The sequence below is a fragment of the Ailuropoda melanoleuca genome, chromosome 3 (genome assembly GCF_002007445.2).
Source record: "Ailuropoda melanoleuca isolate Jingjing chromosome 3, ASM200744v2, whole genome shotgun sequence".
NCBI classification, from domain to species: Eukaryota; Metazoa; Chordata; class Mammalia; order Carnivora; family Ursidae; genus Ailuropoda; species Ailuropoda melanoleuca.
Window position 1 is genome coordinate 87043992 of NC_048220.1, and position 222725 is coordinate 87266716.

General features: G+C 44.9%; 4 protein-coding genes, 1 long non-coding RNA gene and 2 other non-coding genes across 9 annotated transcripts in view; 4 read left to right on the plus strand and 3 right to left on the minus strand.

Moving 5' to 3' along the window:
* UBTD2 (ubiquitin domain containing 2) overlaps positions 1-35645 on the plus strand; it is a 60997-nt gene extending 25352 nt beyond the window's left edge. For both annotated transcript variants that reach the window (XM_034656734.1, XM_034656735.1), the window contains 2 exons: positions 17332-17568; positions 33140-35645. In XM_034656734.1, coding sequence (XP_034512625.1) covers positions 17332-17568; positions 33140-33537 — 635 coding nt within the window. In that variant the 3' untranslated portion in view covers positions 33538-35645. The remainder of the gene's footprint in view (positions 1-17331; positions 17569-33139) is intronic.
* LOC117801625 lies at positions 12243-12345 on the minus strand. Its single transcript, XR_004624386.1, has one exon. It is a non-coding gene; the product is annotated as a U6 spliceosomal RNA (small nuclear RNA).
* Positions 35646-40270: 4625 nt separating the features above from the next.
* On the minus strand, positions 40271-45608 carry EFCAB9 (EF-hand calcium binding domain 9). The gene is made up of 4 exons (XM_002916918.4): positions 45377-45608; positions 42496-42644; positions 41289-41465; positions 40271-40456 (listed from the first exon to the last, which is right to left on the minus strand). Exons 1-4 carry the CDS (start codon positions 45522-45524, stop codon positions 40271-40273), a joined length of 660 nt encoding a protein of 219 aa, XP_002916964.2. The 5' UTR covers positions 45525-45608.
* Positions 45609-53254: 7646 nt separating this feature from the next.
* Positions 53255-53936, plus strand: LOC117801560 (translation initiation factor IF-2-like). The gene is made up of 2 exons (XM_034656739.1): positions 53255-53355; positions 53493-53936. Exons 1-2 carry the CDS (start codon positions 53300-53302, stop codon positions 53899-53901), a joined length of 465 nt encoding a protein of 154 aa, XP_034512630.1. The 5' UTR covers positions 53255-53299; the 3' UTR covers positions 53902-53936.
* On the plus strand, positions 53863-178032 carry STK10 (serine/threonine kinase 10). 2 transcript variants are annotated; one of them, XM_034656737.1, is made up of 20 exons: positions 53863-54210; positions 79481-79645; positions 108167-108215; positions 112916-113065; positions 126664-126736; positions 127715-127909; positions 128516-128597; positions 136751-136885; positions 138970-139515; positions 141897-142027; positions 146912-147035; positions 147454-147633; positions 149959-150051; positions 152661-152790; positions 154489-154613; positions 155565-155753; positions 156214-156339; positions 158861-158974; positions 174489-174531; positions 175523-178032. In XM_034656737.1, the coding sequence occupies exons 1-20, from the start codon at positions 54055-54057 to the stop codon at positions 175582-175584; spliced, it is 2868 nt and encodes a 955-aa protein (XP_034512628.1). In that variant the 5' UTR covers positions 53863-54054; the 3' UTR covers positions 175585-178032. The 2 variants fall into 2 exon arrangements, with proteins under 2 accessions (XP_034512628.1, XP_034512627.1); XM_034656736.1 differs by lacking the exon at positions 174489-174531 and having other exon boundaries at positions 53869-54210.
* Positions 126188-126325, plus strand: LOC117801714. The gene has a single exon (XR_004624449.1). It is a non-coding gene; the product is annotated as a U4 spliceosomal RNA (small nuclear RNA).
* On the minus strand, positions 151629-154480 carry LOC109490942. Its single transcript, XR_002144307.2, has 3 exons — positions 154272-154480; positions 153873-154022; positions 151629-152946 (listed from the first exon to the last, which is right to left on the minus strand). It is a non-coding gene; the product is annotated as an uncharacterized LOC109490942 (long non-coding RNA).
* Positions 178033-222725: the final 44693 nt, after the last annotated feature.

The following is a 222725-nucleotide window of genomic DNA, read 5'->3' on the forward strand; positions in this document are numbered from 1 at the left end:
TGATTTTTTCTTCATTCTATTAATGTGGCATATTACTTTGATTTTTATGTTGAACCAGTCACATTACTGGAACAAGTTCTACTTGGTCATAGTATTATAATCTTTTTAATATGCTGTTGGATTCGATTTGTTAGTATGTTGAGAATTTTTGCATTTATCTTCTTAAGGGATATTTGGTCTTTTGTTTGGGGGAGTTGTTTTTTGTTTTGTTTTTTCTTTAGGGATTTTTTGTTTGTTTTTTTGTTTGTTTGTTTTGCAGTTATCTTTGGCTTTGGTTAGGGTAATGCTGGCCTCATAGAATGAGTTAGGAAGTGTTCTCTATTCTTTTTTTGGAAGCATTTGAAAAGGATTGGTGTTAGTTCTTTAAATGTTTGGTACAATTCGCCAGGTTAGTGATCTGGTCTTGGGCTTTTCTTTGTTGGGAGGTTTTTGATTATTGATTCAATCTCTTGTTATAGGTCTCTTGTTGTTGTTGTTGTTCTTCTTCTTCTTCTTCTTCTTCTTCCTCCTCCTCCTCCCCCTTCTCCTCTTCCACCTCCTTTCTCCACCTCCTCCTTTTCTTTTTCTTCTTCTTCGATTTTTTTCCTTTTCAGTAATTTCTGCATCCAGTGTGGAGCTCAGACTCACAACCCCGAGATCAACAGTTGTATGCTCCACTGACTGAGTCAGCCAGCCACCCCTCTTTCTCCTTAAGTCAATTTTGATAATTTGTTTCTGGGAACTTGTCCGTTTCACCTAGGTTATTTAATTTGTTGATGTACAACTAATTGTTCATAGTATTCTAGTATAATACTCCTTTTTTATTTCTGTAAGGTCAGTAATAATATCTGGACTTCTGTTTCTGATTTTAGTTATTTGTGTCTTCTCGCTTATTCTTAGTTGAGCTAAAAGTTTTGACAGTTTTGTTGATCTTCTAACTTTTGGCTTTATTGAACCTCTGTTGTTTTTCTGTTCTCTATTTTATCTCTGCTTTATCTTTATTATTACCTACCTTCTGTTAGCTTTGGGTTTACTCTGCTCTTCTTTTTTTAGTTCCTTAAGATGTATAGTTAGATTATTGGTTGAGATCTTCTCTCTGAGCAGTGCTTTTTTGTATCCCATGAGTTTTTATATTTTGTGTTTTTGTTTTCATTTGTCTTTTCTCATTTCGTTGTGATTTTTTAAATTTGATTCATTGGGTATGAGTGTGTTAATTTCCATATATTTATGACTTTTCCAGTTTTCCTTCCTATTGGTTTCTACCTTCATTCCATTATGGTCAGAGAATATACGTTGTATAATTTCAGTCTTAAGTTTTTTGAGACTTGTTTTGTGGCCTAACTTTTTAGTCTATCCTGGCAAATATCCATGTGCACTTAAGAAGACTATATTTTACTATTGTTGGGTAGAATGTTCTATATATCTGTCTGTAGAATTTAGTTGGTTTATAGTATTGTTCAGGTCTTTGTTTCTTTATTGATAGTCTGTCTAGATATTCTGTTATTGAAAATGGAGTATTCTGATTTCTAACTATTATTGTAGAACTTTATCCTTCAGTTCTGTCAGTATTTCCTTCATATGTTCTGGGACTCTGTTGTTAAGTGCATATATGTTTATAATTGCTATATCTTCCTGATGAATTGACTTATTTATTATAAAACGTCCTTGTCTCTAGTAAGAATGTTTGTGTTAAAGTCTATTTTGTCTGATATAAATCTAGCCACTCCAGCTGTCTTTTGGTAACTGCTTGCATGATATATCTTTTTCAATTTTTTGCTTTCAAATTAAATGTGTTTTTCAATCTTAAGTGTCTGTTATGGACAGCCTATAGTTGGATGATGGTTTTTTTGTTCATTCTGTAATTTTCAACATCTTTTTTTAAGATAAAAAAAATTTTTTTTTAAGTAATCTGTGTACCCATTGTGGGGCGAACCTACAACCCCAAGATCAAGAGTCACATCCTCTACTGACTGAACCAGCCAGGCACCCCTGTAAATTTTAACATTTGATTAGAAGGTCTAATAGTTATATTTAATGTGATTACTAGTAAGATAGAATTTATATCAGCCATTTGGCTATTTATTTGCTATATGTCTTACTCCTTTTTTCTGCTATCCCTCTATTAATGCTTTATTGTGTGTTAAATAGATATTTTCTAATGTATCATTTTAATTCCCTTTTTATTTCTTTCACTGTGTATTTTTGAATCATTTTCCTAGTGGTTGCTCTGGAGATTATAATTAACATCTTAATTTTTAACAATCTAGTTCTAGTTGAAACCAACCTAATTTCAGTAGCATATAAAAACTTTTGTATAGCCCCTTCCCCTCCCTCTTTGTGTTGTTATTGACGTATAAATTACATCTTTATACATTATATGTTCATCAACACAGATTTAAAATTATTGCTTTATACAGTTGTCTATTGAATCAAATAGGAGGGGCACCTGGGTGACTCAGTTGGTTAAGCGACCAACTGTTGACCTTAGCTGAGGTCTTGATCTCAGGCTTGTGAGTTCAAGTCCCACGTTGGGATCCATGCTGGCTGTGGGGCCTACTTAAAAGAAAAAAAAATCAAATAGGAGGAAACAGTTTCAAGTCAAAAATATATATTTGCTGGGGCGCCTAGGTGGCGCAGTTGTTAAGCGTCTGCCTTCGGTTCAGGGTGTGACCCTGGCGTTCCAGGATCTGAGCCCCACATCAGGCTTCTCCGCTAGGAGCCTGCTTCTTCCTCTCCCAATCCCCCTGCTTGTGTTCCCTCTCTCGCTGGCTGTCTCTCTCTGTCAAATAAAGAAATAAATAAATCTTAAAAAAATATATATGTATATATATTTGCTGGCTTTTATATTGACTGTGTATATTTGCATATGTGAATTTGCCTTTGCTGATATTTTTTATTTCTTCGTGTATTTTCAAGTTACTGTCACGTATCCCTTTATTTCAGCCTGGAGGACTTCCTATAGTATTTTTTGCAGAGCTAGTCTGCTAGTGACAAATCCTCTCGGTTTTTGTTTCTCTGGGAATGTTTTACTTTCTCCCTAATTTTCAAAATATACTTTTTAATGGGTATAGAACTCTTAGTTGACACACACTTCATTATTTTGAATTTGCCATCTCACTGCCTTCTGTCCTCCATGGCTGCTAATGAGAAATCAGCTGTTCAACTTTTTTGAGAATGTCTTGTATGTGATGAGTTCCTTCTTGTTCTTTCAAGATCTCTTTATATTTTGCTTTTGCCAGTTTAATTATGATATGTCTAGGTAGGGATTTCTGAGTTTGTTCTACTTGCTGTGTAGATCGATGTTTTTCATCAGATATAAGAAGTTTTTTGCCACTATTTTTCCAATACTCTTTCTACCTTTTTTTCTCCCTTCTGGGACTCACATTATATATATGTCTATTGGTAATCTTAATTGGTTACACACTGTCAAAGTCTCTTGAGGCTTTGTTCATTTTCCTTTTTTTTTTTTTTAATGTTCCTCAGACTAGATCCTCTCAATGGACCTATCTTCATGTTAACTCATTCTTTCTTCTGCCTGCTCAGATCTGCTATTGAGTCTCTCTAGTGAGTTTTTCATTTGTTATTGCACTTTTCTACTCCATGATTTTAAAAATAATTTCTATCTCTTGGGGGGTGGAGGAAGCAAAATGGGCAAAGGGAAATGGGAGATACAGGCTTCTGTTTATAGAATGAGTAAGTCACAAGAATAAAAAGCACAGCATAGGGAATATAGTCAATGATATTGTGGAATATAGTCAATGATGTTGTAATAGCTTTGTGTGATGAAGGATGGTAGCTACACTTGTGGTGAGCATAGCATAACAAATAGAGATGTTGAATCACTATTGTGTACCTCAAACTAATATAAAATTGTGTGTCAACTCTGCTCATATTTAAAAAATAATACTTTCTATCTCTTTATTAAGACTTAGTTCTGGGGCGCCTGGGTGGCTCAGTCATTAAGCGTCTGCCTTCGGCTCAGGGCGTGATCCCAGAGTTCCTGGGTTCGAGCCCCGCATCAGGCTCCCTGCTCAGCGGGAAGCCTGCTTCTTCCTCTCCCACTCCCCCTGCTTGTGTTCCCTCTTGCTGGCTGTCTCTCTCTCTGTCAAATAAATAAATAAAATCTTAAAAAAAAAAAAAAAAGACAGTTCTCAAGGGTGTCTGACTGGCTCAGTCAGTACAGCATATGACTCTTGATCTTGGAGTCATAAGTTCGAGCCTCACATTGGGTATGAAGCCTACTTTTAAAAAAACACTTAGTTCTCATTCTTTTAGTTCTTTACACATGGTTTCCTTTAGTTCGTTGAACATATTTAAGATAGCTGACTTAAACTCTAATAAGTCCAGTGTCTGGACTTTCTCAGTCAGTTTCTATCATCTGCTTTTTTTCCCCCTCCCTGTGTGCCATACTTTTCTTGCATGTCTCATAATTTTTTGGTTAAAAACTGAACATTTAAGATAATATATGACAACCGTGCAAGTCAGATTCTCCTCCTTCAGGGATTGTTGTTGTTGCTTTTTGGGTTTTTTTACTGACTTTAATGAACTAATTCAGTAAATTTGTATTCTTTATTAGGTGAGGCCCCTGAAGTCTCTGCTTAGTTAGCTTAGTGATGAGCTAATGATTGCATATATTTCCTTAAAAGTGCAGAACCAGTAACTCTCCCATTCTTTGCTGCATGGCTCTGTTCATATTGTGACTTACCTTTAAAACTCAGGTAGTTTACTACTGTGCCTTAGCTCTTACTTCCTGCTTGTACAGAGTCTTAGTGTCAGAAGTGAAACCTTAGTACGTTCTCAGCCTTCCCTGAACATGTACACAGCCCTGGTTATGCACAGTCCTATACCTGGTCCGCCTTTTAGATTCCCAGAAACATGTCAGAGTCTTTCTGGACATCTCATTCCCCAGCTTTGATTAGCTTTACTTGCTTGTCCCAGATGTTTCACTACCTCTTGCAGGTGCAGTGTTAAACAATTTCTGCTTATTGTTTTTGACAAATGCCCCCAGGAAAAGGCTGTTTATTCTGGGAGAGCTGTAAATTAGGTCAAATAAAGACAAGCTCTATGAGTAGTATTTCCTAGAGAACTTCCACATAGGCCAAAAAATGACCGTTTATTTTGCAAATGGGGCTTTTAAAGAGCTCCAACCCTGTTCAGACCCCACCTGTGGCTGTGGTGCTGGTGGCTTTTACTGTGATTGCTGTCTTTTGGTTTTCAAGGTTATCTTGGAGCTGGGAAGAGGGGGATTGGTCAAGGGCATCTTAAAATACCACAATACTCGTGGCTTTTACCAAAATAGCACTTTTTCTTGAATGAGTACATGCTCCCTGGGTTGTAAGAGGTCTTTGGTTAATTGCCAGAGTTCTGAAGGTTATTTTGACAGTTTTTACCAATATTCTCATTGTATTTATAGAGAACATATTCAGAAGTCCTTACTCTACCACTCCTGGTGATGGCACTCAATTATTTTGTAAGGAGAGTTGAATAATAATTTAAAATGTCTTTTATATTTATCCATGTAGTTAACCATTTTTGATGATCCCCATTCCTTTGTGTAGATTCAGATTTCCATCTGTTACCATTTTCTTTCTGCCAAAGGACTGTATAATATTTCCTGTGGTGCAGGAATGCAGGTAATAAATTCTTTCAGTCTTTATATGCCTGATAAGGTCTTTATTTCATCTTTGCATCTATGTTTATGAGGCATACTTGTTTATAGTTTTTTTTTGTATTTGTCTTATTTTGTTATCAGTGCAGTTGTGTCCACATAAATTGAATTGGATTGTATTCCTTTCTCTTTTGTTTTCTGAAAGGATGAGTAATTATATCATTTCTTCTTTATATTGATAGAATTCAATAATCCCATCTGGGCCTGGAGTTTTCCTTGTTGGGAAGTTTTAAAGACAAACTCAAAGTCTTTAGTATATACAGAGGTAATCAAGTTATCCCTTTTTTCCTGAGTGAATATTACTTTATTATCCTTTGAATATCTGCTGGATCTTTTGTGATGTTCCCTCTTCCATTGCTGATGTTGGTAATTTTTAAAAGTTAAAAAAAAATTTTTTTTCTTTTAAGACTTTTGAGAGACTGCTAGAGTACAAGCTGGGGGAGGGGCAGAGGGAGAGAGGGAAGCAGACTCCTCACTGAGCATGAAGCCCGATGCAGGGATTCCATCTCCCAGGACTCTGAGATCATGACTTGAGCTACCCACGTGCCTGATGTTGATCATTTTTGTCTTTTTTTTCCTTGATCAGTCCAGCTAGAGATTGTTATCAGTTTATTAATTTTTTTAAGAGGCTTTTGCCATTATAATTTTTCTCTTTTTTTCTGTTTTCAATTTCTTTGGTTTCTGCTTTTTATTATTTTCTTTCTTAAACTTTTAGTTTAATTTGTTCTTTTAGCATTTTAAGGTAGAAGCTTACATGGTTGATTTGAGACTTTCTAATAGAAGCATCTTAATGCTATAAATTTTTGTCTAAACAGTGCTTTTTGGCAGCATCCTAAAATTTTGATATGTTATATTTTCCTTTTCATTCCATTCAGAGTCTTTTCTTTTCTTTTCTTTTCTTTTCTTTTCTTTTCTTTTCTTTTCTTTTCTTTCTTTCTTTCTTTTTTCTTTTTTTTTTTAAGATTTTATTTATTTATTTGACAGAGAGAGAGAGTACAAGCAGGGGGAACTGCAGGGAGAGGAAGAAGCAGGTTCCCCACTGAGCAAAGAGCCTGATGCAGAACTCAATCCCAGGACCCTGGGATCATGACCTGAACCAAAGGCAGGTTCTTAACTGACTGAGCCACCCAGGCGCCCCTCAAAGAATTTTCTAACTTCCCTTTTATCCATGACTTATTTGGATGTTGTGTATTATTTAATCTCTAATTATTTGGGGATTTTTCCAAATAACTTTATGTTATCAATTTCTAATTTAATTCCATTATGATTGTAGAACATATTTTGTGTCATTTCTATTCTCTTAGGTTTTGTATTGTGTGTCTTGGTATGAACGGTATAAGTGCCCTTGCTATGAATATATATTCTTTCCTTGTTCAGTGAAATGTCCTATCAATGTCATTTATGTCGGGTTGATTAATAATGTTCTTGCTGTCTTCTGTATTCTTCCTGCTGATTTTCTGTCCTCTTATTCTACTAGTTACTGATTGAAGAACGTTGAGGTAGCCAAGTATAATTGTGGGATGGTCTATTTCTCCTTTAATTCAATTAGTTTTTGCCTCATATACTTTGAAGTCCTATTGTTGGCTGCATACACATTTATGATTATTATATCATTATTTAGTGTTCTTTTAGATACTGTTGCTGATTTATTAACCCCTGTTCCAAATAATTTTCAGCCCATAAATGAGGATTTAAGTAATAATGTTAAACGGTTTTGTTGCTTTTGTTTTGACCCTTTTGAGTTTTCCAGATCTCCCTTTGCTTATTGGGTTCTAAATTATAGATGGTCCAGGCCAGCTTCAGTGCTCAAGGATAGGCACTGGAATCTGGGCATGGGAATATATGAGGGGATTAGGCATGTGCCTAAAAGCCATACATATGTAAATAGAACTCAGAAAGTGGGAGTTTGAGTAGCACGGATTTGGCTTCTGAATTATGTGCTTGGTATAAGCTTATGGTTCCCTGATCCTTCATGATAATCAAACATGGGTAACTTCAACAATTATGTAAACATAATGTTGAGTATCCAGAAGTGATGAGATATCAGGATCAGAACTGAAGTGCCTTAAATATTGTATTCAAATCTTAATTGCTTCTCAGTGTTTGGGTTTTCTTAAAAAAAAATATTGTGAAAATATTCAAATATAAAAAAAATAGTACAATAAACACTCATGTACCCTTGTAGATTTGTAGTTAACATTTTGCTATATTTACATTTTTCTCTCTTTTTATTTTAGAGAGAGAGTGTGTATGCACGTGAGCGGGAGAGGGGCTGTGGGAGAGGGAGAGAATCTCAAGCAGTCTCCGTGCTGAGGGCAGAGCCCCCCCCGCCAAACTCAGGACTCAGTCTCACAACCCTGAGGTTATGACCTGAGCTGAAACTGAGAGTTAAATGCTTAACTGACTAAGCCACCCAGGCACCCCAACACACTCTCGCTTTTAACAGATGAACCATTTGAAAGTTGTAGGTATCATGACACTTCTAAAAACTTCAGCATGCTTTTCCTTTATGAGTAAGACTATTTTCCTACATCACTATGATACTATTATCATACCTAAGAAAATTAAAAAGTAATTTCTTAATGACATCTGTTATTTAGTCTTATTGAGATTTCTCCAGCTGTTCCAAAATGTCTTTTGTAACTTTTTTCAAAGCAGGTTCCAAACATAGTTATGTTTTGTCTTATTTGGTGTAGACCACTAGTTCTCAACTGGGAACAGTCTTGTCCTCCAGGGGGTAATTGACTATGTCTAAAGCCATTTTAACATTTTCTTTTATCCTTTTTTATTTCCTATAAATAAGTTCAGATTTGAAGTTTGATTAGATTCAGTTAAACATTTTGGGTAAGATTACTGCATCTTTGTTTTTTCTGCTTCGTACTGCAGTGCATCAGGAGTTTAAGTCCGGCTATTTGGTTCAAGTAATGAGCGTCCACTCTCTACAGTGTAATTTTTCCTCTGTGATCCTCTGACAGCTTGCATGTCCTGTTACCCATGATGTTTTAATATATCTATTGATGATCCTTACCCTAATCAGTATGGGGTTGTAAAGAATGATTCTTTTAAGCATGTCATTCTTCCTTTATTACTGGTATTCTTCAGTAAGAAAGAGCCTTTTTTCTCTCATCTCCCCTTTTAGTAGGAGTAAAGATTCATGAATTTTTACTTATTCAGTATATTAAAGTCAATTCTAGTAATTATTTTTTATGCTCCAAAATTGACGCAGATATTGTCTCCTTCGGACTGTCTCCTTTATGCCTTTGAGGTGACCTCATTAGTCACTCGAGCACTTTCTTGTTCTCTCAGCCCAACTACATGTCCCAGGCTTGCTTTTAATTTTTCCAGCCCTAGTCATAGAACTATCCGTTTCTCCAAATGCCCTAGGACCTTTTAGTTGGGTGTGGTATTTAGAACTAAAATCTGGGAGCAAGGTATGCTTATTACTACTGGGTTGTCATTATTTCTAAGCCCTTTTAGTCAACAGAGCTGTAAAATACTTTTTAAATTACAAGTTCATATTGATGTACAATTCAAAATTAACCTAAGTTTTTTTCTTTTTATTTTATATATTTTTATTTTTTATTAAACATTTCAGTTCCTAGGGCATCTGGGTGGCTCAGTTGATTAAGCATCTGCCTTTGGCTCAGGTCATGATCCCAGGGTCCTGGGAATCGAGCCCACATTGGGCTCTTTGCTCAGCAGGGAGCTTACTTCTCCCCCTCCCTCTGCCTGTCACTCTGCCTACTTGTACTCTCTCTCTCTCTATGGTCGAGTAAATAAATTTAAAAAATTCTGTTCCGATTGATATTAATATAGTTCTTTATTTGCTTTATCCTACAGTAAATATCCATTGTTGCAGAATTATAGTAATTAGTATTCGACATAAATTCTTAGCACTTTAACCTGCTGAGTGAAGTTAAAGATGTCTTTTGTAGTTCGTTTTTTGTTCCTTAAAATTTACCCCACTAAAGCTGTATAATCAGAGTATCATGTTCCAAATTGACTTGAAATAATTAGTTTCTTTATATGGTTATATTAACATTTGATATACAGTTACATTCATTTATTTCTGTGTTCAGTGTTAGAGCTTGCTTTTATGGCTTGATTTTGGTTTGAATATGTAAAACATTTACAATTTTTCAAAAGTCAAATCTGTATAAAAAGCTATATTCAGAAGTCTTGCTCCCATCTCTATCCCTTTTTACCCCATAGCCCTTGTAGATAACCATTTTCATTAATTTCTGGTTTATTCTTCTAGTTTGTGTGTTTTTTACAAAATCAAATATATATAGAGAGGTAGTTGTTTTTCCTATTTCCTTAAACAAAATGTATTACTGTATATGTACTGTTCTGTTTATTTTACTTAATTATTCTGGAAATTTCTCCATTTTGAGTTTCTGCAGTTCTCCTTTATTCTTCACAGTTGCGTTATATTTCATCATATGGTTGTACCATATTATATCTATTACATTGCTTCTAATACAAATAAGCCTGCAGGAAATAACTTTTCATATTTATATGGAGTATGTCTTTTTTTTTTTTTAAGATTTTGTTTATTTATTTGCGAGAGAGAGCACGAGTAGGGGTTGGGACAGAGGGAGAAGGAGAAGCAGACTCCTGACTGAGCCACCCAGGCACCCCTACATGGAGTATATCTAGAAAGTAAATCCTAAAACTGGGATTGCTGACTCAATGGATGGATGAATAACTGATTATATTAGATGTTGCCAAATTCCCCCTCCATTGGGAATCCTTGAATAATAATCCTATGAGATCTTAGACTCCTACCTCAAATGTAGGAGAATATCTTATTTCTCCATAACTTACCAGTGTCAGATTTGTGAATTGTTGCCTAAGAGCAAAAGAGGGAATTCCAGCATAGTTTTCACTTGCTTTTCTCTTATGAGGAAGATTGAAAATTGTTTCATATGTCATTTACCTTTTTTTGTTCTTTGAACTGGATGTCACATCCGTTGCCCATTTTTCTGTTACAGAGTTTTTGCTTCTTCTCCATTTTTAGTTTTACCAGGGAGATTAGCCCCTTATAATATAAGTTACAGATATTTTCTCCAAGCTTGTCATTTGTATTTTGATTTCTGCCCCCACATGAAAATTAAGTCTTTCCTCATTGCTTCTGGAAAAGCATTTGCTATTCCTTTATTACAGAGAAATTTATATTTTCTTGTAGTGCATGTATTGTTTCAGTTTTTACATTTAGACGTTTGATTCATTCATGTAGAATTTATTATGGTGTACAGTTTAAGTATTGACCCAAATTTATCTTTTTCCAGGTGGCTGTCCAGTTCCAACACTGTTACTTAAAATGCCCATTTTTCTCCAACAGTTTAACATAAAATCTTCTTATCATATAGTAAATATCCATGTATATATGGATTTTTTCTGAACTTCATTATATTCTAAATGTTCATTTGCCTTAACACACTTTTAATTGTAGTGGTTTATGTTTTAATATTTGTAGTATTTAATATGTATTTAATATTTGTAGAGCCAGCTTGCTTGTGCTTCTTTTTCAGGATTCTCCTAGCTATTCTTGCCCATTTGTTTTTATATATTAGAATCAACTCATCTAGCTTCAGAAAGTTTTTAATTTTTAAAAACTTTTTTTATTTTTTAAAATTTTATTTATTTATATGAGACAGAGAGAGAGAGAGCACAAGCAGTGGGAGCAGCAGAGAGAGAGGGAGAAGCAGGTTCCCCACTGAGCCCGGAACCTGATGCAGAGCTCTGATCCCAGGGCCCTGGGATCATGACCTGAACCGAAGGCAGACACTTAACTGACTGAGCCACCCAGGCGCACCCCTAGAAAGTTTTTTTTTTAAATTATTTTCATTGGAAACATGTTAAATGTAGATATTCACTTGGAAAGAATCGACAGCTTGGACATGTTAATGTCCAAGTACAAGAGATGTCTTCATCTTGTTCAAGTCTAGTCTACTTTTGGGACTGTCAGGAGTTTAAAAAATATATCCTGATAATAGGTATTGTATTCCAGGTATTGTATCTTTTCTGTCACTGTTACAAATGAGACCTTTTTCTTCCATTTTATCTTCTCGCTGATATTTTATGTATATATGGCTTCCATTTTATATTTCATTACCATATTGATTTTTGTTATCATTCAATTTTAGCACTGATTTTCTTGTATTTTCCAGTCATACTATCATATTATCTGCAATTAGAGATGATTTTACTTCTTCCCTTCTGGTTCTAACACTTCTGATTGTTTTGTTCTGTCACATTGTGCTGGCTAACACTTTCAAAACAAGGCTAAATAGTTGTGGGGATGGCAGGCATCCTTGGCTTGTGTGTGTGCTTCCCATCCCTTGAACAACCCATAAATTAATAGAAGTAAAGTCCTTGCAATGCAAAGAATGTAATTCTAGATAAAACCATTCCCCCAGACCAGTAGAATGAACCATCTGAAAATTTCATGTACTACTCAGAAGGTATAGTGGGCTCCACTTAAGTGACCGTATTCTTAGTTCCAATTTTATGTAATTTCAGCCTTCCAAATGAAGTTGGGGCTTTTTTGTATGCATTTGTTGGATTTAACTGTATGCTTCTGTAACTTTTTTAAAATATGGAATGCTTTGCAAATTTGCATGCCATCCTTGACAGGGGCTATGCTAATCTCTGTATCGTTCCAATTTTAGTATATATGCTACCAAAGTGAGCACACTTGTGTAACATTTTTAATGAGACTCGCCCATCTTTGGACATACGATGTTGTAGGTTTCACTTTCCTCTTGCCTGTTTGTATGCTCAGGCCATTGGTAATTAGATTTATACTCTAAAAAACTCTTCATTTTTTCCCCTCAATAAAGTAGACAACATTAAAAATTATATAAATTTCTTTAAAATTATATTTTAATTGCTTAATATTTATAAACTGTAGGGGGGCGCCTGGGTGGCACAGCAGTTAAGCGTCTGCCTTCGGCTCAGGGCGTGATCCCAGCGTTATGGGATCGAGCCCCACATCAGACTCCTCCACTGTGAGCCTGCTTCTTCCTCTCCCACTTCCCCCTGCTTGTGTTCCCTCTCTCGCTGGCTGTCTCTATCTCTGTCGAATAAATAAATAAAATCTTAAAAACAAAACAAAACAAAACAAAACTGTAGGGTGGGAGCATGGCCTAAGTTCTTGTTTCTATTTTTTATAAAGCAGTAGCATAAAAAATGGTGTATTTAACTTAGGTAAGTATACATACATATGATGTTTAGTGCCTACTCTGTTATAGGTGCAGAGTACTTCTAAGTTGAAGCTGACAGAGCAGAAAACTGCATTACCTCCTCCCTTATTATAGGATTCCTCTTTAGTGAGCATGATATCTCTGACGAAATGAATTAGGTGGTAGATTAGATAGGTTGGGGATCTGGTGCTGCTCCATTAGCTTTTCCTTTGTCCAATCAGAGACACTCCATTGGTCCTAACAAAGCCTATCAAAGATGAATCAGTGCTACTAGAAAAACAACTCAACACATGCTTTATTTTGAAGGAAGCTTGTAATTGATTTGATATGTAAAAGGAAACAGATTTCTCAGCCCCAGTAAGACATGGAGTGCTAAAATGGAGAGAGCTCTGAACTTTGAATCTAGTCATTGGGGTTATAGTCCTGACTCTTTTTGATCTTGAGCAAGTCATTTATCCTCATTAGGTCTTCTTACCTTCCTGTCAAATAGTAAGGTTAACTGGTACCGTCTAAGATCTCTTCCACATCTAAATTCTCAGATATTAGAGAAGTTATGGCTATGGTTTTGACTATTGGCATGTTGATGCTCTTAGTTTAAGCATTTAAATCCCCGTATCCCTATTTTTATTTTGGCAGTTAGATACTTTAGGTAAAGGGAATATATGTAGTATGTATGTGTTTGTGTAGTGCATTCTAAATTTACATGAGAATAAAATACAAGTATAGTTTTAGGCCAGCACCATCTGTTATGGAAGAGTTCTATGGGATCTATTCTTAACTCTTGGGAGTGACAAAAATTTCCCTTTCGTTTTCATGATCTTCAGACTCTAATCAATCTAAATGTAGGAACATTACCCCAATCCTATTCCTTGCTGCTTTCAAGTTTTCAAAATTCTGTGCAACAACATTTTGTCCTTTGATGGTGAGCTCTTTAAATATTCAGTCTTTTCCCTTAGGCTGTTGTGTTAGTGAAACGGAATGCTCTGGTTTTCAGTATGTTACAGCTATTATTACGTGAGTCATATCTTGATATTTACCTTACTTATACATTATGGCTTCTCTTTTATTCATTTGAAGAGTTCCAGTATTAAATCGGGGAACCAAAAGGCAGGAAACCAAAAGAGAGGAACCAGAGCAGGAAAACAACTATGAACATACTTCATTTTAGAGATCATTGTTTTTTGTTGGTCATTGTTTTTTAGAGATCATTTGTTTTTGACATACATAATGTCAAAGTGAATTTTTTGCAAATTCATTCAATTGTGGAGTAAAATAAATATTTAAGATTATGTTGCTATTTGAATCTGAAAAGCAAACCTTTCTTGGGTTTTCTGCATGTTAGATCTATTTATTTGTCTGAAGAGGAAGAAGTGCTGACCATTTATAAGGAAAGATAAGATGAGTAGATGAATGTAATTAAGAGGCTTCTGAGATGGTGAGTTTTTGGCAAAGTTCTAGAAAATAACTGGATTGATGGGGGAAAGAAGGGTATTTTCTGAAATAATAAAATTTTCTTTATTAATCTTTTGTTATATGTTAAACCATGGAATAAAAAAACTTAGCGTGGTTTGTTGCCTGCAATTTAAAGCTCTAAAACAGAAATTTGGGGAATAAGAACTGTTTCCTATCTTTAAATCCATTGTTAGAGCATAATACTATACTTAGTCCCAGATACATGAATGGTACTGAGCATCTCTTGGTATCAGCAGTCAGAGGATGTATGAAACAGATAAATCTGAAAGTTTCAGAGCATAAGATGTAATCTAGTTGCGTATACATAGTTTACGTCTTTTTCTTCATAACTGAGAATGGTTGACTTGGTGCAAAAAATCATAGCTTCTTAGCTGCTAGACTGATTTCTATGTCCAGGTATTTTCAGAAATTCAGGTTTATGATATTAGCTAAAATCAAAGCACAACATTTGGTTACCAGTTCCTAGGAAATATACTCATAAACACATAGGATGTGCATGACCATCATAGAACAGTTCTTTTTAAACTTAAGGAGGGTACTTTATGTTAAATTCTCAGAACGAGAATTCTCAGAATGAGACACGCAGGCACCCCCTAAAATGAGGCTTTTAACTTCATATTTTGTAATGAAAATCCTGCACTGCTCAGTGGTTTCACTAAAATAATATTTTGTGTTGTATACACTTAAGTATTTTAGTAATAGACATTCACTATGTTTGTGATATAAAGTAGAGACTGAGACAGAAAAGGAAGCTTGCTTGATGTTACAAGCGTTTATTTTGTCTTATTTACCTTTACATAAATTAATGGCTTTGGAACTTTTCAGCATGTAGATTTGAAATGGATTTGGAATGATTATCATTAAGCATAATGTATCATCTTTCCTTTTTATGCGACTTCGTTCTTATGCTTTCTATAGGTGGGAATGGTAAAATAAAGCCACCTCATATTTGTAAGGAAGGGGCTTTTACTTTTTCCAAAGTATTTTCTACCTTCTTTATTTTTTTAAAGGTTTTATCCATTTATGTGAGAGAGAGAGAGACAGCACAAGCAGGAGGAAGGGCAGAGGGAAAGGGAGTAGCAGACTCCCCAGTGAGCATAGAGCTGGACGTCGTGGACAACAACAGCAACCCCAGCATCAATGCAGGGCTTGATCCCAGGACCCACTACCTTACCGAAAGTCAGACACTTAATCCGCTGAGCCACCAGGTGGCTATTTTCTACCTTTATTATGAGATTGTTTTTCTGTTGGTTCCCTCTGTTTGAGGGCCTCTTTCAGTTTCTTAGGTTTAAATACTGAGATTGTAGACATTTGGTTGTTTTTGCCTTTGCTTTGTGATTCTCTCACAATTACAGAATTATAACAAGTATCTCTCAGGTACATTTAATATATGTGAGGCTAGACAGTTCTCTGGAACTACTCAGGAAAACCTGAAACTTTTTTAGGCATCTTATTTGAATATTGAATAGATAACTTTGTATAATAGATAATCATTTCAATATTAAATAGATACCTATTCAAATAGGTATTTACCTATTGTGTCCTATCTTCTACTCCTTATTCAGTAAACTAATATTGAGTGTCATCCCTAAACTATTACTAACTTATCTAAAGGTTAATATAGCAGAAAATAAATTTGTCTTTCATTTTGCCTTGTTGGTAGAATCGGTGATTATCTGACATATTCTGAACACCTCTTAGAGAATAACGTGCTGTATACATCTATTATTTGGAAAATACAGAGGTTTAATCCAGGTGTCAATCCAGATACACTTTGTAGCATTAGTTTGTTCTGTCATTGGGAACATAGCCTTGTATAGTGTATTGAGATTGCCCAGGGACTGGAGTAATTTTGTTTATTTCTGTTATGAATAGCCCAAATTTCATTTGGCTCTGGGCCAGTAAGGGAGTGGTTAATTTCATGGCTTCTTTAAAACCATTTTGAGAGTAATTTCTTTTAAATTAGTATTCTTTCTGCAGTTAAATATAGAACATTGAATTTTGATGCACACCCTCTCCTTCCCACCACTCTGTCATTTACTTCCCACCTACTCTAACCCAAGACTCCATCAAGCTTCAATTTTCTTTTTACTGATTTTTCCATCTATCAAACTATTTCTTATCTATGGCACTGTGTAAGACTGAGAATGGCTGTGTATGTCAGTGTGAGATCAGTATCAAAGGCAAGGTAAGTATCTGGTTAAAAGAAGCTGCGTCAGACTTGTTCTAGCCCCACCACTATGTAACATTCTTTAAGGTGCTCTGCTACCTTTTACAGCAAACTGGAGTAGGGTGTTGTAGTTCTTCTGTTTCTTGTAGTTAGGAACTTCTCCCGTGGTCCAGTACCAAGGATTCCCTGTTCAGTCCTGTTTTCTCCGAAGAGTGAAGCACTGATTTCTGACCTTCTTTCTCACCCTTTTCAAAATTAGCTCCTATATAAGTTTCAGAGAGAGGCATTTACAGTTCCTTGACTGAAGTCCAGAGTGGGGTGCTCCTGTGATCAGGTTTCCTCGTGGAGCTGGTGGTTTGACTGTTTCTTTGGACACCACAGAGCAGTCTTTCCCCTGCTAAGGATTTCTCAGTTCCTGTTTTCTGGCTTTATATGTCCAGAGTCCTGAGATTCAAGCTAATGTTGCTACTTGATTTTTCCTAGTATCTTACCTCTCTTTAATGGTATCCTTTGACTTTTTAAAATCCTGCCATTATTGTCTGATGAAACACTTACTGCTAGTTTTCTAAGTAATTCTTAAAATCATCCTTTGGAGAAGGCATATGGCATTGAAAAGAGTTACTTTCACTGGACATTTTGGGTAGAGCCATCCGATGTCTTCATTTGCTCTTGTAGTTCTAAAATAGGGGAAATTTCAGAATGCAAGAATTAATTATTAGGTAAAGTTCTAGCTGTAATTTTGATGAATAAATCAGAGAGGAATGACCAGATAACTTTTAATACATCATTTGTAAATTTTGGTTTTGACGTCAGCTTTTTATTTTTCTTCTCAGTTGCTTTAGGTCGTAACCAGCCTTTGAAAAAGGAGAAACCCAAATGGAAAAGCGATTATCCCATGACAGATGGACAACTGCGCAGCAAGAGGGACGAATTTTGGGATACTGCACCAGCTTTTGAAGGCCGTAAAGAGATTTGGGATGCCTTGAAGGCTGCCGCACATGCTTTTGAGAGCAATGATCATGAACTGGCGCAAGCAATCATTGATGGTGCAAACATAACATTACCACATGGTATGTTTGGTGGTCCTCAAGGACAACGAGAACATAATCAGCTCCTTTCTATAGCAAGAAACCAAACGGGAAGTGTTCATATTCCTTGCTGTGCATTTTTTTTCGAAGGGGAGCATTCCTCTTTGGTTCTTTATATGTCTTTCAGCTTGAGATTTACTTTGTGTGTTTGTTTTTTATTTATCTAATTTTTTTTAAAGATTTTATTTTATTTATTTGACAGAGAGAGAGACAGCCAGTGAGAGGGAACACAAGCAGGGGGAGTGGGAGAGGAAGAAGCAGGCTCCCAGCGGAGGAGCCCGATGTGGGGCTCGATTCTAGAACACCAGGATCACGCCCTGAGCTGAAGGCAGACGCTTAATGACTGAGCCACCCAGGCGTCCCTATTTATCTAATTTTTTAAGTAAACACCACACCCAGCACGGGGCTTGAGCCCACAACCCCAAGATCAAGAGTTGCATGTTCCACCGAATGAACGAGCCAGGTTCCCCAGTATTTTTTATGTTTTTTAAATATTTTTAATCTCTAGAAAGAGAACACGTGATAACCGGTATTTTCCAATTGCCACACTTAGAAAGTTCCTAGTTCTTCATCAAGGGCCCTCCATCCCCTGTCCTAATCTTCCAGAGCTTCTACTTCGCTCGTTTCCTATGAGCACTAGAGAAGTAGTCTCAAATTTAGATTTCAGAAGCCGTAGAGACTCAGTGGATGCTCCTTTAGCCATTATACTTTCTCATCAAGCCTCTTTTTAGCATAATGAGCAAGCATAAACTTAGAAGTCACATGTTCTGAAGGACAGTTTTCTATGATTGCAGCCCTGAGCATTATTAAGAACCTCTTTGTCTTTTGCTTAGGAATGTGACTCTAAGGACCACCATTAGCTTTTTTTTTTTTTTTTTTTTTAGTTTATTTATTTGACAGAGAGAGAGAGAGCACAGGCAGCGGGAGTGGTAGGCAGAGGGAGAGGGAGAAGCAGGCTTTGTGCCAAGCAGGGTGCCTAATATAGGGCTCCATCCCAGGACCCTGGGATCATGACCGGAGCCAAAGGCAGATGCTCAACCGACTGAGCCACCCAGATGCCCCCCCACCATTAGCTTTGAGTGTTTCCAGGGACATATCTGCTGGACCCATGCATATCCTCTTGCTAGGTCTCCTTGATTAGAAACACTTCATAAGTTTTCATGGTATACTGGGATATAAGTGTTAATTTTATATTACATTCTTGGCTCTTTTGATAACTGTATTTATAAATTTTTCTCTTTAGTTTTTCAAATTAATATTTTTCCAGGTTGTCTCTTTAGTCTCCTATGTAATCACCTGCATTCCTTTGCATTGTTTCCCATTCCTTTATACCTTCATTGTTTCTTTTTCAATACCTCTCTTTATTTGTCTGCATTTTCAGAACACTGCTTTTCACTGTTTAATCATCTGCTTTGTGTCCTTTGGCTCCTTTTTCTTTTTTCTTTTCCTTTTTTTTTTTTTTTTTTTTTTTTTTTTTTTTTTTTTTTTAGTTTTATTTATTTGGGTAACTCCACACCTGATGTGGGGCTTGAACTAATGACCCAGAGATTAAGAGTCACATGTTTGTTCCAACTGAGCCAGCCAGGCTCCCCTGACTCCTTTTCAAATGAAGATATTTAAATTAGTATCCTTCCCAGTTTTCCAAATCTGTTAATTTTCTGAATTAACTGTGCTTCCAAGAAACTTTTAAAAATACATATTCCATAGCTGTTCTGTTCTTTATTATGAAAGCTTAGTAGTATAGGCTTGGGTTAATAACATTTATTGAGTACCCACTGTATATAATGACTTTTTCTGCACAGGTGTGAAAATGATGCCTCCTACATTTGGAAAAATGTGTAATTGAATGCCATTTAGTACCGATGACTCTTTAGTACCGATTTGCATGGATAGTCTCTGAATTCTTTACCTCGAATGATTGGGGGTGCACATCATCTTGTTCCATTACCTCTTTTAGTTCCATATTTTGTCTTCAAATACTCCCTTTATATAATATAAAGGAAAGAGCCTTCCTTTAAAGTTATTTTTATCATCCCTCTCTTTTTAATGCTTATATCCCATATTTTTAAAGCAGTATTTGTTTATTGTTTTTATAGGTTTGCTGGTTGGGAGTAGGGGTGGGAAGTGGGAAAGAATTAATTTATCTGTGATTGTCTTAATTTAGAAGCCTGAGATCCAGAACCTTAGAACTTTGACTTCCTTACTTTGTACTTAATATAGTTATCTATAGGAATATCTGATTGCGTTCTATAAATTATGGCCTTGTTTACAAGTTCATGGAGGCAAAGTAGCTCTGTTTTATTTAAGGCAGGGGCTTATGTATGTTTTATTGGATATGGGCTCAGATCTCTAAATACTTAAGTCCCTTGTTTTTGCTTATCTAGGTGAACTACCAACAAAAGTAATGTTGCTGGCAGCCTCACCAACCAACAGATTAGAGAGAATTATTCTTGGAAATTTGATAGGATGAGCTGCTGCTTCTTCTTCTTTTTTTTTTTTTTTAAGATTTTATTTATTTATTTGACAGAGAGAGACACAGCCAGTGAGAGAAGGAACATAAGCAGGGGGAGTGGGAGAGGAAGGAGCAGGCTCCCAGGGGAGCAGGGAGCCCGATGCGGGGATCGATCCCAGGACCCTGGGATCACGCCCTGGGTCAAAGGCAGCCGCTTAACGACTGAGCCACCCAGGGGCCCCAGGATGAGCTGCTTCTACTTCCCCTCTATGTTTAAGGAGTGTTTTCTGCTTTAGCATGAAGGACTCAAACTGATGTCCAATCTCTCCCTGTTCAAAGCTCTGTAATAATTTTCTGGGTATTGCTACCTTTGATTAAATTCCCTTGTTCATATTTGAACCTTAACAGCATTTCTTGGATGGACTTTTGAATTGTGTTCACTCATGTACTCTAACTCACCATTAGTTTATAACTTAACTATTTAGCTGCATTCTTTTACCTAGATCTACTCATTGGTGATACTGAAATTTCTTCCCTTTGTTTGGTGTAGTTATGTATATGAAATTTTATTTTGGATACATTTAGCTGTGTTAGACCCTAAACATCCTATACTTCATATTTTAAGTTTAAGATATTGCATAGGCTTTAGATATTTAGCTCAGGCCTTAGTATCAGACTTAGCCTTACTTTCTGCCTCTACTGTATTACTAATGGCTATGCAACTTTGTGCAAATCACTTCTTTTCTGTAAGCTTCAATGCCGCCACCTATAAAATATGGATTATAACTACCTACCTTATAGGATAGTTGTATTGATTAAATGCGATAATAATAACACATGTAAATTAGTTACCATAGTCTATAAAAAGCACTTGATAAATAGTGCTAATGATTGGGTTTTTTTGAACTCTGGCTTTAACAAGTAAATTCCTTCTACTAAAGTCTTTAATATAATTTGATCATTTTTCTGGATATATTATCTACTGATAACATCTTTCTCTGGCTTTGGGGGGACTCTGCCCATAGGCATATGCCTAATCAGATTTTGAGATCATGTTGATTCAGTAGCAACAGTAGTAACAGATTTATTAATTGGGCACCAAAGCATTGATGACATAGTTTAGCATCATCCCTATTCCTTTCATCTACATCTGTCAATATTACCCATAAGAGTATTGAACTGATCTTAGATTGACAATCTGAAGAGATCCTGGGGCATACACTCCTTTCTAGGCTTCCTTCAGTCAGGTCTCTCCTTTCTTGTTTATATCTCATCCTGTTTTCTCTTCCCATAATCTTATTAGCCCAACCTATTCATGTTATCTTCCCAAAATAAATATTATTAGAAATTCTTTAAAGTTTGAAAACAATATGGAAATGTCTTTGTAAACATTATTTGTATAGGTCTTATCTTTTCTGTTATTTTAGATTGTATGTGCAAAATAAGCAAGGATTGTACCCTTTTTGTTTAAATTGCATTTAGTATTAGTGTTATATGCACAAAAATTCTGTATTTGTAATTGGCCTTTTTTCCTGTGTAATGATAATTACCTTATTTCCTGAGTTATTTTTCAGAGAAACAACCAAAACACCTCCCATCACCCAACACACTTGCCCCATGTTTCCTCCTTTGTTTCTTTTTCATATAGTGATTCCATGAATAATTCTGTTCTTGTCTCAATTCGAGTCTGCAGGTCGTATTCATTATATTTCTGTCTTGTCCAAGCACAAAATAATTCCGTACTTTTTAATTATCTTCCTTCATTAATACCAGTGATGTCTTTAGTTCATTATTCTCAAATGGCAATTTTCACTCTGGAAGTTTTGACTCAGATATATATGGACACGTGTATTGTGGAAAAATCTCCCTGGATGATTCTGGTATCTGGTACCTCTTTTCCACAGCCTCCGTATCCTGTAAGAACTTTATTTTTCATGATTTACATGTTTTTTCCTCATGGTCCTAAATTTCTTAAAGAGTATCTCCTTTTTCTAATTGATTGCTATTTTGCCATTACCTAAAAATCCTAAAAACATTCCTAATATAGTATTTTGCCAATGAAACTAGATTACAGATTAAGTGGTTTACCCAAATTAGCATAAACAGAGGGAGTTTTTGTTTGTTTTTCTGGTTTTTTTTTTTTTTAAAGGTGGAGGGCACCTGGCTGGCTCAGTAGGTAGAGCATATGACTCCTGATCTCAGGGTTGTGAGTTCGAGTCCCACGTTGCCTGTAGAGATGACTTAAAATCTTGAAAATAATAACCACCTTTTTTTTTATTTTTCAGAGCTTGGCCCATAGTGACTATTAAGTAATTTTCAGTTAAAGCTTGTTCAGAAACAATACCTGTTTCAGAAAGATGAGAGCATTTAATGCTTTTTAGAATTATTATGTAGGTTAAAAAGGATTTTTAAAATTGGCTACTCCCTCTCTCCCTACCTTCTAATTTTCTAGAAAGGTGGTTGTTTATTTCTTTAGCATCTACAATTAATGTGTTTTCTGTCTCCCTCTCAATGCAAATGTAAAAGCTCCCCTCTTAACCTTTCTTGTCTAGGAGTAGCTGCTCACTGTTATTCACTTTTCTCTTTCTTACAGATTTAACTCCAACTTTACTCTTGTTATTTCTTGTGGCTGAATATTGCCAGGTGTTCAGTTAGGCTTTTGAAGGTCCATTTCTTTTGTCCGTTTTCATGCGTAGGGATGTAGGAGGTAGGAAAGGGTAATTCTCCGGCGCCCGGGTGGCTCAGTAGGTTAGACGTCTGCCTTTGGCTCAGGTCATGATCCTAGGGTCCCAGGATCGAGTCCTGCATCGGGCAGGAGTCTGCTTTTCCCTCTGCCCCTCACCCTCCTTGTGTGCTCTCTCTCTCTCAAATAAATAAATCTTAAAAAAAAAAAAAAAAAGGAAAGGGTAATTCTTTAAAAACTTTTTAAAATCACCTTCAAAATATAGGAGGGAAAAGAGTTGCCCAGAATTTTGTTTTCCTTTTTCCTGGTCTTATCTCAAAATATATCAAATGTGAATAAATTGAACTATGTATAATGTGATGTAAGTTTTTAAAAATCAAGGCACTTACGGGCGCCTGGGTGGCTCAGTTGGTTGGGCATCTGACTCTTGACTTCAGCTCAAGTCTTGGGGTTGAGGGACTGACCCCCACATCAGGCTTTGCGCTCAGTGCAGAGTTGGCTTGGGGTTCCTTCTCTCTGTGCCTCTGCCTCTCCCCCTTCTTGTGCACACACACTCTCTCTCTCTTCCCCCAGTCTCTAAAATAAATAAATAAAATCTTTTTAATTAAAAAAAAGTTAAAATAGGGGGGCGCCTGGGTGGCACAGCGGTTAAGCGTCTGCCTTCGGCTCAGGGCGTGATCCCGGCGTTGTGGGATCGAGCCCCACATCAGGCTCCTCCGCTATGAGCCTGCTTCTTCCTCTCCCCCTCCCCCTGCTTGTGTTCCCTCTCTCACTGGCTGTCTCTATCTCTGTCGAATAAATAAATAAAATCTTTTAAAAAAAAAAGTTAAAATAAAGGCACTTATAAATAGCATAATTAGAGCATTCCTATGTATAGAGAGCCAACACGTTGGAAAGAACACCTAGACCGAGAATCAGGAGTAATAAAATACTGATGTTATGTAATGTTATATAATTCTCATGGCTGTAATAATCACCTACAACAGCCCCCATTTTAAAGCGATGAGAAGCTGTGCTTGGGTGGTGCAGTCTGTTAAGTGTCCAACTCTTGGTTTCAGCTCAGATCATGATCTCAGCATACTGGGATTAAGCCCCGAGTCGGGCTCCATGCTCAGTGTGGAGTCTGCTTGAGATTCTGTCTCTCTCAAATAAATTTTAAAAATCTTTTTAATAAATAGATAAAGGTGACTGGGTGGCACAGTCTTTAAGCGTCTGCCTTCGGCTCAGGGCATGATCCCAGCGTTCTGGGATGGAGCCCCACATCAGGCTTCTCCGCTAGGAGCCTGCTTCTTCCTTTCCCACTCCCCCTGCTTGTGTTCCCTCTCTCGCTGGCTGTCTCTGTCAAATAAATAAATAAAATATTTAATAAATAAATAAATAAATAAATAAATAAAATAGATAAGAAAACTGAAATATGGAGCAGTCACATCCTTTTTTCAAGTTATAAGTCATGGAATTGGAATTGGGATTTGAATTCAAGTTCTGGATTTAACAGTAACAAAGCAATGGAATGACATTGTCAAGTCATTTCGTCTTTGTTTTTTATAGTGACCCACAAGTAATCTTCACCGTTAATTCCACTTTTAGTCCCTCCCACAGTATATAGAATACTTTAAAACTGTATAGTTCTGGGGCCCCTGGCTAGCTCAGTCAGTGGGGCCTCCTGCGACTTTTGGTTGTTTTTTTTTTAAGATTTTATTTATTTATTTATTTATTTATTTATTTATTTATTTATTAGAGAGGCAGAGGGAGGGGCAGAGGGAGAGGGATAAGCAGACTCCTTGCTGAGTGCAGAGCCCAATGCGGGGCTCAATCCCAGGACCTGGAGATCATGACCTGAGCCCAAGGCAGACGCTCAACCAGCTGAGCCAGCCAGGCATCCCAAGCCTGTGACTCTTGATCTTGGGGTTGTGGATTCAAGCCCCATGTTGGGTGTGGAGATTACTTAAAAATAAAATCTTTTAAAAAAACCCAAAAAACTATTAATACTAAAGAGACAAGTGGATTCTCTAAGACGTGGATAGGCAGGAAATGCATATGTGTAGACCTTATTTCTATTTCCCTTAAATGTGATAGAGGCCCATTAAGAAGCAGACCACGAATTCTGGCTCCTTTAAAAGGCCCTGTAAGAATTTGTCATTTAATAAACTTAATTGATAAATTTGTCATGAACATAAGGCTTTGGAATGAAAGCATGAAGATGTTACATTTACATGGGAGACAGAGGATTTTATCCAGACTGTTGTGTTTAGAAATGAAACGGCCTTAATCAAGGATCTGATAAATGACTAACCATAAATTAATTAATTAAGAGTATATTAATATATTAATAATTTCTACTGTCTGTCAATGAAACAAAAATGATTTGGAGTTGTAAAATGTAAATTTATCCACTCTTCTGTTGCTGTCACTCCCCTTTTTTCCCATTTAAAGCATCAAAGGCCCTGAAATAGCTGAGGTGGGTGAGTGTCCTTGTGTCAGTAGGCTTCCCTGAAGATCATTGTCCCCTTAGAAATGTGACAAAATGTTACGCAAGCTTTTTTTTTTTTTTTAGATTTATTTATTTGAGAGAGAGAGAGAGACCTTATGCAAGTGAGTAGAGGAAGGGGCAGAGGGAGAGAATCTCAAGCAGACTCCCTGCTGAGCATGGAGCCCGACCTGGGGCTAGATCTCACGACCCATGAGATCATGACCTGAGCCAAAACCAAGAGTCGGACACCTAACCGACTGCACCATCCAGGCACCCCTACACAAGTTTTTTTTTTTTAGATTCCTTTTATTTGAGAGAGAGAGGGAGCTTGAATGCAAGTGGGGGGAGGGTCAGAGGGAGAAGGAAAGGGAGAAGCAGACTCTGCACTGGACGTGAAGCCCAATGCAGGGCTCGATCCCAGGACCCAGAGATCATGACCTGAGCTGACGTCAGACACTTAAACAACTGAGCCACCCAGGCGCCCCCCTACACAAGCACTTAATCACCGTTTAGCCATCATATGGCTTGAGAAATACAAGCTAAGCCACCTTTCACCTGTGCTTGCTATAAGACATGGTAGACTTGGTGCTTCTGAATGCCACAGTCTTAATTCTAACTTGGTAGGATGAGAGCTAAAACTGCTTCTCTTAAAGCCTGACTGTCAGATATAAGCTTAATATAATTCCCAACAAAGTGTTTGCATGAGAGAGACTGTCATTAGTTAGTCCTGAAAGACTGCTCATAACTGAATGTAAGATAATTGTGATGGCCCTTTTGACATTACTGTGATTCAAGTTTATAGAGAACCTCATGAGGCCTAAAGCAGTGAACTCAAACTTCATGAAAATTTGATCCTTTGTATACTGCTTTTAGTGAGTATACAGTCTAGTTCTGAGATTTAAAACTTGTGTGAGAAGGGAACCAACATTATTGTTTTCAGTGGGTTTATTATATGTATTAGGCAATTTACGTGTGTTTTATTATTTAATCCTTACAACGACTTTGTGAGGTATATACTATTATTCTCGAGGAAACAGACTGAATATGCCCAAAATTAGGGTCTAAATTAAAATTTGAGTGTGATCAACTCCAAAGCTGCCACTCCTTGCATCAGATTCACTGCTTCTCCTCTCGTCTTCTGTTCCTCCGTCAGGCTCGACAGTGGGCTTCCCAAATTATAGGACTAACCTACTGTTTTGTTCCTTTATAGTCTTTTTGTTGTATCAGTGCTCTTGTCCAACTTAATAATGTGCTTAGGCTTTCCTTGCCATAGGAAGTTATATTTGTTGAAAAAGTCAGAGTTTGTGCCTTGTGGGTCAGTTAGAAAAGAGAAGTCAGAAAAGTCAGGAATAAAGACAGTATTTCTACAAGCTTTGAAAGAGACCCCCAATGTAACAAAAGACTTATGGTTCCTGGACTTCACCTACTTGATTTTGGGAAGGCAGTTTGGTGTTTTTTTTAAAGCATTTGCTCATTTTTTTTTTTATGATTTTATTTATTAGAGAGAGAGTGGGGGTGAGGGGTAAGAGCACGAGCAGGGGGAGGGGCAGAGGGAGAAGCAGACTCCCTGCTGAGCAGGGAGCCTGATGCAGGGCTCGATCCCAGGACCCTGGGATCATGACCCAAGCCGAAGGCAGATGCTTAACCGACTGAGCCACCCAGGTGTCCCTAAAGGGCAGTTTTCTATATCGGATTGCCAGTGTATTTTAAATATTAAATTTTTCAACTCTCTTGAGGTATACTGAGGTATGCCAACAGCACATATTTAAAGTGTACAATTTTTTTTTTTTTTTTAGATTTTATTTATTTATTTGACAGAGAGACAGCCAGCCAGAGAGGGAACACAAGCAGCGGGAGTGGGGAGGAAGAAGCAGGCTTCCAGCGGAGGAGCCTGATGTGGGGCTCGATCCCATAACGCCAGGATCACGCCCCGAGCCAAAGGCAGACGCTTAATGACTGCACTACCCAGGCGCCCCTAAAGTATACAATTTGATTAGCTTTGACATGTATACACCTGTGAAACCATCATCACAAGATAACATTTCATATTTCCAAAAGTTTCCTAATGTAAAAATTGATTTTTAACTTTTACAGATTTGTTCATGTAGTTATGCAAGTCTCAAGTGGCAAAAACGTTAATACTGACTGCAGTCTTATAGGAGTGAGCATAGAGGGATAAGCAGTGAGGCCTTTAAATGCTGTAAAAGACATCATTTTTAACCTGAAAGATTGTTCGAGAAAGAGTTCCTGGCATTTAGTAAAGCTATTCTTATTTTTTGGCATATAAGCTACTTTTATCTTTATAATTTTCTTGTGAAATATTTTGATGCCTAATTAAAAATAGCCATAGAAAACCAAGTTGACCAAGGAAAAGAGAACATCTGAGTAGTCATCTAGATAGAAGGTAAATAAATACTTCACAAAATTATGTATGGGGGCGCCTGGGTGGTTCAGTTGTTAAGCGTCTGCCTTCAGCTCAGGTCATGATCCCACGGTCCTGGGATCGAGCCCCGCATCAGGCTTCCTGCTCAGGGGGACAACTGCTTCTCTCTCTCTCACTCCCCCTGCTTGTGTTCCCTCTCTCGTTGTCTCTGTCAAATAAATAAATACAATCTTTGAAAAAAAGAAAATTATGTGTGAAATTAGAACAGAAGGTAGAGTCTTGGCAGATTTCTTACTATCATGGGGAGATGTCAGGGCTTCCTGACCTCGGGAGGTGATGCTCTGGCAATTGTTTGTCTTGGTAGCCATCTGTCTCTGCTAGGACTTGAAGCCTGTGGTAGGTTTGTGAGGAGAAGGGAAAAAAGACAAGAATGTCTTTCCACAGAGGCTGCTTGGTGAGAAGTGTGAGCAAGCCTGACTAGAGCTTCTTTAGAGCTAGTAAAGAACTACTAAATGAACTACACCCTCAGTGTCCAGGGGGCGGTCAATAAAAACCTTCTAGGGACGTCTGGGTGGCTCAGTCGGTTAAGCATCAGGCCCTTGATTTCAACTCAGTCGTGATCTCAGTGTTGTGAGATGGAGCCCTGTGTCTACTCTATGCTGAGCATGGAGTCTGCTTGAGATTCTCTCCCTCTCCCCACCACTCCCCTCTGTGCATACGTTTGGTGCTCTCTCTCTAAAATAAATCTTTAAAAAAAAAAAAACCTACTAGAAAAATGCCTACATTATCAACTTTTTTCTTTTTAAGAGAGAGCACAAGAAGTGGGGTGGGGCGGGGGGCAGCACAGAGGGAGAGGGAGAAAGAATCTTAAGCAGGCTCCATGCCCAGTGCAGCCCTATGTGGGACTCGATCTCACCACCCTGAGATCATGACCTGAGCCAGAATGAAGAGTTGGAGGTTTAATCAGCTGAGCCACCCAGGTGCCCCTACATTATCAACTTTCAAAGTGGTTCTTTCCCTCTTGTATTTGAACACATAGGCTTTCTTTAAGAAAAACTCTCCCATCTTATAACTGTGCCCTGTTGTTCACATATTCCTCTCAAATATGGCATATGCAACAGTGACGGTAAATGTCCATTTTGTCACTACACTTGGTGGCCTCACAGCACTGAAACTTGGTCACCATTTTCTTTTGCCTCATCTCCCAGTTCCTTCTTTGACCTTACATTGTTCACATAACTGGCAGTTTTGTTGTTGGACTGCATTTTAGACTGTTGGGTTCTTTTTTTTTTTTTTTTTTTTTTTTTAAGATTTTTACTTATTTATTTGTCAGACAGAGAGAGAGCACAAGCAGGGGGAGTGGCAGGCAGAGCAGGCAGAGGGAGAAGCAGGCTCTCTGCAAAGCAAGGAGCTGGATGCAGGACTGAGCCTTAACCAACTGAGCCACCCAGGCGTCCCTAGACTGTTGGGTTCTTACTCCTTGTGATTCATGTTTGGCTTTTCATCCCTCTAATATTTATCCCCTGCCCTTCCCCCCCCCCCATGTCCATTTCCTTTTTCCTATTCACTGTATCATTAATCCAGGAACCAAGCCCTATGGTTTTATCCCTATGCTATACATTTACTTCAGGAATCCAATTATTTCACTCTGTCACTTGTGTCTGACCCTGGACAAGTTATTTCTCTCTGCTTCAATTTTCTCATTTGCAAAATGAGTGTAATAGACTGACCATAAAGGGCTATTGTGAGGATTAAATGTCAATGTATGCCAAGTGCTCAGAGCCAGAACTAGTAAGCACTCTTAAGTGTTGCTTTTATGTTCAGATTTGTACATTTGAGATTATTACTCTATAAGCTGCTTTTACCCTTTTCCCAATATGCTTTTTCAGTTACCTGCCCATGATTCGTTGAAGTATCTCACTGACCTGAAGTAGTTAAAAACTAAGCAAAAAAGCTTCTAACTCTGAATTCTTTGTCACTCTCATTTCCGATTTAGGTGATCCTTCTTTCCTTTTTGTTTTCCGTCATCCATAACCTATTGTTAGGTCTGATTCTCTCAGATCCATTTCTTTCCATTGCTGTAGTCAGGCAATCATTTTAGCAGGTCCCCTTGATTCCAGTCATTCTCCCTTTATGCAAATGATAAAATAACCTTCAGGCTTTGTCTTGTCACCTGGAACATTGCTTGGCATGTAACAGGCACTCAGTATTTGTTGGGTGAATGACTCATGTACTGTCTCAGTCATCTGTAGTGATTTCCTGTAGTATGAAATCTAAACCCTAGAACCCTCTATTAGGTTTTCACTATTGCTGTCAATCTAGTAATTTCACATCATCGATCTCTATTCACCCCAGCAAAACCACTTGCTATTTCCTACTTACCTTGTACTATTTCTTGTTCTCATATCATTCCTGTTTCTTGAGATGCCCTTTATTTCTACTCTGTGTCATGCCCAGAACACACTATTTCTAAAGAATTTCTCCTTTTTTGCTCTACCAATGTTACTCACTCTTCTGTTGTGTGATGTCTCAGCTTTTGTTTGATTTTCAGTGTATCAGTTTGTATTTAAAATCTCTGGTGGGTGTGGTGTAGCTGCTTACCTCAATCAGAGGTTTCTGGGGATCAAGAACAATGTTGTCTCTCTTGTAACCTTTCCTCCCCAGAGCTAGTGATATGCCCTACACTCTTTCAGGTGTTTAGTAAATGTTCATGCAGCAGCTCCATGGAGTACGTGGAGTGGTCCGTATGAAGTCCCGCAGAGGCTGTGTGTTAGAGATCACTATTAGCAGAGCAGTTTTGTCTTTATTGAAGAGATACGGGGCTAGTAAATGGTGGGGAATTGGGGGTATATTGTTCAGAAAGGTCTGGGCCTACAGAGGCGTCACTCTGCTCTGAGTAGGTAATTCTGGGGTAATATTCAACTGTGGGCTATATTGTAAGCAAAGTTTGTTTTTACTGATAATTTATGGTCCCAGATATTTAATTTGGGGAGAGAGTAACGCATAAAACTATAGCTTAAAATGTAACTAAATCATATCTGACATCATGGTCTGGACTTTTCCCCTATTTAGTTATTCAAAGCATGTTTATAACTCAGATTATAGTTTGACAGAAGTGAGGAAAAGAGTAAACAAGCCAGAAAACTTCATGTTAAATTAAATGCAAGTTACCTTTTCCCAAAAAATTAAAGTATAGGAGCCAAGCAATATGAAGTCTGGGTAGCTTATTTACAGCATCATAGATATGAGCACTGCCTGAGCTGGAATAAGAAGATATGCCATCTACTGGCACCTCTCCCATGGAATTTTATTCTCACCCGTTTGAGATCTGAAAACTGAATTCCTGACTTGCTGGGCTGAAGGGCAGAAGGGAAAATACTGCTTTCCAGGGAGGCCTGGCTGGCTGAGTTCGTAGAGCACGAGACTTTCGATCTCAGGATCATGAATTTGGGCCCCATGTTGGTGGTAGACTGTACCTAAAAAAATAAAATCTCTTCCTTTAGGGTTATTTAAAAAAAAGAAATGAATGAATGAACTGGCAGATGACTGAAATTAGTTTTAAGAAAAAAAGACTGCTTTCCATTGCGATGAACGAGTGGGTATTCATATCTAGGAGGAGCCAGAGTGCCTATTAGATTGTACGTTTGTTTTGAGATTGGCACGCACTCATGTTGAAGCACACTCGTAAAAGCTGCTGTGACATCCCTAGTCCTTTTCCAGAGAGGCTACAAATGTAAGCTGTCTTTCAGTCCGGACATCATTCTACTTGCAGCTTGACTGCTATTGTTTACAGACCTATTATTTTATATCTGTCATGATAAGATGAAGAAGCATATGCAGACTTGGAAACCACTTTAGGGATTTTCTTCTGTCTCATTTTGCTAATTGAGAAGGTATATCAGGTTAAAGAATATTGCTCAAGGTTACACAGCTAGTTAATAGAAGGCTGGGAGTTTCCTCTTGGTCCACAGATTTCAAAGACAATGATTTAGAATGTTGCTTCTCTAAAAGAATGTTTTTCTAGCAGAACATTGCTCTTGTACTTGTCAGGCTGACCATACTATCAGTGGGTCAGTGGGATATGTATCTGAGGTGTTTTCTTAATAGAGGTAATGGGTCTATAGTGAACTCTCCATGTTCTCTTTCCTAGTTCTCCTGGTGGCCAGACCATCTGGAAGACACTAGTAGTTTTCTTTGCCTCAGAGCTAGGAGGACTTGGCTATATAAATAATGAAGTTAGCACAACTGACTATACCCCTCTTTATAAATAGCATTGGCACTGCAGCATGATGGTTAATGGTTAGGGAACTGCTGGTGATCGCACTGTGCTTAAAGCGTATCTGTTTCTGCGATATCCTAGCATTCACATTAATTAGTGAACAACACAGAGGCTGTACGGTATCTTTAAACACAGAGGAAAGGGGGGATTCATGTGTGTTATGCTTGGTGACTGCATTCTCACCCCAGCCCATCTTACATAATTTAGAAGACAGACTGATCAAAGCCATGCTGGGTTGGTACTGTTCCAATCTCATTTTGGGTGTCTTGTGTTTTCAGCCTATTGAGAGTGACCACGAAGATCAGTTCATTAACTCATTGGTTCATTGATAACTGTTTCTCAGTGTCCCAACCCATACTCATTAGCCTATATATGAGTGTTTTGAATATGGTAGATGTTTTTGTTTTTTATCAGTCAGCTGACATTTATGTTCCAGTTTGAGCAAAGGACATGATATGAATAACCTTGTAAGAAAGCATTAAGTGTGCTTCCAGGCTTCCCGACTGGTAATTACAATGCAGTTTATGCTTTATTAAAAAAAATAAGCCATTAATACCTTCTTTCAAACCATAAATGCTTTTTTCTCTCCCTGAGATACCTGGTTATAAACTTCATACCCCTTTTATTCTTCCGTTTTAACCCATAGCTTCTCCGTAACAGATTGACTAATTGGGGTTATATACAACCCCTCAGTCATTTCTGTGGTGATTGTGCTAGTGAAATTCATATACAAGCCAGGAGCCAGAGCAGCTGGTAGGCTTGTCGTCTCCAGTTTGTGGTCTTTTTGGACGAAGGACTTTTGGCCAAGTTTTTAGGAAGTCAAGGCACTAAGGAAACTGCTCTGGAACACTGTGTTGTGGTGAATTGAGCTTAGGGATCCGTTTTTTTGCTTTTGTGTGGTTATTACGGATTCATTCTTTAAAAAGATATCCCAATACAATTTGAATATTCCCTTAATTTGGTCCAAGCATTAATAATATTAGTAAATTTGAATTTTGTGCGCTTTCTTTTCCTTTGTCATTTAATGAAAGTATAAATGAGGTACGAAATGACTTAGAAAAGGTGAGGGAAAGGAACTAGGGTCCTAGCTAAGGTAAAATTAGATAAACACTCAAATAATTGGTTATGGGCTTGACGATGATCATTGCTAAGCAGTTGGCAACGATTGGCCTTATATTTTTTTCTCTACAGTGGCAAGCTAGCAAGAGGTTTGAGCATTTTGCAAAGTGTAAATAAAAATGTGTTCATTTAGGTGAAACTCTTGTTCATATCTTCTCTTTGTGAAGGTGCACTCACAGAGTGCTATGATGAACTGGGCAACCGATATCAGCTTCCAGTCTACTGCTTGGCACCACCAATCAACATGATAGAGGAAAAGAGCGACATAGAGACTCTGGATATTCCTGAGCCACCACCTAATTCGGGATATGAATGTCAGCTCCGTCTGCGCCTTTCCACAGGCAAAGACCTCAAACTTGTGGTCCGCAGCACAGACACTGTATACCACATGAAGAGGAGGCTACATGCAGCAGAAGGAGTGGAACCAAGTAGCCAGCGATGGTTCTTTTCTGGCAGACCTCTCACCGACAAAATGAAGTTGGAAGAGCTTAAGATCCCAAAGGACTATGTTGTACAAGTTATAATGAGCCAGCCTTTGCAAAACCCAACACCAGTTGAGAACTGATTGGTCCTATTGGCTGGTCCCAAGATCCCTCCCGCTCCTTTTTATTGTTGTCATTGTCATTTCCTACTCTATGGCGTGAAATTTATTTTCACTGCTCTGAATTCCGTATGAATGGATTTAGTTCTGAGGAATTACCAGTGAAAAATTCCATCTGTGATGGAGACCAACAAAAATAATTAATAAAACACGAAGAGCCAGCCTTTGAGACTCATGTAATTACAGTTTCTAATTTGAAAGGCAGTTAAAAAATAGATAACCATTTATTTTAAAACACCCAACAACAATGTAATGACTGTATTTAAATGATTTGGACTGTAAATACAATGTTATGTCCATGAAGAACAGCACCAAGCACCTTGTGAAACAGAATTTAAAAATATATATATATAAATTCCCAAAACATCAATAACAGTTATAAAACGAGCTTTTTAAAATGAAAACTGGAAAGAGCAGTATTTGAGGTTCACTTCTACTCTGGTCTGAATTCTTTGCTCAATGAATATTTAGCCATAAAGGAGTAGAGACTGGCAAATTGTGTTTCAGTATTGCTTTCCCCGTCCCCATATCTTGAGCTCCTTATTTACATTCACACTAAATTTTGGTGCCTTCCAACACATTGGTGGCAGGTACCGTTCTGGAACACTAGGCAATAATTTAGTCAGTGCAGTCAGATCTCTGATTTTCAGCTGATACTCAGTTGAAAAGTCTCTTGTCCTTTTGCTGCATAGATATTTTGAAATGTCTGTATAACAAAGCTGTTTTTATATCCAGGCTTAGAGGGTCACTACTATATAATACCTTCATCGATCTACCTACTCTGCTTGGGACCTTTCAGTGCATGCCCCCAAATGTACTGGGCCAGGGAATGCAAGGAATCCAGGACAGGTGTTTCCACCATAAGATAATACAGTCAATTCTCTCTTCTCTCCCAGTTTGCAGGAAGGGTGTAAGGAAAACCCGTTGTATATGTGCCTGGGAGAACTGTGCCTATTTTCAGTCTTCTAGAGAAAATTTCAACTCCTAATTTACTGGTATGTTTATGGACTTCACTTAAACATCAGCAGTGAGACCAAATGATGAAACATTGCTTTATACGTTAGCTTTGCAGTTCACTGTTACCTCTACTGATGGTGGATGACAGTTTTCCTCTCTCATCTTTCCTAGCGAAGAGTCAAATTAAGAGCTATCTGCAGATTAGACGAGAGGACTGAAAAATCCGGTGAGAGCACCCAATTCTCTCTCATACTATGACTGGAATAAAGCTGCCAAGGGTTATATTTAATCTGGGGCCTTTGAAAAGTTAGTTCCAGAAAGGAGAGGGGAACCATCACATTATAACTGTAGCCCCGAGACTCTGTGAGATGGCAAAGTAGAGGCCAAAAGGTATGTACACTGCTCTCAGTTGGGAAATAATCAGACCTCCACACCTATTTGGATGTGAAGCACTATTAATTTTAATGGCAAAATGAAACTGCTAATTAGTTTAAATGTAAAGTTTAAAATGGTATTAAATTTCCTATAGCCTGATTAGATATAATATCTATAATTATAACTTACCTGTTTCTGAGAGCTTTAACTACTTCCCTTTCTTTATGCACTCATTTTAAAGATTGTGGCTATATTCAATTTAAGGTTGCTGATATTTGAATCTAAATTCAGGAGACGACAGCAACGTTAATTCCAAAGGAATATTTTTTATTTGAAGGTGGAGGTTTGAGGGTATTTGAATATAATGCCCTTGTCATCAAAGAGTTTCTTTGTTACTTGTGTGCCACGTTGAATAGCAACAGCTCTCAAAGTCTGACACCTGGAAAAGTGTTCGAACCTATTTTTCCTAAGTTAAATTGGGTGATACCATCAATAATCTATGGTTGCTAAGAAGTTGTTTTTGTTTGTGTAGAATTTGAGCTCTCTTAAGAATTTATTTTGTTTTAAAGGTACATATGCTTTGCATCACGATTTTCTGGGCATGTTTAACTAACCTGGGTGAGAAAACCATGGTGCTGTTTAATGTAAATAGATTGATATAAGATTGGACCAATACTTGATGTGTACAATTTTAGTAAGTAGGGTTTTTGTGCTTTTTTAAAAAAAAAAAGTTCAATTTTTCTCTTTGTCTTGGCCTTTATTCTGGTTTTTTAATTGTTATTCTCTACATAAGGGTAATCTGCCTCATTCTAATAAAACCTCTAAAAAGGTTTTTCTTTTTAAAAACTTACTTCAATAAATAACAAGTTCATTATCACCAGACTTAGGCTCTGCTGTGCCAAACCATGCATGGTTATTTATAGGTATGCCTTATCTTCCACATTGAAATCTTGGTCTAAAGTAGGCTATTGTTTTTTCTCTTAAGGGTCATGCCATAAATCAGAACTCATAATTCAGTTTTCTAGAAACACTGAGCTCATTTCTTATCCATTTTGGATCAAAGTGGCAGGTTTTGATAATTTCTTATGTAAAATAGGTGACACATATGCATGGTAGGCAAATCCAAAAATACCAAAATGAAAAGTCTTTCCATTCCCCAGATGTAACAACTGTTACCAGTGTTCTGGGTATCTTGAAAAATACTCGAGCCCAGCAGTTCATCAGTTTGAGTATGCATCACAATTACCTAGAAGGCATCCGAAAACAGCTAGACTTTTCTCCCAGGGATTCCACATTAGTAGGTCCGAGTGGGCCCCAGTGATTTGGATTTCTGAGCAGTCCTAGGTGCTGCTGCGGCTGGTCTGCAGAATCACACGGTGAGAACCACTGTTCTGGTGTATTGAGTATATTCACCCACCCTACCCTGTTTCCATAAATACATATACTATTCACCTTGATTTCTCTTTAAAATGATGAATCTTGGATCTGCGTCATTCCTCTTATGGCTGCACCGTCTTGCATTGACTGGAGTACCAGTTATTTCAGACTTCACTTGGGTCAGTTTGGCTACTTGCAATCTTGCTACTGTAAGCCGTGCTGCCGGGAAGTGTCCTTTTCTATAGCCACATCATTGTGTCTGTGTATATCTATAGAATGCACTCCTGAAGAGAGAATTTCTAGATCAAGGAGTATGCACATTGAGAGTCGATGCACAATTGCCCTCCAACTTAATACTAGAGCAATATGATTGCTCTTATTTTCTTATGTATTCTAACCAACATTTTGTTCTTTGACAATCTAAGTGAAAATCTGTGTCCTGTGGTCTTACTTTGTATATTTTCTTTGTAGTTTAGCATTTTAATGTGTATTTTAGGCCTTTTTTCCCCTGCGAATTGTCTGTTTGCTCATATTTCTGGTGCACTTTGATCTTTATCCTCTTGATTTGTGAATACTCTCTTTATTAAGGAAATTAGTCATTTCTCTATCATGTGTTACCATTTGTTTTTGGTTTTGTGTAATTTCCCATGTGCAAATTTTACGTTTTGCTTGGTTGCTTCGATCAGATTTATGTTTTATGGTTTCAGGGTTTTCTTCAAAAGGTTTTACCCACTCAGATTATAAAATTTTTTTGCTCATGATTTTAGTATTCCTTTTATGGCTTCATTGTCTGGAGTTATTTTGGTGCAAGGAATAGAATAGCAGCACAGATTTATTTATTTGTTTGTTCCTTTGTTTTTGTACGTGGTTAGCTAATCCCACTTTTCCTGATACTACTTAATTGGTTAATTTTCATTGGTCTTTTTCCCATTGATGGAGGAAAAATCACTCTTATTTTGGAATGGCTTTTAAGACTACACTTTTTTAATGGTCTTATTAATTGAACAAATTAGCAAATATGCCTGTGTCCACCTCAAATTCTCAAATGCTATGATTTTGACTTACAGAAAGAAGAAAAGAGAAGTGTGGCTGATAACCTCCCTTGCAGTAACGGGTGTCCTGTGATTTCTGTTTTCTGGATCTGTGGGGGCTTTTCATGTGGGCAACTGCCCGTTTCGGCAGGTGTCAGCAGAGTTGATTTGGCCTTTTCTAGTCTTGGTCTTTGGCATGAGGCAAGTGATGTGATACATGAGAGCTAAGGACTAGCGGAAGAGAAATGTTCACTTTGCTTAGCTCCCTCTAAAATCCTCTCCTCTTTATAGCTGATACTGATTGTGGAGGGACCAGCCCCGTGGTGCTGGCCTGGAACTCTGGTGCTCTCTTCAGCCCAGCCTGCTAGTCACCTGCTCTGCAAGTGCGACTTCTCTGCCCATTGCTTCGGCCCCTGAACAAGGGCACGCTTTGCTGACCAAGGTGTTCTAACGTAACTATGGCATAGTAATACTATAGAGTGTTACCACCAACCAAAAACACCGAAATGTACTTGGTCTAACTGAGCTCTACCTTGAGAGCACAGTGGATTAGCTCAACTGTTGAAATAATGAAACTTAATTGAAACATCTACACGCATAACTACAAACATATTTTTAAAAACTTTAAATCCTGTAATGTAATTGAGGAAAAAAGTCCCGAAGTAGACATTGACATTGTTTTCTTTGTTGTACTTCTAGTCCCAAAAGAATGTCTCTTCATCCATGCTATTGAATTTAGTTTTTACACAGTTTCAGTTTGGGCCCATTCGAACTAAATGCTCAGTTTCCTGAGTCCATTCTAGAACTGTCCAGTTTATGAAAGTGTTCCTTTTAAAAAAAAACAACTATCCATTTATTTGAGAGAGAGAGAGAGCGGTGGGGGGGGGGACGTTGGGTAGAGGGAGGGGGAAAAGAATCCTCAAGCAGACTCCCTGCTGAGCGCAGAGCCTGACAGGACAGGGGGCTCAATCCCGGAACCTGGAGCTCATAACACCAGCCAAAATCAAGAGACGGAAGTTCAACTGACTGAGCCAGCTAGGCACCCTTAAAATGCTCTTAAAAGGAATTTTAAAAATCTGATAGTTGGACCATGATACCTTTTATAGTCATCCTGATGATTTCCGGGGAGAAGGGGAAACTAGTTCCTGAAACTTGAGTCATTTGATGTTCATTTTAAATTAAGTTGAAATAAATGAATTGAATAAATTATTTTAAACTAAATTTTAAATTTTAGTTTAAAATTTAATCAGAATTATAACCTATGATACTTATCTTCAACTTTCCCTTCTCCCTCCTTGCCGCCATTCTGAAGCAATAAAATGTACAGTATCTTCATTGCTTTAGAGACTGTGTCTGCAAAAAACATATATGCCATGGTTACTTTTTATATATCTCAGGAGTGTTGCCTTGGAAAATGGGAAAGAGAAGCCTTTCTAAGACCTCGTTATAATTTCTCCTCCCAGAACTATGTGTCGATCTTAGGGTGTCTGCCAGCAAAAGCCGTCGAGGATTCCAGGAAAGAGGCTTAACGGCAAGGTAAGCTTAACGGCAAGGCTGTTTGAAAGGATGATGGATTTCCAACTGTCAATTTCCAGCCAAATACTAGTCTCTCAGTTCAGTACTCGTGCAGGTGTAGTTGTGTCCACACTTGTTTGCCAGAGGGTATTCTCCTTAGAGAACAACTGCAAACTTCCCACCAAGTCAGAGGAAGAGAGGAACACCGTTCTGAGGTACTTTGCATCTTAAATATAGAGTGTTCATAGTAATGAACATGATTTCTGTTCTTACAAGTTTGACTTACGAACAACAATCTTAGACAAGCAGTATTCTTCTCAGTTGCACATTGACAGTGATTTTTGTTGGCTATTAGGTCACTTGGGAACTCTGAATGCCTTACGATCAGTTATATTGCATAACCAATCCTTAAGAAATATTTGGTTCATAGTAAATGAACTGTTCCTTTTTAATTGCCAAACTTGTTCCTCAGAAGTTTATGGTAGAAGGAGATGTGGTAATTAGCATTATGCAGAAAGGATTTCTGAGGCAGCAGAATGCTGCCTTGAAACTTAAACAATTTGCTAAAACTGAAGTGAGTTACTCGGATCACTTGCTCTGCGCACAGGCATCTAATTGACCTTCAATTTGAATTGCGGTCCTACCACTGGTATGCCATATAGTTTTGGGAAATGTTCTTAATTTCTCTGGGCCTCAATTTCTTCACCTGTAAATTCTGGATGGCACCTGGTTCACAGGGTTATGAGTAGAAATAACTTTGTGCATCTAAAGCACCCGCCTAACCCATCGCAGGCACTTACTAAATGGTAGTTATCACCATTGCTATCACAGTACAGTCAGGTAGGGAGGAGTCACAAGTCCCAAGCTAAAAACGTTTGAAAATTATTCAGGCATTAGTTACACAAAAGTAAAATTATACAAGGGTGTGTAATAATTATTCTGCCCTAGTAGATTTGTGCAGTTGCTTGAGCACCTAACTTTGTAATTCAGGTCCTAGGAAGAACACAGGTCCCATATCCCTAAAAGTCTGTTTCCCTTATAGATAGAGGCACTTCACCATTTGCCAATTTGCAGTGTCTGGCATCCAGGTGATTTTAGCTTAAAAGATTGAGAGAATAGGATTCTGAGCATATCAGACCACTAGTCACAAGTAGTGGGAAAGCATCACTGTCTTTCAGCTGTTTAGCTCCAGACAGTGTTTGTGATTATTTGGATATACTTACGAATAGTGTTGATCTGAAAAGCAGCAGCAGAATTGAGACATGTCCACAGAGAAAGTGGTTACTTCATATTGTATTATTGTGAGGTCAATAAGTTATTCAAGTTAAGAACCTGCTGGTCGAAGGACACTTATTTGAACCTTTCATGTGTAAAGGCCAACGTAAAAATATCCACTTAGATTTTCTAAGTTTATTTTTAGACATGTTAACAGTTGTGATTACTTATATTCTACTTTCAGATACATTTATTCCAAGAAACTGTTTGAGGTTCACATTAACTTGATGTAGCCTTTTCTTTTTGAGCAGATCCTTTTTCCCTTTCTCTTCATCTTTCTCTGCTTTCTGCCTCTCCTGGTATTTGTCCATGGTGAAGATAGTAAACAGCTTAAATTCCTTGTAATTAAGACGCTTTTGTTGGGGAAAAGAAAGAAAAATTATTTCAGGAAGGATTTGATATTTTGTTTCAGATGACAGCAGGATGGTAATCATTTCTCATTTAAAAACTTGGACACTTGAAGAGGCTCAGTAATTAGGACATAATTATAGTCTGATTGTAGTCTAGGAGCCGGGAACAGAGAGTCTATTGTAGACTTGAAAGCAACCGTGGGTCACTTTCTTACTTCTGCTGCGTCCAGTCTAGACGCTTTAAGGCAGCACCCATCTTTTTCAACCTTAGCTCCCACTTGCTTCCCCAACATAGACTTCCTCTTTTGTTTTTTTTTTAAATTAAAAAAAATTTTTTTTAAGTAGGCTCTATGCCCAGTGTGGAGCAAGAACTCACAACCCTGAGATGAAGAGTCCTGTGCTCCAGCACCTGCGTCAGCCAGGCGCCCCACAGGCTTCCTCTTTATCTAGGCAGAATCCGGGGTCTTCACCAGAGCTGTTTTCTCTTAGGATTTTGCTCATGTGTTCCCACCTAGACTTTCTTCCTCTCCACTTACTTAAATCTATAAACCCTTCCCCCAACGTTAACCCCTGCCATATTAATATATTTCCTTCTCTAAACTTTTAAACAAAATTTTCTTCTCTAAGCTTCTGTAAGTTTGCATCCATATTATATGCTGTGACACTTAGTCCTCTCTCTTCACAGGTCTATAAATCTCTTCAGTTTTTTCTGATCCCAGTGCCATGACATGCTCGAGCAGGTTTTCCCCATCTGTGTCTACAGTAGAGAGTAGGACATTCTCTCTGCCTTTGGACAGAGAGGCTGCCAGGTCACACTTAAGGAATCTGCACTTACACGGTCACCTGTGATGTCAAAGTCATGGTAGAGCTCTTTGAGGTCCTGTTTCTTAATATTGAAGAGAAAGTTGTACATGTGGAAGTTGTCTGGACCAATTCTCAGCTCCCCGTCCAGGTCAAGCAGCTCAAAGACAGGCCGGGAATGGCGGAAGATAAATTGCTCTTCCAAGTGGTTCTATTGAGAGAAATACATTATACAAGGAACAGTGTTGTTGGTGCTACTTTCTAAACTTGGGCTGCATGGGGCAACTGGGTGATTCAGTTGGTTAAGCGTCTGCCTTCTGGTCAGGTCATGATCCCAGGATTCTGGGATCAAGTCCTGCGTCCAGCTCCTTGCTCTGCGGGGAGCCTGCTTCTCCCTCTGCCTGCTGCTCCCCCTGCTTGTGCTCTTTCTCTCTCTCTTTTTTTCTCTTTCTGTCAAATGGATAGATAAAATTTTTTTTTTTAAGTTTCTTAAAATAACTAACTAACTGGGGCTGCATCAAGACAAGTATATTCACTTATCCATTTTCTAGAGAGCTAAAAGTAAAGGCAAAATCCTAGCAGCTCAGGGCTGAAAGCCTTCTATGGTCAATATATCAAGTCCTGCTTCAGCATCTGCATTTGAGGGGAACTTAAGCCACCTGCTGTGATCAATTCTGCCAGACAGAACCCTTGTCACTAGAACGCATTTCTCTACATTCGGTGAAAATCTACTTGTGAAACATCATGGTAAGGTGATAAGATCCTGAAGACATGCTTCCTTTCTGAGTGGGAAGTAGGTAAATACACACTGGAAGTATGTGTAAGGTAAGGTAGGAACCCAAAGAAGAACAGTTCTCATCATCATCCATCCCCTTCAGAAAGTTCTCTGGGAAAAGCAATCACTGAGAGAGTGAGGCACTTGGGATTCCTGGTGGCTCTTGAAGCAGGGCAAGGAAGGGCGGGCCGAGGAGGGAAGCGATAGGGTGAGGTCTACAGAAAGAGGATGCAGGAGGGCTGAAGATGGGCAGCAGGGGCAGTGAGGCGGGGTGGTCCGCAGATTTCTAGGTTATAGATAGACTGTTGAGGAACCGCAAGTAGTTCTCGCCCCATTTTTTCCCCTTCCTGTTTGGAGTGAAAGGAAGACAAGTCTGATGTGATCTTAATTCACCGCTGCCTTTGGCAAGATGGTGACGGCGGCCAGGCTCTGACTCCTGTGCCCCAGATCCTGGCTTGTTACTCACCTGTTGTGCCAGCAGGATGCATACCAACATGTAGAACTGGTCAAAACCAATCTCGCCCGTAGCGTTCCAGTCCAGCATGTTAAACACGACCATGATCTGCGTCCGTTTCCAGCTGGTCACGTGGTGAAGGAAGTGATAGAACAGCACATCTGTTAAGGGGGGGATGAAGAGATGGGTTATTCTGAGAACCTTCCCGATGCCGAGCGAGCGGGAGCCACATAAACGGCAGTAACGCTGGAAGCTTGCTGACCCGGAAGAGGAACGATAACACTTCGTCTCTCGCCTCATTGCTATACCGTCCACAATTCCTCAAACCTTAACTGCCCCGGAGCCATGTGACAGCACCCTGTGCCCACACCCTGTGCCCAGATCTGTGGAGGATGAGACGGTGGGTTGGGCTCGGTTCCTGAGCCCAGCTCAAGTTCCTGACTGAGCCGGCAGGGCTGTGTCCGTGACCGATAAAAGCACGGAGTGCTCCTCATACAGGGGAGAGCTGAGTTCTCACTGGGGACCTAGGACACTTGCTTGGAGAACCTGAGTCTCGCCTGGGTCTTTCATTTGAGATCATGAAAACAGGAGAAACTTAAAAATCATTTCTATAAAAGTATCAGTATTCCTCCTGCTTACGTGAAGCACATGCCTTTGGCTATGGGGGAAAGGAGCAATCACGGCACCCCTTAGGTTCTAGATGCTTTAACTGCTGCATTCCACCGAACCCCGACACTCCTACAGGGAAACCGGTATCACACCCTTTTATAAGAAGCCTCAGATAGTAACAGGTCTATTTCAATGCTTCTCTAACTGTAATGGGCATACCATTCACTTGAGAATCATACACAAATACAGATTCTGATTCATGAAACCTGGCGTTGGACGGAGTCTACATTTCTCACAAGCTCCTTGGCGATGCTGGCCGGTGAACCCCACTTGGAGGGGGAGAGCTGGGATTCAAACGTCTGTCTGACACAGTCTTTCCACAGTGAAGCCATGTCTTTTGCAGATTAATTAATACATATGTATTCAATCATAGACAGAGAACAAATACCGTGGCTTAAACAGCAGGGAAGGTTTTTGCCAGAAATTCCACTCACTAATCATGTGTCTCGGGAAGTACAAGATAGAAGAAACCAGCACGGTGACACATTTANAGCACGGTTATACTGGTATGTGGCTTACGGATTGTATATGCAAATCACCCATGGTAACTTCAGGGTGGCTGAAGTGTAACTTTGTGTACATGCAATATCCCCTTGCCCACTGATTACAGAAACGATCTCCTGTGTTAATACATAAAAGCTACCTAGTTTGGCGTCCCAGCTGAAGCTAGCTAAGAGCATAGGGAACCAGTCATCACAATGTCATGATTTGAGCGGCCTCTGATGGTCTCAATGTTCCTTCCCTCTGCCCCACTAGGTATGGACATGTGGGAACAGCACATTATATATGTAACCATGACCTATGTGTAGTTGCTCCTTGAGAAATGTTTCAGTGTGGGACTTTGTAGCTACTTAGCAAATACTGTTTTTAAAGCAGCTGGCTCTGGCCCACTCATGTCTCCAAAGCCCTAAGTCACTGCCTCCTTGAAGGCAAAACTTAAGGCTATGCCTTCACTCTCTCACGGCACCATCCAGTCCCCTGGTGACCAGAAGACAGGAGCATGACTTCACCTCTCGGGGTTTGCATCATCGCAGAGTGAGGCAGTTACTAGGGAGACCAGACTTCTCAGCAAACATTCCAGTGAGACTGTGAGTGTAGGCCGTGGAGTCAGGAAGCCCTGGGTTTGTCCCAGCTCTTCTGGGTACAGCCGGGTGCCTTATAGTTATTAGGTCTGGGCTATTGCAAAGATTTGGTGACATTGTGTGTGAATCTCATGTCAAGAGAAAAACTGAGGCATGGAATTGTGAGAAAACGAAGGTGTCTTTATCATTTGGTAAAGATGGCATAAGCTCTTAAAAATCTTTGTGGAAGGGGAGCCTGGGTGGGGCAGTCAGTTGAGTGTCCAACTCTTGATTTTGGCTCCAATCGTGATCTCAGGGTCTTGTGATTGAGCTCCACGTCCGACTTCATGCTCAGCCGGGACTCTGCTTGAGAGTCTGTCTCTCCCTCTCCCTCTGCCCCTCCCCCACTCCTCCTTGTCTTCTCTCTCTCTCTCAAATAAAGAGGTCTTAAAAAAAATCTTTATGGAAGAAACTCCTTATTCACAAATGACATTTCCTTCTGATCACAATGAATGGATAGAATACTTTATTTATACCCAGTCCTTCAGAACAAAATAAACCCCAAAAAGCCTAAAGTATTTTAATTGGTCTTCCATTAGTTTGTGCATTCAAAGGCAGGGTCAAGATCATCAACACTTTTTGGTCACTCTCAAGTACCAAAAATTAGAAGGGATCTTGCAGATCATTGATTCAAACCTCCCACTTGACAGATGAGATATCTTGTTAGGGGGTCTTCAGGGTTAATGCCTGAATGAGGCTCAGCCCCCAGGGATAATTATAATAATAATAAACACTTAGTTCTTAACATGTGCCAGGCACTATGCTCCATCTCCACACATTATCGTATTTCATTTTTTCTTCCAACCACGAAGGGGGCTCTATTATTAGAAGCCTCATTTATGGATGAGGAAAATGACCCTTAAAGAGGATGACAACATGCTCTCCAAATCACCAAGGGGCACCAGGGCTCCCCCCAGAGCCTGTGGCCTTCCCCTCCTCACTCAACTGCCCCCGGTCTCAAGTCTCCGTTGGTGATTTCTCTCACTTCATTTAGAAGATAAAATACATTTGTGAGTAAGGTAGTTTCTGGTTCTGCGAGTTTCCCTGCACATTAGTTAAAAGCCAGGTAACAAGTCAGAGGAAGCCCTGCCAAACGCACTGACCGTTCAATGTGTTGTTGTGGTGTACGTCAAGAAGGTGAAAATATTCCAGCAAGGCCTTCACGTTCCTCACAGATAACAGGCAGTACAGCTTGTCCAGATAGAGGTACCACAGAAATGATCCTTGCTTCAGTTTCATTGTGGCTCTCATTAGGCTGAAGGCTCTGGTGACCTGGAACAGAAGAGAGTTCTGCCTTGGAACTAGAATGTTGGACAGAGAGAAGCTCTGGTAGTCAAGGCCTCCCTAGGCAGGAAAGCCATGGGAAGCAGCCGGTAAGAAACTGAAATTGCATCCTTCCAGCCCTCTGGTCTTGCTCAGGATTTATTATCTTTTTTTTTTTAAAAAGTGTTTATGTATTAAGAGAGGAGCATGCACGAGCAGGGGTGGGGTAGAGGGAGGGAGAGACTCTCAAGTGGACTTCCCACTGAGCACAGAGCCCAATACGGGGCTCGATTTCACAACCCTGAGATCATGAGCTGAGCTGAAATCAAGAGTCGGACGCTTAACCACCCGAGCCACTTAGGCGCCCCATCAGTATTTGTTATTTTACCGCTCTTGTTAACTTGATTATTCCCCTGCCACTAAAATATAATCAGTTCTTGGGGCGCCTGGGTGGCACAGTCGTTAAGCGTCTGCCTTCGGCTCAGGGCGTGATCCCAGGATTCTGGGATCGAGCCCCATATCAGGCTCCCCCATTAGGAGCCTGCTTCTTCCTCTCCCACTCCCCCTGCTTGTNATATGTGTATATATATATATATTTATATATATATATATATATATATATCCAGTTCTAAACTGAAATCACAGACCATTTAGAAATGAAAGTGAGAACACTCTCTCCTTACACATGGAAACCTGTACTATGTGGCCAAAGTGCTTCTCAGAGGAATATTTATAGTCTAAATGCATTTATTAGAAAACAAGAAAAATTGAAAAATATATGAAAAAGTACTAAAATAGTCTTTTTATTTATTTTATTTTTTTAAAGATTTTATTTATTTATTTAACAGAGACAGCCAGCGAGAGAGGGAACACAGCAGGGGAGTGGGAGAGGAAGAAGCAGGCTCCCAGCGGAGGAGCCTGACGTGGGACTCGATCCCAGAATGCCGGGATCACGCCCTGAGCCCAAGGCAGACGCTTAACAACTGCGCCACCCAGGCGCCCCTAAAATAGTCTTTTTAACATAATCGCCTACCACTACTATACCTAAAACTCAACCTCATGCCTTAATGTCATTAAATATTCACTCAGCATTCAAATTTCCCTGATTATTTCTTTAAATTTTAAATAGATTATTTAAGTCAGGAAAGCAAACAGATCTAAGTGTTACATTTAGACTGTTTCTTAATATCCTCAGGTTCCTCCTTTCTTTCTTTTTCTTGCAATTTATTTGTTGAATAATCCAGATTGTCGTGTAGAGGAAAACATTCTGGTTTTTGCAGATTTTATCTCCAATGTGTTAACACATCCCTCTGTCTCCCGTATTTTCTATAAACTCGTAGTTAGATCTAGCATGAAAGCTGGTTTTAGGGAAAGACCAATAAAAACTGATAAACTTTTGGCAAGTGTGATAAGGAGAAAGACTTTTAAAATTGAGAATGAGGAAGGAAACAATTGTTGATATGAAAGAGATTAAAATACATACACGAGTATCTGGTGCCTGGCTGGCGGGCAGAACACACGACTCTTGATTTTAGGGTTGTGGGTTTGGTCCCACGGTGGGTGTAGAGATTACTTGAAAATAAAATCTTGAAAAAAAAAAGCTAAATTGGCTCTGTCCAATAAATATACACTGTGAGCCACAGATATGAGTCACATATGTAATTTGAAATTTCTAGTAGCCACATTTAAAAAAAAGTAAAAAGGGGGCACCTGGATGGTTCAGTCAGTTAAGTGTCTGACTCTTGATTTCAGCTCAAGTCTTGATCTCAGGGTCGTGAGTTCAAGGCTGGCTTGGGCTCCATGAAAGAAAGAAAGAAAGAAAGAAAGAAAGAGAAAGAAAGAAAAAGAAAGAAAGAAAGAAAGAAAGAAAGAAAGAAAGAAAGAAAGAGAGAGAGAAAGAAAGAAAGAAAGAAGAAAGAAAAGAAAGAAAGAAAAGAAAGAAAGAGGGAGGAAGGAAGGAAGGAAAGAAAGGAAGGAAGGAAGGAAGGAAAGAAAGAAAGAAAGAAAGAAAGAAAGAAAGAAAGAAAGAAAGAAAGAAAGGAGTGAAATTATTATTTTTTAAGATTTTATTTATTTGTTTGTTTGTTTATTTAGAGAGCACACACAGGGGAAGAGGCAGAGGGAGAGGCAGAGAATCCCAAACAGACTCCGTGCCCAGTGCAGAGCCTGTCAAGTGGCTTGATCTCAAAATCTCATGACCCCAAGATCATGACCTGAGCTGAAACCAAGCGTAGGATACTTAACTGACTGAGTCACTCAGGGCCCCGAAGTGAAATTAATTTTGATAACATTTAATCCTGTGTCTGAAATGTTATAATTTCTATTTGTAATCAATATACTTTTTAAATTAGTTATTTTACAGTTCTTTTTCCAGCTTTATTGAGATATAATTGACATACAACATTATGTAAGTTTAAAATGTGCAACATGCTGGTTCCTGGCTGGTTCAGTCAGTAAAGCATATGATTCTTTATCTTGGGGTTGTGAGTTCCAGGCCCACATTGGACATGCAGTTAACTTAAAAGAAAAAAAAAGTATACAGCATGCTTTATTATTCTTCCAGAGAATCGTAAAGAGAGGAAACTCTCCAAATCATTTTATGTGTTTAACATAATCTTGATATCAACACATGGCAAGATCAATATAAGAAAGGCAAGTTACAAATCTATCTCACTCGTGAACATAAATGCAATAATTCTAAATAAAACACTAGCAAACTAAATCCATACACACAAAAACTGAGAAAAATAACACCCATAAAGGAATTCTTCAGGCACAGAAAAATAATCCCATATGGAAATACAGAAATTCAGGAAGGAAAGAAGAGCACCAGAAATTGAAAACGTGTGAGTAAACCTTAATGAGTATTAACTGTGTACAACACTAAAAATAATGTGATGTGAGGAATCTAGCTGCCGGTGCCCTCGGAACTCACCAGGAGCTACAGGTTACATGGGTATCCACATTTGTCAAAACTCATCGAACTGTATGCTTACACTGGGTGCATTTTTACTGAATGTAAATTAAGCCTCAAAGTTAATTTTTAAAATTTAGAAAAATAAAACAAAAATAGTTCAATTACAACAGTATTAAGCATTAAGCACAGAAGACACTGTTCGCAAAGTTAACAGATGGATGATAAATCAGAAAGATACTTGCAATGACTAAACCCAGTAAGAAACTGTGATCCAGGGGCGCCTGGGGGACTCGGTTGAGAGTCTGCCTTCAGCTTAGGTCACGATCCCAGAGTCCTGGGATCAAGTCCCATGTTGGGCTCCTTGCTCAGTGGGGAACCTGCTTCTTTCACTGCCTGCCACTCCCCCTGCTTGTGCGCTCTCTCTGTCTGGCAAATAAGTAAATAAAATCTTTTTTAAAAAGCCCTGCAATCAAAAAGTGAGACAGGAGGGGCGCATGGCTGGCTCAGTTTGTGGAGCAGGCAACTCTCGATCTTGGGGCTGTGAGTTTGTGATCTTGTGGTTGTATACTGCACATTGGGTATAGAGATCACTTAAAAATAAAATCTTTAAAAAAAAAGTTCAGAAATAATAGTAGTAAAACCAACAAATCACTTAAGTGGTGATTAGAAAAGTTTATGGTGTACGCACCAAGAAAACATTTTGCAGACCAGGAACACTCAAACCGAAACCTGGAGTGAAGCTTAGGGGTCTATTGTTATAAAACAGTTTGTATAGTGAGAAAGCAGTGACTGTCTATTTCTCACAGTGATTGGTTATTAGAATGCTCTTACATGATAAGGAACTGGTCACTGGTTACCTTATATCCACCTTGGGAAACAGTTCAAGTTTTGCTTGTGATTTCCAGAGGCATATGGGAGAAATGACCCAGGTCAAGTTAGTCTTGCAAAATAAGCTAAATTAAGCTTTGTTTGTATGACTAAAATGGTTTTGTCTGCTTGGGGAATTTTCAAGCCTGGTCTGCATTTGTTTTTTATTTTAACAGTATCTTGATTTTAAAACCAGATAAAGACAATACAAACAAAGTATGGGCCCATTTGACTTGTGAATAGATATGAAAATCCTAAATGTAAGATTTGCCAGGCAAAAGATTTACTTTCCAGGAATGCAAGAATATTTTAATCAGTGAAATTCACCATGTTTTGGGGCTAGAGGAGAAAAATCATATGATTAATATTACGACTAACATATGATAAATGCATAAAAATATTTTATACAGTTCTACTTTATAGTAGGTGATGTAACAATGATATGATAGGATATGATAAAAAGGTATTAGCAAATTAGGACTAGCAGGAAACTTCTTTTTGTGTACAGGTCACTTGCCACCATCCTTTCATAAACACCATACCTAGAGGAGAAACTTTTAACCCTTTCCCATTAAATGTTGGACCAAGACAAGAATTTCCATTTTCACTGTTGCTATTCAACGTATGGCTAGAGAGCCTAGCAAATGCTATAGGATAGGAAAAGAAATAAATGTAAGGACTGTTGTAGTAGCAGCGCTACAGAGCCTCATGACATCTCTCAAGTTAGGAATGTTCTCTTGTCCCTCAAGCAGAGCAGGCTGGAAGTGCTGCCCTAAGGAGCAGCCCTTGGCCAAGGGCAGATGGGGCTTGGAGGAAGAATTCCCATTTCCTTGCTTCTCAGGTGGGTTGCCTTTGAAGGGCGTTGTATCCTGATCCCTGGAATTCCCCAGTAGGATTTAGCTCCAGGTGGCCTCTGCAATTATTAGCTCAAAGGGCACCCTTTACTGGCTCCGTGCCTCCTACTTCTATTGGTGCCTCCTGGCATCACCTCCTTAATCAAGTACTTGCACTCAAATCCTGATCCTTCACTCTGGGGGAATCCAACCTAAGATGCTGTCAAATGCTTTTTCTGTGACCATTTTGACTGTGATTTTCTTCTTTCCTTTGTCAATGCAATGTCTTACATTGATAGCTTTTCTGATGTGAAACTGTTCTTTTACTCCTGGATAAACCTTTCTTGGTCCTGATGTTTTTATTCACCTCTGGTTTCTTCTTGCTAGTATTTTATTTATTTTTCTCTCATTTAATTCATAAGTGAAATTAGTCTATAATTTTCTTTTACTATCTTTATCTAGTTGCAGTAAATCTCATCTCATAAAATGAGTAGAATTCCTAATGTCTTTCAGTAGGGTACAGACTTTTGATTTTTGATTCATTTCTTTATTGGGTATTAGTTTATTTAGCATTTGTTTTTTATTAAAATTATGTATCTTTATATATCATTTATATTTTCTTGCAAATGATTAACCATTTCCTGTAGATTAAAATTTATTCACACTGGGGTGCCTGGTTGGCTTAGTCAGTATAGCATGTGACTCTTGATCTCGAGGTTTTGAGTTCGAGCCCCATGTTGGGTGGAGAGATCACTTAAAATTAAAAAAAAAATTATTCACATAAATTTGTTTAAAGTATCATTTTGTGATTCAAAAATCTTTACAATACAGTATATCTCTCTTTTCATTGTCTCTGGTGAATATTTTTCCTTTCTCTAACTCTCTTTAATTTTTTTTCTATGACCAGTCTTTTTCACTAGTTATTTCTGAGATATAACTTTAGTTTTGTTGAACCTCTCTTTTTGATTTCTTACATTATTGAAGTATATAGGGCCGCCTGGATGGCACTGTAAGTTAACTTTTTGACTCTTAGTTTTGGCTCAGGGTCATGAGATGGAGCCCCACGTCGGGCTCTGTGCTGAGCGCAGAGTCCGCTTGGGTTTCTCTCTCCTTCTGCCCTTATCCCCTGCATGTTCTCTCAAATTAGTAAATCTATCTGTATATCTATCTATCTATCTATCTATCTAAAACATTTTCATCACCTTAGTAAGATTCCTCATGTCTATTTATAGTTAATTCCCATTTTATACCCCAGGCAACCATTAATTTACTTTCTCTCCCTGTGGGTATGACTTTTCTAGATAGTTCATGAAAATGGAATCATAAAACATGTGGTCTTTTGTCTCTTCTGGACATTTCATATCAGTCAAGTCATATAATAATATGTGGTCTTTTGTGTCTGGCTTTTTTCACTTAATGTTTTTCAGTGAACCTCTCCATTTTTGTTTTTGTTTTTCTTTTCTTTTTTTTTTTAAAGATTATTTATTTATTTGACAGAGATAGACAGCCAGCGAGAGAGGGAACACAAGCAGAGGGAGTGGGAGAGGAAGAAGCAGGCTCCCAGCCGAGGAGGAGCCCGATGTGGGACTTGATCCCGGAATGCCTTCCGGGATCATGCCCTGAGCTGAAGACAGACGCCTAACGACTGCGCTACCCAGGCGCCCCCATTTTTGTTTTTCATTCCATTTTTTTCTTGCGTGATCACAGAGCCAGTCACAAAGCCCTGGGTGGTTTGGCACAGGCCTGGGGATGAGCTGAGGCTCCAACCTCTGTCCCCTCAGACCTACAGCTTCTGTGAAGTCATAGCCTCCGGCTCCCAGTGGGAAAGCCTTTCCCTTTGTTCCCCCACCACTTCACCAAGTTGGTCAAATGAATGGAACTATTGAAAGACCCGCCTTTCAGCTAGTTGGGGGAGGTTTCAACATGGGCTTACTCAGTGAGAGTTTTCCTTCTTTTAGCGATACAGACTCTCTACAATTCTAATTGCTCAGTAAGGTGTAGGGACCTTTCAAACCTCTTGGCAAACTTTACTCGGGGCACCCTTTGCGCAGGCCACCACCAGCCTCCCAGGCTTCTGTAGTTAGCTTTCCAAACTTAGAACTACGTATCCTATTTGCACACTGCTCAGGAAGGGGTGAAAACATCTCAACACTGACATTTGTCGTAGGGGTGGGGATTCCTGGAGTGTGACATTTGCTGACATTCCATTTGATTATGAGGTAGAGTAACCGTAATAACCTTTGCAGGCTGCCCACCCCTCAGCACACTCTACTTGGAAACGTAACCTAAAAAATAAAACGGCCAGTTATTTTACCAACAAAATGCGTTTATATGAGAATAAAAGAAAGTTGCAATTCTGGACATGCAAGCTAAGGCAAAACCATAGGCAAGTCCAACAAAAAAAGGAGAGGAACTTTATTTGATGGAGAAGGAGGAAGTTGGGAAGAATTGTTTTGAAGGAAACCTTATTGGAGAAAAGCAGGAGTTCAGGGTGATGATGGTTTTCCTTTGGCTGAGTTACCAGAGTAGTGGATTTCTTCCCCGAGGCGCAATGTGCTTCTTTTCCTGTTGCGCCCTGTAATTGATGATTTTTTCTGTAGAGTATTCTTAGGTTGGAGTCTGCAATTGACGATTCTCCTGTAATTGACATCGAGCGCTATGGGCTCCCCTTTCTAGCCTCCCAATTCCACTTTAGTGTAGTTTCCTTTTATCAACTTTCACAGAATCACCTTGTAGATTTAGATAAAAGTATAATTGTCCTATAGACAGTGAACAGTACTGATACGGGGCAGTGGAGCGAGTCAAACAGCTAGGATCGAGGATGATGGTTGGCAAAGAAAACTATCTGTAATGAGCTCGGTTTTTAAAATTGGGAAATTAAGACTAAAAAAGTTTTTACTAAATATGCAAACATATCTTAAGATCCATCATGAAGCATGTGATAAAAAAGTCTCCAAGGAGCTCTTTCTCCCAGCCCTCTCACGCTGGCCGGTTTGTGGATCCTGTAGGGGAGAGCCCCTGGGAAGCAGGAAACGAGCCGGGAAGCCCCGGCCTCCGGGGACTGGCGGCGGCCGCAAGGGGCGCAGCATTTCGTGCACTAGGAGGCAGCACCACGCCGAGGAACCCGCACCGGATCCTCCAGCAGGATGTGCAGCCTGGGGCTGGCTGGTGCCTTTGCCCGCCGGGCGTCCCTACCTGAAAAGTAGGCGCGGGCAAAGCAGGCTTGCGGGGTAGTGGCGGGGCAGATTCAATGATTAATTCCCTTCACCTTCTTGGCCTTTGGGCGCCAATCAGTGGGCATTCGCGAAAGCCAATTTTCTTCCCCTCTCGCTCCCACAGACCTTTAGCGAGCCACGCGGCGCGGCTGGCCTCGCAGACCCGGGCCCGTCCCGCCGGGGGATGCCCTAAACTCTCTTCAAGCCCTGCGGTACCTCGCGGACGCGCGGCGCGCGGGGGACTACAGTTTCCAGAGTGCCCTGCGGCGACGGGCGGAGCCGGGGAGTGCCCGCAGCCAATTAAGGGGTCTCCCGGCGCTGCCGGGGAGCGGCAGGTGGAGCCGGGCCGTGGGTGGGCGCGGAGCCAGGTCCCGGGAACGCGTCCCGGGGCTCGCTGGCTGGGCGGGAGTAAGGCGCGAGCGGGGCGGGCAGTCGGGAGGCGGCCCCGAGGACGGGACCGAGCGGGGGCGGGGACCGCGGCCGCCTGCGCGGTTCCGGGTGCTCCCGCCGCGCGCAGCCCGGGGCGCACTTGACCGGGGTCGGGCTGCGGGGAAGGGCGGGTCTGGGGAGAACCCCCGAGCGCCGCGGCGTCCTCCAGCTCCTCCTCCTCGCGGCAGCCGGAGCCACAGCCCGAGCCCGAGTCAGAGCCGGAGCCACCTCGTCCCCCGGCTCGCGCGCCCCCAGCCATGGCTTTTGCCAATTTCCGCCGCATCCTGCGCCTGTCTACCTTCGAGAAGAGAAAGTCCCGCGAATATGAGCACGTCCGCCGGGACGTGGACCCCAACGAGGTGTGGGAGATCGTGGGCGAGCTGGGCGACGGCGCCTTCGGAAAGGTTTACAAGGTGAGGGCGCTGGGGGTGGGTGGCCCCGGAGCGTGGAGCGGCTCCGGAAGGAAGGGGTGCCGGCCCCCATCAGCCCTGGCCACGGCTGAGGAGGGCGCAGAGGGGCTGCCGGTCTTGAACTCAGGGTCCTGCGCTCCGCCCTGGGGACCCTCACTCAGCCCGGCTGGTCCCTGCGTGCCGGGCGCCCCCTCTGGGCACGGCCGCTGCCCCCAGCTCCGTTTCTGGGTACTTCCTGTGCGTCTGGCACCGCTCTCGGCGCCGCAGGGGGAGACAAAGGGGCGCTTATAGGACCTTGGCATCCGAGACGACGCATCCGCTGTAAAACTGATTCTAAGCATACTTTTTAAAACTGGCCGCACAGACGCTGTGAGAACGCTCCGAGGCGTGGAGACAGAGAAACTGGGCCGAGTCTGGAAGGGTTGGGATCGGTGGAGTGGGGGACGCACCTGAAAATGAGCCAGAAAAAGGGGTGGCTCTAGAGTGAGGGGTTAGGCTTGGAAAGGTGGGCTCGGGCTGGGCAGCGGGGAGGGGAGGTCAGGGCCCTGTGAATATTGCCCTTCGGGGATCGGATTTGATTGTGAGTCACAGCCTTCTAGTCTTCAGTCACCTTTCCCTGGAGGAATAAGGGGGCCGAGAGCTTTTGTGGAGGCATGGGTGGGGCAGAGCTGATTAATTCTAGACACGTTTGCAGCAGGTCATTGGTGTCTGCTCCTGTGAACCAATTCTGAGTTGCTGAGTTGTACTGGGGACGCAAACACATAGGGCTTGACTCCACCCTTTCCCTGATCTCCTTTCCCCCAGGAAACCTTTCCTGAGAGAATCCCCCATGTTAAGTTGCTGTATAACTACAGGAGAGATCTTCCTTCCTAAGACACCAGCACCCTCCTTCGGGTTCCAGTAGCTTGTGCACCACTCTGACCCCAGGATTGCTGGACCACAGAAGGGGCTTCTCTGGGCACACCTGGTCAGGACTTGCCCTCTGCCTTGAAAGTGGTCTGGAGCCTAGTTACGTAAGTGTAGTCCCGGAAGTGTAGTCCCGGGAGGACCCAGCATAAGCATCACCTGGGAGCTCCTTAGAAATGCAGGATGGCAGGACCCACCCCAGCCCTAAGTTAAGAGTCTGCATTTGAACAAGATGCTCAGGTGATTGCTAAGCACATTCCTTTTGAGAAGTACTGCTCCTAGAGGCAGTTTGAGGCTAAGGGGGCCCATCTGGGTGCCTGTTTGTTACCTTACCACCACCCCTCCGAGCCCGCACTTCCTGTTACAGGGTGGAACCCCACACTGGAGCAGAGGTCCTGTGGTTGGAGAAGCAGGCCTCTGTATGGCTCACACCCATGCCTTTCAGGCTGCCTTGATTGGCTGCCCCTCTCTTCTTGAGGGCTCTGCATGTTTCTGAGGCCAGGCGGCACATCTTTCTTTACCCTTCTCAGGGTGGCATCTTCCTCCTCGTGGCCCTAGGAGACTGTCCTTAGGCTTGCATCTCTCTCCCTGGACACACAGCCAGGGTTCTTGCCTTCTCCAGACAGACCCTGCCCTTCCAGATGTGCCCTGACCATCAAGAGGGCAGCTGGACCCTTGGTCAGCTTACCACATTCTCCTTTTTCCAGAAGGTTCAGTTGATGTTTTTATTGCATATTGTTGGCTAGCACTGGTATTTTTTTTCTCCAATAGGGGCTGGCTTTCAATTGCAAGCTTGTCCCTTTCTCCCAGTGTATCCTGGCTCCATATGGCTTCTTTTCTTTTTTTTTTCCCCTCCCCTCCTCTCCCCTCCCCTCCCCTTCTTCCTAAGATTTTATTTATTTATTTTAGAGAGCAAGAGAGAGCATGGGAGCACTGGTGGGAGGTGGGGGGCTGGCAGAGGGGAGGGAGAGAATCTCAAGGAGACTCCGTACTGAGCACAGAGCCCAAGCGGGGCTGAATCTCAAGACCCTGAGATCATGAGCTGAGCTGAAACCAAGTCGGTCACTCAAAACACTGAGCCACCCAGGTGCCCCTCATTTTCTTTTAAGTCTAAATGCAGAACTTTACTTTTATGCTGGCAAGATTTCCCCTTGTCAGTTTCGCTTGTCATTTCCGCCCGCTTTAGCCCTGTAAAACTCCCCTGCCACTCTGGAAGTTTCATACAAAGGAGCGCATCTGATTCACAAGTTATTTTGTCCCCTGGTTCTCCAGAGCAAGTGGACCCTTTTTAAGTGAATCTAGTTCTCAAAGCTGTGAGCTGGCTGCACCACAGCTCCCCCCTCCCCGCACCCATGATTTTCTCATAATTAAGACAAAGGAGAGCTAGAGCAAGAGAGCCATGTGATGGCTGATATACCTGGACAATATGTTATATCACTTACCCGCTCATCCAGCCCAGCCTCATGTTTTATGTGGGGATACTGGGGCCCCTGGAGAAGAAGGGACTAGAACCCAAGGCTCTGAGCTTCAGTTTAAGACTTTCCTTAGTTACCCACTATGGAAGACCCACCCTGGATTGAAGATCCCGGTCACCCGTGCCTCCTACTCTGATGTGCGGCTTTGCTCAGCTCCTTCAAGTTGAAGTGGAATCAGGTAGTGCTTTACTGAAGACTCTAATCAGTAACCGGGACTCCTTTCCACTTCCTTGTTCCCTGGCATGGCCACTGGGGCAGCAAAGGCCAGAAGTTCCATCTAGGTTTTTTGGCTGGGACCAGAACTTACATGTTGTCACAGTGCCTGGGCAGCTAGCTGGCTGTGAACTGGGAAGTGATGGCCAGCGCTGTCTCTTTTCTCTGTCCTAGAACGAGCAGGTTTTCCTGGCAGCCAGCATGGGAAAGTCCTTCCTGAGGCCTTCCCTGGTGTATGCTGCCTTAGAAATCTCAATTTGTCACATGCTTGCTAGGACAGGACTCTGACTGCAGATTTCCTGACGACCGACCGTCTTGCAGAAGCTCAAAGCCTAGACATTAGCAGTCTCAAGAAAGGAGTCCCCTTTCTTCTCTTCTCCCTGATAAACTAATGAATAGTTGGCCTCGGGAGAGAAAGAGAAGGGTAGGATTCATTCTGGGCAGAGTCAGGGTCATTCTCACCGAATGCAGTGCAAATTGAGTTCAAAAGAAAATCATTTCTAGCTCATTACTTGATACAAAGCAAATGTTACACTCTATGTATGTGGTTTCAAAATTCTTGTCCTTTATCATTTCAGAATGCTTCTAAACATCCTCTTTATTCTGAAGACAAGGTAGAAAGGGGAGGAAGTGTTTGATATCATCTTGAGTGGAACAAAGGTGCTTTCAAGCAGGACGTGCTTTCTGTTACAGCAGCAGGGCGGGTACTCACGTGCTGAGTGCAGAGCGAGCAGACATCAAGAGTTGGGTTAGCAGGCTGAGATGACTTTCCTGCCTTTTTTCCCCTCCTTTTTAAAGATTTTATTTATTTTTTTATTATGTTTTAATATATTTATTTATTTGTCAGGGAGAGAGAGCACACGCAGGGGGAGCGGCAGGCAGAGGGAGAAGCAGACTCCTCGCTGAGCAGGGAGCCTGATGCGGGTCTCGATCCCAGGACCCTGGGATTATGACCTGAGCCGAAGGCAGACGCTTAACCAACTGAGCCACCCAGGCGTCCCTAAAGATTTTATTTTTAACTAATCTCTACACCCAGCATGGGGCTCGAACTCACAACCCTGAGACAAAGAGTTGCCCACTCCACCAACTGAGCCAGCCAGGTGCCCCATTTTTCTGCTTCATGAAAATTACTTTGGTTTTGATCTTATGTGACCTTTAAGCTGTTAAGAGGTGTATGGTTTTGCAAAATTTTGAGCATACAAGGAACATTTTTTTAGGTAAACGGAAAAGCATCACCCTAAGTCCCATCAATTTCTCTTCACATTTTGATCTGTTTCCTTACAGGCTTTATCATTTTTTATGGTGAAAAAAACGTTTTAATGCCGGGTTGTGATCTTACATACCTACAGTGTTTCATACTGTCTTTCATTCCTAAAACTCTGTATTATTCTAAATGCTTCCTGCATACCTTCTGGGATGGCTCAGTGCTGCCTTGATTTTAATCTTATTGGCTATTTAACTTTATTTTATTTTATTTTTTTTTAAAGATTTTATTTATTTATTTGACAGAGATAGAGACAGCCAGAGAGAGAGGGAACACAAGCAGGGGGAGTGGGAGAGGAAGAAGCAGGCTCACAGCGGAGGAGCCTGATGTGGGGCTTGATCCCAGGACCCCGGGATCACGCCCTGAGCCGAAGGCAGACGCTTAACTGCTGTGCCACCCAGGCGCCCCTAACTTTATTTTTTTTTTAAGATTTTATTTATTTTAGAGAGAGAGTGTGTTTGTGGGCGGGGGGTGCAGGGAGAGGGGAAAGGGAAAAGAGGAGAGAGAATCTTCAGCAGACTGTGTGCTGAGCACAGAGCCCTGCGCGGGACTCGATCCTACCACCTGAGATCATGACCTGAGCCGAATCCAAGAGCTGGAAGCTTAACTGACTAAGCCACTCAGCGCCCGTAATGTTTTTTTGTTTTTTTTTTTTTAAACAAGTCCTAGTTGATTAAGTGCTCATTATTTAGGTGCCGAGCGCTGTGCTAAGAGCTTTACATAATACAGTCAGTTCTGCTCTAAGGTAAATAATGCCTTCCCCAAAAGATCTTGGTGCTGAGCAAAATCAGTAAGAACCTTAAAAGCCTCCTAAGACAAGGTGCTAAGGGCAGAGCACTTAAAGACTGCAGCAGGAGCCACAAAAAAAAAAAAAAAAAAAAAAAAAAAAGACAGGAACCTAAGGAACGGGTGATGCAGTTGTACGCAAGTTTATGGATAAGACATACAAGGATATTACAATACATACAGCACTGGCGGGTAACGATGCGCCGGGTGCTTTGGCCGTGGGGGCAGGAGCCGTGGCTGCAGGGGAAGCAGTGGGAGGAGCGTTATCTGAAGTCAGGTGCTAAGTGGGACCCCAGATGTGGTGTGGGCCACAGGCCCCTGACAGATGTCAGGTGTATGCTTGGGCGATGTGGGCGTTTCTTCACCATGGGTTCGACTGGGTGCAGTGATTTCTGTTCACCTAATGTTTCTAGCCCACAAAACGGCACCCAAGCAAACCTGAATTTAGTGTTTGGATGCAGTTGTTCTGTAATCTATCAGTGGTGTTGGGACAACATCGGTGTTTCCGAACTGAGCCTTAGAGCAGAGCTGTCCGTTGAGCGGGTTTGCTAGAAAAGTTCTTTTTGTGTTTTAAATCCTGTTTAGGCTCAACTCTCAGAAGGGAATTCCCGGGTGGAAGGGAATGCCTCTTTGAGGGTGGATTTTTAAAAGCGAGAGAAGTTAGTAGAGGCTCCTTTCGTCCCTTGCTCTGGCCAAGGGCCAATCCCCGAGTTCCCTGGGGCCCTGGATGGGTCTGCCCTACTTGAGGACGTCAGGTGCCCTCCAGCCCAGAGCCCCATTGTTAACCCTCACCCTTCAAGGGCCACATCCTGCCCTGACCGCTGGTTCAGACAAAGCAGAGGTTCAGGGAGGTGGGAGCCAGCTCTCAGGCCTTCCGCCCCTACCGGCCTAGGCCCTGCTTTCACCTCCTCTCCTGCCGGAGTTTTAAGGCCTGGGTTTCCGCTTCCTCTGGGGCTGCCCAGGGCTCGGCCTGTGTGCCTCCCCCCCCCCTCCTCCGGAAACAGATCTGCCCCCAGGCAGTAACCTTGTTTCCGCTCAGCATAGTGTTTTTAAATAGAAGTCCATGCTATTGTGAATGGGTTCCTGGCTTGGTCCTAAACTCCATTGGCCCTAGCTTCCTGGGGTGTTGCGGACCTCAGGGGGTCCGCTTGTGAGCAGCGGATTTAACACTGCTGGCTGGTTTCTGGCTGGCTCCAGAGCAGGCCCTGGCGTGACGTGAGCTCAACAACTAAGCAGAACCCCAACCCCCACTTCCCTGTGGGGTCCCCTGGCCTTCTGAGGTTACGCAGACCAGGGGACAACCCCAGGGGCTGCCCGCCCCACAGCCCCCAGAAAACAGCCCTGCATGGTCACTCCCAGTTTCAGCTGCCGCTGAGGGCAGTAGGACAGGGTGGTCACGAGAAGAAATTTGGGGCTCAGTGGGCTCTGTGTTTCAAGCAGGGCCAGTGACCTTGCACTCTGAGCTTCAGGCTCTTGTCTGCACGGGGTCAAGATAATTTGGAGGAGAGGAGGACTGGGGGAGCCGGGGAGGAACCGTACACTTAGCACCTGATTCCCAGTCAGGAAGTGGGCGAGAAAGGAAGATACTTTGTTATTTTTTTTAAGCTGAATTTATTATTTATTTATTTATTTAAGATTTTATTTATTTATTTGAGAGAGAGCAAGAGAGAGGGGAGGATCAGAGGGAGAAGCAGACTCCCTGTTGAGCAGGGAGCCCGGTGCGGGACTCAGTCTTGGCAACTCCAGCATCATGACCTGAGCCGGAGGCAGTCCCTTAACCAACTGAGCCACCCAGGCACCCCGATACTTTGTTATTGTTGATTTTTGTGGTATCAAAAAGAGAAGGTCCTGACTAGTGACTGCCACTTCCCTGGGGACAAGGAAGAAATAGTGTTTGTAGGGAGAGCCCACCAGTGCGAGTTCGCTTCTTGATGAGTCCCAGGTGGAGACCACACCAGGTGAACTTGTACGAAGGAAACTTGCAGCAACCAAGGAAATCACGGGCTGGACTTCCAAGGCGGAGACTCCTGAGCAAGAACGAACGGGTTCCTTTCGTCTAGGGTTAGGATGAGTACTGAGGAAGGGGAGCCTTGTCACTGCAGGTAGAGGCGGCCTCAAGGTCCCGCGTGCGCCTTAAGGAAACCTGCGTCTGCATACAGTGTATGCTGTGTTTAGGGGGCTTGCGCTCCTCCTCGGGCGGAGATTTTCATGTTCTAATGAGGGGAAGGTAACTGTCGGTCGCTCTTTGGGTCCCTCCGTGGTCCATCTGCACAGGTGTGAGTCGGGGTAAGCTCCAACCGGCCAGGGTGTCTGGGTGGGCGGAGCTCTTTGTGCTGGCCATCATCATTGCTGGGGGGAGTTTCGGTCCCCATCACGGGATGCCGTGTCTACCGTGTCTTTTGCCGGAGTGAAGAGATAAGCTGGAAAGAGGAGCCTGAGGGAAAAGGAGGGATGGAGGTGGGCGTGTACAAGCAGGGGAGCAGTAGAGGTCAGGTCATGGGGTCTGGCGGGTGAAGGTAGCTCGTGTCTCACAGCAGGGCTTCCCCACCTTGGCACTGTTGAGGTTCGGGTGGGAATACTTTGTGGGAGGGGCTGTCCCGCGTGAGAGGATGATAGCAGGAGCCTTAGCTTCTATTCATTAGGAATACCACCAGTCCTGGTCCCTCCTCCCCCTGGGGCCCCCCAGTTGTGACAGCCAAAAATGTCTCCCTGCATTGCCACATGTCCCCTGGGGGCAAAGTTGCTCCAGCTGAGCTCCACTGCCTGATACAAACAAGCTGGCTCGATCGGTTTGGCAAACAGTATTAATTCACGTCTGTGTGTCAAGTCCCCAAGTGTATGATGAAAGACTCAGGCCTTGCAGCCAGATGGACTAGGATCCAAATCCTGGCTGTCCCACTTCGTAGATGTGAGATCTCAGGCCAGTGGCTGGTTTCTTATGTGTAGAGCCTGTTTCCTCATGTGTAGGGTGGGGCTGAGCCAAGTACTCACCCCACATGAAAGGCACAGCATTGGCTCCTAGGAGGTGCTCAGTGTGGCCTTCGGCCTCCCCTGCTGCCGGGCGCCCGGGGTGGCGGGAGGGAGAGCGGGTTCTGCCGGGTTGAGTGAGCTGGACAAAGGCAGGGCTCATGGGGAAAGGGGAAGGCTGCCACCAGGCAGGGCAGGTGCGGTGGCCATAGCAAGCTGGAGAGAAGCCTGGCCCAGGAAAGAGACCATAGAGTAAGTCCTGAGGTTGGCAGTCAGTGGCCCTGGAGGCTGGTATGGCCTGTGGACTGATTTGTGTGGCTCCCACGGTGGCTGAACCAACGCTGAAGTTGTTTCGAAATCATATTTCACATAAAGGCCCCCCTTCCCTCTGGCTACCACCAGTGTATTCTCTGTATTGAGGAGTCTGTTTTTGGTTGGTTGTTTTGTTTTCTAGATTCCACATATAAATGAAATCATATGGCATTTGTCTTTCTCTGACTGACTTCACTTAGCATGATACCCGTTAGGCCCATCCACGTTGCCTCAAATGGCAAGCCCTCAGTCTGTTTTATGGCTAATAGTAATGCATAACACCGCGTCGTCTTTACCCATTCGTCGATTAGTGGACTCATGAATTGCTTCCGTATCTTGGCTATTGTAAATAATGCAGTAAACAGAGGGGCGCAGAGGTCTTTTTGAATGAGTGTTTTGCTTTCTTTGGGTAAATACTTTGTAGTGGAAATACTGGGTTGTGTGGTATCTCTATTTTTTTAAAAAACATTTATTTATCTAGAGAGAGAGTGTGTGCACATGCGTATGTGGTGGGGGGCAGGAGGAAGAGGGAGAGAGAGAATCTGAAGCAGACTCCCTGCTGAGCGTGAGGCGCATCGCGGGGCTCAATATCACAACCTGAGCCGAAATCAAGAGTTGGAGGCTTCAGCGACAGCATTACTCAGGCACCCCTGGTATCTCTATTTGTAATTGCTTGAGGGACCTCCATACTCTTCTCCACAGTGGCTGCCCTGCTTTACATTCCCACCAGCAGCGCACGAGCTTCCCTTTTTCCACGTCCTCACCAACTCTTGTTGATTCTTGTGTATTTGATACAAGACTTCCTGACCCGTGTGAGGTGGTATCTCTTTGTGGTTTGCATTTGCATTTCCCTGATGATGAGTGATGCTGAGCATCTTTTCATGTGTCTGTCGGCCACCTGTGTAATAGTATATGTCATTTAACGTGATGTAGCCAAGTATCATTTTAGCATGTAATAATCAATATGGAATGGAAAAGATATTTACTTACTGATTTGTTTTTTAAAAAAACTTTTTATTTTCATGGGGCTCGAACTCACAACCCCGAGATCAGGAGTCTTTCACTCTACTGACAGTGCTGGCCAGATGCCCCAAAAGAGACTTCAGTATTCTTGTTCCGTACTCAGTCTTTGAAATTGCTTTTTGTGTTTACAGCCCATCTCAGTCTGGACTAGCCACGTTTCAGGTGCCCAGTAGCAACATGTGGCCACTATCCTGCACAGTGCAGATCTGGCCTCTGATGTTCAGCCCCACCCTGTGCCCTCCTTCCAGCCCCCTGTATACATTGCAGTTGCCTCCTCGAGTCCAGTGGTCAGTAGGTTTGGGAGCTGGGCTTGGCCGGAAGGGCTGGCCAGGGCAGGGCCAGATCAAGAACACTATTTGGGACCAAGTCAAGAAGGCCTTGAATGGCAGGCTGAGGAATTTGGTTGTGATGGTTTTGAGGTCAGCTAATGTCCTGCTTGCCCTGAGTCCCCAGGGCCTGACCAGGGCAGCCTCGTGCAATGTTAGAGAGGAGCTCTTTTTGGGTGGTCACCAGAGAAGGGGAGTTAGGGGGTGCCAGAGCCAGGTTTCCTGGCTGTGCAAGGCCGGGGTGGCTACTGATGAGTGAAGGCTGGGACAGAGTGGCCACACCCTGGTGGCTATAGCAGGTGGGGGTAGGAGGGAAGGCCAGAGCTGTGGCCGGGGCCCCGGTCAGAGCCCGGGGAGAGGAAGTAACTGATGGAAGGCAACCAGCCCAAGAACAAGATGTTGTACGTGGGTGGGTGGCAGGAAGATTCTAGAGAGCAAGGGATGGTTATAAGGAGGAGGCAAGAAAGCAGAGAGGGTGAGGAGGGAAGGGAAGCTCACGTTTGCCGGGGATCGGAGATGGCACAGGAACTTGGATGAGTTTCTGGAGTTAAACTCTGGCTTTCTACGTCTTGTGGGTTGTGGGATCCTGAGAAAAGTACTTAAGCGTGCCTCTGTGTCTTTAGCTGCAAAGTGGCGCTGGGACTAGGACCACCTCATAAGGGGGTTGGAGGGTGAAATAACCCATGGAAACCACTTGGCTCAGGACCTCAGAAAAGCTCAGATAAACGTTAGCTGTTAGAACGACTAATTGAGCACCTACTGTGTGCCAGGCCCTGTGGGTTCCAAGGTGAACAAGGTGAGTGAGTGGGGAGTTGCTCTTCTCTGTTCATCATTTATGCTTCTGCTAGCCGCATGAAAGCCAGGGGCTAGCAGCCCCACTGCACAGCTGATGAAGCAGAGGCCCAGGGGGGCACGTGGGTTGATTTGCTGAGACTCACACAGCTTTTCCGTGGCAAAGCTGGGACTTGACCCTCAATGTCTCTGGCTAGAAGCCTGTGCCTTCTCCTGTACAGTATGGAGGGAAAGACAAAGGGCGTGAGGAGAGGACCCAGGGTCCCTTCAGTGTGGTGTCTCTGTGGCCTTGGTGTGTTTGGAGCCCAGGAATGCGACCCTCCTTCCTAAGCCTGCCTCAGCCTCAGCTGGGTCTGAGCCCCCAGACGGTGGGGGTGGCCTGTCACACACAGGAAGTGGTGACCTGCGTAGGAGCGGGTGTAGGCAGGGCTCTGGCTCACAGAGGAAGTGGCAGGGGAAGTGGGCGAGTGTCACGGTGGGGAAGCTGGGTGCTCCTGGCCTCCTCCTGGAGCTCTGGTGGGTGTGGGCCTGCTGTGCCACGGCATCCTAAGGCTCCGGGTGCTCCTGGGTGCTTCCTCCTCCCTTCCCCTCCCTCCCCGCCCCTTCTCCCTCCCTCCCTCCGTCCCCTGCACTCACCTTCCGCTTCACTCACTCTTTTCCTCTTCCCCTTTCTCTCTGCTTTCTCCTTTGCTGCGTTTTTTTTTTTCTTTCTTTCCCCATAGCTTGCTTATTTTGTTTTCTTACACTAACAGGCAATACCAGAGCCAGAATTCAGGCCCTGAGACCCAAGAGGTTTAACCACATGCTGGTGACTGAAGAGTTAACTCTAGCCAGCCTCTGTCTGGAGGGTGGGGGGATGGGGCCACTGAGAGGAGCTGAAGGAAGTATATCCCTTTTCTGTCACAGGACCTTTGCACTTGCTGTTCTCTCTGCCTGCCACTCTCTTCCTACTGCTCTGCACAGCCAGGGCTCCTGCTCATCCCCTGGGTCTCAGTTCACATGTCCCCTCTCAGAGAGGCCTGCCCTGTCCACCAGTGCCTCCCTGACCTAGGTGGTAGTGCTGATTTCCTTCAGAGCTCCAGTCACAGATTAGGTTTCTTTAGTGTGTCTCCTTGTTTATTTTCTTTTCTCTCCTCTCCGGAAGCTGTAAGGTCCCTGAAGGCAGGACCTTCTTGTGGCTAACACAGTAGATGCTCATGGGAGAGGCTTAGTTAACTTCTGCTGAGTGAGTGAACCGTGAATGAGTAAATGGCAGCCCGCCTTCCTCCCTCTGGGCAGGCCCAGCACTGTGATGACGTGCGTAGGCCCGGGGATCAGTGCGGAGCTTTCTCCTAGTTTCCCTGCCTACTTGCTGTGTGACCTTGGGAAAGTCACCTCACCTCTCTGAGCCTCAGTAGCTTGAGCTGGAAAATGGAGGATCAAAATAGTGCTTCCCTGAGAAAACTTGTGAAGACTGAGTCATGGCCAGTCCTTCACACAGTGCTCAGAATGGAGGGAGAAGAGAAGGTGGCTGTCGTCACGATTCTTTCTGCTGATGGACCAGACCGGCTTCCTGAGGATTGGTGGGCAGAGTCCTTGGAGGCCCCTGGCCCACCTCCCCTTGTTTGTCATGCAGGAGGCTGCTTCCTGCATCGATGTTGGTGCATGGGTTCCTGGCGGGGGAGCCTGAAGCTTCTCTCTCGCCCTGTTATGACGGCGAGCGTGATTCAGTGATAAAGGGGCTCCGCTTCGCAGTCTCAGCCCCGCTGCTGCCCGTGGCCCTGCCGGTCAGTCGGGGGCGGCCGAGGCCACTCTGGTTGGTGGAAAGGGCGCGCCTGCCTTTGCCCTCCTTCCTGGAAAGCTCCAGCCTGTTTTGTCTGGGAGCCCGGGCCCCATTCTTGGCCTTGGAGTCGGTTGCCACCATCAAAGCTGGCTTTGTCACCCTGAGGCAATGACCCCATCAGCACTGGCCCGCTTCCCTGTTTGGCCTTGAGATTCTTGCTGCCCTCGTTGTGCGTTGTGCGTCTTGGTGGGCCCTAGGGCCCCAGCTCTCTTTCAAGCCTCCTCCTTCCTCAGGTGCCCTCCACCCCCCACTTTGAGGTGACAGGGAAACTCCTGCTGATGTTGACCCAGGAGGGGGGACTGGTGCCTGTGTTAATGAGGAACCCGGGCCAGCCGTGTGCCGAGCCTCTGCTCTCTGTGCAGAGCCTCCGCCGCGGCCAGCAAGGTGATCCTCAGAAGACCCGTGGAGCACCCCACCTGCCGCCGGAGCCCCGCCTCTGGGGCTCCCGACCTGGTGCCCTTCACTTCCTGAGTCCCAGCTCAGCCATTGTCTTTACTGTGTGACGTGGGGCGAGGGACGTTGCCTCAGTTTCCTTTCCTGCAAAATGGGGATAATACTGTCTCTCTCACAAGTGGGACATACTGCTTGTCCCACACCATGGAATATTGGTAGGAGGTACTCCCAAAGGCTAAAGGCAGTTATCTCTGGGATTATGGGTGGTTTTTTTTAATTGAAGTGTAATTAATAAAGTGTTATGTGTATTTCAGCTGTACCACATAATGATTCAACAGTTCTCTGTCTTTATACCTCTGTCTTATGAGGCCAGTCCCCAAGGACACGCAGCCAGGAGACAGCGGGACTGACCTGAGCATAGCTTCACACGTTTTAGGTCTAGTGTTAGCCAGGGCATGGGGGCGGGCTACCCGCCTGCGTGACGCCGAGGCCTGAAGTGGCCCAACCACTTGGAGAGCCATCTGGCATCTGGAATAAGTCTCAGGCCTTTGGATGCAGCACCGTGGGGTGGTGTGGGGGCCTGACAGTAGGTCCGATCTGTGCTGGACCTGCCATTCAGTGGAACGGTCTGTAGCTCTGGGAGGCGACGCTGGGGAGGAGTGTTTTGTGACCCAAAGGGCTGTTTGTGACCTCTGGTAAATGGTAGGACAGTCATTGCAGACAACATAGATGCGTACTGTTCGGTGAAACCGCCGGTCCGTGTGTGCAGTTCAAGCCCACATTTATTTATTTATTTTAACTATTTTATTTATTTATTTGACAGAGATAGAGACAGCCAGTGAGAGAGGGAACACAAGCAGGGGGAGTGGGAGAGGGAGAAGCAGGCTTCCAGTGGAGGAGCCCAATGTGGGGCTCGATCCTGGAACGCCGGGATCACGCCCTGAGCCGAAGGCAGATGCTTAATGACTGTGCTACCCAGGCGCCCCCACTTTTATTTATGTTTTGGTTTTATTTTAAAGATTGTATTTATTTATTCTAGAGGGAGAGAGACAGAGATAGTGACAGAGATAGAGCAGCAGCGGGGAGGAGAGGGAGAAGCAGGCTCCCCACTGAGCCGAGAACCCCATGCAGGACTCGATCCCAGGATCCTGGGATCACGACCCAAGCCGAAGGCAGATGCCCAACCATCTGAGCCACCCGGGCACCCCTAATCCCACTTTTATAAAGTAGGGAAGCATGTATTTGTGGAGAGCGAGAGAATAATGAGCAGATGTTTGTGGGGTGCTCACTACGGTCCAGCTCCGTTGGAAGCATCTTTCATGTGTGAACCCACTGAACGCTCACAGCAGCCTGTGAGGCAGGAGCTACGAACATCTTTAGTGGACGAAGGAGGAACGTGAGGGTCACACAAGTCCCCTGAGGTCACACAGCTGGGAAGTGTTAAGGTGGATATGGCCACACCGCGGCATACTGGAGGGGCTCCAAAATGCAGCAGGGGAACCGCAGGATGATTCAGGAATTCTGTGTGATACTCTGTGCTCGCTATAGTAAGCGTGGTCACCATCTGTCACCAAACGACGTTATCACAGTTTTATTGACTATATTCCCCATATTGTATTTTTATCTCCAGGACTTCCGTATTTTATAACTGGAAGTTTATACCTCTTTTTTTTTTTTTTTAAAGATTTTATTTATTTGACACATACAGAGAGAGAGCACACAAGCAGAGGGGAGCGGCAGGCAGAAGGAGAGGGAGAATCAGGATCCCTGGGAGCAAGGAGCCTGATATGGGGCTCGATCCCGGGACCCTGCGATCATGACCTGAGCCGAAGGCAGACTTTTAACTGACTGAGCCACCCAGGCGCCCCAAGTGTGTACCTCTTAATCCCCTTTATTTCTCCCCCACCCCCGGCCCGCCTCTGGCAAGCACTAGTTCTCTGTATTTAAGAGTCTATTTGTTTTTTAGATTCCACATATAAGTGAAATCATAGGGTATTTGTCTTCCTGTTTCCTTTGTTTCACCTAACATAATACCTTCTAGGTCCACTCAAGGGATTATGGGTGCTATGTCTTCTTTGTAATGTTATATCTTGAAGACGGTCTTTAATGAGTGTGTGTTGCTTTTAAAATAATAAAAAACAGCACAGAAAGTACTGTTGATTGAAAACATGGAGCAGTTTTCACCTCCGAGGTTTGGAACTGCCTGGAAAGTGGGGCTGCTAAGAGCACGCGTCCCCCGGGGTTGTGGTGACGGTGGAGTGAGGTAAGCCCTGTACGCTGTGCGGCTGGTGCGGGTCGCAGAGGAGGCCCTGGCTCAAGCTGCTTCCTTCTTCTCTCCCTCCCCTGGGCCATTGACCCCAGGCTGCCCTCCTGCCGTGACTCAGCACCCATTCCTCTCTGGGCCCTCCTCCAGGGAGCGGGAGCTCAGGAGAGGTGGGAGCAGAGGCCCTGTATCACCTTCTCACCTCCTTTATCAGCAGTAGGTGGGGCTGGATCCCCATCACTTCTGAAGAGCTGAGATCTGAAGGCTCCTACCTCCCTGGCCAAGTTGGACAGGTTGCCCGGGTTTTCGGTCAAGGCCGTGGCGTGGTGTCTTTGAGGCCAATCCTGTTGGGTTTTGGTATTTTCATGTGCTAGCCCAGAGGCTTTGGAGGCTCCGGGTTTCCCTGCTGTGCCCGGATGGCTCGCCAGGCTTCTCTTCCCTGAGGGAGAGGGTATTAAATGGCCGGCTTTGGAAGGCACGCCAGCCCTCTGCTTTGTGCCTCACAATCTTTACGTCCTTAAGTGTCTCCTGTTCTGAGACTCTGCCGTCTCATTTGTCGCAAGCTGAAACTTGGCCCAGAGATTATTGATAGCGAAGTGGTTTCTGTCCACTTGGCAGGACTCGTTAACTGTGTGTGTCCTGTTCAGTCAAAGGCTTTGGCTTCTCCGAGGTGTAGAGGGGACCACTTCAAAACCAGAGACCAGCGAGAGATTCAGGCATATAAATATATTGAGGAGAAAATGGACTTCTTGTCACTTTCCTTTCTGTGCCTATGTGGGGGGCATCATTTCTTTTTGTTTGCACACAGATATGAGCACCAATTCATCCATCTGTTGTTTTAAAATACTTAGTGTAGGGGCTCCTGGGTGGCGCAGTCATTAAAGCATCTGCCTTCGGCTCAGGGCGTGATCCCGGCGTTCCGGGATCGAGCCCCACATCAGGCTCTTCCGCTGGGAACCTGCTTCTTCCTCTCCCACTCCCCCTGCTTGTGTTCCCTCTCTCGCTGGCTGTCTCTCTCTGTCAAATAAATAAATAAAATCTTAAAAAAAAATACTTAGTGTATACTATGGCTGAACGTAATAATAGATATATTGGTGAGCAAGGTAGACATGCTTTTAGGCTTTTGAAAATCAAAAATACACAGTTCTAAGAGAGGACTTAGTGGACTGATTAACAGCCAGTAGTTGATTGATTAATCCACGGTGGCTTCTAAACTTTCTCCTGTGTCTCTGGAATTGTCCACGGGGCTGTCAGAAAGCGACAGCCTGGTTTCTTGCTTTCCTGAAAGGGCACTGAGCTGGTAAGTGTTAGAGTTGGAATTTGAACCTAGGTCCCGTGCCGTTTCCATTCCACAAATCACTTGGAAATTTGCCCATTTCTGGGTTGGACAAGGTAGGGACATGGTGGGATGCGGTAGGTTAGGCATTTGTGGAAGTAACTGTCTTGGCTACATTATCAAGGGCCGGAGAGAGTCTGGTATTCGTAGAAGCCAACAACAAGGCAGGCTCAAGTGCCTTTTGGGAAAAAGACTTAATTGATGTTTACTGTCTAGTCCTACTTTTCATTCCTTTATTCCTCTCTCATATCTACCTGTTCTCCCATCCGCCCATTCGTGCTTCTGCTCCCATCCGTCCATCTGTCCATCCTCCCACATGCCCATCCTTCCATACCCTCCCTCTCTTCCATTCATCCCCCCGCTCCCATTCATCCCCCTTCCATCTAGCTACCCTCCTCCCCTCCCATTCATCCGTCCACTGCCCATCTGCCTGTCTGCCCACCCATTCTCCCATCTTCCCACTTACCCACCCTCCCATGTTCCTATCTGTCCACTGGCTATTTTGGGCTAGGCTCTGGGGGGTAGACTAAAATGAATCAGATGTGGGCTTAGCCTTTCAGAGCTCACAGCCAAGTTAGAGAATCTTTGAACACAAATAACTGGGACACCGGGAGGTCTGTGGAGAAAGGCCTAATAAGGTGTGAAATAGTGGTCAGGAGCTGGGGTTCTGAGCATTTCATGGAACAGGCTGCAACTGAGTTAGACTTCGTGGAATCAGCACAGTAGGGGAAGACACAGTCCAGGTGGAGGAAAGAGCAGAAGGAAAGGCATGAAAGTAGGAGGCAGAAGGGCACTGGCCATGGCAGGGGATGGATATAGGGGGGGTGGTGGAATCCTGGAAAAGTAGGTAGGGCAAGTCACCAGGGCCCTGTGTGCCAGGCCATGGTGTTCAGGCTTTGTGTCAGGCAGCAGGGAGAAGTTGACAAGTGCCTAAAGAGGGTTTCTGGTTGAAGGCCATGAGGGAAGAGCTGGGGAAGGAGGACTGGCACACCTGGAAACTGGGTGGGAGCCCCTGGAGAGGTTTCCTCTAGGGGGCTTCTGAGGGGAAAGCTGGGCCTGTGTCAAGTCCTGACAGCGCTTCCTAGCTGGGTGGCCTGGGCCTGGGGCCTTCCTTTTCGCTTAACAGGAGCAGACAGCAGTGCTCTGCATACCTCGTGGACCCAGCTGGATGCAGGTGGGGTGCTGCTTATCCTGCCTCCAGAGACCCTAGGAGGCCTTGGCAGGCTGCCATCTTCCTGAGGCCACAAGACCCAAGCCTCTGGAAGGCTAGGCTGTGGTGCACAGGCTGCACTCCTCAACTGACTCATGCGTGTCAGCCAGGGGCATTAGTGGAGTCTGAGCCCAAGGCCACCTTGGCCGCCTATCCTGGCTCTGTGTCTGCTGCCCTCAGAACACCCTGCTTGCATTTCTGTTGGGCTCTTTCCCTGCACGTAGCCGGTCCTGCTGTGACCTTCCAGGGCCAGATTTCCTCCCTCGGTAATAGAGTCGAAGCCTTTCCTGTGATGAGTAACAGATCTCACCGTGCGAAGAGAAAATGGTTTCGGGCAGGGACGTCACAGCCGTAAACTGTAGGATGCAGACCAAGCCCCTCCTCGGTTCCGGTGGCCTGAACCGTATTTGACACAGCCATCCGGAATCAAGGGGATGGGGAAAATGGAAAGCTTTAGCCTTGTCCACTCCGTTCTCTGGCTCTGACCTGCACGCCCAGGCTGCCCGTCTGACAGGCCTGCCAGGAGCCTTCCCTCCCGCCTGCCGCCCAGCCGCGCTGCTAGGAGCCCTCACTCGTAAGCGGTCACCACTGAGCTGGTTCTACCCGCTCTTTGCACACGAGACCTTTGTTTCTTCCTAGAGAAAGAAATACATGTGTCTGAGGCTGGATCTGGAACATGGGAGTGAGTTTTAGATGCCCCCTCACCTTGGTGAGAAAATATTTTCTGCCAGGTGCAGCCGTGTATGCAGAGCTGCCTTCTAGAACTTTTTGCAGTGATGGCAGTATTCTGTTTCTGCTCTCTTCAGTGTGGCAGCCACCATGTTGGACAGATGAGGGTGCCCATCCCTGGATATAGTGAAGACAAGGTCAAGATAAAGTGGTCCCTTCTGGGCACCATCCCCAGTCTGTCCTTGCTGGGACCCCAGTGGATAATTGTCAGATGTCATTGAGTGAAATCAATTTTCATAAACCACTTGTACTCCTTATGCTCTGTTTTCAGGTCCTCCTTATTAGTGGATGCCCAGAATTTTCCCCAAAGTTCTAACTTAGCTACAATTTTATTATCCTGCTTTGTCGACTATTATGGCTAATTATTTTCTCTCATTACTGTATTTGCCTCCTTTTTATCATTTTAAAGGTTGCTTCATATCTCACTAAGTTAACCATTGTCTTACGGTTGAACAGTTAGGTTATTTGCATTTTTTGCCATCATTATGGACTACTGTGAACATGATCCTAGTACCTTTCTTTTGTTGTCTTTATTTGAATAATTTCCTGGCCTTAAATTCTTAGGAATGAGGGATAGTAGCCTTTAAAAACCTATTGCCGATTTTTGTCTTCAGAAGATTGAGTCCGTTGTTGTGAGTAATGAGCATACCCATTTTACCACCTGTTTGGTCCCCAGCACTGGAGGTTCCCATCATTCCTTGTTTCTGGTAATTTAATAAACAAGAAAATTCTTCTGGCAGAAGAATCCCCTGGTTCCTGTTGCCCGTGGCCCATGAGTAACCATGTTTTCTCCTTGGGTCTTTGTATCCTGGATTATCAGTTAGGTCCTCTGAGAGGCCTCAGTGAAGGTCACTGGGTAGGTCTTGGTGACCCGTTTGAAGGTGGCCTTTGTTACGCGTGCGTTGTGTGGTGAGGTACCTCTGTGGATCTGTGTTCTCTGCTGGAATATCCCCAGAGATGGCAAACTTACTTACTGTCTGATGGCAAACGTCAGAAGTCTGGAAGGGGGTTTATTGGCTCATGTAACTGAAAAGTCTACGGACAGATCCTGTCTTCAGGAACAGCTGGCTCCCGGTGTCCCCAGACCTCATCATATGCCCTCCATTTGTGGGCCCCGTTGCCTTTTCAGGGCCTCCTCCTCAGGCGGGGTCTCTGAAGGATTGGCCACATGGGCTATAAGACTCTCCAGGCTTTCATTCTATCAGTTTAGCAACCCCAGAGAAAGAAAAAAGCTGCTTTCCTGGTAACTTAGCCCCAAACCCCAAAACCCAAAACTAACCCAGAACCACCCAGATACAGCCCTGTTCGCCTGCTTTGGGTCACTTGTGCAAGTGTGAGCCACTGGCTATGGCTGAGAGGGCCAGGAATGGGTGGCTGGGCCTGGGCTGTGCACTGGGACCCGGTGGGCCCAGCTCCTTATGATTCCCTTGTACCAAGGGGGAGAGGCAGTTGCCAAAGGAAAGGAGAGCTGTGAATCTGCAAGGGGATAAGGCAGCTGTCCCAGATTGGACCTTAGTCACTGCATTCACTTTTGTGGACTGAGTTTCCTTATCTGCAGAGGAGATTGGGGAGTTGGGGTGTAGGAGTGGTGGTTAATGTTCTTTTTGGTCTCTGAGTTCTGCGATACCAGCTCTTTCCCTGGAGGAGGGAGGGAAGGACACAGTGATCATCCTGTGGCTGGTAGGAAAGGGGGTGGGCCTGGGGGTGGTCCCCACCAGCTGCTGCTTTGTGGCTGACTTTTAGGAAGCCCCCGGCCCCTGACTGGACTGGCCAGGCCCCTTGGGTGGGGCAGGGCTCCCTGCTGGGAGAGTTGTCCCCACCTCCTCCAGGCTGAGCCCCGAGAGCTGCACAAGGGGGAAGATTGTTCCCACAGAGGTGCCCGGGCCAGTAAACACAAGTGGCCACTGTGTGTCTGCTCTCAAGGGTGTGGGCTGAGGCGTTAGTCACTGCCAGCCAGCAGTGGAGGGCTGGGCGAGGGCTCCCCCGTCCTTCGCTGGACCCCAGCCTTGCCTCAGCCAGTGGGAGAGATGGACGTCAGAGGCCACAGGCAGCCACTTGTTCTTTATGTGTCTCCTTGCCTGTCAACTCCCACAGGTGCCCCATTCACTTGGACCACCCTTAGCTTTCCAAGACCCACCCACTCTCCAAGATGCCCTCACATCTGACCACGGAGGAAGCTTGGGCATCATTTCCCGACCCTTCTACTGTACGAGGGGGAAACTGAGGCCCCAGACAGCCCCTTTGCCAAATCTGACCTTGGGCAAAGAGGTCAGCACATGGACGCTGAAGCCACAAGGGCCTGAATTCACCTCCCAGCCCTGTTATTTACCTGCTGTGTGTCCTTGAGCAAGGGACTTCACCTCTCCGAGCATCAGTTTTCTTCTCTATAAAACGAGGCTTTTAATAGTACCTCTTGTAAAAATTAATCACGGGGATCAAACAGTGTCCTCTGTGCCCTCTCTAGGCCTGTAGCTTCGGCTAGTTTCATTTTCAAGCTCTGCTTGCAAGCACGTGTCCCAACAGCCCTAGGCCTGCCTCCTCGTGCTGGAGGCTAGCGCTGAGCGGGCTTTGGGGCAACGTCAGCCGCTTCTGCTCCTGTTCGGAGCTTGCATCTCACTGGCTAACGTGACCACGTTCTTCTCCCTGAGCCAGTCATGTTCTGATTGACCAGGACGAGTCACCCACCCTCTTCTAGAGATGGAGGCCGAATCTGCTCTCCCTTGTATTTTGGGGACTGGGAATGCGGGCAGGTTAGCGCCATGGAGGAAAAATCGGGAAGGGTGAACTATGTCACGGGAGGGGAAGGATTCCCACCACCAGTGCTCCATCTAGACAGAAGTGCACTCGTTCACTACAAAAGCGTCTCACCTGTAACCCGAGCTCAGGAAATAAGGGTTGAATGAAGGAATAGGGAGGGAAGAAGCAGATTCCTGGCAACCTAGTGTAGTGAAGACCCCAACTCACAATCCTGGGTGGGTCCTGATACCCCTTTGAGCCTTAGTCTGCTAATCTGGGAAATGGGCATGATGGCTAACACCTGCCTTAATGGCTTAGGGTGGATTAAATTTTGGTATTTTGGTACCCAGCCGCTGCCCAGAGCGTTGTTGGTCGTGGTCTTCATTTGTCGTTAGCAATGGGAGATGGAGCAGGGAACCCTGGGTGCTCACCAAGAGGGGCTGGTTTGGAAGAGATTTGGAGTTTCGTCTCTGAGCAAGGCGGGCTTGCCTTTGGATCCGCTTTTACCCTCTACTTGCTGTGTGACCTGAAGCGAATCACTGTGCCTCTCGAAATCTCAGTTTTCTTATCTGTGAGTTGGGAATATTAATCCTTATCTCCAAGGGCTGGATGGAGGACGAAGTGAGGAATTCCATTTCAGGCCCATGCTGGCACACGGTGAGGGCTCAGGGAATGTTAGCTGGGTTTATCATCAGCTGTGATTATTATTACGTCCTCTGACATCGGGGTGAGCAGCTTGCTGCCTCAACCAGGCTTTTAAAGAATTTAATTTTGGCCAAGTCACTTGAGGCGCCACGATTGCTGCCAACTCACCCCTTTCCGGCAGGCTCTGGTCTCTGTAATCTGAGCGAGGTGCTGGGCAGCGGGTGTCCCTCGGTGTTGACACTGGAGCCCAGCTGGAGGCCCAGCCCTGTGGTCAATGCTGCCTTTCAGGGACGGGCAAGGCAGGTTCTGTGTGCTCATGGAAACAGTCCCTGCCTGGGCCTCCCCCACTTTGGGGAGAAAATACTCTTTTAAGGAAACGCAGGAAGAGGTGTCGTGTAGCCTCCTTTACCACCTCTCAGGAGTGAAAGGTGAATGATTGGAGGGGGGTCTTATGCCCAGCTCAGCTCCCCCCTGTGCTGCTCTGGCTGGGGGTCAGGAGAGCATGGTCAAGGTGGCCACCGTGCTCACCCAGCCCTAGCTCTGGCCATCGCGCTGAGCTCTCCGCCTTCCTCTTGGTAAAGGAGCAGAGCAGGCCTCACCTCCTCTTCTGGGTTCGGAGAGAAGGAGCATGCGTGTTGTGCAGTGTGTGAGGGTACTTTGATGGTCCTCTCATGGGACACTCGAAAATCAGCATTACCAGAAATGAAAGGGCAGGTACACAGTCAAGTGAGAGAGAGAGCAAGCACATGAGAGAGCGCGCGCGCGCGCGCGCGCGAGAGACAGAGAGAGAGAGAGAGAGAGAGAGAGAGAGAGAGAGAGCGCGCGAGAGTGCAAGTACCCAATGGCTGAATGCATGAGCTTCTCAGGTGTTCTCAGCAAGCTTCCAAAACCGAGCTTAGGGGAGAGGCGCGCGCTTGCCCAGGTAGGGTGAGTGAGCAGCTGAGTTCCAGCACCAGGATGGACCCCAGGGAATGGCCCCACATGAAATTCCCTCCCCCGCACCGGGCTCCTGGGCCTCCTGTGGAAGGGGCCGTGTGCAGGAAGGGCGGGCCTGCCAGAGTGCAGACCTGGGAGCGGGGCTCCAGACTGTCTCCCATGTTGCCAGGGACGCTGCTTCAGACTCCTCATCTGTGCATGAAATAGTTATAGCACCGACATCGTAGGGTGGTTGAGGAGATAAGTGAGTTAGCACATGCTGAAGTGTAGACCAGTGACCTCGATCAGTGGGAGACCATTGTTGTCACTGCGTGGGGGCCTGGGGACTTTGCAGCTCAGTTAACAGAAACAGTTACCTAAACTGAAAATAAATTTACAAATGAGTATAACAATTGCCTAGTGGCATCACTCCCTTCCAGAAAGTTCCCTGGCAAAGATTGATACCCCCTCTCAGTTCCCCTCCCGCCATGAGCATGCTGTCTAGTCACTGGCAGGAGAGGCGTGGGTCTCCAAATGGACCTTGAAGCCAGGGGCAGGGTTGCTGTGTCTGTGCTTGACTGACTGAGCTACCCAGGCGCCCCGCTCGGTCTCTGCGTGGAGGGCGCCCTGGGCAGGCCTGGCCTGGGAGTGCTCGTAGATGTCTGCTGGCATCTGGTCTTAGAGGCTTCTGAGTTCTGGAGATGATAGACTCTGTATAGTAGTGGAAAGTGCACAGAGTCTTGGAAGTTAGAAGGACCTAGATTCAAATTCTGCTGCCACTACCCTAGTTCAGGCCATGTCCCCCCTCTTCGCCTGTAGGATGGGGACACTGAGGTGCCAGGGGCTGTGGTGTCATGTGGGGTGATGGGAATGCCCATGGTCCTGCATGGGGTGCTAGGCAGGCAGGGGCAGCTGGGCCATCACCATTGCCAGTGGATCGCGGTAACGAGTCGTTCTGTGAGGTGAGTGGCGTGTGAAACTGTCCTCAGGAAGGCCCCGCAGTGGAGACCGGCAGGGCTGCTCATGGAGTCCGGGGCGGCTCGTGTCCCCCAGGCTTTCCCACAGGTCGTGGTTCAGAGGCTCCAGACGAGTGGCTTGCTTCTAGGGCCCGTGTTGTAGGCAAGTGTGCTGTCTTGAAACACCCGGCCCGTGCCGCACAGTGAGTGGAGGCTCCCGGCGGCAGCCCTGAGGCTCTGGGGCCGCCGGGGGGCATGTGGGTCCTGCTCCCTTTGCCTGGACACCGGCTCCTCGTGGCCGGAGTTGCTTGCACCGCTTCGTGGTTATTTCTGTCTTGCTCTCAGTTCTTAAAATTGTGGTAAAATACGCATACCATAAGCCTGACCATTTTTAGCCATTTCAAAGTGCACAGTTCAGTGGCAGTAAGTACATTCACAGTGTTGTGCAACCTTCCCCACGATCCGTTTCCAGACCTTTTCCCTCATCCCAGACAGAAACTCTGTCCCCATTAAACACTACCTGTCCATCCCCCTTGGTGGCCTCTGTTAGACCCTCTGTCTCTGAATTTCACTCCTGTAGGGATCTCACATCAGTGGGGACGTACAATATTTGCTCTTTTGTGACTGGCTTTTTTTTTTTTTTTTCCACTTAGCGGAGGGTTATCCGTGTTGTAGCAGGTGTCAAAATTTCCTTCTTCTTCTTCTTTTTTTTAAAGATTTTATTTATTTTATTAGAGAACGGGAGCAGGGGGAAGGGGCAGAGGGAGAGGGAGAAGCAGACTCCCTACTAAGCGAGGCTCCATCCCAGGACCCTGGGATCATGTCCTGAGCTGAAGGCAGACGCTTAACTCATGGGGCCACCCAGGCATCCCGGAATTTCCTCCCTTTTTAAGGCTGAATAATATTGCATTGAATGCGTGTACCACTTTTTGTTTCTCCGTTCACCTGCGGATGGACGTTTGGCTTGTTTCCACCTCTTGGCTTTTGTGGATAGTGCTGCTGTGAACACCGGTGGACAGATACCTGCTCAAATCCCTGTGTTCAGTTCTTTTGCATTTATCCTCCAGAGTGGAACTGCTGAGCTGTGGGAGTTCTATGTTGAACCTTTTGAGAAACCCCCAAACTGTTGTCCATGGTTAGTGTGCCATTGTACCTTCCCACCAGCCATGCACAGGGGTTCCAATTTTTCCATATTCTCACCAACACTTATTTTTCTTTTTTATTAAAAAAATTTTTTTTAAAGATTTTATTTATTTGACACAGAGAGAGAGCATGAGAGAGCACAAGCAGGGGGAGTGGCAGGCAGAGGGAGAGTGAGAAGCAGACTCCCCGCTGAGCAGGGAGCCGGATGTGGGGCTTGATCCCAGGACTGTGACCGAGATCACAACCCAAGCCAAAGTCAGATGCCCAACTGACTGAGCCACCCAGGTGCCCCCGGTTTTCCATTTTGATATAAAAAATGTTGGGGCACCTGGGTAGCACAGTTGTTAAGCGTCTGCCTTCGGCTCAGGGCATGATCCCGGCGTTACGGGATCGAGTCCCACATCGGGCTCCTCGGCTGGGAGCCTGCTTCTTCCTCTCCCTCTCCCCTGCTGTGTTCCCTCTCTCACTGTCTGTCTCTCTGTCACATAAATAAATAAAATCTTAAAAAAAATGTCATACCCAGGTACCTGGGTGGCTCAGTCAGTTAAGCGTCCCTGATACCTGGGTCCTGGGATTGAGCCCCATGATGGGTTCCCTGCTCAGTGTGGAGCCCACTTCTCTTTCTCTTGCTCCCCCTGCTTGTGCTCTCTCTCTCTGTCAAATAAAAAAATAAAATATTTTTTTAAAAGTGTCCTACGACTTTATCGTTCAGTGACTTGGATCTCTTACTGAACAATTCAACAGTCTTTCCATGTTGGTGTTCGTAGAGCTATGCTGTTCTTGTGTTTTTACTTATCCCATAGTATAGGTATGTTGTGCTTTAAAAAATATGATTATTATGAAATGCCGAACATTGTTTCTCACGCAAGGCCCCTGCACTGACGTAATGAGCAGCACTGGCCATTGTCAAGAGCAGCGGATCTCCTGCTTCGGCCGCACAGCCCCCATCTGGACCCCCAGCCTCTGCTGGCACACTCCTGCGGGCTTCTCCGAGCTGGCTTCCCTGGGCTCCGTTTCCTGCTGGGCAGGCCTCGTTGACCTCCTTTGTCTCTACTTTGCAGGCCAAGAACAAGGAGACAGGTGCCTTGGCTGCCGCCAAGGTAATTGAGACCAAGAGTGAGGAGGAGCTGGAGGACTACACGGTGGAGATCGACATCCTGGCCACCTGCGACCACCCCTACATTGTGAAGCTGCTGGGAGCCTACTACTATGACGCGAAGCTGTGGGTAAGGGCCGCCTGCCTGCCCCCTCTGGGTCCTTGTGGCCTGGTAGGCCGGGGCTAGCCTGGTTCAGGGTTTCTTAGTGTCTGCTTTGAGGCAAAGGCCTGGGGGGAGAAGGAGGTGAAGCAGGGGGGCACTAGGTCCCCTGTCCTTCCCTTTGGGCAGAGCCTCCCCACTTTTGGGGGTGGGGACACTGATTTAGAGCAGGAAGGAATTCTAACTTTAGAGCCTCCAATCCCAGCTCTGCCACTTACAAGTTGGAGAGCCCTAGGCGAGTTCTTTACCTCTCTGCCTCAGTTTTTCCACCTGTAAGATGGGAGTAGTAATGGTACCTAGCTCATGTGGTTTTATTACAGGGATTGAAGAAATTCATTCACGATCAGTGTTTAGAGGTGCACCTGGCAGGTGTTAGGAGTTCGGTGACTGTTGGTTGTTTGTTATTTGTAATAGTGGCATCGTTACTACCACTGCCGTGACTGCTGTGTGGGGATTCTTTTCAATGGAAGCGCCAAAGAAGGGGGCCCCTTAACAGCCCCCATTCTCCGTCAGCAGCCTTAGCGAGATGTGCACAGTGCAGATGCAGCTTCCAGCCCCACCTTCCAAAGCCGGCATCACCCCTAGCTTCTCGAGAGGAATTCCGCAGCGCCCCTGCTTTACACAGGGTGCGTGTGCGCCGCGCAATGCCTGTCCCGTGGACGCTCGTCTAGTGTGAATGCCTCTCAGTGTATAAAACCCAGGCTTCCTAGAACATAGGTGTCTCTTCAGACTGTTTTTCAACAAGTGTTTTATATGTAAAACAACGTATTTATGTCCCCGAAACTCAGTACATTTGTCACAAAGTTGCATGCAGGAAAAGTCTCATGTGAATTATAGATGCACTTGGAAGACTGTCAGAATCATGTGTAGATTTTTGCAGAGGGAGCCGAGGGGCCGCCGGCCGGGGCATCCCCGGGGTGCTGCAGCTGGGAGAGCAGCCCAGGTCTGTGCGGCTGCACACAGCGAGGTTAGTCAGGAGTTGGTGGTCAGCAGGGGTGTTGTAAGCATTCGACCTCTTATCGTGGTAGTTTCTGATGTGTAGAGAGAGTGTTACTATGCTTTAGGAAATTAATGGGAAGTTAGGAGTTGACAAGTGGTGTTTTAAGATTTTTCCCATTTAAAATAAGGGGAAAAAGATCCCAGGTTGGCTTTTGTTTTTTTGCACAGGATGCCTAATTTTTAGGAACACACTATTTGACGCTTGATGGGGAAATCTGTGTTTCATTTGTGAAAAGAATCCTGCTGTTTAAGAAAACCAAAGGAGAGTTTAGAAGCCATCATCAGAGTTGATCCCTCTCATTGCACAGAAGTGAAGGAAGCCAGTATCTGAGGGGAGTTAAAATGTGGCCCCCCAGCCCCGCCCAGAGCTCTGTCCACTGATACTAACTCCCCTTCCAATGCTGGAGAGAAGCCAACTTTCCTTTGCCTCTCTGAGCATCTGATCCTTGGGGAGCCTCCTGGATGTCACTGGGGGGATGAAGCCACCACCTGACTGCCAGCTGCAGATTCCAAAACCCTTTCTCATCTGCCGTCTCCAGGTGTCTCAGGAGGTGGTGAGCGGGACACGGACACGGGCTCGCTCTCTCGCTCACGGTCACACACCTGCACCTACGTGTTTCCTCTGTCCCAATCCATGGAGCTGCTTTTTAAAAAGCTCTCCCTTTAAGAAATTAAACAAATATTATATATATAGTTACCAGAGAAAGATGAGAGTATACAGAAAAATAAAAGAAAAAAGAAGATTAAAACCATTTTTCAAATTTTCATACCAGAGATAACCACATTTAGATAATATTTTTCTAGCCTTTTTTTTTAAAAAAAAATACACATACATACCCATACCCACAGGTTTTTAAAAAGAGTTGATGCCATACTTATTACTTCACCTTGTACTCTTTTTATTTAAAGTCTATTTTTTTTTTAAGTAATTTCTGCACCTGGCATGGGGCTTGAACTCACCACCCCGAGATCAAGAGTTGCCTTCTCTACCAGCTGAGCCAGCCAGATGCCCCATTTACTTAAGGTCTAATAAGAACAACTTTTCATGTCAGTGGGGAAACACCTGCGTCTTCATACTTGATTATTCAGTAGAATTCCATCTTCTGACTGTGCCATTCTCCACCATTGGGCGTTTACGCTGCCTCCTTTTTTTTTTTTCTTTCCGTCAGAAACAAAGTTGTGATGGACGTCTTTGAATTTTTGTATGCTTGTCTGTGAACCTCTTTAGGAAAAATTTTAAGCATTTTAAGTGTCTGTTGCTAAACCAGCCTCACAGAACAACTTTTCATATTACACAAAGGAGTTTTCCTGTCTACCTGCCCACCTACCACACCCACCATTTGCTTATCTGTCCGTCCATCCTCCTGTCCATCCAGACAACCTTTATTGGACTGCTGATTATGCACTCATTGAGAAAAACATCTTTTTTTTTTTTTTTTTTGGTTTTTATGTATTTATTTATTTATTTGACAGGGACAGCCAGCGAGAGAGGGAACACAAGCAGGGGGAGTGGGAGAGGAAGAAGCAGGCTCCTAGTGGAAGAGCCTGATGTGGGGCTCGATCCCAGGACTCTGGGATCGTGCCCTGAGCCGAAGGCAGACGCCTAACGACTGCGCCACCCAGGCGCCCCGAGAAAAACATCTTTTATATGTCTGTCCCCATGATTGATTGTGGCCGGGTACTAAGTTCCTGACTTTCCCAGGTCCAAAGATAATACCAACCACGGCTAGTAATTACTGGGGGCTTACTGTGTGTGAGGCCTTTCAGCTGTGAGTTTTACTGGGATTATGTCATTTACTTTTCATTCTATGAGGTAGTTGCTTTTTCCCCATTTTACAGATGAAAATAAGAAACAAAGAGGTTAAGTAAGTTCCCACCCAAGGCCACACAGCTAGAAAGTGGCAGAGTTGGAAAACCAGATAGAGGAGGACAGTTTGTAACTGGGCTGTGACTGTCATGAGGTTGTTTCATTAGATCCATGAGAATGTTCTGACCCAAAGTTGCTCTAGGGCTGGAACTTTCTTACCCGGGGCTGCTGCTTTGGCCAAAACCATTTCTCACCCTCTTCTTGTGTGGCTGCCCTACTGCCTGCATTTGTTACTTTGTAGACCCTTAAAGGTGCCATGAGGATTTTTTGAAGATTTGAGTTTTAGACATTGTGAAATCAAGGCAGAAGGTGCTGGAACTAGGTGGATGATGGGGAAAGGGTCTCCCATGGAAAGGGCAGCATGGGCGGTGGTCCAAGGCATGACAGTTGTGGTATTTGGATAATGGGTGGTCTGGGATCAGGGGAACATGTGGAAAGATGAGGGGAGTAAGTGATTGGAGGCCATGTGTTCAGGGTTTCCAATGCCAAGGTGAAGAGTTTGCATTTAACATTTATTTTATTTTATTTTTTAAAAAGATTTTATTTATTTATTCGACAGAGAGACAGACAGCCAGCGAGAGAGGGAACACAAGCAGGGGGAGTGGGAGAGGAAGAAGCAGGCTCGTAGCAGAGGAGCCTGATGTGGGGCTCGATCCCACAATGCCGGGATCACGCCCTGAGCCGAAGGCAGACGCTTAACCGCTGTGCCACCCAGGCGCCCCTATTTTATTTTTTTATAAAGATTTAATTTATTTATTTGAGAAAGAGAGAGCAAGAGCAGGGGAAGAGGCAGAAGGAGGGAGAAGCAGGCTCCCTGCTGAGCTGGGAGCCTGATGCGGGGCTCGATCCCAGGACCCCAAGATCATGACCTGAGCTGAAGGCAAAGGCTTAACTGACTGAGCCACCCAGGTGCCCCTGCACTTAACTTTTTAGATCAGTGGTTCTCAAAGTACTGCCCTCAAACCAGCTGCAGCAGCCCCTGGGACCTTACGAGAAATGCTAAGTATCAGGTGCCAGCCCAGACAGACCTGCTGAATCAGAAACTCTGGGTGGGGCCCTACACTCTGTTTTGGGAGCCTTCTAAGTGACTCTGATGCTTGTTTAGCTTTGAGTACGGTTTCACGTAATGGGGACTCAGTGGCAGTTTTCCACAGGGGAGAGACATTTTGTGTTTTAGAAAGAAATCAGGTCTGAGGGGGCAAGAGTAAAAGCTTCAAGGTCAACCAGAAAGCCTGAAGAAAAGGATGTGAGACGGGAACATTATTAGGTCAGCAAAGGCTGCAAAAGGAACATTTGAGCTGTTTCTTGAAGGATGTGTGGGAGTTCTCCGGAGTGATAGGAGAAGGAAGAGCAGTTTGGATAGAGAGACAGCTTGTGCAAAAGTATGGGAGGGAGAAGTCTTCTTCTGAGATATAGGATTGGAAGGTGTCCTGATTTCTTGGTGTTTCCTTCTGCGTGATGGTTCTTGGATCTAGGCCTCCCGTGTGGCTCCAAGAGACATCTTTGCCATGGTGGTATCTTTGACAAAACCCTTTCTGGACCTGGGGTCTGCTCTCAGGGCTTGGGCTTTTGGATGAGAAATTGACTCTGGCCCAACTGCCCTGGACCCTTTCCACAGCCATGGCATCCAGGGACAGAGCCTCCCCCTGACTGGGGCGGTGGACATTTACCAAGCCACCCCACCTACAGTCTGACAAGATGAGCTCATTTTCTTCCAGAATTTGTAATCTTAGCAAAATCCTTTTGTAGTTTCTTAGGCCCGCTTCTGCTTTTGAATATCAAATGGAGCAAGTGAGGGAAAACAACCCAGAATATTGTAGACCAGTAGAAATGTAATGTAAGCCACATATATAATTGTAAATTTTCTACTAACTATATTTAAAAAAAAGGAAACAGATGAAGTTTATTGAAATAATACAGTTTTTTAATCTAGTATATCAAAAATATTATTTTGACATGTAATCAATATAAAATTTATTAATGAGATATTTTACTACATGTTTCATTCTAAGCCTTCAACTCCAATGTGTGTTCTACGCTGAGAGCACATCTCAATTCAGGAGCTAAATTTTCACCGGAAATTTATATTTAGGTGTCATAAAATTTACAGTTGACAAAGTAGATGCAAAGTTGTCTCAACACTCTTAAGCGTTTCCTAGTAACAGAATTGAGTGTCAGTTTTTAAATTTAAATTAATTAAAAGTGAACGAAGTCATAAATTTAGTTCTACACTAGGCACATTTCACGTGTGGTTGGTAGCTGCTGGGTTGGACAGTGTAGACAATGCAGCTTTGGGTGTGGATCCAGGGCCCAAATATGAGTGAATGCAGGAAACCCTGGGCTGCCCTCCTCAATTTCCTTTAGTTTATAATGGCCCCTCCCCACCAACATCCCTCCCGTCCCCACCCCAAGCCCTGAGCCAGATTTTGGTCTCTGGGAAAGTCTTCCAAGGGTTGGGTCCGTTTTCCAACAGGCCTATATGGGAATGGGAGAAAGTGGGATGATGGGAAGTACTTAACAGCCTCCTCCCCGAGGAGGACAGCCCGGGTGTATAGCATCTGCCAGTTTCCGTGGTATAAACATTCTACTTTGGTTGATTTCAGGCTACAAACACCATGTCACTGACGGAGCTGGAAAGAGGTTTGCAGTAGCACTCAGCATCAGGGTTTTGGCCTCACCGATATGGTAGATGTGAATAACTTCAAGAGTATAGATAACAGCAGAACGTGGTCAAAGAATTAGGGAAAGGATGAGTTTTGAGTGTTTGTAATCTTTGTTTTTAATACCACTCCAAAAATTATAAAGTTATGTAACTTAATCTTTAATAATGGTTGTGTTTAACAGGCGGCTTACAGAAATTCCTAGAAGTTTCACCATCAGTTTCGCCAGCTCTAGCACACCACTGGAGCCAGGCCAGAGGTGTGTTGACTAAACCACAGAATGCTTCAGCTGGGTGTCACATAGCCATTCACTCATTTGAAGATGAGACAACTGCAGACCAGAGAGGGTGTGGGATTTACCCAAGGTCACACAGCAGATTAGTCATAAGGCCAGATATGCAGAAGTCTTCAAAGACCATGGATGAGAGAACCCACTCATGTTACACTTCTTATAAAAAAGCCCTTCCCTAGCTCCCCAGAACATATTCCACATCCAGGACACGGGCTATAGTCGGCCGTCTGTGGATGCTTTCCCAGACCCCTTCTCCAGTTCTCCTAAGCTACGTGGAGGCAGCACCTCCACACCTTTGCTCACCTAGCACCCTGTCCCAGGGCTGCCCTTCCACTGTCCTCTGCGGTCAGCAAGATCATCACTGCCTCCATGAGGCCTTTCACTTCCCCGTACCTCTAGGTGGAATTTACCTTCTTTTCCTCTCCTCTCTGCCCCATTTGTTCTCTCGCCTTCTCCCACACACATTTTAGCAGTTGCCAGTCTTGATGTCACCTCCGGGACACTGGACCCTGCCTTCACTCTCGCCCAGGGCCTGTTCAGTGCAAGGGAAGGAGTGGGGGTCCAGGCTGCTCCCTCTAGAGAGCTGAAGCTGTTTGGGGCCTGCCCTGCCCTGGGGAGAATGAAGTCCCACAGAGCATGTCCTGAGGCCAACTTTGGCCTTGTTTGTGAAAGAAGCAGTTCTCTAGTGAGTGGTAGCTGGTAGGGAGGAGGGAAGGAATCTTCGTTCCTCTTTAGCTTTTCCTTGTGCGGAATCGAAGGGAGGTGAGGGTGGCTGGAATCCTGCTTTTGCACGTGGTGAGGATTTTGAAGCCTCTTCTGATCCGTTCCTGACCACAGGTCTTCCTCAGGCTTTTTCTTTCTTTCCTTTCTTTCTTTTCCTTTTCCTCTCCCTCTTCCTTCCTTTTCCATCCTTTTCTTTGCTCTTTTCTTTTCTTTTCTTTTTTCTTTTCTTTTCTTTTCTATCTTTCTTTCTCTCTTTCTCTTTCTTTCTTTCTTTCTTTCTTTCTTTCTTTCTTCTTTCTTTCTTTCTTTCTTCCTCTCTTTCTTTCTCTCTTTCTCTCTTTTCTTATTCTAGAGGGTGGGGCTTGGAGAGAGTGTGTGCAGGAGTGGGAGGGGTAGAGGGAGGCGCAGAGAGAATCCCAAGCAGGCCCTGTGCTGAGTGTGGAGCCTGGGGGCTCAATTTCACGACCCCGAGATCATGACCTGAGCCGAAACCCAAAGTCGGACGCTCAATGGACTGCGTTATCCAGATGCCCCATGGCTCAGCCTTTTTGACAGGGCACAGACCCTGCTGTCTTAATCTGTTACCTGTTCATTCCAGAACATCTGGCCCTGGCTTCTAGAAGCCTGGGTGATCTTGGAGGAATTAAGGCTGCGGCCCTGGCAGACAGCGGTATTCTTCATTTATTCATTTAACCGAGTCTCTGTTGGAATCCTTCCTTGTGCCAAGCCCTGTCCCAGGCCCTCTGGATACAGAAATTGATGCAGGCAGGCTGGGTCTGAGGGACCTGGAGGGGTTTCATGCAGGAAGGAAATCAAACTTGAGCCGGCAGGGAGTGAGGCCTAGGGACAGGGCGAGCCACCTTCCATGTGTGGTCTGGGAGGCCTCTCTGAGGAGGTGGCGCTTCAGAAGGAGCCAGTGGAGGGAGGACCAAGGCTACCGCAAGTGGAAGGCCCTGAAGTGAGAGTGTGTGAACTGAGCTCAAAGACAGCGAGGGGCAGTGTGCCTGGGTTGGGGTGGCAGGAGATGGGAGTCGGGAAGGTGGGGGTTGCAATCTTATTGTAGGTGTCAGGAAACCCCTGGGGGGCTTCAAGCAGGGCAGTGCCTTCTTCAGCCATCAATCCAGTTAGTGTCTGAGTCCCTTTGCTCCTCCTCCGTGCCTGTCCCATGCATGTGTTCTCTTCCTTGCCCTGCAGCGAGGGAACTGGCTCCAGTCCTGTCTCTGGGTGCCGGCATGGATCTTAGCTAACCTTTGGGCTCTAGCTCTTCAGCACAAGTGGCGTTGATGGTGACACAATCTATCCTGTGATAAGGATTAAGTGAGGCATGCAGGTCAGGTGTGGGCAGTAGCATCTGGCACAAAGTAGATGCTTAGTTAATGCCATTGTCCCTCTTTCCCCTCCATTCCCAGCCCTTTGTTCCCATTCCCTCGATGCCTTCCAGCTCCTTCTACCCCCAGTTTCCTGCATCTCCCTGCCTTCTGGCTTCTCTGCCTTTTACGTGGTGAACGTTCCAGAGGCTTCACTGTGATCGTGTCCCCCTGGAACAATTAGAAGGGTAGTGTGAGGGTGGATGACAACATCAGCAGAGTGAGGAAGGGCCTTCCTGGGCACGCAGCAGGCCTGGCCATCCTGGAGACCTGGCACAGGTCGAGTTCAGAAGTTCCTGTGCCCCCGAGTTTCATCTGGTCAGAAAGTTTTGCAGTGACTTAATTTGCCCAGCAGTCCCCTTGCTGAATACCGATCAGAGCAGTGACTCCTCTGCTTTGCTTGGACAGTCTGCACAATTGTGGAGTCTTCCTGGGTTTTCCCTGGGTGTGAACTCACTGTCCTCAGTGCTGAATCTCTATTTATATGATACTCTTGCTGGGCGCTCTCTTCTACTCCTCATTCATTCTGCTTCCTCTGTAATGGTTAGCCTTTTTTTTAAAAGTGACTCACTTTCTAGAAATCAAATAGACTTATTTAAAAAGAAACTTTCATCTCACTGCCCTAAATGGACAACTAGGACCCACTTGCCATAAACTGAAATAAAAGAAAATAAACGAATTCCGTTAAATTCTAACCTGGTCCCATTGCCTGCCAAAGACTTCAGTGGGCACTGCCAGGCTTGCTAAAAGGAAGTTGTCACAATGGGCCTCTTCAGCACATTAGTACTGACTCTCCACTCCCAAAGGGGCCCCCAGAGTAGCCCCGTGGACTCTGGTCTCCACCAGGGTTTAGATCATTCTGTGTGTGTGTGGGGGGGGGCTGTCTTGTATCTTGGAGAATGTTTAGCAACATCCCTGCCTCTACCCACCAGATGCCGGTAGAACCCCCCACCTCCCTGCTCAGTTTGACAACNGCCAGGCTTGCTAAAAGGAAGTTGTCACAATGGGCCTCTTCAGCACATTAGTACTGACTCTCCACTCCCAAAGGGGCCCCCAGAGTAGCCCCGTGGACTCTGGTCTCCACCAGGGTTTAGATCATTCTGTGTGTGTGTGGGGGGGGGCTGTCTTGTATCTTGGAGAATGTTTAGCAACATCCCTGCCTCTACCCACCAGATGCCGGTAGAACCCCCCACCTCCCTGCTCAGTTTGACAACCGAAAATATCTCCAGGTGTTGCCAAATATCCCCGGTGGGGGGGGGGCGGCAAACTCACCCCCATTGAGAACTACAGGTCTTTGCCATTAAGTCTTTTGCCGTTGGGGGTGGGAGGGTATCAGCCGTACCAGACAGGCTGTGAGCCATGGCCCCTCACCTGTGGGTCAGCCCTTGGAGTAAGTTGCAGACTGATGATCTCAGGCCAGATTGGGCCTTGCAGACACTTTCTGTTTGGCATGCGAGACGTTTTTAGAAATTTGTTGCTAGCATTTTGTCAGATTCTGGCCTCGAACATTCTAGAGATGGGGCTGTATAGGCTACCTTTCTGCATGACAGCAAGTGTCAGGGGCCCCACAGACAGGGATGTGCTCTCCGATGAGCCTCAGACCTCACCACTCCCTGACGTGTTCCCGATACCGAGGCCTGTTTGCCGTTGCGGTGTGCTGCTGTTTAGCTTTAAGTAGAGCTGAGAAGAAGTACTTCTTACCTCACATCTCTATCAAAACTTAGGAAAGTGGGGACAACCAAGAGGATCGTGTTTCCCGAAAAGTGTGTGAGACCACACTTTTTCATATAAGCAGCTTCCTTTGTCCCACAAGCTAGCTACCCAGACCTGGTGGGCTCTGAAGCCAGGACTGCTGGCCTAGGGAGTCTAAAAATAGGCTTGTGAGGGCTCTGTGACCTTCCTGAATGTGTATACCAACGTGTGTGTGTGTGTGTGTGTGTGTGTGTGTGTGAGAGAGAGAGAGAGAGAGAGAGAGAGAGAGAGAGAGACCCCCAGAAGGAATAACTGGGGGCTTTTCAGAGAGTGACTTCTTGTCTGAAAGTAAACATTCTGCAAAGAGGAAGTGCAGGCCCCAGGGTCACAGTGCCGGGTGTGGATGGGAGGGGCCCTCTGTCCACACTTGTCCACATGACCATATGACCACATTTCACCGCCAGGGTTTCTGCGGCTTGTCGCCTTGGGCTAGGAGGGCAACTGTTGGTCGCTGACAGAGATTGCATACCTGGCCTTAAACAAGCCAGAGCTATAAAGAGAAGGTGATGGTAGAAAGTGGCTAGCAGCTCTGTGTACATCTAGAAAGTTGTTCAGTGTGGCAGGAGCTCGGGGCTGGCGTTAGGAGACCTGAGATCTTCCTGGATCTGAGACGCGCTCGCTGTGCGACTGTAGCCAAGCGCCATCCCCTGTCCGTGCCTCTGCTTCCTGGCCCGCGATGCGAGGGACTTGGAAGGGTCCATCTCAAGCAGGTGTTTCCACCTAAGTTGGCTCATTTTGTCCTGAGCCACGTTTCTCTGAAATCCTGAATGCTGGATCCACGGGCAGCAGTATTGTGGGCCAGGACCCCTTTCCTTGGGCTGCAGGGTCCTGGTCCCCCTGGGGTCGCCTGGCATTTCCTAGCCTCTCCTCCCCCTCTGGATTGGGTCTGTGGGGCACCCATTGTTGGGGAACACACACGTATCCACAGTAGTGCCGTGTAGCCCCTGGACGTCTGCACAGGCGTCTCAGTCCTTGGAGGCCGATGTGTTACTACTTTCTTGCCATTCCCCTTATACAGATAGGGTGCCCTGAGACTTGGGGAGGGAAAGCAGGGGAGGAGGCTTGCAGCTTCTTGGACTAGAGGATGAATCAAGAGGTGGGGGGGGAGGGGTGGTGAGAAGGCAGAGTTAGCAAAATAGCTGGCCTTTGCTGGGCTCTTTCATGATGATCTCACCGAATTGTCACAAATCTATGGGACAGAGTTGTGGTCACTTCCATTTTACAGATATGAAGACCGAAGGTCAGAGAGAGAGAGTGACTTGTCTTGACTCACAGCCAGGTTCCAACCCAGATCAGCCGGGCTCTAAAACCTTGTCTCTTCCCCCCTGCAGTGCCCCTTCCTGGGTGCCAGCCCTGGGCACCCCTGGGAACAGTTCAGAGAATACAGTGTGTGACTCCTGCCCTCCTAGGGAGCCCATTGTTCGGCAGAACGTTGCTTGGCAGTGCCTGGTGGGGAGGGGGACCTGTGGCCCAGGAATCCACCCGGCTTCTACCTCGGGCCCAGCGGATCCTCCTGGCGCTGCCTGGGTCCTCTGGCTGGGCGCAGGTGGGGTCCTGTAGCTGGACATGGAGATGGACAGGCTGGAGTGCCCTGGGGCTGCCTGGAATCCTGCTGTTGGCATGGCCCGCATGGGGTCTGGGTGTCCGTTTACAGGAGAAAGGGTGACTCTGGTCTAGGGATTTGCCCACCATGTTCCCAAGCATGTCCCCTTGGGTTTTGTTTGCCATCTGACCCTGTCAGCTGGCTGTCACCCCCTCCTTGGCCCTCCCGGTGCACCTCAGATCCCTTCAGTCCATCGGGCATGGGCTTTGGGGTCGCCTAGACCTGGGTTGGAATCTGACTGCCCCCTGTCCTGCCGTGTGGCCCGAGACAGGTCTCTTCATGCTTCGGAGGCTCAGTTTCCTCATCTGGACACGGAGGGTGACGACACTGACTTCACAGCACTTTGCCCAGGGTTGGAAACCCAGCACGTCCCAGCTGGCGGACAGTAGGAGCCCCGTGCCGGGCACTTAGCTAATTGGTCAGGGGTGTTGTTCAAGGTCTAGAAGGCCAGGTAAGCGTGTAAACCAGGCTCACAGGCTGCATTGAGGGCAGGCTTTTCCAATTTCTTGAAATCGCACGAACCTTTATAAATGGACATCTTTCGCTTAAGCATCCAGGCCCCTGGCTGGGCTGGAAGGATCAGCGGCTCCGGCCCCGTGGGCCTGTATTTCTGTGAGGCGTCTGGGACCTGGCTGAGTCTAGCTGCCCCGTCCATGGTCACCTGCTCTCCTGTCTGCCTCCGCCCCCCACCCTGGGCAGCATTTATGCCCTTGCCGGTCCCCGAAGAGAACAGATAATTCCAGTCCTGGGTGGGAACTGGGGAAACAGAAGAGGGGATGGGATGGGGGGCCGTGGAGCTCTGTCCTGTCTTCCTTGGGTTGCTGTCTTCTTAGCGGTGCCCCATCCGGTCTCTGTCAGGAGGCCTCGGGTGTGTGTTGTCACTGAGGGGCACTGGGACTCCTGCAGCTGTCGCGGAGTCTGGGAGTCCCTGTCATGGTCACTCCCACCTGTGTCTGCCGGTCCACATCCACAGACTCCTGTGATGGCCCGAGACCTCGCGGGAGCTGGCGGGGTGGCCGGCATTCGTTCACTCGTTCACACACTGGTTTGTGGAACCCCCACCAGGCATGTGTATGGACCATCTCAAATGTTACAGATGTTTAACAAATTTAGTTGAAAATTGTGTCTCCTACCAGGCAGGCAGGCATTGCCCATGATCCTGTTTACTCCACGTCGTAAGGATTCGTGAGGCCTTCTGACCCTTCTCCTCTGGTCCCTTCCCATAGGGCAGGGCCACGGCCCTGGCTCCTTCCTCTCTGTCTCTGCAGGGACCTTGGCATATCTGACTTTAGGGAATGGTGGCTGGGCAGACAGATGGTCAGACGGATCGAAAATGTCGTGTCTCTCCCCAGGGCCTACAAGTTCAGTTTGCACGTGCCCCAGAGTCCGGTTCCAAGCCCGAACTTGGTCTTTCCCGAATCGTGGTGTGATGAGGATAGTGGTGATGGCAATGACCATCCTAATGATGACAGTGACTGTCGTTTGTCACGTTCTGACTGGGTGCCAGGCACTGTGTTTGTTATTCCAATGCGTGCGATCTCATTTAATCTCCCAAGACTGCATCAGGGTAGGAATGAGTTGCCCCATTTTACAGATGAGGAAACGGAGGCCTGCAGTCACCTAGTAGCAGCCTTTATACTCGGGCTCAGGGGACTCTGATTCTGAAGCCAATGCTCCTGAACTCTGGGCTGGACAGTACCAGATGGGGTGAGGCACTCCCGGATTTGAATCACCTCAGTAGCACCCCAGAGCTGCCCGGGGACTGGGGTCAGCACATCAGGAGGTGGTGCCACTTCTGTCTCCTCATCTGGTGACCCCACGCCAGGGACTGTGGGAGAGGGGCCCTAGAATGTACTAGACAGGCTCAGAAGCTTGCCAGATCATCGCTTCTCCCCTCTGCCTTGGCAGAACTGCCTCTCTTACCCCCAGAGCCCCAGGGTCACCCCTGTGCTCCGAGTGCCCTTCCTGCCCGCTGAGGCCGCTCGGTTCACATGGTGCCTTCCACGGGCTTTCTGTGGATGTGGCAGGCGCAGCTGGGGGTGGAGGAAGGAGGCACAGCGTTCCAGGGAAGCCTTGTGGGTGTGGGCTGCCCCACTCAATGGCCACATTGTCTGGCCTGGAGCTCAGAGGTGCGGAGGATTTGGGACTCCACCTACAGGGACAGGCTGCTGAGAAGCTGGAGACATTTCTGTGTTGGCTGTTTTGTGTTTGGTGGCTGCCCCGTGGACTTCTTTCCACAGACCTCTGTTGAGTAACCAGAAGGCTTTTGCCTTGCACACTGATGGGGTGTCCCCCTGCCCAGGGGCCCGTGCCTCTCAGAGCAGGGAGGCCTGAATGACTATAGTACTGTCTGCTTCCCCAGGAGGAAATAAGCCCAGAGAGGCAAAGGGCTTGCTCAGGGTTCCCTGCTTCAGCTGTCTGTGTGTCTTGGAGTCAGGCAGACCTGGGTTTATGTCCTGGTTCTGTCCCTTATGTGCTGAGTGGCTTTGGGGAAGCCCTTTCCTCACCAAACCTCAGTTTCCCCACCTGTAAAAGAGGGATAAGTATAACTGCTCCCAGTAAAGGAATGCTTAGCGCAGTGCCAGTATGCATTAGGTGCCCACTCATGGCAGCCGTCAGCTCTACTCTCTCAGGTGGCAGAATTGGGAGGACCTGGCTTCTGTCTGGCTTTCTTTGCTGAATCTGGCTGTCAGCAATGTTAGTCACCCTTTGGCCGTTCTGCCCTGATTTCTGGGCATCTTAAGGCCACTGAAATGCTTCCCTTGCAGTAGTCATTCACGTATGCAGTGAACACTTACTGATCATGTGCGAGCTTCAGGCTCTGCTAATGGATGGTATGAATGGACTTTGGTAAGTATAAACGACTTACTCTATGATAAAGTGACTTCAGTTCCTCACCTTGAGCCCTAAAACGCCAGTGTTGCAGATGACTGACAGCTGTTCAAAGCTTCATTTTCCAGGTGTGGAACTGAGGACTAGAGTAGGAAAGGGGTTTTTACTGGCCCCACAGAAGGACAGTGGCAGAACTGGGACTATGTCCAGACCTCCCGGCTCTGTCTTACTTAATATTAGTTCCAGAAATGTTGCCAATATTTATTTATTGAGCACCTTGTGTATACTCAGTGCTCTTGCTGGCTTCAGGGAAGGCCGGGGAGGTGAGAGGCCCTGGGCCCAGAGCAGAATGTTGATGCCTAGTCTCTGGCTTGCGTGTGCCTTGGTTGTCCTGTGGGGACTGCCGGGCTGTGGCTGGGCTGCCCAATCCTACTGCTCGGCCCTGCTGCCTGTGGGCTGTAAAAGTTAATGTCCAAACCCTGTGGGTGGTCCAAGCTTTCTCTTATCTGGGCTGGGACATCCTAGCTCCCTTATCTCTGGGTGAGCAAGCTCACTTGGTATGTGCGAGCTGACCAGTGGGGCCCAGTGGGGGCTGGAGGGGGAGAGAGAGAGGCCCTTTCCCCTACCCACCCGGGGCTGCGACTCAGGCTTTTTGTGGCTTCCTCCTTGAGGCATGAGGAAGGGGGGAAGGGGTCACTAGGTCTCTTCCGCTGGGGAGACGAGCAGAGCCCAGACTTGGCACCCAGATTGGTCCCAGTTCAGGTCCTGGCACTGCCACTACTCACGTCATTCGTTCACAGCCTTGAGAGGGGTGGTGGGTCCTCCCTGGCTGGGAAGGGCCCGGCTGTGCTCTGGGCTTCCGTGGACTCAGTAGGCCCTTTCTGGTATGGATGTCACCGACTCTTCTGCAGACTCTTTGTCTTTCTCTTTACTGGGAATTGGGTTTAATTCCGTTCAGTGTGGACACAATAAAAAATCTTCTACTGGATTTTTTTTTTCTTATTCTGGTTTTAGTTTGTTTGCTTTTATTTAAAAAAAGAAAAGAAAAACCCCCTTAATCAGACCTTAATCTCTCTGAGCCTTAGTTTCCCCATATGTAAGAATGGGAATAAAATATCACTAAATGCTAGTAGCAGTTGGTAAGACTTACTAAGCATTGACTTACTGCTTGCCAGGTAATGTTTTCAGGGCCTGGCCTACATTATCCTGTTTCATCCTCACAATCAGCCCCAGGAGGTGTGGGCATTTTGTAGGATACCTACCTCAGGTCGTGAGTGGAAGCTAATCCACGCAAAGCACGTGGCACAGCGCCTTGCACAGAATAAGCCCTTGAGTCCAATCAAATGTCATGGATGGGGAAACTGAGGCTGACCCCAGGTCACTGACTGGGCAGGCACTTGCCTATTGAGAAGGTGGAGGGCACGGAGAGAGACCGTGTCGGTAAAACGGCCGCATACCTGGGGTTTTCTTGGTGTGCTACTTACAAGGGCAGAAATCACCCTGGTGTTGACATTTAGCCTGAAAGGTGGATCTGGTAGGAAGGGGGGATTTTTAATTCTGGCTCCATCAGTCTTAAGGAGTATTGAGTTGATTCATTTGCACAGCTCCAAAGAAGTTGACGCAGGGAGCACCCCCAGGCTGCAGAGGGAGGAGAGACTTCTTGAACCGAGCCACGCAGGTGTGGTGCTGGCTGCCCCCCTGCCCGGACACCCTGCCGGGCGGGCTCATCTCCCAGGTGCGGAGATGGGTTTTCTGAATGAGAACTCTGGGAGCCACAAGGACTGTTTTTCACGGCTATATTCCCAGTGGCTAAAAGAGTAGAGGAACAGGGTAGGTGCCTGATGATTCCATGAATGAGCGAATCAGTGAATGCGTGAGCGACGGGAGTGGTGATGTGACCTGCCAAGATTGTGTCACGAGGCCATGACCCTTGCACTGTTCCATGACAGCTGCTTAATCTAAACTGATGGGGAGGCAAACACAGGTTTCCAGTTTCCTTTGGCCTCTAGCCAGAGAAGAAGCCAGCAACTGCAGCCTGTCCCCCGTCAGGCACCCTCTGAGCGAGTGTATGGGCTGGCGTCTCCAGGGAAACAGCTCGTGAGTGGTGAGGAGGGAGACCAGTCACGGCGAGGGTACTCCTCTGACCAGAGGGCCTGGAGAAAGCGAGTGCCTCTCTTACCAGCATGTGCTCCCCGTAACCAAGCTCGGGCAGACCCTTCTTAACGCAGGGCAGCTATTGTGAACAGCCTGGCTCACGTGGACCAGGTTCAAATCCCCGCTCTGCCTGCACCTGCTGTGGGTTCCAGGGTGGGGTGGGAGGGGACTTCCTATCTTACAGGTTGAGTCGAAACCTTATAATTAAGATATTCAGGTGCCAGCAGGGAAGATGTCTGATGTTTTGTAGGCCTTCCCCGCTGGTTGGGGAAGAAGTCGAGCCCAGGGAAAGGGATATGAGCTCTTCAGTCAAAGCACCTTGTCCAACTCCTGGCCTCATCTCTTAGTAGTTGGGGATGTTGATAAGTTACTCTCTGTGCCTCAGTTTTCTCATCTGGAATAGGGGTGATGAACAACAGCCCGTGCACCAAGTCTGACCTGCCCTTGTGTTTGCAGGTGAAGGTATGTGGGCATGCAGTGGTGCCTGTTATTTCAGGTTCTTCTGGTGCTTTCTAGCTACAAAAGCAGTCTGCTTGTGACAGAGACCATCTAGCTGCAGACCTGAAAACATTTACTCTCTGGCCCCTTACAGAGAAAGTGTGGTAACCCTTGATCTATAGAATGGGAATAATAACAGTATTTTCCTTGCAGACCCGTGGGTGGGTAAAATGAGCGGCTGAATAAAGAGCCATGAAGGGCGTGGGACAGGGCATAATGTAGTTTCCTGAGCTGAAGGGCACTTGGGTTACATTTTTTTTTAAGATTTTATTTTATTTTACTTATTTATTTTTTATTTTTTAAAAAGATTTTATTTATTTATCTGACAGAAATAGTGAGAGAGGGAACACAAGCAGGGGGAGTGGGAGAGAGAGAGAAGCAGACTCCCCGCTGAGCAGGGCGCCTGACGTGGGGCTCAAACCCAGGACCCTGGGATCATGACCTGAGCCGAAGGCGGACACTTAACGACTGAGCCCCCCAGGCTCCCCTAAAGATTTTATTTTAGAGAGCGTGCAAGTGGGGGGAGGGGCAGAGAGAGAGAGAATCCTGAAGCAGGCTCCACACCCAGTGCAGAGCCTGATGCAGGGCTGGATCCCATGACCCTGAGCTGAAACCAAGAGCCGGACGCTTAACTGACAGAGCCACCCAGGCGCCCCGGCACTTGGGCCACATTTTAGGAGCCATGCAGTGTCTTGCTCTGGGAGCCTATCCCCACATGTGCCCCTCCCTCCCTCCCCCTAGTCCCACATAACCACTCATCTCTGTCTGTATGAATTTGCCTGTTCTGGACATTCCGTATATGCAGAATCACATAATATGTGGCCTTTTGCGATCCGATGTCTTTCACTCGGTATAACGTTCTCAGGGGTCCTGCATATTGCAGGATGTGTCAGTGCTTCATTCCTTTCTGTGACCAAATCGCACTCCAATGTGTAGAGAAGGCCACATTTTGTTTCTCTATTCATTAGTCGATAGACATTTATTTGAGTTGTTTCCACTTTTTGGCTGTTGTGAATAATGCGGCTGTGGACATTTGCGGACACGTTTTGGTGTGGATTTGTGTTTTTTTATTATGGTAAGATACATACAGTAAAACATTTGCTGTTTCAGTCATTTTTAAGAGTACAATTCAGGGGCATTCGTACATTCCCAGTGTTGTGCAACCATCACCACCACCCATCTCCAGAACTTTTTCATCTTCCTGAACTGAAACTGTGTACCATTATTTTAATTAGTTAGTTATGTAGTTAATTAATTCATGAATTTGTAGGCTCCACACCCACTGTGGAGCCCAGTGTGGGCTTTGAACGCACGACCCTGAGATCAAGACCTGAGCTGAGTCAGATGCTTAACCAGCTGAGCCACCCAGGCGCTCCAAACTGTGTACCATTAAACACCAACTTCCCATTCTCCTCTCCGCCCCCCATCCCCTGGCAGTCACCTTTCTACTTTCTGTTTCTATGAATTTGACTACTCAAGGTACCTCACGTAAGAGGGATCGTGCTTGTGGTTTTGTAACTGGCTTATTTCACTTTGAAGTTCACGCTGTAACAGGTGTCAGAATTTCCTTTTTTCTTTTTAAGGCTGAATGATATTCCATTGTATGTATGTGTGGTATGTATGTACCATATTTTATTTTTCCATTCTTCTGTTGATGGATATTTGGGTTGTTTCCATATTTTAGCTATTGTGACTAATGCTGCTGTGAACATTGGTATACAAATACCTATTGAATATCCTCCTTTCAACTTTTGGGTATATATCCAAAAGTGGAATTGCCAGATCATAAAGCATTTCCATTTTTAATATTTTAATTTCTTTTTTTAATTTTTTGAGGAATCGCTATACTGTCTCCCACAACGGCTACACCATTTCACATTCCCACTAGAAATGCACAATGGTTCCCATTTCTATACATCTGTGCCAACGCTTGTTCTTTTTAAAGATTTACTTATTTGTGGGGCGCCTGGGGAGCACAGTCGTTAAGCATCTGCCTTTGGCTCAGGGCGTGATCCCAGAGTTCCGGGATCGAGTCCCACATCAGGCTCCTCTGCTGGGAGCCTGCTTCTTCCTCTCCCACTCCCCTGTTGTGTTCCCTCTCTCGCTGACTGTCTCTCTGTCACATAAATAAATAAAATCTTTAAAAAAAAAAAAGATTTATTCATTTGAGAGAGAAAGCACAAGTGGGAGGGGCAGAAGGTAAATAAGCAGACTCCCCACTGAGGGTGGAGCCCGATGCAGGGCTCTATCTCACAACCCCAAGATCACTACTTGAGGCCAAAACCAAGAGTCAGATGCTCAGCCAACTGCACCACCCAGGCGCCCCCCCCTTTTTATAGCCATCCTGCTAGGTGTGACGTGACATCTCATTGTAGTTTTGATTTGCATTTCCCTAGTTAGTGATGTTAAACATCTTTTTATGTGTTTATTGGCTTTTTGAATATCTTTGGAAAAATGTCAGTTCGAGTCTTTGCCCAATGTTGTTAGTTTGCTTTTTCGTTATTTAGTTGTAAGAGTTCTTTCTGTATTGTGGATATTAGTCCCTTATCAGATACGTGATTTACACATAGTTTCTCCCATTCTGTGGGTTGCCTTTTCACTCTGTTGATAGCGTCCTTTGATGTACAAAAGTTTTAAATTTGGGGGCGCCTGGGTGGCACAGCGGTTAAGCGTCTGCCTTCAGCTCAGGGCGTGATCCCGGCGTTGTGGGATCGAGCCCCACATCAGGCTCTTCTGCTGTGGGCCTGCTTCTTCCTCTCCCACTCCCCCTGCTTGTGTTCCCTCTCTCGCTGGCTGTCTCTATCTCTGTCAAATAAATAAATAAAATCTTTAAAAAAAAAAAAGTTTTAAATTTGGACGAAGTCCAATATGTTTATTTTTTTCTTTTGTTGCCAGTGCTTTCAGCATCATATCCAAGAAATCATTGCCAAATACAGTGTCAGGAAGCTTTTTCCCTGTGTTTTCTTCTAAGAGTTTTATAGTTTCAGCTCTTCTGTTTTGGTCTTTGATCCATTTTGAGTGGATTTTTTATAGATGGTGTAAGGTGTAAGGGTCTACCATCTTCATTTTTTTGCATATGGTTGTTTAGTTTTCCCAACACCATTTGTTGAAAAGACTATATCCTTTCCCCATTGAATGGTCTTGGCATCCTTGTTGAAAATCATTTATCCACATATGTGTGGGTTTATTTCTGGGCTGTCTTTCCGTTGATTTATATGTCAATCTCTCTTCAGTACCAAGGTGTTTTGATTACGGTAGCTTCGTAGTAAGTTTTGAAGTCAGGAAGTGTGAGATTTCTAACTTTCTTCTTTTTCAAGAACGATCATTTTGGCTGTTAGAGGTCCCTTGATAATTCAATAGGAATTTTAGGATGGATTTTTCAGTTTTTACAAAGGATGACATTAGGATTTGATAGGGCTTACACTGACTCTGTAGATGGGGTGATATTGACATCTTAACAATATTGAGTCTTCCTGAGTGGCTCAGTTGGTTAAGCATCTGCCATCGGCTCAGGTCACGATCCCTTGAGTCCTGCATTGGGCTCCCTGCTCAGTGGGGGGTCTGCTTCTCCCTTTCCCTTTGCCCCTCCCCCTTGCTCGTGCTTTCTGTCTCTTTTGCTGTCTCTCAAATAAATAAAATCTTTTTAAAAAAATTGAGTCTTCCTGTCCACAAACATGGGATGTCTTTCCATTTACTTGTGCCTTCTTTAACTTCTTGCAGCAATGTTTTATAGTTTTCAGTGTGCAGATATTTTGCCTTCTTGGTTAATTTTTTTTTTCCCTAAGTATTCCTGAGTTATTTTCTTCTTTTTGATGCTATTGTAAATGGAATTGTTTCCTTAATTTCCTTTTTGGATTTTTCATTGTCAATGTATGGAAACTCAGCTGATTTTTGTGTGTTGTTTTATATCCTGCAACTTTGCTGAATTTGATCATTGATTGTAACCATTTTTTGGATGTTCATAATCTTTAGGGTTTTCTACATATAGTCGTGTCATCTGCAAACAGAGATAATTTTACCCCTCCTTTGCAGTTTGCTTGTTTGCATTTCTTTTTCTTGCCTAATTGCACTGGCTAGTACGTCCAGTACTGTGTTGAATGGAAGTGAAGAAAGTGGGCATCCTTGTCTTGTTCCTAATCATAAAGGAGAAGATTTCAGTATTACACCATTGAGTATGATATTCACAATGTTCACTGTCATATATGGCCTTTGATACATTGAGGTGGTTTTATTCTTTTTTTTTTTAAAGATTTTATTTATTTATTTGAGAGAGGAGGAGAACAAGCTGGGGGAGAGGGAGAAGCAGACTCCCTGCTGAGCAGAAAGTCCAACTCCGGGCTCGATCCCAGGACCTTGAGATTATGACCTGAGCTGAAAGCAGATATTTAACAAACTGAGCCACCCAGGTGCCCAGAGGTGGTTATTCTATTCCAAATGTGTTGATTTCTCATGAAAGAGTGTTGAATTTTGCCAAATGTTTTTTTCTTTTTAAAAATTTTAATTTTATTATTGTTTTTTAAAGTAGGCTCCATGCCCAGTGTGGAACCCAATGCAGGGCTTGAACTCATGACCTTGAGATCAAGACTTGAGCTGAGGGGCACCTGGGTGGCTCAGTCGTTAAGCGTCTGCCTTCGGCTCAGGGCGAGATCCCGGAGTCCTGGGATCGAGCCCCACATCAGGTTCCTCTGCTGGGAGCCTGCTTCTTCCTCTCCCACTCCCCCTGCTTGTGTTCCCTCTCTCGCTGGCTGTTTCTCTCTGTCAAATAAATAAATGAAACCTTAAAAAAAAAAAAAAAAAAAGACGACTTGAGCTGAGATCAAGAGTTGGACGCTTAAGCCACCCAGGCACCCTGCCAAATGTTTTTTCTGCATCAGTTGAAATGATCATGTTTTTCCTCCTTCATTCCATTAATGCGGTATATTACATTGAGTGATCTTTGTATATTAAACCATCCTTCCAGGAATAAATCCCACTGTGCTATGGTGTATAACCCCTTTAATATGCTGCTGATTTTGATTTGCTAGTATTTTGTTGAGGATTTTTGCATCAATATTCATCAGGGATATTGATCTGTAGTTTTATTTTCTTGCAGTGTGTTTGTCTGGCTTTGATATGAGGGTCATGCTGGCCTCATAGAATGAGGTAGTGTCCATTAAGATTTTCTATTTTTTGTGATTCAGTATGGGTAGGTTGTGTGTTTCTAAGAATTCGTCTAGGTTATCCAGTTTATTGGTGTACAGTTGTTCATGGTACTCTCTTATAATCTTTTATTTCTGTAAAATCAGTAGTAATGTCCCCACTCATTTCTGATATTAGTCATATGAGTCCTCTCTTTTTTTTCTTAGTCAGTCTTGCTAATGGACATAGGTTTTTATTTTTTATTATTTTTTTTATTTTTTAAAGATTTTATTTATTTATTCGACAGAGATAGAGATAGCCAGCAAGAGAGGGAACACAAGCAGGGGGAGTGGGAGAGGAAGAAGCAGGCTCACAGCGGAGGAGCCTGATGTGGGGCTTGATCCCACAACGCCGGGATCACGCCCTGAGCCGAAGGCAGACGCTTAACTGCTGTGCCACCCAGGCGCCCCCTGGACATAGGTTTTTAATTATCTTGGATGTATACCTAGGAGTGGAATTGCTGGATTGTATGGTAATGCTATGTTTAACATTTTGAGGAACTGCCACACTTTTCTAAAGTACCTGCATCATTGTACATTCCCCCCATCGTTGTATGAGGCTTCCAGTTTGTTACCCCAGACCTAGGATGGGGTCCAGTGACCTTTGTTCTGGACTAGTTCTCCGGGTGATTCTGATGCACGCTAAAGTTTGTAGACCACTGGCATAGTATTTTTAGCTAGTAGCACCTAGAGATTACTAGGAAAATCTTACTTGCCCAATGAGATGGCCTCCTTGTCCTCCTCTTTGTTCTAATTCATCCTCACCATCTCTTGCCAAATGTGAGATCAGATACTTTTGGTAACAAGTAGCAGAAAATCTCAAACTAGCCTAAACAGTGGAAGAAATTAATTGGCTTGCATATTTTATTTGAAACGTCCAGGGGAAGGTCAGGTTTGAGGGGGATTTCGAGCACTGCTCAGTTACGCTGTGATTTTCTCTGCCCTCCTCTTTATATCAGCCATGTCTTCAATACTGGTTTCCCTCATGGTTGCAAGATGGCTGCCTGCAACCATCAAAGCTTTGTGCTTCCTTTTTTTTTTTTATAATAATTTTTTATTATGTTATGTTAGTCACCATACAGCATATCCTTAGTTTTTGATGTAGTGTTCCATGATTCATTATTTGCGTATAACACCCAGTGCACCATGCAATATGTGTTCTCCTTAATACCCATCACCGGCCTATCCCAGTACCCCACCCTCCTTGTACTTCCTGATAGGCTCCAGAGGGAACTATCATGGCATCCCACACCACAAAGCAGAGTTCAGCAGCTTGGCTGTGCTTATACCAGCCCTGAGCCAGCCCTCAGGGCAAAAGGCAGAGAATTTCCTTGATTGGGTTAGGCTCCTCTCCCCACTGGGGATGAGGTGAGTCCCACTCAGCTATCCTGACTGTTTCGCAAAAGGGAAGGAAAGAATGCTGTGTATGCGGGGGGAGGACAGCCGTGACACCCTGGCCTTTTTGCTCTTTGCGCCAAATCCACTGTTCCTCTGCTTTTCCACCCTCTAGAGATACCATCCAGGGGGATCCTCTAAAGCAGAAACCTGTCTGTAACACCGCTTATTAACCCCCCTGGTGCCTTTCTCCAGACACACACGCAGCGCCTTCAGGGTCAAGTTCATACTTTGAGATGTTCGAGTTCTAGTTCCAGGTGACCTTTGTGACCCCCCTCTCTTCCCATCCATTTGAACCCCTTGGAACATTCCACCATCCCCCCTTCATACTCCTCCTGCTGCTTGGCCTCTGTGCTTTCTGTATTCTGCCTGCAATGTCTTTGTCCTTCTTCTGGCAAGTTTGCCCTTCAAAACTGGCTCTTCTCTGGGACACCCTCCAGGATGGCCACAGGGTTTTAGGTAACACAGTCACGATGTGCCTGTATTGGCCTCTGCCTATAGTCTTGGGGCAGGGACCTGTCTGGTTCATCTTGGGTCCCCAGTCCTCAGGCTTGTTATACACAGAGCTCAGATAGTGTTTGTTGATCAAATATGACTTCTGTGGCCCTGCTGTGTCTAGCAGTGTGGGCCCTCGGTTGGGCAGACCCTGGTTGACCCTCAGTTGGTACTTGTTGATGGATTAAACTGATTACAAACCTCACTTCTCCAGGTCCTGAGAAAACCCTGAGCCACAAGTGGCGTGTTGCTCTCGGGGGAGCGTGAAGGATGAGCCTCCGATGGGTTCAAGGGGGTGGTCCTTGGTACTTGTAGCTGTTGGGGTGGGGCTTGGTGAGGGCTTGGAGGCTTTCAGCTTTGCACCCAGGAACCCTTGGTCCTGAGAGCCTCTTTCCATCCCCGGACACAGTGAGCACAGGCCTGCTAGGGCTTTACGTGTGGACAGACGTAGATACCCCGGCCCCGTGCAGCTGAATAGATGCATCTCCTGCCTGCGGTTCTTTTAGGCCAGTTTTCCCCATAAAAAAAAAAAAAAGTTTATTTCTGATATTTTTATAACTCCTATTTGTTGATTAAAATGTAGACCGTATATACTCGTATATATGTTCTGTAATCCTTCCCTGGGTATTGACAGATGTGCTTCCATTCTGTTTTCTAAGCATGCATATTTAGTGACTTCCTAAGGTCGTGAGATGCTTATTTTATTTTTATTTATCGTTATTTTATTAACTGAGATTATTTTGTTAACTAAACCCCATGCATTTTTTTTTAAAGATTTTACTTATTTTAGAGAGAGAGAGAGCATGCTTGCACAGGTGCACAGGCACACAAACAAACACACACACACAAACACACACACACACGCATGCGCGTGCGTAAGCGGGGTGGGGGGAGACGGAGAGGGAGAAGCAGACTCCCCGCTGAGCAGGGATCCCGAAGCAGGGCTCGATCCCAGGACTCCAGGATCACGACCTGAGCCAAAGGCAGACACCCAACCGACTGAGCCACCCAGGCACCCCAAACCCCATGCATTTTTGTAGAAGTTGCCCTGCAGCCCTGCCGCTGACAAGCTGAAATGTGGAGCATTAAGATCTGTATAATGGGACCTAGTAAGAGCTATGTTATGAAAGGGCCACATCAAGGCACTAAGATGTGAAATTTTCTCCCATCCAAAAGGATGGGCGAAGAAAAAGGGGGCGGCTGTGGAAGAAAACCCAAGCCATATTTTGGTCTACATGAGAGGGTAGTCAGGCAGTCTTTACACAAAGGTTAATGGGATATGACTCTAACACATGCGTGATTAATACCAAGGAACGCTGTTTCTTTAGACTTGGGGAGGTTGGTCGTCTTTTACAAACACTTCATTGGGGTCCGTATACAAGTTGTGAAATAGTGTGGATTTAATCCTGGCATAGAGCCAAAAGTTGGTACATTTATTCCCGGGAATAAAACCAAAGCTAAGCTCAGAGCTTCCCAGCAGGCAAAGCAATCAGTCAATCAATCAATCAGTAAATTTTAAAAAATTATAAAAGGGAAGTGCCTGGGGTCACGGAGATCTTGAATTGCAGAAGAGGAAGTGAACCAGATTGACAGGAGGCTCAGGCTTTCCTAGTACTGATCTCTGGAGAGGACAGTCGCAGGGAGCTTGTGTAAGGATATTGTGTAAGGGACAGTTTCACTGACTGATGCAGGAACTGCCTGGGTTTGGCCACTTCTCGCCAAAATGACTCTTCATGATAACAGCGGGCGTGTTGAGGAACTGTAGTTCTAGGAAGGCCTAGATTGGTGAGAAGCCCGAATAACATGGTCTGAGTGTGTGACGCTGGCTGGTGGTCTTGTTTGTGAGAGATTCAACAGGAGCGTATTAACTGGTGGGGCTTGGCTCTCGTGCTTTCGTGTTGAGCATCTCGTTTAACTGCCTTGACATTGGACGTAGAGGTGATCAGTGCCATTTTACAGATGAAATTGAAGGCTCGGGGGGATTCAGTGACTTACTCAAGGTCACATAGCCAATTAAATGGCACTACCAGGACTTGAATTCAGGTCCATCTTGTCCTTTCCAATGGCCCGCTGTTTGAGAAGGGGGAAGTGCCTGAGCCTGCCCTGTCTTCAAGTTGTGGGCGGAGCTGGGCCTGTTGCTTTGTAAACACCACCTCATCCAGTCCTTACAGGAACTCTGGGCCGTCCTCAGTATTCTCCCATTTTAGAGAGGTGGGTCATGGCCCAAGGCCACACATATTAAGGGCTGGAGAGGAAGAGCCGGGGCTCTTGACCTGGGTTTGGTGGGGGGACTTCAGGCTGTGCAAGAATTCAGTAGAACTGCATGCAAACACTTGTTTCTGTTTGCATTTTTCTGGGTGAGAAGAGAGAGGATACCTTTCATGGAGTCTCAGAAACCAACATAAAACAGAAAAATCCCAGACCTTTGAGCTCAAGGAGGGAGAATCCTCGTAACAGCTCGTACTGACTGAGCCCCAGCTGGGTGCCTGTCGCCCGGCAAGACCTGGATGACCTGTCATTCCTGTGGGATTTGGCTGTGTACCCCCCACCGTACAGGCTGCTCAGATAGGTGGTTTTGCATGAAAATTTTGCTTCTTTTCTGCATTGCCTCTCGTGGCTTTTCTAGCAGTTAGTAGGATTTTTTTTTTTTTTTTGACCTGTGGAGCTGAGAGTTATTAAGAGGCAGAATAAGGTGCTGTCCTGCAAGAGGTCAGTGCCTGTGTCCGGGTCACCACTGTTCCCTGACCGCTGGGAGCGTGCCTGGTTGGCTGGTGGTTGGTTAAATGAAGCAGCCACTCAATGAATGAGTGGGAGAAAGAAGTACCTCATCTCACTGTTCTGGGTTGTAGGACATTAATTCATCCCTGATGACTTTTTTTTTTTAAAGATTTTATTTATTTATTTGACAGAGATACAGACAGCCAGCGAGAGAGGGAACACAAGCAGGGGGAGTGGGAGAGGAAGAAGCAGGCTCATAGTGGAGGAGCCTGATGTGGGGCTCGATCCCATAACGCCGGGATCACGCCCTGAGCCGAAGGCAGACGCTTAACGACTGAGCCACCCAGGCCCCCACATCCCTGATGACTTTTATCCAAGGTCACCGTAGTGTTAGAAGTCCTGGGGGAGTGCTGGCCAGGCACGACTGGAGTGACCCTAGGAGCCTCAGAGGCCACGTCCTCCTCCCTGGCAGGAGGTGGTGTGCGAGCCGGCAGTGTCTCCATACGTGGCTCTCTCCGGGGGTGTGGAGCCTCCCCACAGCGTGATGCAGGCCTGTCTGCTGGAGGGCCGGCTCTGTCTTGCTTCTCCCAGTATCTAGTACCTCTAGTGTCCCTGGCCCCCTTCTTGACCTGCTGTGGTTTCTTGCGTCCAGACGTGGCCCTCCCCCCGAATATAGCCCAGTGGTGGGGCCCACTTAAGAGCAGTGGCATCAGCAGCCCCATCGTCCAGCTGAGAAAATGCACTCAGTTGAAGTCACTTGCCCAAGGCCATAGCTAGTGAACGGTGGGCCGGGGACCTGGGTCCAGCCCTGTATCACTGCATCCTTATATTTACATTGCCGGGAAGTCTCTGGAAGGTCTCCCACACGCCAGAGACTCATGGAAACACTGAGGCCACTCCTCCCTCCTCTGGCTGGAGAACAGCTCTGGCCCAGCGGGTTATGGCTGCGGTTTTCTTTCCCATTGCGAGAATGACGGGCCACACTGCACGGTGTCTGCCTCTGCCAAGCTAAGTTGGAGGGACTTCGCAATAAGCAGCGCCAGGTGCTGGAAGCAGGGAGGAGATTTCAGGAATGTCTGCTACAGTTCATGAGGCTCTCCCCCTTCTCTACCTACTTGCTTCCATAATTTCAGGAAAAAAACAGCATCTTTGCACATGTGATAGGAGCCCAGGGTGGGGAAGAAAGAGCGAGGATGGAAGAGAGCCAGAGGAGAGGGCCTGGGTTGGCACCAATGGCACTTTGCAGTCTTCTTGCCCTTCTCTGCCCCTGTGCTGGGAGCCCCTTGAGGGCCTGGGTCTGGTGGTTCTCCAGGGTGCACTACCTACTGGGTGTGTGATGAGTGAATGAATGAATGACCTGGGGAGTTAGGAGAACTTTCTAGTGCAGGACCTGCCTCTGAATAATCTGTAGCCTTCATCAGCCCCATCCCCTTTCTGGGCCTGGGTTTCTAAACCTGAGCTGGTCTTCAAGGCGCCGATGTTCTGGTGTTCCAAGCCAGTGAGGGCCCTGGCCTCTAGAAGATGGAGAGAGGCAAAAGATGCATGCTGGGATTCCTCGAGGGCTTGGCCGGCTTGTATGTGGGCAGAGGGGTGCTCTGAGCCTGCTGGCTGTGGAGCCTAGGAAGTGGGGCAGCTGGCAGGTGGGGACGCAGGAGGAGGGCAGGCCGGAGGAGCAGGAAGGGTGCAGGCTGGTGGCAAAGGCTGTGTATGGCAGCTGTGGGTTTCCATGGCAACTATTTTATTCCCCCCTCCTGAAAAATGCCCAGCAACCCAGCTTTTAGAGCCTCCTGTGAGGGCTGGGGGTCAGATTAGGGTAGTGCAGACTGGACAGGCCCCAGGGGCAGGAGGAGAGGCTGGGGAGCTCGGGGCATTGGGAGCTGGCTGATCCTGCCAGCACCAGGGCCAGGTCCTGGGCTGTGCACCCCTGCTCATTGTTACTTTGCCTTGTGTTTTCTGCAGATTATGATCGAGTTCTGTCCTGGGGGAGCTGTGGACGCCATCATGCTGGGTGAGTCTTCCTTGATCCGGTGCGGTGGTGCTGGGGTGGGCTCTAGGGCCCTAGGCTGGGCCTGGTGTCCTTCACTCCCCCGTCCCAGCAATGCACGTGGCCTGTTTGAGTACCTTTACGCTCTGTCCCCTTTCGGGAGTAGGGGCTGGATTCTTGGAGAGAATGCAGGCACTCATTAGAAAGCCAACACTTCCTGTTCAAAAAGCCATGTGTCCTTGAGCTGGTCACTCACCCCCTCAAGCCTCGGAGGCCATAAGATGGGTGTGATGCCTCCTTTGCCCCACCCCACGGCACCCTTAGGAGGTGAAAATGAGACACCTGAGGGAGGTTCTTTGAAAAGTGGGGGTCCCCACCCATTTTGTGAGACCTTAATGGGGATGTTATCAGGTTTTGATATCCTAGACAAGCATGAACAGTAAAAAAAAAAAAAAAAAAAAAAAAAAAGAAAGAAACACTTTTGGGAATATTTTATGAATAGTCACTGTATACCGGAGACTGTGGTGGGTGCTTCCATGTATATGATCCGAGTATTTCTGTTTTATTCCTGACCAGATTGACACTTTAGAGGGGTTAGGGGGCTGGCCGAGAGCCCCACAGCAGGACTGAGATGGGGGCCTGGGTCTTGCCGGCTTGGTGGCCGAGGGTCTGGGGCCGCAGAACATTGAGAGGCAGGCCCAGGATTGTGGCGTGGCTCAGGAGAGGGGAGGGTTTCAGTATAACGTAGCACTATTCAGCCACTCTTTTATTGTGAGGAAGGTATTTTCCCCCTGAGTTTATCTCAGGAATCTTGTGAGTTTGTGGCAGCCCTTTCCAGAGCCGTGGAAGTGCTGGCCTTCCTTGCACAGCCGCTTACCGCTGCCAGGGTTCTCAGAGCGGGAAATGACAGTAGGTGACTGCATGTGAGTAGTTATGTGATACGGCCCTTGGGTGTTCCTTCTCTCAGCACAGAATGCCTTTGCAGATTTTCATTGTACTGGGTAGAATTTAACAAAATAAAAATGGTGGTCTTGTAGGAGTTGAGACTCTCTAGGTTATAAGGCAATCAAAGACTGTTTCAATTGGTTTAGTGGGGAAAAAAAGGTGGGAGATGTGGGGGGGGGGAGTTTATTTGCACAAATAACTAAAAAGTTCAAGGGCTTCTGGCTTCAGGCACAGCTTGATCTAGGAGGGGTTTTTTTGTTTATTTTGCTTTTTGTGTTTTTTTGCTTTTTTATGTTCTCATAAGAACTTGGTTTCCTTCTCCAACTCTTGGCCCCACTTTCCTCTGTGTTGGTCCCATTCTCACACTGGCTTTATTGTTCATGGTGACAAGGTGGCTGTAGGCGCTCCAGCAATCATATCTATATTCCAAACAGCAGGATAGAAGAAGGGAGGGTAGGACAACTCCACAAACACACACCCCATTTCCACTTTTTACAGGAGCCGTTACAGAAGCCCCACATGACACTTTTATTTACCTCTCATTGGCCAGATCATAACAGCACATAGCCGGAAGACAGGCTGGGATACGTGGTCTTCTCGCTGGGTGGCCATGTGTTCAGATACTAAAAAAGAAGGGGAGAATGAGAGCCACCTACCAGCCTCTGCCTCTCCAGGTGTACAGCTTAGCTCCATGAGGCCTGCGGGAGAATGTCAGAGATGGAAGAGGCGTGTATGCATACCAAGTCCTTGACCTCATTCATAACCAGGGCAGGACCCCGGGCTATGGCTTAGCCTGCAGGCCGACTCACTCTCTCACTCCCTGGCTCAGTTCTCCTGGGGTATCTGACTGCTCCAGCCCCAGGTGGTTTTCTCTCTGTTGGTGGCCGCAGTTAAGGCAACATTGCCATCAGCATTCTAGAAGTCAAGGTGGGAGAAGAAAGGGTGGGATGGGGAGACCTGACAAGGTGAGACCCGGCCCTGGTTGCAGCTGTGTGATGAGGCATGGACTCTCCCGCAGATGCCTGCCCTGCTTAGAGGGACTTTCTGCCCTTACATCTCCCCACCACCCTGCGGAATCACGTAGAGTGACGAGCCTGGGCTGGGGGTCCAAGAGACCTGAGGTCTGTTCTGGGTTCCTCTGGGGTAGCTGTGGGGCGCTGGGCTGGTCCCTTTGTGAGATGAGGGGAATATGCACGGCATTTCACTGTATGGTCTCTCTAGTTAGTTAACACCCAGTGTTTGCTCTGATCTGGTTGGCCTGGCCTTGTCAGCTCTTAAAAACGTTTGGCTCTTAGCCCTCCTGTGGAGGAGAGGGGGTGGGGGAGCTGGCTGAGGTTTCAAACAGACGTCAGACTCTTCTGCAATGTTGCAGATTTTTTTAATATGAAGAAAATATTCATGTATTGCTGTGTAATCAGAAATTAATCTTAAGAATTTATCATACTGTATGATTCCAATTATATGACATTCTGGAGAAGGCAAGACAATGGGGACAGAAATCAAAGTCATGATAGCTTAGGGGCTGGAGATGGGAGTGAAATGTTGATCACACACAAATTTGGGGGAATGATGGAAACATTGTATATCTGAATCGTGGTGGTGGTTACGTGACTATATGTTTGTCCAAATTTGTAGAATTGTACATCTGAACAAAAATGAACTTTGCTGTCGATAAATTCCATCACAATAAATTGGGCTTTAAAAAGGTCTGTCTACCTTACTGGTTATTGTAAGATGAAATGAAAGAATGCATGCAAGTCCCTAACTCCACGCCCAGTACATTGGTAAAGGTCAGAAAATGGTGACCAGGAGACCATCATCATCATCATCATTAATTTGCTTAGTCTGATTTCATTTATGCAGAGAAATCAGACACGAGCAAGTCACATTTTGACATTTAAAAAAAATTGCTGCAGATAATCTCGCATTATCTCAGGACCAGCATAACAATAATCACCTTATTGACTGTCCCTTGTACTGAGGAGTGAACATGCTTTATGGCTGGAGCCCGGCCTACGTTGCTTCTCATCATCTCATTTTATGGATTAGATGAAGGCACAGACAGATGGAGCACCTTCGAGAAACCACATAGCTAATAAGGGGCAGTGCCTCGGTTCAGGCTCAGTCTGGGTGGTCCTGAGGCCCCCCTCTGAGGGGGCTCTGAGTCTGTCCGTGGGTTGAGGGGACACGGGAGTTAAGGATGAGGCCACAGGGAGCGATAGGGTTGGTAGACCCCAGAGAGGGACCTGTGGTCTGGGGCCAGGCTGCTGGCTCCTCCACCCTGTCTGGTATATTTTCCCCAAGCCTGTGGGATCCTTCCTTGCTTTCTGGCCAGGCGCAGCAGGAAGTGGGGGGGAGACAGACGGGGGAGTGCTGCCCTAGTCAGAGTGGGGCCTGGCAGCAGTGCCCTGGCTGGCCAGCCCTGGAGCCTGCGGCCTGGGGACAGTACAGATGGCTCGGTGGCAACAAGCACTAAGTAATCACGATGGCCAGTGGGTCAGTGGGTGCGGGATGTTGACTTTGAGTCTTCTCATGCCCTCCTTCCCTCTACACCCACTCAGTCCCATGTTCTGTCATTCCCACCTCCCTTAGCCGTTGGGTCAGGAATGCTTCCTCTCCGAAGCCTTGGCTGGGGCACCGTGACGGCCCCCGGACAAACTCCCTGCCTCCTCTTACGGCCCTATAAGCTCTTCACTCACCCCGCTAGGGAGAATTTCTTAAATGCAAAAATCAGATTGCCTCTGCCTGCTTAGGGCCTCTCCTGGACTGCCTGTGGCCTTTCAAAGAAAGGGTAGCCTTCATAGGTGACCTGCAAGGTTCTGCGTGACCAGGGCCTTCTGACCTCTGACCTCAATTCGCTTTCCCCTCATCCTTCTCCTTCAGTCAAAAAGAGTCCTTTGTGCATGCGGTGCCCCCCGCGTGGAAAACTCCTCTTTGTGCTCCCCACCTGCTCAGAGAAGGGCCCCGCCCCCTCCAAACGGACACTGGGACGTACCAGTGTGCTTTGTGTCTCCCCGACCGGCTCACAGAGGCTCTTGATGACAGCCTCCTGACCAGCCCCTCACCTTCCAGCTCCACCACCAGCCAGCTCCTATTTCTTCCACACCAGCCCGTGCCAGCCTCCAGGCCTCTACTTCTGCCTCTTCCTCGACCTGGAATTACCTGGAATGACTTGGAGTGCCCTGACCCCACCTTTTTGCCTCTCAAATACCGGCTCTTCCTACAAGACACTTGAATGCCCTTTCTTCTGGGGAGCCTGCTAATTCCCAGGCAGAAGGGCTTGCTGCCCATCCTGCCCGCCCCCAGCCCCCATCCACATCCCAGTGTGTTCCGAGCATGGCTTACCGTTCCACGCGCCCTCCGTGTCCCTGCACCGAGCATGGAGCCTGACATGGAGTGAGTGTCACTCACTGTCTGCTTGCAGAATGGATCTTTCCTTCTTGGAAGGGTTTTGTTTATGAACCTGAGCTCTGAAGCGGACTGACTGGCTTGAATCTAAGATCTGTGAATTTCTACCTGTGTGACCTTGAGCAAGTGTGTTGACCTCTCTGAGCCTTGGCTTCTTCATCTGTCAATTGAGGTAATAACTGTGCCTGCTTTATAGTGTTACTATGAGGACAAAATAGGTAACATGGGGAGTGCTTAGAAGTGAACTTGGTACATGGTAAGTGCTCAGTGATGTTGGGGGCTTCGTATTTCTTGTACCTGGCAGAGCCTGACATTCAGCCTGCCTGCAGTGAGTGTGTGCTGAATTGACAGTGGTTCTCCTCTGTTTCCAGAGCTAGACAGAGGCCTCACGGAGCCCCAGATTCAGGTGGTGTGCCGCCAGATGCTGGAAGCCCTCCACTTTCTGCACGGCAAGAAGATCATCCACCGGGATCTGAAAGCCGGCAACGTGCTGATGACCCTCGAGGGAGACATCAGGCTGGGTAAGGGGTGTCTGTGGGTGAAGACGGGAAGGCAGACCCCCCCCCAGTGCCTGCCTGGGGGTTGTCAGCCTGGCCTCTGTGGGCAGGTGGGAGTGGTGTGTGTGGGATCCTCTCCGTGGCCCAGGGTGTCCGTGGTCTCCTTTACCTCCCCTGGGCCGCAGAACGCAGACCGTTCCCATTGGCTCAGTCTGACCCACTGGTTCTCAACTGAGGGAGATTTTGTCCCCCAGGGACATCTGGCAATGTCTAGAGCCATCTTTGGTTGTCACAACTAGGGCAGGGGAGACTCCTGGCATCTGGCGCAGAGGGGCGAGGGACGCTCAATGTCCTGCAGTGCACAGGACGGCCGCTCACCACACAGCGATCCTGCTTGTGGGGCTTGTGTGCGCTGTGGGAGGGGCTGGTCTCTGCCCTTTTGCTCCTGCTTCTAGTCAAGAGAATTTGAGTGAGTGTGACAGGTGGAGGGACGAGTCTGCCTCCATTCGCAGATAGAAAATAGTGCATCAGGCGTATCTATCAGAACAAACCTTTTATATTTTCATGTCTCTTCTCTCCTTAAGCTTTTTTAAAAAATGTGGTAAAACATATACAACATAAAATTTATCATCTTAGCTTTGAAGCGCACAGTTCGGGGGGCATGAAGTACATTCATATTGTCGGGCAGCCATCACCACCATCCGTCTCCGGAAACTTCCCATCATCCCAAACTGAAACACCGTGCCCATTGAACACTAACCCCCACCCCGAGCCCCAGCCCCTGGTATCCCCCCTTCTGCTTTTGGTCTCTGATTTTGACGGCTCTAGGGAACCTCATGTAAGTGTGATCGTTGGCGCTTTGGTGTCTGGTGTATTTCACTCAGCGTCACGTGCTCGAGGTTCCTCTATGTTGTAGCAGGTGTCAGAAGTTCTTTGTGTCTTTCACACTTTTTTTTTCTAACCAAAATAACACACACACACACACACACACACACACACGCCTCCTCTGCTCCCACCACCTTCTTTCCTCATCGGTTTCCAGTGACAACACTTCTAACTCCTCTCACGTTTCCTCCTGCATTGATAAATAATATGCTTATCATGCTGTTTCTAAAGTAATGATTTTTATTGTTTGATGAAAAAATAATACGTTTATTATACAAAATTTACATAGTACAGGAAGGCTTAGAGGGGAAAGCCAGGAAGTACCTCCAGTCTCATTACCTGGATGTTGGCACTGGTGGTCATCCCAGGCAAGGTCTGCGTCTCTGCCTGGAGAGGGATGTACAGCTAGGTGTTGGGCAGTGGATACTCTCTTGTTTACCAGTTTGACTGCATTCCACTCTATTTTCTAGTAACTTCTTCCTGGTAGCTAAATCATTCATTCATCTGCACACCTCCCCCTTCCTCAACCCTGTCCTTCCAACATAGGAATGTCAGTACTGTCGTTCCTCTAGTGGAACCTTTGTGGCTTTAAGGAATGTTTGAATTATGTTCATAAGAAACTGCACCAGTGTTGAGTCTGTGTGATGGAGAACTGCAGGGATAGGCATGAGGATTGGAACAGAATGGTACAGTACGATCAAGGACATCTACCACAGGAGGGCAGCTCCCAGCATTCTTGCTTGGAGGGCTCTGAGGCTCAGATAGGTTGGGGACCTGCCTGCTGACCCCAGGGCCACTGGCTCACTTCTTAGGGCTGGCCCACATCACTGGACTCACTTCCACATGTGCTTTGAGCTGAGGGGTTAGGGTAGGGCTGGGCCTTACAAAATGTATGCAAGACTGGGAGGCTCTCAGATTTAGTGCATTTTAGTCCTTTGGAGGGCTCCTAACACGCAGATTGCTGGGTGTGACCCCAGGGCTCTGTCTGGGCAGGGGCCCAAGCATTTAATTTTCTTTTGTTTTCTTTTTTCTTCTCTTTTCTTTTTTTAAAGATTTATTTATTTGAGAGAGAGACAGAACATGGGTGGGGGGAGAGGCAGAGGGAGAGAATCTTCAAGCAGAGTCCCCACTGAGTGTGGAGCCAGGTGCGGGGCTCCATCCACAACCCATGAGCTCATGACCTGAGCCGAAACCAAGAGTTGGACACTGAACCAGCTGAGCCCCCCAGGCACCCCAAAACTTGCATTTCTTCTTCTTCTTCTTCTTTTTTAACCTTTTATTTATTGGGACGCCTGGGTAACTCAGTTGGTTAAGCGTCTGCCTTCAGCTTAGGTCATGCATGATCCCAGGGTCCTGCGATCAAGTCCCACATTGGGCTCCTTGCTCAGCAGGGAGCCTGCTTCTCCCTCTGCCTGCCTCTCCCCCTGCGTGTGCTCACTCTCTCTCTGACAAATAAATAAAATCTAAAAAAAACCCCCTTATTTATTTATTTATTTATTTTAGAGAGCACGAGCCAGGGCCGGGTAGGGGGCACGGGCAGAGGGAGAGGAGAGAGAGAACCTCAAGCAGACTCTGGGCTGAGCATGGAGCTTGATGGCGAGGCCCCATCCCATGACCCTGAGATCATGACCTGAGCCAAAAATCAAGAGCTGGACGCTTAACCAGCTGAGCCCCCCAGGTGCCTCAGAATTTGCATTTCTGATAAGCTCCCAGCTGCTGATGGGGGACCCCACTTTGATAACCACTACTTTCGACCCTCACCATGCAGAGTGTGGTTGGTGGCAGCACCAGCGTTACCTGGGAGCTTGTTAGAAATGCTCTGTTGCCCAGAGGGTGGGGTTGGTTCTGTCTTGAAACCAGCAGTATGAAGAAGTTTCTCGTATCAGGCACGAGCAGGGTCACATTCCGTTCTGTGTCCCAAAGACCAGAGTCCCTGATACTTGCAGGGTCTGTGTCTTCTGGGGTTCAGCTCACATCCCTGTGGCTTTTCTTCCTCCTCGTTCCTTCTTTGACCTGGGATGGGTTAAGAACATGGGCTCTGTAGTCAGAGTCCTGAGTTCAGATCCCAAGTCTTCCTCTAGGTGTGTGTCCGAGGCAAAGTCACTTAACTATGCTGTTTTCCATTTCTTCACCTGTAAAATGAGAATGGCAATAAAACGTCTGTCAGGGGATGGGAGGCCAGTTACAAGAAGGTACATGTGTAGTCAGCTCTGTAAAGGCCAGCTGTAATTACTGTTGTTTCCTTAAGTGTCTGCTGCGTGCCAAGCCCTGTGCTGGGCGGGGAAGGGAATGAGACCCTCGTCCTTCTCCTGCTCCTGCAGCACTCTGCGGCAGTGGAGAGAGAGGTGGGAGCCTCAGGGCTGGGGAAGGAGCCGGTGCTGGGGTAGGGAGCATATGGATGGGGTGATCTGTTCTTCCACCTGGGCCTGGAGGCTTGGGTTTAGAAGCAGCTTTCGTGGGAGGGTAGTTTGCGCTGAGCCGTGAAAGGTGGATAGATACTTGCCAGGTAAACCAGACCAGGCAGGCCAGTCCAGGAAGAGGGAGCGTAGTGGGCAGGGCATGGAGGTGAGGGGCAGCGGAGTATTTTGGGGGGACTGATAATAAAAATAACGCCCATTTATTGGGTTTATGAAGCACCCACTAGATGCCAGCCATTAGAGGAGGAACTTTCTAGATCTCTCATTTAACCGGCACTCCAGTACTCCAGGGGTATTGGGCAGGGGTGTGAGGGGGTAGGGACTATACCAACACAGATGAGGACACTGAGAAGTGGTAGCAGGGTTGGGACTCCTGTCTTCCTGACTCCACAGCTGCCCGTGGAGGGGCTCATTCCGGGGTAGAGTGTGGGGGGCCAGGGAGGGGCCAGGTTGGGGCCTGCCTTCGCCTTTAGGCTCAGGGAGTATGTGGGGGGCAGAGAAGAGAGTCTCTTGTGCTCTGCAGGATTCAAGGGAAACCTTCAGCTCAGCCTTCGAGAACTTATCACTTGGAAGAGGCAGAACACAGCAAACCCGGGTCAGAAGCAGCCAGTCAGAGCAGGGAACCCCTGGCAGGGACAGGGATGGAGGGAGGGCCCCAGCAGCCTCAGGCTGAGATGTCCCCGGGGGGTGCTCATTTCCCATTGCCATCTCCCCCTGCACACCCCCGAAATCTGGGCTCTGACATGCTGAGCAGACTGCAGAATCTCAGTCAGAGCCTAGCAGCGGGTGGGATGGAAGCAGATGGGTGCATCAGGGTTCCAAATGACCTGGCATATGCAGTTGAGAAAACCAGGAAGCCAGTTAAAAATGAAAAAAGTTCAGGGAGAGTTGAGTGTGAGTATTTACACAATTTCGCTGAGCTCTGGGAGCTGTGGGGTGCAGACCTGCTGAGGCCTGTTGTTCTGTTTTGGAAAATTCCCCTTCCCCCTTGGGTCTGAAATCTGTAGCCTGGCGGAGGAGTGGAGGAGGCCTGGGAGAAAGGGTGGCGGTTTGTCTGCCTCTTCTAGCGTCTTGGGACTGTCTTGGGCACCTGAGGCCCCCTCCCCGTCATGTCCTTGTATAACTCCGGGATGCATGAGAATTGCTTAGCAGATCTTTCTCCCAAGTAAGGGGGTCACCTCGTTGGAGACAATGTCTGTGCTTCTCCCTGGAGCGGAAATAAAATGAGAAGCAGCAGGGTGAGCTGAGCAAAGCATGGGCTGTAGACACAGATAAGCCTGGTTCAAATCCTGGCTCTACCACTTTGAGCTGGAGAAACGTATTTAACTATCCAAGCCTCAGTTCCTTCATCTGTGCAATGGGTGTAACAATAGACCCACCTCACAGGGCTACTGTGACCGGCAGGGTAAAGTGTACAAAGTACTGTCACAGGGAGTTTCAGTGTTATGCTGTTAGGCACTTTGCTTCTTCCTTGTGTTAAATATTTACTTCTGTCAAGGATATCAGACTTCCCCGAGATTCATTTGATAGTTGCCAAGTAAAGCACAAGGTCTAGCTCTGAGTGGCTGTGAAGCAATTCTTGATGACTGGTGGGAATCCACTGGTGCTGAGAGAGCAAGGAAGAGTGTCTGCTGCCCTGAGACAGTTGGGCTATGAAGTGGGGGGTGGACTTTGGAGTCTGAAGAACTGTGTTCTTGTCCTGGATGTGCCACTTAGCATTAGATGACCTTGGGCAAGTCACTTAACCCTTTGGGGCTTCAACGTCTCAAACTCAGGGGTGTGGTAATAGTTCCTCTCTCACAGACTTGCTGCGACAGTTAGTGAGACAGTGCATGCAAGGGTCTCTAGGTGCCCAGCACATCAGAGAGGCGGGCGAATGTTCGGTTTCTTTGTTGGGCCTAGGAATGTCTCAGAGAAGCTGCCATGAGAGAGAACATTCCCTGTTCTCCAAAGAACCTGTGTTCCTCTCCCCAGCGGTGCTTCTCTGAAAATGCGAGGTGAATTTTACCTTAGGGGTCTTTCAGGTTCTGAGCAGAAGTCTAGACTGGCCTAAAAATCAAAATGCCCAGCACAGAGCCTGGCATATAGTAAGTGTTCAAATCAGTAGTAGCTTCCAGCACTGCCATTACTTTATCATTTTATGATTACTGTAGGATTCCTAATTCCCAAAGGCCTCTTGAGGCACAGGAGGCCTGACAAATGGGCCTGGCAGGAACCAGTTACCTGCCTCTCACCCCCACCTTGACCCCCAACCCAGAATTACTGTGTGTTGTTGCCGGCAGGCTGGTATCCTGGTTCTTTCACTCTGGCTACCATGAACTGAGCCAGTGTTTGCTATGTAGAAATTCATTTAGTCCTCAAAGACCGTGATAACATTTTACAGAGGAGAGATATCTGGCTTTTTTTTTTTTTTTTATAAGGGGTTAACTTAACCCAAATCATACAGCCAGTAAGAGGCACATCTGGGCTTCAGACCAGCGCATCTGGCTTCAGAGCCCACGTGCTTAACCATTACCCTATTTCAGACTCTTGGCACCAATGATGAGAACCGGTCTCCTGTGATTTAAGGCCGACAGGAAAATGTGTGTATATGATACACAGAATTGTGATGGTGAAGAGATACAGCTGGGCATCCGGGGCAGCTGGACCCTGGAACACAAGCTTCCGAGACACTCTCTGGTCTGCCTTTCTGTGCATGTTGATTAGGCTCTCAGACCAGCCCCCACCACGAAGCTTCTGGCTCGGACTAGTTTTAATTTTCTCAGTATCACCTCCTGCAGGACAACCGAACCTCACCATGTCAGGTCTCGGAATCAGCAATCCCAGTGAAGGACTGTGATTGGCTTAGCTTGGCACGGGCGCAGACCTCTGGACCAATCAACAGGGTCTAGTAAGGAGGGCTTCTCTGATTGGCCCAGCTTGTGGCAGCCCCCGAGAAGGAAGGCGGGGTCAGGTAGTAAGATGGAAGTGTTGCCCGCCCATCCCCTCCTCCTGTCTGTGAACAGCGTGGTTGGGATGAATGGATGGTTTTTCAGAAGGTGAGAAGATTTGCACTGGCTTGAAGAACGAATTGTTGTCCACCATAGACTGACATAGCCTGTTGGAAGCAGGAACGAAGTTCTGAATGTGTGATTGAGGTTGAGGGAGAAAATACCAGAAAAAGACAAGGTTTTGTAGGGGAGGGGAGCGAGGTAGTGAAGGCAGTGGGGCTGGGAGGCTGAGGGTGGACCGGGGTGAGGGGGAAAACAAAGGCCTCTGTAGTGGTCACGTGTGTCTAAAAAACAAAAGAAAATGAACATAGAAACGGAGAGGTCGAGGAGTTGGGTCTGCCTCACGTTTGTTTGGCTAAATGCCAGGATGCCTGTTTACTGGATGAGGAGACTGAGGCTCAGAAACACGAAGCAGTTGGTCTCAGATCACAGAATCTTCTCGCTTCCCTGCCAGGTGCCGTTTCCATGACACTCCTGGGAAGGCAGAACGCCCTGATAATTAAGAGAAGTCACTTGGGTGCCCTGGTGGAGCCTCCCTCTTAATGAGCTGGCGCCGTAATCCAGAGGAAGAGGGCCCTTGGGGTTCCAGGGCTGGGGGGCAGAGCCTTTGCCTTCTCCCAGCCCTGCCTCAGGGTCAACAGGTCCCACACCCTCTCTAGGCTTGCCTTCCCTGTGGGCATCGTGAGGACCCTGGCTGGTGTTGGTCCACAGGGCCACAGCTGGCATTTTAGATGAGACAGTTTTTGCCTTAGGGAGGTCGTGTCCCTGGCTCTCCCCCACTAAATGGCAGGAGCACTCCTCTTTGTTGTGACAACCAGACTGTCCCCATTCCTTTTCCCTTTTTTTTTTTTAAGATTTTATTTATTTATTTGAGAGAGAGCGAGAGCAACAGAGCGCATGCATGAGCAGGGGGGAGGAATAGAGGGAGAGGGAGAAGCAGACCCCCACTAAGCAGGGAGCCTGATGTGGGGCTCAATCCCATGACCCTGATGCCATGACCTTAGCCCAAGGCAGAGGCTTAACCAACTGAGCCACCCAGGCGCCCCTTCTCCCATTCACTTTCAAACACATCCTGGAACACTGGCACCACCTCTGGTTGAGGACCATCTAGAAGGTTCTCAGACCTAGAATTCCAGGGTAAGCCCTGCCCACACTGGCCTACAGACTCACTGGCCTGGGGTAGAGGGTCTAGGAGGGCAGGGGAGGGAGGGTATAGAGCTCTTATTGGACATGGTTTGCCTTTAACTGGCCTGGCATTATCTGGGAAAAGATTCCTCTTATCTTGGATTCTTTTTGTGGTCTACAGTTAAGGGGACAGTTGAGAAATTTTGTTATATATCTGCATATGTTCTAAGTTCACAGTCCTGTGTATGTGTATAATATATAATTGTTCTTGTATACGTAATTTTTTATTATAAAAATAATATATGACATTTACACATATATAGAAAGATATGTACAATGATATTTATTGCAACAATATTTGTAACAGTAAGAAATGAGAAACGATCCAATTTACTCCAGTAGAGGATTAATTAAATAAGTTATGGTATTATCATACAATGGAATCTTCTTTAGCTATTGAAAATGTGTGTAGAAAATGTGTGATCTCTTATAAAAGTGTATATATGTATGTGAGGGGACAAAACACAAGCTGCAAAATAGCATGTTTAATCTGATTTCATTTTTAAAAAGTGTTTTTATTTACACATACACTTTTTATTTATATACATAAATCTGGAGCTATATGCAGCAAACTCGTAAATGTTTATCTCTGCCAGGATTATGGAGGCTTTCTCATCTGTAAATGTTTGAATTTTTGATAAGCAACTTTGCCTTGGTAATAAGAAAATATACATAAGTGAGTATATAGATAGATACAGTCGTACAGACAGTTTGGAATAAGACCCACAAAGAAGGAAACAAAAGTCACTCCTGATGCGGCCAGAATGCACCCCGTAGGCTTCCTTTCAGTGTTTTTTCTGTGCGCAGAAAGGTAGGACCAGGTAGTGGTAAAGAGCAAGACTTAGCATCATGTCTGTCCTTAGAGCTGGGTGACCGTCCACGAGTTCCTTAATGTCTCTAAACCTCAGTCTTCTCATCTGTCAAAGGGGAATAATAGGGCGCCTGAGTGGCTCAGTTGGTTAAGTGTCTGCCTTCAGCTTGGGTCATGATCCCGGGGTCCTGGGATTGAGTCCTGCATCCGGATCCCTGCTCGTCGGGGAGCCTGCTTCTCCCTCTCCTTCTGCCTGCCGCTCCCCCTGCTTATGCTCTCTCTGTTTCTCTCTCTGTGTGTCAAATAAATAAATAAAATCTTAAAAAAAAAACAACAAAGGATGGGATAATAATTTTCCCTGCCCCAAAGGGTCATGGCCAGAAACGATATGCATAGGGCCATACATGCAGATGATATGCAAAGTGATACGCAGAGGAGGCTCTAAGGGACTCGCAGACGTCCGCATGGTGCAGTAGGCCTGCTCACTTCTCAGTAAACAGCAGTGTTGGTGGAACTGTTGGTTGGGTGTGTGCAGTGTTTCAGGGTTTTGTTACTAACCTGCGGCCAGTGTGCCCTTCGGGTCGCGTGTGCAGCTTACCGCCTGGCAAGTGCGCAGTGCTCTCACCACATCCTGGCTCCCACTGGGTTTTACTCAAAAAGCAAGAACAAAAACCCGCAAACCTAAAAAACTTCTGCCACATGCATTTCAGCTTTTTAAACCAGAAAGGCGGTGCGTACTGTTTATCAAAGACATTTTAAAGAATCAAAGTGTCTAAAGTTAAAAAATGTAAGGCTCCCTCGGTGTGCTCACCAAAACCCCGCTTCTGGGGAGGTGGTGACTATGAAGTTTGCCGTGTAAGCTCGCAGACCCTGTTCTGTGCGTGGGGCGTGTACGCACGCACAGTATGCTTGTATCCTTTTAAAATATACCTGGAATCGTGCTCTGCCTTCTATTATATGCGTGGACCAATCAGCAACATGTTCAGGGCAACACGCTGGGGACAACCTCCCAGGTTAGTACACATGCATGCAACCTCATTCTTTTTAAGGGCTGCACGGTGGCTCACGGCGGGACTGTGCCATCACTTAACCATTTGCCAGCTAAGCTCTAGCAATAGCTCAGCAACTTCTGATTTTTTTACTCTTTCAAATACTCTTTTTTTATTTACTCTTTTGAAGTTTTGTAAACTTCCATATATGTTATCATCTGGCTTGGAGAATCTATTTCTAGAAAGAGAATTGCTGTCAAACATATTTCTTGAAAGTCAGTGTTCTTTTTTTCTAGACTTAAAGGGTCGTGTAGCAAAGTCTGGCCATCCATGGATCGGTGGTTCGTTTGGGAACAGCGTTTGGTGTGGCGGATGCGGTGCTGGGGGTGCGGCTATGGACAAGGCAGAAATGGACTCTTTGCTTATAGACATGAGAATTTATGAAACAGTCCCCACCCACCTGCTGCCCTCATTTTGGATTCTTGTTGTAAAATGGGAGAAGGAGAGAGGAGTATTTTTATTAGAAAAGACTGCCTGGGGGGAAACCCCCTTTGGATTTTCGAGGTCCAAACTACATTCCCAGAGCCTGAGGTCCCTGGGCTGTAGGGAGGGGCTGCGTGGGTGGGCCCCGTCTTGTGGGGCAGAAGGGGGAAGTAGCAGCTATCCCAAAGGCTGGCTAGCTCTTGCTTAAGGGAGGGCCCTGGGGACCAACTGTGTGTCATTGTGAAAGTTGGTGGTTTCTGCTTTTCCTCTTTCTTCTCAGGCTGGGATTGGAGACCTGGGTGGGGGAGTGGCAGCTCCCGGCTCCCTGCTGGGTCTGAGAGGCTGTCAATGTTCTTCCCAAAAGATTTCCTAGGATGATGTGCCAGCCATTATTGGTGTTTGCAGGGGAGGTGGGCCCCAGGCGGCCTGCAGGGAGAAGGAGAGCGAGCGGGGCACATTCTTCCCCGAGGAGCCCAGAGGGGTGGTGACTTGTCCTGGCCTCCCAGGTAGTCAGCCACCGAGCAGGGTTCTGTCCGGGTTTCCTGGTTTTGTACCTCCCCCTGCAGCAGTGGATGGTCCCTCCCCGGGCCAGATGGTCCCCCCAGGCCTGTGGCTGACGAGCAACTACTATCTAGTTACTCGGCATTGGACTCAGAGACCAGTTTTCCTGACCGCTCCCAGGAGCCTCAGCTATGCCCTGGCCTCACATTCTCCTGGCTCACATGCTCCACGGACAGAGAGCATTTACCAGGAGCGGGGCTTGGAGCCTAGTGCTTTATGTGTATCATTTAATCCGTCCTGGCGACCCTGCAAAGGAGTTCTGGTATCACTACCTCTGTGTCACAGACAGGGACACTGAGGGTCAGAGGTTTGCTAATTGTCCTGACCCCTGCCTGTCTCCCACTTATCTGCTTCTACCCCCCCCCCAGTCACGTTGCCCTGCCCCTCCAGGCTTTTCGGTCAGGTTGTTATCCCTGTCTGGAAATATCTTCCCCCAGATCTTGACTTCCTGAATAAAACAGCCGCCCATCTGCCCTGCAGCTACCATGAATCACATGGGGGTTGTTCGGGGCCTGTTTTTGTCCTAGAATAACAAGCCACAAGAGGGTGGAGAGTTTGTTTCAGCTCTGTGCCTAGAACAGTGCATAGCAGATGTTCAATTACTCTTTGTTGAATGAAGGAATAGCCTGGAGCGCTCCGCTGTGCTTCCTCCAAGCACTCCCTCCCTCCCTGCGCCCTCTCACCTCTCGACTGTGGACTCCCCCACCCCTGTGCTCCCATCTTTCCACCCTTTACAGTCAGGAATATATACTTACTGGTGTTTGTCCAATTGCTGTCTGCTTCCACTACTAAACTTTGAGCTGCCCAAGGGCAAGGACTTAGTTCGCTTAGTTCGCTCCCGGCCAATGTCTGCCTCCAGATGGCACCCCAGTGAATAGGTGACTGAACCAGTGAAATAGAAGAACCAAGACTGGAACCGATTCTCTGGGATTCAGGCCCATGCTCTTAGCATTATGCTCCTTCTTGGCTTGAAACTGTGGGTCTGATTGAAGCTCTCCAGGACAGAGTTGCTATGTGACTGTGGTTCGGGCCAGCTCTTTTCCAGAGCTAGACAGAGGCTTCTGGGCTGGCGGGTACTTACGCAGCTTTGCAGCTTCTCTTTGGATTAAGCCTCACCAGTCTGCTCAAGGTGTTGCTTCGTTCTGAATTTATTTTTATTTATTTTTTTAAAAAAATTTATTTATTTTAGAGAGAGAGCACATGAACAGGGGGAGTGGGGAGAGGGAGAGAGAGAATCCCAGGCAGACTCCGTACTGAGCATGGAGCCCGATGTCGGGCTCAGTCTCACGACCCAGAGATCATGACCTGAGCCGAAACCAAGATTTGGATGCTCAACCCACTGAGCCACCCAGGTGCCCTGCTCCTGAGTTTATGTATTTATTTACTTTAATTTAATTTTTTTAAAAAGACTTAATTTATTCATTGGAAAGAGAGCACATGCAAGAGCAGGGGGCAGCCAGAGGGAGAGGGTGAAGCAGACTCCCTGCTGAGCAGGCAGCCTGACATGGGGCTCGATTCCAGGACCTGGAGATTATGATTTAAGACTAAGCCACCCAGGTGCCCCCTGAATTTATTTTTTAACCAAGACAAAGCTTACCTGTTTTTGTGCCATATAAAAGTTTATGTTAACTTACTAGTTGGGAAGGTTTTTAAAAACATAACAACAAATATGCTTATTTCTATTTTAAAAAATGAAAAAAAAATGAAACTTTATCCTTGAAGACAGGAGATTTGGAGATTTCTCTTCATGGCACTGGATTCTTCTCGTAGTAGTGGGTGTGTGAAAGAAGACTGGTAGTGTTGGGTGTGTGTTTAAAGATACATTTTATTTATTTATGTTAGTCCTGAAAGTCATACATGTTCATCCTGGCAAACTTAAAGAATTGAGAAAAGTAGAAGAAACCTTGTCTAGTCTCATGGTCCATACACAACCAGTTCGGCAAGTTGGTGTATTTCCTCCGAGTCAGTTCATGTAGATTTTTGCCCTTTTTTGGGGGGAGGCGAGCATCATGGGGACCATACGATAAATTCAACTGTGTATCCTCCCCTTTCCTACTTAACCTTAAAAGTATATAAATACAATATCTTAATACTGTGCTAAATATTGCAACATTTAAATACATGTTAAATATTTTTTTTTAAAGATTTTATTTATTTATTCGACAGAGATAGAGACAGCCAGCGAGAGAGGGAACACAAGCAGGGGGAGTGGGAGAGGAAGAAGCAGGCTCACAGCGGAGGAGCCTGATGTGGGGCTCGATCCCATAACGCCGGGATCACGCCCTGAGCCGAAGGCAGACGCCTAACCGCTGTGCCACCCAGGCGCCCCCCATGTTAAATATTAATATCATATATTAAATACATACTAAATGCTTAATATTGATGTTTTTGTTTTGTTTTGCCTTGGGTGGAGGCAGACTCCACACCCAGTGCAGGGCTCGATCTCACGACCCTGAGATCATGACCTGAGCCAAAAATCAAGAGTTGGACACCTAACCGACTGAGCCCACCCAAGTGACCTTAATATTGACATGTATTAATATGTGTAATTGAGTGTTAAAATATTGAATAAAAATACTTCAAAACTAATTTTAATACCTATAAAATACTCTGTCATATGCCCATATATCACACTTTTCTTAATCTGTTCGGTTGTTGACCCTTTATCTTATCTTTCTTACCTCTCTCTTAATTTCTTGGTTTATCTTACTCTGTGTGTGTGTGTGTGTGCGCGCGCACACGCGCGTGTTTGATACGCCATCTTAGATCCTTTTTGGAAAAGACAGTATATTATATATTGTACATAAGTTTTAAAGTCACCCCTCAGCTTTGTGCAGAGACAGTATCATAGCCGGTGATGTTTATCCAAGGCACAATTATTGCTGATTAAAATCACTCCCGAAAGCCAAACAATTAGGGTTCTTCTTAATTTGTCACTATTATACTAGCACTTCGACAAATGTCATTCTGCATACTATTTTAGGTTTAAGATTATTTCATTAGGGTAAATATCTAGATTTGGAATTACTGGATCAGAGAGTATGGGTGTTTTAAAGGTTCTTCGATTTATTGCCCAACTGCTTTCCTGAAAGGCTCTTCAATTTATACTCATTAGCAGGAAGGAAAGTGCATGTCTCTATATATCTTTAGAGCAGTAGATCTATTTTTAATGATCATAAATTTGCCAGGTAGGAAATGGCATCTGTTAATTGATTCGGAACGTCTGTCTCTTGAGTTCACACCCCGGGGCTGTGGGTGCAGGAATGTCCATCGCATACTCTATCTGATTTTTGTCTTGCAGCTGACTTTGGGGTGTCTGCCAAGAATCTGAAAACTCTGCAGAAGCGAGATTCCTTCATAGGAACGCCTTACTGGTGAGTCGTGCAGTTTCTGGAAAGGGAATGGTGGGCTGAAGGGCGAACCTCAGACTCCCCCAGGTGACCTCTGGCTGTTGTAGAGGAGAGAGGACAGTGGCAAGAGCCTCCTAAGTCAGCCTGCTGGGTCGGAGCCCAGGCCACACCACTCACGAGTGCTGTGACCTTGGCCGTGTTGCTTAGCTTGCCTGTGCCTCAGTTTCCTCCTCTATGAAATCACGGTTCACGGTTGTTGTGAGGATTAAATGGGAAGATGCATATAGAAAATGCTCCATTAAGAACACCCAAACAGGAACCCCTAGAAAATGGTTCAGTTCTTGATTACAACAAGTACAGATTGAATGGGAGGCGCTGGGCTGGGACTGTGAAGAGGAACAAGTCCAGTACCTACCCTCCTGTGAAGTTTCTCTGGACTTCTCTAGTCCACTTTGTTTCCTTCTTTTCCAAAACTATTACTTAAAAAACAAACAAACACGAAAACTCTTTCAGTTTCACACCTAATTACTTTGTTTTTCACGCGTACTCACTCGGGAGTTAGGCTCCTTTCTTGCTTGCTTATTACTCACCCTTTCTTTCTCTCTCTCTGCCCTTTTATTCTTCCTTTTCCTGTTCTCTCCCATCCCTTCTCTCTGTGCTGTTGTATTCTGTCTGCACCCGCCTGGTCCCCCAATTGGTTCGGGCACCTTCCCCTCTGCCTCCACCCACCCCTTCCCCAGGACTCTGTTCTGGATTGTTGCTGCCATCTTGTGGCAGGCGTCGGACCTGCGGCAGGACGTGGCGGTGGAGCCCCTCGGACAGCATCTTTCTGAGTGAAGACCGTCGTAAGGAAGACAGTGGGATGGACCCTCATGCACATCGTGATTCGGGAGTGCCGCCAGCCCTCTGACATAGGCTTGTGGTGGTCGCTGACCCTGAGTCTCTGAGAAGTGCCTGTGGAGGCCAGGTTCTTAGCCCTCTGTTGTCCCTTGGTTGGTTCAGGATGGCCCCTGAGGTGGTGATGTGTGAGACCATGAAGGACACCCCGTATGACTACAAAGCCGACATCTGGTCCCTGGGCATCACTCTGATTGAGATGGCCCAGATTGAGCCCCCACACCATGAGCTCAACCCCATGCGGGTCCTGCTCAAGATTGCCAAGTCGGATCCCCCCACTCTGCTCTCGCCTTCTAAGTGGTAAGGAGCAAGGCCTGCCTGAGGGTGTTTGCTGCATGGCTGGTGGGCCTGAGACACGGGGCACGTGGGATGGGGCAGGTGGAGTGCCAGGGTTCTCCTGTCCCTGCAAGGTCCCAGGGTGGGGGAGGAGTCAGGGCCTGGGGTCTCTGGGCCTTTCTGAGCTACCTGGGCCCTCCACGCCTTTTCCTGTCCTCTGTGCTCTTGACGTGGGCTGTCCATCAAAGCGGACTCTGTGATCCAATGAGGCGGGTGCCACTGCGGGAGCAAGTGTCTAAACAGGCCCTGGCAGCCATGGGGCACGAGCCTGGGCTGGGAACGGGGGCTCAGGCTTCAACCCCAGCGCTTCTCTGTTTTTCTGTGTGGCCTCGGGCGAGTCCCTGCTCCACTGATTTCCATGTCCCCATCTGTACAGCGATGTTCACGACGAGAAGGTCATCTCGAAAGCCCGTCGCCTTCGCCATTTTAGCTCATGAAGGCCCCCTTTGTCTTTTGAGGGCTGTGTTGGGGAAGCACATGAGAGTAGAGTCTGTGACTCGGGAATTTTCTGAGTTCTTACCCTACTCCGAGCTGACTGCCGCCACCTGTGCCCCCCTCCCTCACCCCCAGGTCTGCGGAGTTCCGCGACTTCCTGAAGACAGCCCTGGATAAGAACCCGGAGACCCGGCCCAGCGCTGCACAGCTCCTGGAGGTAAGTGGCTCCACTGTCCTGGGGGTGGCTGCCTGCCCCCCTCTGCCCTGCCCTTCCTCTGCAGGCAGAAGATGGGCGAGCTCACCCATGACCTGGAAGCCGGGTGTGTTCCTCCCCAGCCCAGGCGACGGCCAGAACAACCGTTCATTCATCAGCTGGTATTTCCTGGGTGCCTCCTGCATGCCCTGAATGCCTCTTGCACTGGGATGGCTACTGTGAAGGAAGCTCCCCCAGAGCTGTCCTCATGTCTGTCGCTTACGTTCTAGTGGGGGAGACAGGCCACAGGCAGCAGATAGGCGCCTACGGCAGGGGCAGACAAGGGCTACAGAGAGCAAGAAAATAGCTCAGGAGGACGGGGGCCTGTGAGGGCTTGCTCTCCTATGAAAGGAGGGCACGGAAGGGGGCTAGGCAAGTCATGCCGGGGAGCTGAGTCAAAGGCCTGGCCTGTGAGCATGCTGGGGAGGAGCGAGGAGGCGAGGGCGCAGAGCCAGGGGTGAAGGCGGAGATCGGAGAGGTGTGGGGCGCGTGCTCACCGAGAGGACACATAGCGCCCTGGTACACTCACTGCTCTGATGCATTACAGCAGGTCACAGACTTCCAGAAGGAAAGTTGGTGCTCAGTGGGAACCATATTGTCTGTGCAAACATTTGAGGCAGAGTGAGCCACTCTTGTCCATTCACGGTGGAGCCGCTCCCCAAACCCAGGTTTCCAGTGGCCAGCTAAGGGCCAGCGGTGGAAGCAGGCCCTTCAAAGGGGGGCAGGCAGGCTGCGGCACTCTCTCCTCTGCAGGAAGGGCCAGGTTGTGCAGGGTCACGCAGGGTCTCCAAAGCCCAGACCAGGACCTGAGCTTTACCCTGTGTGAGGTGGGGCGCCCCTGAGGGTCTGGACGAGGGACACAGCATCCGACCTACACTTATAAGGGCCCCTCTGGCGGCTGTGTGAGGAATCTCTGGCCTTCGCATGGAGAAGGGGATGCAGGTTTCCTTGAAGCTTTTTGAAATACTGGAGTAGCTGCGAGCTGCCCTTTGCCCGGGCTGATGCCTCATGTTTTGAAAGAGGCACACACCACCTGCCCAGCTGTCCTCAGGCCTGCCGGTTGCTGTCCCCATGCTGTCCACACTGATGGGAGACTGAGAGAAAGTGGGCCTGGGTTCTGGGGGAGGGGCCGCCCCTCCACACCCTGCCCAGTGTGATCCTTCCACGTAAGTGACTCACGACCCGTGGTGTGCGTTGGAAGGAAAGGAAGAGGAGGCCACAGCAAGCACCGAGTCTTTGTTCACGTTCGGCCGCTTTTCCTGAGTACCTGCTGTGTGCCAGGCACGGGGCCCTGGTCGACTTTCCAGGCTCCAGCGCATCCCTCTGGCGTGTGCCACTCTGCACTGAAGTGTGTGGGTTGTGGTTGTAAAGTCCTGGGTTCAAATCCCAGCTCTGTTGGATTAACTTCTCTGTGACTCACTTCTTGCTCTGAAATGGGGATAATGGCAATGCCCCCCCTTAACAGGGTCGTTGTGAGGGGTAAGTGTGAAGACACTTTAGAGGGCTCAGCTAACCCTCTGCGCTGTGCTCAGTGAGTGCCGAGGTGAACTGCAGGCATCTGGAGTATCGGAGGCCTCATTTCCTGGGTATTGAGGTGCTCGGTGGGGAAGCCAGAGGTGGGGGTGGGCGTCACTGTCAGAGGCAGAAGCTCTTGGCCGCTTGGGGCCAATTGTTTCCTGTAAGCAGGCACCTCCTGGCCTGCTACATCCGGCCTCTAGGACATCCAGGACATTCCACCAGGAAGAGACCAGCTGTCCTCCATCCCCACATGGCAGCCCTGGAGCCTCAGCCCGAGCCAGGAATTTTTGTTACATAGTTGGAAACAGTGTCCTGCTAGGGGATTCTTAGTGTAAGACAGAAAGGGTTGCAGAAGAAAGGAGCGATCTCTTGAGATCAAGAAGACTTTCAGGGCTTAGGCTGCTGTCGGCTTTGTCCTTGTGCCTCTTTATTTCTGCATGGGGGAGGGTGGAGCACGGCCTGCCCAAGGTCACCTGGGTTTGAGTGACAGGCAGCGGCCTCCAGATCCTGGCTTCCCAGTGCTGCCTGCAGAGCTGTTCATGTCCCTGTTTCTGCCTGCTTCTGGGAGCTTCCTCCTGGCCCTGCATGCCTTGAGTTGACGCTGGTTTCTGATTCACCCCCTCACTTGCACAGAGATTCTTGGGGACTGTGTCACATAGCGATTAGTGACCCAGGCACTGAGGTCAAGCTTGACCATCTGGCATAGGAGTCGTTCTCACTCTGTGCCTCAGTTTCCCCATCTGTGAGATGTAGATGGTCTCCCTTAACGCAGTTGTATGAGTGAGTGAGGTTCTGTACGCGCCGTCTTCAGCACCATGGCTGTCACGTCAGGTGCTCTGTGGACGCTTGTTGAGTTGGTTATGAACCCGCCGCACGGTGTCCTGGCCGTTCTTGTCAGGGTCATCCGTGACTCACGTTGTAGGATGCGGTGGCTGGCTCCGGCCTCCACGCTCATCCCGTGGGAGCCAGCCACAACAGCCACAGTTGACCCTCATCCTTGCCACTGTCAGCGCTTGGCTTCCGGGCCCCCACAGTCCCCTGATGTCTTCCCTTCTCACCGGTCACTCCTTCACAGCGTCCTTCCCCTGCCCCTCTTTCCTGTGACTGGTCACTGTGTAAGCACGCCAGGGCTGCTTCCTGCACTCATCTCGAGGGTCCCACCTGGTTTACAGCAACTCCCACGTCTTCCCCACAAGCGCGCCCTGCTCCGCCTGTCCCCAGGTGTCCGCATCCAAGCGTTGACTCTCTACCCCCGTGTGGACGTCCACACCTGAGTGCCCTCTGCTTTCCCCACATGTGCTCGACCAATAGCTGTCCTGTCTCAGGGAATGGCACCCCCACCCGCCCAGCCATCAGGCCCCAAACGTTGAAAGCATCCTTGGTGCCGCTCTTTCTTGCGTGCTCCATATCCACTCTGTCAGGAAATCCTGTGGTCCCTGCCTGTAGAACGTGCCCCGAATCCGACTGCTTCTCACCGCCTCCGTTGCCACCGGGGGTCTGAGCTGCCTTCATGGCTCTCGCCTGGATTATTACTTCCTCGCTGGTCTCCCTGTCCTCCTTCAGTCTATTCTCAGCACAGCAGCCGGAGGGAAACCTTAACACGTCCTTCAGCTCCTGTCCCTCCCTGGTCTAAAGCCCCTTAATGGCTCCTGTCTCACTCAGGCTAAACTCCAGAGTGTCAGTGACCCGTGGGGCCCTACACGATCCACCCACCCCATCTTGACCCCTCACTTGATGGCAACTGCTCTGGCCTCCTTGCCATATTTCAGACACTCTGGGTATACAGCTGTCTCAGGGCCTTTGCACAGCCCTTCACACTTCCTGTAATGTTTTTCCTCAGACACCTCCATGGTTGACTCTCTTCTTTAAGTCATTGCTCTTCTCAGTGAGGCCTCTACCAATCACCCTATTTCAAACTGGAAACCTGCCACTTCTACTCCCAAAATATTCCTAATTCTCCTTTCCCTGCCCGACTCAATTTTTTCCATGGTTTACTTGTTTATTAAGTTTACTGTTAATCTCTAGCATGTCAGCTCCCTGAAGACAGCAGTCTTTGTTTTGTTCACTGTTGTGTCCCAAGCATCCAGAACAGTATCTGGTATATAGAGGGCCTTCCACAAGTATTTGTTAATATTTTAACTTAACTGTAGTGTAACCCTTTCTCCATGCCAGGTACTATTCTAAATGTTTAGCAAATGTTAACTACTTTAATCCTTAAAATAAGCCTATGAAGTAGGTACTGTTCACATTTGCATCAAACAGGTGATAAAACTGAGCCACAGAGAGGTTAGGTAGCCTGCATAAGGTCCCACAGCTTGTAAGAGACAGAGCTGGGATTCTGATCCCGGTTGTCCCATTCCAAAGCCTGTTCTCTTGACCATTCTGGTAAGTCTCCTCTCTGAATGAATGAATGAAGGAGAGGAAGAAGGAATGAGAGAGAAGGTTAGATGGGAGGAATGGGGGAATTGGACAGATGCTAACTGAAACCTTGAAAGTGGCATCAGACATTTTCTAAAGCCAGCCTTGGGAGTGTAGGAGCCCCCTGGCTGGTGGTTTCTAAGCACATCAAGGAAAACCAGGCTCCCTTCTTGGAAAGGATGTCTGTGTAGATGGCAGGAGGGGGCCTGGCCAGAGGGCAGCTGCCAGTCGGTGAGCTGTGTGGCCTTGCGGGGCTTCCTGCAGAGATGACACCGAACAGCTGTGCGTCTTCCTGAAGGAGCAGACCGCTGACTTCCCCTCTGATCTGGGCCTCCTGCAGGGGTGCCCGAGCACCTTTCTGGGGACCCAGTGCCCGAACAGCCTGTCCCCACGCAGGCACACAGTGCACTTCCTGCCCGGGAAGGCCCGGGCCCTCCTTGCAGCAGGGCTCTGTCTCTCCACTGGGCCTTGGCGACTCGGGGGTGGGGACTTCTCTTCTTTGGACCCATCCCTGGAGGCGGTGGAGCTGAGGCAGTGAGGGAGGTGGTCTGTGCTTGACAACACAGTGTTCTGGGCCTCATTAGCTATTGGAGGGGCTGCCTTCTCAGCCGTGCCTGCCTGGGGGTTCCAGGATTGGCATCCAGGGGACCTGCCCCGCTCACCTGCTCCTTCGGCAAAGGGCTTTCTTCCCCATGGCTTCCCCGTGGCTTCCCCTTCCTAGGGACCCTGGGGTGCCCATGGGAGGCAGTGGGGCGGATGGTCCAGCCCCAAGAAAGCAAGACTCCTGGCCATGCTGGAAAGCCACTAAGTTAGTCATCATGTAGCATGCCCTGATGAAAACTTGGTGTTTCCAGAAGCCTGTACCTGCTTTCTTTAGGTCTGCCGCATCTGCTTCAGCAACTGCCGTGAAGTGTCCCATGGCTTCTTGCTCAGATTCACGTGTGAGGTTGGGCGGCATGAGGCTCGGGAACCTTCGGGATCTGATGCTCACCCTCAGTTCCAAAAAGCTGTGCTCTGTGGGGATGCGGGAGGAGGAGGGGTGGCTGGAGTGCAACCTGTGCCTTAAAGGCTTGTCTGACTGTGCTGCTGGTGGTGACAGTGGTGACAGTGACAGTGGCAGCGATGATAGTGGTGACCAAGGTGATGACGGTGGTGACAGTGACAGCGATGATGGTGGTGATCAAGGTGGTGGTGGTGGTGACAGTGACAGTGGCAGCGATGATGGTGGTGACCAAGGTGGTGGTGGTGGTGGTGGAGGTGGTGATGATGATGGTTTAGATGATAGCTGTCATACTTGGAGCACTTACTATAGGGCTTACAACAGCCATACCATTATTCCCAGTATACCGATGAGCAAACTGAGGCTTAGAGAGGTTGAGTGACTCACCCAAGGTGGTGGTGGAGGCGGCATTTCATCCCAGGCAGATTTCGCCTAAGGCCAGTACTCTCACCACGACACCCGCCTGCCTCCCATGGTTAGTCACCCCTTATTAGTGCTCCCACTCAAGACCTTTTGGAACCACACAGCAGCCAGACGGATACCTTTAAAGGGTAACAGGAAGTACCCTGCTCTGCTGCACCCTCCAGCAGCTTCTGAGAAAATCTCAGCTTCTCACTACGGCTCGGGGACCCTGCACACACCACCCTGTCCTTCCTCCTCCGGCCCCTCCTCTCTCTTGCACAGGCCCTGCCGCCCTGGGCTTCTAGCCATGCCTCCAGCCTGCCAGACTCTGTCCGGCCTCAGGGCCTTGTACTCGCTGCTGCCCCTGCCTGGAATTCTCTGGGCCCAGATCTTTCCCTGGCCGGCTTGAATGTCGCCTCAGGGAGACCCCTGTGACCATAGACTAAGTAGCCTCCACCTCGAGGCCGGGCCCATATGGTTCCAGCCTCATGCTATCCCATTACCTGATCTGACATGATCTTTTTTTTTTTTTTTTAAAGATTTTATATATTTATTTCTTAGAGCGAGAGAGTGCACACAAGAAGGGGGCAGTGGCAGAGGGAGAGGGACAAGCACATTCCCCACTGAGCAGGGAGCCCAACGCGCGGCTTGATCCCGGGACTCGTTTGGCTGCGTACCTATTCTTTCCCACTCAGCTGCAAGCCCCCAGGGCAGGGACCGTGCCCATCTTGTCGTTCAGCCTTCTCTCAGCACCTGGCACACCATCGGCCTCAACATATGGCTGTGGCCTGAATCGGTGAATGAATGGGGTGTGGGAGAGAAAGAAAAAAAATGAATTCTTTTTTTTCTTTTAAAGATTTTATTTATGTGTTTGATAGAGAGAGCACAAGCAGGGAGAGCGGCAGGCAGAGGGAGAAGCAGACTCCCCACTGAGCAGGGAGCCCAACATGGGGCTTGGTCCCAGGACCCTGGGATCATGACCAGAGCCGAAGGCAGATCTTAGCTGACAAAGCCACCCAGGCGCCCCAAGAAATGACATTCTTAAAATCTTTACTAGTTTGGACTAACTAGAGAAGGCGGGCTGGTTTAGGGCTCTTTAAAAGGAGTGAGAGTTATTCCTTTCAGGTCAGAGTTCGGTGCCCGAGTGGAAGTGGGAGTTGTCTCATGACCTCCCACAGACGAACTGTTCTAAGTGAACAGTCACATTAAGGTGATTTGTAACGGACCTCTCAGCGGTGAGTGTGTTACGAGGTGCAGGAAATGTATTCTTAGTCGTTTACATACTTCCCTGCAATCTCGTTGACACTGTTCGTCTGCTGATAAATTTTCTGACAGTGAAAGCAGATTTCATCAGAACCTTCCTCTAAATTTCAAATGAGCAGACTCCGATTTAATGACACCCCTCTGTTCCCTAATACACACAGCATCTCTTTCCAAGCGGCCCTGCGTGAGCAATCTCACATCCTCGTCCACACCCCTGGGGCTGGGGATTAGACGCCTGAGAGCAGACTTGTCCCAGGGAGGTACTTGGGCCGATTTAACAACCGCTGAGGCCTTAAAAGCTTTGGTGTTTAGCAAAGTGTGTGAAAGAGCCTCCATTGTTTTTTTTTTTTTTAGAGATGTGATATTTCTGTAAATCCTAGGAATAGAACTTACACAACACTCCCTTAAAAATTTGCAAACACGTGTGTTCCCAAAGACCTACCTCCCTGCACACGTTCATAGCTTTATTCATGGTCACCCAAAACAGGAAACAGCACAAATGTCCATCAGCAGCAGAATGAGTAAACAGGTCATGACCTGTTCAAACAGTAGAATACCGCACAAAAATGAAAAAGGACCAGTTTACAATACATGCAATGAGGTAGGCGAATCTCATGGTTTCAACCCCAACACCAGCCCTAGAGGACTGCATGCTCTATGATTCTGTTCACAGGAAGTTAGGGAACAGGCAAAACTAGTTTCTGGAGCTAGGCAACTATGGGGAGTGGGGTCGATGATGAGATGGAAACCTTCAGTGTCTGCAGGTGGGCTCTGGTTATACCAAGTATGTAAGTGGAAAAAGTCATTGAGCTTAGTGATTTGTGAACTTTACTGGGTGTAAGTAACACTTCAATAAAGTATATGTAGTAGATATTTTATTTTATTTTAAGATTTTTACTTATTTATTTGAGAGAAAGTGAGAGCAAGCAGGGGGAGGGAGAGGAACAAGCAGACTCTGCACTGAGCGTGGAGCCCGACTCAGGGCTCGATCCCAGGACCCCAAGACCATGACCTGAGCCAAAATCAAGAGTTGGACACTCAACCAACTGAGCCACCCAGACGGCCCTGTAGTAGATATTTTAAAACCAAATATTAAAACCTTTTAAAAAAGAAAATAAACAAATGCACAAACAACCCCCCAAACACGGCGTGAGCTCCTGCTTTGGGCTAAACATTTCCTTGTGCATCATCTCGGTTAATCCTTACGACCTCCCTGTAGGTTTGGCATTATCGTCTCCACTTTGGAGAGGAGCCTGCAGCTCAGAGAAGGAAAGCGATGTGCTCAGTGTTGAACAGCTGGGGGTGGGGGGCAGAGCCGGGATTCTCCATCTTCCACCACACACAGGACTTTCTGAGCCCCCTCTGGCTCTCCCTTACCAAGTACACGTTCACACTGCACTCGGGGGTGCTACTGGTCTTCCCTGCCTGGGAGATCACCTCCCCTGAGACTTCGCCTGCCCCTCCCGCACTCTCCAGCCCAAAGTGGTTCTAATCCAGGTGTGTCTTGCCCCCTCAGCATCCCTTCGTCAGCAGTGTCACCAGCAACAAGGCTCTTCGGGAGCTGGTGGCCGAGGCCAAGGCTGAAGTGATGGAGGAGATCGAAGATGGCCGGGAGGAAGGGGAAGAGGAGGACTCCACGGATGCCACCTCTGTAAGGCCTGGAAAAGGGGGTACTGGGGGGGATGGGATCCCAGCAGGCCTTGGCTGGTATAGGAGAGGATCTGGGGGGGTTCAGGAAGGATTCCTGTTTTTCCCCAGCTTAGAGATTATAGCCCCCCACGCCACAGGTTACGTAAGTCAGCACATGGGCCAGGGTGAGGCAGCGGGGATGTGTTGGCCAGATTCTGTAAGTTTTCAGGAAAGAGCAGTAATCTAGATTTTCACATAGGATCTTCCAATTTTTAAAAGTTGGTAGCTGACTTATTGCTTCCCTGCCTTTTTCCTGTTGTGGCTCACACGCAGAATGAAAACGTTTTTAGCACCCTGTGGGATAAATGCAGATAAAGGCTGCACGTGACCAGAGGCAATAGGCCGAGGGGCTCCGGGCATCCCAGAACCTGTCTGGCTGCCCCGAGTGCCCGGCGGACCCATGTCTTGGCATGTTTGTAACCCATCAGCAGCTTCAGCACTTGGCAGAATTTAAATTTAAATTAAAGCTAATTTAAAATTTTAAAAACATTTGAGCCAAGCAAAACATGTCTGTGGGCTGGATTCTGTCCTGAGCTGCCGCTTTCAGATCCCTGGTTTAAGCCACTTGGGAAGGGCCTCTTCCAGGAGGGAAACCTGCTGTCCAGATGGTGCCATGGAGCAAGTGAGACAGGGGCTGGACTCATCTGCCAGGGAATGGACAGTATAGCGCTGTCTCGAGTTTAATGGAATCCTGGGAGAAGCCGAAGGCTGGCCTGACTCCTTAGCAGGGTGAAGAAGGGAAGCACCGAGGAGGAGGAGTGGAATCAGGATAGCAGCCGTAGTCTTTTACGGAGCCCTGGCTGGGTGCTGAGCACTGCAACTCTCACGGGACAACCAGGGCTCCATTTTAGAGATGGGCAAAGTGAGGTCCGAGGAATGACGTGGCCGGATGAGCTGATAGACTGCGGGGCCAGGTGTAGGCAAACCATGCTGGGGGAGTGGCCCGGCTCCAGGAGGAGGCCTGGCCAGCGGTGGCCTGGGTCCAGGAGGAGGCAGCAGACAGCAAGGTTAGGGAGGCAGGCGGAACGTAGTCACACCAGCCTGCTTCTCCACGGGCACCTGGATGCTGATCCTTGTCGTGAGGGCAGTGGGGGCTAATGAGGGTTTCAGGCAAGGGCTGGGCATTGGTGTGGGGGTGATGGGATCAGATCTGAATTTCTGAAGCATCATTCTAAGGGTGTTGAATAAGGAGGTGGGCTAGAGTTGCTTCTGGAAGCATTCGTATCCAAAGATAAAACAAGTGTCCATTAGGATCCAAGGGAATGCTACGGCGTGATTCCATTAATATCAAATTTGAAAACAAGCAAACCTGTAACACTTTGAGTTCAATGTCAGGACAACTATTATGTCAAAGGGAGGAGCAGACATAGGTGGGGGGGTCTCTGAGGCGGGCAGTGTTCCACTCCTGACATGGAAGGTGGCTGTGTGGGTGCTCACTTTACTCATTCACTGGATGTTTATATTTTACCCACAGAAATGGGCGTTCTATTTCACAATAGCAATGTTTCTAGTACTTACCACTCCCCCAAAGCTCTATGAAACAAAACAAAACAAAACTTTAAAAACTTAGTGGCTGATAGACTGAATCTAGCTCCTGTATAGTTTTGGTTTGGTTTTTATGCAATTAAAAAAAAAATAAACACAAAACTTGAATTAGTTGCCATCTAAAAATCAGGCGGTGTCAGGTAAAAATCCAGATTCTTGCTTGTCTTAAAAAATTGGAAAAGTGTGTCTCACATTGTCACAATTAGCTGGAGCAGAGTAGCCACTGCCACCTTTAGACAGGGCACGAGTTGTCCAGCTGGCCACAGTTGCCTCTGCTGACAGGAGGAGTAACAGGTATTGAGTTAACACAAAAGAAGTAGTAATTCTATTGGTTAGACGGTAGGGAGTAGTGAGGACTCTGGCTCACTGGAGAGGGATAACTACGTACTTCCTTGGCCCTGGCCTACTTCACCTTGTGATGTCTGACTTTCGACCCTTCTGCATCTTTGACTCTTGTGTTAGACATAAAATAGCATGGTTTTGATTCTTTCTTCTTCCTAGCCCGTGGGGAGCCATACTCCAGACTCTTCTGAGGTGAGTCAGCTGAATCTCAATACCGACAAGCTTCTCAAAGAACCATCTTTCACCCCACTGCCACCAAGCCAGCCTCAGGACACTGTGAATGGGCCCAGCCAGCCCTCTGGGGACAGACCCCTCCAAACCACCAACCCCCCAGATGTGACTTCTGGAAATGAGAATGGCCTGGCAGTGCCAGCACCCTTCCGGAAGTCCCGGCCAGTGTCAATGGATGCCAGAATTCAGGTATCTGAGGAGAAGCAAGTCGCTGACCAGGGCGGGGACCTCAGTCCTGCAGCCAACAGGTCCCAAAAAGCAAGCCAGAGCCGTCCCAACAGCAGTGCCCTGGAGACCTTGGGTGCCGAGAAGTTAGCCAACGGCAGCCTGGAGCTCCCCACCCAGGCAGCCCCAGGCCCGTCCAAGAGGGACTCAGACTGCGGCAGCCTCTCCACCTCCGAGAGCGTGGACTACAACACCTCCCTCTCAGCCGACCTATCCCTGAACAGAGAATCAGGCTCTCTGTCCATCAAGGTAATGCCACCTCTTCTACCACAGGGAGAAACTGCCGCCTGGTGTTGGTTTTTGAAAGCATGTAGAGGCCGCCTTCCATTTTAAGTGGTTCATGAGGCTTGCTCTTTTCTAAAGAGCTTGAAACTCAATTCATACGGTAATCTCCAGAATATCTGAGCTCAGTCTGGGATTTGGTCATGCCAGGCAGTTGACTCAGGTTTAAATTTTGATTTGTGTATCCGTTTAAATTGGGTTTGGTGAAGTTCAAGAGAGAGAAGTCTAGGAGTGAAATTCTCTTATCCGGGGGTCAGTTATAGGGAGTGGGCTCAAGGCACTGTTGGGGCTCAGTGGCCTTTGCGGAGGTGGGTGACACTGCGGACGACAGTAGCTGCCGAGCTTGAGGGCTCAGCATGGAGGCCAACACTGCGAAGTGCTTTAAAGAAAACACAGGCTTCTTCATCATCTCGATGATGAGCAAATGGAGGCTTAGGTGGGGAGTGGAGAGCTGGTCAGACCCCCAGACTTTGTGCTCTGAACCCCACATGCCATTCTGCTTTCCCAGGGGAATCCTGGCGGCCTCGTCAGGAAGGGTGGACCCCTCCCCTGCCCACACTGATAAATCTCAGCATGTTCTTGAACTCCCTCTTGGCCACTTGACCAGGCCACACTGAGGGTCATCCCCAACCAACTGATTTTAGGGAAGATACTGTATCATTTTGGTTTTTTTTTCCCATTGTTTACTTGGTGGAAACCACACAGTAGAGATGCCAAAATATTTGCTCAATGAAGGGAAGTGAAAGAAGGAAAAGCAGGGAGTCAGCCCAGCCATTAGCTTCAGGGAGAGCAGGAAAGCACAGTTCTAACATGTCACCAGGAGAAGCCCAGACGGCGGCCCTATGTACGGGCAGCATGGGGCCCCTCATCTGCCTTAAGACAGATAGCCTGTCCCTTCCCTACTTAAAAAAACACTAAGCAAAAAGAAAAAAAAAAGTAATTATTAAAAAATAAAGGCCAGAGCAGGGTCGCCCTGCCTGTTCTCAAGGGTGTTGAGAACATTGCTTTGCTGGCTGACTGGCAGTGAGTCAGGGAACACGGCTGTTCTGATAAGAGTCCATGGGCCTCGTCAGCACCCTGCAGGGAGATGAGGAGCCTGTTACCTCGGGGCGGGGGCGGGGTGGCAGGCAGGAGGCCCCGTGACCGTGACCGTGACCGGGAGTAGCCCTAGTGTGAGGGCTGCAGCCCCCGATCTCCCTTCTTCCCCGCCACTCCCCGTCTCTCACCGTCAAGTCTTGGGTTGAGCCCTAGGCTGCAAGAGCCGGGCAGCACGTGAGAGGTGCGTGTGGCTGCTCCGTGCCCGTGGTGTCCGGAGCCCCTGGAAGCCTCTGGGGGAGCCGAGCCCTCGGCGAGCAAGGGCTGGCCAACTGTCCGGCTGAGCAGGAGTGGGGCTTCGGAGCGTGCTTGGAGGGGATGGAGACTGACTGCAGTCCCTCGGCCTGCCCTGCCCTCTTTTTTCTGGCTAGACGGCCCTTGGGCAGGGTTGGGAACGCAGGGCTGGGCTACGCCAGGGAGGGCCTTGGAAGCCCGTCGAGGTCAGACGGGGGAGGTGCCATGACGACTGCACTGCAGGCCCACAGGCTCTCAGCTGAATCAGGACCCATTTTCAAAGGGTATTTGAACACCCCAAGGAGTCCCGGCAGCCCTCTGAGCACTTGCGTCTGAAATGCGTGGTTATTCACAGGAAAAGATGAAGATTATGAATGATTTCATGGGGGCTCCAGATGGGTGTGGCCTCCTACGGAGTTCAGGTCAGCTCGGGTTTGGCTTCCAAGTCCGTCATGAGCTTCAGTTGTCTGGGCTCTTGGGATTTTCACTGTGGGTGAGAGACTGTGGTCTGCAGTCATAACCGTCAGCTCTAAATACCAAGTACTGAACAGTTGCCGTGAGCCGGGCTCTGTGCTGTGTCCCTCACGCATTCTGTCACTGTGGCTCGGTAACTGCCCTGGGAGGTAAGCACTGCGGTTCTCTTCCTCTGGCGAGTTTAGGAAGCTGAGGCTCGGACAGGACAAGACACTTGCTCAGGGTCACAGAGCCAGTACGTGGTAGAGGGAGGGTTAGAACCTGGTTCTTTCTGGTGCCATGTCCTGTGTGTGAGGGTGCTGGCAGCCAGGTGTGAGGCTGCGGGGCAGTGTGTGAAGGCCAAGATCAGGGGGAATAGAAGGAGTAAGCTCAGACACTCAGGGCCCCAAGCTGGGAAGCTTGAGGCAAGAGGGGGATGATGGACAGCCGTGTCCTACCTGGATGTCGAGGCTGTGGGGCCAAGAAGGCTGTGGGCCACACCCCTATGTCACCCACAGATTCTTAGCTGAAACCCTGAGCTTTGCCTAATGATTCCGCCCTGCCAGGACTCCAGGCTGCACAATAAAACCCTCAAGAGGACACGCAAGTTTGTGGTGGACGGCGTAGAGGTGAGCATCACCACCTCCAAGATCATCAGCGAGGATGAGAAGAAGGATGAGGAGATGCGATTTCTCAGGCAAGCCTGGGATGGACCGCTGATGGCGGTAACACGGTGGGGGTGTGGTCAGAGGGGAGGTTTGTAGGTTCCTTTGGTTAGAGAACTCTCCGTCTACAGCGTGAAGTGAGGGATCAAGGACACAAAAGGCAACTGGTTTTGCTCCTACACTCCCCAGTCCACCCATCCATTCATCTGTGCATCCATCTATTTACTCACCTACCTGCCCATCCATTTGCCTGTTTACCCACTCATCTACCCACCATCCACCTACCCACCCATCCATCCATCCATCCACTCCTCCATCTATCTACCTGCATATCCATCCACTTACCCATCCGTCTATCTATCCACCCACTCATCTACCCATCCTCCATCCACTCACCCGCCACCCACCCATCTATCCATCCATCTACTTACTCACCTACCCATTCATCCACCGACTCATCCACCCACCCGCCCATCCATTTATCTACCCACCCACCCATCCATCCACTCACCCATCTATCCATCCATCTACTCACCCACCCATCTACCCACTCATTCACCCACCCATCAACCCACTCATTCACTCATCCTTCTGTTCACCCACCCATCCATCTACTCACCCATCTATCCATCCATCTACTCACCCACCCATCTACCCACACATTCACCCACCCATCAACCCACTCATTCACCCATCCATCAGTTCACCCACCCATCCATCCACTCACCCATCTATCCATCCATCTACTCACCCACCCATCTACCCACTCATTCACCCACCCATCAACCCACTTTCACCCATCCATCTGTTCACCCACCCATCCATCCACTCACCCATCTATCCATCCATCTACTCACCCACCCGTCTACCCACTCATTCACCCACCCATCAACCCACTCATTCACCCATCCATCTGTTCACCCACCCATCCATCTACTCACCCATCTATCCATCCATCTACTCACTCACCATCAACCCACTCGTTCACCCACCCATCCATCTGTTCACCCACCCACCCATCTACTCACCCACCCTCTCATCCACCCACCCATCCAGTCACCCATCCATTCATCTACTCACCCACCCATCCATCGATCCATCTACCCATGTACTTGCCCATCTACCAGGTTGGGGGACATGGTAGTGATCCAGATAGTTGAGGCTGTTGCCGTTATAGAATTACACCTAATCGTATGATACACAGAGTAAGCCCCGGTTACGCACGAGCTGTGAAGGAGGTAATGGGTGGTATGACAGCCCCTGGGTTGGGGGGGGGAGGCTGCTGTGTGCGGGGAGAGCCTGAGTGGAGCTGCTGGGGGAGGACAGAGGGAGCTGCAAAGCTAACGCCCGAGGAGTGACTGCCGGGCTTGTTTAGAAAGCGGAGAGGATAGGGCTGTAAGTGTGATTGTGAGGGCAGAGGTCACGGAGGCCTGTGGGCCAGGGTGGAGCGTGGATTTTATCCTGGGTACAGCCAGAATAAAGCAGCTGGTGAGTGACTGGCTCTCATGCCCCTTTTGAAAGATGGCTCTGGCAGCTGCAGGAGTGTGGGCTGTAGGGGGCGACACTGATGCCGGGTGACAGGGAGACCCTGTCCAGCACAGTCGGGCTGCAGGCTTGGGCTGGGGCAGTAGCCGGGAAGAGGGAAGAAGGGGTCAGTTCAATATACGTGTTGGAGGCAAAGCCAGTGAGACTGGTGAGGGGAGGAGAGTGAGGCAAAGCTGTCTCCTGAGAGCCGCCTTTGCGCTTTGGAGGTGCTCAGGCCCCCTAATAGCCCTCCTCAGGGAGACCCTATTTCCCCCATTTTGTAAATGAGGAGTGTTTCATGGCAGGTAAGTTACTTGCCTTGGGTCACCCAGGTGAGAAGGGAGAGCTGTGATTCTAACTAGATCTCTCTGTGTGAGGATTTGACCAGGCTTCCACTGGACTGGAAGCTTCCTGGGGCTGCTGGGGGTGAGGGGTTTAGCAGTCAAGGAGGCCTTGGAGCCACAGAGCTGCCTTGGAGCCAGGCCTTTGCAGGATAAATTCATTATTAGTTTGGAGAACATTTCTAGATCATCGAACACATTTATCTTTTCAAAAAGCACAAGCATTCCAAAGCCAAACAGCAGCAGTTTTGGATGCTGTGGGGCCCTTTCCCCCTCTAGCGACCACAGAAATGAGAGGCTGACTTTTCATCACGGGTGTCTGCATTTCTGCATGAATGCTTGTACACGTGTACACACACACACACACACACACACACACACACAGTCCTCATCATGGGGGCTGGGGGGGCTCGTGACAGAGGGTGGGAAGATGGTTGTTCATGGAGGCTGATACCACCTTCCATTTTCCTAGTCACCTGGGAGGTGACCTGTTCTCCTAAGCTTCAGTCTCCTAAGCTTCAGACCTCAATGACTGAGTTTCCTTTCCACCCTCATCTCCTCTCTGGGCAGTTCAGGTCCCCGGCTTGAAACTGCAGATCCACCATACCCCATCTAGAATCGATGCCCTCTGGCCCTGGCCTGAGGCCCCCACCCTTTTGCTAAGCAGAAGAGCTGTGTGTGACTCAGGTTTGAAAGGTGAGACTTCGTAGAGGTCGAGGGCCTCTATCCTGGTCCGGAGGGGGCCGAGTGGCCTGTATACCTGGCTCGGCTGCCACGCTGCGCAGGGGCGTGGAAAGCTCTCATTGTTCCCCGGCCGGCTGTCACCCCCCCCACTCCACCCCCCGGCCTTCATGGATGCTAGGATTTCCAGAGAATTGGGTCACACACAGGCTTTTGAACCGTGTGACCGGATATTCACTCTCCCAGATTGAGGCTTCTAGGTCAGAGTTCTTTCTCCTTTTCCCTAAAATTGCTGGTGCCAGTGCTTCCTTCTATAAGACATCAGCTGTCTCTTGGCCTGCCTTCCTCTGTGAGAACTCAGGTGGGGCAGGGAGGTCGTGTTTGAACCTACCTGCCCACCTTCTTTTGTATTCTTTTGTTTTTTGGTCAGGTGTTCTCTGAGCCTTAGTTTCTTTGGAGTCAGGATTTCTGTGTCTTTGTTCACACTGTCAACCCTCTCGCTGCCCAAAGAGCAGAGGCTCAGATGGAAGCTTCTTTCTGTGGCTGTGGAGGGTGTCTCTAGTTTCTCAGAGACCGGGCAGCCTTTGCCTCTTTTTCATGATCACTCCAGCAGCTACCACTTAGTAACAAACTTAGTGAGTTTTACCATTGAGTTACCATGTCTGCGCAGGTCAGGGGGGCACAACAGGCATCCCTGCATTTGACCCTCAAAGAACCTGAGAGGTAGACATGATCTGTGCATTTTATTTTTTTATTTATTTATTTTTTAAAGATTTTATTTATTCATTCAACAGAGCTAGAGACAGCCAGCGAGAGAGGGAACACAAGCAGGGGGAGTGGGAGAGGAAGAAGCAGGCTCATAGCGGAGGAGGCCTGATGTGGGGCTCGATCCCACAACGCCGGGATCACGCCCTGAGCCGAAGGCAGACGCTTAACCGCTATGCCACCCAGGCACCCCTAATCTGTGCATTTTACAGATGCAGGAAGAGGGGCCTAGAGATTGAGTGACTGCTGGAGGGCCCCCAGCCAGAAGTCAGCAGAGCTGAGGTTTAAACAAGGTCTCTCTGACCCCCAAGAATGTGCTGGCTTCTCTCTCGGGCAGCATTTGGGGGGGCAGATGGACTCTGGCCAAGAACAGAACACAGGCCTCATGGGCCCAAATCCTGAGGGGCTGCTAGGGAGCCCTGATTCATAGTCAGGAGGCCCACGTTCTTTCTGTATCATTTTCTTTCCTGATACATACCAATCTTTAATAGATTTGCCCAGAAAGAAACACAGTTAACACTTTGGAGTTTATCTTGCAGTTATTTTTTTGTGTGAGTAAACACATAAACACATACACACATTGACAATATGTGTGTTACAAAATTAAGGTATACTCTGTGATCTAGGTCAAATTTTTATCGTATTGATATTTTGCATAGGTAATATTATGTCATGGTTCAAAATTCAAAGAAACACACACACACACACACACACACACACACACACAAAAGGCATCTAGTTCCCCTCTCTGTGTTAATATTTTATGGTGTAATCCTTGAAGTACAGTGTTTAAATTTAGGAAAGTGAACACACACAGACACATAAATTGTCTTTTTTTTTGTTTTTCACCCATAGGGTAGGGTAACATAATAGACCCACTTGTCACCACCTTGCTTTTTTCACTTAGAGATCATTCCATATCTGTTCATAAAGAATTATTACATTTAAAAAAAAATTGTCCCATTTTTAGTAGATGTTTTCCCATGTAATTATTTTCTAAAACTTGATTTTTTTTCATGGTTGTGTACACAAAATTAACATCAGGTGGATACATTTTAATTTATTTAATTAGACCTATATGATGGACATGTATGTCATTTCCAGTTTTGGACTATTATAAATAGTTTTGTTATGGATATCCTTATTCAGTTGTGTTGTGTATCTATGAATATTTCTTTCGAATCAATATCTAGAAATGGAAATACTGTATCAAAAGGCACGAACTTACTACCAGTTGTCCTCCAGAATGTACCAGTCCATACCAGCAGGTTATGGAAGTATCAATTGCCCCTATGCTCTTGCCTTTTTAATGCAAATGGGATTTTAAATTTGCACCTCATATCCGTATTAGGTCATTTAAAAATTTTTGTTTTTTCTTTCATGTCTGTTCATGTTTTGTGTTCCTTTTTGAAAGTAGGCTCCTCCTGTTTTTCTTATAGATATGTAAGTACTCTTTATACATTGATCATTCATGTTTTGCCTGTCAATAAATGTCAAATTCAGCCCGGGTTCTAGTCATGCCCCTGCCCCGTTCCACGCTCCAGTCGTCAGTGTCCCCAGCCATGAGTTATGTGATCACTGAGACGCACGTCCTTTCACCCTCAGGCGCCAGGAGCTCCGGGAGCTTCGGCTGCTCCAGAAAGAAGAGCATCGGAACCAGACCCAGCTGAGCAGCAAGCATGAGCTGCAGCTGGAGCAGATGCATAAACGTTTTGAACAAGAAATCAATGTAAGTGTGAGAAAGGATGGGTCCCCGGAGGGCTTCCTGCTCCGCGTTTCCTTTAAGGGCCGTAGAGAGCCCCATTCCTGTGGTTTCCTAATCTCACGAGGCCTTGACTTGTAAACACAGAATCTCGTGAAAGTCCCAGTGCTTCTCAGTCAATCGGGAGGGTCTCCAGAGGGAGACAGCTTTGCTGAATACCATGCAAGAACCTTGCAAGGTAGGCAGTCCGGCTTCCCTTCTGCACACGAGGAAACAGAGACCACAGAGGTTAGGCGACTTGTCCCAGGTCACACGGCCATGAGGTGGTTGAGCTGGGAGTCAAGCCCAGGTCTGAAGATAAGCTCTGGGCTCTCCCCATCTTACTTCCCATCTTCCTCCCGGGTATCAAGTCACTTTGCTAAATTTCTCCTTCTGCTTCTTCCAGGCCAAGAAGAAGTTCTTTGACACGGAGCTGGAGAACCTGGAGCGTCAGCAGAAGCAGCAAGTGGAGAAGATGGAGCAAGACCACGCCGTGCGCCGCCGGGAGGAGGCCAAGCGGATCCGGCTGGAGCAGGATCGGGACTACGCCAGGTTCCAGGAGCAGCTCAAACTGATGAAGAAGGAGGTGAGTATGTGTCGGGCAGAGGCTGGGGGGTGGTCCTAGGTTGCAAGGGATCGAAACCACAGCCGAGCCCCGCTTCAGCAACAGAGGGAATCTGGGGGGCTCGTATACCTGCGGAGCTCATGTCCAGGTGTCTGGTTTACGTGCTGCAGTTGCACTGTGAGAAGCCACTTGGGCTCTGCGGGCTTGTGCTGACTTGACTCCCAGGCAGCTTCCTGGATGTCCTCCCAGCCCAGCAACCCTAGCTGAAAGCAGGGGAAAGGAAGGGATGGCAGCTCGGGGGATCTGAGATGCTTTCACCAGAAGCGGGGAGCAGGTGCTGGTTGGCAAACACAGTATGTCTTCTGTGCCCTGCCCTCCTTCTCCCCTAACAGCAGTCCCCTAGTTGGGACCCACGTGGCCCTTCTTCTCTTTCCTCTCCCAGCTGGAAGAGGAAGGGGGAGGTGGCAAAGAGGTAGATGGTCCTGGGACAAAGGGAGAGAGGCAGATTTCCCAGCCTGCCCTGGGGAAGGGCATCTGGGGCCCAAAAAACAGCCCACACCTCCCTCTGTGGAGCCTGTCACTGGCAGGCTGGGACAGACTTGCTAGGCCATTCCCAGTCTCCAGACGAACAGCCTCTAAGGGTGGTCTGTGGTGCTGCCGGCCGCAGAGCCGCAGAGCCTGGCTCCCAGGTAGCAGTGTATGGGTGTGACATTGTATCCAGGCGGCATCAGGCAGCTGCTGGGGGGGCAGGGCTGGGGTGAGACATGTGGCCACAAAACTTAAGGGGGCGCCAAAAACCTTGGTAATCAAGATAAACAATATTCTAGGATAGTGTTTTAAAATAAAAAATACTGCAAAATATTCACGACGAACAGAATGGCAGCTACTTAGAGTCAGGATCCAACGGGGCCAAGATAAGGGTAAGATGATGAGTCTGAGTCCTGCAAATACAGGGCTGGATCCTGTCTGTATTTAAAATTTTGATATTCATGGGAGCCTGGGTGGCTCAGGAGGTTAAGCGTCTGCCTTCAGCTCAGGTCATGATCCCAGGGTCCTGGATTGAGCCCCGTGTCAGGCTCTCTGCTCTGCGGGGAGTCTGCTTCTCCCTCTCCCTCTGTCTGCTGCTCCCCCTGCTTGTGCTGTCAAATAAATAAAGTCTTTAAAATTTGATATTCATAATTTTGGGCATGAATTTTGAAATTTTTTAAACGTAATTTATCTTGATGACTGAAGTTTATGGTATTCCTTTTTATGCCTGAGGTGAGTGCCTCACCCTGCTCCCGGCCCTCCTGCTGAGAGCCAGGCCAATGGGCTGGGGTACAATGCCGGTACTAAGCACGCCGCCAGCTCCAGTGCAGGGAGCACAGGCTTGGGAGTCAGGCGTGGTTCTGAGTCTTGGCTCTGGATCACTAACTGCACTGAGCTTTGGACAGCAACTTTCCTGAGTCCTGCTTACCTCCTCTCAAAATGAGAGCTGCTCAGCGCCTCTTTTATTGACGTACAGCACTGTGCTAGGTGCCGGGGGTACTGAGCAAGCGACAGGAACACGACTCTCAAGTGCTGTTCACTGCCACAGAAGCCCAAAGTTTTTGGCCATTTAGGTGTGCATTTTCTGTGCCCGTCTCTCTCCTTTCCTTCTGGCACTCCCCAGTACACGAATATTACACCTGTGGTATTTTCCTGTGAGTCTCTAAAGCTTTAGGCTTTGTAATCCTTTTTCTCTCTTGTTCATGTTGTATAATTTTTATTACTCACTCTTCAAAGTCACTGGTCCCTCTGTCACCTCCACTCCACCCTGGCTCTGTCCAGTGCTTTCTATGTTTAGTGTCAGATGCTGCCTTGTTTAGTCCTAAGTTTTTTGCGTGTCTCTTTTTTAAAGATTTTATTTATCTCAGAGAGCATGTGTGTGCGTGTGTGTGGGGGGGAGGGGCAGAGGGTGAGGGAGAAGCAGACTCCACGCTGAGCGCGGAGCCCAAGGAGGGGCTCAGTCCCATGACCCTGAGATCATGACCTGAGCCAAAACCAAGAGTTGGATGCCTAACTGAGCCACCCAGGTGCCCTCTGTCTCTTTTTTAGGGTTTGTATTTCTTTGTGGCAACAAAGAAAACGAAAGCAGCACTCCTTCGCTCTGGGGAGTCCAAAACTGGAGCCAGCAGCAGACAGGAGTAGGCCAGTGGGGACCACCTGTCGGAGGGACTTGGTGGAGAATGGGGCTGGGGGCCAGTGCCTAGAGCTGAACCTCATCTTCGGTCTCCCTGACCCAGGAGTTCAGGGGTTGAAGACCTACTTTCTAGGAAAGGTGAGGAGGCACCCTGACCCCACCACTCTCTGCTGTTTCTGGTGCAGGTGAAGAACGAGGTGGAGAAGCTCCCCAGGCAGCAGCGGAAGGAGAGCATGAAGCAGAAGATGGAGGAGCACACACAGAAGAAGCAGCTTCTCGTGAGTCCTTGTCCCTCAGTCGGGGGCAGAGGGGTTGGAGAGCCCCAGGTTTGAGACCCTGAATGATCAAGTGCCCCCTCTGTGCTCCTGCCTTGCCCCTGGAATACCCATGTCTCATTCTGAGTGCTTAAATCTGGCTATCCTTGCTAGCACCTTCCCCACGCAGCCTTCCTTGACTGCTCGCACTCCAGCTGCAAGTGAGATCCTCCATTTCTGGACCCTCCAGCCCTTTACATCCATCTCTTCCAAACCGTTTAGTGCCTCCTGTCTGGTCTTGGGTTGTTTGTATGTCGTATCTCCTTGAATAACCCAGTATATCCACCTGCCCGCTTGGCCTCCACAATCTCCCAGACCTGGTCCTGTTCTTGGATTCTGAGGGGGCACTGTCCTCCCTCCTGCCACCAGGCCAGAAACCTTGTTATTCCTGACACTTCCATTTCCCTCCAACCCTTTATCACCTCCTACAGCATGGATTTTTTTTTTTTTTTTTTAAAGCTCCAAACGCTCTCTGGATCTGTCCACTTTATCTGCATCTCTGTGACTTCTAGCCATGGTCACCTTTTGCCTGGACTGCTGCAACAGCCTCCCAGCTCGTCTCCCTGCTTCCTCTCTTGCTCTCTTACAGTTTCCTCTCCCACCAGCCAGTGCGGTCAACTTGAATTCCAAATCTGATCATGTCACCCTCCCCCCATAGTCTTGTGTCTTCAAAACCTTCAGTGGCTCCCACTTTGTCCATAAGATAAGGCCAGCCTCCGTATGTGCTTTCAAGGCCCCGTGGGTCTGGTCCTGGCCAGCCTCTCCAGCTCAACTCGGTCCCCTCTGCCCCAGCCTCACCAGCCTTCTCTGTAGCCCTTGTCAGACCATGTGCTCATTTTTCTCCCCCTATGGAGTCTGTACATTTTGCTTTCTCTGCTCCCTAATGTACACTTAAAAATGCTTTGTATATTATCTGGTTTAGCATTCATGGCTTGCTGGGATAGGTGCTGTTCATTTTTCCCTTTGCAGAGGAAGAAACTAAGGCTCAGGGAGGTGACTCTCCAGAGTTAGCAGTATGGGGCATGGCCCCAAATTCAGGTCTGTCTCCAGACGTCGTGTTCTCTCCAGGACACCATCATACTGTCCTACAACCTGTCCCTTGATGCTGTCATCAGAAAAAGAATTCTGGGCTGGGGAGAGTGGGGGAGACGGCCCCCAGCCCCACACAGGGAGAGCAGATGGGCTCCTTAAGGAGGCCATTTGGGCAGTGGCATCGAGAGCCTCAGAAATGTGCACACTGTTGGCCTGGATTTTCTGTTTCTAGAGACTAATCCTGAGGATAAATCATCACAGAGGTTTACAGTTAGCTACCAGAATCCGAAGAGCAGCACCATCTAAAATAGAGACAACCTGGAAGCAGCCTATTAAGTACTGGGTATTGAATAAGCTGGGGTACACCTGCACCATGAAATACTTTCAGCCATTAGAACTCATCTGGTAGAAGATTACATTATAACATGGAAAGGTATTTTTAATTTTTAAAAATTACAGTAAAATAGACATAACAAAATTTAGCATCTTAACCATTTTTAAGCGTTCAGTTCAGTGGCATTAAGTACATTCACACTGTTGTGCAAACCAGCCCCACCATCCATCCCCAGAACGCTTTATCCGGCAAAACTGAAACTACTGAATAGATAGTAAAACACCCCACGATACCCCTTCCCCAGTCCCTGGCAACCACCATTCTACTTTCTGTCTCCACAAATCTGACCTGCATGTGGGATCATACGGTATCTGTCCTTTGTGTCTGCTTTCCTTCGATTTAACATGCCCTCGAGATTCACCCATGTTGTAGCACATATAAGCATTTCCTTCCTTTTCAGGGCTGAGTAATGTTCCACGTGTATCTGTACTACATTTTGTCTGTGCACTCTTCTGTCTGTGGATACGTGAGTCGTTTCCATCCCGTAGCTATCGTGAATAACACTGTTACGAACATGGGTGTACAGATCTCTAAGTCCTTTTACATAAACGTGTCTGTATAGATACACCCAAACCAGCTGCTACTCCTGGGTGAGAGGGTTCGTGGGGGTTTTTATTTCTGTTTAGGGGTTCCCTAAGGTTTTTAAATTTTAATTTTTTTAACTCTTTATTATGGCAAATAAAACACATAGGCAGAAAGAGGCACAACAGGCACCCCCTCATTACCAGAACACAGGAATTATGAACTCATGTCTCCTTACTCCCCCGCCCTCCTGTGTTATTTTGAATCAAATCCCACACATCCTGTCATTTCACCTGTAGGTCTCCGTATTATCTCTAAAAAAAAAAAAAATCCACAATACTATAAACGTACCTAAAACTTTAAATATTTAACAATAATTACTTATTTGCAGTTGAATCATTATGTACATTTCCAATTGTCTCATTAATTTTTTTCTTTCTTACAATTTGTTTGAATCGGGGTCCACAAAAAGTGCATGTGCCACAGGTGGCTGATGTCTCTAAGTCTCACATTTCCCCCACACATGTTGTCTTTGCTGCTCATGACGACTTTTCTCCTGTCGTAACAGTAGAGGGCGAGATGCCGAAGCCAGCGCTAAAGGTCTGACCTCGTCTCTCCCACACAGGACCGGGACTTCCTGGCCAAGCAGAAGGACGACTTGGAGCTGGCGATGAAGAAGATCACTGCTGACAACAGGCGGGAGATCTGTGACAAGGAGCGCGAGTGTCTCACTAGGAAGCAGGAGCTCCTTCGAGGTGGGTGCCAGAGAGCGGGCTCTGCTAGAACTGTGAGGTTCTGCTCCATCCTAAAACCAAACGGCATCCCTCAGGGCGAAACACGAGGCCAGCCCCCACCGAAGTCAGGACTGGGGCACAGATACCAGCTGTCACCAACATGATTTGACATTATTCCTGATATTGAGGAAAGAAGAAAGCAAGCAAGTGATGTAGGGTGGGTAGGAATTGTAAATAAGTACACTGGGTGAACGGGGTGCTGGGGGTGGGGACAGTACCGAGCCCCTTACTACAGCTATCTGGTATCGAGCGACTGCTTTGCCAGGCCATGTGCCGGTCTTCATGGCTCAGGCTCCTTAACGCAGCAAGGTGTTTGTGCAGATGAGGAAACGGCCGCTGGCACAGTGACTGTGCTTCGGCTGGGGTTGCTCGGCTAGTGGGGGGAGAGTGGGCCTTGACCTCGGATCTCCTCTTGAAGCTGAGCTCTTAACCACTCTGGTGTGGTGGGTCCCTCCCAGCACGGGACCTTCCAGAGACCCCAGTGTGGGCCACTCTCAGAGGGAGCGCAGAGGAACTCCTGGGGAGGGAGGCTTCTGCATCTGGACGGGGTTCCTCAGCAGAGGGGTCCTGGGACAGAGCTCTGAAGGGCAGCAGGGCTTAGGGTCTTTGTATAGCCTCGGCTTTATCTCACTATGCCTAGCAGATGTTTGGTGCAGTTTTGGGGGGTGTGCAAAGCAAGCGGGCTCTAAATGGCCAAAAATCCGTTGTTGAGCCACATGTAAAAGAACTGGATGGGTGACAGTGTGAGCGTGGCGCCTGTTGTGAAGCAGTAAGCGACACAGGGCCAGTGACAAGCACTGTCTGTGGCTTCACTGACACAACGGAGAAGTGCAGCCAGCGCTGGGATGGCGCACACGGCTGAGCAGTGTAGACCCGAGTACTTGGGTGTGGGGCAGCGAAATGGGGTCCTTAGTGTCCTGACGTTCTGAGGAGCCACAGATGTTTTAGGAAAGCCCTCATTTTCTTTTTTTGTCCATGATGTCGAGAAGAACCACCCTACTTGTGGGACAGTGGTGCTGATTTTGGTCAGGAAGCCAACTTACTGTTCCGATGTCCTGGGGGCAGCTACCGGTTTTCACGGATCAGGAATGCAGTGAATTAACAGACTGACCGTTCTTCGTGGGTTGAGCACAGCCTACTCTGGGTCTTGCAGGGCGTGAGGTCTTCATCTGACAGCAGCTCCCTGCCTGTGGCTGAGCAGAGGATCAGATCGTAGACTTCCAGTGATAAAATACCAGATACTGCTGTCTCAATAATGTATATATAAAGGACGTGCAGTGGCCAAGGAGGGTGTCCCCATTTTCCAAAGGAGGAAATGGTGACAAGAGGGCTGTCCTGTCGTCTTCATGGGGCTCCATGAGCCCTTCCCACCTGCCCATTAAGAAATACTGAACATAAACATGTCTCCCAAGAACATTTCTCCCTCTGTGGTGTGGTCATACCTGTTTGGGAGAGGCAGGAGTGGGGCCTGCGGAGGGTTTACCACGTGTCCCGAACCCCAGTGAACGAGCTGGGCTCCAGCCCAGGTCTCTGGTTTCTCTGGCTTCTGACTGCGGTCACTTCCTGGGGTACCACTCTCCCGGGAGCCATCATCGGAGGAGGGGCAGCGCCCGGTGGGGCTCTGGCCATTAGTGTCTCATCAGCTCTCACCCTCCACAGACCGGGAGGCAGCCCTGTGGGAGACAGAGGAGCATCACCTGCAGGAGAGGCACCAGCTGGTGAAGCAGCAGCTCAAAGACCAGTACTTTCTCCAGCGGCATGAGCTGGTGCGCAAGCACGAGAAGGTGAGGTCCCTGGCTGGGCGGGTCACCGGGGCTGCCACCAAAAGAGCTAGGTAGGGCCGTGAGGCCACCGTGACGGGGTGCCACTTGAGTACGATCTGTGCTCCCAAGAAGAGCCAGGTGTGAGCCATGGTGGGGCCCAGGGTGGTTCTTGGGGGGTGTCCTGCCTCAGGTGGAGGGGCCACGGACAGGGGAAACCATGCAGGGAAGCAGAGGGCGGCTCCCTCACAGACTCCTTTGGGTGTGTCTTTCATTTTTTTCCTCCTCGTTCGTTCATCTTTCCATTTTCCCCCTCTCTCTCTCTTTCACATGCATTCCCTCAGAAGGCTTGTAAGTCTCAACTTAAACACCACCTCTGCCGGGAAGCCTTCCTTAACCCCCTCAGGTCAGGCAAGGACCCCTGCTCTGTGTGCCAGAGCATCCTGTACTTCTGTGTAATTGTCTGTCTGGGTTTGAGCCCCTGAGTGGGAACAGAGACAGACGAACCGAGATATGGATGTGCAGTCAGTGGGTGATTACAATTCCTAATCTAAATGCGATGGTGGCAGTCAGCGTAGGACTGTGGCAGCTCTAATAAGGGTGCCCAGCCTGGCTAGGAAGTCGGGAGAGGCTCATAAGTGTTAGGTGAAGGAAAAAAACTTAAGATGTTTCAAGAATGATGAACCGTCCCTGTTAGCGTATGTTTCGCTCCTAGGTGTTAGCTTTAATGGCATGCCGCCACAGATCACATGAGAAGGCATTTAGAAGGTAAAAATCCAAAGCAGTCACAAAAAGTAACATTTCCTGTTCTCCCTTTAAAAATCAACAGAAGTACAAGGCTTCCAGCCTTGCTCTGCTGAGCACTCGGGGCCACGTGGGTCCTGGGCTCCTAGCTGAGTGTGGTGGCCTCGGGCCCCTCCCTGCACCCCGGGGCCCAGAGCCCACGTGACCTGCCCCGGCCGGCTGTCCCCTCAGGAGCGGGAGCAGATGCAGCGCTACAACCAGCGCATGGTGGAGCAGCTGAAGGTGCGGCAGCAGCAGGAGCGGGCGCGGCTGCCCAAGATTCAGAGGAGCGAGGGCAAGACGCGCATGGCCATGTACAAGAAGAGCCTGCACATCAACGGCGCGGGCAGCGCCTCCGAGCAGCGCGAGAAGATCAAGCAGGTGGGTGCGCAGCGCAGGCCGGTGGCGCCTGAGCCTCACGGGCACGGGGGACTAGAAGACACAAGCTGCAGCACGGGGTCTTGGAGGGGGGCCGGTCACACCCTCATCAGTCCCCCCGCTCTGCTGAGGAGGAAGCCCGGTCCCGTGCCCGTTCGGACGCTGGGGCTTTCACCCTGCAGCTTCCTCTGCTGGTGAACCCCTTCCTCTCATCTGCCGTGTGTCTTGGGGACGTGGAGTCGGTGGCCCTGGGCTCCTGTGATGCTTGTGTGGTAGCACATGTCACAACAACACAATGTTGTGTCCCCACCAGCCTGGGTCTCAGCGCAGGAGGTGGCATAGCCTGAATGGCGTAGGGCACTCGGGTTGGGCCTCTGACGGGGCCTTCTAGAACAAACGGAGTGGAGGTGGGCCCCCCAGCCAGGCCTGTGGCCCTCTGAGGCACTCCCCCTCTCTGTTGCAGTTCTCCCAGCAAGAGGAGAAGAGGCAGAAGTCGGAGCGGCTACAGCAGCAGCAAAAACACGAGAACCAGATGCGGGACATGACGGCGCAGTGCGAGAGCAACATGAGCGAGCTGCAGCAGCTGCAGGTACAGCCCTCCCTGCCCCCTTCTTGGACTGCCTCAGTTTCCCTCAAAGCAGTCTGCTCGCAGGGACTACAAACAGGGAGGGAGTCTCAGCAGAGCAGCCTGCGCTAGAACGGTTTCCATCCTGCTGTGTGATGCTGGCCAGGTCCCATCACCTCCCAGCCGTGGTTCCTGCAGGCGGAGAGGAGGCATGGGGTGGGGGTGAGAATTCCTGTTCTGTAGCATTGGAGTGAGGCTTCGTAAATGAGATGACTGAGCTGAAAGTGCCTTGCCTGGGGCTTGGCAGTGGCATGCTGCCGGATTTCTTGGTCATCACTGTGTCTTGGGACAAGGTGTCCCAATTAACCCTTATACCAAAACCAGATATTTTTAAGGAAAACAGCAAACCACTATCTTTCATAAACACAGATGCACAAATCCTCAACAAAATATTAGCAAACTGACTCCAACAACATGTAAAAAGATTCCAAGTGGGCTCTATGCCGGACGGGTTCAACATTCAAAACTCAGTGTAGTCCATAACATCAACAGGCTAAAGGAAAATCACATCATGTCTACAGATGCAGAAGAAGCACTTGACAAAACCCAACACTCCCTCATGATAATACTCTTAGGAAACTAGGAATAGAGGGGAACTTTCTCAACTTGATAAAGAACACCCACAAAAACCTACAGCTAATATCATCCTTAAAGGCAAGAGGCTCAAAGCTTTCCCACTGAGATCAGGGAAGGGTATCCTGGCTTTGCCAACCACTTGGCAACCCCTTTCCCTAGGGAGATCCTGAGCTCTTCAAGATTCCCGACTCCTGAGCTTGCCCCATGCCTGAGGGGTACCACCCCAGGAGCCGGAACGTGGAGACCCTTTGTGGTGGAGCAAGGCATTGCCATACCTGAGGGATGGGCCGACTCAAACTTCTGACTTCAGGAAATTGCTCAGGCTATGGGACCCATCTGGCAATTTCTGGAGAGGCAGAGAGGCGTGGAGAAAACATGACAGGCGTTGAAGCCTGTCAGGTAGGGACTCTGCCATTTGTCGCTGTGTGAATTTTAGCCAACCCCCTCACCTTCTGCATCTGTTTTCCCATCCCTGTCTCATGGAATTACTGGGAGGATTAACTGAGAGAACCCATATAAAGTCCCAGGGGCCCAGCTCCTGGCAGGTCAAAGGTACTCCATGCTGCTAGGAGTATTGTTTCTAACTAAACCGATTTCTAAACTCTCAGAAGCCAGAGCTTTAAACCCAAAACGAAAATCCCCTAGTGGGTTTCGCTCTTCTAACCCAATAGGGTTGAGGTATCTGGATGAAGGCACTTTCCTCTTGCTTTATAAGCTCCTTATAAACTACAAGATTGATTCTCTGTGAGGAATCAACAGGGACTCGTCCCTTTTGCCTGTGAGAAATTCTAAGTAACTTTTGTGAGGCAGATAACTTACCTCAGAGAGAGAACAGTGAAGTTGGGAGTGCCTCAGTCAGGTCCGTGTCCTCATCCTTACTACAAATTTCTCCTGAGGAAATGACATACAATACAAAAAATTACATATATAGTTTATCTTAGCTCTGGCTGCCATAACAAAATACCAGTCTGGGTGGCCTAAACAACAGTTTATTTGCTCACAGTTTTGGAGCCTGGAAGTCTGAGATCAGCTTACCACTGTGGTTGGGTTCTGGTGAAGCCTCTCTTCCTGGCTTGCAGATGGCTGCCTTCTTGCTGTGTCCTCACATGGCAGAGGGAAAGAGAAAGCAACCTCTCTAGTGTCTCTTCTAAGGACACTAATCCCATCATGAGGGCCCCACCCCTAGGACCTCAACTGAACTTAATTTTTTCCTAAAGGACACACCTCCAAATACCATCACATTGGGGATCAGGGCTTCAACATATGAATTGTGGAGAGAAACAATTCAGTCCAAAGCACAGAATACAGTGCTATTTAAAATAGTGAAAATTAAGAGCAACCTAAGTGACCAGAAGGAGGGGAAGTAGTTTAAGTAAATTTGATGAGTCCCCTGTGGGATATTCTGTAGACATTAAAAATGATTATGAAAAATGGTAATTCTCTGTAGAAATGTTTACATCATAATGTTAAGGGTTGGGGGAAGCCGGTTTCGGAAATGCATATACAGGGTGAGCTAAACAACATCTAGAACATCTAAATTTTTGCAGTGGTTGCCTCTAGTGGTGGGATTAGGGACTTAAGTAATAGTTTTATAGTTTTGTTAAAATGACATATATGTTCATGTTGAAAAATTTAAACAATGCAAAAAAGCACAAAGAAGAAATCTGCAAATTACTGCAGCTTCCACCACATAACAAACACTATTAACAGGAACATTCTGAAATATTCCTCCAGGCATATCTTGGTATCTATGTATTTATAGGTATAGAGTTTCATATAAATCAGAATCGAGAAGAAATAATAAATGAATAATGCTGGTGCCATCATGGCTACAGCATGAGGTATGCTTCAGCTCTCTGCACCTCTGCCTTCTGAGTTTCTTACCTGTTCTGCCTGGAATTTGTTCCAGAATGAAAAGTGTCACCTCTTGGTAGAACATGAAACCCAGAAGCTGAAGGCCCTAGATGAGAGCCATAACCAGAACCTGAAGGAATGGCGGGACAAGCTTCGGCCACGCAAAAAGGTAACCAAGTCTGGGCTTGTGGGCTCGGTGGTAGGCTCTTCTCCATGCTGAGCCACAGGTGTCTGCCTACGATGTGAATACAGATATAGGTAAGGTACAGATTTATAGATTTACTTGAAGAAATTGGCTCATACGATTGTGGATGGCTGCTAAGTCTGAAATCTGCAGGGCAGGTTGCAGGTTGGAGAGCCGGGAAGAGTTGATGTTGCAGTTTTGAGTCCCAGGGCAGTCTGGAGGCAGAATTCCTTTTTCCTTAGGGGAAACCTCAGTCTTAAGGCCTTCAACTAGTTGGACGACGTCCACCCACATTAGGGAGGGTAATTTGCTTTACTCAGAGTCCACTGAGTTAAATATTAATCACATCTAAAAGTTCCTTCACAATGACATCTCAATGGGTGTTTGACGCAGACAGCTGGGTACCATCCCTTGCCAGGTTGACACAAAATTTACCATCACGGGGCCTCAGTGTGGTGCAAAAAGTCATTAGCCAGCCCATGGTACAGACCATGGACATGCTCATTTCCTTCCACTCCTAAACTGTCTGAGGAGAGAGCTGCCCTAATTGCACTTGATTGGGTATCTGGAAGCCCTGAGGTTTGTTCTGCCATCATATATCAGCTCTGGTTGTTCTAACTGGTCTGGACAAAAGGCAGCTGCCTACCTCAGCTATCTAATGGCCTTGGAAGTCCTCGAGGTGAGGCTTCCCTACCTGTGCTAATGGAGCTTTCTGTCTGGAAGTTGGCCACGGTCCCAGACCTTCCTCTTAGCAGGCCCGTGTTTATCATTTTCTGTAATCACAGCCTGTTGGGACTTTTGATACTTGACACTCAAATCAACAATGTTTCTGCTGACATAGGTTGACTCTGGTATCAGGAAATAAATGTTCACCTGCTTCTCTTACCTGGGACCCTTGGCACATCCTGATAGTTTGAAAATGAATGATCACATTGCCTCTAGCAATTGCCTCATATTTCCAGGACACCTGGGTTTGGGGAGGTACCACAGTGTATGTCTGGAGAGCTGCATTGGATTTTGCCTTTGGGGGCTGCTATTCAGAATTTTTTTTTCTTAAGATTTTATTTATTTGAGGTGGGGGGAGACCACAATGGGAGGGGGCAAAGGGTGAGAGGAAGAATTAGGCTTCCCACTGAGCAGGGAGCCTCATGCGGGACTTGATCCCAGGACCCTGGGATCACGACCTGAGCCAAAGGCAGATGCTTAACCGACTGAACCACCCAGGTGCCCTATTTCAAATGTAGAATTCTTCACAGAACCGTCTGTCTTTAGCTACCTGGGTTACTGCTGGAACACTGAACCAGAAGTGATATAAATATTTTTGTATACTCTTGGATTATAATCCACAGTCTTGAGCTGTACAGGGGCAGGGGAGATGACTGTACACTGTGGAACAGTTTTAGAAAAATTCAGACTTATTTCTTTCAAATAAGTACAGAATATCTGGTAGCATCAATAAAGTGTTGCTTGGGTGACAGTTAACACAGAATACGGTCTCAGACAAGTCTTCTCTTCTCAATCTTGCTTTTTAGGGCTATAAAATGTAGATAACATTTCTTCCCTTAAAGCAAGTGTTAGTAAACTATTGTCTGTGGGCCAGATCTGGCCTACCATCTGTATTTTAAATAAAGTTTTATTGGAACACAGTCAAGCTCGTTCGTTTACATGTTGTCTCTGGCTGATTTTGCACTACAACAGCAGTTGAGTAGTTGTGACAGAGACCTCACAGCCTGCAAAGTTGAAAATATTTAAAATCTGGTTTTACAGAAAAGAGATTACAGACTCCTGCCTTAGGTTATATAGATGAATGTATGTGGTAGGTTTAAGAGAGTAGTGCTTCAGAGCACGGGCTTTGGAGTAAGACAGGCATGCAATAAAGTCCTGGCTCCCCTATTACTAGCTGTGAAACCCTGGGCAAGTTGTGAAACCGCTCTGCTCTGAAAGTGGTAGCTATGATAACTAAATTGTTATTCCTATAGCAGATGTCACAAATTGAAACTGGCTTACAGGTGTTAGGTTTGGCCAACATATAGAAATTTGAAATGTTTTTGGAAGTTGCCAAACTGTTTTATTGTACTTCACAAACAATTGCATCCTCACCCCCCCAAACTGATGGTTTGTGGCAACCCCATGGTGAGTAAATCTACCAGTGTCATTTTTCCAATAGCATTTGTTTACTCCATGTCTCTGTGTCACATTTTGGTAATTCTTACAATATTTTAAACTTTTCATTATTATTTGTTATGGTGATATTTTAAACTTTTCATTATTATTTGTTATGGTGATCTGTGATCAGTGATCTTTGATGTTACTATCATAATTGTTTTGGGGTGCCATGAAACTTGACCACAAAAGATAGTGAACTTCAAAACAAGTCACAATAAATTTAAGAAGACTGAAGAAGTCATATCATGCNATTTGTTATGGTGATCTGTGATCAGTGATCTTTGATGTTACTATCATAATTGTTTTGGGGTGCCATGACCACAAAAGATAGTGAACTTCAAAACAAGTCACAATAAATTTAAGAAGACTGAAGAAGTCATATCATGCATCTTTTCCAACCACAATAGTATGAGACTAGAAATCATAAGAAAAAACTGAGAAAACATGAATATGAGAAGGCTAGACAACATGTTACTGAACATGCAATAGGTCAGCGAAGAAATCAAAGAGGAAATAATGGACACAAATGAAAATGAAAACATAATGGTCCAAAATCTTTGAGACAGCGTGAAAGTTCTAAGAGGAAAATTTATAGCGATACTGGTTCATCTCAAGAAACAAGAAAAAAATCTCACATAATCTAACCTTACACCTAAAGGAGCTAGAAAAGAACAAAGCCTAAGGTTAGTAGAAGGTAGGAAATAATAAAGATCAGAGCTTTAAATGAAATTGAAACTAACAAATATTGGTTTACCAATAGAAAAAAAAAATGAAATCAAGAGCCACTTCTTTGAAGAGTTAAACAGAATGGATACACCTTTAGCCAGTCTCATCAAGAAAAAAAGAAAAAGGACCCAAATAAATAAAATCAGAAATGAAAGAGAACATCCAGGACAATAGAAATATAAAGGATTATAAGAGACTAGTACGAAACATTATATGCCAACAAATTGGACAACCTAGAAGAAATGGATAAATTCCTAGAAACAATCTTCTAAAACTGAATCAGGAAGAAATAGAAAATCTGAACAGAACAATTACTAGGAATGAAATGGAATTGGTAATCAAAAAACTACCAACAGAAGAAAGCCCAGGGTCAGATGGATTCACAGTGAATTCTACCAAACATTTAAAGAAGAGATTTTTCCTCAATCTATTCCAAAAAATAGAAGAGGAAAGAAAGCTTCCAAGGACACTCTAGGAGGCCAGAATTAATCTGATCCTAAAACCAAAGACACTACTAAAAAAGAAAACCACAAGCCATATCTCTGATTAACACAGATGCCAAAATTCTGAACAAAGTATTAGCGAACCACATTGAACAATACATTAAAAGGATCATTCACCACCATCACGTAGGATTTTTTCCTGGGGATGCAAGATCAGTCAACATGATACACATCAATAAAATGAAGGATAAAAGTCATATGATCATCTCAGTAGATGTAGAAAAAGCTTTGACAAAATTCAGCATCTGTCCATGATAAAAACTCTCAACAGAGTGGGTTTAGAGGGAACATACCTCAACATAATGAAGATCATATATGAAAAACCCACAGCTAACATCATACTCATTGGTAAAAAAACTGGGAACTTTTCCTCTAAGATCAGGAATAAGACAAAGAGAGTGTACCCATTCTCACAACTTTTGTTCAGCGTAGTAGTGGGAATCCTAGCCACAGCAGTGGGCTAAAAAAAAGATTAAATACTTCCTTGCCAATTTAGATGCCTTTTAATTGTCACTCTTTGCAGATGATATAATACTATACATAGAAAAGCCTAAAGACTCCACCAAAAAAAACTATTGGAAGTACTAAATCAATTCAGTAAAGCTGCAGGACACATAGACACAGACATTGGTTGTATTTCTATACACTAATATCACAGTAGCATAAAGATAAATTTAGAAAGCAGTCCCACTTACAACTGCACCCAAAAGAATAAAATACCTAGGAATCAACCAAACTATAAGACACTGATGAAAGAAATTGAAGATGACAGAAACAAATGGAAAGATACTCCATGCTCACAGACTGGAAGAATTAACACTGTTAAAATGTCCATATTGCTCAAAGCAACCTACAGATTCAGTGCAGTCCCTATCCAAATAACAGCAGTATTTTTCACAGACTAGAATAATACTAAAATTTGTATGGAACCACAAAAGACCCAAATAGCCAAAGCAATTCTAAAAAAGACAAAGCTGGAGGTATTAGAATCTCAGATTTCAACATACACTACAAAGCTGGAATAACCAAAACAGTATGGTACTGACACAAAAATAGACACACAGATCAGTGGAACATAACAGAGCCCAGAAATAATTCCACACTGGGGCACCTGGGTGGCTCAATCGGTTAAGTGTCAGCCTTCGGCCCAGGTCATGATCCCAGGGTCCTGGAATTGAGCCCTGTGTCAGGCTCCCTGCTCAGTGGGGAGCCTGCTTCTCTCTCTCCCTCTGCTGCCCCCCCTGCTTGTGCCCTCTCTCTCTAATAAATAATCAATCTATGACAAACGCAAGAATGTACAATGGGGAAAAGATGGTCTCTTCAATAAATGGTGTTGGGAAAACAAGACAGGTACATATAAAAGAATAAAAAGGAACCACTTTCTTATACTACATATAAAAATAAACTCAAGATGGATTAAAGACCTAACCATGAGACCTGAAATCATAAAAATCCTAGAAGAGAGCATAGGCCGTAATTTCTCTAACATAGGTTGCAACAGTATTTTTCTAGGTATGTCTCCTAAGGCAAGGGAAACAAAAGCAAAAATAAACTATTGGGACTACCCCAAACTGAAAAGCTTTTTGCATAGCAAAGGAAACTATCAACAAAATGAAAAAGCAACCTACTGAATGGGAAAAGATATTTGCAAATGATAGGTCTGTGATAAGGGGTTAACATCCAAAATACATAAGGAACTTAACTAAACACCAAAAAACCCTAAATAGTCTGATTAAAAACGGGCAGAGGACATGAACATTTTTCCAAAGATATACATTTCACCAACAGATACATGAAAAAATGTTCAACATCACTAATCATCAGGGAAATGCACATCAAAACCACAAGCAGATTCACCTTGCACCTGTCAGAATGGCTCATATTAAAAAGATAAGAACAAGTGTTGACGTGGATGCAGAGAAAAAGGAACTTTTGTGCGCTATTGGTGGAAACGTAAATTGGTGCAGCCACTGTGGGAAATAGTATGGAAGTTCCTCAAAAAATTAGAAATACCATATGATCCAGTAATTCCACTATTGAGTATTTAGAAATAAAAATATTAATTTGAAAAGATATACGCACCCCTATATTTATTGCAGCATTATTTACAACAGCCAAGAGTGGGAAGTAACCCAAGTGTCCATCAGTAGATGAATGCATAAGGAAGATGTGATACACACACACACACACAGGAATATTACTTAGCCATGAAAAATGAGATATTTTATTTTATTTATTTTTTGCCATTTCAGACAACATGGATGGACCTAGAGAGTATTATGCTAAATGGAATAAGTCAGACACAGAAAGACAAATACCATATGTTTCACTTATATGTGGAATCTAAGCAAAACAGTAGACAAAAAGCAGAAACAAACCCGTCAGTATAGAGAGCAAACTGATGGCTGCCAAAGAGGAGGAGGGCTGAGGGGATAGACAAAAATGGGTGAAGGGGACTGGGAGATACAAGCTTCCAGTTGTAGAATGAATAAGTCACAGGGATAAAAGTTGCAGCACTGGGAACATATAATAGCATTATATGGTGACAGATGGTAGCTACGCTTGGGAGCACAGCATAATATATAGACTTGTCAAATCACTATGTTGTACACTTAGAACTAATGTAACATAGTGTGTGAACTATACCTCAATAAAATAAATAATAAAATACACTTTAGGAAAAAAAAATAAGATAGTCAGCTGTTATGTATCTTACGACTGTTCCACTGACTGGCCATTCCCCTGGCTCTCTTTCTCCTCAGGCCTCATTCCACGAGACATAGTAATATTGAAATTATGCCAATTAATAACCCTACAGTGGCCTCACAAGTGAAAGGAAGAGTTGCACGGCTCTCACTTTAAATCAAAAGCTAGAAATGATTAAGCTTAGTGAGGAAGGCAATGTTGAAATTTGAGCTAGGCCAAAATCTGGCCCCTTGCACTAGTTATAGTCAAGTTGTGAATGCAAAGGGAAAGTTTTGAAGGAAATTAAAAGTGCTACTCTAGTGAATACATGAATGATAAGAAAGCTAGACAGCCTTATTGCTGAAATGGAGAAAATTTTTGCAGATCAAACCAGCCACAAATTTCCTTAAGCCAAGGCCTAATCCAGAGCAAGGCCCTAACTGTCTTCAATTCTGTGAAGACGGAGAGGTGAAGAAGCTGCAGAAGAAAAGTCTGAAGTTAGCAGAGGTTGGTTCATGAGGCTTAATGAAAGGAGCCGTCTCCAGAACAGAAAAGTGCAAGGGGAAGCAGTCAGTGCCGGTGCAGAAGCTGCAGCGAGTTCTCCAGAAGACGGAGCTCAGATAATTCATGAGAGTGGCTATGCTAAATAACAGGTTTTCAAATGTAGATGAAACAGTCTTCTATTAGAAGAAGAGTTTATAAGCTGGAGAGGAGAAGTCAGTGCCTGCCTTCACAGCTTCAAAGGACAGGCTGAGTCTCATTAGGGCCTAGTGCAGCTGGTGACTTTAAGCTGAAGCCAGCGCTCATTTACCACTCCAAAAATCCTAGGGCCCTTACAAATTATGCTCAATCTACTCTGCCTATGTTCTCTAAATGGAATAGCAAAGCCTTGATGACAGCACATCCATTCACAGCATGGTTTACTATTTTAAGCCCACTGCTGAGACCTACTGCTCATTGGCAAGGCACTGGTCACCCAAGAGTGCTGATGGAGATGTACAACATGACTGATGTGTTTTTGTTTTTGAGAGAGAGAGAGAGAGTGCGAGTGTGTGTGAGCAGGGTTGAGGGGCAGAAAGGGAGAGGGGGATGGAGAGGGAGAGAGAGAGAGAGAGAGAGAGAGAATATGAATCTTAAGCAGGCTCCATGCCCAGTGTAGAGCTCAGCATGGGGCTTGATCTCACAACCCTGAGATCATGAGCTGAAACCAAGAGTCCAGACACTTAACTGACTAAGCCACCCAGGTTCCCCTAATGTTGATGATGATTTTTTTTTTTAAAGATTAATGTTTTCATGCTTGCTAACACAATATCCATTCTGCAGCCCAGAGTCATTTTGAGTCTGAGTCAAATGTAATTTGGTCAAGAGTAATTGTGACTTTCAAGTGTCATTATTTAAGAAATACATTTTGTGAGGCTATAGCTGCCATAGATAGTAATTATTTGCATAGATGGATCTAAGCAAAGTAAGTCAAAAACCTTCTGGAAAGGATTCACCATTCTAGATGCCATTAAGTACATTCAAGATTCACGAGAAAAGGTCAAACTATCAACATGAACAGGAGTTTGGAAAGAAGTTGATTCCAACCCTCATGGATGACTTTGGAGGGGTTCAGGACTTCAGTGGAGAAAATAACTGCAGAAGTGGTGGAAACAGCAAGACAACAAAAACCAGAAGTGGAGGCTGAAGGTGTGGCTGAAATGCTGCAATCATGATCAAACTTGGAATGAGGAGGGCTTCTGATGGATGAACAAAGAAAGTGGTTTCTGGAGATGGACTCTACTCCCAGTGAAGACTGTTGAAATGACAAGAAAGAATTCAGAAATATCGCATGGTGAACTGGTCCCTTGAATCGAGCTGGATATCTACCAGACCATCCTGAACACCCACGAAATCAGCCTGAGATGTAAGAAGATACATCTGAATCTCTACAAACAGAACATCTCCGGCCCTTGGTCTCAAGGTATGAAACGGGGAGCAGAGAGTCTGCGGGCAGATACCAGAAGATAAACGGAAGGGGGTGGGAGCTGCTGTGCTCGTGCACCAGGAAGCAGTAGCCTCCCATGCTGGGGAGTGGGCCAAAATAGCAGACCAGTAGCAGCGGGGAAACCAGACTGACACCCGGAGCTCGGGAGTGCACGCATGGGAACTGGGGGCGGCTGGCGGTTTTAGAAGCATAATGGGCAGAGATGTGCCGGCCCTGGGAGCGAGGACTGGGAGAGCGGCTGTTGGGCGCACAACCCGGGATGCTGCGGGTTTTTAGCAGCACCAACAGAAACGGGAGTCAGTGTGGCCTGGAGAGCTCAGTGAAGAGCAGACTGCGATCTCTCTGTTCTGAGACAGGGGTTTGGATATGGTCACTGCTGCTCTGACCCTCAGAAGAGACACAGAAAGCCGCCAGGGAAAGCCACCAGAGAACAAAAGCCCCCCAAACTGGTTCTTACTGAGCCCACTGCCCCCCCACCCCGGGCCAGGGCAACTCTGTCCAAACAGGGTTGCCTGAGTATCAGCATGGCAGGACCCTTCCCCAGAAGGCAGGCTGAAAGAACAAGAAGCCAGATCCCTAAGGTCCCTATAAAACAGGTGCATTTTGCCTGGGTCCTGGTCAATAATTTGGACTCTGTACATCCCCGCAACCACACTTCATCAGAATGACAAAGGGGAGGAAGCCCCAACAAAGGAAAGAAAGAGAGACTGTGGCCTCTGCCACAGAACTAATGGATATGGATATAACCAAGATGTCAGAAATGGATTTCAGAGTAACAATTATCAAGATGACGTATAGGCTTGAGAAAAATGTTAACGAAAATATAGAATCTCTAAGGGCTGAAATGAGAATGAATCTGGTGGAAATTATTCTATGAATGAAATGCAGTCTAAACTGGATGCTCTGACTGCCAGGGTAAACGAGGCAGAAAAACGAATTAGTGAGTTAGAGGATGAGATGATAGAAAAGAAGGAAAGAGCGGTAACATGGGAAAAAAAACCCCTCCAATTTCTTGGAAAAAAGCTACAGGAGATTACTGAAACGTTCCAGCGCCAGAATCATCGGCATCCCCAAGGGGGTGGAGAAAGAGAGAGGTCTAAAAGAGATATCTGAACAAATTGTAGCTGAAACTTCCCTAATCTGGCGAAGGAAATAAGCATTCGTGTCCAAGACACAGAGAGGACCCCTCCCAAGATCAATGAGAACAGATCAACACTACGACATATAATAGCACAATCTGCAAATCTTAGATCCAAGGAAACAATCTTGAAAGCGGCGAGGGGGAAGAGATTCCTTACGTACAGAGGGAGACAATTAGAATAACGTCAGACCTGTCCACGGAGACCTGGCAAGCCAGAAACGGCTGGCAAGGCATATTCAGAGCACTGAGAAGAACATGCAGCCAAGGATACTGTATCCAGCAAGGCTGTCATTCAGAATGGATGGAGAGACAATGAGCTTGCAAGACTGGCAGAAATTGAAAGAATATGTGACCACCAAGTCAGCCCTACAAGATATATTAAGGGGGGTTCTATAAAAGTAGAAAGACCCCAAGAGTGATACAGAACAGAAATTTACAGAGACAGTCTATAAAAACAAGGACTTCACAGGCAACATGACAACATTAAAATCATTTCTCTCAATAATCACTCTCAATGTGAATAGCCTAAATGCTCCCATAAAATGACAAGGTTGCAGAATGGATAAAAAGACATGACCCAACCATATGTTGTCTACAAGAGACTCACTTTGAACCTAAAGATACATCCAGACTGAAAGTGAAGAGATGGGGAACCATTTTTCGTGCCAATGGACCTCAAAAGAAAGCTGGCGTAGCAATTCTCATATCAGACAAATTAGATTTTAAGCTAAAGACTGTAGTTAGAGATACAGAAGGACACTATATTATTCTTAAAGGGTGTATCCAACAAGAGGATCTAACACTTATAAATATCTATGCCCCCAACAGGGGAGCAGCCAACTGCATAAGTCATCTGTTAACCAAAATAAGGAGACATATAGATAATAATATGTTAATAGTAGGGGACTTCAACCCTCCACTCTCAGCAACAGACAGATCATCTAAACAGAAAATTAACAAAGAAACAAGAGCTTTGAATGACACGCTGGACCAGATGGACCTCATGGATATATACAGAACACTCCACCCTAAAATAACAGAATACTCAATCTTTTCAAATGCACATGGAACTTTCTCCAGAATAGACCATATACTGGGTCACAAAACAGGTCTCAACTGATATCAAAAAATTGAGATTATTCCTTGCATATTCTCAGACCACAATGCTTTGAAATTGGAACTCAATCACAAGAAAAAATTTGGAAGAAACTCAAACCCTTGGAAACTGAGGACCATCCTGCTTAAGAATGTTTGGGTAAACCAGGAAATTAAAGAAGAACATAAGCAATTTATGGAAACCAATGAGAATGAAAACACATCAGACCAAAACCTATGGGGCACTGCAAAGGCGGTCCTAAGGGGGAAACACATAGCCATCCAAGCCTCACTCAAAAGAATAGGACAATCTAAAATGCAGTCCTTATACTCACACCTTAAACAGCTGGAGATGGAACAAAAGAACAGGCCTAAATCACACGTGAAAAGACAACTAATTAGGATTAGAGCAGAGATCAGTGAATTAGAAGCCAGAAATACAGTAGAGCAGATCAACAAAAACTAGAAGCTGGTTCTTTGAAAGAATAAGATCTATAAGCCACTGGCCAGACTTATTCAAAAGAACAGAGAAAGGACCCAAATTAATAAAATTATGACTGAAAGGGGAGAGATCATGACTAACACCAAGGAAATAGAAATAATCATTAGAAACTATTATCAACAGCTATATGCCAATAAATTAAACAACCTGGAAGAAAAGGATGCCTTCCTGGAAACCTATAAACCACCAAGACTGAAACAGGAAGAAATTGATTATTTAAACAGACTGATTAATTATGAAGAGATTGAAGCAGTGATCAAAAACCTCCCCCAAAACAAGAGTCCAGGCCCTGACAGATTCCCCAGGGAATTCTACCAAACATTCAAAGAAGAAATAGTACGCCAGTATTACCTTGATCCCCAAACCAGGCAAAGACCCCATCAAAAAGGAGAATTACAGACAAATATCCCTGATGAATATGGACGCCAAAATTCTCAACAAGATCCTAGCTAATAGGATCCAACAGTACATTAAAAGGATTATCCATCACGACCAAGTGGGATTCATCCCTGGGATGCAAGGGTGAGTCAACATTCACAAACCAGTGTGACAGAACACATTAATAAGAGAAGAGAAAAGAATCATATGGTCCTCTCAATTGATGCAGAAAAAGCATTTGGCAAACAAAATCCTTTCCTGATTAAAACCCTTCAGAGTGGGGGCACCTGGGTGGCTTAGTCGTTAAGCGTCTGCCTTTGGCTCAGGGCGTGATCCCGGAGTTCTGAGATCGAGCCCCACGTCAGGCTCTTCTGCTGGGAGCCAGCTTCTTCCTCTCCCACTCCCCCTGCTTGTGTTCCCTCTCTTGCTGGCTGTCTCTCTCTCTGTCAAATAAATAAATAAATAAAATCTTTAAAAAAAAAATACCCTTCAGAGTGTAGGGATAGAGGGTACATTCCTCAATCTCATAAAAACCATCTATGAAAAGCCTACAGTGAATATTATTCTCAATGGGGAAAAGCTGAGAGCCTTTCCCTTAAGATCAGGAACATGATAAGGATGCCCACTCTCGCTATTATTGTTCAACAGAATACTAGAAGTCCTAGCAACAGCAATCAGACAACAAAAAAGAATAAAAGGTATTCCAATTGGCAAAGAAGTCAAACTCTCTCTCTCTTTGCAGATGACATGATACTTTATGTGGAAAACCCAAGACTCCACCCCCCAAATTACTAGAACTCATACAACAATTCAGTAATGTGGCAGGATACAAAACAATGCTCAGAAATCAGTTGCATTTCTATACACTAACAATGAGACTGAAGAAAGAGAAATTAGGGGATCAATTCCATTTACAATAGCACCAAAAACCATAAGATATCTTGGAATAAACTTAACCAGAGAGGTTAAAGATCTATACTCTAGAAACTACAGAACACTGATGAAAGACACTGAAGAAGACACAAAAAGATGGAAAAACATTCCATACTCATGGATTGGAAGAATAAACATAGTTAAAATGTCTATGCTACCCAGAGCAATATACATTTTCAACGCCACCCCGATCAAAATACCAATGACATTTTTCAAAGTGCTGGAACAAACAATCCTAAAATTTGTGTGGAATCAGAAAAGACCCTGACTCACCAAGGAAATGTTGAAAAAGAAAAACAAAGCTGGGGGCATCATGTTTCCTGATTTCAAGCTATACTGCTGTGATCACCAAGACAGCATGGTACTGGCACAAAAACAGGTACATAGACCAATGGAACAGAATACAGACTCCAGAAATGGACCCTCAACTCTATGGTCAACTAATCTTTGAAAAAGCAGGAAAAGATATCCAATGGAAAAAAGACAGTCTCTTCAATAAATGGTGCTGGGGAAATTGAACAGCTATATACAGAAGAATGAAACTTGACCACTCTCTCACACCATACACAAAGATAAATTCCAAATGGATGAAAGACCCCAATGTGAGACAGGAATCCATCAAAATCATAGAGGAGAGCATAGGCTGTAACCTCTTCGACATCAGCCACAGCAACTTCTTTCATGACACGTCTCCAAAGGCAAGGGAAACAAAAGCAAAAATGAACTTTTGGGACTTCATCAAGGTAAAAAGCTTATGCACAGCAAAGGAAACAGTCAACAAAACAAAGAGGCAATCCATGGAATGGGAGAAGATATTTGCAAATGACACTAAAGATAAAAGGCTGGTATCCAAGATCTATAAAGAACTTCTCAAACTCAATACCCAAGAAACAATCAAATAAAAAAATGGGGAGAAGACACAAACAGACACTTTTCCAATGAAGATATATGAATGGTTAACAGATACATGAAAAAATGTTCAAAATCATTAGCCATCAGGGAAATTCAAATCAAAACCACACTGAGATACCACCTTATAGCAGTTAAGAATGGCAAAAATTGACAAGGCAAGAAACAACAAATGTCGGAGAGGATGTGGAGAAAGGGGAACCCTCTTACACTGATGGCAGGAATGCAAGTTGGTACAGCCACTATGGAGAACAGTGTGGAGGGCCCTCAAAAAGTAGAGCTACCCTATGACCCAGCCATTGCACTACTGGGTGTTTACCCCAAAGATACACACGTAGTGAAAAGAAGGGCCACATGCACCCCAATGCTCATAGCAGCATTGTCCACAATAGCCAAACTGTGGAAGGAGCTGAGATGCCCTTCAACAGACGAATGGATAAAGAAGATGTGGTCCATATATACAATGGAATATTACTCAGCCATCAGAAAGAACTATTACCCAACATTTGCATCAACATAAACGGGACTGGAGGAGATTATGCTTAAGTGAAATAAGTCAAGCAGAGAAAGACAGTTATCATATGGTTTCACTCATTTGTGGAACATAAGGAATAGCAGGGAGATCATTAGGAGAAGGAAGGGAAAAATGAGGGGAGGGTAAACAGAGCGGGAAATGAACCACGAGAGACTATGGACTCCGGGAAACAAACTGAGGGTTTTAGAGAGGAGGGGGGTGGGGTGATGGGCTAGCCCGGTGATGGGTATTAAGGAGGGCACGTACTGCATGGAGCACTGGGTGTTATACACAAACAATGAATCATGGAACACTACATCAAAAACTAATGATGCACTACTGTATGGTGACTAACATAATTAAAAAAAAATATCTCATGGTTAGTTGATAAGGCAGAGCTAGGGTTTGAGAGGACTGACTTCAATTTTGAAAGAACTTCTATTGTGGGTAAAATGCTGTCAAATGGCATAACATGCTGCAGAGTCAATCGATGTGGCAAACTTCAGTGTTGTCTTATTTTAAGAAACTGCCTTGTATGTGAACTATATTTCAATAATAAAAATTACGAATAACTTACATGGTGAGCATAGCATAATGTGCAGAATTGTTGAATCACTGTTGTACACCTGAAAATAATATAAACACTGTATGTCAATTATATTTCAATAATAAAAAGAAAAATTGCCACAGCCACTCCAACCTTCGGCAACCGCCTTGTTCAGTCAGCAGCCGTCAGCACTGAGGCAAGACCCTTCACTAGAAAAAACATTATGAATTCCTAAAAACTCAGATGATGGTTAGAATTTTTTAGCAATAGAGTACATTTTGATTACGGTACGTACATTGTTTTTTTAGACCATGCTGTTGCACACTTAAGACTATAGTATGCTATAAACATAACTTGTTTTGGTAAACATGATTTTTATATGCACTAGGAAATAGAAAAATTCATTCAACCTGCTTTATTGTGGTATTTGCTGTATTGTGGTAGTCTGGTACCAAACCCACAATATCTGTAAGGAATGTCTGGTAAGGAAATTTTACATAAAAATCTGAGTTTCCAGTTTCTTCTGAAAACCCAGGAGCTTCAGCAACACTGGGTTTGTCATACCACATGACAGACATCAGCTGAAGCTAAGAAGAACCCACCCTCTTCAGACATAGCACGTGCTCCACACCTCACCACAGTCCCCCACCACTCCTCACTGCCTCACACCCAGCTCTCTTCACTCATTCAGCTCACTTGGCTGCCTCCCACAGCCACTGGATCTTGTAACTTCTTTACCAAAGCTTAAACAGTACTACTTTAATCTGCTTATATATAATGTTTGCTTATCACAAACACTTTAATATTAATACATCCAGCAAAGGAGAACTTAAGCCAAGAATCTGTGTGAATTACCAGAAATTTCAAATCAGTTAAGTCCAAGATGAGGCATGACTTCAAATACCTTGCCTGCCTTAACACGGACATCCTATAACAGATTGGAAAGATTGGTATTGTGATCCAGTGTCCCTTCCCCATCTTTCCCTAGAAGTATAGAGAACTCACTAGAATTTAGTACTACTAAAGGAATAAGAGCATAAGGGGGGAGCTGGTAATTATTTGTTGAGACTATTTCAGGGCATCCCAAGAATAGTCTTAAAAAGAGACACATGATAGGGGCACCTGGGTGGCTTGGTTGGTTAAGTGTCCGACTCTTGATTTCAGCTCTGGTCTTGGGGTCCTGGGATCGAGCCCTGAGTTGGGCTCCCTGCTCAGCAGACAGTCTGCTTGTCTCTGTCTCTCTCTCAAATAAATAACTCTTAAAAAAAAAAAAAAAGACACATAATAGAAGGCTGGTCAAATCCTATTAACATATTTACTTCTATAGTGAAAATAAGGAAATCGGGCTGATGGGTCAGATGCTAATAATGAAGCCACATTTACTGAGCAGCCCGGGTGTGCCTGGCTTTGCAGGTGGTGGACCAAAGTGTTCCAGAGCCTAACTCTGAAGTTAGAGGTAGGTTCCCATCTTGACTATGCCCCTGGCTAGCTGAGTAACCTTGGGCAAGTGATGTAAGCTCTCTGAGCTTCAGTTTCTCCATCTGTAAGGTGAAGTAATACTACCTGTCCCATAGGGTGAAGACTGAATAAGATGTGATGTATTTAGCATAGCACCTGACATGTAGGAAGTACTCAGTGATTATGACCCATTAGTTTTTAGTTTAATCCTCATAACAGCCCTGCTAAATAGGTAGTGATATTGCCATTTTACATAAGAGGAAAGGTGATATGTGAAGACCACACTGCTGGTAATAAGAAAGCTGAATTCTGTATGACTTTAAAGCTCATGTTCTTTCCACTACACTTTGCTTCCTGTTTTAATTGAATGCCTATTATTGGAGACCCCTCAAGACATTTTTCTGGTAGGATCCAATTTATCTAGATAAACTTGCATGTGCCCCAGGGAAGCTCCTGTAGTGGTAGGTCCTACCACAAACTTTCAGAATCAGAATGTCAGGGGGTGAAGACACATGCATTTTAAAAACAACGCCCCGGATGATCTCTGTGGGACAGTGCTCTCATTAGGAACACTGTGTACTTGGGGCATTTCTGCCCCCACCAACCCCCACCCCCCACCTCTCCACCACCCGCTGTTAAATCTGTTCATTTTCTACCTTGGGTCTTTCTCCATTTATTTGGCTATTTTCCTGCCAGGAGATTGGCATCTGCCCCCCTCCCCCCACACTGAGATAGCATTTTACCAAGCTATAGCCCTTGGCCCACAGCAAACTCCTGTATGGCTGTGGCAGAAAGAAGCAAGAGGTGGTACCTATCTTCTGGGTGACTGGCTCTGGGAAAAGAAAGAGGGAAGACTGAGTTACCATGCACTAAAGGCCTGGGGGGTGGTGGAATTTCCAGAGAAGGCCACTTTGGTGGGGATCCTGTGTTTGGGGGACCTGTGTCCTATGGGATCTGACAGAGCTCTTTCTGCCTTCTCTCTGTCCTAGGCTCTGGAAGAAGATCTGAACCAGAAGAAGCGAGAGCAGGAGATGTTCTTCAAAATGAATGAGGAGACAGAATGCCTGAACCCTACCACCCCAAATAAGGCCACCAAGTTCTTCCCCTACAGCTCTGTGGATACTTCTTAACAGCCAGCTGGGGCTGTGGCTGGCAGGCTGGTGGGCCTTGTCCACCCGCTCTCTGTGAACAAGTAACTCAGGACCCCCTTCCCTCTTGCTTCCATGCCAACTTGAATCCAGCCCCTTGCCTTGTGCTACGCCAGCTGTGCCCAACAGACCCATCCCAGTGTTCCTTAATTCTCGCTCTCTTATGGAGGGCGAGGTTTTATTATGTGTTGCCTGATCCTAATGTATGTCCTTTTTGAGCCCCAAATCTCTTCAGGTTGTCAGTGATCTGGGCTACTAGTGCGGTCAGGGTCCAGGAGAAATGGTGTTCTGTAGCCTTGGGGCCCTACTGTTTGCCAAAACACCGGTTTTGCTGTCTGTGGGCAGAAAGTGCTGCCGCTGGTTACAATGAGTTTGTCCATATTGTGATTCTTGCTGGCTTTTCAGACATTCCTTGTAGTATCAGACAAGAACCATGGCTCTTAGCAGCCATTTTGGTTCCTAGTGAAGCCCACCCTGCAGCTAGCTGCTCACAGGGTGCCCTCATCCTCCCAGTAGCCCCCGATTTGCTTTTCTCTTGAGACAAGACCATATCTACAACAGCAGGGTAAAGGAGAGCCTGAACTGCTCATTCTGCTGGTCTTGGGTGTTTCGTGCCATCTTGTGCCCCCCGCCCCACCGGCACACATATACATACACATACATAGGGCTTGGCCCCCTGGCATTACCCAGGCTTGCCTCTGCCCTAGGCCTCTTGTGCCAGGTAGGCTGAAACGTATTCACTGCCTGAGCCTGTGCCACTGAGCATGTGTAGGTGAAACCATTGGTGTGAAGTGTGCTGCGTGCTGGCATACATGGTACAGGCTGAACTGCCAGTCTGTGATTCCCTTTGGCCCCCACACAGGCTCCTGTGTTCAGGGATAAATTCCTCACCACACAAGACTGTGCCTAGGCTCTTGCTGTCTCACACCTGCCCATCATATCTGCAGGTGATATGGGAAGGCTGTTTCCCTCTGCCTCTCCTAGCAGGAGTCTGGCCTTACACTTGAGACACAGGCTTGTGGTCACTGGGATTTCTGCTGAGGAAGAAAAAGCATCAAGGAGAAATGCAGTGCTTCCTGCACCCATCAACACAGTGGATGCAAAGGTTCTGTATCTCAGATGGAATCCTGGGCCTTTGGGTTACTCGGCTGGCCTCCTACAGATTCTGATTCCCACAGACTGCAGGACGTAGATAACCCAGTAAAAGTCATGCTCAAACAGGCATTCAGTTTATCTACAAAGAAAACTTTGTTCACTTTGATTTCTAACTTGAAACAAATATAAATAAATGGCTTCTACAGGAAGGTACCTGCTTTAAATAAACGAAACTGAAGGCGATTTTGAGGAATCATGGATGATATATTAAGTCTGGGTACCGTTTTGCTGTTGATGGAGTGGCAAGCATTCCAGGGAGGACTTTTTCCTTCACTCTAAACGTTTAAGGTTTGATGCTTGGTCTTAAAGCAGTTCTCTTGAAGTTTTGTTGGTGCTGGTTAGAACTGGATCTTGGGGAGGGAGGGTAGCCATTCAACAAGAAGGGACTCAGGGTTCCCAAGGCTCCTGTATGCAGTGAAGATGCTCTGGGGGTTGTGGGAAGGCAGGGGTCCTCTTAAGTTAGTGAACATCTCAGCTTGCCTGCTTCAGTATTTGACCCAGATGGGACAGTTTTCTGGTCTCACACATATGAGACAAGGGAAACCATTGCCCTCTTTTATTCCTTTTGGTGCACAGGTGCTGGGAAAATGTGAACTAGCAGCAGTGTAGTTACAGAACATTGACCGAGTTCCACCAGACAAGGCCAGCACTGGCAAATGGTCCCGCAGGGCTGATTCTGGCTTTGTTTACAATGTTGCCTTTTGCAGCCTGGGGTGTGAGAGTGAGTATGTAGGTGAAATGCCAGTTTCATGGTTCAGATGAAAGTCTCTGATCATTCCTCTATTTGGCTTGTCATTCACATGACTCCTTGAATCTTGTTCAAGGAGTTGCTGCTTCCCTGTTCAGTGCTGCCCGAGGCCTGATAGGTCCTCTGTCCTTTCTGGATGGGGGCTGGTTGGGTCCTCCAGCCTCAGGATAGAACCAGTGTGCATGCCCATCAGTAAGAAGGCCCACACAGTATTCCTCATGCCCTCTGCTGATGTTTCCTCTGTAAGGGACAGATGGAACTGTTTCTCGTTTTCAGTCCATTTTTGGCAGAGTAAATATAACTAACTTATATTTTCCCTTTATAAAGGATAGAAGTTATTTTTATGTCATTTCAAAACTTTATACAAAACTTTTGTAAAATGTTCTCTGCAAAATTTAACTGCAAGAATGTAAATATGCTTCTAATAAAATAACAAGGTGAGAGACTATTTGCGTTTGTGGTTGTTCTCTTTGATCAGGGTGGAAACAGCAGGGCAGACTTATCTACATTTGTCAGGCGAGAAAGGGTTTACTATCTTCTGTGAGTCACACAGCCAGTCAGACTTTGGGGTGGGTTTCTGTTTTGTAAGAAGTTATGCGTGTGCGTGTGTGTTTGCGTGTGTGTGCGTGCATGCGTGTGTTCTGCAGACATTTAATAACATCAACATTCTTATTTAACATCAAACATTTGACCCCCAGCAGTTTTCACATTAACTTATTACGTCCTTTTAACAACTGTGAGGAAAACCTTGTCATTCCTATTTTATAGATGAGGAAATGGACATGGGGCAAGGGGAAGTTTGGGCCAAACTTCACAGCACTGGTAAATGATGACTACGAAATTCAAACTTAAGACTTTCTAGAGACACTGTCTACACCACACCTCCTCTTCCACTCTCAGCTGCCCATTACACTCAGTTAGAATCACACACTTTACTAGCCGCTGTATTTAAAAGCATTTTTCTGCCATGCCTCTGAAACCCATTCAGGGGTTCCTTACCTGGGGTCCACACCCTCCCCTATCACCAACAAGAATTCAAGGTGTCTTTGACCTGGATGGGAAAAGATTTGGTGGGGTGCCTGGATGGCTCAGTCAGTTAAGTGTCTGCCTTTGACTCAGGTCATGATCCCAGGGTCCTGAGATCGAGCCCTGCATCAGGCTCCTTGCTCAGCAGGGAGCCTGCTTCTTTCTCTCCCTCTGCCCCTCCCCCTGCTTGTGCTTATGTTCTGTTAAATAAAAATAAAACCTTTAAAAAAAAAAGAAAACATTTGGTTTTTAGTTTGACTAACCTCTAACTGAAATTCAGTACTTCCTGTCTGTATGGATGTAGGTAGCCAAGTCTAGGAGTATAAGCAGTCCCTGTGACTGTCAGCAATAGAAATCATAGATTTCATCTCACAAGAGAGCTGTGCAGACATCTCAAAATTTTGTTCATCACTTTGAAATAACAGTAGTTATTAGATCACTAGATCCTGTTATTTAAGACTGAGAGGTATCACATTACATATACATACATATCACATCTATAAGCAATATGTTTTCTAATATTTTGATACCTATTTTTCATTATGATTGCTTTCACTTGTAATCTATGTGCTTTATATTGTGCATCTAAAAATATTATTCTGAGAAGGGTTTTACATTATGGAATGCCTTGAAATTAAGAACCCCTACTCTCTCTGTAGCCCTGACCCTCGTCTGTCCTAGAAACCTACTGACCAGCAGGTGGCGGTCCACTGTCAGGGTGTCCCATAGGTCTGTGAACTCGGTATGCTGGGAGGTGGGGGTGCAAGCAAACTAGTAGCTGGCACACCCCCCATTAAGGGCCACAAGTGACTGGGGTTCCCAGGAAAAAGGTTTCATGAGATTGGTGAAGAAGATAATGCATCAGGGGATACATGGAACTTGAGAAATGAGATAATTCCATATGAACTGATACATCTTATGTACCAAGTGCTAGAAATGCTGAAATGAATAAGACATTGACATTGCCTTCAAAATACTTGTCCTCCTGAGGAAACAGACCCAGAGAAGGAGTGTCTGTTCAGGGTGATGCAGCCTCAGAGAATCAGGGAAGAGCTCCCAGAGGCGGCGACGCTGAGTCTAGGAGGACAAACTACTATGTGTCAAAATGCATTCAGGGACTGGGATATAAATGGGTTATAAGCCATGAGGTTGGAGAGGACAGGGCCAGACCTGCATGCCTGGGCTCAGACTGACCCTTCCCAGCCCAAGGGCAGTAAGAAGTTTACTTAGGGGAAGGACAGCTGAAATAATGACTGTACCAACTCAACAGACCTGCTGAGGACAGAGATAATGATGACGATGAAGGGAATAATGGCCAACAAAGGTTGGAGGCTTTAGGAAGGAACGGAGAGATTGCAGGCTCCATAAGGGCAGGGAATAAGACTCCAGCTGATTCTTGAACACTACTGCACAGACAGGAGACTGAACACACCCCTAGTCTTTCTGTGAAAGAGGTGCATATGTTTGTCCTGGAGCTTGGGCCTGAGGCACATCTAGAGGCCTATGGAGGTGCTCTCAGGGAATGTAGACTGGGGGACACCACTTTGTAGTACTCTCCCTCTGCCTTGCTCCAGCTCTCCAGTATCTTCCAGAAAGGAGAATATACACTTGTCTGGAGTAATGTCATCTATGGAACACATCCAGATCACCTGGTCTGGTGGCCAGCAGGGTTCATCTTGTGGTCCCATATTATATGTATTTGCATACTCAAAAGTTGCTACCTGAAGGTCTGGTTTCCAATCAGCCTGAATCTAGGTGCTAAGATCCCCTACTTTAGGGCAGACAGAACTTGGCAAACCCCCAACAATGGGAGCTTTATATTAAAAAATAAGATAGGCTGCTTGGAAAATCATAAAGGTTCAAGAGACTACCAAGAGCTAGACAAGGCTAAACAATAACATTCATCTCTTAAACAAGGCCACTCCTTTAAGACTGGAAGAGGTGGCTGCTTTGCTTAACACACAAAAACAAACACAGAGTCAAGCAAAATCAGGAAACAGAGGAATATGTTCTAAACAAAAGAATATAGATAAAACAGAAAAAAACCTTAATGAAATGTGTAAGTAATTTACCTGATAAAGAGTTCAAAGTAATGGTTATAAAGATGCTCGCCCAATTTGAGAGAAGAATGATGCTCACCCAACTCGGGAGAAGAATGGATAAACATAGTGAGAACTTTAACAAATGGATAGAAAATACAAGAAAGTACCAAATAAGAAGTCACAGAACTGAAGAATACAATAATTCAACTGAAAAATACACTACAGGGGCTCAACAGCAGACTAGATGAAGCAGAAAAAAGATCAGTGAACTCAAACACAGAGGAGTGGAACTCCCCAGTCAGAGCAGCAAAAAGCAAAAAAAGAAATTTAAAGAGTGAAGATAGCTTAAGGGATTTATAGGACAACATCAAATGGACTAACATTTGCATTATAGAGGTCCCAGAAAGAGGAGAGAGAAAGGGGCAGAAATTTTTCTTGAAGAAATAAACTTCCCTAATCTGGGGAAAGAAATGGACATCCAGATCCAGGAAGCCCAGAGAGTTCCAAAGAAGATAAACTCAAAATGACCCACACCAAGACACATTATAATTAATATGTCAAAAGTTTAAGACAATGAGAGGAATCTCAAAAGCAGCAAGAGAAAAACTTGTTAGGCACAAAGGAACCCCTATCAGACTACCAGTCGATTTTCTGCAGAAATGATGGAGGCCAGAGGGAGTGGCATGATATATTCATGTAGCGAGTGGCATGATATATTTACAGTGTAGGGAAAAAAACCTTCCAACCAAGAATACTCTACTTATTAGTTATTTAGAATTGAAGGAGAGCTAGTTTTTTAGATGAGCAAGGCTAAAGGAATTCATCATCATTAACCTAACCTTAGAAGAAATGCTAAATGTACTTTTTAGATTGACAAGAAAGGGTGCCAATTAGTAACAAGAAAACATGAAAGAATAGATCTCACCTGAGAGGTAAATATATAGTAAAGGTAGTAGATTAAATACTTGTAAAACTAGTATGATGGTTAAAGAATAAGCAGTAAAAATAAGATAACTACAATAATTAGTCAAGTGATATACAAGATAAATGTAAAATTGTGACAACAAAAAAATAAAACATAGGCTGGGGAGAGTAAAAACACACAACTTTAAAATGCATTCAAACTTAAGTTGTTATCAATTTAAACCAGACTGTTATGAATATAGATTGTTATATGTAAACCTCATGGTAACCACAAAGCAAATACCTGTAGTAGATACACAGAAGACAGTAAGTAAGGAACCTGAGCATACCACTAAATGAAGTCATTAAGCCAAAAGGAAGACAGCAAGAGAAGAAGGAAGAGACAGAAACTGCAAAACAACCAGGAAACAACGAACAAAATGACAATAGGTACATACATATCAGTAATTACTTTAAGTATAAAAGGACTAAATTCTCCAATCAAAAGACAGAGAGTAGCTGAATGGATAAAAACAACAAAACCCATCTACATGGTACCTATAAGACATTCACTTCATATGTAAGGACACGCACAGACTGAAAATAAAAGGGATAAAAAAGGATGTTCTACACAAATGGAAACCAAAATAAAATTGGGGTAGCTACACTTAAAAAAAAATACATACATACATACATATATATATATATATATATATGTGTGTGTGTGTGTGTGTGTGTGTGTGTGTGTATATATATATATATATATATATACACATACACATACATACACTTTAGGGGTGTCTGGGCGGCTCAGTCAGTTAAGTGTCTGCCTTCAGCTCAGGACATGATTCCAGGGTCCTGGGATTGAGCTCTGTGTTGGGGGGGTTTCTCTACTCAGTGGGGAGTCTGCTTCTCCCTCTGCCCCCCCCCCGCTTGTGCTCACAATGTGTCTTTCAAATAAATAAAATCTTTAAAAAAAAACACTTTAAAACAAAGATTGTAATAAGAGACAAGGACATGACATAATGATAAAGGACTCAATTCAAAAAAAGATGTAACTTTTGTAAATCTTTATGCACCCAACACAGGAGCACTAAAACATATAAAGGAAATATTAACATACCTAAAGGGAGGGGCATCTGGGTGGCTCAGTCGGTTAAGTGTCTTACTCTTGATTTCAGCTCAGGTCATGATCTTAGGGTTGTGAGATCTAGGCCTGCATCAGGCTCCACACTGGGTGTGGAGTCTGCTTAAGATCCTCTCTTCCTCTGCCCTTCCCCTACTCTCTCTAAAATAAATGAATAGGAAAAAAAAAAAAAAGAAACAAAATGAAACCAAAAAACATACCAAAGGGAGAAATAGCAAATTATGATAGTAGGGGACATTAATGTACCATTTACATCAATGGATAGATCATCCAGACAGAAACTCAATAAAGAAACATCAGGCTTAAATAACATGTTAGACAATAAAGATTTAATAGATATACACACAGGGGCGCCTGGGTGGCGCAGTTGTTAAGCGTCTGCCTTCGGCTCAGGGCGTGATCCCAGCATTATGGGATCGAGCCCCACATTAGGCTTCTCCGCTAGGAGCCTGCTTCTTCCTCTCCCACTCCCCCTGTTTGTGTTCCCTATCTCGCTGGCTGTCTCTCTCTGTCAAATAAATAAATAAATAAATAAATAAAATCGTTAAAAAAAATAGATATACACACAATATTCCATCCAAAAGCAATAGACAATGCATTCTTTTCAAGCACACATAGAACGTTCTTCAGGATAGATCATAGCTTAGTCCACAAAACAAGTCAATAAATTAAGGAGACTGAAGTCATATCAAGCATCTTTTCCAACTGCAATGACATGGAACTAGAAATCAATTACAAGAAGAAAACTGCAAAATTCACCACTCTGTGGAGATTACACCACATGCTACTGAACAATCAATGAGTCAAAGAAAAAAATCAAAAGAGAAATTAAAAAAAAAATACCTTGAGACTAATGAAAATACAACATCCCCAAATTTATGGGATGAAATAAAAGTAGTTCTAAGAGGGTAGTTCATACTAATAAAGGCCTCTATCAAGAAACAAGATCTCAAATAAGTGACCTAACTTGACATCTCAAGGAACTAGAAAAAGAAGAGCCCAAAGTTAGTAGAGGGTAGGATATAACAAACATCAGAGAAAAAAATAAATGAAAGAGAAACTAAAAAGCCAACAGAAAAGATCAATCAAACTAAGCTTGAAAAGGTAAAAATGGCAAACCAACCAGGCTTAGACTCATCAAGAAAAAAAGAAAAGTGTCCAAATAAAATAAAAAATGAAAAAGGAGACATTACTGATACCACAGAAACACAAACACCATCAAACTGGACAACCTAAAAGGAAAAATTCCCAGCAACGCACAACCTTAGAAGACTGAATCATGAAGAAACAGGAAGTCTGAATATATCAATTAGAGTAAGGAGACTGAATCAGTATAAAAAACCTCCTAACAAATGAAAGTCCAGGACCAGACGGCTTCACTGGTGAATTCTAACCATCCTAAGAATTAATACCAATCAATCCCAAACTCTTCTGAAAAACAGAAGAGGAGGGAAATTCCAAACTCATGCTGTAAGGCCAAATATTACCCTAATATCAAAACCAGATGAAGATTCCACAATAAAAGAAAACTACAGGCCAGTATCACTAATGAACATAGATGCAAAAATCTTCAACTAAACATTAGCAAACCAAACTCAACAATACATGAAAAGGATCATATGCCAGCATCAACTGGGATATATTCAAGGGATGCAAAGATGGTGCAATACCCGCAAATCAATCATGATACACAGTATTAACAAAATGAAGGATAAAAATCATATGGTCATCTGAATAGATGCAGAAAAATTCACAAAGGTCATAATATGAGAAGCCCACAGCTAATATCACACTTAACAATACCTTTAAGATCGGGAAGAAGACAAGGATGCCCATTCTTGCCAGTTTTTTTCAACACAGTACTGTAACTCTTAGAGCAATCAGGCAAGAAAAATATAATAAAAAGCATCCAAATTGGTAAGGAAGAATAAAATGATCACTATTTGCAGATGACATGATATTATATGTAGAAAGCCCTAAAGATGCCACCAAAAAAACCCTCTTGTTAGAACTAATAAATTCAAGGGGCGCCTGGGTGGCTCATTTGGTTAAGCCTCTGACTCTGTATTTTGGCTCAGGTCAGGATCTTGGGATTGTGAGATTGAGCCTAGTGTCAGGCTTTGCACTCAGCAGGGAGTCTGCTTGAGATTCTCTCCCTCTCCTCCTGCTCTCTCTCAAAAATAAATAAATAAATCTTAAAAAAAGAATAAATGCATTAAAGTTACAAGATACAAAATTAATATGCAAAAAGTTTCTACACACTAGTAACAAACTTTCTGAAAGAGAAATTAAGAACATAATTCCATTTACAATTGTACGAAAAAGAATAAAATACCTAGGAATAAATTGAACCAAGGAGGTAAAAGACCCATACACTGAAATCTGCAAGACACTGATGAAAGAAAATGAAGATGACACAAATAAATGGAAAATATTCCATGCCCATGGATTGGAAGAATATCGTTAAAATGTCCATACTACCCAAAGCAATTTACAGATTTAATATAATTGCTATCAAAATTCCAATACCACTTTTTACAGGAATATAACAACCTTAAAGTTTGTATGCAACCACAAAAGACTTTGAACAGCAACAGCAATTTTGAGAAAAAAGAACAAAGCTGGAGGCATCACAGTTCCTGATTTCTAACTATATTATAAGGCTAAAACAATCAAAACAGTATGGTGTTGGCATAAAAACAGACACATAGACCAATGGAACAGAATAGAGACCCACACATATATGGTCAATTAGGTTATGACAAAGGACCCAAGAATAATAAAGGGAAAGGACAGTCTCTGCAGTAAATGGTGCTGGAAAAACTGAACAGTCACAAGGAAAAGAATGAAACTAGATTACTATCTTACATTATATACAAAATTAACTCAAAATGGATAAGAGGCTTGAATGTAAGACCTGAAACCTTTAAACTTTTAGAGGAAAATATAGCAAGTCAACTCCTTGACACTGGTCTTGGTGATGATTTTTTTGGACCTGACACCAAAAGTGAAGGCAACAAAAGCAAAAATGAACCTGTGGAATTACATCAAACTACAAACCTTCTGTACAGAAAAGGAAATTATCAACAAAATGAAAGGCAACCTATTGAATGGGGAAAAAATTGCAAATCATATATACGATAAGGAGTTAAAAATCCAAAATACATTAAAAAAAAAGAACAAACTCATACAACTCGATGGCAAAAACCAATCTGATTAAAAAATGGGCAGGGGACCTGAAGAAACTTTTTTCCAGACACAGAGATGGCCAACAGGTATATGAAAATATGATGAGTATCACTAATTATCAGGGAAATGCAAATCAAAATTACAATGAGATATCACCTCACACCTGTTAGAATGGCTATTATCAAAAGACAAGAAACAGCAAGCGTTGGTGAGGATGTGGAGAACAAGGAACCCTCGTGTACTATTGGTGGGACTAAATTGGTGCAGCCACTGTGGAAAATGTATGGAGGTTCCTTTAAAAATTAAAAATATACTACCATATAATTCAGCAATTCCACTTATGGGTATTTATCCAAAGGAAATGAAAACACTAACTTAAAAAGATACACCCCACCATGTTCATTGCAGCATTATTTACAATAATCGAGATATGGACACAATCTATGGATCTATCAATGGATGAACAAATGGATAAAGAATATGTGATATGTGAGTGTGTGTATGTGTATACACATGATGAAATACATGATTCATTCATAAAAAATAAAATAAAATCTTGCTATTTCAAGGAGATAGACCTTAAGGACATCATGCTAAGTGAAATAAGTCAAAGAAAGACCAATGCTGTATGATCTCACTTATATGTGGAATTTAAACAATACAAAAGGAAAACAAAACAAAACCCGAAGCTCATAGATACAGAGAACAGACTGGTGGTTTCCAGTGGTAGGGATGGGGAGTAGGTGAAATGGATGAAGGTGGTCAAAAATACAAAATTCCCATTGTAAAGTAAATAAGTCACGGGGATATAACGTAGAGCACAAAGACTACAGTTTATCATACTGTATTGAATATTTGAAAGTTGTGAAGGCAGTAGCTCTTAAAAGTCCTCATCATAAGAAATAATTTTTTCCTAACTATTGTTAAAGTCAAACATAAAGACTAGACTTGAAAATTCCCTGGACAGACAAAACTAGTTTAGTCATACAGGCAAAGCTTAACTTATTTTGCAAGGCAAGTGAGGCTAACTTGACAAGGGACACGTCTTGCTTATGCTTTTGAAAATGATAAATGAAACTTAAATTGATCCCAAAACTGATATGAGATAACCACTAACCAATTCCCTTTAAGAAAAAATTCTAAGAGTGAAACCAGTACTCATCCTGCTTGTGTTCCCTCTCTCGCTGGCCGTCTCTCTCTCTCTCTCTCTCTCTGTCAAATAAATAAATAAATAAATAAAATCTTTAAAAAAAAAAAAAAGAAAGAAACCAGTTACTACCTGTACACTAAATAAGCTGCTTTATAATAATATATCTCTGAGCCTCCTTCCATGCTTTGATTGGAGAGCCCCTGGCTTGCAAACTGTCTTTTTAGTATAAGCACAATATACTTCCACGAATAGTACTTCAGAGATTCCTTGGTTTTAGGTCTGGTTTTTTCCTGAACTTTTTGGCAATCTGTGGTGTCAGAGGCGGAATCCAAAGAACCTACTCAATCACTCCAAGTCTGGTGAGCAACCAGGTGCTGTCCCCACAGACCATATTGGGCTCAATGATTTCTCACTGACCCTGGAGTTTGAGGGTACATCTCTCTTGATCTGAACTGTCCACTATCTGTGCTCTGGGCTCTCCAGCTTCACTGTTTACATTTGCTTTCTGTTTTTGTTTGTTGAAGCTATTTGGTAAGTTACCCTTCTGTATGTAAAGGGAGAAAAAACCCATGATTCTTGATTTTACACCATGGTAGGATTACTGGGGCCCTCATAGATGATTTGTGTTAGGGATTCTAAAGGCAAAGATGGGTTCTACCTGGTCTAAAACTCTCTCTGTGTGTCCCAAAAAGACTCCTCCCTTTTACATGTATAGTCACTATGGACGAGGATCTTGTGTATTTTTTTTTTAAGATTGTATTTATTTATTTGAGAGAGAGAGAGAGGGAAAGCACGAGACAGGGAGTGTGCACTTGAGAGAGCACAAACTGGGAGGAGGGGCAGAGGGAGAGGGAGAAGCAGACTCCCCGCTGAGCAGGGAACCCTCCACAAGGCTTGATCCCAAGACTTTGGGATCATGATGTGAGCCAAAGGCAGACGCTTAACCAGCTGAGCCACCTAGGCGCCCTGGATCTTGTGTACTTGTGGAAAATGAGTGAACTTTCAGATAATTTGGAATTGTAGTGGCCCCTTTGGAGGAAACTTTAACTTAAGATAAATACACCTTAAACAACACCCTTGAAAAGGGAGGATCAAAACTCTCAGAGATAATGGAATGCATTCTTTGACTGGTATGTAGAAGCTTATAAAAGGCAAAATGACTCCAAAAATAGCTTCTGCAGAAGAATCCTTACAGCAAGCAAATTTTAGTAAAAAAACACTTTAGCCATCTAACCAGGCAATCTTAACTTAGTCTCTCTGCCAAATACATTTCTGGATCCACCTAAACTTTTGAGTTCTGTATTACTGTACCCGAGATATAGCAAAAATTTTAAGGTGAAAATATAAGATCTCTGTGCGTGTCTGTACGCTTATGTATATCTTTGTGTGTATATGTGATATTTTTAAAAGAGTCCTATTTAACTGGCTAAAAGTGAAAGAAACACTTGTATAAATTAACTATTCCTAAAACTCAGAAATACATAACCTAAACCAAATGTTTTCCAAGTGCACATGATGTGGGATAATCTTTGATAAACAGAAAGTAGTTTAAGTTTGTTGGTTTAATAAATACAGGCATGTATTCAGAATTATCAGTGTAAATATAATGCAAACATGCAATTTTTCTATCTGGGTTTACCAGTCAAATAAGCGCATGCTATATTTATGTTGCAAAATTTGTCAAGAAGAAAAAATGATGGTTAGCAGTTTCATGTCTAATCTAAGCATAATTGTTAAAAACAAGTAATTTAAATACACTTAAATAAAAGTTTACATTAACTATATAATTAATATTCATTGAATATATAGGTCATTCTCAAATAAGATAATATACTGAGATACTGATAGCTAAACATGTTTATCTACTTTTGGCCTGAAACTTCACTTCATTTCAAGTAGGCTCCATGTCCACTGTGGAGCCCAACGCAGTCACAACCCTCAGATAGAGACCTGAGCTGAAATCAAGAGTCAGACACTTAACCGACTAAGCCACCCAGGTGCCCCTACTTTTGGCTTTTTAATTTTTACAGAGACTAAAGATATGCGAGTCTATTAATATTGCCACATTGAAAAATTATACTACAAAAAAACATGTCTGTAAAAACTACATTTTTATAACTAGGTATTTATAAGTTTGCTAATCTACTATGGGATGCTAATATATGAAGCACAGATCACAATTGCCTGTGCCTTAGTTTTCACTGGAAGGTAAAGATCACTAATAGTTAAAATTTATAGTCAGTATGTAAAAATAAACCTCCTAGAAACAGTAAAAGTAAAAGGAAGCAATTCTGTATACAAAATGTGGGAAGAAAATCAGGTGTATTTACATGCATAGTATGCAAAGAATATAGGATGTGTTTTCATAATGAAAAAAGAGAGTACTGTTGTCTAAGATAAAATGACTGGCTGTTCCAGAATAGGAAAGTAAAAAGAGTGGGATAGAGCCTAAATGGAAATAGAAAGTTGCAGAAGGTATGTAGAAAAGATATTTTATGTTGTGAGGTCAAAGCTGGGTAAAATTGAATAGATTTACCATAAGGGTTTTTATTTTTGATTTTTAAAAAAGATTTATTTATTTTAGAGAAAATGAGCAAGTGTGCATGTAAGTGGGGGGAGGGGCAGAGGGAGAGAGAATCCCAAGCAGACTCCCCACTGTGCATGGAGCCTGATGCAGGGCTCGATCCCACAACCCTGATATCATGACCTGAGCCAAAATCAAGAGTTGGATGCTTAACCTACTGAGCCACAAAGGCACGCCTAAGGGTTTTTAAAAATAAGCTTTAATATATAATGTATTTATATAAAACTATAATTTAATTTCCTTTCATCTGCTGAAAGGACAAAGTTTTCTTGGACTATTTATCTGCTCTTGATAAGATTATGAAAGGTTTTTCTTTGAAGTAATCTGCCTAGAAAACAAAGATTCTATGTTTTATCAAAATAATTTTCTGTGGTTCATGTTGTCTTTATCATGCTTTTGATTACTTAAAAAAACCTGAGTCTTCTCTATTAAAAGAGCTTTTTTTTTTTTTTAAACAAATATATGACTTTCTATATTTGCCCTTGAAATCTTTTGTCACTTTGGTTGAATGGATAACTAAGTATTGTTTCACAGTGAACTGTTATCCTATATGAGCAAATGTTTTAAATCTTTTGACTTTTTAAAAAAATTTTATTTATTATTATTTTTTTAGAGAGGGGGAAGGGCAGAGAGCGAGGAGAGAATCTCAAGCAGGCTCCATGCTCAGTGTGGAGCCTGATGTAGGGCTTAATCTCACAACCGGGAGATCAAGACCTGAGTAAACTAAGAGTTGGATGCTTAACTGACTGAGCCACCCTGATGCCCCAGATCTTCTGACATTCTTAACAAACTTTGGCAAATCATATTCTGAATAAAGTCTTCTTGACCTTGAACTAACTGGGGATTTTCCTGAAGAACCCTGAAAAATCTCAAAAGTTGTGTTCTCTCTCTGTGTAAAAGAGAAATATTATTTAGGCTTATGTTAAACTTCATGGGAAATACTGTCGAATAAAAAGTAATGCTCAATCTTCTTAGATTACATTCATATGGTTATATGTTATTTTTTAAAAAAAGATTTTACTTATTTGAGAGAATGAGAGAGAGAGCATGAACAGGGAGAGGGGCAGAGGGAGATACAGACTCCTTGTGGAGCAGGGAGCCCACTGTGGGGCTCGATCTCAGCACTCCAGGATCATGACCTGAGCCAAAGGCAGACGCTTAACAGACCCAGCCACCCAGACACCCCTGGTTATATGTTATTAATATAGGGGTGCCTGGGTGGCTCAGTTGGTTAATTGTCTGCCTTTGGCTCAGGTAATGATCCAAGGGTCCTGGGATCGAGCCCTGCATCAGGCTCCCTGCTCTGCGGGGGGGCGGGGGGCTGCTTCTCCCTCTCCCTCTGCCTGCCACTCCTCCTGCTTGTGTTCTGTCAAACAAATAAAATCTTTTTTTTAAAAAAAGTATATATTCTTATTACTATAACTGTTCCAGAAATCATACAAAGTTCCTAAAATTGTAGTATGTCCTGGTATGATGTTATCTGTTATAATTCCAGTTATTATCTTACAATACTATATATCAAAAAGATAACAATCTGCTTCTCAATTGCATCTTTTTTTGGGGGCAAACTCTTACTAGATCTTTAACCAAAGCTATTCTGAAGTCTTGCCATTCACAGACATTTATTGCTTCACTCTTGATTTTTCTCTGGAAGCATTTACAATCAACTACTGGCAAAGATGCTTCATCTTCAAAAAGATTCATGGAAATGACACCAGTATTCTAGAATACAGGTTTTGATAACTTTTAATCATTAACACTGAACTAGATAAGAATTTCTAAAAATCTAGTGGAAAGCTGATTGATTCATAAAGCTGCTAACCCAAGATGAAACAAAACCAAAGTATAGGTCTTTGAATAAACTGATGAAGATGATTATAAATACAAATAAAAAAATGCAAATCAAAACTACAATGAGGTATCACCTCACACCTGTTAGAATGGGTAAAATTAAAAACACAAGAATGGGGAGCTTGGCTGGCTCAGTCAGTAAAGCATGTAACTCTTGATCTTGGGGTCATGAGTTTGAGCCCCAGGTTGGGTGTAGAGATTACTTAAATGAGAAAATAAATGAAAACTTAAAAAACAGCCACAAGAAACAAGAAGTGTTGGCGAGGATGTGGAGAAAAAGGAACCCTCTTGCACGCTTGGTGGGAACGCAAACTGGTGCAGACACGGTGGAAAACAGTATGGGGGTTCCTCAAAAAGTTAAAAAAGGACTACTTTACAATCCAGAAATGTACCACTGGGTATCTACCCCAATAATACAAAAACACGAATTCAAAATGATACATGTACCCTTATGTTTACAGCAGCATTTACAGTAGCCAAATTATGGAAGCAGCCCAAGTGTTCATCAATAGATGAATGGATAAAGAGAAAGTGGAATATATATATATATATAGTGGAGCCATAAAAAGGATGAAACCTTGCCATTTGCAATGACATGGATGGAAACAGAGAGTACAGTCCTAAGCAAAAGAAATCAGTCAGAGAAAGACAAATACCATATGATTTCACTCATATGTGGAATTTAAGAAATGAAACAAATGAGCAAAGGAAAAGAGAGAAAGACCAAGAAACACACTCCTTTTTTTTTTTTTTTAAAGTAAGCCCTATGCCCAACGTGGGCTTGAACTCCGACCCCAAGATCAAGGGTTACATGATCGACTGGCTGAGCCAGCCAGGCATCCACCAAGAAATAGATTCTTAACTTACAGAGAACAAACCGATGGTTATCAGAAAGGAGGTCGTTGAGGGAAATGGGTGAAATGGTGATGGGGACTGAGGAGTACACTTGTGACGAGCACTGGGTGATATATGCAATTGTTGAATGACTATATTGTACACCTGAAACTAATATAACACTAAATTAAAATAAAAATAAAAAATGGAATTTTTTTAGTGATTCCATTAAAACACTGTTCTTTAATGTTTTGTTTTCCAGATTTAAAGGACCCCCTTCTCTCTTCTAAGCTATTTACAACTTACAGCAATTTGATAAAGTATACTTTTGTAAACAAAAGTTGAAATATGATCTTTTTCTCCCTCTCTGATCCCTCCAGAATTCAGAAACTCTTACTAAACATTCTTATTTTTCATGACAATATAGGTATTTATATAAGCTCTAAAACAATCTGTTCTCCTTCGAACAGGACACAATTAGACAAATCCTGAGCTTGGCTCTTAGCCTAAAGAGACTTTAAAGGTCTAACCGGAGATTCCTTATTACCAGGAAATTTTTAAAAACTAAGGTTGACTCTATGGAGCCAATAAAGCCCCATGGATATTGCCAAAAGTTTGACTGAAATGTCATATTTGAGAATAAGCACTGAATTACTGTTTTTACTACATTTATGTAAATAACCCAAATTTAATAAGACTAGACTTAATTTTTACAAATTAGTTTCACTGATGTATCTTTGATAAAAATGGGGTAGCTACAAAAAAATTGTATTTCAATAGAAAACTGTAGTGTACCCATCATCAGATTCTAGTCTTGTTAACTGTCTGTGGTTTTGTTATCTACTTGGTAAACTCCAGAGAAATCACCACAGTAGATCATGTTTGAAGACAGTCTTCATGCCTGTTGCTGTATGGGCCACCACTCAACAAAGTTCAACACCCGAAGACATCATCAAGGACAAACTGCAAACCAGGAAAATCCACGTGTCATCCTTATTTATCTTTTTTTAAGATTTTATTTATTTATTTTACAGAGAGAGACAGCCAGCGAGAGAGGGAACACAAGCAGGGGGAGTGGGAGAGGAAGAAGCAGGCTCCCAGCGGAGCAGGGAGCCTGATGTGGGGCTCGATTCCAGGACTCTGGGATCATGCCCTGGGCTGAAGGCAGACGCTTAACAACTGAGCCACCCAGGCGCCCCATACTTATTTATCTTCTAAAAATGCTTCACACTCAAATCTAGAAATTTTCTCAACTGGCTGCTCTCTAAACTCAAAAATGAATTTATAATTTGTTTGAGCTTGTATTAACCCTTTTCTTTTATTTCCATAGAAATGCCTCTTATTAAATTACTTGATTGCTCACATCATAGAGTCCTAGTTAAGGTGGAAGGTCATCTGTAATTCTGCCTCCTGAAATAAAACATCCTGATGGTCATGATGTCCAAAATAATCATGAGGATATGTGATTGTTAATACATCTATTGTGGCTATGTAACTAAAAAAATGTAGATTGAATTAGAAAGGTAAAACCTGAATTTGATTAGAACCCATTTAAGTTGATTAGTTGGCTTCTGGGAATCTCTGGGGAATTTTTCAACCCTTGGCTATTACTCTTCTTAGAGTTATCAATCATATCAATCTCTCTAGTGTGTTGTATCCTCTCAAGGGTTTTGAATGCCTTTGGGCAGCCACTCACACCTCTAATTATATCCACCAGGATTAGACAACTTGAGGAACTCAATGATCTGACCTCCCAATATATGATGATGATCTGACTGCTGGCAACAGTAGCTACAAGACCCTCCATCCTGAGGACTCAACTACTGGAAACAGTGAATGTGTGATTCTTTAGCCTGGCTACATCAACGGTGGTAACCAAGAATAACGCTATACTCTAGGCTACACTCAGCTTGCTAAGAGAATGACCAAAAAGAAATTGTTAGAATCAAACACATATGGAGACTAGAGCTTGTCTTGGAGCTTATCTTGCAAGGCAAGTGAGGCTAACTTGACCTGGGTCTCTTCTTGTTTATGCCTCTGGAAATCATAAGCGAAACTTAAGTTGTCCCCCCATGAGGTAACCAATAATTCCCTATCATTTAAGCAAATTCTAATATTATAACCAATCACTATGAAGAATAAAGTCACTGTCTCTACACTATATAAGCTAGTTTATAATAATAAACCTCTAAGCCTCATTCCATGTTTTGAGTGCTCCTGGCTTGCAAAGTGTCTTTCTGGTACATGCACAATATCAATTACTATTTCAGTGATTCATTGGTTTTACTTCTGTATTTTTCCTCAACTTTTGACAGTATGCATGGTGATGGGTGTTAACTAGACTTAATGTGAAGATCATTTCACAATATATGAAAATATTAAATCAGTGTGTTGTATACCTCAAACTAATATGTTGTATGTCAATTATAACTAAATTACAAAGGAAATGTGGAACTGAGCAACTGACAACCTCCCATGGCTAAGAGCATGAAGATTAGAGCCCAGGGCCAGATAAGGACAGAGTGGAGAGAACCCAAGTGAAATCATTACCTTTGTAGGAACCACAAAGGGGTATACCATGAATAAGAGTAAAGCTGATATTGACAAGCATCATGGGGTTTGCAGTTCTCCTTCTGCTAATCAAAACCTCTGAAAAGGCCTGGGGTAATCCAGGATTGTTAGCGCTCACAAGTGCCTGGCAGAAGCAAAGTGAATGCTCTCTAGAGGAGTACGCCATCTTAGGTTTCAACAATTTCTGCAAACAGTTTTATAAATAAAACGTCTAGCACTCAACTGAAACATAACTAGGCACACAAGGAAAATGTTATAACTGAAACCAGCAGAAATAATAGACATTAGAAACACCAACAAGCACACTAGATACTGGAGTAATCTAACTCCAAGTATAAAACCTCTATGTTTACTATGTTTAAGGAGATAAAGGACATAATTTGAAATTTTTCATGAGAGAGGTGAAAACAAAAGTTTAAAGAGGAATGAATTGTTCCAAAATGAGGTAGCGATAATGGCTGCACAACTATGAATATAGTAAAAAACTCTACTCTTTGTACACTTTTAAAGGGTGAATTTTAGGGCACCTGGGTAGCACAGTCGTTAAGCGTCTGCCTTCGGCTCAGGGCGCGATCCCGGCGTTCTGGGATCGAGCCCCACATCAGGCTCCTCTGCTGGGAGCCTGCTTCTCCCTCTCCCACTCCCCCTGCTTGTGTTCCCTCTCTCGCTGGCGGTCTCTCTGTCAAATAAATAAATAAATAAAATCTTTAAAAAAAAAATAAAGGGTGAATTTTATGGTAGGTGAGTTGTATTTCAAAAAAGTGGTTATTAAAAACAAGTAAAAGGTCTAGATAACAAAACAAAAATGAAGTAAAACAGTGTGTAGACACAAGAGTGGACACTGTCAGGGGCCTCCATCAACCACTGAATTAACTGCAGCTCTGTCTTTCCTACCTCTACCTGTCTATATCCTAGCACTTTGTGATGATAAAGTTTTGAAAAAGTTTGCAAAACATTTCTTTACCAATTCCATGAGAGCGGGGGCACGCTAAAAAACTCGTGAAACAAAACCGATAAGATAGGTTGACTTCCTTCAGAACATGAAAAAAACCCAGCAGGGACAAAGCAGAATCAGAATCTCTTAGTAATGTGAACCTGGGTAGAGTCAGAGAACAAGCCAGTGAGCAAGGGAAGTTGAGAGGCTGGATTACCATGCCATAGTGAAGAATCCAAGGCCAGGAGGGACCAAGTGTGTGCTGGAAAAGGAGCTGACACTCAAGGATGGCTCCTGAATTTTGGGCTTTGCTGGCTGAGTAGGGAGAGGTATCACTTACTGAGTTAGAAAAGATTGGCACAGGACAAGACCTGGTGTGGTGAAGAGAGAGAATCAGAAGTTCGACTTTAAAGAGTTCTTTAAAAAAAAAAAAGGCTTAATTGTGCATATATTAAATTTGAGATGACTATGAGACAACCAAAGAGGGATGTCACTTGTCTATTCACTTGTCTATATATATCTAGAGCTCAGGAAATATCTGCGGTGGAAATATAAATTTGAGAATAGGATATGAAGTAGGTATTTGAGAAAAATGAAGCAGAAAGTGTAGGCATGACCAAACGGATATAATATATACCATGAAAAGAAATTTGGATTTTATCCTGAAGGCCACATGAGACATCAGCTTTATATGGCAGCTAGGTGACTAGCTGCAGTGTAAGGAACATACTAGAGAACCAGAGACATTAAGGAGAGTAACAATTAGGGCCTTTACAGCAAACCAGGTAAGAGATGGGAATTCTCATATACAGTTTTATATCCTTACTTTTTTCACATATAACACGAGCATTTAACAATGTCAATAAAAGCTCTCTAGAAACATAGTTTTAAATGACAAAATAACCTACTCACCTGTCAATGTACATAATTTACTTAACTACTACAACACAATTAGGCATTTTGGCTATTTTTAGTGTTTTTTTTTTTTTTGAGGAACCCTATTAGTTCATAATTTACTTATTCTTTTCCCCCTGCCTCAGTGATAAAAGCTCTAGCAAATTTCATAGATTTTCCAAATTTATTTGATTAGTACTAGTTACCCAGTTTTACTTTCTCATTTGATTTACAACTTTTTCTCACTCAGCTGAAGTTTGAACTAAACTTAGAAGCTTATAGTCAAAAAGACAGGCATGCTGAGATGAGAGTCACCAACTTTACTATTTGATCCCCCCCCCCCCGTTGTCGCCATGCAGTCAGGCAGGGCTTTGTGACATGTGACTGTCACACCTGTGCTGAAGCACACTGACAAGCCCATGCATAGTCCTCCCATGAAAACACCTGGGGCAGCTGTGCGTTCAAGAAGGGGCAGAAGAAGATGGTGGACCCTCTAACAACTTCAGTCCCTGCTGACCATGTGCAGCGCAGTCCTCTGCCATTTCACGTAGGACATGAGACACAGGCAAAACATAAACTTTCCTGTATGAGCTGCTGAGATTTTAGGGCTACTTGTTACCCCAGTATAATGGAGCCTATCCCAATATAGTCCACGTCTTCATCATTTCTGCCACTTTGCTCTCTTCCTCTTCTTCCCCACTTACTAGGTTGCATCTGGCTCCTCCAGGGTTGGAGAAGTGAAAACAGAGTTAGGGAGGGAAGGAAAGGTAACAAGTTTGTAAAGGACACAGTCGGTGCTCCAACCAAGTCCCCTTTATGATCTTTATTTGCTACCCTCACGTCCTCCCCAGCTTTTGTGCCGTTTGCTTCTAACCATCCACACTGGAGACTCTCTTCAAAGGCCAACTCCTGGGCTCCTGGAGGCACAGTGTCTACAGACACAGAGTCAGAGGAGCCCGGGAATTTACATCTACCCACCCATCGTAAGGCGGGTCATAGCTAGTGATTGCCTGGAGTATGAAAGTAGGAGTACGGAAGCCCAGGTTCCTTGTAACAAGTCAGGACAAACGCTGAGGCATCATTTATATTCCAAAGTTCTTCTATGGGATTAGGCTGAAGCCACCCTCCATGGGACTTAGAGGTCTCCCCCTTGCTTTGCTTTTCCCCTCCTCTATCCTCCTTCTTCTAGTCATTTTCCAGTTTTTCCCTGGAGCATTTCCTTAATATTGATTCCTTGCTCCCACAGTCTGCTTTTGAAGAAACCTACCAAAGACATCTGAAACTGGTCATGGTCCTAGGAAATAGACTCTAAGGAAGAGATTTTGGAATGTGATCACTTGCTGGCCAGGTGGCAATAAGCACATTTTTACTGATGGAAATGCATGCTGTTAGCACCTGGGATGCCACAGCGCTGCCAATACTAAAATACGTACCTTTGAGCAGCTCTTTCTGCCCATGGGTCCTGTCCCTGTGCTTTAATAAAACCACCTTTTTGCACCAAAGATGTCTCAAGAATTCTTTCTTGGCCATCGGCTTCGAACCCTAATGTCTTTTCCTACATCATTACTAAGATTTAGTAAATTTTCTTAAATAAACATTTCATCACTAAAAAAAAAATAACAAAATATGTACCTTTGTTAACCTGGAACCAGATATAGCTGACGGGGGTTGCATGAGTTTATGTATACAGAGGAAACCATAATTTAAAGGGCTGTAGAGTTAGTTTATTGTTGCTGGATGCTACTGATGCATGGAAGAGAGAAAATGTTAGGCTCAAGACAGTTACTAATTTAAGGCAAGAAGTGGAAGTCTATTTAAAAAGCTGCCTCTTTAGACAGTCTTTAGACTGTTACTTACTCTATCTGGAAAGTAAATCACATTGAAGACCAGGCACAGGACTATATTCTAAGAACTTCAGCAGTGGCTAACTCTGCAGCCTCAGTTTATCTCCCATGCTAAAGTCAGGGCCTTGATGGGGAGTGAGTGGAACCTGAGACTTGGGGTGAGGTCTTTTTTTTTTTTTTTTAACATGTTCAAGTTTAATTACAAAGTATGATGGGCAGAAGATATACCCATTCAGCCTTCTTATACAGAAGGCTGAAACAGAATGAAAGGGTGAAAATTAGGTTTAATATACTCAGGAAGCAAGAAATAAAGTCATAGATGTAACACTCCACTTTCAGGTGCCTTTGAAGTCCCCTTCAATGGAGATTTACTTGTGGTTTCACAGCACAGTGTTAACATTTTATTACATGCCCTGTGTACAATCAGTTCTGCGATGATAATATTTTAAAAAGAAAAATGGGGGCGTCTGGGTGGTTCAGTCGGTTAAATGTCTGCCTTTGGCTCAGGTCATGATCCCAGGGTCCTGGGATCAAGTCCCACGTGGGGCTTCCTGCTCCTCAGGGAGTCTGCTTCTCCCTCTGCCCCTCCCCCCACTTGTTCTCTGAATCTCTCTCTCTCGCTGTTGCTCTCTCTCTTAAATAAATAAATAAATCTATAAAAAGAAAAATAGGTGATAGTACAGTTATACAAAGGGGAAGCTTCCTCTCCACCTGACCATGGGAGGTAAAAAAAAACCTAGAGTATAGAGAAAAGTTTAAATATATAACAAGAAATGAAGTTCAGACGTATGAGGCTAGAGGGGACAGAAATTGACTGGCTAGAGCTCAACATCTCAGAGAATAAGGAATCTCTGTTTTCTACACAGAGGTTTGTATAATCATGCTACAAGTTCAGTCAGGGGGCGGGGGAAGTGACTGACAGGGTCATAAAATACACAGGAACCAAAGCAAGTGATTCATACACAACTCAAGCAAGCCAAAGCTTTAGCTCAACAAGCCTCCTTGCACACTGGCTTACTACAACCAATCCCAGGTGAGCAACAGCAGACACCACAAGTCCACAGCCACTGGGTTGTCCTATAGATGGGTCTTTGTAAGTGTTCGCACTGTTACACAGACTGGGAAGATGCACTTGAGAACATAAAACCTTTAGATCCCTCTGAACATGTGAGCATACAAAAGCGCCCAGAATCATTTCTCCTTGCTAGAGGATAACAGCAGCCCCCACCTTGCAGGAACTACTCAGAGGCCTCCACTGAGGCAGATGTCTTGCACAACACCTGCCCTCCTCAAGATCATTCCCCATCCCCTCCTGGACACTAGGCCAATAACTAGGGTTAAGTCTCAGCATGACCAGTCTGGGTAAGTGCTGGCCCTGTGAAGGATGGAAAAGGATTATTGACCAAAGGAGCTACAGGACCAGGCTACTATGTATCAGCAAGAACCAGGAGCACCTGCTTATAAATGTACCTTGAGGATGCTGACGCAGGGTTTGGGGTGGTGCAATGGAATATTAGTCTGGTTAAAGGAGTGTTTGTTGATATAGGGATACTCTTCCAGAACTCAATATTTAACACACTGACAAGGGGTCTTGGAGCTGATTCTAATAGTGGGATAGTATTTCAATACTTGGAAAAAATGAATGCCCACATTAAATGAGATAGTATGCTGGAAATACCATGACAGAGTACTGACGAGGGGATTAAAAGTTCCAAAACTAAAGCACATCAAAGACCTATCATTACAGTAAGGATTCTGGAGGCCAGGTAATATATGTAGTTCTGACCCAGGTCTTTCTTACAGTGGGTCCAAATCTTCACAGATGCACCTAGTGATCATTTCCTTGGTATCCAAATGCATAATCAGGTTGCACATACTCAGTGTCTGGGAGAGCCCAGACATTACGTCCTTGACCTATGTAATAAGGACTACTGTAGTAGGACAGGCCAAATGAAAGCTCCTGAACTACAACTCTCCACCCCAAGTCTGGTTGAGATAATAATTCACAAACAATAGTGCCTCTTGGGCGGAATGATGTGCTAACCCTAAAAACGTAAGGGATACAAGAGTAGTAGTCCCCTATTATATCCCATTTCAGTTTACCAATCTGGTCTGTAAGAAAACCATAGATGACAGAGGAGTCCTGCAAACTTAACTGAGTGGTAGGCACACTGCAACTGCTCTGCATGATGTATCTAGGCTAGAATGAAGCGACATAGCTTCTCTTACATAGCATGCAGCTATTGATCTAATGAATGTATTTCTTTCAATATCCATCAGAAAGAAAGATCAGAAGCAATTTGCATTTACCCAGGATGGTCAACAGTATACATTCATTGTCTTGCCTCAGGGCTTTCCCACTAACTCTCTTGATCTCTGTCAAAACATAGCCCAATGGATCCTGACTTTCTGGACCTTCCATGTAACATTATATTGGTCTATTATATAGATACATAATATTAACTGGACCTGATGAGCAAGAAGTGGCAACTGCTCTAGATACCCTGGTAAGACCCTGTGTTCCAGAGGTTGGGAGATAAGAATCCATGATTTGGGGCATGTTATGCCAGGACATGGCCATTAGAGTACGGGAATTATTATCGTACCTTGAGACTTCTAACACTAAGAAAGAAGCATCATGTTTGGCAGGCCTCTTTTGGCTTTAGAGACAGCACAGTCTGCATTTGAAAATATGTCTCCAAACTTTACTGGGTGACTTAACGGTCTTTCAGTTTTGAGTCCCATTAATGCCTCAACTTTAGCTGATCCCTGTGGCTTCACTGGAGGGGGTTCTCTACACTGAGCTGATGGAGAAGGATAAAACTAGGGTATGTTGTGGTATGGCTGAGTAATGAGTAAATCTGTAATTTCCACAGGTAACTACTGTAAACTTTAGACCAAGTGCAAAACAAAAGCAAAAAGACAACAACAACCACCTGAAGACACTAGAGAGTAAATAAAGGCAAGTATATACTGGAAGGGAGTTAAAACTTGAAAGAAGAGAAGAGCATGAGATGAGTTTCCAATTTTTGCAGCTTTTAGCCTAAGGGTACAGTGCGGTTGGTGCTATGCAAGGCAGCTAAAGCTGAAAGAAAATTCTGTCTCTCCAGTCTTAAAAATGAGAGAACAAACTTGGGGACAAGTATGTTGCTGCAAAGTGAGAAGGGATGATATCCCAGAAAGGAGAGAGAGAGAGGAGAAGCCCCAGACTGTGTATGCAAACACTGCCTAAACTCTAGTTCATTCAAGAACTATGCACACACGGGACTGACTGCAAGGAGCCCAACTAAGAATAAAAGAACTGAGCTGAGATTTGGGCTGATGCCCAGAAGATGAAAGTTTACAGTATGAATACAGCCAAATTAACTGCCTCTTTAAAAACAACAATGAAAACAAAACCGTTCTTCAGAAAAATACAACAGAATCCAGTCTCCAAAGCATGACCTTCAGAACACCCAGGATACTGTATAAAATTAGTTTACAAAGACGCAGGAAAATGTAACCTGCTCTCCAGAGAGAAGACAGTTCATGGAACCAATTTTCAGAAGACCTAGATTTTGAAATTTATAGATAAGGATTGTAAAGAGTTTATTATAATCATACTCAGTGGAATCAAGGAAAACAGATTTTCAATGAATGAAAAGTTAGGAGGTCACAGTAGAAAAAGAGAATCTATATATATTTTAAAAAAACAAACAGAAATTCTAGAATTGAACAAAACAATACCCAAAATAAAAAATTCAGTAGATGGGATTAACAGTGCAGTGGAGGTAATAGAGGAAAGAGTTATTAAAAGAAATTACCCAATCTACAGAAGACAGAAAAAAGATGGGGGAAAAATGAACAGAGACTCAGGGACCTACAGGATAATATCCACAAGGAGGAGATAAAGACAGGACAGAACACTATTTGCAGAAATAACTGATTATGCCTCAAATCTGGTGAAAGATACAAATTTACAGATTCAAGGTCAGCAGATCTTAAGCAGGAAAAATATGAAGAAAGCCATACTCAGGCACATCACAATCAAACTGCTGAAACCAAAAATAAAAAGAAAATATATTTTTTAAAGACTTTATTTATTTATTTGATAGAGAGGGACAGCCAGCAAAAGAGGGAACACGAGCAGGGGAGAGTGGGAGAGGAAGAAGCAGTCTCCCAGCAGATCAGGGAGCCTGATGCAGGGCTCGATCTGAGGACCCTGGGATCACGCCCTGGGCTGAAGGCAGACGCTTAAAGACTGAGCCACCCATGCGCCCCGAAAAATAAAAAGAAAATCTTGAAAGCACCAAAGAAAAATGAAAAATTACATACTGCAGAACAACAACTTGAATGACTCCTGACTTAGAATGGAGGCCAGAAGACAGATGGGGGGGGCTGAATTGTGAATGCCCCCAAAATATATCTGTTCCAGTCCACGCTGATGATGTACAAGGATCCTGAACCCACCTCCTCCCATAGACACACTGAATCTACAGCTACAGATGGAACAATTTCCTCTGAAAAACAAACAAAAACAAACAAAAAAAAAACACCCAAACCAGCTGAAATATGTCTACACATTGGGTGAAACAGAGAAAACTCACATAGAAGCGGGTAGGAGAGACTCAGACACAATCTTCCTATGAAGCCCACCCTTAGTGTGGTGTCCATAACCAGAAGGGAACTCAAAACCCCAAGCTTCTCACTGAGGAGTGAATGGTTTGAACTCTACCTCTGGCGCTCCAACTTTTAAGACCTGCACTGAGAGATGGGCCTCAAAACATCTACCTTTGAAAGCTAAGAGGCTTCAGTCCACAACTACAAGGCTATGAGAACTAAGGAACAATTTTAAAGGGCTGTGAGCACAGACTCACCCACCCCCAAAGACCAGCACAGAGGTACTCAACTGAAAAGTGCCTAGTACTTTCTGTGAAAGAGGCTTATTTGCTTATCTTAAAGCATTAGCCTAATGTGACACACATCTAGTCTACTAAAATATTGCTCCAAGATAGAGGCTTGCAGGCACCATCCTCGTGCTCTCTGCCTTGCTCAAGTGTACTGGTATCTCCCAGAAAGGGGCTTGTACCCTCATTTGGCCCCCTGATTTTTGCAGCTGCTGCCCAGGGGACATCCCTAGGTCACTTGGCCCTGGTAGCCAGTGGAACTTATACTTGTTGGTCCCACAGGTCTGTAACAAATAAAAATAGAGTTCCTAGGGGCACCTGGCTGGCTCAGTTGGTAGAACACAGGACTCCTGATCTCAGTCTTGTGAGTTCAAGCCCCGTGTTGGGTGTAGAGCCTATTTAAAAAAAACAAAAAGATAAAAGATAAAAAACAAGAGTTTGTTTTTTTTTCTTTTTTTTTTTTTAAAGATTTTATTTATTTATTCGACAGAGATAGAGACAGCCAGCTCTAAGAGAGGGAACACAAGCAGGGGGAGTGGGAGAGGAAGAAGCAGGCTCATAGTGGAGGAGCCTGACGTGGGGCTCGATCCTATAACACCGGGATCACGCCCTGAGCCGAAGGCAGACACTTAACCGCTGTGCCACCCAGGCGCCCCTGTTTTTTTTTTTCTAAAGATTTATTTATTTATTTGACAGAGAGAGAGACAGCCAGTGAGAGAGGGAACACAGGCAGGGGGAGTGAGAAAGGAAGAAGCAGGCTCCCAGAGGAGGAGCCTGATGTGGGGCTTGATCCCAGGACTCTGAGATCACGCCCTAAGCTGAAGGCAGACACTTAACGACTGAGCCACCCAGGTGCCCCAAAACACAAGAGTTCTTAACCAGCTACCACCCCAAGGCCATGGTAAAGAGGCAACAGAATAAGATGCCCAATCTTTCTGTGAAAGAGGCTTATTATCTTATATTCAGAGCTGTGGCCTGAGGGGGCAGGCTTCTAATTAAATACACACCTAACAGCTGAATGTCATGCTCTCCAGAGACCTTAGAGGGCAGGTGTTATCATTGTGCTTTCCTTTTGCCACTCTCTAGAGGTCAGTGTCTTCCAGAGAGAAGCTTGTATTCACATCTGGTGCCCTGATTTTTATGCCCAGTGCCTCGTATTTGAGGCTACTGTCTAATGTCCCTTGATCCCCTAGATCTTGTGGGCAACAGGGCTCATGTTCCTTGGGTTCCAGGAAGGTGACTGCAACAGAGACAGTTCTTGGCTGGCTACTATCCCCAGGGCACAGTGCAAAAAGCAGAGTGAAACACACCACCAATTTCTGCGAACAAAGCCTGTTTGCTTATCCTGGAGTTTCAGACTGAGAGGCAGGCTTCAGGTTTGGCACACATCTAGGGGCCTACCGAGGTGCTTTCCAGGGATGGAGGCTGGTGGATGTCATCTTTGCACTCTGCTTCTGCTTTGCTATAGATTGTCAGTATCTTCCAGAAAAGAGCTTGTATACTCATCTGGTGGCCTGAGTCTGGTAGCTGCTGCCCAGGGGACACCTCTAGAGCATATGGCTCTGGTGGCTAGTAAGGCTTATTTATGCTTGCAGTCCCATAGGACTATATTATTTGCATACTCTAAAAGCTGTTGCCCATGGGTCTCACTTTCAATCAGTCTGAATCTAGGTGCTGACTGAGATCTTCCCTTTTGGGACACTGAGAGGTCTTAGTATACCCTCAACTACTGAGAGGCACTAAAAATAAAGTAAGCTGCTTGGACAATCATAAAGGTTTGAGAACAACGAAGAGCTAGGGCAAGGTTAAACAATAAGCTTCAACTTCTACATGATGCCCCTCCTTGAAGATTGGGAGATGTGGCTGTTTTATGTAATACACACAAACCAACACAGAGAATCAAGGAAAATAAAGACACGGAGATGAATATGTTCCAAAAACAAACAAAAAAAGATAAAACTTCCAAAAAAATGTAAATGAAACAGAGGTAAGTGCTTTACCTGATAAAGTGCTCAAAGTCATGGTCATAAAGATGTTCATCAATCTCAGGAGAAGAACAGATAAACAAAGTAAGAATTTCAACAAAGAGAAAGTATAAGAAGGTACCAAAAAAGAAGTCACAGAGCTGAAGAATATAATAACCCAAATGAAAAATACAATAGAGAAGTTCAACAACAGACTATATGAGGCAGAAGAAAGGATCAGTGAACTTAAAGATAGGGTCCTGGAACTCACCCAACCAAAGCAGCAAAAATGAAAAAAGAAGAAAGAAAAAAGTAAAGAGAGCCTAAGGCACTTGTAGGACAACATCAAGTGTCCAACATCCACATTTAGGTGTTTCAGGAGAGAAAAAGAGTCAGAAAACTTATTTAAAGAAATAATGACAGAAAACTTGCCTAACCTGGGGAATGAAACAGACATCAAGATCAAGGAAGCCCAAGACGTTTCAAAGAAGATGAACCCAAAAGGACCCATACCAAGACCCACTATGATTGTAGTATCAAAAGTTAAAGACAAGGAGAAATCTTAAAAACAGCAAGAGAAAGTGAACTTGTTACATATAAGGCTATCAGAAGACTGTTCAATGGAAACTTTGTAGGCCAGAAGAGAGTGGCATGATATATTCAAAATGTGAAAGAAAAAAAAAAACAACACCAAGAATACTCTACCTAGCAAAGTTATAATTTAGAATCAAAGGAGAGAGAAAGTTTTCAACATAAGCAAAGATTAAGGAGTTTACCACTAGACTCGTCTTACTAGAAATGTTAAAGGGACTTCTTTAAGCAAAAATGAAACGGTACTAATTGGTAACAGGAAAACATAAGAAAGTAGAACTCTAACTGGTAAAGGTAAATATATAGTAAATTTCAGGAAAATCTAATTTTGAAATGTGGTGTGTCATGCACTTATAAAGCTAGTATGAGGGATGCCTCGGTGACTCAGTCAGTTAAGCATTTGCCTTTGGGTCAGGTCATGATCCTAGGGTCCTGGGATCAAGTCCCACATCAGGCTCCTTGCTTAATGGGGAGCCTGCTTCTCCCTCTGCCTGCTGCTCCCCCTGCTTGTGCACTCTCTCTCTCTGATAAATAAATAAATAAATACATAAAATTAAAAAAAAAAGCTAGTATGAAAGTTAAAAGACAACAGTAGTAAAAATAACTATATAATAACCTAAGAAAAACACAAGATACAAGTATGTAAATTGTGACACAAAAAATCTAAAACATGATGTGTGAGGGGGATAAAAATGCAGAGATTTAGAATGTGTTCAAACTTAAGTTGTTACCAAATTAAAACAGACTGTTACAAATATAAGTTGTTTTATGTAAGCCTCATGATAACCACAAAGCAAAACTGAACAGTAGATACATAAAAGGTAAAGGAATCTATGCATATCACTACGGAAATATCACATCATAAAGGAAAAGAGCAAGAGAAGAAAGGAACAGAAATACAAAATAATCAGAAAATAATTAACAAAATTAAAGTAAGTACATACCCATCAGTAATTACTTTAAATGTAAAAAGACTAACCTCTCCAATCAAAAGACATAGTGGCTGAATGTATAAAAAAACAATACCTATCAATGTGCTGCCTATAAGAGATTCACTTCAGATGTAAGGACACAGACTAAAAGTGAAAGGATGGAAAAAGATACTCCATGCAAATGGAAACCAAAATAAAGTTGGGGTATCTATAACAATACCTGACAAAAAGGACTTTACAAGGACTGTAACAAGAGACAAATACATTGCAACAAGAAGATATAACATTTGCAAATATTTATGCACCCAGCATAGGAGCACCAAAATATATAAATGAAATATTAACTAGGCCTGAAGGGAGAAATAGATAGCAATACAATAATGGTATGGGACTTTAACACCCCACTTTCCTCAATGGTAGGTCATCCGCAAAGAAAATCAATAAATAAGGAAACATTATTGCCCTTAAATAACATATCAGACTAGATGGAATTAACAGACATATATAGAACGTTTGATCCAAAAGCAACAGAATACATGTTCTTCTGATGCACACATGGAACGTTCTCCAGGATAGACCACTGGTTAGTCCAGGGGCGCCTGGGTGGCTCAGTTGGTAAGCGTCCGCCTTTGGCCCAGGTCATGATCCCAGAGTCCTGGGATCGAGCCCCACATAGGGCTACCTGCTCGGCAGGGAACCTGCGTCTCCCTCTCCCACTCCCCATGCTTGTGTTCCCTCTCTTGCTGTCTCTCTCTCTCTCTGTCAAATAAATAAATAAAATCTTAAAAAAAACCATAGGTTAGTCCACAAAAAGGTCTTAATAAATTTAAAAAGTCTGAAATCATATCAAGCATCTTTTACAACCATAATGGTACAGAACTAGAAATTAATTACGAGAAGAAAACTGGAAAATTCACAACTATGTGGAGGTTAAACAACATGCTACTCAAAAACCAATGGATCAAAGAAGAAATCAAAAGGAAAAAAAAATAGGGGCATCTGGGTGGCTCAGTCGGTTAAGTGCCTAACTCTTGGTTTTGGCTTAGGTCCTGAGCTCATGGGTTGTGAGACAGAGCCCCACACTGGGCTCCATACTCAGCAGAGTCTGCTTGGATATTCTCTCCCTCTGCCCCTTTCCCCACTCACGTGTGCTCTCTTTCTCTCTCAAACAAATCTTTAAAAAAAAATACCTCGAGAGAAATGAAAACTGAAATACAACATCCCAAAATTTACAGGATGCAGCAAAAGCATTTCTAAGAAGGAAGTTCACATTGAAAAGTGGTTCATCAAGAATTAAGAAAGATCTAAAATAAATGATCAAAGTTTACACCTCAAGGAACTAGAAAAAGAAGAACAAATGATGCCCAAAGTTAGTACAAGGAAGAAAATAACAACAAATAGAATGGAAATAAATGAAATAGAAACTAAAAAGACAACAGAAAAAAATCAATGAAACAAAGAGCTGGTTCTTTGAAAAGATAAACAAAATAAACTATTAGCTATACTCACCAAGAAAGAGGAGACTCAAATAAATGAAATGAGAAATGAAAGAGATGTGACTGATAACACAGAAATACAAAGATTCATAAGAGACTACTATGAATAATTATATACCAACAAATTGGACAACCTAAAAGAAATGGAGGAATTCCTAGAAACACACAACTTTACAAGACCGAGTCATGAAAAAATAAAAAATCTGAATAGACTGATTATGAGTAAGGTGATGAAATTAATAATCAAAAACATCCCAATAAACAAAAGTGTAGGACCAGATGGTTTCACTGGTGAATTCTAACAAACATTCTAAGAAGAATCAATACCAAAACTTCTCGAACTCTTCCAAAAAAGAGAAGAAAAGGGAATACTTCTAAACTCATTTTATAAGACCAGCATTACCTAATACCAAAACCAGACAAAGATGCCACAAGAAAAGAAAATTTTAGGCCAATATGACTAATGAATATAGATGCAAAAATCCTCTACAAAATATTAGCAAACTGAATTTAAAAATACATGAAAAAAATCATATACCATGATCAAGTGGGATTTATTCCAGGGATGTGAGGGTGGTTCAACACAGGGAAATTAATCAACTTGATGCTACATTAATAAAATGAAGGATAAAAATCATATGATCATTTCTATTGCAAAAAAAGCATAAGACAAAATTCAACATTTATGATAAAAATGCCAAACAAGGTGGATATAGAGGGAATGTATCTCAACATAATCAAGCTTATTTGTGACAAGGCCACAGCTAACATCATACTCATTGCTGAAAAGCTGAAAGCTTTTCCTTTAAGATCAGGAACAAGACAAGGATGCACACTTTTGCCAGTTTCATTGAACACAGTATTGGAACTCCTAGCTAGAGCAATTAGGCAAAATAAATAAATAAATAAATAAAAGGCATAGAGATTGGCAAGGAAGAATAAAACAGTCACTATTTGCAGATGACATGATAAAATATATAGAAAACCCTAAAGACTCTACCAAAAAAACCTGTGAGAAGTAATAAATTTAGTAGGGACACCTGGGTGGCTCAGTCAGTTAAACGTCTGCCTTTGGCTCGGGTCATGATCCCAGGGTCCTGGGATTGAGTCCCGCAGTGGGCTCCTTGCTCAGTGGGGAGCTTGCTTCTCCCTCTGCCTGCTGCTCCCCCTGTTTGTGCTTACTCTCTCTCTCTCTGCCTCTGACAAATAAATAAATAAAATCTTTAAAAAAAAAAGTAGTAAAGTTGGAGAATACAATATCAATATACAAAAATTTGTTTGCATTTCTATACACTAATAATGACCTATCAGAGAAATTAAGAACACAACTGCCTTTACAATTTCATAAAAAAGAATAAAATACCTAGAATAAATTAGACCAAGGAGGTGAAAGGCCTGTACACTGAAAACATAAGACACTAATGAAAGAAACTGAAGAAGACACAAATAAATGGGAAGATATTCTGTGCTCATGGATTGGAAAAATTTATATTGTTAAAATGTCCGTCCTAGTCAAAGTAATCTACAGATTCAATGCAATCTCTATTAACATTAAAATGGCATTTTTCATAGAAATAAAACAGTCCCAAGATTTGTATGGAACCACAAAAGACCCCAAATAACAAAGGCAATCTTGAGAAAGAAGAATAAAGGTAGAGGCATCATGCTGATTTCAAACCATATATACAGAAATCAAAACAGTATGATACTGACATAAAAACAGACTTGCAGATCAGTGGAACAGAATAGAAAGGCTAGAAATAAACCCACATATATACGGTCAATGAATTTACGACAAAGGAGACAAGAATATGCAAAGGAAAAAGAACAGTGTCTTCAACAAACTGTGTTGGGAAAACTGCACAGCCACATGCAAAAGAATGACACTCAACCACTATCTTAAACCATACGCAAAAAATAACTCAAAATGAATTAAACACTTGAATATAAGACCTGAAACCATAAAACTCCTAGAAGAAAACATAGGCAGTAAGCTCCTTAATAATAGTCTTGGTGGTGATTTTTTTGGATGTGACTCCAAAAGTAAAAGCAATAAGGGCGCCTTGGTGGTTCAGTCATTAAGCATCTGCCTTCAGCTCAGGTCATGATCTCAGGGTCCTGCAATTGAACCTGCATCAGGCTCCCCAGTCAGCAGGAAGCCTGCTTCTCCCTCTCCCACTTCCCCTGCCTGTGTTCCCTCTCTTGCTGTCTCTGTGTCAAATAAATAAATAAAATCTTTAAAAAGCAAAGAAACAAACAAAAAAGAGTAATAAAAGCAAAAATAAACAAGGGGGACTACATCAAACTAAAAGGTTTCTGCACACTAAAAGAAACCATTAATAAATGGAAAGGTGACCTACTAAATGGGGAAAAATATTTGCAAATTATTTATCTTATAAGGAGTTAATACCCAAAAATATATAAAGATCTAATACAACTCAGTAGCAAACAAAAAAAATTTCCATTAAAAACAGACAGAGGATTTGAACAGAAATCTTCCCAAAGACAACATACATAAGGCCAACAGGTACATGAAAAGGTGGTCAACATCCGTAATCATCAGGAAAATGCAAATCAAAACCACAAAGATCACTTCCCACCTGTTAGAGTGGCTATTATCAAAAGTTAAAAAATAACAAATATTGGTGAGGATATGAAGAAAAACCTTTATGCATAGTTGGTAGAAATTTAAATTACAACCATTATGGAAAACAGTATAAAAATCCTTTAAAAAATTTAGAATAGAATTACTATATTATCCAGCAATTCTACTTCTAAAGGAAATGAAAACACTAACTTAAAATGATATATTCACCCATGTTCACTGCAGCATTATTTACAATACCCAAGACATGGAAGCAACCTAAGTGTCCATCAGTAGTGTATAAATACAACAGACTATTATTCAGTCATAAAAACGAGGGAAATCCTGCCATTTGGAACAACATGGATGGACCTTGAGGGTATTATGCTAAGTGAAGTACGTTACATAGAGAAAGACAAATACCATATCATCGCCCTTCTATGTGAAATCTAAAAACATGGAAACATACAAACAAAAAATCAAACTCATAGATACAGAGAATAGACTGCTGGTTGCCAGAGGGAGGGGATGAAGGTAGGCAAAATGTGTGTAGGTAGTTAAAAAGTTTAAACCCGCAGTTATAAAAAAAAATGGGTCAGGGGTGCCTGAGTGGCTCAGCTGGTTAAGGGTCCAAGTCTTGATTTCGGCTCGGGTCATGGTCTCAGGGTCGTGAGATGGAGCCTTGCATCCCCAGGGTCTGTGCTCAGCAGGGACTCTGTTTGAGATTCTCTCTCTTGCCCTCTGCCCCTCCCCCCAATAAATAAATCTTTAAAAAAAGGAAATAAGTCATGGGGTATAAAGTACAGAATGGTGACTATTTTTAGTAATATTGTATAGCTGAAAGTCGCTAAGAGAGATCTTAAAAGTTCTCATCAGGAGAAAAAAATTTTGTTAACTATGTAGGTTGATGGATGTTAACTAGACTTGCTGTGATGATCATTTTGCAATATATACAAATACCAAATCATTATATTGTATACCTAAATTAATATGTTAATATGTCTATTATAAAAAAAAAGGATAGGTCTAATACTTACCCTGGAACCCATGAATGTGAATTTATTTGGAAAAGGGGTGTTTGCAGAGCAATTAAGTTAAAGATATTGGGATGAGATAATTCTAATTAGTCAGGTAGGCCCTCAATCCAATGACAAATGTCCTTTGACTAGAGGAAAAACACACAAGCATGGGGGAGAAGACACAGAGAAAGAACAGAAGGCCACATAAAGAGGGAGGCAGAGACTAGAGTTATTAGCTTATAAGCCAAGGAATGCCTGGAGCCACCAGAAGCTGGAAAAGCCAAGGAAGGATGCTTGCCTAAAATCTCTACGGGGAGTAGGGCCTGCCTACATCTGGATTTTGGATTTCTGCCCCCCCACCCGGAACTGTGAGAGGATGAGAGAGGATGATTTTCTTTTTTTTTTTTTTTAAAGATTTTATTTATTTATTCAACAGAGATAGAGACAGCCAGCGAGAGAGGGAACACAAAGGGGGAGTGGGAGAGGAAGAAGCAGGCTCATAGCGGAGAAGCCCTGATGTGGGGCTCGATCCCGTAATGCCGGGATCACGCCCTGAGCGGAAGGCAGACGCTTAACCGCTGTGCCACCCAGGCGCCCCAAGAGAGGATGATTTTCTGTTCTCCTAAGCCACTGAGTTTGTGGTAATTTGTTACAGGGGCTCCGGAAAACTAACATGATAGAAAACCAGTAACATTAAGTGTGGAAAGAAAAATTTCTCAATCTAGAATTTCAGGTCCAACTAAAATATCCTTGGAGAACAATGGAGAAATGAAGACAGTTTTAGAAAAAAGAAAAAGCAAAACAAACAAACAAACAAAATTCGTTGCCTGCAGAGATGCACTGTAAGAAATGCTAAAGGAAGTTCTTCAGACAGAAAGGAAATGATACCAGATAAAAAAATGGATATTCAGGAAAGAAGAAAGAGCATCATAAGTGATAAGTAAATGGGCAAATATAAAACTATTTTTCCCTCTGACTTTGAAAAGAAATACATAATAACATTAAAGCTTAATGTATAATTTTGCCTTGTAAGGTTTATAACATATGCATATATAATACATATGATATTTCTGGTATAAAAGATGGGAAGGGATAAATGGATCCATATAGTTGCAAGTTTGCTATATTTTAGGTGATATTAATTCTAAGTAGACTGTAAAGAGTTAAGGATGTATATTGCAAACCTTAGAGCAATAAGAGTCATAGCTGAAAAGCTATAACTTGGTGCTAGCTGGGTTGAGTGGTAAAGGATGATAAAGAGTGTTCTGAGGAAGAGAAACAAAAGGATTGGTAATAAAATTGCTTGTGGCAAAGGAGATTAGAATGGGCATCATCGTGGGTTGAATAGTGGTCCCCCCCCCAATATTTCTACCCAGAATGTCAGCAGGTGACCTTATTTGGAATGAGGCTTTTTGTAGATGTAATTAAGTCAAAGATCTCAAGATAAGATCATCATGGGTTACTGTGGGCCAATGATGGGTTCCTTCTAAGATACAGACACGGAGGAGAAACACAGAAAAGAGAAAAAGGCCACATTAAGACCAAGACAGAAATTGGGGTTATGAGGCCACAAGACAAGGAACACCAGGAAGCACCAGAAGCTGGAAGAGGTAAGAAAGGCAAAAGAATGAAGGTGGAGTCTTACCGTATACTATATAAAAAAATGAACTCAAAATGGATCAAAGACTTAATTGTAAGAGCTAAAACTATAAAACTCTTCAAAGGAAACAGGAGAAAGCTTCATGACATTGGATTTGGCAATAATTCTTAGATACGGCACAAAAAGCACAGTCAACAACAAAAAATACATCAAAATTTATCTTTTATGCATCAAAGGAAACTATCAACAGAGTGAAAAGGTAACCACAGAATGGAAGAAAATATTTGCAAGTTATATGTCTTTTAAGAAATTAATATCCAGAAAAAATATATATATATATAAGAATGCCTATAACACAATCACAAAAAGCTGAAAAAACAACTGGATTAAAAAATTGGTAAAGGACTTGAATTGACATTCCTGCAAAGAAGGTGTACAAATCCAGTAAGTACATGAAGAGATGCTCAACATCACTAATTGTAAGAGAAATGCAAATCGAAACCACAATGACACACCACTTCACACCTAGTGGGATAACTTACAAAACAAACCACAATAATGAAACAAAAAAAAAAAAAGAAAAAAACAAGAAAATTATAGGTGTTGGCAAGGATGTGAAGAAATTAGAACCTTGAGCAGTTGCTGGTGGGAATGTAAAATGATACAGCCACTGTGTGAAACAGCACAGCAGTTCTTCAAAAAAATAAAAATAAAATTACCATAGGATTGAGAAATTCCACTTCTGAGTATATACGCAAAAGAGCTGAAAGCAGGGATTTGAAGAGTTATTTGTACAGTCATGTTCATAGCCACATTATTCACGAGAGCCAGAAGGTAGAAGCAACCCAAATGTCAAGAAGCATGGATAAACCAAATGTGGCCTATACACATACTAGAGTATCATTCAGCCTTAAAAAGGATTTCTGGCACACGTTACAACATGGAAGAACCTGAAGATAGCATGCTAAGTAAAACTGCCCATCGCAAAAGAACAAATACTATGTGATTCCACTTCATGAGATACCCTGAATAGCCAAATTCATGGAGCTGTATAAAGTAGAATGGAGGATGACAGGGGCTGGGGGAGGGGGAACGGGGAGTTAGTGTTTAATGGGTATGGAGTTTTAGTTTGGGAAAATGTAGGAAGTTCTGGAGATGGATGGTGGTGACGGTTGCACAACAACATGAGTGTACCTAATGCCACTGACCTGGACACTTAAAAATGCGTCAAATGACGAATTTATGTTAGGCATATTTTACCATAATTAAAACATGAAAGAAAAAGAAAAAAAGAAGAAAGGAAGGAATCTCTCTTAGAGCCTTTGAGAGAGTATGGTCCTGCTCACAGCTTGATTTCAGCCTTCTGGTCTCTGGAACTGTGAGGGCATAAATTTCCGTTTAAAGCCATCGAGTCTGTGGCGATCTGTTGTGAAAACCATAGGAAGCTAATATAGATACTGAGACTGCGGAAGGGAAATACTACAGAAATGGAAACAGAAGACTCCGGTAGAAGAGACCATGCAATACATCATTATGATGAAAAGCTGGAGCAGCACTTTGTACAAGTCCCCTCTGAGTGAGGGTGGGAACTAGGGACCATGCATGCTCCCTTTGTGGCTCTCGCTCAGTGAGCCCTTGTACTCCCAGGCCAGCTGTAGGCGTGAATGGCCAATGGCAGCAATCCCAGCTTGATAAAAGTATCCGTATCCATGGCCTCAGACCCCTCAAGGGTGAAGGTCTAGGACCCTCAAAGGCAAGCCATTCAGAACAGCAGAAGTGTTACAGTCAAGGGTGAGGGGGATCTAGAACATGCAGCGAGGAAGATGACAAATTATTTACAGCCTTGGGACCAACTGTAGCACTGGGGCTGCAGCTTACCTCTCAAACCTTCCTCTTCTAAGTCTTCCCCTAGAAACTGTGACTAATCCCAAACTTACAGAGGCTGTGATGGGATGACCTTAATGTAAAATACAAGTGGATCCGAGCAGGGCTTGGGATGATCTATAGCAGACAGCGCTCCACCCAGATCCCCGTAACCTCCTCCCACGGAGTCTGTGTACTTTGTTTTCTAATGGCCCATACTAACTACAGCAGATCCTTGAACAACACGAGTTTGAACTACATGGGTCCATTTAAATTATACGTGGATTTTTTTCCCAATAGAGCACAGTAAATGTATTTTCTCTTGTGATTTTTTTTAAAAGATTTTATTTATTTACTTGACGGAAACAGTCAGCGAGAGAGGGTACACAGCAGGGGAGTGGGAGAGGAAGAAGCAGGCTCCCAGCGGAGGAGCCCGATGTGGGACTCGATCCCGCAACGCCGGGATCACGCCCTGAGCCGAAGGCAGACGCTTAACGACTGCGCTACCCAGGCGCTCCTTCCTTGTGATTTTCTTCATATTTTTTCTCTAACTTACTGTATTTTAAGAATACAGTATACAATACATATGCAAAATCTGTGCTGTTTTTGGTAAGGCTTCTGGTCAATAGTAGGCTAAAAGTAAAGTTTTGGGGGAGTCTAAAGTTATATGTGGATTTTCAACTGCAGAGGGGGTTGGCCCCCCCTAACCCCCATGTTGCTCAAGGGTCAGATGTACCGTTTCTCAAGGACGACACTCCTATTGATGCGGCTTTGAAGCACAGAGAGCCAGAAATGTCTGGAAGCTGACTGACTGCTCTAGGACTAGGAAAGCCCACGCTCAGGTTAGGACCAACTCTGGGGGTGACTTACATCCCAGAACATCATGCAGGATCAGCCTGAAGCTGAAACTCTACTCTATGGGATTCTGCCTGAGAGTGTACCTTCCCTCTCCTGGTTCCCCACTCCCTAACGGTTTCTCCTGGGAGTACTTCATAATAAAGCCCTTGACAGTATCCTCATCTCAGGGTTTGCTTCTGGGGAACCCAACCTGAGGCAGTGGAGAAAATGTCCTGACTTGCCCACTTATAATCTGGCATCTGTATCTCCTAAATGTTTCATGTCAAAGGCTGGTTATCTTTTCCCATGGGGCATTTTTTGGGCTTCTTATTATTCCCAGATGAGAGTTACCTCCTCTGGTTAGCTCCCTGAAACCTTCCGCCCCTCTTAATCTGCTACTTCCTATGCTGTACCCCTCACAGGGGACACCTGTAGGAATCACTTTTCCCCTCCAGATGGCCCTCTTGGTCAGCAACCATTTCAAAGACAATTTTTGTGGAATCTCCGGCTGACCCCCACAAACACACGTTTGCCCCTCAAAATTCTGGACATGCAGGCCCTTCTGGAGACAGGTATTTTCTCTCTGTGACCACAGGCTATGCCCACTCAGCCTTTGGCCTGCTCACATATTCACGTTTGCAGACATGAATGAGGAACCAGTGCCCAAGTCTCCAAACTCAAGGGGACACACTTCGGTATCTGAGTGGTCCCTAAGGCACCTTAAGGTGCACCTGGGCAGTACTGCGCGGGAAGAATTCTCTAAATGTTCTGCGATCTCGGCTGATAAGTCTACAAGCCTCCCTACACCCTCAAAGTGGGGGGTGGGCTGATGAGCTGGCAGAACTGGTTTTTGGACGACCTTCTTCACAGGCCTTCCAAACTTCATCTAGAACTTTGCATTAAAACGGCACCTACTGTTTTCAGGTTCCAGGCCACAGTGGAAACTCCAGACTAAAAGAGTCCCCTTTTTACATCCTGTATATAAGGCTCCTGGTGCATATACTTTCCTCCAAGTTTGGTAATTGTGAGCCACTACTGGTTACAAACATTCTCCGAAGAGAGAAAAAAGGGAGAAGCAGGCACAGGACACTCCCATTCAGGTGGGAGGGAACAGAATAAGGCCATCAACAACAGACACTGTACCTGCATACACAAGCACAACTCATTGGGGTTAATGCCGGAAACCTCGGTCATATAAATCCTATGCTCTCGCAGCTAGAATCTAGTTCATCAGGAAATCCCTACATAACTTCATCCCTCTTTACCTGTTCCCTGCTGGCCTGTTTCCTCAGAATTTACGATACTCCTCAGGATAAATTTCTCAATACTTGGAACCCTCCAAGCTGTTTAGGGCCTTACAGAAGGGCCTGAGTTAGGCTCCAGCAAAAAAGTTCACACTAGAGTTGAATTATGCACTGTCCTGCCTCTCATTTTGTATCCCGCTTGCAAGCACCCATCTCATCCTCTCTAGGATGCGAGAACTGCCAGAGAGAGGGACATGCAAGCATGAAGGAATGGAGCTGTTCTGGGAAACTCGAGGACACAGAATAGGAGGTGAGGGAAAGCAGAGTGAGAACGAAAGTTGGAAAGATGTATTGGAGGTAGACTGTGAACAGCCTTCAGAGCTACAGTGAAGCCCACCATGGAGCTACTCAGGAGTGAGGAGTGGGACAAAGAGATTGGCTACCTGATGGTTATTTTAACCGGTATGTCCTTGGTTATTATTGTAGGAAAATATTTTCTAAACCCAATTCTTTCACATCTACATCAAAGACTTCTTGGCAAATGTCTAGTTTTGTTCCAGATCCTAGACTTGAGAGTCTGGCACTCAGGATACCAAGGCCCTTTCTGTAGTCACCACAGTGATCTAGAGCAATGATCTTTGACTTTTTTTCCTCTGGTAACCCCAAAAGAATTTTGAAACATTATGTAATCACTCATTTCTTAAAATATCCAATTTTTTTCAGCATAAATTTAAATAGCTGAGAATATGATTTTCAGTGTATTATACTGACATTTATTTTATTTGTTTTCATAGGATTTATTTATTTTAGAGCGAGCAAGCTCATGTGGGCAGGGGGAGGGGCAACGGGAGAGGGAGAAAGGGAAAGAATCCTCAAGCAGACCCCTGCTGAGTGTGGAGCCCAATGTGGGGCTTGATCCCAGGACCCCAAGATCATGACCTGAGCCAAAATCAAAAGCTGGCAACTGACTGAGCCACTCAGGTGCCCCAATAAATACTGGCCTTTAAAAATAAAGCTGCTGTTATTTTTCTCAATGAAATTTATAGAAATTTCATAACATCGTCCTTTTAAATATACATGAACAAGCTGTTTTCTGATAGGAGAAAATTTTATATCCATTTTTTTCCTCCTTGAATTCATATATCTATTCCTTTTCCCCCCAAAATTTTATGCTTGAAAGTTTTATTGCTCACCTTATCCTACTTCTCTTCTGCATGTTGTGTTTTAATTTTTATTTTTGGTGATCCCAGGCTTGGAATGTTAGCAAAAAAGCTTTCTGCATTTAAATTATCATTGTAATTGTAATTAAATGCAATTGGTCAAACAATAAGTACATAAACATTTTGATAATGATTAAACAGAATTTTATTACAACTATATCTTTAAACCAACCAATAACTAAAAAAATAGTTTGCATATCCATGCATGAATATTACTTATTGCTAGAATGAGATGATTTGGCATCAAATTTATTTTTAGGTCACTAACATTTTATAGATGTTAGTACTCAAAAGACTTGTTTGTAGAAGAATGAAAGTTGTCTCTTAGCAATGTTATACAACTTCTTTGGATTCCTTCAAAGTTATTATGTTAAAAATTACATAGTGACTGGTTAGCAAAATTATTTTAAATCATTTAAACTTAATTCAATCATCATTCAGTTTTGTTGAGAGCAAAGTACTGGAAATCACCTGACTAGTAAAAGCATTTTTTATATAGTTACTGGAGAAATTCACTTTCTCAATTTTGGAAAAGCATACCTAAAAGTCTTTTTCAAGAATTATGAAATAACTATTAATTAAACCCGTGTAGCAGACACAATCCTAGGTACTTACCACAATCTACTTCATTTCCTTTTTTCTAGGTGGACAGGGAGAGTACATTGTTTGGCCTCTCATGCAGCTTCTCATGGCTGTGTGATTAGGTACTGACCACTGAATAGCGAGCAGGAATGATGTGCTTCTGCCATAAGGCAGTTAATAGCTGGTGACCCTCTCTTCTGTCCCCTCTGCCCAGCAATATGGGAGACCATGAATTCCGGATGGTGTAACTGATAGAAGGCTAGCTAACCCCTTTGGACTTTGAATGAACAAAATATGTGTGTTAAGACATGATGTTCCCAGGGGCGCCTGGGTGGCACAGCAGTTAAGCGTCTGCCTTCGGCTCAGGGCGTGATCCCGGCGTTATGGGATCGCCCCACATCAGGCTCCTCTGCTATGAGCCTGCTTCTTCCTCTCCCACTCCCCCTGCTTGTGTTCCCTCTCTCACTGGCTGTCTCTACCTCTGTCGAATAAATAAATAAAATCTTAAAAAAAAAAAAAAAAAGACATGATGTTCCCAGGGTGTGGAAACCTAGTAATGTGTCAGCTTGGCTAGGCTGGGCCACATTTCCCTGAATTTTGTTTCTTTGTGTTCCTGATTAGGGCGGGCCACAAGGCAGATTCCTGTGTGGGCTTCGTAGAGTAGAAGTAAAACTGAAGTCATTTTATAGCTCATATACATTGTCATTGATCTGCTCCCTTACCTCCTTGGTATGAAGAGCGCCTGGGTCGGCAATCACTCCAAGTTCCCTCACAGCCTCTCTCTGTTAGCTTCCCTGATTCCTGGGCCATTGATGTGCGTTCAGTTCTTTGACAAAGCACTCCAGCCTCTGCAGGACAGCCACACCACCAGGATCAGAGGCAATAAGAACTGACAGGTTTCAGTCCATCCTCACGGACTCCTGTTTGGCTTATGCTTGCTCTCCCACATCTTATTTCCATCTTCCCTTCCTGACTGCCTGCCCCAAGGTATTTAGATCCAGTGTGGACTGTGAAGACAATAGGCTTACAGATGTTAAATAAGATTTAACAATTATATAAGGTCAACTCCTTGTAAAAAATTCCTTAATACACTCAGTGGTTCTGCTTCTCTGACTGAATTTGGACTGATACGCAGGGTTCCACAGGATTAATTTGCTACTGTGACATAGTGTATTCTATTTTGACTAATATACCCTTTCTTTACTCTTTTACTTGGAGATAGCTTCTTCCACCTGATAAGTTTCAAAAGTGTTGGGAAAACACAAATATTAATTTCAATACATGTCTGCCAATAAATTAATTGGTGAAATGTTTCTATTTATGTGCTTTAAGCGTATCTTCCTAAAAATTGTGAAACTAAAGATACAACTCATCTAATACCTATTACTGACAAAGCCAGTGTACACCAACACACCAGTCATCCAAAAAGGCTGTCAGAAAAAGTGTGGCTATGTTTTTCAGTTCAAATAAACGTGCTCATATGTATTTTATGATAACTACCTTGTTTTTTATTCTATAGATATATAAGACATGGAGCTTGGATAATCCAAGAGAAAGCTAGGAGGATGCCATAACACCTCATGATCTAGTTTTGAAAGTCACACACCCTCACATCTGCCATATTCTTCTTTGGGAAAATTTAACATAAAGAATTATCGTTTCTATTACAAAGCTTTAATAATCAAAACAGTATGGTACTGACACACAAACAAACACAAAGATCAATGAATCAGGATAAAGACACAAGGTAAAAGCCTATACTTACATGCAATCTAGGACAAAGGAGGTAAGAATATACAATGGGGAAAAGACAGTCTCCAATAAATGGTGTTGGGAAAACTGGAGAGCAACATGCAAAATAATGAAACTGGACCACTTTTTTATATGATATGCAAAAATAAACTCAAAATGGATTAAAGACCTAAATGTAAGACCTGAAGCCATAAAACTCCTAGAAGAAAATATGTATAGGCAGTACTTTCTTTGATATCAACCTTAGCAACATTTTTCTAGATATGCCTCCTCAGGCAAAGGAAACAAAAGCAAAAATACAATATTAGAATTATACCAAAATAAAAAGCTTTTGCCCATCAAAAGGTAATCATCAACAAAATGAAAAGGCGACCCACTGAATGGGAAAAGATATTTGCAAATGGTATGTCCAATAGGGGTTAATATCCAAACTATAGAAATAAGCAACTCAACATCAAAAAAATTTGATTACAAAACGGGTAGAGGATCTGAAGAGACATTTTTTCCAGAGAAGACATACAAATGGCTAACAGATCCATGAAAAGATGCTCAACATCATTAATCATCAAGGAAATGCAAGTCAAAAAAGATGACAATGACATGTCATCTTATACCTGTCAGAATGAGTAGTATCAAAAAGAGAAGAAATGACAGGTGTTGGTGAGGATGTGGAGAAAAAGGAACCCTTTTACACTCTTGATGGGAATGTAAACTGGTGTAGCCACTGTGGAAAACAGTATTAAGGTTCCTTAAAAAAGTAAACATAGAAATACCATATGATCCAGTACTCCACTAGAGTACCTAAAGAAAACGGAAATACTAATCTGAAAAGATACATGAACCCCTATGTTTACTGTAGTATTTACAAAAGCCAAAATATGGAAGCAACTTACAAGTCCACTGACAGAGGAATGGATAAAGAAGATGTGGTATACATATACAATGGAATATTACTCAGCCATAAAAACGAATGAGATCTTGCCTTTTGGGACAATGTGGATGGACCTAAAGAGTATTATGCTAAGTGAAATAAGTCAGAGAAAGACAAATACCATAGATTTCACCTATATGTGGAATCTAAAAAACAAAAAAACCCAAAAAGCAGAAAGAACTATTAACTAGTAAGAGGGTATTAGGTACTAAGGGGCAAAGACAACACTAAATACAGAAAGAGCAGTTATAGGGAACAACCACTATCTTTAGGGCTGAGGCAGAGTACCCAAGGAAGAAACAAATTTGGAAGAGCCCTCCCACTCCCACCGCTAGGCTGAGATTCAGACCTCATTGGGGAGAGGTTAGTTATGGGTCATTGGATGGTTGAAGTTTGCTGAGGTGCTACAGGTTGCGGCTGAAGTGTCACTGAATTCACTGGGAAGCCACCCTCTGAATGTCCTAGCCACCTGTGCGTGTGTATGTCGGGGGCGGGGGGTATGGTCCTGTAAACCACTTGCTTCTGTATACCACAAAAGCAAGAAGGAAAATAAAGTATACTAGAACTAGGAAGAGAAGATCCTTCATTTGTTTGTGTTCCTGTGGGGCTCTCTACCAACAAAACTAAATGTTGTGGCAGCTGGCAGAGGAGAAACATTCACAGGGTCCTAG

What these genes read in the sequence shown, in the direction of transcription:
- EFCAB9 (XM_002916918.4), bottom strand. Translation starts at nt 45,524, where the DNA reads ATGAGAGCCACAATGAAACTGAAGCAAGGATCATTTCTGTGGTACCTC. An exon ending in GCATCCTGCTGGCACAACAG is followed by an intron (nt 41,466 to 42,495) that starts GTGAGTAACAAG and finishes TTCTCTCAATAG; the next exon opens with AACCACTTGGAAGAGCAATT. An exon ending in TTGACATCACAGGTGACCGT is followed by an intron (nt 40,457 to 41,288) that starts GTAAGTGCAGAT and finishes CCCCAACAAAAG; the next exon opens with CGTCTTAATTACAAGGAATT.
- LOC117801560 (XM_034656739.1), top strand. Translation starts at nt 53,300, where the DNA reads ATGTGCAGCCTGGGGCTGGCTGGTGCCTTTGCCCGCCGGGCGTCCCTA. An exon ending in CGGGCGTCCCTACCTGAAAA is followed by an intron (nt 53,356 to 53,492) that starts GTAGGCGCGGGC and finishes TCGCTCCCACAG; the next exon opens with ACCTTTAGCGAGCCACGCGG.
- STK10 (XM_034656736.1), top strand. Translation starts at nt 54,055, where the DNA reads ATGGCTTTTGCCAATTTCCGCCGCATCCTGCGCCTGTCTACCTTCGAG. An exon ending in ACTATGACGCGAAGCTGTGG is followed by an intron (nt 79,646 to 108,166) that starts GTAAGGGCCGCC and finishes TGTTTTCTGCAG; the next exon opens with ATTATGATCGAGTTCTGTCC. An exon ending in CTGCTCTCGCCTTCTAAGTG is followed by an intron (nt 127,910 to 128,515) that starts GTAAGGAGCAAG and finishes CCTCACCCCCAG; the next exon opens with GTCTGCGGAGTTCCGCGACT.